Source organism: Cryptomeria japonica, chromosome 1 (assembly GCF_030272615.1).
Source record: "Cryptomeria japonica chromosome 1, Sugi_1.0, whole genome shotgun sequence".
NCBI lineage: Eukaryota > Viridiplantae > Streptophyta > Pinopsida > Cupressales > Cupressaceae > Cryptomeria > Cryptomeria japonica.
The window spans coordinates 296067203-296355560 of NC_081405.1; the positions used below are offsets into that span (position 1 = coordinate 296067203).

Here is a 288358-nt window from a genome sequence, read left to right on the forward strand (position 1 = left end):
TGAGATTAGAAAAATAAAATGATATGATTGATGATAAATAGTCTTCTTGTCTTTATTCATAGTGCAATACATTTTCATCATTGAGCCTTATTATGTAGCATTGAATCTTTGTATACCAAGGTATAAGGAACCAAGATGCATAGATTTCTCATTGCAAAGAAACAAACACATAGCAAACAAGGAATGAACCCTCCATTCTGGAAATTATGCTAGGGGTCGAGGTATGTGTGGCATTCACAAGCTGAATGCTCCTATCACAAACACCCACTAGAGCAATTGCCCCAGCATTTCATTGGTTCAAACCACAAACAACAAACAAAGAAAAGGATCATGTCCATCACAACTCCTCTAGTCACTTTTTGGACATCCTTGAGTAGCTAGAAACATGATCTTCGCCAATTTGATAAAAGATAAAACCAACTAGAACAAAATGCAGCAACCATATTGATTTCTATCTTCGTCTGATTGCTTGATGTGATTTTGATAATGTCTGATTTCGGAAGTTTTGGACCCCGTTTAAGACTGACCTGTTGGTTTCAAGTGTACCGATTTTGTTTAAGACAAGATGTTGATCACATTGATAGTTTGATAGTGATTCGATAGATTAGACAGTTGATCGGGTTGATTGCAAATGTTTTGACAAGATAGTTGTATCATTTGTTTAACTTCGTGCGAAATGTTTGCTAGATAGCTACTAGGATATTTGATTCTTGCGAGACATGTTATTGCAAATTTTTAATGTTTTCTAATTTTTAATGTTTTTTGATTGATTTTTTGATATTTGATGTTTTTTTTGTTGTTGATTTTTTTAGGACTTTTTCTGAATGCTTTTGGTATTTTTATAGTTTTCAAATGTTTTTGTTATTGATGAAACATGACCTTCCATTAATTGATAAAGATAAGATTAACTTGGACAAATCCAACAGTCATACTAATCTATGTCATTGTTTTGATTTGTGTGATCATTGATAGGAATGTTTGGTTTCAAAGAGTGAGTACCCCGTATAAGACCGATTTGTCTAGTTTTGAGTGTACCCTTCATTGTATAAGACATGTTGATGTTTGATAGAGTTTGATTGATAGATTGATTAACAAGACATGTGATCAATTTGATTATAGAATTTGAGAGTTTGCTTGTTGTTGATTTGATTTGATGGATGACCCATGCTTCCTTGCTTTGATTTTTTTTTTTTTTTCATGACATTTTTTTATTTTTTCATGACATTTTGTGAATGTTTTTGATTGATTTTTTTATGACGTTTTGTGAATATTTTTAATTGATTTTTTCAGGACTTTATATGATTTTTATAATTTTTCAGTTATGCCCCCAAGTATGCAGACCTATGATGATAACACGATGATGCATAATGTGGTGGAGACAATGATTTTTTTATATGAGTTATGCTAATGCAGGATGCATGACAAAAATGCAGTTCCTATTTGAACAAGAATGAATGTGTGTGTGTCTTTCATTTTGAAACGCTCTAATTGGATTAAAGGTGCAAAACGTTTCAGAGATAGGAGTTCAATACATTCTCAAAAGACTTAGACCATCCAACCTAACACACTATGTAACCAAGATTTATGAATGGAGGCGCGGAAAACTTCTCTATCAACTCTCGAAACTTTGATCTTCTTTTGCCCATGTGTGTACAATTGAATTCATTCCAACTTTTATAACCATCAAAGACCCTTGGAATCCTATGTGGTTAGCTACGTGAGTTATTCTGGCTTCAAAAGCAACCTGGATAGAGCCTCGTTGCCAGCAAGCTTTTAGGGCTCCGACGAGGTTATAATCTCTCAAACATTGCTCCATTGCCAATAGGCATCCATAGCCCTGATGGAGTTACTTGCATGTCCCCATAGTCAAGCTTATTTTGTCGCACTTGTATGCGTGATATTTCAGTAATATATCATTTTTTTTTGTTTTGCCTTGAGATTGACATAACACTTTTTTCCTTTATTTTCTTGCCTTGACTTGTAAGTAATGAAACTTACTTGGGTATGACAATTACAGCGGTGCTGAAGTAGAATATTAGATTTTTCACTAGCCACATGACCAACTAGGTATCTGTAATGACTTAGAGCTTTTGATTAATGTGTGAGATGTAGAAATTGGTAGATTTTGGGTAACAAGACTTGATAATGGAACTACGGCCAAGGATAAAGCTTAATCACAGGGTGGCGTTGAAGATGAATGACTAAAGACCTCCTAAAGACTTCATGAATAAGTATCTAGGAAATGAGACAACCTTCATTCATTTCAGTGCAGACAAGTGAATAACTCAGACAATCATCATTTTTTATTGATGCAACTATATGAGAAAGCAATAATGATATGCAACTATATGTTGTAGAATGGTGATATGCAAGCAACTATAATGCACTATGAAATGGAGATATGCAATGCAGTAAAGAAATATGCAAATTCAGTACTAAAAAATTAAAATGAACCCACCCTTAGATGTATTATCTTTTTAGGTGCATGTTGTTATTGAGTTGGTATGAACTTTGTGTAGATAATTCATTGGTCTTTGTTTGAAGAGCTAGATGAACCTGTCTTTTTCAATAGGATATTCAGTCGGGAGTCTTTCATGTACAGTTTTTGCTATAGCCTCCTTATTTTCAAACCAATCCAACTATGGTAGACCTTCTTGCTCCTAGTCTTTCAAGTGTGGGTGTATGAGGAAAATAGTCTTGCGCTATGTCTGTTTTTATTGATGCACTTGAAAAGTATGATGAAGCCAACCAGGTGTTGATCTCATTTGTTGGTATTATGCTTGTTTCTGTCACTACATTGGCATTTGATGATGGTGCACATGCCAATGTTGACAAGTTGTCCTCTGTAGTATGATCTGTATTGTTGATTTTATTGATAAGGGGTTCATGAACAACTTGTGTATTGGAATCATGAGAGAGACTAGGAGAAATGATAATGGGATCTTGTTTAGGAGGTGGATGTTGGATGGTACTTGAAATAACATCTTGCTCTTGAGAAACAAGGGTGTTATTATGAGTGGAATAGAAAAGAATGAGGGGATCATCATAAGATTCTTGATAGGTGGAGTCTTCATCAAAAATTGGGTAAGATGAAAAGGTTTGTTCTTGATTTTGATTTATTTCATGACTCATTTCTTCTGATTTTGGATTGTCCTCCTGACATAATGAAGGAGTTTGGATATTCATGGGAGATTCTTGGAAGGTTTCAACCTTTTGACTTGATGAACAAGGATTTTGAATGAGACTCTCTAAATCATGAATTGGATTGGATTGAATTTGTGCTATGGATACCCCTTGGGAGATTGTGTTATTGGATAGAGATGGCATGGGTTGGTCTTGTGTGACTTTAGGGGATGATGAAATGGTGGATAAATGTGGTTGATTTGGACTTTGGTTGAAAGGGATTTGATTTTTGTTGAAAGGAATATGATTTTGGTTGAAAGAGGCTTGATTTTGGTTGAAAAAGGTTTGATTTTGGTTGAAAGAGGCTTGATTTGGTTGAAAAAGGTTTGATTTTGGTTGAAAGAGGTACTTTGAATGTTGGGTTGATATGATTGGTATGATTGATATGTTGGGTTGAAAGAAGGATGACATGACTCTAATGTTGGTTGAACTGAGGTAGGAATGATTTTGTTGAAGAATGAAGGTTGACATGTTTGAATGGTTTCACAAGAAGAAAAAGGTTGGCCTAATAATTATTCCCTCGTGGTTATCACCTCCCTCATCATATTTTCTAACCAACCCCTATCGTTGCTAGGACTAGTCATGTCTCTCATTTGTTGTTGCAGAGTATTGATTTGTTGAGCTAATGTTTCTATGGATGGCAATGTAATAGGAATGGAAGGGATGAATTCTTCACCTTCCCTACAAAATGCATAATGTCAATCCATGATGTTTTCTTGATTGGTTTGAGCCTAAGATCAGAACATGTAAGATGTTTTCTTTATTTCTAGAATGTTGCAAAAGTTTGATTTGATGTTGATGTTGAAACTTGACTTGTTGAGGGGTTTTGATATTGTTGATGTTTTTGACAAAAAATTGGTTGAGATTCCACTTTGTTTTTGGTATCTACTAAAATGTTTGAATGTAGCAAAGGATACAACAGCCGCATCAAAGAGAATAATACCATGAAAAGAATACTTGTTTAAGGAACTTTTTCAAATTCCCATGAATGTTGGAATCTTTTTCAAGACCCCATTTTGTTTTCGTTGTATTTGGGCAATTCGATATTATATCAAGCAGACTCTCCTAAGGTCAAAAGGTCACAAGTATTACCCTAGGGTGCGCCCATTTTTTTGCCTTTATCTAGAAATTAGACCAAAGAAGATTACTCCTCAATTGGCCTATTGTCCTGGCAAATATATGGTGACTGTCTTGGGGGCAGATTCTTCCCCACCCTTGCACTGTGATAATTCAAGTGTCTGGTTACTAGCTCAGTTGGGCTTCTAATTTCTATGGTGTTTTAGGGTTTCATTCGAGTGGTCACAATCAACAACATTTTACACTCTATTGAGGGAGGTCTCTCAATCTGTAGATGCTATGCTCTACAGATTTTAACGTATCTTATAGGCACTGAGCGAGGCATAACGTCGTTGTGACAACATGTAACACTCGTCATATATGATTTTCATCACATACACATTTATTTATAGTGGCTTGGATTAGTTGGCTTTAGTCGTTGCCACTTAGGTCGTTCCCATCTCACCGGCCTTAATGGCACCCTAAGGGCAACTCGGGAGGGCAGACCTTCTAAAGGATTTAATTGCAAGAAATAAATAAAAGCATGAGAAAAGAGAGTCTGGTTTTTTGATCACCCATTAAAGGGGAGAGCATAATACCTATCCCTTTGAAAACACGAAAGACAAGGGTTCTTTTTAACTTTTCATTGCAATGATTCTCTAATCTATTTGGAGATGTTGCTCCAAAAGAAAAAAGCACAGGGTTCAATTTTAACCTTCATCGCAATTGTGGAATAAGATACAAGTTTGTTTGTGGTTCATTTTACTTGCACCAAATTGAAATGTTTCTAAGCTAGCCCTATAGAAAATAAAGTTGGTCAGCACATGGTGGGCTATCCAGCCTAATATTCCAATTACAAAGTTCTGTCTTTTTACAGATAAAAAGATATTATGGTAAAAACCAAAATTGAAACAGAACAAAAAAAGGAAAACTTAATCTAACAACTGCAAATTACCTACACAACAAATGTGAATTGATATTAGATCAATTGTGAATTACTGTTTAAGCAATTGCAATGTGATGACTGCTCAATTGCGAATTGATATAAGATCAATTGCTCATAGAAATATATATATATATATATATTTTAATTTTTTTTAAAACATAAGAAAAAGATAGAAGACAAAAGGGTTATTTTGCAATGACATTGTCCCACACCATGCGAGCCATCACATCAATTTCATCGAAAAACTTGTACTTGGTTAAGAAACGATGGATGTTTCTATGATATTGAGCAATCTCCTCTTTTTCTTCAATCTCACAGAGCTCCCTTTCTGACTTTAAGATTCTTTGATATGTCATTTGTTGTCTCCTATGCTGTTTTGCCTTCCTTGCTTCTGAAATTCTGAAAGTCACCTTTCCTGCCATTGGATTAAATACATCTTATATGCAGAAATTAAATTTTTCAAAATTTGATGAAATTTTTGGGTTAGGTGCACAAGATTAAATAATGAAGAAACGACACAAGACTTTTTGAATTTGCAACCCCCTAAGGCAATTGCGAGATAGTTTGCAATTGCGGTGCACTAACTTATCAATTGCGAGGTATTTTGTTATCAATTGCGAGGTATTTTGCTATCAATTGCAAGGTATTTTGTTATCAATTGCGATATAATATTGGCAAATGTGAATTTCTGCATAGGCAATTGCGGTATCAGTAAAATAAAATAAAATTATATATATATATATATATATATATATATATGTTGGCAATATTGCATTATAACAGACAATGAAAGATTGTTGGCATTTCAATAAGGATATTGAGAAGGTTGTTGATGATTATGGATATAACTAATTAAAGATGTTTTACTATCTTGATATTATTATTTTGTCGTTGATGTCAAGAAATTGATTTTCTAATTCAGTATGATGTTGCCATATCTTGAGAAGTATGATATGAAGATTATAAAGAAGTCGGTAAAAGACACAGGAAAGAATATGATGAATAAAGGGATGAATAAGGTATTCAATGGGCAACTACTACCGAGTCAAACAATGATGAGATCATGATGTTTTAGATTGTTTTAACATCATACATATGTTGTAAAATGTAAAGGTTAATACTATACTATGTTATCAAGCAAAGAACCTAGTCGGTAAACCCTAAGGTTATTGCTATCAGTTAATGAAGGCGGAATGTCTACCGAGTGAAGTTTAGTATTCACCAAGTTGTTACCGAGTTGTAACCGAGCTATAATAGAATGCATTAAATGTTTACATGCGGTATTTAATGAAAGAAGCTAATGAGCTAGAGTGGATCAATGATTGGTAAGCCATGGAAGAAGTTTGTTAATGAATCTAAGGCAATGGAAAGTCGGCATGAAGATCTACAACTCAGATTGAACCGCAATACCCTGGCACAAGTTCCAAGACTATTATGCAAGTTCCAAGGTGGGGTAAAATGTTTTCAGATCGAAAGATGCATTGAACCTGGACAAGATTGAAGATCTGATGGCTATGATTGATCATGGGAAATGTGATCAAGGAGATTAAGCGGTTACCTAATTGTTTATAAATAGGAAACTGTTGATAAACAATGTATGCAGGCAAGTGTATGTACAGGGATGCTACATAGTGATTACTGAGCACAGAAGCTTGAAGACCTGTTAGAATAATAGAGTATAGAAGCCCAGCAAATAGACAAGATTAGTTCTATGTCTAAATTGTATTGAACAAATAGGAATTTGCTTTAGCATTTTAGATGTGAAGTTGCAGATAGATTTTTATTACTGTTATTTTGTGAAAGTGACAGAAAATCTCTTAACCGAGTGGACTTAACAGTCTTATATGTAAATCCTCTAGCAAGGTGACATTCTGATTGAGTGTTTGAAATCCTTTGACAAGGTCACTTCTAACAAAGTGAAGATCCTAACAGATCTGAGGGAAATCCCTTAACCGAGTCACATCTAGCAATGTGTTTGTAATCTTTAACAGGATTTGCTTTTAACCGAGCATACTCTAGAAGAGTATATTTCTTAGTGGGTCTGAAATCTTATAGTGGTTTTCCCTATTTGGGTTTCCACGTTAAATCTGATGTTATGAGGTTTATATTGTTCATATGCTTTTGAGTTTGCATGTTTGACAGTTTTGGTTATATGACTGATATATATGTTACCAATGTTGAATCTGATGTTTTTATGGATGATTAAGTTTGTATGGTTCACCCCCCCCCTCTCATCTTGTTGGCTATTGGATCTGTACTTATATTAAGTATCAGAACTATCAATATATATATTAGATTTAGACAGAAGGAAAATACAGAAGATAGAAGTTTTCGCTCTTTTTGATATTATTTTTCCTCGTCTTGGCACCTACAAACTCGAAAGTTAGCATGCTTCACGTTGGGTTCACCAAATGTACTCATGTTTGAAATCATCAGAAATCTGAGGCTAATTAGACTAAAAGAATGAATCACAAGAATCCTTAACTAATTAAACCGATTCTAAACATAATTCAATGAAATAAATGAAAGAAATAAGAAGATTAAGCTTATTAAATCTCCCTATTCTCCACTTGTGCTTCCATTGTTCTTCTCCAATTTGTGTGGTTGATAGGTCTCGGGTATTGTACCAATTTCCTGCATACAAATATTTTGAAGACTGTGATTCTAAAAAAGCTAGATACTAGAAGGTTGAATGCTAGATCTAATTGATGAAAATGATGCTTAATTTATAGATTTTCAACACAAAGTGGGTGAGAAATAGAACTCAAGTGTTGATTGGGAGACAACTAAAACTTATTGATCAGTTAACATAGTTGATTGATTTGTTAACTCATTTGACTGAGTAGTCAACTAGATTGATTGGAGAGTGAATTGAATAGATAGATTAGTTGACTGAATAGTTTGGGGAAATGACTGAATTGATGGATTAGAAGACTGAATTGATGGCTTAGAAGACTAAATTGATGGATTAGTCATAAAAGATTGATTTTGAGTTAAAAAGGATGATTGATGAGTTAACTGAGTACTGAGTTAACTGAGTTAACTGAGTTAACTGATTAGACAACTGATTTGATCAATCAGTTCTGATTTTAGCATGTGTTATAGGAATTTGAAATTGAATTTGATTTTCAATTTCAATTTCAATTTGAATTTGGTCATTCGAATTCTGAAATGCACATGAAATTAACTGAAATTCAGATTTGGGGAAAATATGAATTTGATGATTTGGAATTGATGAAATGAATTGAAATTCAAATTTGAGGAATATGAATTTGAGGGAAATGAAATTAGATGGAATTAAATTGGAATTATAATTTGGGGATTTGGAGGAATTTAATTAATTTAAATGAAATTAGTTAAACTTAGGAGATTGAATTAATTAAATAATAAAGATTATTTAACTAAGGAATAAATCATAATTAATTAAATAATTAATATTTAATTAATAATTGAGATATGGTTAACTGATTAAAATGATTTGAGAATAGAAAATAGAATAATTAGAAGTGTAGAAGGGCAATGATTAGAAGAAACAGTTAGTTTAATCAAATAATTAAAGAATTACATAATTAAATAGATGAATAATTAGTGTAGAATTAATGAGACATTTTTAGGTGTCTACACCTTCTAATACATACACCAATGTATTTCTACCAATCTGGGTATTGTGTATGCACAGTGCATCATTGCACAAGTCGTATTTCAATTTAGTAACAAATATGCAAGCCCTAATGTCTCACACTTCTCAAAAGTGAGGGCCAAATGATCCACCCTTGCCTCGCCACATTTGGGTGCTTATACGCTCTACCTTCTCGATATTTTTGCCTTCAAATGGCAAAAGCTAGTTCCTCGACAGTAGTTTTTGATTCACTATGCTTTCATATTTTGTTTGCATATCAACCAAAATCCTCTCTCACTCATGCTTTGATGGTTGTGAATATCCTGCTCCAAAGCTTCCATTCACCAAAAGATTTCTTGTGACTGGTTTGCATGGGGAATCCCTTCACAACCTACAATCATTAAGTAACCAAGAATCTCACCAAGTAAACCCTAAAACGTTGCCTTCTTGTGTTCACTTTGTGTTGCCCTAGCCTCCTTATGCTCTCTCGCATTGCTTTTCCCTTATTGATTTAACCCCATGAGATGGCAAGTACATTCACCTCTCTTCTTCCTTGCTTGCCCCGCGCTCATGACATGCAACCCTCTCTTTCATCGTGAGGTGGTGAGAGAGGCTTTCCTCCTCCCTCCCCGCCAACCTGCAAGATTTCCTTGTCGGCTTGAGACTTGGTATAGGGTGACGAGGGAACATAACTATCCCCTTTCCAATATCGTGCAGGATGAATTAATAAGGTCCCCATTTTCATTTGAAATTTTTATTAACTATGCAATTCCTCCTTATGTGGGTTCCGCAACATTCCTTGTGAATCAAATGCAAGGGAGAGTGACTTACTCAAGGCTCACTCATTACACCATGGTTTTTCATGCATTTTTTCTGACTCATCGCCAAATAGTTTGCAACAATTTAAAGATTCTTGAACATAACCACAAGCTCCACCAAGGATTTTGAGACAACAGGGGCGTATAAGATTTTAAATCACTTCAAAATAATTTTAATGAATTTCTATTTTCTTAAATCATTTGACATGATTTAATTGATCAATTTCTCATTAGCATTATCAAATATTTAAATCAATACATTGATTTAAATAATTTCATTTGAATCTACCATTCCCCTTCCTTTAAAATTGACTTAAAATAGAAAATTTATTTAAATCAAATTGATTTAAATATCATGCATTTAGCTTACCGGGCTTCCCATTGTTCTATTAAGCTACGTCACTAGTCGGGCCCCCGATGGGCCCGACTAATTTTTTTTAATTTCTGGGCAAGTAATGTGTTGAGAATACCTTGAAATGTTGACTGGATGTGCTCTGGATGCGCAGAAATGATTGAGAAATCATTAGATTTGAAATTTTTGCAACTTTGAATTTTGGCCGAAAACACATAAGTAGCCCCTAAAACCAACTTCAAAAACTGACCCAAACACCTGATCAAAGTCTATAACCTACACACTGATAGATTATAATATTGAGAATCCAGGGTATCAAACAGATTGTCATTAAGACATTTGAGGCAAGAGTTATTAATCCACAAAGTTGCTTACTCAAAAAAATTGGAAAGTGTTGCTTCTAAACCCTGAAAAAGTCCATTTGGAATAGGCCTTGAAAACTGATCAAACAAGGAGCTAAGGGGATACAAACTGGGAATGTGGTAAAAAACATTATGGGGAATCATGGGGTACAACCACCTTTATGTAAAGGTCAATTGGGCGTGAGATACAAAATCACAAAGAGAGCTACTGACTGCTGCTTGACACTATTCAATTTACAAAACTGAACTTTTTGCAAATGGAATCGACTTTGAAAACTTGTCAAATAGATTCATGGAGCTAAGACACTTAGCAAGGGGCTTCAAAAAATATCAGCGAATCACGGAAAACTCTCTGTTTAGCTTGAAAGTCAACTGGCAAAAATATATAGTTGTTCAAAGTGGGCTACTCAGAAAAGGTGCAATATGTGCAAACAACAACCTTAACTTCTGGACCTCCAAAGGAGACTTCAAAGACTCATCAAATCTGGTCTGAGAAAGATACAAACGAACACATGGCATCTCTAATAGGTGCTTAACACCCTCCCCAACAGATTTCTCATGAAACTCAATAGGTGCAAAAATATGAGCTCACAAACTGAGCTACTTAGGCCTATTCTAAAAGGCAATTCTGAATGCAATTTACAAAATTTTGAGCCTGGTTCCTCAAAATTATGTAAAACTTTTGAGGTCCCAACACTAGGGGGAAAAATAACATAGGAAAGAGAACGCTACACTTAGAACACAAAAGTGACTCAAAGAGAGACTAAGCAGAAAGGCCAAGGAGAGGGAGGGAGTGATGGAGAGGGAACACGACAACGTTCACAACCAAAGCCTTCAAGAGCACACGGGGGCTTCATTGGCTAGGCAATATTATATCACGTGCATTCATATTGGGGGGTTTAATATCCCAAAAAATGGGCTCAATGTATTGCTTATCTGGTGAAAATAGGGGGGTTTTGATTTGGACTATGAAAAAATGCAATATTTGGTGAAACTAAGGGGTTTTTAATTTGGGCTATGTATTGGGAGGGGTTGACAAAAAAGGATTTTAGGGTAATATTTTTTGAAAATAGGGGGAATTCTTTAGTATGCCATGAACACATGTGATATAACCCAGGTTTACTAAGTGAAGCCCTCATGCAAGAGCACTAGGGGAAAAATTGGGGTAGAAACAAACCTAATGAAGATCACAAATCAATTTAAGATAGGGGGTTACTCAATTTAATTAACAAAGGATGCCATGAATGGTTGAGGCTCCATCCCTCATCCCAAATGAGGTTTGTATGATGATTGCTAATTTCAATGGCTTCCTTTAATTTTCTCTTGAAAAAATTATCTTCTTTGCAAAGAACTTGAGTATTTTCAAGATAGAAGTGGTGTCTAGTTGATGAGGAGTGGTCGACTATGGCTGACTTGAGGACTCTTTCATGTTCAATATCAAAATTGTGTCCTTTAATTCTTGTTTGGAAAGAATGGCATATTTTCCCAATATAAGGTTTACCATAGGAGAAAATGATTTTACACTCATAAATCAAAAAAATGTCTTTGGAGTCCTTGAGATAAGGGGGTGGTTTCTCACTATCATAAAGCTCTTGAAGGCACAATGAAGTCCTTTATTGAAGGATCTTAGAGATTTTATGAGAAATATCCTCAATATAGGGAAGGAGCACTTGGAAGGGTCTTCAAATTAGTGGGTATAGCGTTGGATAGCCAACTTACTTTGGCATGTTTGAAGGCTTTAGAGATTTGTTTGTTAGTGTACCTATTCATGGAAAAAAATGAACAAAGATGAGCTATCTATAGGCTCAAATTGCCATCATCATAAATCCCATAGGCTCTAATGGCTAATGTTTTGAGGACACCCAATTTTTGGCTAGGGTGATGGTGAGAAGAGGAGTGGAGGTAGAGGTTGTTGTGGGTGGATTTACAAAAAACACGTTCACATAAAGAGCCATCAAATTTTTTGATGAGTACAATATCGCAAAGAAATCGAGGAGGGGGAGAGATTCTTTAGATTCCAATTCTTTGGTGAAGGAGATGTAATGGGATATGTTGTTGAGATGAGCATGGGATCCCTCTAACCTATCTAGGTCATAAGGCAAACAAACATTAGTGTCATTAACATAATGTTTCTACTATCTAGGTTTCAAAGGGTAGGAGGATAGGCAATTTCTTCAAAATTCTCCATGTAAAGGTTGGAAATGACTAGGGAAAGGGGGGACTCCATGTCCATGCCATCAGCCTGCTCATAAATAGTGCCTTATAATTTGAAAATGGTAGCGATCTCATTATTATATTTGTGCCTAACAATCTCAATTGAGTCGGGGATGGGCACCTTGGTGAAGAGGGAAACAACATAAAATCTCACCAGGAGGTCACTTGATGCAAGAGCATCCCTAGTTCTTGGCAATCTTGCATCAACCAAAAACATTTTCTTTCTATTTTGCTTTATGTTTTGCAGTTTCAACATTTCTTTCTGCGTTTCTTTGCATTTGCACACCAAATCTTGCGGGGATGGATTTTTCTTGTGGACATGTTAATCTACCTTATCCTAAGTCCGCAAGACGTTTGGATCTTTTCTAGCAAGTTATTGCTTCTGGAATCTAGGATAGTTTTCTAGCTCAGAGTATCAGAACTGCTTGGACCTATTTTCTAATGGAGAATCTTGGGATTCATTCTCGTAGCTTGCGGAGCCTAATTTAGTTGCTTCTAATGTTCCTTGTCTTGTGGCCAACCTTCCCTTGGGTCCACACTTCATTCTATGTTGTTTCCAAAGGGATTCCTTTGGTAGAGGCTGACCTGGTTGTTTTACACGTTACATCTTCTTCGTTGGCATTGTTCCATCTTTAGCCGACGCGGATCATACTTGATCTATGAATATAATATAAATCAATGTAATCAAGCAGATAGACACAAGTTTCTAGCAAGTAAAATAAAGATAGAAGATCTGGAGTTGGCTCGCATTCTTGCTTGATCCTAAATAATGTACTTGAGCATGTTTGTAATCAAGCCTATGTGTCGAATCTTGTAAGCCTGCATGTTATCAGCTAGTTGTACTTGAATTCTAGATATAATATAAATCTGATTCTGCATTGCCTCCATCATAGTGAGTTGTTTGTGTTGTGTTTCATTTGTTGCATAGTCCGGACTATTCTCTTTGAGGACTTACTCTTGTCGTGACTGCATCATCACTATTTTCTAGTTTGACATCCTTGATGAATTGAACAAAATGGTTATATAGTCCTTGATGAAAGAGTCAGAATTACCTACGAGGGGAGAAATTGATTGGCAAGGTAGGAGGCTGATTTGTAACTAGTACCCACCCTTTAATTGGTAATTCCTTCCACCTATAGTGTGGATAAATCTCGAACTATAGTTGCATTGATCTACCAAATTGAGTTTCTTTCCCACTTGCTCGGGATTTATAGTTTTTCTTGATCTCTAGATTATTCGCCCAGGGTAGGGAGAGAAAGGTGATCTATTGGTGTACTCACGGTTAGGAGGGTCCTCAAGGAGAACAATCTAGATAGTGCAACAAACTAACACAACACAATCAACACAATAAGTTGGAGGCAATACATAAAAAAATTATTATATCATAGAAATTGGTTACAAACTGTCAGCAAGATGCGAGCTACAACGTTCGGCTCACAGGATTGAGTACAAAATATGCACGTTATGCAACATCCGGCTCAAGCAAGAATGTGATCCAACTCTGGAACTCTTATTCCTTAGATCTATCTTCTATATTCTCAAAACTTGATTTTAAATGCTTAATTACATTGATTTATATTATCAAGGATGATCCACGTTGGCCCAGGATGAAACAAATATCGATGAACAAGATGAAACATGTAAAACAACAAGGTCGCCTCCGCCAAAGAGATCCCTCTGAAAAATCCAAAGGATGGAGTGCAGACCCAAGGGAAGGTTGACCACATGCCAAGGAATGTTGGAAACAACAAACTAAAGCTCTGCAAGCTACAAAAGAGATCCACAAGATTCACCAATAGCAAATAGGTCCAAGTGGTTATGATGTTCTAAGCTAGAAAACTATCTCAGATTTCAAAAGCGATAACTTGTCGGCAAAAGATCCAAACTTCCCATGGTCCAAAAGGTAGATGAACATGTCCACGATCAGAATCCAACTCTGCAAGATCCAGTGAGAAAATGCAAAGAAACACAGAATGAAATGTTGAACTGCAGTATAAGAATAAATTGAAAAGAAAATGTTTTTGGTTGATGCAAGATTGCCAAGAACCAGGGATGTACCTGCATAAGACATATGGGGTTGATTGTGCCGTGCCTGTGAAGTGTGATACATGTAGCTACAACACAAACACTCAATAGATCATTACAAGAATGGTTAGCAAATAATAAGCAAACAAAGATGAACCATGACAAAGCGACCTATCGCCTCCTAAGAGATGCGAGTATGGATTTGCTCTCAGATCTGGATAAGCAATCCCAATGACTTGACTACACCTAGACGAAGGATTTGAAATGATAATGATATGCAAAGATGAGATTGATTATGCTAGATTGATCCAAGAGACTAATTAAGCTAATGATATGCATGATTAAGCTATGATGATGATGCAATTAAGCTACATGATTCAACAATTATGCTAGAAAATGATCAAATTAAGCTAAATCTAAGATGCAATTTCTTATAACAACAATGCTCAAATGATATGCCTATAGTAACAATGCCTAAATTGATAATGAGATCGGATCCTTTGTGCTCCAAAATGGGGGATATTTATGGGATTTCCAAGGCTAGGGGTGAGGTGGCAGGAATCAACGGTCAAGATTGAGTCTAAAAATATCAAGGGTGAAATTGGAGGAGGTTGGAGAAGAGGTTGGAGAAAGAGACACTTGTCATCTCTATGGTGATAAGTGTCAAGGAGCTTTGCTCATGAAAGGGGAAGTGTCCAAGAGAGGAGACGTGGCCAAAGTGCCATGTGTCTTGAGAAGAAAGTATCCACACCATAGGAGGTTAGGATAAGGAGGTTAGAATGTGCAAGATAGGATAGGGTTAGTTAAACCCAAGGTTAGGTGGAATGGGTTAGGTTAGGTGGTTAGAAGTTAGGATGCATGTGGGTAATTTGAAATTAAAAATTCAAATAGTAGGAAAAGACTAATTAATTCTCAACAACTCATAAATTGATTTGTTTTAATTAATTAGGGGATTAGAAGAATTGATTGAAATGGAGGGAGGATTTGAATTAATTAATCAAAGGGGACTATTGAAATGAACCTATTAAATAAATCCTTAGATTTATTAATAAGTAGATGAAAGGGAGAATTTAATCAAATTGCCTAATAAAATCAATTACATTAGGAAGGGGGATTAATTAATAATTTCTTATTTAATTAATTATCTTCATACCATTTTTAGGTGTATACAGATTGAAAAGTGAGTCCCTCTCTTTGTTGGGGCTAAAGGAAAACCAATATGGTCCACCTCATCCTAAGAAATCCATGATGAATCTTCAACTAGTTTGTGTTTCCATTTCACACGATACTCTCTGTATTACTTGTTGCGAGTGCTACACCCAATTATGTTGTCCAAAATCTCTTCAATATGGTTCAGTACCTTCTGAGGTATCTGCTTCTCCAATCCTGTTGCATTGTCTACATTGAATTCAACCTCATGATACTAAAACAAGTCCACAATTTTCAAAATAGGCGAAATACCCAAACTATCTGGTAACTCCATTTCATATGCATTTATGGAACTGAATTTCTTCAAGATCTTACAAGATCCAAACTTCCTCATCTTCAACTTATTATAGTTACCAACTAGGAATCTTTATTTTCTCAGATACACTGTCAATTCATCTCCAACTTTAAATTCCTTATATATCCTCTTCTCATCTGCCTTCACCTTATACTTGCTATTCATGTCCTCCAAATGTTGTTTAACCTGATTATGCACTGTATTCATATGCTCTGTAAATTCTTCTTCTTTTGTACTCTGCTTATCCTCATTACTAATGTTTCTTAGTTTTGATATGCCTCTAGGGTGTACTCTGATAACAATCTCAAAAGGTGTTCTTTTGGTACTCATGTTCACTGAATTATTGTAGGCAAATCCTTCTTGTGCAAGAATCAAGTCCCAACTTCCGTTTTCGTCTCCAGCTAAGCATCTCAACAAGTTTCCCAAACTCTTGTTTACTACCCTCGTCTATACATCAATTCGTGGGTGAAAGGTAGAACCGAACTTCAAATCTGTCTTCAACTTCTTCCAAAGTGTTCTCCAAAAATATCCAACAAACTTAGTATCTCTATCAGAAACTATGCTCTTAGGCAATCCATGTAATCTTACCACCTCTTTGAAAAATATTTTAGCAACATGTATTGCATTTGTTGTCTTCTTACAAGGTATGAAATGTGCCATCTTTGAGAATATATCCACAACTACAAATATAGAATCATTTCCACTATGTGTTCCAGGTAAGCCAAGTATGAAATCTATGCTTATGTCCTCCCAAGGTCTCTATGGAACTGTCAAAGGCTTATACAATCCAACATTATGACTACCACCTTTTTCTATTTGGCAAATTCTATAGCTTTGAACAAATTTCCTAACATTCTTATGAATCTGAGGGAAAAAGTAATTCTCACTTACCAATGCTACTATCTTTGTCTACTCCAAAGTGTCTGGTTAATCCTCCACTATGCTTCTCCTTTATCATATTTTCTCTCATAGAGCTCTGGGGTATACACAACCGATTTCCTCTTAAGAACATCTCATATTGCATGAAATAATACATCCACTTATTCCTATCAACTGCAAAAGGTTTTGTGCAAGCTCTCCAAGGTTCTGCAAAATTTGGGTCATCCTCATACAAGTTCTTCAAATCCTCAAAACCCAATACTTCTATTCTCATTTTTTGTCAGAAAAGTCCTCCTTCTCCTTAGGGAATCAACAACTTTATTTGATTTCCTTCTTCTATACTTCAAAACAAAAGTATAACTCTGTAAGTACTCTACCCATCTCATGTGTCTTTGATTCAGCTTACCTTGACTATTCAAATATTGCAAAGCTTGATGATTGGTATAGAACACAAACTCCTTAGTCAACAAATAATGTCTCCACTTCTTCAATGCTTGAATTATGGTATAAAATTCTTGATCATACATTGAATACCTCCTTCTTTCATCACTCAGTTTCTCACTGAAATAAGCTACTGGTCTTCCCTCTTGACTTAACACTGCTCCAATCGCACTCCAACTTGCATCACAGTCCACATGAAAGACTTTATTAAAATCTGGTAAAGCCAACACATGCTTCTCTGTCACCTTTTTCTTGAACAATTCAAAACTCTTATTTTCTCTGGTTGTCCACTTGAAATCTTTTTTATCTCCTCTCATTGTTTTTTTCATAGGGCTACAAATTGCACTGAACTTTCTGATGAACTTCCTGCAGAAACTATCCAATCCATGAAATGATCTTACCTCTCCAATGCTATCTGGTGTAGACCAATCAACAATTGCTCTTACTTTCTCAGGATCCATCTTCAATCCATCCATAGATATCACAAATCCCAAGTATACTAAATATTCCTTCATGAAACTACACTTCTTAATGTTTATCAACAACTTTTTTTCTCTCAACCTCTGCAAAACTTGTCTCGCATGCAACAGGTGTTCCTCTTTTGTCTTAGAAAAACATAATGTCATCCAAGTACACAATAACAAACTTACCCAAAAATTTCTTCAGTGCCTCATTCATCAATCTCATGAAAGTGCTATGTGCATTAGTTAGTCCAAAGGGCATCACCAATCATTCATACAGTCCTTCATTTGCCTTGAATGTTGTCTTCCACTCATATCCTTCTTTGATTATGATATAATGGTATCCACTCTTCAAGTCTATCTTTGTATAATATTTGGATCCACTCAGACAATCCATTATGTCATCCATCCTAGGCAAAGGGAATCGGTACTTCACTATGATCTTGTTTATTGCTCTGGAATCAGTACATATCCTCCATTCTCCATTCTTCTTAGGTGCTAACACTGTTGGAACTACACAAGGACTAAAAATTTCCTGGATCAAACCCTTCCTCAACAACTTCTGCACTTGTCTATTCAACTCTTCATTCTCTGTTGGTGTCATCTGGTGTCTTGCTTTATTAGGCAAACTAGCTTTGAGAATTAGGTTCATGCAATGACTGACACTTCTCACAGGGGGTAATCCGTCAGGTACATTATCTAAAATGATGTCTCCATACTCTGTCAGCAACTCTTTTATCTCCTCCAGTGGTTCTTCTTCAGGCTCTAGATTCTCTGTATTCTTAGTAATTAGAACAAAGCACATATTCTCATGTCTCATCCCATCTAGGAACTTCCTTCCATCAACTAGACAAATTCTGGAATTAATACAAACTTCACTCTTCAAAGGCTCCTCTGAAGGCAACAAGATCCATTTATCCCCATTACCCACAACAATATATATATTCCTTCTTCCATTATGCATCGCTTGTCTATCATATTGCCAAGGTCTACCCAACAAGATATGACATACATCCATAGGCATAATATCAAACAAAATTTCATCATGATAAGCTCCAATCTTCAATTTTACCAAACATTGTTCACTTACCAATACCTTATGCTCATCTTGAGTTCATGCTATTGTATAGGGCTTAGGGTGTTTCAACCTCTCCAAATTCAACTTAGTCACCATTTCCTCTGAAACAAGGTTATCAGTACTACCACTATCAATTATACACTTACTGACTACTTTGCATCTTGTCTTGAAAAAATTCTTCCTTTGCAAGGGGTCTTTCTCTCCTCCGGTATGATATTATTCTCTCCTCATCATCAGCAACTCTCCATCCTCCAGTTTGTTACCTGATTTGATAGGTTCTTCTTCAACCAAGGCTGCTCTTCCATGGTTCTCTGTCTTCATGTATTCAAAAGCACGATGTCCTTCTCCTCCACATTTGAAACAAGTTCCTTTAAACACTCATTTTTCTTGTCTTTTGTCTTCCTTTCCATAACCCTCAGTCCGGTAACCTTCATTTTCTTTCTTCCGGTAAATTTTTTTATCATCTCTCCAATATGAACTACCATCTCGGCTAACTTCCTTGTCTTTATTCTGATCTGTATAGGTTCCTCGACCTCCGGTGTAGGATCTTCCTCCTTGAAATATTTTGTGTCTACCTCATTTCTTTTGCTCGTGTCTTTTATTCAACTTTTATTCCATCTTCAAGGAATATTGATACGCTTCTTCCACACTTTCCATCTTGATCAATCTGAGTTCATCTTGTATCGACATCTACAATCCATTCAAATATTGGGCAACTTCTTCAACCTCATCATTAATGTTTCTAGATTTGATGTTCAACTTGTAGAATGCTTTGGTATACTCCTTCACACTAGTTTCCTTCTACTTCAAGTTCTGCAATTTTTGGAACAAATTTACTTGATAGTCGGCAGGCAAGAACTTTGATTTCAGCTTACTAACCATCCGCTCCCACAATTTGATCTTTTCTTTACCTCTTCTCTTTCAATCTACTTGCAAATGTTCCCACCAAAGAGACGCATTACCTTTCAACCTAGTACAGGCATATTTCACCTTTCGTTCATCCACGGTATTCTCAAAATCAAAATACTTTTCCATCTCCGAGATCCAATCCATCAATTCATCTGAATCCAACTTGCCATCATACTCTGGTGGGGTAAAATATGGTTTGGTATTCGCTCTACTTATAAACCTCAAGAACCTCTCTTCTTCCAAATCGATCAACAGTTGATTTGCAACTGCTTCTCCCGCCTCAACTTCTCCTTCATCATCACTCACATCTTCAGTAGATCGACCTCATCTATGGGTCATTTCAATAGCTTCTAATCGAGTTGCAATTCCTCTCAACATTTTCATCACACCAAGGTCTACATTTCCACGTGATCCACCACCTCTAACATTTCTTTGCGCCATCTTCACGCAAGTCCTCTGCAACTACATGTCAGATCCTCAATTCTAGAAGCCCACAACAAAATCTTACAAGACATTGCAATCTTCAGAACGAATCTCGCTCTAATACCACTTTGTGCAGTCACAATTAGGAGGCTCATCAAGGAGAACAATCTAGACCATGTAGCAAATTAATACAACACAATCAACACAATATGATGGAGGCAATGCAGAAACAAATTTATTATATCATAGAAATTGGTTACAAACTGTCGGCTACATGCAGGCTACAACATTCGGCTCACAGACTTGAGTACAAAACATGTGTTATGCAACATTCGGCTCAAGAAAGAATGTGAGCCAACTCCAGAACTCTTATTCCTCAGATCTATCTTCTATATTCTCAAAATTTGATTTTAAATGTTTAATTACATTTATTTATATGATCAAGGATGATACGTGTTGGCCTAAAATGAAACAAATGCCAATGAACAAGATGAAACGTGTAAAACAAAAAGGTCAGCCTCCGCCAAAGATATCCCTCTAGAAAATCAAAAGGATGAAGTTTGGTTCCAAGGGAAGGTTGACCACATGCCATGGAATGTTGGAAACAATTAATTGAAGCTCCGCAAGCTATGGAAGAGATCCACAAGATTCGCCAATAGAAAATAGGTCCAAGCGGTTCTAGTTGGTGTAGGAGCACCTCATCAAACCCTTCAAGATGACAAGTCAGACTCTGATAAGGGAGGATAAGGCATTAACAATGTCTTTATGATGTTTTATATAGGTTTTCAATCATACATTATATGTTTATAATAATGAACCCCATCTTGTGAGCCAAACTCCTATTTTGGCATTTCTATGAGCCAATTAGGAATTTTGGACAATAAGGGATCAAATGTGTTGGTTTTAAGTGTTTCAAGATGTTTTAGGAGGGTTTGAACTTGACCCAAGGCATTAGGAGGTGAAAGATAACATTTTGACAACTTTTGCAAAAGTTGTCAAAAGTTGTCATGAACAACTTTTATGCACTTTTTGCATTTTGTAATTTGAAACTCCTCCAATGGCTCTAACCTCTTGATTTTCAGTTGAGGAATGTTTTATACACCTCATGGATCCAATTTCCAGGAGGTGATTGTATGGAGAAGAGTTTTGATGCAAACAAACCAATAAAATTATGAGTTTTTCCTGCAATTTTGGAGTTTTGGCCGTGGTACGGTTCTGTACAGGTTGGAATCCATTCCCAGTTATGTGAATTTATTTGAGAGGAGAGTTAAATCTGTTTTGGTTTTAATTTCAAGTCTTGATTGTGTATGTTGCTCCTGATATTCAAGTTGTGTTGTAGGTGCCCGGAAGACTAGGGTTTACCTTGGGTTTTTCCTCCTTCATGGCCATATCTTACACTTTACCAATCTGAGTCTCATGGGATTTGGTGAAAGGCAAGTATGGACAATTTATTTTAGGTTTCCAAGAGTGTTTTGAAGGAGAATCAAGGGAGAGAAGTGTTTAAAGAAACCCTAGGTGGACATCTCTATGTGGCTACCTAGACCTTGACAAACAAAAGTACCTTGTGTACAAATGGCGATGCTTCCAAGTGTGTAACCTTGGAATCCCTATTGATTTATCTTTCCCAACATGCCCATGGGATTTGAATCCACTAGTTCATTCATTTGAGCATAGTTGCTTCACAAAAGAGGCCTAATTAGCCTTTTTAGGACAATCAACTTCCTACCGGAAAAGACCTTTATTTTCCAGACCTTGACCCTTCCGTTTGGGGACTTGTATAACTTCCAAAAGGGTGTTTGAATCCATAATTTTTTTTCCAAGGTTTTTGGGAAAATTTGAATTTAAGGTCCCTTTAACCGCTAAATAGAGCTCCAAGCAACTAGGCCTAATCAAGTGAGTTTCTTAAGGAATGAGCATGTATCCTTGCAACCGGTGTTTTGTCTGACCATAGGGAGTCTTGTATAACCCAAAATTGGTGTGAAAATGATTTGTAACCATTGGAAGTATCATGGAGTGTGTTTTAGCAAGATACCCCTGATTGAGTAAGCAAGAGTCTTGGAGATGGTGAGAAGATTGTACTAAAGTTGTAGAGCCTTGCCTTGATAGGATCCCATTCGTGTGCTAGGGGGTCAGTGTCATACATTTTGAGGTGTTTGGCAGCTAACAAGGAGGGCTCTGCATCACTAGTGTTCTAAGCCAGAAAACTGTCTTGGATTCTGGAAGTGATAACTTGTCGGGAAAAGATCCAAATGTCTCGTGATCCAAGGATTAAGGTAGATGAACATGTCCACGATAAGAATCCAATTCCGCAAGGTCCGGTGAGAAAATACAAAGAAACTCAAAATGAAATACTGAACTGCAAAACAAGAACAAACTGAAAAGAAAATGGTTTTGGTTGATGCAAGATTCCCAAGAACCAGGGATGCTCTTGCATCATCTATGCACATCTCAACAAGCTCCTATTTGTATTTTATTAGATCTTATAAATTCAAGAAGGTACACTATAGAGTGATAATAAGACTAATTTCACCAGTTCAAGGAAGACCACTGATCTTGTATATATCAGCTACAACTATAGCACTAAGAACCCTTCTAGCACAACAAGATGATGAAAAATAAAGGGTTGTCTATTACATTAGTCACACATTAGTGGGATATGAGCTTAATTATGATGAACTTATAAGAAACTGAGAGGGGGGTGAATCAGTGCAAGCAAAAACAATATAGATCTGATCACCAACTTTAACAACTTAAAACTTATCAAGCATATGATAAATATCACCACATAAGAAAATGCCCAATAAAACAAATTCCACATAACACAGGAGATTATATGTGGAAAACCCAAAAGGGAAAAACCACAGTGGGAGTTAGTACCCACAAGATTCACTATCTACAAAATAGAAATCTTGACCGGTCAAGGTCTTACAACTATGCCCTGTTAGGACCATGCCCGGTTAAGAGTCACCCAGTTAGGGGATTTGAATGATAAGCCCTATTAGGAACAATGACCTATTAGGATCAACCTCGCAAGAGGATTTAAGACTCTGATTCAGAGCTACCCTGTTAGGGGATTTACATATTTAAGGCCTATTAGGACCTACCTAGTTAAGGAATTTTGTTGTTGCAAAATGTTAGGAAAACAACACTAATAAGATCTTCAAGTAACACTTTTCATGTCTGATAAGATCCACTTCGAATCCTTAAAAAATCAACAACACTTCATTACAGAATTTTCCTAATCACCGCACAACCACATTCACAATATTCACTCATAAAATCTCTCTTCACACACATACTGAATTTATACCTCATCACACATTTTATAAATATTTACATTTATTCATCTACAACCTTGGAACAATTTCCTAGGTTCAATGAATCTAGACAAACTCACATCATATGCTTTACATATGTCGGCCACCAACATAGCAAATTAAAACTTGTGTCGTGTTACCAATTTAAGTGACTAAATCACTACCAGTTAAGTGTTCTCCTAGTTTATTTGTTCTATAAATCAAATCTCTCTCATCCAGTTGAATCTGCCAATGCGGTTGTGAACATATCTCCAAATACCTATCATCATCATCATTGTGAAACCGCATCATCCAACTCTTCATGAATCACTTGTATTGGTTGTCGAAATCCAACTTTGTCTTAGTTTACCAGTTGAGATCCTAATTATCGGTTCTCTATCAAACTGTCTTTTGTACCAGTTAACCCTTACCAATTAGCTTCTAAGACTTAGATGACTACAAAAACATTGTTGCCATCAATGACAACACAAAACTTAGTCATCAAATATGAATCTCAATCTCTTCATCACAATCACTAACTAATCATATACCGGTTGCATAACAACAACAATCTTTACCGGTTTAGTCAAATGTCAATAATCTCCCCCTTTGGCATTGATGGCAACACTTAGGAAAAAAATTGTCAACTAAGTGTGCAAGACAAAATACAATATACAATAACATACAAAATTTTGACCCAACTCTTACTCCCCCTTTGACAACAATTCCAAATGAAATAAAAATACATGTGATATCAAAATTTGCATTAGAGCATATATCTAGATATAAGAGTCATAAAGTCTTTACACAGGAATTCTGTAAAAAACATCACTAAAATGAGACTTCAAATTTTTTAAGTCATTATGCCATTTCTTTAAAATTATGCCAACGATCTCCACATGAGTCTTGATTTGTCTAGCTATTTCCTCCATAGCATCATTTGTACTCATTTCCAGTGTAGCAAGAATGACTTCACATTCTTTGTATGCTCTTTGCAAAACTTTGACCTTCAGTATAAGTTGTGTTTGAAGTTCCTGCAAGAATCTAACTCTCTTCACCTGTTCCTACTCATATACTTTCAGGTTGTGCTGAAGTTCTACAACTGATCTTCCAAAATGAATAGTAGAGTCATTAAGGGGTTCAAATGACTCACTTACAACCTCAAGTTCATGCTCTGCTTTTGCTCTTCTCTTCTTCAAATCAACACAAAATAAGAAAAATGTTGAAATAGTAGAGAGGATTTTACCTCTGATTTCTAGTGCTTCATTCAAATAATCCTTATTGACAGTAAGAGCCACTTTACCTTTATCAATTTCAGACATCAAGTGCTATGTCCTCTTCTTTTTATAGTTTTTCTCTACACTGACATAAGTTGCATCCTCTAATGATTTCATCTACTCTCCGGCATCAGAAACGAGTTGTCCAAGCTTGTCAATAGGTGTGGCAAAATTTCCTGTATCAGTCTCCTATAGGAGACTAGACAAAATATCTATTGCATTCCTAATGGTCTCTACCTCCTTCTGTTGTACTTTCATCCTCTTCATTTTAGCTCGGGATCACATGGTAGTTGCAATCTCCATTAGCTCAGTAGAACTCAATTTATCCATGTCAAGAGGTCCTTGGATGCTTAATGCATCATCATCATCATCTTCTTCATCAACAACTTTCTTTTTGGAATCAAGTGACAAAGGTGTCACTATGAGTTTAGTCTTTTCTGCCTTATTCTCCTTTGTTCCCTCTTTGTTGTCAATTTTCTCTTCTTGCTTTTCCTTACCAGTTTCTTCATTCTTCTCTTCTTCTTTCTTTTCTTCATTACTATCCTTTACCGATGGTGGTTGAGTATCTACAGTCTATTTTTCTACCAGTGGCTCCTCATCCTTCTTTTCTCCTTCATCTTTTTGTCCTTCCTGCTCCTGATTCTGCTCATGTTGTTCAGACATTTTAACATCTACATCATACACATCTATGTTGTCAGTAGTATTATCAAAATTATCACTAGTATCATCATCAGGAATAAACACCGGTTGGTCATCTAACACAATTTCATCAGTCTTAAAATCAGTAGGTTTCACACCCTCTGGAAAATCTTCACCCTTCAAATTTATAGGTTCAACATCCTTATCATATTCCTCTTCAGTAGGAATCAGACCCAAAGCCTTCTTTAAAAAAATTTCAGTCTCTTGCTGGGCTGATTGAGTCTCACTAATTAGCATCCTTGTCAATCTTTTCTTAGATATGAACGAAGATTTTATTTTCAACAAAATATCATCTAATTCTCCCTTCGTGGCTTCTGGTTGAAGACATTTGAGTGTATACTCAACAAATTCTATGTCTTGCTTCATTGTAGCCTGCCACCTTGCATCAATTTTATTGTATAATGATTTTGAAATTTGCCCTTCCAACTCAATAAGGGCTTTACTATATTTATTCATCATATACACTACTGTATCTTCTATTAATATTTTCTCATTCTCACCAAGATTATCATACAATTTATTCAAACCCTTAAGAACACCATATTTGATGAGGAGGCAACAAACTGGAAGGATAACCTTGAACCAATCAACCTCTAAGGCTCACAAACTCAACCAAAACCCTACTACCAAAGGGTCTTTACACAACACCAAGTCAAGAAATGGTTCAATGACACTAAATAATGCCTTGGGAGACTCAAGGTCTCCTATATGTCCACTTACAAACAACTAACACTCTCAAGTCTTGAGTGACTACACACACCTTAGCATACATGAGTGGGCTACTACTAGGCTTTAGGGGTTTGAATGGCACACTTGACCAATTCAATCCAAAAACCCTTGGAGGGTTGTTCTCACAATACCTTAACACAAATGAAACATAATTTCATGGTTTAGACCCACCGAAACATCAATTTTGACTCACTTGCCCACAAACAGAACCAGTTGCAATTAGGCCTCCATTTGAAGGAATTAGGTGATAACTTTCGACACCCTGAGGATCTAGGAAAAAAAATTATATTTTCAGACACCCTTTTGGGAGTTCTCAATAATATCTCAGTTTCTGGTACCATATCAACTTGCAAATATCCCAACCAATACTGCACTAATAGACCTAATAGGGCAATTAGGCCTATTTGACTGAACACATGTCACAAACTTGCTTGGTTCTCCTAAAAGATGACTATCCCTAACCATTAAATGTTGTGTCAACCTCAAAAATACTCCTTTATCACATTCAAAACCCTTTCCAGTTCTCTACCACTCAATTCTCTCGCACTACACTCATCAAACCAGTATGTCACATAGAGATGTCAAACCTAGGGTTAGTTCTTCATCCTCTTCGCCTTGTTGCGTCCTCTTAATGGATCTTTGAATTGACATATGATATAGTGTCCTATCATTTCCTATAACGGTAGAGTGTTCAGTTAAGGATTGATAGGCCAAAACCCATTATTACAATCAAACCCTAGGGGTTTGAGGGTTTTAGGCTACCCGATAGAGATTTGCTTGTAGAATGGAGCAACGATAACTTCAAGGCTTCACACCAAATGCAAAACAAAGATAAAACAATCTAGTTTCAAGATCTATGTGATGATCATTCTTGCCAATCCACCTTCAGTATGCAATCAACATAAATTAGACGATTTCCTACATTTCCAACAGTTTTGATACTTCAATTTCCTTCTCAAAACAATCAAATCAACACACACACACATCTTTCGTGGTTTGGGGTCCTTAAAGGTGTCACCCCAAAATAACAAAACCTCCTCCAACCATTTTTCAAACTGAACTAACCATTGGAGAATCACGACTTACAAAAAGTGCAAAACTGTCATGACAACAAATTGACAATATGACAATTTTTGCATTACTCAAACAACTTAGACTCCAGACTATCATAGTCCCCAAAATGATTGAAATAGGTCCAAATAGACATGAAAGGACTGTTGGAAACAAATTTTACATTATTACATCAATTTGACCCATCTTGACTCATTTGCACAATATTGGCCAAATCGGGACCTTCCTAGGACCATCTAGACAACTTGATTACATGAATGGTCAAATGACCTTATTACAATGCTATTGGTCTCATTAGACCTTATTTGACAGAAGAAACCATCTAGAACTCAAAATGTTCATATTTGACCCCATATAGGTCATTGGAATTGGGAGGTGCACTTGGTTCACTCGGTGCTCCTGCACCAATATTCCATAATACGTTTTAATAGTTTATCAAGAGTAGTAGGTTTATTTTACCGATTTCTCTACATATTTGACAGTAGAGGTTCCAACAACCTTTAATTTTTTGCGGCTAGTCCTTAGGACTTTCTTCTCTTTTTTTCGATTAAGTGTCTTCCTCATCTGCATATGCCGGTGTTTTTATGAGCTTGTTGCTTCTTTCTTTTACTAGTTTTAACCGGTTCAGTTGGAGGATCAACAACCTTTCCTCCTTTCTTGAACTGAATCTTTGAAGATTTTGTTGTTTTTCTCTTTCTTTACAGCTGCTGGTTTTTCTGCAACTTTCCCTTTTCCAGCTCTTGTTTGCATACCGATAGAAGTGTCAGTTGGAGTACTTGATGTTCCAACCTATTGAGCAGCATGTTTTTCTCTAGCTTCGGCAATAGCTTCCTTTGTAAATCCATATTTCTTATCAAAGGCTTCAACTTCCTTCCTAACTTTCTTGGCTATCACTGGTTGGTTAAGTTTTGAATGCACTTGAAGGGATTTTTCCTTGTAAGTGCCAAACCTTTCTATTGTGGTATCAACCGGTTGACCAAGTAGATGGTAAGCATATGCAATCAATAGATCTTTATCAACTTCATACCCCAGGGCATAATCCAAGTAGTCCGGGGTTCAACTGCTTCTATCATACAAGTATCTGTGTCCACCATAAAACAAATTGTTTTCTCATACCCGTTAACTACCTCTGTCGGTATCCTTTCTCTTGCATGCATTTTTTTTGAAAATATTTGAAGTATCCCCATGCAATCTTATCAAAATCATTACCTGAAATCCTAATGTTATTCTTCATTTGCATTAAAGAAGGTGTTCCTCCAATCCATTGAATATCTCCAATACCAGGAAAATAATTTTGAAAATAAAAGAAAAGACCAAGAATGGGTTGACCAAATTTGAACCTCAATATTTTGTCCTTCTTAATAGCCTCCAAGTTCAGCATCAATTGAATCCACAGTGCTTCAGATAGATCATAATCAACATCTTCTCTGATCATTTGGTAAGCAATATGAATAGCAGCTACCGGTACATTTTTCATCCTGCTAGAGTAGTATACTATGTATCCAATCACCATTGAAGCTTATTTCACTATCGGATCACTGATATTGTTCATTTTCATAGCTCTCATAGCTTTGCCATCCCATTTGGATCCTATCTGCTTTTCCACATCATTCTTTGGAATATATCGTAGTAAAGGTACCTCACCGATTGCACGGAGTCTGGTGACTGTATGAATAGCTTCCTTAGATATTTTATGTGGTCGGTCAAGCCACATAAACTAATCATGTATCCTACTAAGCACATATCTAACATGTTCATCCACAAAATCATCAATAAATTTAAGTGCATGATGAAACCGTTTGTCGGTAACCTTCTTGTATTGTTCCTTCAAGATACCATTATCATCACACAATGCTCTATACTGATCAAAAATAGCAACCATACCCAAATATTCTACTTTGTAATGGTAAAATGATCTAACATCTTCAACATGTAATACATCATAGGGTACTCCAGATAGGGCTCTGATAGAACCAGTTTCTTCAAACTTAAATGGATGTTGTTTGAATTCAAGTCGTGGCCTATCAGTAATATTAGCCAGATGTGGTGTATCCATTTTCAACAAATCACTCTACAGAAATAGATAGCAAGATCTCTGAAAAATACCTTTCCCGCTTTTGCACTAGGGTTTTAGACACTGATGAAGTTCTCTTAACCGATTTTCAATCAGATCACACCAAACACTTCAATCTTTGTCAAACAGGTTAGATGCTACAAACACAAGTTCTTTTGTTCTCTATTCACTCTCCAAGTGCTCATACAAATGCAATGTGTCAAATAAAATTCAAAAAGTTCCTTTTATTTACCCATTATCTACCGCATTAAATGCCTTTACCGATAAAACCCTAAAATGTCTTATAACACTATCGGTTCACATAACGCATCAAAACTACTGGTTTGATCACAAAATCACTTATTAAGATCATAAAACATCAAAGCATGCAGATTTTACATACCTCATGGTCCTTCAGGGGATTTGGAAATAGATCAAACACTAACTTCCCCCTAAGTTGTATAAGCAACTTAATTTTTCGGTGAAGGGTTCTCCACACTAGGTGAAGAAATAGGATCCTCAAATGATTTTACTTTAGTTACCTCGTCATCCTTCTTTTTCTAGATTCTATTAATTTGTGCTCTAGTCTCCTCCACATCAAATTTCATTTTCCCTTTCTAGTCACATGATTGATTCACCGGTTTGTTCACTTTAGCTCTGCAGAACTTTGCCATATGTCTAGGTTTATGACAATGATAACAAGCCATACTAGAAGCTCTCCAAGTTCTAACATTGCCTTTTCTAGTTCTTCTTCTGTAGTTCATAGTCACATGACCAAATTTATTATAGATTATGCATACCACATTCATTCTTTTATCCAGCTCATAGGGGCTAGACCTGTTAGCATAGGGTCTTTGCCAATTTGGACTTCTTCGGTCATTGAAATTCCTTCTCCAATCACCAATGGACCTCTAATTCATGTGAGGTGTTGGATTATTATCTCCATACCTGCATTCAATAGATCTATGCCCATACATCTTGCATGTGTAAAAATATTCTAGGCATATATCTCTGATTAGTATTAAGTCTATAACCAGTATTAACTTCAGATCTTCTTCTACAGACATTAGCAATATGTCCTAGCTTATGAAAATTGAAACAAACAGGTTTATAAGATTTCGTACCAGTGGTTTTCTGAGTCTTAGGAGTAGGTTTACCTTCATGCATTTTGACCTTAGTATCAGAAGGTTCTCCTTTCTCAAATGTATTGTATCCTAACCCATATGTATCACCATTCATCCTCTAAGATTGTATTTGTTCATCCAGCATGGTAGAACTCTTGTTGAATTTTGCAAGCTTCTCATTAGCTTCTGCAAGCTCTTTAGTAAGATCTTCATTATACTTCATAAGAGTCTCTCTAAGAGATATTGTCATATCAAGATCGGCTTTGATTTCTTATTTTTCTTCTTTCTCCTCATGTCAGTGTGCATATAGAGTGTCATTCTCCTGATTTATCTTAAAGATCTCATGATATTTCTCTTTGATCTTGTCTTCAACTACCCTTCTAGATTCAAGTTCTTGACTCATCCAGATTGTAAGGGCTTCAAGTTCTTGACTCATCGAGATTGTAAGGGATTCAAGCTCTCTCCTCAGGTTAATTTTCTCACCATTTATTTTCTCCACTTCCTCAACCAATGCATCTATGCTTTCTCCATTAGAAGAGTTTCTTTCATTTACTTCCAACAGTTGTTTAGTAAGCTCTTTCCTTTTAGCAAGTGAATTTTTATATTTGCCTCTCAAAGTTTCTAGGGCATCCTTAGTTTCAACAAGTTTAAGAGCCATCTCTCTATAACTCATGTCCCCCATTACTGCCTTAGGAATCCTTCTCAAGCGGTTAGGCCTCAGAGAAGGTTGGCTCTAATACCAATTGATGAACTTATAAGGCACTGAGAGGGGGGTGTGAATCAGTGCAAGCAAAAATAATATAAATCTGATCACCAACTTTAACAACTTAAACTTATCAAGCATATGAGAAATATCACCACATAAGCAAATGCCCAATAAAACAAATTCCACATAACACAAGAGATTATACATGGAAAACCCAAAAGGGAAAAACCATGGTGGGAGTTAGTACCCACAACATTCACTATCTGTAGAATATAAATCTTGACCGGTTAAGGTCTTACAACTATGCCCTGTTAGAAGCAGACCCAATTAAGAGTCACGAGGTTAGGGTATTTGAATGATAAGACCTATTAGGAGCAATGGCCTATTAGGATCAACCTCGCAAGAGGATTTAATACTCTGATTCAAAGCTACCCTGTTAGGGGATTTATAGATTTAAGGCATGTTAGGACCTACCCGGTTAAGGGATTTTGTTGCTGCAAACTGTTAGGAAAACAACAGTGATAAGATCTTCAAGTAACACCTTCTGTGTCTAATAAGATGCACTTCTGATTACAGAATTTCTCTAATCACTGCACTATCACATTCACAATATTCGCTCATAAAATCTCTCTTCACACACATATCGACTTTATACCTCATCACACTTTTTATAAACATTTACATTTAGTCGGCTACAACCTTGGAACAATTTCCTAGGTTCAATGAATCTAGACAAACTTACATCGTATGCTTTACATATGTCGCCCACTGACATAGAAAATTAAAACTTGTGTCGTGTTACCGATTTAAGTGACTAAATCACTACTAGTTAAGTGTTCTCCCAGTTTGTCTGTTCTATAAATCAAATATCCCTCATCTAGTTGAATTTGCCAATACGGTTGTGAACATATCTCCAAATACCTATCACCATCATCACTGTGAAACTGCATCATCCAACTCTTCATGAATCACCTGTACCGGTTGTCAGAATGCAACTCTGTCTCAGTTTACCAGTTGAGATCCTAATTATCGGTTCTCTATCAAATTGTCTTTTGTACCGGTTAATCCTTACCGGTTGGCTTCTAAGACTTAGATGACAACAAAAACATTGTTGCCATCAATGACAACACAAAACTTAGTCATCAAACATGAATCTCAATCTCTTCATCACAATCGCTAACTAATCATATATCGGTTGCATAACAACAACAATCTTTACCAATTCGGTCAAATGCCAACAAATTATACATCCATTGAGAGAGCATGTCTAGTTGTTGTATTCATCTCCTAAAAATTGAGACATTACATGTTGAATTGAAAGATGAAGCTGATTGAAAAAATTGATCCTTTAAAATACCTTCTAAACAAGAAAACTCTTACAGGAAGGTTAGCCAAATAGGTCATGATTCTAAGTGAGTTTGACATTGAATATGGCAACCACGAGGCTATAAAAGGACAAGTTGTAATAGACCAAATTTTAGAGGCTCCCACTACAACAGGCCATCCCTTGATAGCTAATTTTCTAGATGAGGCCATTTTTACACAATCAACATCCAATAATTGGAAGCTCAACTTTGACAAATCCCACACACAACATCGCTCTAGAGTAGGGTTTTATTTATATTAAACCAAAAGGAGGTGCAATCCCTAAAGCCTACAAATTAGCATTTCCTTGTACTGATAATACTGCAAAATATGAGGCCCTCATCATCAACCTTAGATTAGCTATCACATGGGAAGTAAAACACTTGCATGTCTATAGAGACTCTCAATTAATCATCAAGCAAGTTAATAATGATTATTATACCAAGGATGAAAAGATAATTCCTTACAAGAGGATGGTGGATGACTTCAAGAAGTATTTTGATGGCATCATCTTTGAGAAAATACCTAGAGTGCAGAACAAAGTAGAAGATGTTTTGATGACTATAGGTTCTCTTCTTGGCATGCCTAATAATGTGTCACTCTGTGAATTCTTGGTGGAACAAATTATGACTTCCGCTTTTGATGTTCCTTTGTTTTAACTTTTGTGTGAAATAGTTGGTCCCAACTCTCTATGCTATCACAACAAATATTAATACTTTCATTATCAAAATCTCCTTCTTAACCTATCAAAAAACCAACGAACATTCATACACCAAGCCTCACATTACATTATCATAAAAAAAAACCTATATTGACGGAGTTTTGGATAGTGTACTTCTCAAATGTCTTGACACTAATGAGGTAGTTTCTTTTCCCAAAGTACATGATGGTATATGTGGAGCCCACTCCAAAGAACCAATACTTGCAAAGAAACTCTTAAGGACCGGATATTGTTGGCACTCTGTGAAGAAATATTATCAATATTAGATCCACGAGGATTTGATTCATGCACCAATATAGGATAGCCAACCCCTCTCTTCGCCTTGACCCTTCTCCCAGTGGGTACTTGAATTTATAGGCAAGATCCAAGCAACCTTCGCCAATGGCCATAAGTTTATCATGCTTGCCACTGAGTATTTCACAAAGTGGATTGAATTTTTTCCTCTTACATACATTTTTAAGAAATAGATCACAAAGTTCATTTTAAATTATATAATCATAGATAATGGTCGCCCATTCAAGAATCAAGATGTTCGAGAACTCTGTGATAAGTTCCAAATTCAACATTGATTCGCAACTCCATACTATCAGCAGTCCATCGATCAAGTTGAGGCATCAAATAAGATTGTCCTAAGAATCTTAAAGAAGACCATCAATGATGTTGGCCATGATTGGCATATCTAGCTCATCCCTACCCTTTGGGCATATCAAACTAGTTTTTGCATGCCCACCAGCGCTACAATGTATTCCTTGGTCTATGGATTTGAAGCCATCTTGCCTATAGAGGTCGAGTTACCATCTCTGAAGGTGTCACTTCAATGCTTCACATATGAAGAATAATATCATGTATCAAAGCTATAAGAGCTCAAATTTTTGGATGAGAAACATTAAGTTGCACTTAACAATTTATAGGCCTATCAAAACCATCTACATTGAAACTATAATAAAAGGGTCAGAGTTTGGCACTTTGAGATTGGTAACTTGGTCCTAAAGGAAAATGAGAGGAACCTAACAAACCAAGAGAAGCTATTAAAATTGGAGCCAAATTGGTTAGATCCCTACATTATCACAACTGCATATGGATCCAATTCTTATCAATTAGCTACTCTAGAAGTTGAACCACTATCAGAGCCCATTAATAAGATGCACCTTTAGAGGTTCTATGCATAACCCTTGAAAATTTGTTCAAAAATTCAAAATACAAAAATATGATAAAACACAAAAATAAGTCACCTCAATGAAAACCTGGTAAATAGGCATCTTGTGTAATCTTGAAAAAAAAAAAATAGGAAAAAAAAGTAAAGAGAAATAATTCACCCTATAGTGAAAACCTAGTAAACAGGCACTTTGAGTAAGTACAATGGTGAAAACTTGACAAACATGCACCATGTATAAGAGGTATTTTCTCTTCCATCTATCATCATTCTATCTGAATTGCATCCATTGTTGTATCAAACTTTCACCCCCTCATAAAAAAAATCCATCCCATCTATTTTCATAATAAAACTTTTAACACCTTTCATGGCTTGGAATTGGTTAACGTTTTCATGTCTTCATCTTCCACATAATGGTCATAACAAGTTAGTCAAGGTGTTCCTAGACCTGATTAGGGGAAATACCCTTACATAGGTTTTCATGCTAAAAAATTCCTAAAAACATCTTCAAAAATCTTCAAAAGTGTTGAAAAAAATCCAAAAACATCGAAAAAAGACCTTAAAAACACAAAATCCAAAAAAAAAAATCAAGAAGAAAGCTCCAAAACACTATAAAACCTGAAAAAGACAAAAAAAAAATGAATAATTATAAAAACCCTAAAAATAAACTATCCCCTTGCAATGACAGACAATAAAGCAAACACAAACATGAAATAAACAAAACATCAAGCTTAACAAAACACACAACATCAAACTAATCTACAATCAAACTAATCACATGTCTAATCAAAAAAACATCAATCTTATCAACTATCATTTGTCTTATACAAAAGATGGTACACTAAAAAAATATACATATTGGCCTTACATGCAGCATTCCATTTCTAAAACCAGATATGATGTCATAATACAAACAATCAACAATAACAAAAGATTAGTATAGTTGTTGACTCATTTTGTCAAGTGTGTTATATGTTTTATTTATTTATTCCAAATTATGTTCACATGCTACTCAAGGATGTCGACAAGTGACTAGAGGAACCAGGGTGGGTCATGATCTTGTTTTTCTTTTCCTTTCAGTTTGTGGTATGTTTTCATGAAGTTTTGGAATGATAGTGTTTTAGGTTTCTGTGTTGGCACGTTCATTCAACAAATATATTATGCAAACTTATGGTCGTGGATCAATATGCTTGTGACTGTCATACATACCTCAACCTTCAACACACAAACCCTAGAATGGTTGAAAACATTCCTTGTCTGCAATGTGCTTGTTAATGCAATGAGAAAGCATTAACACTTTGGTTCTTCATAACTTGGTGCAAACATCTCCATTTTCCATGTAATAAAGATCAATGATGATATTTTCATACATTGGTGAAAGCAGAATACAATTTCAAGACTAAGTTATCATCTATTTTGGATCATTCAAAATTCAATATCGATCAATACCTAACTATTCATCGCTTCTTGTTAATTCATTCTTTTAGCTAACACATTTTTTGTCAACCCATGCAATCATTATAGTTTATTACTCTCGCATGGAAGAATATAGCTACATCTTACATTCATAAATATGTTAGGTCATAGAATATCATAACATATCATAAGAATAGTATATCATTACATTACATTTTTAACAATCATTATATATCTGCATTTGAATAAAATACAAAAATATAGGTCACGTCATTATGTGTCCATAAATATATTAAAATTATGGTATAACATATATGCATTAGATTATCACTCATTTGCATTGTAACAACATAAAGTAAACCATCATGGTACATATAGTAGACACATATAATCACCAAAATCTCATCACATTATACGTATCCATAGAAAACAAAAACATGTATCCATGTACATATGCATACATATAATCATCATTGAATAATGACATCATGTGCATCCCATATAGAGTTACTAACATAAAACATACATCTAGAACATGAATCACATAAACATCGTATACCTATCACATCATAGAGCATCATATAGAAGCTAAACATGCAATAGAACCATAGAACACAACATGCAGTCATCGCTAAAAATGCATCTCAAAAATGTGTTGAGTACAATAACATAATGTCTATTAGAAAAGAGGAGTCTGCAAGCTCAATCATAATGTAACATAAGTGTCCATGATACAAGGGTCAATCAGTGCTCCCTCAACCTTTTGAATCTACAAGCCTGACATCTCCACCAATAGAAGTGCATGCTTCTCCTGTCCTCAAGATAGAGGCCTAAGTGGTCTCTATGGGGAACCCATAACAACTCTGCTTCTAGAAATAGCCCTAGACTATGATTGGCTTTGTGATCAACTATCCCTATAGCTCAATGCTCTCTGATTTGTTGACACTTGACCCTCATAGAGAGATCACCCATAATGAATCTCTTGACTGACATCCAACATTTGAGCAAGATACTCTTTGGCTCCCTGCTCCTCCATTGTCTAAGTATATCATCTAATAGACTCCTCTACCCTTTATACCTTAGCAATGATAGTGTGTCACTCCGCTCTAAGACCATCCCTCTCTATAATCAGTGCATCCCTCTTAGCTATCCAAACATCCTTCTCTACCATCCATTCAGTATTGTTATATGCTTGCGCTACCTCTAAGGTGGCCACCTATCCTTATAACTTTGTAATCAAGCTCCTCTGAGTATGAACTTCTTCCCTCAAAACTTGTGGATTTTTCATCTCATCCACATCCACATTGTAGTGCCCCTACCCTAGTTAGCTTTGTAAAACCGGTTTGACCTTGGTTGACTTTTTTATGTGACATTCTTGGGTGGTTGATTTACCATTGTGTAATGTTGTAGTAAGATATTATGATTATTGTGCGTACCTGTTAATGTGCTTTCACATCGATTTTTATGTAAGTTTATTTGTTCTCCTGATTCATGTTATTAATCTCGGGCTAACACTTTCATTATATATATGCTTGGGTGACTCATGGTTGCAGGAGATTGCAAGTACAGTACCACCTAGGTGCGAGGTTCGTCTTCACCTGGATTCGCAGGTTTGAGTGTACCTCTTTGGTCCTTAGAGTTTGGATTAGGTGGTCGTAAAACCCTCATTTTACCCTAGTCGTTCTCAAGTGAGCGTCGTCAGTCATTCGTTGGTTTCCCTTTTTGTTTGGGCTTGCAGATCGTGTATCTGGTTGGCTTTCTTGGGTTGTGTGCTTTGCGTGTGGTAAAATTGAGTATTTAATTTGATTTAATGTGTGTTTATGCATTTTAATTAAAGAACTAAATTAAATAGGTTTATTTTATGTGATTAATCATTAATTAAAAATTGCTCTATTCATGTTTGTAGCAAGTTCAATTTAATGGTTAATTTTCAATAATGAATTTATTCAGTTTATGCATTTTGAAAGGAAAGATTTAAATTTATTCGAAATAGAAATAATTTAATCTCTTTGGCATTTTGGAATAGAAAGTTTAATTTCAATTATTTAAGAAAATCAATTTTAATTAGAAAAGCAAGCTTAATATATATATTTGATATAGTGTGAAAGATTGATTTTGGGATTTTATTTAAATTAAAAATATTTTACCCATATTAATATTTTGAAATATAAATGTTAGCTTTGTTAATATTGAGAAAATTAAAATTAAATGAGGGAGAGAAGCATTTTGATTTTTAATTAGAAAAGCAAGTTTAGAATATTTGAATAGTTTGAAAAGAATAATTTTTCATTATTATTTAAAAGAAAGTGTTTTAAATTCAAAAATAAGAGATTAGGTCAAATATTCTTCCATTTTAACCTAGGTTTGAAAATATTTTTGGGGGATGATTTTTGGAGATTTTTTTTGAAACATTTTGGGAGAAGGATTTTTGGAGGAGATTTGGGCATTTTGTGGAAGGATTTTGGGTATTTCGCTGGTGGAGTTCATCTTCAACACCTTCAGGATAGCATTCAAGGTTGGCATTTGGTTACCCCTTTTATTTTTTTTGTTGAAATCTGCCTGAATCCATTTCTTCATTTTGGGAAAGAAATGATGTGTTAAATTTAAAATTTTGTGTGTATATGGGAGTTGGAAGAAATCCAAAATTCCTTTTTGAATCTTGCAATTTGGTTTGTAGATTGTTAAATTAGTTGGATTTCATGCTTTCAGATTAAGTAGATTGGCAAATTTTACCCCTGAGAAGGGTTATGCTGGCAAAATTTCCCCAGAATGGGTTGCCTGAGAATGAAAATGTTTTGTTTAAAAATGACTAGATCCATTCTCTGTTTTATCTCAGAAAATTTCTGAGCCTATCTTTTTGCATTTATATGTGTTAATCTTTTTTTTTTTTTCTAGAAAAATAAATTCCAGTCTCTGTATGAGACTGTGAATAAATGAAATCTGGGCTTTTCGTTTTTCTTTTAATGTTTGTATATAAAAAGGGGGAAGGGGGGTGGAGGGGGTTAAAATGAAATTTTAATGGCGGATTTAGGGTTTGGAGGGCCGAGGACCCGAGACTCAACCTGTGCCCCCCTACCCTCTGCAGGGCGCAGTATGTGAGGTCTACGACCTCATGGTGGCCGCAAAGTCCCACGTCCACAGTGTGGAGGCCGCAGGTCTGCGTCCACCATGGTGGCCGCAGCCTCCGTGGTTAGGGCACGACCGCCCCCACTCCTGTGGATGGGAGGTGGGCCCGCAGTTGCCCCTTTGTTATTTTTTTATTTTATTTTTTTAGATTAAAAAATAATAATATATATTTGCATCCCAATTTAAATTTGGTTTATTTAAAAAGTTATAATATTATTTTGTTAAAAGGTTTTTTTTTAATAAGTTTTTTTTTAATTATTAATTATTATTTAGTATATATTTTATTAATTTCGGGTTAATATATATATTAATTAATATTGAATTTGTAATGTTATTGATTATTAATTACTATATATTTTATTAATGGTGGATTAATATGTATATATTAATTAATATTTAATTTTTACTTTTATACATATATGCAAGGAAGTATCATTTTAATTGATAAATGATCAGCGATATTTATTTCCTTTTTAATGATCATTTCTATTGTTGGAAAGTGTATATTGTGTTGCAAGAGACGAAATTAGATTATAGTCTTCGAACAAGAATGAGAATGATGTTTTATTTTGATGAATAAATATCATATCTTAGTTGATTATTGAATACTTGATTTTATATCATTGTGTGTTTCGCATATATATATTATAATTATTTAATGTGTTTTGGGTTTGGAAACTCATGATGATGTATTTATGTTATTGTATGATGCAAATGAACTTTAGTGAATTAGAAAACCATGAACGTCATGTACCTAGACAAGGTAGACATATTGCAATTCAAACTTAGATCTATTAGAAAATTGGATCGATTGTTGTGTGTAAACAATATGGAAGAAGATTGTCTTTTCCGATTTATGCCTATGCATGTTTAATTTTCTATATTCTCATTTTCTTAAAAATTGGCGAGTCCTTGATGATGAATGTTGAATATTGTCGCATGTTGATTTGGGTACCTGTTTATGCCCTTGATCTCGAGTATTTACTGTTTTCATGTGTTGGTGTTGTATCCGGTCATGTCTTGTTGTTTTTTCCCTTGTGAGAACCTGATATTTATGTTAGACCATGGGTTGCTTATGATGGGTTGTGAATACTTAGTTTCATGGATCCACCAATTGATATTTGTATTTGTTTCTTATTATGTTCAGTTGGATCTTTTTCCTATTCAGGGATAAATCTTGTATTTATTGACCAATGTGGTCGTATGTATTATTGGTTTAAGTATGCCTTGATGGTAGGATGTAAATGATGTGAACCTTATGTATTCTTCACCCTATTATTTTATCAGAGGGGTCTTGCAATTGAGCAGACCCGGAGATGTAGCCCACTAGGGGTGAACTCCGATATCATTTCGGTGTTATGTGGTGTTTATGTTATTTTGTTTCTTCTCTAATTTAGCATGTATGGATGACATTATGTTAGAATGTATAATGTGGATTAGATGAAGTTAATAATCGTAAATGCATGCATGTAGTCATATTATTAATTGCAGTAATTTAGATCACGAAGGATGTATATTTGAATAATGAAATGTATTCATTTGTTGATAATGCAATTAAAGTATGCTTGGAAAGCATTCGTTAGTTTATAATGAAATTAAAGTATGTAACGAAATTAGATGCATGACTTATGTTTTAATAAAATTTTGGGCGATATGTATGGTTAAATTGTAATGGATGAACTCACCATGGTATCTATATTATTAACCTTAATGGATGAACTCATCATGTTATCTATATTTTAACTTTAATGGATGAACTTCATCATGTTATCTATATTTTAACCTTAATGGGTGAACTTCATCATGTTATCTATATTTTAACCTTAATGGGCGAACTTCATCATGTTAGCTATATTTTTAACCTTAATGGATGAACTCATCAAGCTATCTATATTTCTAACCTTAATGGATGAACTCATCATGTTATCTATATTTTCACTTTAATGGATGAACTTCATCATGTTATCTATATTTTAGCCTTAATGGGTGAACTTCATCATGTTAGCTATATTTTTAACCTTAATGGGTGAACTCATCATGTTATCTATATTTTCAACCGTAATGGATGAACTCGTGTTGTTATCTATAATTTTAGATTACTGAATGAATTATATCCTTGTTTTAAAGTAATAACATGTAATTAAGTTAATCATCTTATTTGGGTTAATTAGCGTGGGTTGAGTTAAGTGTTGAATCAAGTAATCACGTTGGGAAACCCTTTAGGTGTTAGTTATGTCTTCCGCTGTGTTATCTAAACATATGATAACTCATTGTATCATCATGTTGTGTTTAAAACTCTTTAAAAAAATATATTTGCACTCTATTCTTGAGTTTTAGCCTTATCCCTTTGGGGTTTCCTGGCGGGGCATTACACACATCATGCATCTGCACATCCTCCTCATCCCTATCATCATTGTCATCTGAGATAGAGTCATCTGAACTAGACTCCTCCAAATTACCCTTCTTTGAGCTCTCATCCTCGGAATCCTCTCCCTTTGTCATGGGTACATCAATGATCATTGGAATAATAATTGGGTGAGGACCACTACCCCCATCTCTACCATTCCCATCTCCACCACTCCTATCTCTGTCATCATCTCCATCTACACCACCACCTCTTTCTCTACCACCAATAGGATCGACATGATTACTCAACTTACCATGTCTCTACCCCGACCTCTACCACAACCCCTTTCTCAACCCATGTCTTGTCTTTGTTGTCGGCTCATAGCAACCAATATCAAAATAGATGGATCTATAAGACGGCTAGGCCTATGCTCAACCCACCATGTGTCATACTGTGGGGTTGTACCTACATCAATTATAGCTAATATCCAAGCCCACTGTACTAGTCTCAAAATATCAAACTTAGTATACACCACCTAAGGACTAATGATTGGTCCCCACTCACTAACCTCTCAAGTAGATTGAGAAAAATAATCACTATCATCTAGCAGTCCCTACTACTCCCCAAATTGTAGCAAGATCCTACCAGGAAACTGGATTTCAATCACCCTTTGGCTCTGTATTGTGCAACCTATAAGATATTATTCTTTTCGGTAATAGGGAAGGTGTTGTACATCATCATCCCATCTTGGGTGATCCCTATATGATCTCCATGTGAAATGTTGTTATATGTTGAGCTTGTGTTTCCAGTATAATGTATGTCCTACCCGCCTTTATGTAACTATGCCTGAATACATGTAAACATAAGGCAAATTGAGCTCAAGATGTCTATCTACAATGGATCAACATACTATTATGTACTCCCATGCCCAAATCTAGAACAATGTGGCACCATAGTTGATGGACTAAGCACCCATGTAAGCTACTAAATGTAAATGCTAATATACCATCACCATAATGCACAAACCCCAAGCATATACAGTACAATCATACATCATACCCTCCAAAACCTAACCCCAATGCATTGGAAATTCATGACCTTATCTATCACGACACAAATATGTGCCACAAGGACATTTAGAAAAACTATAAATTTGTCATACATATTGACCATGGTCCCCCACCTGATCTCATAATAATCATCGATGCCCAAATCAATCATGTCACACTTGAATAAACTGCACAAAGTGTTATGCCTGAATGTCGCTCGTATGTAACCCTGGCATTGTGAATCAGAATTTGAAGAATCCACCAGACATTCTCAAGCATCATTGATGCCTCTCCTTAAGGTAAGTGGAATGAGATAGTCTCTAAATGTCAATGCTTTGCAAGTGTGGTGATTAGATCTTGGTTTTTCCTGATCTTAGGCATGAAACACACATGATATAGGTAGACAACATGCAAGTACTCTCAGTCATAGTCATCTAATTGATGGTGCAATGGCAATTAGTTAGGCCTAATCTCATAAGTTCCCAACATTGGAATAAAAATTTGAGCTCAAAACACATTATGTTAGGTTATGCCTACTATATAACCTAATCAACCCATGAACTGACAATTTGCCTACTTGTGCCATCCTATCAACCCAAGAAAAGCAATTGTGGTACACTTAAATGCACCTACATGCCATTTATTTCAAATGTGTAACAAATTTGTCAAAATGCATAGGAAAAACTTCAAATGCCCAACTCTAAATGCAAATTTTGAACAATTAAATCACATGTGGTATACTAATCAAATGTGACACATTTTTCATATGCACAACACTTATCACATATGCTTGGAATATATCGATTGTGACATTATAACCACAAATGTGACATGCAATCCACAAATTCATGAAATGCACACACAAATGTGGTATACTTATTTTTTTATAGTTCCTAGGACCTAACACGAAATGTGTAATAAATATGTTAGAATGAAAAGATAGATTCAATCACTTACCTTACCACATGTGCCAACTACCCTCTTGAAATCCTAGAGTCGCTCCACTGGGTGTTGCTCATGCTTGATCCCCACCATATCTTCACAACAATGGTTTAAATGCTCAAAATGCTTTCTAAAATCTCCAAAATGACAATGCACAAATGACCCAAATGAAGCCCTGATTTCCAATATATAGGTCAACTTTTCCCAGATTAGATGGATTTTACAATGGTTGTAGTCTCTTTCAAATTTTCAACCTCATAAAATGACCCTATGGACCCTATTTTCTTAGCCGAACATACCTAGGGACTCCTAATCACATTGTCGACAAATTGGCCTTCAATTTTATTTTTTTTTGCTGAATTTCTTGAGGGGGCACCACAATACCCTATCATTGGAGCATACTAGGGCAAAACTTTAACCATTTTTCTTTGAAACAATGCTCAAAATCACATTTTCCCAAAGAGAGGCAAAATGTAGACACCTAAAATTGACATAACGTCTACGACACTAATTTTACTAATTTTCTTTCTAATTAATAAAGAATTTTAATTATTTAATTAATTCAACATCATTCTTAGAATTTGAATTCAAAGTCATAATTTCCCTCTAATGCATAATTAAATAATTTTATTATTATTAATTAATCTTTTATTTCCACTTTAATTAAATGATCTGTATTATTTAATTAAATATCAATTTATATTCCCTTTACACAATTAAATAATTATTCTAAATTATTTGAATTATTATGTCCTCTACAAATTATTTAATTTATTAAATTGTTCATTTTTTCAAAAATCAAACTTTTTCCTAAAATAAATAAAATATAATTTTATTTATTCCACAATAGCACGTGTAAAATGACTAATTGTTCCCTCCAACTAACTGCCACTAACTTTCACTTATACTCACAATCAACTTTTCTAACTAAATCTACCAATCCAGCTCACTAACAATCAGTTTAGTTAATAGCCTAATCATCTCTTCTGACAAGGCAATCAATCCAATTAACTAATCGATCAATTCTAGTCATGTGAGTTATCCCAATCAAATTGTCTCAACAATCCTCAACCATTGATCATTATGTTGAACCTTTAATCTCGACCGTTTGTCAAAATTTCAAAAATCTATAAAAGAAACATCAATCATCATTCATGAATAGCCATAGTCTTTGAATTCTTGTGCAATCATGCTGCCATAATTGTGCTTTGATCCTGAAAGCCACCATACACTACATGAGAAGGAAAAGAGCAATGAAGGAATTTGCATGAGTTTGAATTTTGGTTTTTATTTAATTTATTCATTTTTTTATTTTTGTTGAATTTGATTGCTTCCTCTATTGTTGATTACATTTGAGAATTTGTAGTAGTTTAGATATTGTGGTTGTCTATTTAATTCATTACAATGTAATTTCCTCAAATTTCAATGTAAACAATGTGAATTGATATGCAACCAAAGATGTCATATTAAGGAGCTTTGGTTTTGGAAACTAATATTTTGCATGCCGATGTTGATAGTATTATAGATTTGTGTTTTATTGTCATTGATGTCAAACAGTGTGGTTTGGATATGTTCTAGTCCAGACATTTGCTATGTTGGATATAGTGTTGGATTAGTGGACCACACCACAAAGCAACAACACGTTATCCAAATGATGCAATCACCGGACCAAAAGATAGAGCATCTGGGGTTAACCGGACTAGGAAAGAACATGGCAAAAAACACAATTCTAGAGCACATCAACACATGTCCAATCAGAATAACAAAGATACATGCATGAGAAGCATAAATCCAGAAATGCAACAAGAGAATAGAAAATGCGGAGCTCGTAGCCTACACTTCTAGAGCACAACTTCCAGCCCACCAAAACATGAGAGTGGAATCTCAAGACAATCTCCAACAACATTCCAACACATCATGAGTATATTTGCAATAGATTAGGAAATCCAGAACAAAAACCAACATTGAGACAGAATCAATATGTTGACATCAATGACAACCATACTGAAACATCAATCAACTTCACATTTGCAATAGTCTCCCCCTATCATTGATGACAACATTCATCAATGACAAACAATTTCTCCAACAACTTTCTCAACAAGAAAAACTCTCCCCCTTAGAAAAATTATATCTCTCCTCAAAATAAAACTTCTCCCCCTTTGACATCAAGGACAAAGGTGAACACCAACCCAAATTAGAAATCACATTGCTCTCCCTAAAAGGAAGCCTCAAACATTATCCCAGACTGAAATATTCATGAAATATCTTGGACTAATGCACTGCCAGATGTACTTAGTTCAAATTAGGGAGGGAAATGACCCCCAACATCTGTCAGAGACACTCAAAAAGTATCTTCGCACAATTCCTCTGTAAAGACATCTGCAACTTGCTCATTTGTAGGTACATATTCAAGTTTTACTTCACTGTCCAATACCTTCTCCCTTAAGAAATGATACTGAATAGAAATATGCTTCGTTCTAGAATGAAAAATTAGGTTCTTAGAGATATTGATTGCACTTGTATTATCACAAATGATTGAAATAGGTTCATCAAACAACACACCAATATCCTGAACAATGTTTGTTTCATCCAAAGTACCTAAGTACAACATGAAGCAGCTGCAATATACTCAACTTTTGTAGTTGATAAAGATATAGAATCTTGCTTCTTACTTAACCATGTAACTAACTGAGATCCAAGGAAAAATGCTCCACCACTTGTACTCTTCTTGTCATCAACACTACCGGCCCAATCTGCATCAATGTAAGCTTTTAGAGTAAAGTCTGATCCTTTGGGACACCATAGTCCAAAATCTTCAATTCCTTTCAAATATCTAAATATCCTCTTCACTGCAACAACATGTGACTCTTTTGGTTCTTATTGAAATTTAATTGGAAGACTAATAGCATACATGATATCTAGTCTAGTAATAGTCAAGTATAACAATCCTCTAATCATTGATTTGTACTTACTTGTATCAGTCTTAGAAGATTTGTCATCATTAGACAATTTGCATCTAGTAGTCATAGGAGTACATACTGGTTTGGAATTTTCTAGTCCAAATTTCTTCAACAATTCTTTAACATATTTTGATTGAGAAATGAAAATATCTTTACTGTTCTAATTCACTTGCAATCCAAGAAAGAAATTTAACTCGCCTATCATCGACATTTCAAATTCTTTCTACATTTCACTAGCAAATTTCTTGCACATGTCATCATTGCCTCCAAAAATTATCCACATACACAACACAAATTAAGATCTTACTTCATTCAACATTGAAGTAAATATTGTTGTCAATAGACCCTTTTTGAAAACCTTGTTTCAGTAGATACTTATCTAACCTTCCATACCAAGCTCTAGGGGCTTGCTTCAGTCCATACAACACCTTCTTCAATCTGCAAACAACATCTAGATCATATGATAACTTAAATACTTCCAGTGCGATGTAGACTTCTTTCAATTCTCCATTCAGAAATGTTGACTTCACATCCATTTGATAGACTTTGAAATCCTTATATACTACAAAAGCCAAAAAAAACCTAATATCCTCCATTCTCACAAAAGGAGCATAAGTTTCTTCAAAATCAATTCCTTCAACCTGTGTGTAACCTTTAAATACCAATCTTGTTTTTTTTCTTACAACCTGACCATCTTCAGCCATCTTATTCTGGAACACCGACTTAGTTCCAAAGATAGTCTTATCTGTTGGTCTAGATACCTGTTCCCAAGTCTATTTTTTCTCAATTTGGTCTAGCTCTTCCTTCATCGCTTTCATCCAGTTCTAGTCTTTCCAAAATTCTTCAATTGTCTTAGGTTCGAACTCAAAAAGTAAACACAAAAGAAATTCCTCTTCAGTAGCTTTGCTTCTTGTAATAACTCCTCTATTTTTGTCTCCTATAATTTGATTCTCAGAATGATCTTTTTGCGCATACCTTGGCATTTTGGATATAGTTGTCAGAGCGACCTGAGTTTCTTTATGCTTGAATTCATCTTTGTTCTTTTCTTCTCCTTCATCAAATTCATAACCTACTCGAATACTTGTTTCTTTCGAAATGTTCTCATCAACCTTCACATTTGCACTTTCAATGATTTTATTCAACCTCTTGATATGACATTTGTAAGCTTTTTTCTTTGTAGAATAACCAATAAATATACCTTCATCTACTCTGTTATCAAACTTTCCAATATTTCCTTCATCTCTCCAGATATAGCATGTGCTTTTACAGACTTTGAAATACTTCCATACCATATGTCATATGATGTTTCCCAAACTTCTTTCTAAGTAAAAATGTGTTAAGGGTACACACAACAATGTGTATAGCTTCTCTCCAGTAAACTTCCAGTAGATTAACTTCTTTGGTCATAGTTCGTGTTGCCTCTTGAATAGTCTTGTTCATCATTTAAACTATGTCATTCTACTAAGGTGTTCTAGGAGCTGATAAATGTCTTCTAGTTCCATATTTCTCACAAAAAGTATCAAATTCATCAAAAACAAAATCTCCTCCTCTATTAGATCTCAAGAATTTAATTCTTCTATCAACTTCATTCTCAACTCTAGCTTTCAATATCTTGAATTTTTCTAACTCTTTTGACTTCTCTCTTAGAAATGCAACCCAAGTCAATATAGAATGATCATCAATTAAAAGCATGGAATACCTCTCACCTTGCAAACTCCTTGTTCTAGTCATACCACATAGGTCTATGTGTAACAGATCTAGCAAACTGGTAGACGATTGTTCCTTTCCTCTATATGTTCCTTTTGTTTGCTTTCCCACTTAACACTCTTTGCAAATATTGTTATCTAGTTTATTCAGTCTTGGTAAATCTCTCACATCTTTTATCATACTAATCTTTAGGAAATTGTCAAAATTGATATGACACATTCCTCTAGTGCCATAGCCAACTCTCATTGATTTTTGATAATAAGTAATGTCTTGTAGTAGCTTCCAATTGATACATGTTTCCACCAATCTTTTTCCCCGCAACAATAACAATTCTAGATCTCTTCCAGATCTCACAGCTACCATCCAGAAAGACAACATTGTAATCATTTTCTCACATCTGTCCAACACCAAAAGATTATGATGTAATCATTTCACATAGGAAACATTGTCAGTGCTATGATTTATATCATAGTTAATAGACCCAATTCCAATAATCTGAGCAGTCTGATCATCTCCAAATCTAATAGAACCACCATCATATTTTTCAAGCTTTACAAACTTAGTTTTGTCACCATTCATATGATTTGGGCATCCACTATTAATCAACCATTCAGTTTGTAACTCTCCTAGCATGCAATGTTGAAGCAACAATCTCAACAATCTTGGAATTATTAGGTCCATCTTTCTCTACCATGAATAAACAATCACCATCCTCATAATCTGATGCATCATTTGAAATACCAGCATCATCTCTAACATAGTAGGCTTTCTTATTAAATTTTTCTTTGTTTTCCTTAAATTTATGTTTTGATCCTCTTTTCGGACATCTAGATGCATAATCACCAATCTTTCCACATTTAAAAAATTTAAGAGGTAACATATGCTTACATTTGTTGGTTTCTCTCTTCAGCTTCCTTGCAAAGTTTACTTCCATTTCATCCAGGCTCTCCTCATCATCTGAATTTTCATCTGCAGCTTTTGATGCTTTAAAGTTTGTTTCTGATTTTGTTTTGTCTCTGCCAAACTTTCTCATTTCAAATGCAGTCAAGGTGCCAAATAAATATTCTCTAGTGAATTTTGATGGATCATAGGTTTCCTCAATAGTTGAAAACTTGTCATTGTAACTCTTCAGTAAATTCCTCATAATCTTTTGTATCACATCCTTCTCATCCAAGACACCACCAACGTCTTTGATCTCATTTACAACATTGTCAGCCTTTTGAAAATAGCTTGCAAATCCTTCACCTTCTTCCATTCTCAATTTCTCATATGTGCCCTTAGCAGTCTGCATCTTAGATATCTTGACTCTTTCATTTCCTTCATAGATAGTTTTCAATCTTTCCCAAACATCATAAGTAGTATCTAAGGTAACAACCTTCACCAATTCAGTTTTAGATAAAGCACTAAAGTTAGCATACCTTGCTTGATCATTTTCTTCATAGGCTTCAATCTCATCTGGTGTAGTAATTCCATTTGCCAATAGCAAATACTTAGTCTCCACAACTTTCCAGGTCTTGTAACTTGGAGAAATCAACTATCCTGGCAACTTTACTTTCCAGAAACTTTAGTCGCGTCCTTCAAAGATAGGAATAGTCAATTTATGTGTCATTGGATCTCCTCCTCGAGTGGTTAGACTCAATTTCGAAGAACCAAAGCTCTGATACCAATTGTTAAATATTCAGGACAACTAAGAGGGGGGTTGAATTAGTTGTATATCAAAATATATTACTTTTTCCACAGAAACAGATACGTCAATTTAAAACTCAGATTACACAACCATGAACATATAAGAACATGAAAGAACACACACATGAAATACTAGATATGACGTGGAAAACCTTAGAAGGGAAAAAACACAAAGAATGTTAGTTCTCAATATGAAAACGTCTATTAGGGTGACAATAGTTAAGGTGATTTTTACAAGATGTCTCAGTGCCAAAATTGCTCACTGCAGGTGGGCTCACTGCCCGACTAAAATTGCTTGAAAAAGGAGGGCTCACTGCTTGGAGGAAGAAAGAAAGAATCCACCACAAAAGCACAACTGCCACACAACTGCAATGTTGAAAGAAATCTTAAGCTCACTACCACCGGAACCAAACAACATCAGCAAATAACCATACTGATCAACCACTTCGCATCAACAAAGATAGATCTTCCTTTTACAATCAACTTATTTTTAATCCTTTCTTATGATATTAAATTACAATCATTCTTTATATATACTGATCTCTAAAATAGATTTTCCAAGTCAGCCAAGGAGATAATAAAACACAATTTAAAATAGGTCTTCACTAAGCATTCACGTGGTGGAAAGGAATGAAAAGTGGACCACACCACAAAGCAACAACATGTTATCGAAATGCCGCAATCACCAAACCAAAAGATAGAGCATCTAAGGTTAACCAGACCAGGAAAGAACATAGCCAAAAACACAATTCTGTAGCACATCAACACATGCCAAATCATAATAACAAAGATACATGCATGAGAAGCATAAATCCATAAACACAACAAGAGAACAGAAAATATGGAGAAATGTGAAGCTCTTTAAACTCTACCAGACAATCATCATCATTGCATAGACTTCCAGAGCACAACTTCCAAACCACAAAAATACGAGAGTGGAATCTCAAGACAATCTCCAACAACATGCCAACACATCATGAATATATCTGTAACAAATCAATAAATCTAGAACAAAAACCAACAGTGAGACAGAATCGGTACATTGACATCAATGACAACCATACTTAAACATCAATCAACTTCACATTTACAACAAAACCACTATCATGATAAATAAAAGATGTGTATGCACAAATATATAAAAGATAGTAAGCAAGAGAGAAATACTAGCGCTTAGCTCCTCCTTTCAGATGATATGATGGAAGTGATAATGAAGAAAATCAGGAGTCTTGACTGTTGTTAATGTTGATATAGCTTCGTGGTTGTGTGAGAGAGTGAAAAGTGAGGAAGAAGTTCTAAAAATAACAAAGAGAAAGGGTTTTTTTTATCCAATGGACAAGAGGATTTGTTACATTTGCATTTGGTCACTAGAATACTTGTTGAGAATGGAGTACACAAAATATTTTTATTTAAATTCCAAAAATTATTGGGATGCTAGTGCATCCCGCTATCTTTGGACAAAATTATGTTGAATTTTAAAGTAGAGGTTGTTTATGCCTTACTATTGCCACCTATGAGGTTAAGATTGTGAAATTTTGATCATAGTTTTTTTCATCAATTCCATGAACACAATGTGTAAGTATAAAATTGACACTAGATGCAATGTATAACACTACATTTTGCCTACACTTTAGTGATTTGATTGTCCAGACCAATCATCTACACTAAAGTAGCGATAAAGAAAAAGTAAGACCATTAATTACTAGAAAGGATACTATAGGGAATGTTGAATTTGACCGGCCATATTCTAATGATGCCCCTAGTGTTCAAATTTGATGAGAATCTACAACATCTATCATAAATTATAAAATCTATAAAACTAGAAACGTGTTAGTTTTTTTGAAGTCAAAGAAAATTACCATGGTGAGAAGAATGATTCAGAGAGTATGGTGTGTTAGAAGAAATTCTAATAGAGAATAGGTGAATGGATTGTTGTCTTCTAAAGGATGCAATGGCATCCTGTTGGCACACTAGTGTCTACTTAGGTTGCAAATTTTTTTATGTTTAATCTGTCAAATTTTGTAGATTTTCATGCAAAAGAAGATAGAAGTAGATTTTTAATGACATGGTGTTTAATTTTGCAAACTTTACCAAATCTTTGCAAGCATGGTGGCAAGGTTGTGTTGATGATGCTATGGAGCCACATTGACCAGCTCACAAGAACAAACTATGTTTTTCTTTGTCAATTCATTCTCCAGTGGGTTTATGTCATACCAGAGATGTGATTATACTTCACCATGTTGATGGTGCTCATGGAAAGGTGGGATGTGAACACCTTGACATTACATCTCCCTATAGGGGAGATGGCAATCACCTTGATAGATGTCAATCACCTTGATAGATGTCTACATAATCATAAGATTTTTTATCTGAGGGGAGCGAATCTTTTATGATAAGACTTACACATTCATCATCACCAAGGATGCATAGTTGTTTTGTATCAGTTGTGTCTTTATGGACACCGCATAACACTTTTATATGCAATGGTTGGAGTAGATACGCATTGCAATGCCCCTAGTTCATTGCATCATAATAGTGATGGTAGTTCTCAATGTTACCATGTACAATTGAGGCTCTCACCTTCACAGTGGCCTCATCCATTGCATCAACGAGATGGAGTGTAGGATTGTTTTTCCATGGGTGAGGAGCATGTTGGCCCATCTCTACCATGATCTTGGATGGTAAGTTAATCATGATTTCATGAGTATTACGACATGCACACTATTTCTAGTGTGGGATTTCAATCACATCACTTGCATGAGACCTATCATCTATCCTCGACAAGTGATGCAATAAATGTTGAGAGAACACATGTACCTTGTGATGCATGATTGGAAGTTTAGATACCAATTATTTTGGCAATACATTATAGATATATTATAGAGTAGTGATTCATATGTTGGCCTTATAGAGAGATAGCAACATGTGGTATAGATAGGATACAACTGCTTAGGATGTAGCGAGATAGATTATTAGCAGGTCAACATGATCATATCATCATGCCATTTTATTTGCAATAGGTAGAACACCAATTTGGCCAAGTGTAGAGAGTGCCTCATGTAACCCCTATGTACATACACTTACATCAAAGTATTGCAAGGGAAAGGAACTAGCCTTGACCCACAATTGTTGAATTTGTCCTTAATGATGCTAGCAAACAATGATAATGCAACGTCAATATTAGACACTGATGATGTAGGAGTGACACTAGGTTATTCTCATTTTTGAGAGATTGCAAGGCCAACACCAATATTCCCAGAGGATGCTCTCAAAGGGGATCCTAGTGTATAGGGGTCAGATAGAGAGGAGAACAGTGAGGAGGCGAAAAAGAAAGCACCACCAGAGGCATCAGAGAGACCCAAGAAATAATGGAGGTTTCCTTACCTAGTTAGAGCACTAGTTATCTTGTTTTTCCTTTGGATGTGCACATAATGACTCCACCTTCAATAGCTGCTACAAGACTAAGTGTGGCCTTGAACAGTGCAGCTACTCCTCAAGATCCACACTTGTAGTCTAATGATCAAGGTAGAATTTGTATTTTGACATTGAGATAATATAGAGTAATAGTTTAGCTCATAAATACATTTTTTATCATTATGATGGAGTATTGATACATGTGGTGCTCTTGTTGTTTGCAATGATCACATAAGAGTGGCTTGAATTCATCAGGCAAGTCATAGTAGACGTGGTCTTGGACATCCAACCCCAAGGGCTCATCCTAGATGCTTATAGGCCACAATAGACAACCAGCCAACACATTCATCTATTCAAACCTATAGCACAGCTAAGGACAACATGTGATGAAAGCCAAGTTTAGCTACAAACCATCCTCATTAACAAAGATCAAGTCATATGAAAGCAAAGTGTGTACATGATACTCTTTAAAGAAAGATTGATGACTTCAGGAGGCAGACTGATGCCACATGTAGTAGTGCCCCCACTGGTCTACAACATCCTTGAGTGTAACAGGTGATGGATGATCTGACAATTACATGAGACCAAGATGATAAGCAGAGGGATTTCATAGCCACAATAGGGAGTAGGTAGCAGAGCTTAGAGGAGATTTGTGTGGGCTTCGTTCACATGGTGTAACGATGACACGCTCATGCTCACATGCCTCGGTGTGCTAGCCTCCTAACCTAGATCCACTAGGCCTAGAGCAATCTAGTGTATATGCCCCTTGATGCAAATCGTTGTACATTTTTTTATGTAGATATGTATATATATAAACGCCTACCTATATATATGTGTGTGTTTTTTTTCATTTATGCTATAGATGTATGTTCATGATATGATCATTAATTTATATTAGATTAGATGCTATCATTATTTAATTAAACACGTGTGAGACATATGGTTAACTAAATACAACATTAATCTAATTATGCACAATGATAAAGATGTACAAAATGACATGCTTACACAACTCTAACATTGATAATGGAAATGAACATATGTAGAATTCCAACTAAACCAAGATATATTTCATTATGAAGATAAATAACAAATTGAATTTCATAATGCATGGTATGAGACATGATTGAAATACATTACATAGAATATAACACATGTAATTATAATTTCTAGTTATCAAAATTTAATATTCATGCACACATCATAACACAAAGAAAGAGTGGTGTGTTGATGAAGGAATGACATAACATAACAAGTATCAAGCATTCGACGAGGATTAATGCCATGCATACGTCACATAGAAGTATTTTATGCATAGTATCGACAAAGATGCATTGCAAAGATCAATTATTTTAAGGGCTTACCACCATATCTTTCATAAGAACCTGAACCATAAAGCACTGTGATTATGTAAGGATCTAACAAGTTAGGGCTAGATTTTCTATTTTGATCGGGAGGTGCATTTACATTCCTCTAGTTCTCATAAAGAATGAGACTGCCTACTTGAAAGTGCAAGAGAGAATATATTGATTATAATTCTTAAAAATATATTTTTGATATGCCTGAAGGTGTTTGAGAGCCTTTAAATGATGCTCATCAAGCAACTCAAGTCAATGTAAATGTTCTTCATGGTAAGTGTCATCAATTAATCCTTTGAGGAAAACAAACCAAGATGGGATTTCCAACTCTGAAGGCATCGTAGCATCAATGTCATACACAAGATTGTATATAGGGTTGTACCAATAGGCATATGAATACTCATGCAATAGGCCCATAATGCATAAGTTAACTAAGAGTGCCAATCTTTATTGTGCTTGTTTACAATTTTTTGAAGAATTTGTTTTTCGAAGAATTTGTTCAATGGTTTTATTGGATGCTTCATCTTGGACAATAAGGTGTAGAAAATCGATGTTGAATATGGAATTTCTCTATAAAAAATTTAACTTATTCTTTTGAATGGCGTACCATTGTCGGAAACAAGAGTAGAAGATAAATGATGTTATCTAGGATAAAACTAAAGATTGATTTAGCATTGGTGGATTAAAGCAAAATAGCTTCCACCCACTTTATAAGGAAATTTGTAGTGGTTATGATGAGGGTGTGTCCCTTAGAAGAAGGGGGCAATATCTTTTCGATAATATCCATACACCACGTTGCAAATGGCCAAGGAGAATCTTGAGCGCAAAGTTCCTATGCATGAGCTTAAATAAGATTACTATGGTGTTGACATTGAGCACACTTTTTTGACAAATGCAAAGGAGTCATGCTCCATTATTTGCCAATAGTATCTCATATCAAACAATTTATGTACTGAGGATTTACCAACGAAGTGTATGTTAATCCTATGAGGATCCAGTTAATACTGAGAGGGGGGAGTGAATCAGTATTAAGACCAATTCAAACTTTAACTCAAAATCAAACTTATTTCAGATCTAAAACCATTTAATAAATATCTCAACTTCTGTAATTAGATCTAATAACCCCTTTATCATATTTTCTTAACAGATTAATCAAATCATTTACCAATACTTTCAGCACCAAATCAATCATATAAACTTGATCAATTACCAACTCATTAACCTTATCGATAAGATCAAAATACTTTCTCAAACAACTTCTTATCTGTATCGGTAACCTCTGATAAACTTCTAATAAAACATCATAATGGTGTCTCAGAAATAATCCATGAAATGAAATATAAACAAGAACATCACATGAAAAACATTCCATACATGAACACCATAAGGTTTTGACATGGAAACTCAAATAGGGAAAAAAAACCACAATGGGAATTGGCACCCACAAATATTTGTACTCTTTTGAAGTATGCCCTGTTAGGAGCTTACAATACGCCTAGTTAAGAGAAGACCCTATTAGGAGTCACCCGGTTAGGGGATTTGCCTTGCGGCCCAATTAGGAGCTTGATGATTTGTTAGGATCAACCTCGTGAGAGGATTTAACATTCTTTTGAGAGTTGCCCTATTAGGGGACTTAAATGTTTAAGGCCTATTAGAACCTACCCGGTCAAGGGATTTAACCTGCTCCAATTGTTAGGGAACAACAATAAGAAAATGATATGTTTACTTGTACTTATTTGCTTGCTTGATCAAATCCATTTATACTCAACACTCTACAACTCTCAGGAAGATCTCACACTTCACTTGGATGGCTTAACACATTCTCTAAGACCACCGACACAATAAACATCAACTGTGTCAACATAAATAGCCATCTCAACTAGGTCGGCCATAAAACCTAATTACATCATGAATTGACAATTAGATCACAAAAGATCACCATAGATCGCTATCCAAATCATTACAACAAATTACAATGCAATATCAACTGTTGGTTGATCTTAACTCATCACGGAAATCCAATCTATATCCTCAAAATACTCTACTAAGCGTTTCGTTGATTCCCAAGAAAATCTTCCTTGAATCGTGCCAAGACAGCTATTAAATCTTTCACGCGGGTTGTGTCATGTTACCAACTTCATGTAGACTCATTATCGATCACCGTCATAACAGAAATCATTATTGGTTTGATGTTTCTTCACCGGTTCTTAAACCCTACTAAAACCTTAGCAAAACTTCATCAAAAATTTGGAACACGCCTTCCGATAATCATCACAAGTTCTGGTTCCAATCATATACATCTTTCCATGATACAAGTTCACCATCCAAACTGCAAATCACCAATCATCGCCAATCGACCGATCCAATCAAAACAATTTGCTTTACCAGTTAAAGTCCTATTTCACATACTTTAGCTCACTGTTGGTAAACCCTGTCTTCCAGTAAACCAAATCACTTAGACGACAAACCAAAACATCAGGAACATCAGTTGCCAACAATGATAACACAAATAACTGATCATGTCATGTATTCATAGAATCACAATCTCTTCATGATAAATAGACTTCTATCCTTTACCAGTGCAGTCATCCAACTTCAATTGCATCACCTGATCTGCATCAGTTATGCCAAATGCCAATAGTGTCCACCCCTTGAGCCTGAGTGAGCTTCTTGAATGGCAAGGGGTATCTTAGTAAGACATCATAAAATAACACCATTATAAGACATGATAAAGAACAATAGATAAAATGATGTATCTAGCTAAAATCTTTCATATCCGAAGACAAGTATTCTTACTAGAGTTGTCAAAAAAAAAATTCAATCTTCAAATAATTAAAGATATGAAAATACCGTTCCCTTGAGTCTATGCTTGCACACATACAAATATCAAGAGTAGTTCTATCTGAAACAACAGGGAGTAGAGTATTTAGATCACAAAATGATACTCATCTACCTCATCATTTGAGGGCACAAGGGAAGTCATACTTTCCATTACATCTACACGACAATTTTCCCTCCTAGGAACAATGTCAATAGTGAAAGAGGCAAATTGATCAATGACAAAGACAAATCTCGATACTGAGATAGCTACTTTTTCTTAGCTTGATATGTCCCTATGATCTAGTTTAATATTAGTTTAGAATCAGCATGGGTATGAATGTTTTTAATATCATGACATTTAAGCCACCAATAAGGGCTTCATATTCAACAATGTTTGTAATGAAAGTTTAAGTGAAATGAAAGAGGAACTGGTTTACCATCAGGTGAGACTAGAACTACACCTACTCTGGGACTAGTTTGACATCTTGATTTGTCAAAGTACATCTCCCATGTAGAAACTTGCTCTAGAGTAAACAAATTTTCATCTAGGAACATATCATGATTAGGAAAGAATGGGGTGAGGGAGCTTTCTCTAGTTAATTAGCAATAGTTTGACCTTTAATTTATTTCTAAGACACAAACTTAAGATCAAACTCAGAGAGCAAAATCATCCATTTAGCAACTTTATCTGAGAGAACAATTCTAGAAAATAAATATCTAAGATCACATTTAACTATCACATGGGTTTCAACATACAAAAGATAATGTCTTAGCTTCTCCATTGTGAAAATTAGAGGTAAGGCATTGCCTTTCTATGGAAGAGTAACAAGTTTCATAATCAACTAGAAGACAACTAATGTAATAGACCAATTTTTCTTTATCATCATCATCATGTTAAGCTAGTAAACTTGCCAAAGCATGAGATGATGTTGAAATAAACAGAAAGGGTCAATCTTGCAGATTTGACATCAAGATGGGAGAATTAAACTAAATAACTCGTGATAGACTCAAAATCCTTTCGACATTGATCGTCTTGTCGAATTTCCTCAACAAACACATGAATGGAAGGTTGGGATAAGCCAATTGAGATATGAATCTCTGAATTGTCTAAATCTTCCCTTGCGAACTATGGAGTTGAGAGATATTTTTAGGTGGAGGAATGTTAACAATTGCATCAATCTTATTTGTATGAACTTCAATTCTACGATGAGAAACAATAAATCCTAATATTTTGTCGGCATCGACATCAAAGACACAATTAAGAGGAATCAGTCTCATGTTGTAAAGTTGAAGCCTTTCAAAGATAAGATGATTCTCAACATGATCTTGGCAAGATACATATTTAGCCAAGATGTCATCAACATAATCTTCTGAGATCCGATTAATGAAATCATGAAAGATTAAAGTCATCGCATGTTAGTAAGTTGTGCCAACATTCTTTAACCCAAATAGCATGACTACATAATAGAAAGTATTGAAAATAAACTTGCAGTCATACATAAGATAATTTTTGCATAATCCAATTGAGATATTAATCAAATAAACACGTAGAATCCACATGCAAAGAATAAATAGCATACCCATCAAAGATGACACAAGATATACCCTAGGAAAACCCTCATGAGGGAAAATCTCAGCCTCCAAAAACATCTATCATCCACATTCTTTCAATTTAATGCAACATTACATATACAACCATGAAAATTTTTGAAACCTCGGCCATCAACAAGCATTCCATGTGGACACGCATGTAACCACACATTCCATGCCATGCTTCCAACCTCCATAAATGCTAAACCTAGTTAACCCAAACAATTGCCCTTGTGGTTGCTTTTATAGACACAAACTCCCATGAAACCACCAAGTGATATTACATCAAAACTATGTGTTAATACCATGGGATAATACCCCATTGACCCCACATCTAATATTGGGTACTATATTAATTTAATTTCCTTAATATTAAATAAATACGATATAATATATCCCAATGTTACAATACAACTCCTCAAGTGGCCCCGAGAATATTCTTAAAAAATCCCTACACTTTACCCATCTATATGCAACTCACATAATAAAACAAAATATTACAATTGTAACATTATTATGCAAGATGTACAACAACTATTTTCCCAACATTCTCCCACTTGTTTTATACATTGCATAAGGGGCAATAAGTAACCACAACATGAAGAAGGGAACAATCCCTCTAGCCACATATACCATCAAGGAATCAAAGTGCTCCACGTACTCCATCAAGATACATGTAACAAGAAACAAAGTGACCACCATCCCATACATGAATGCTCTCACCCTCCACCATGCCACTACCCCTATACATAGAAGAGGCTATCCAAAGAGAAAGCCACACTATCTATCATAATGAATGATAAGTCCTCCCTCAACAGATATCTCAAACAGATACACTCGATTAAAAGGTATCCAATGCATCGGTAGTTGTCAAGAATCAATATCCATATGTGAAATAGCACCCACAATAAGTGCTAACACATCCAACTATCCATACCTCCAAGGTATACGAACATATCAAGTGAATCTCATATCATCAACATATACAACTCGTAACATGCAACCATAAGCTCCAAGAGTCATGCATGTCACATACACACATAGAAACTCCCATCGCATAGGTAATGTCAAATTTGAAAATGAATCCACTAATAGCATCTCATAGAAAGTGTAACCATAACCATGTAGCATCAAGGAACATCCACAATAAAATGAATAACATGTAAACCAATAACTTGCAAGTACAACTCTCACCACAAGTCTCCAATACTCTCCCATATTATTCACAATGAACAAAAGAAAAAGATAAAGAAACCTTCATGTCATCTCCCACATGACAACAAATGAAGACAAACTAGTGAACATAGTTCCAAACAACCTCAAATCCAATATAATGTGAAACCAAACATCTGGGAAGATAAGTAAGACCAAAGAGAAACACTACAAATTGAAACTTGTAGCATGTCCTTCTACATGCACCTCTAAATTCCAATTGTGTCAAGTATGACCTCCATAAAAATGCAAATGAAAAGTCATAACAACACCCAAACTCTTTCAGCCTCTTAGACCAAACAAACATATATGTCATGGAATCAACATGGATGTAAATTTCTCATAACCAATGTCATTCCCAATCCCAAGGGAATATTCTCAATAAACCATCTCTCAAACTCAATATCAATGAATGCTATCATAATAATAACTCAAATGCACAAGGAGATAACCAATGCCAAACCATCTCTCAAACTAAATCCTCCAAAACTAATCATTTATCCATAACTCAAGAAACATATCAATGAAAGATAACCATAAACATAATGCACCTAAAAGGAACAATGGGAAATGTCTCTCAAGTAATTAATTGCTGAGTAGACCAAGAGTGGGGAGTGAGAATGCTCATCAAGCTATACAAGTCATTATGACTCACTCTCAGAATAATTTTCTCTCAAGTCCATACCAAGAGAATGCTCCTTGATCTTCCTTTTTAAGTCATCAATCATCTCAACACATGTCTCTAATCACAAGAGAATATAAACTCACCTATCTCCATGTATCCATGAGTACCTATAGCCAATCAATCCATGCCAAACTCCAAATGCAACATAGCACCACCATGAAGTAATCAAGCAAATGATCATGTACCCAATACAAAGAGAACCACCAAGATCAATGTCGAAGCTCCAACCACAAAATCAAGAACATAAACATGACAACATGATCTAACCGTCCCCTCCTATGAGATAAAATGTTCCATATGAACATATCAAATAACAATATCATGCCAAAAATCTAAGCATGCAATCAAGAGTGTACCATGACATAATATCAATCATCCTATCAAACAAGGATAACATGTCAAATGAAAGCATGAAACTATGCCTCAACCAAGGAACTCCATGATTCCTCCAAGATGTCCACATCCTCAGATATCATGAAGATCTCCATCTCCTACTAGTGTACCTACAAATGTGAAAGACCCTTTTGCAGCAACAAGATCTAAGGCATCCTCCAACATCTACACACTAAGAAGATCATCTACTATCCAATGGTGAATCCACATCACTGCCACAAGCTCCCCCTAAATTGTGATATTGATCTCTCCATAGCATTGTGATAACCATCTCCTAAATGAAGATCATCCAGGTTTACACACATATAACTGAAATGTCAATAACGTTAAGTGTAAACATGAACTCCCAACCAAGAAGATACAAAACAACCAACAAACAATTAGTAACCAATCCTATACTCCCACATCATCATTGTCAAAATCTCTCACTAAAAGCATATCCAAACTATCCATGACATCATGATAAAACCATCCTCTACATGAGAATCAAATGAAGTGCTCACATAACCAAAGAACTCAACAATACATATCATGAGCTCTCAAAAGCCATAGCAACCATGATCCTCAAACAAGAAGATACACCACCATAACCAATCAAGAATCCAATCAAATCATCACCAAACAAAGCACCTATAAATCAAATCATGTCATGTCAAAGTCCCAAAATGCAAGGAACATCTATGACACCATGATCACATCCACTAAAACAAGAATCTAAAACCTAATGTGTCCAACCTATAAGCATCACATAGTCAACACCATAAGTCCTCCACCATGATTGTACGTAGTAACAACATCTCTCCTCCTCAACATGACAACAAATCAACAAACCAAGTGACAACCAAGCCAACAATTTGAATATGCATAAAAAATAACAGGTCTATGGGCATAGACAACCCATATCCAAGTCATAAATGCAATCCTATAAGTATAGACTACCTACAGCATTGCACAACTTGTAAACCCAATAATGCAACATACATACTCAAACAAAAATTGATATCCATGTCAACCTGAGAGAAATATGAGATACAATGTTGAGTGTACAATGATATCAACTCCAAATCTCCAATATGTAACATGTCATAAACTCACAATGTCACCATATCAAAAGAATCCATAAATAGCTCAAACCAATATATCAGCATTTAAATCATGGCAAACTTGATCCACTAGGTAGTGCTCTCAACAAGATTTCCGTCGACTATTCAAATTCCAAAATCCAACTCTGTATGTTGAAGTTATGACCTCTTAAAGTCATAAAGGTACCTCTGACTTCCAGTTGACATTTCACTGCCCAAACAACAAAATCTAGAAAAACCGATTATACCATCCTATAGTTCTTTGAGTCACCTTTCCAACAACTATAAGAAGTCGAAAATCTAAAACTCCTAGCCCAAGATATGCTCTGTGGAAGAAAAAGAACCTATTAAACTATATTTGAAAATATATGGACCCCCAAAAAATATATTTTTCCAACATGCCATATGTGCAATTTAATTTTATTTCAAAAAAAATTTCAGGTGGGGTTGGTTTGGACCCAACCCCCATATAACACAACACAAAAATATTCAATTGGCGGGAATTTTTAAAAAACTTCATTTAATAACTTTTGGGCATAATTTTTAATAATTAATAGTCTTTTTATATTTAAAAAACATTAAAAAAATTGGTGATTTTAAAAATTTGTTTTGTTTTATTTAAAGGGAGTTGTCCTAACACTATGTTGGGCCCCCAATAGGAGGGACCCCAGTACTAGCCCCCATTGTCGATACCAACACTAGTACATAGTACCCATTGTACTGTGGACCATAGGGAGGTGGGGGGAATCTGCAGACCCACCTCCAAACAATTAAAAAAAAAATTAACTTTTTCAATAATGGCCCTCGCCCACAAGTATTTTTTTTTGTTTCAGATTAATCTACAGGAAATAAAAAAAAATGATAGGAATTTATAAAAAATGTATTTTTCATTGCACACAATAATATTGATGCCTTGGTTCGGTTGTACGGTCGAATTAGGGCTAAAAAAATTGCATTTTTTCAACTTCACCAAAATAAGCAAATTTTATATGATTTTTCATCTCCTGGCCAACCTGAATCCATCTATGAGGCCCCTTTTATCTCACGGGATCATTTGTGAAAGCTGGCTCAAAAACCCTCATTAAAAACACAACCAAGAAACCCATTTGACCCATCATTTTTCTAACCCCAAATCTACCAACAACCCATCATAACATCAAACCCAAAACCCTCAGATTTGCATTAAACAACCTACAAAACCCTCATATCTTTCCTTGTCTTTCATTCTTACATGCATCCACGGATTCAACTCCTAGGGTTATAACACCATAGGCCATAGTTTTGATACCACTTGAAAGGAAACTTGTAGCCATACATATGACAATTTCCACATAACCCAATTGAGATATCAATCAAATAAACACAGAATCCACATGCAAAGAATAGACAACATACCCATCAAACATGACACAACATATACCCTAGGAAAACCCCCATGAGGGAAAAACCTCCAAAGACATCTATCATCCATGTATTATCAATGATGCAAAATTACAAATACAACCATCAAAGTTTTTGAAACCTCGGCCATCAACAAGCACTCCATGTGAACAAGCATGTAACCACACATTTCATGTCATGCTTTCAACCTCCACAAATGATAAAATTGGCTAGCCCAAACAACTACCCATGTGATTGTTTTTATAAACACAAACGCCCACAAAACCACCATGGTATTATATCAAAATAATGCGATACAAAACCATGTGTTAATACCATGGGATAACTACCCCATTGACCCCACATCTAATATTGGACACTTTGTTTGCTTTCTCCAATATTAAATTAATACAATATAATATATCCCAATGTTACACTACGACTCATCAAGTGGCCCCAAGAATATTCCAATAAAATCTCTACACTTTACATGTCCATGTGCAACTTGCATAATAAAATAAAATATTATAATTATAACATTATTATGCAAGGTGTGTTAGGGTTGTTAATTTTTTGTCCTCTTCAAGTTGGTTCACCTATGATAGGTATTTCAAATACAAAGCTTAAAATTTTGGCTAAGTGTTTAGGCCTTAAGCGTGTTAGATTGGTCTTGGTTCTATTTTGTTGTTGACTTGTCCAGACGATTTCATTTTGATGAGGGTTCATTTTCATAGGTTCATATTCATATTGAGACCGATCCCTTCTATGCTCCCTACGATGCTTTTACAGACTGGCTAAGTTTACCCCTAGGGCCTAATTTTATTAAACTTAAACATTGCATGACCCTTCAACCCTTTATTTTATTTCAATTTCCCAAAGTGGTAAAAAATATGCATTAAAGGATCACCCCACTTCCCCACGCTATTCATTTGTGTTTCTGACACTTCAATGCGGGTTAACCTTGACAGTGCAAGGAATGGAATCCGCAACCCCGCACTGTCGGCAAATACTTTTGATGTTCCCATGTGGGTATGTGGGAAGAGATTAAGAGTGAAGGCCAAAGGGAATATTGAACCTGCAACCCCGTGGTATGACGATCAACTAGCGTAAAAATTGTGGGTGTGCGGATGAAAAATGTGACGACATACCAATGGATGTCGACTCTTCATCCCCGTGTGAGACACACAGGGAAGAGCATGCCATTTGCGGGTATGCGGGGAAGAAATATAGGGAAATATGCCAAAAATGGAGATTGACCCCACATTACCTCGTGAGTTGTATAAGGAGGGTAAAGCACCTTTCGGGCATGCAGGGGCGATGAAGATGGGTATGAGGTTGTCCCTACCCGATGACTTGGCATGAATAGGGACCGAGAAAGAGTTCTAATTCAAATTTCCTACAATGTTAGGAGGGTCAAATGAGTTGCTTGTTGTTATGTGGCACCATCTTGGATGAGGAAAATGTTAATGAGGATCACCAGTCAAGATCTTTAGATTTTGTTGAACATAGAGGAGGATCGATGAAGGAAAATACGAAAGATAACACATCCATATTCAGTAAGAAGCTATAGGCCCCAATGATCGATTCAAGTTGAAAATCATTAACCCTAACGCAAGAAATTTTCATGAGTATCCCAGAGAATTTTTAGAAGCCCAAGAATGCCAGTATGAGAAATATGGAGTCAGCAAATCAAATACAGGTGTCAGGACTATGGGAGTGAAAGCTTAATTTTTATAGTAGAAAGGTATTGTTCACACAGACTAATGTAGTATGTGGATAAATTCAAATGTGTAGACCTGACAGTTAGTTGTTGCCACTTCGCAAATCGAGAAATATGGTCATTAGATATTACTTCACAACAAAGTGGTTATATTACACATGAGTTGTATCTCGGAGCTGTGAGAGATAGACATATTTTCAAAATCTGGTTGCCTGCATTAGGGATAATTATTGCCTTGCTTGCAGAGGTTGTAAATGAAGTGCATAGAAGGTGCAACTAACTTTTGGCATAAGGAAAGATGGCTAGAGAAGGATATGTTGGAGAAGGTTTGTAGGGGCCATGAAGTAAAGCAGACTAATGACTTACCTTGTAGCCAGAGGGGTATTAAAATTGCTAGAGGTAGCCAGAGGGATATTAAAAGGCTTGAGTGTAGCTATAGGCTTAGGTTGTGGCTTGCAAATAATTCCAATCTCTCTACCAGACATCGCATTCCCCTCCAATAGGTGGAATGTAAAGAAAAAGCTATGTGAAGATATAGGAGATGCAAATTTGGAGTCAGGGATCCTTGCTTGATCGAAACTCTCAAAGCTCTCCCCTACCAAAAAATGCAATGTAAGTCTTGCATCCTTGTAATTATCTACATCAATAGCCACTAATGTGTGATAGTGGCATGGCTCAAAAGGTGATTTGTTTTCTTGGAAGCTTTTTGTGTCTCTGCACCAAAGATTTCATGTAATTATCCATAGTGGTATGGCAGTTCTACTTAAGAACAAAATACAGTAACGAGTTTTGATGGGAGAATATTCTCTTGTAAATGGGCTGATGGTGGGTAAAAATATGTCACATGTAAAAGGTCGGTAGCTTGTTGCAGTCCTTGTGATATAAAAGGAATATCGTGGCCTTCAATAGGGGGTCAATATTTTTCTCATATTTTGGGAAAGAAGAAACAAAGTTTTGTCAAGTCTAATGTATGGGGTGACTTTCAGGATGAAAGAATGTATGATTCTTCGGTAGTGTTCAATTAGTTCCCAAATAGACTATTATATTGTTGCAGAAATTGTCTCCATGTATGTTTCAGATTTTACATAAATCATAATATTAAAGATATTTTTTATTTGTCTTGGCAATTTCCTTGTCAATGTGTGACTATGTGTATGGGTTTCCTTCAACGAAGGAATTAAAGTCTCTTTGCATGTTACAGTAAGTCTGAAACTATATTGTAGATCTATAAGCATGATTTGTGCAATAACATATGGAGTTGTGTTAATGTTAGGCATTAATACATGAATAGCTCACTAATTTGAAATGATCTGCTATTGGGGTTTGCATCTTTAATCTTGGATTTGACTATGTGCCCTAGGAACAAGCACTAGTCTATTTAAGTTGCCTGGGATATGTTTTAGAACACTCAAAGATGATCCAAATCTCATTTCTTCTTATATTCCTTTCTTTCTCACTTAATTTATTTTGAGTGATGCATCTTTGTGGGTGTTAAAGGTCATAGTGGGTAAATCTAAAAGCATATTGCCATCATTCCCTCTTACTGTTTTGAGAGATGCATAAATTATTGTTCTTAGTTAAATTAGATACAAGCGGGATTAAGATTGAATAGGATATGCTATGAAAGAATCCCTAGATAATCTGAGAACTATCCACTTCTTGTGAACCTGTACATTGTGAGTTATTTGGGTATATCAATCATACAGGTAAAAATTAGGAATACCCTCCTAAATCTAGTGGAGCTAGAAGTGAAGAAGGTTGTCCAAACCTTGTTGTCGTTAGCCCCATTCATCTAGAGAGACTAACAAGGTGTACAACACCTATTTTTCCAACAAGTACCTAAAGGAGTAATGAAAGTTGTCTTATATTGATCCTCCAAGTTAATAAGAATTTGATTATAGCATGAGAAGTCATCCATAAAGGATAACAAGAAATGGCTTGCGGTTGAGTCTACAACCATGTTGATATTAGGTAATAGAAAACCATCCTTAAGAAAAAGCCTTGTTAAGATCACGAAAGTCAATGCAAACATGAATAAAAGCATCAGGTTTACTAACAACAACGATATTAGATATCCAAGGTGAATATTTGATAGGACGAATAAAACTAAATTTTATAAGATTTTCTATCTCAAACTTGACTATTAATGCAACCTTAGGATTCATTTTGCAAATCTTTTACTTGATAGGCTTGGTATCAGGATATAGAATAGTATTATGAACCACAATGGATTTATTAATACTAGGCATATCATCATAAGACCAAGTAGAGGTATCATAATAAAAATATAGAAGAACAACATGCATTTTAGATTCTTCTAAAAAAAAGCATTTCCTAATCTTAATTACTTTGTCTTAAGAGTTTGGATCAATGAAGACGTCAAAAGTATCACCTTTAAGAAGAATACTATGATCTTCGGGATGTGATACTAATAGATTCTCATTATTATTAGAAAACAGACCTTTGTCATTGGATTCATAATGTATTCTCCAAGTATGTCTAAATATTTAGGCAATATGAGAATCAACATTTATTATGATGATAAGAAGGTAGATCAAAGTAGACTCTTGAGAACTCTTTCATAGCTTCCTACGAAGAGAAAACATATAGAGGAACCACCTTGGAGTCTACCATACTTTTGATATACTAAGTTCACAACAGACCATAAACATTCAACCATAGTCTTGCCTTAGAAGTTGTGGGGCACTATCCAAGTCCTATCTTAGAGCCATGTGGATCAGGTTCTAATGGAACTTTAATACATTTCTCATCATGCCCACAACATTTGCCTACATATCCTTATTTTGAAAGAATACCAAATTCTAAGCCATAACTTAATTGCAACTCTTCAAAAGGAGGATTGTTGTTAATGGCATAGTCGATATTATATGTGTCATCTTATTTTACATGAGTATATAGCAAGTGTAAATGAAATCTTTGGAATGCTTAGGTGGATTGGTGAAATGTTCCCCTTATTTTTTTTCAATTTTCAACACAACATTCAACACCCATTAGCGTTAGGAAAGATGAAACATTGAAAACATTGCATGTTGGTCGTTGAACCAACCACTTCCACTTTTATAGCGGGATGAGAAATTACTGAAAATTTAACAAGCTTGCCGGTATAACCTACCACTTCCACTTATTAAGTGGGAGAATTAAAAACTCAAAAGGAAGGATCAACCACTTATGCAGTGGGAGCAATACATTAATAGCTGATAACCAAAATGATGGAAAGACAAGATAACTAAGCTAAGCGGTAAACCAGCCTCTTCCACTTATGCAGTGGATAATAAGGAACCAATTAGAATGATGTTTGTTGTTAGTACTACTAGTCAACATTACAATATGAAACATGCATTACAAATCAAGTAATAATTGTTGTCCAACAACTACAAATGATATCCATTGTTTTTCCCCAAATTTCAAGAGGAGACTCACAACCAAGGAAACAACCCCAAAACTCCAAAAGCTAAAGTCTGATATGCTTAACCACCAAACTGAAAATAGATACCGACAACACAACACACACTAAAACGCTCCTGTCTCCTTCAAAACACAATGGATTTCCTTGAAAAAAATGTTAATTAAGCCTAGAGAGGAGGCGACCAAGACAAGACCCAAACCCAGCTGCAAATTTGATCTAACAATTAATGCATGCTTCCCAAGACAGCCATAGGTATGGTACGGCCTAGGAGGAAGGGACGATTTTCAATATAAAATTCAAATCTACGAATTAGAACATGAAAATCAATAGGAAGGGGCACCTAGACCATAGGAAAATAATGGGAGATTACGCAAAAGCAACAAAAAATCCCTCTTAGACTTATGATTTAAAATCACTTTCAACTCCATAGTAAACCAATAACCTGGAAACTCACAAATACCTCCAAAATCATCAAAAAACATCAAAAGGCACCCTTACAATGAACTACATATGTTCTTTAGTGTAAAGACTAGTCTCACAATCTCAACTAGTTGTTGTCTCACAAGCAAGAAGCCAAAAACAAGCTAGGAGGTATGCATTCCTCAAAGCAAATCAGCCTCCATTTCGGCAGCACTTCGTTACAAAATATTTATTGATCCAAAACAAGAGCCCAGCAGTCTTATTTATAGCCTTTATCAAATTCAAATTCACATTCACATTCCCTCCAAATGGACACCAAACCCAAATGCACATTCACTTTCACATTATTTTAAAATTTACATTTCATTTCTCCTTTTCCCCAAATTGACCTTCACAAAGAGGCAAATATACTTTATAAAATTATCAATACAATATAATGTGGCGTCCAAAGGAAATAAAGTGCATTATATTATAAAATCAACTTATTCTTCCTTAGGCATTCATCATGCCTTAAATATTATTTCACTTCAAAAAACATTTTACCTCAACAATGAAGTGCCCAACATAAGCTCTGAACTACCAAAAATAACTCCAAGAATGTTGGAAGATCATCTTCTCAAACTGACCTGCCAAAAATAGCCATCTGAATTGGCCTACTGAAACCTTGCTAAAAATAGCACTTACTAAAAATAGCATACTTCTAAAAATAGTGTGTCCAAATGCATTTTAACCACATTTTGAGCAGTTGTAGCAACTTACTAAAAATAGTAAGTCTGGAAAAGTCTTCAGATTTATTTACATGTCACACCATCGTGAATCTCTCTAAAAACCCAGAAGGAATCTAGATTCTAAATTATAAAACTCCAACATGCAAGCCACCAAAACTGCCAAAGCATTTTCCAAGAAAATAGGAAACCCTAATTACTGCTCCCGACTAGCCTACGGGCCTCTGGAATAGGCTAACAACCAACTGAATTGATTGCTGCCGAGAAAGGGACATTACAATTGGATTAACTTTGTACTCTTTGATAAATGATTCAATGAAGTCCAAAGTTCCCCAATCGTCGCCTAAACGTGCATTGTGTTGAGAAGTAAGGGAAGACGGGGGATTTTCAATCTTAGGAGAATCTTGAGTTTTAGAAGCAATGTTTTAGGAACATCTTCCCCAATAGATGTAATTGAAATACACATTAGATGATAGCGATGGAATGAAATTTCTTAAAGGTAGGAATAACCGAAGTCTGGCTAGTTGTTGTCATTTAACAAATGTATGGCATCAAGGTAATCTTTGACTATGACTACCTCATTATTAGCAATAAACTTTATAGAGAGATGCATAGTAGATGTCTCTGATCCTAAAGCATGAATCCATGGTCTTCCTAAGAGAAGACTATATGGTAAAAGTCCTAGCATAACATATACTAGGGTGGGTACTGTTGATGTGTTTTTTATGCACATGCGAACACAGAATAAAATACCCCAAAGTATCTTATCCTCTTGAACAAAGTTACTCAAATGCTAAAGATTAGCTTACGGATCACTTGAGACAACTCCAAGGTTCTGGCATGTCGGGTCACGACGTGTGGATAAGCTTGTTGGTTTGATGTAATTATGTTGGGATCACAAAGGGACTTATGTTGAATTGTTGAATGCTTGAACAACTGGAACTTGATCATCTGATGTTGCAATCTTGTGATGCCATTTGTTCTAAACTAGCTTGAGTTGAAAAAAAGGGCAAAAGGAAAGGGTTTAGGAGGCCTATTCTAATCCTAAGAATGCAAGGAAATGGGTGAATGATTCAATGGAAAAAAACTAGGTGAGGTCTCACCATCAAACTGAACAATTTAACACAAGCTCAGTGCAATCTTCTAAGGACATTTCAAAGATGTTCAAATCATTACCGTCAAACATTGCTCACTATTCAAGTTAATGCATAAACAATGGACGCATAACAATTTGAAGTTACTCTTGTATCATTCCAATTGACCACGCAATGCGCACTTACAATCAGAAAGAGGCTAGTGGTATGGACTAAACGGATTCCACATAAACACATTCAACAATTTCCTCCATCCAATCTAATCAACATGAAAATAAATTGAGAACTAAAGACTATGCAAGTTGTTAAAGCTACAAATCAAAATCACCATAACTTCAATGAAATCAATTGTCCTTTACAACAAAGTTTGGCAACAATCTTTGCCTTCTCCTAATCTAACTTCTATTCTAATCTAGCTACCATTTTAGCTCTATTCATTATTCACTACTCTATTCACTAACTATTCACCCTTACAAATGGAGAGCTTGAGCCTTTTATAATTCTCTCAATACAATTCAATGGCTTAGATCAATTTGAGATCAATGGCCAAGATTTTACAATGAAAACCCTAATTAGGGTTTGTTACATCAAACTCAATTCTGGCCAATGAAATAATTACAACACTTTGACACATGTCACCTCTGAAATATTCGACTAATAGATAATAGGAGTAGGTGCCTTGATGTTTGTGCCTTCATACACGAGTCAAGTACATTGCATCTAGACATGTTGATGTGGAACTCCTTGATTTGGTGAGTGATGACTAGGATGCCACTTCAATTTGCACTTGTAAACTCAGTTCATCACCATGAAGGGGTGTTGAGAAATATCTCTTGATATTCAACCTTTCAAGCTTGCTCAAAGTAGTGGTGATGGGAGGCATTCATGTAGTTGAGTCCTTCCTCCATCCTCACCTACTTTCCTTGGGGTGATTGTATAACTTCTCCTTTGCACTCATTCTATCTCTTCATGTGGTGCGGTGAGAGTTGAGATTCTTCCTTTCTTGATACCCTTGTACCTATTGATGAAGTTTTCTTCTTGAACCTACATGATGGCGGAGTCTTGCAATCTTTCCTTTCTCATTTCTTCAAGGTGTTGCTTTGCAATTTGCATCATCTTCCTTTGATATCTGCAAAACAAAGCAAGTATGACATCAAATACATAATATATAACCTTGATAGTTCTTTTAACTTGATATATCCTTTGATTTTATGTGTTTTGTAGGTTTGATAAGAGGATTAGAGAAAATCTACTCTTATGAAGGAGCACTTGAAGTTGTTTTTTCACTCCTAGAGATGAGCACTTGAAGTTCGCTCCCTGCCTTGAACATGAAGTTCGCTCTCCCTGCCTTGAACATGAAGTTCGCTCTCCCTGCCTTGAACATGAAGTTCGCTCCTCTATACTTGAAGATGAAGTTCACTCCCCTCTTTAAATTCATGAAGTTTGCTCCCCTCTCTCAAGACATGAAGTTTGCTCCCCTGGTGATGCAGAGACAAGAGAATCTAATACAAATTTGCAAATTAAAGATGTATTTTGGACCCAAACCCCTTACACTCCTCAGGTGTCTCAAATGCACTCAATGCCTCAATAGGCTCAAAACCTAACACCACCTAAACCAGGCGTGTCTCCTACCTCCACATACTTCCAAGGACCTCAACAAACATGATTCAAAGGCTTTCTAAACCCCTAAGCTTCTCTAGCTTCAACACAAACTCAATGCATTTATTCAACCAAGCATCTAGCCCTACAAATCGGGTAATTTCCCTTTAACATAGAACTTTTCCAAAAAACTTGCCCAAACAAATTACATATTTAGACACCCATTTGGATGTTACACAACATATCCGAAAACCAATATAGGTTGTTTTGGACGGACCCTTTGCTGTCCTCAAATGTGCCCCTTTTTAGCCTTAAAAACCACCCACTTTACAAAGGAAGTACCAACAAAAATTAACACCAAGTTGCAAAAATTTGTACAGTATTCAATAAGGTTCCCAAACAAAGGATTTTATAGGTTTTATGGCTTGATTCAACTTCTAAGTGTCCAAACTCTAAAACCTTCCTTAAATCACCCTCTAAATTAGGGCTTGCTTAAAATCATGCCTCCAATCACTTCTCTGATCAAATGAAGGTTGTTTCACCATTAAATTGGTGCCCTCTACTGATTCCAATCATAAAAGATATCCCTTCAATGGCTACTTTAGTGGCTGCTACACTCTAGCCACCATCCCCATGCTCCAATCAACCAACAAATTCACCATTTGTGAGTGATCACTCTGCAAAACCACTTCAATCCTGCACCTTCATGTTAGTTTGATATGATACAACATTATTTTCCATCCCCAAGTCACAGTAAGCACATAAAGGGGATGGATTACATATTCATACTTGAGAAAACAAGGAAAATCAGACTTTTAAAACAGGACAGTCAATATAAATCCTTAGATCAGATTAAAAATGATATAAAATGCTTCAGATCATGCACATTAAATTCCTATCAACCTTCCTCAATGATTAGAACTCAAAGATCATCAAAGGAATGCAAGTTTTTCAAGGAAAATCAAGGTTTTTGCATTAAAACTGTCTCAGTCTGTACAACAGCACCTCCAGTCCGTACAATCTGTACTTTCCTCTCTTTTTTCCATCATAAATGATGAATACAACTTCCCCAACCAACCCAAGGTGGTTGGAGAGGTTTACAAATTCATTAAGACTTAAAAACTCAATTTCCCTCCAAAATGCTACTAAATGTTGGAATACAAAGATTTTAATTTTCCAACTTTATTTAATACATTCTATTTGCTAAAATCATTCCAAATCAATGGAATTTTATTTCATATACCTAAATAACCCTACCAAAGACCCTACTAACCATTCTAGACCCTTGAAACACTATCGGCCTACTTGACACCATATTTTGTCTTAGGTCCCTTATTAGGACTTATTACATTTAAATCAAATTGAGCATTACATAGGGCCATTATTGGCTTAAAAACATTCCAATTCACTTTCAAGGATGCTCTGGGGTCTTTGTTCGTGTTTATAATCTCCTTGGTCTCAGGTGGACTCTTGGATGCTCCTGCATCACCTAGGCCTGAACATGACGTTCGCTCCTCTACCTTAAGTCATGAAGTTCTCTCTTAGCTCGAAATCACTATTTCTAGAGATCAAATCGGTTCAAGGTAAATACTTATAAACAAAATTGCAAAATCACTCTTGATCCCATGCACATGAAATTAGCTCTACTTAGCTTTCACATGAAGTTCGCTCCCCTTGGCTTGAACATGAAGTTCACTCTCATTGCCTTGAACATGAAGTTTGATCCCCTTGCCTTGGACATTAAGTTCGCTCTTGAGGTCATGCACCTAAAGTGAATTTCAAATCAAGACTCATTCTTTCTTCTGTTGAACTCATGATAGGCTTGACTCATGATATTATGACGCTACAAACTCACTCATTTCACACCTCACGCAAGGCTATCCTCCCGACTCCTACTCTCTTGACCATCTATACCTTTTCAATGCAATGGTTAATAGCTAAGTACTCTTAACACTACCCTAGAAAGCAAAAAAAAATGGGGGTCCTCATTTGCGATGGGGCGATGTGTGAATACCTCACAACAGGTATGATAATAGTGCCCAACTTTAAAGCCAAGATCATTGTGCCTAAAGCTTATCAAACAACCTTATCAAACACACAAATGAACAAAAAAATTGTAGAAATTGGATCAATTTTAATTTTAGGCAATAGGTCAACCCTACAAAACATTGAGTGTTGAACTAGTACCGATGAGAGCATGCCTTATGCCAATCCTATTTACATGAACTGTTATCATTAAATGATTTAATTGATTTTGTACTTCTAGAGGTGGAAGCTCATGTAGATAGATTGTCATATTTGGTATATCCACATGAATGTGTTCCATCAATACATTCACATACTTAAGTCTATTAGAAGAAGGTAAGAGAATCTTTTGTAAGGCTTCCTAAAGTATGCCTTAGTAAACCAAAGTATTTTGAAGCAAATCCCAAAGTGAGATCTTACTAGGAGTAACACTAAAAGATCATACAAAGTGCTTAGCTACAAGTTTTGGTGCTTGAAAAAGAATAGGTTGAGATGATAGAAGAGAAGTAGGTTGATCAAAATTTTGTTTATTCCTTTAGTGTTGTAAGAATGGGCTACCAGTCTATAGGAAGGAGCCTTAGATGTGATGAAGTGTTCATACTTCAAAAAAAAATCTTGAGGATGATCTTCAAAAGGAACACCATGAACAAAGATAACTTTCTTTTGAGATGGACTAGCAGGAGTCACATAAATGATCGGTCTCTTAGGCCAACTAGGGGCACTAGAGACCATGATTGCATTAATGGACTTCTCATCTCATGAAGAACTTTCTAATGAAGCATTTTGTTTGACATATTTTTGGCTAGGAGGAGATGTATCTAGGAAATCATCCCTTCACATCGAGCTCACCAAAATGTAGAGGGGATTTGCTATCCTCAAGGCAATGGGGTCTCAAGGAGCAAGTAGCCCATAGTTACCTCAAATGATTTGATTGAATGACTAAGAGAAAGTAATGAAGGATCTTTATGCTACAAGATCAATTTTTATGTTAACTTCGAAAAAGAACAAAACAAAAAATACTTAATCATGGCTATATATAGAAAGATAAAAGTGTTTAGTCTAAAAAAACATAAAGAACAAAGGTACGAGAAATCACCACCAAGCAAATTGCCTCTCGGCCACAGATTTAAGAGTGTCATTGCTGGATTGAGCTCCTCGATAGTCACAATCATGTTTGTTGAACCTTCAAAAAACCTGCACACAAGGAAACATGAAAAATGTTAAGGGTTGTTTAGAGGTTTGCCTCAATCAAACCCCCATTTTGGTGTTTCAACCTCCACAAACAAATAGACAAGATAAAAGTAAGTTCAATCCAAATGAAAGACAAATAAATAGACATGTGAAAGAAAATCCCTTCCATGGAGGAAAACCCCTACCATGGTAAATAAAAGATGTGTATAGATAGTTATATCAAATACAATAAGCAAGGAGCACTTCCAACGATTATGGCTCATCCCTTGAGATGATCTGATAGACGTAATAATATAGAAGCCAAGGAGTCTTGACTGCTATTAGTGTTAAGATCTAAGAGTATTTTGGCAAAGCTTCGTCATTGTGTGAGAGAATGAAAAGTGAACAAGTTGTGAAAATGAGAGAGAAAAACAGTTTCGTTTGGTTGAAGGGGTGGAAGGAGTTGTTACATTCACAATTTGTCATTGTGACACGTCAAAAATAGAATACACTAAATATTCTAATTTGAATTTCAAAAATTACCAAGACACTAACATATCACACAAACCTTTGCACATTGCATTATCCTGCAACATAATTAAGTTGAATTAAAAATCAAAGGTTGTTGATGCTTCATCATTGCCACCTACAAGGTTGAGATTGTGAAATTCCAATCATAGGTTTTGTCATAAATGTCACAATCACAATAAGTGTGAAATTGACACTGAGTGCAATTTCCAACACTATAACTATATAATCTAAAAGCTTATTAAGTGGCAAATATCAATTTGTGTTGTAATTATATGTGGTCTCTATTGGAAGATTTGCTCTTGAAAGTTGTTATTGTTATTTCAAAGGTTTATCTATTCTAAATATATTGAATATTTTCATATAGTATTTCTATTTGTTCTTATGAGTTAAAACATTAGGTATTAGAGTTCATTCTAAAGAAAAGTGGAGGAAAATTATTTATTCTCAAATTGGATTTCTTGCATAGAATCTTATGTCTCAAAATCTTGTGATAAAATAATTCTCTATTTGCTAGAAAGAGGGCATTAAGAGCTTGGGAATAAGTGTCACAATAAATATTTGGATAATATCAAAAGAGATGGGGATCTAAAGTTGACCTTGATCAATAGCCAAATGTTTGGGATTCTCTTAAAAAAATCTCCTTCTAGCTTATTTTTATGAGTCACTTTATCAATAGAGGTTCTTCCTTTCATTATCAATTATTCTCCGCACATTATTTTCTCTCAACTGCCATCATTTGATAATTTTGATCACTAGGCACACAATTTCTATTATTTTTTAGTACAATGTTTATTACTTTAATGGTGAATGTTTCTCCTTTCTCATTCCACTTAGAGTAGAGCCTCTACAAGAGCTCTCTTGTTGCCTTTTTAGCTTTGTCTAAACTAATTGTCCTATAGAGTTGTTAACCCATATCTAAATAACCACCATATTCTCCATTAAATTTTAATATAGAATTACCAATCTATGTTTTTCATTGCACTTAAAAAAAGTAATGACATAGAAATGAACGTGTAAGCATGTAGAGAGTAACCAATACTAACATCACTTAAATCCCTCCCTCCCACTTTCGATCTATCAACATCAAGAATGAACAATTTAATAGCTAAACCAATCGGCTTGACTTGCCTGTAACACAATTCTGGTACCACTAACATCTCGAGACGAGATGGATACATATGTATTGCATGCCCTCTTTTCAATTAAAACTTAAATTATGACATGTCAACACCTATAACCCTCAAAAATCAAAGAGAAGTTTTTTTTCAATTAAAACTTAAATTATGACATGTCAACATCTATATCCCTCAAAAGATCATATAAATGTTTTAAACTATAAAATCAAGAAGTTAATTTACACAACTAGACACAAAATAAAACATAAAATATATACTAATGCAAGTTCAACATGAAATATATACTGATTTTCAAAAGGATGAGTTTATTTCAGTATTTATTGAGTACATATCATATTATCTGCCTTCCTCAATCTATTCAATGAGAGTAGTATACATCTCATTTCATGTCCTTGCTGCTCTAAACTGTTAGGCAACATCTCTCCTTTCTAGCTCATCATCAAACTGCATACTTGACAGAATTTAATGAACATTAATGATCATAATGGTGGCACTAACTATTTTAATAATGTAATAGGCTTCGCTTTTAAAGAGGGCTAATTTGTCATTGTAAAGCATGGATTGAAGACATAGCATTCAATAATATGGTGCATCAAGCTTTTTGGAAAAAATTTCACTTTGTGAATATTTTTTTAATTAGTTTCAAATCCTTCCCAAACTTTCTGAAATCTCAAGCTTAAATCAAATACAGTTTCAAGTATATCACAATCTTTTTAAAATCACAATTTTTGCAATTATTTTTCTGCCCATGGAAAAAACCAAGTCTGCTACCACTAATACTCAATCATTTCAATTTCAAGCACAAGGAATTTCAATTTACAAGAACAAAATAAAATTAAATTCACAGAAGATTATAAAAGCGATTCAAAAGAATCTTGAATGACCATACCGACTCTTTGGTGTCTACAAATGTCAATGTTGCTGATTTCATGGGTACTAATGATCTCAAGAATCTACAACGATAGTTACAGCATTGGATTTGCCAGCAATGTCAGGGTAGGAACAATACATAGGATAGTGATGAGAAAAAACATGAAGATGATGTAGAATAATTCCGGTGGAATGTGGTTCTAGGTCTATCGCTGGTTGTAAGCAAGCTCAAACCTTTTGTCTAGATCCCCATGTAATAACTAATCTTGTTGAATAAAAAATTTAATTTCATCAAAAACGCAAATGGATGAAATGTACCTTTGTCTCTCTATAGGAAAATATTCCAGATTTATGAGCAGCATCTAAATGTTTACTCGCTTAGCTTTTGCAAGTAGCCATTCCTCACGCCTATATAATGTACTATAGAAGTATTTGTTAAGAAGAAGAATATCGATGGTGATATAATAAAGACTAGACAATGCTGTTTATAGCATGGGCAAAAGGAATCACTTTGGGTAGTAACTGGTCACACTTACCTCATTAGATTGTGAGAAAAATGCTTCCATTTTCACTTTCAATTCAGGGTTATTTAGAATTTTATTTTTGTGTAAATATCTCCAGATTTTTAGGTTGGTTTAATCAACATTATAGACATCCCCAATCATAGATATAAGTGGGATAGCTTCACATGAAAATTAAACAATAATGCAAACTATATTCCAATAGCAATCGTATTCAGCATAAGCAAAAAAATTACTTTATTCAAAGCTCTTCATCAAGAAAAAAAGCATGCATCGCAGAGAAACAAAAGTAGATTTATCTACTGTAGCATACATCTTATTATTAATGTGCATGCAAAATGGTGATAGGGGCGGAAGGGCACAGCAGAAGATAAGATTATAATTATGGAATTAAACCCCATCTAGTGGACATAACTATAAATTATCTACACACCGAACAGTTAGTCTCAAAAATATATTGAACAGGTTACAAAAAAGACAACCATGTGCTTGAGGATATCGCTTTAACAATATAAAATAGGCAAACCACATGATAAAATTTATCTGTCAAAACGGGGCAGATCAATATAAAACAGGGTTCATCGCCTGTCAGATGATGATGAATCACTGGAGAATAAGTACTTCACCCGTGACAAAACTGAGTCATGGGTGGGGTCATAAGAATGATCTTTTGACGGAATTTCCAGAATAGCTGGCACTGGTTTGTTGTAGCTATCTACAAGAAAACGAATCATGTTTGCAACCTAGAACACATCATAACATACATGTTAGGTAGTATGTAACACAAATACACTAGAACCATATAGCCTATTGTTACTAACGAGTGCTAATAATAATTATACTGAAAGAAGATCAAACAACCAAGCTACCCTGCCCCTTCCATCTCACACTTTGGCCCTTCCATCTCACACTGTGGAGTGCAGCTTAAATTCTTGCCGAAGCAATCTTTTTGATTCAGTACCAAAGACAAAAGTATCTTGGCTTCATAAAGAGAAGTAATGGTACAAAAAAAAGGCAATTTTCTTAGTGATCAAATGTAATTATGGCTTAGGACTGAAGGCTCGTGACTCTCTTACAAAATCATCTCATAGGAATTCCTTCCAGTGGTTAACTTGAAACTTAAATAGTAATAATATACTGTGTCCAACAGGTGTACATTAAATGATTCTATGCTGTAACATGAAATAGGACATGCATGTTTAACAAGACTGCTATAATGACTAGCAAATGAATGTAAGCATGGCTAACATCATATATTGTTGACATTAATATATCAATTCAATGCAGATATATATAGCTCTCAGGTGTTCCTCTTCATCTTACCGTTTCCTGCTTTGCATTCCATTTTCCAACAAATTATTTGTTAGTGTGTAATGAATTCTATCCCTCATCTAATGGGATTTAATGAGCAAACCTTTTCTTCCAATCAGTCATCCTGACATCAAGAACAAAGATGTTATGACTTATGATTATCAAAATCTATTTAGAGGACCCACATCAAAGGACCAAACTAATTAATGAGCATTTAATACCTCCTTTCATGTGTGAAAGCTCACTAGATGAATCCATCAACATGCTGTAACACTACATGCACATAATGAATTAATGACTCCATGTCTCAAAAGAACTTTTGGTAACATGATAAATCTATAAAATTATGGGGTACCAGGCTCTCTGACTCGGGCTTTTTCACCATTCACCAGGATTTTCATTTAACCATTATCTAGAGCTGAGCCATAACCAACAAGCGCAGAACAACAATAAAGATATATCAATAAAATCAATTTTGTGGCTGCAAAATTTGCATCTTTTTGCATAAATAATAGTAGTCTATATCCAATGTCCATTGTTAATATTAAATTTTATTTCATTATCATTGCATAAGTTTTCTGCCTGAATGTACTGTGGCCAAAATCCACCAGTCTATAGTACAACACGCATTACCGACATGGATCCATTTCACTTCCCTCCTACAATGTCTGGAACAAGTATGCATAGTAAAATATTTTTTCTTCATTCTTACAGCACACCCCAAGTTCCTCATATACCTCAAAATGTGTATCTTGAACATTCATTCTATGCAAGAGTTTTAATAGTTTTTTGCAACTCTAATAATACTAAAAGTGCAAAAGACTGAATTTCTAGCTGTGGCATCATTGATACAACCATTGGTACATCAATTTCATTAAAAGGAGGGAAATGATATGTCCAGCTGCATCTTTAGTAAAGTTTTAAGGAATTATGTTATTATTCTAGTTTAGGTTGAGGGAAATATCATATCTCGACAAAATTTGCTACTACATTTCTGTAAAGAAAGAAAATTAAGCTGACTTAAAATCAATTTAGATTTCAAATCATTAACAATCACGGACAGTTAATTTCACCACTGTAACCCCACACCACGAGTCACCCTCCTGCAAGTCCAGTAATACTAAATTTCAGCCCCAAAAAATCTGTCACCTTGCATTCTAAACTCAAATTGCATCCATGACTAAATTGTATCGGTTGTTTGTGAGAGAAAAATAGCATAAACTTTAATGGTTATTCACAAGTCCTTTAAAACTTATAGACACATACTAGCATCCAATCAGACAGAAATCAGAATCATGTAGACTATTCAGAAGTTTCAGTTAAATGCATTAAATCTGTGTTGCAAAATCTGATTGAATCAAACAATTCAAAACATTGGAACGTGTATCAAAGAAACAAGATCAGAAACACCCTTTTTCAAGAAATGCAGATGCTGCTCCTGTGAGTGTACATATTTCAAACTTATACCTATGGTAAGATCAGAAGCAGGCTGCAAAGTTACTCATCAAAAATTTCCTCACTAGTTGCATTACATCACTAGTTTCACTACGCAAAGCCACCATGATGTGTGTATAATTCCCTCAGGAGAGCAAAAGAACTTCTTTATGCTTTTGTATCAGAAACCTTTCCAGACTTCCATTTCTATGTGTAAGTGCAGAAATATTCAGCAGAACTTTGATATAATAATCTAGAGGAAATATTGTTGCTTAAAGGCAACGATTGCTATGAAGCTGAAATCAATTATACTTTTGTAATGTTCTTAGAAGCACACAAAAATGAATATGAAAGAATTAAGATAACCAAACAATAAGAGAGTGTCATCTTACTTACATATTGACTGATTAGCACAATGGCAATATCTTCTTTTGCTGTAAATTCCTTAAAAGTTTCTTCAATGGCTTTTACTGTGGTCTCTGAAATAGAAGAAAATAATTAAATATTTGAAATAGCGAGAAACAGTAGAAGTTTAAGACTTTCCTAGCACACAAATTTAGAAATACAAATAATCAATCAAACAGATATGAATTACTATTTGCCGATTTGGAAGTTTCAAATTCTGACACATCATTCCCATATCTTCTACGAAACATAAAGATGACTCTTCTTGTACTGTTATGCAAATAAAATTCATTTCCATTTGACGACATATGAGACTGCTTGTGGTGGAATGAGGCTTGTAGCAAGCTCCCACTATGTCATTCTGAAAGGAATGACTTTCAAACAACTTCCAAACTAAACTTATATAGTACATGAATCAAACAATTCTAGAAACCACACATGCAATAACATGCAAATACAAATAATACAGTTGACAGAAAATACACTGGGAAAATCCTTTCAAGAAAAAAAAGTATGCTCCTGGTGGGACACAACCCCTGCCCAAAACACCCCCATCCCCTAAAGAAAACATTTCAGGGACGCGATGGGTAGGAAATACTCCTATCAGTATGGCTGCCACTGAGGGTTCTTCTACGAGTGGTAGTGTAGCAAGGTCAGCAAGTTCAACTAACCCATTTGACATTAAGTGTTAATCACAATGTTATCTAAATTACATACTACTAGCGACACATAGTGCCACACCATGTGAAATGTCCCAACATGTGGGTAGAATAATCAAATTAACTTTATAATTTGCAAGGTGTATGATACTTAATCCCAACATTCTCTCACTTTTATACCTTGCATGAGCAAAAATGGATCATCAATAATCCATGAACTATCTACTAAGGGTCATGAGGTCCGTAGACTCACTGCACCATCAGCTTCATTGTACTCGAGGCTTTGTCAAAGCATCAACAACATTCACCAAAGTGTCAACCTTTTCAAACATCACCCTCCAATCTTCCACCATGTCACAAACAAAACAATTTTGAACATCAATATGCTTCATCTATGCATGAATAGTTGGGTTTTTTGCCAAGCTAATGGCACTCTAACCATCAAATTTAATTGTTTCTACTCCCTATCTTAGCCCGACATCTGACAACGATATCTTAAGACATCCTACTTATTTACAAGCATGAGTAGCTATCACGTACTCTACCTCTCTAGTGGAAAGAGCAACCATAGTGTATCACTTGCTCATCTCATCAATCACACCATGGAACAAGTTAAACACATAGCCACTGGTCAACTTTTTTCTGTAAACATTCCCTACCCATCTGAGTCCACAAACCCTTGAATCTCAACTAATGTTCTAAGTAATGAATAACATCAGCACTACTATGGGCATGCTCTAATTATCTCCCCATATGACAAATAGAATACTTGGAACTTGGATATACCCTTCAAATATCTAATGACTCCCTTCACTGCTACTCAATGATCCTTTCCAAGTTTTAGCCTTGAACCAACTCAAGACTCCCACTGCTTGGGTAATGTCTCATCTGGTACAAACCAACACATAGATGAGGCTCCCAACCAGTTGCATAAGGAACATGAGCCATGTCCTCCATTTTGTCAAATGTTAAGGGACACCAACCAAATGAAAGCTTTGTTCACACAAAAATAGAAACACTCACTAGTTTGCAATACACCATGTTGAAATACTACAGAATAGAATCAACATACTTCCTCTAATATAACCAAAGTTTTCTGTTTAGCTCTATCCCATTTGATCTCCATCACTAAGATAAACTTAGCTGCTCACAAAACCTTCATTTCAAACCATGATGAGAGCTGAGATTTCAAATGCTTAATCATACCTTTACTATCATCAAATATAAGCATTTCATCAGCATACAAAGTGGTAACAATGAAATGATCACCATCCTTCTTTGTAATAAACATAGTGATCTGATTTTAACCTTACAAACCTCAACTTCAAGACATAAGAATCAAACTTTTAATACCACATTGTGGGAGATTGTTTGAGACCAAAAAGGTGTTTCTTTAACTTACAAAACAATAAGTCCTCATCCTTTACCATGTCTTGGTTGTGTTACGTAGATTTCTTCCTCCAAGTCACCATGCAAGAAAGTTTTATTATGAGCATCTACTCAATATCAAAGTGAAATGACATAGCAATTGATAATGAGAATAGAGAAAAAGATTTCACCCAAATTTATTCTTTGAACTTGAAGATTCCCCTTAGCAACCAACCTTGCTTTGTATTTTTCAACATTTCCTTCAAAACTAAATTTCTTCTTCAAAACCAATTTACAACCAACAAGTTTCCTTCCTTTCAACAACTAAACTAGGTCCAATGTGGTATTCTTCAATGCTATAATTTCTTCAACCATTGTCATCTTCTAAGATTCACTATTGTTCATCCCCATTGCCTCCATCATAGTTCTAGGCTCATCTAAGTTAGTCAATAAAGAAAAAAAAAACATCTAAAATCAGGCAGGATATACCTTTCTAGTTGCCTCCTTTGCCGAGTGGACCTCTTCACAAGCTGAAGTAGAGGTTCTTCCTCCTCTGAGTTCCTAACACTACCATCCTCTTTCAATCCATCCTGAAACTCTAGTTCAACCTCAAGTGCAACATCCTCAGTCTTTGGTTGTAGCAGTTCAACTATGAGAAAAAGTTTGATCTCCCTAAGGATCACATTCTGATCATGCATAGTCTTGCCAATCACAAGATTCCAAAACTTGTATCTTTTCACACCTTTGCTATAACTAATGAAAATGAATTTGAAAGCTTTGTAATCCAACTTAGCCCACTTCTCCTTAGGCACATGATCATATGTCTCACAACCAAAAGCTCAAACAAGCTAAAGTGAGGGCTTTTTGTTTGTCAACCCTCTTGTGGGATTTTGTCCACAAGCATTGATATAGGAAATTTGTTGATTAGATAACGCAAGGTGCTATCCACTTCTACCCAAAAAATTCTTCTCCAATCTGACTCCATTGAGCATACTCTTAGCCCTTTCCATCAACATTTTGTTCATTCTCTCTACAACTCTATTCTATTGAGGGGTGTTTGCAATTGTCTTACATCAAGAAATTCCATTGTCCTTGTAGAATCTATCAAACTTCATTGACCAATATTCTCCACCATTTCTTTTTATTAACACCTTTGTCTTCCTTCTTGTCTAATTCTCTTAAAGAGTTTTAAACCCACTAAAATAGCTAAAAAACCTCAAATGTGTCTCCAAAAATTAACCCGTCTCCTAAGTGAAATCGTCACAATGAATTAAGTCCAGCATCCTTATTGATTTAGAAAAGCTTGAATAAAACAATGTTCACAAAACTCAAAAATCAAGAGAACAATAAACCAAACCTTCTACCAAATTTTTATTTTTCAAAATTTTTAGACTTTTTCTTCAATGTGGCCCAAACACTCATGCCAGAACATGTACTTTCCTTCTATCAACAACTTCAAGTATCATTAGGCAATACCTTCATGCCTTGCTCACAACTTAAGACATAACTTCTTCATATGAACTCAAAATGAGACCCTTTTTTGAAATTGCATAATTGTTTGAGAGGAATCCAAGTCTACAATCCTTTTCTCTCCAACAGGTCTTGTGAAACTGTTGCTTATGTGAGACTTGGACTTATTTCTCCCACATCCTACAATCCCATAACACTAGGTGTCTCCTTTGCAATACCTAGACTCCAATGTCAACAACTTACAAAGAAATTGCCCTTCAAGGAATTGCCGTGGTAACAACTTGAGCCTTAGCAACAACATGAAACTACAAAACTAATATTTCAAAAGCAAGTCTTAGCACCACATCAAAACAAAGTTCCAACTCAAACTCCTCTAACAAGAACCATGGCACTATGAATAATTTTACACCCAGCCTTATCAAAGACTACCTACAACATTCATCTTGCTCAGAAATGACAAATTTTGAGCCAAACCTGAGATGTGCAATGCTCCAGAGATTTTTTCAATCCTACCATCAAAAAAATCTGATTTTGACTCTACCAACAATATGTAGGATTGTATCATCAGACAAAAAATCCTTTAAACCATCAATGCTCTCATATTCAAAAAACCACTCCTTGTAGGGAGTCATATGGACAAAAGCTCTAGAATTGATCATCCATGCATCCTCTTATGCATGCATTGCAAAATGCTGCAAGAAATGCATCTCCCACATCATCTTGAGAATTCTTAGAATTTGACTCATTATCTCAATCTTTCTTATTCTTTTCCTTCTTCTCCTTGTAGTCTTTTTTAATGTGGCATGTTTTACCACCATTCCCGAATTTCACTTTGGACTTTCCAAGGGACTTAGATCTACCTCTTGATTTAGATTTTTGGTCCTTTTGCTTGTTCTTTCCTTTTTCTTTTTTCTTAGATCTTCTCCAAACAACTAAATCATTGTTGACAAGATCTAAAGTTTTTTGCCTCCTTCCTTTTGAGAGAAAGAAGAGCATGTATCACTTCTTCAAGCATAAGCTTAGTAATAGTACTTCCAATTTCCATTACCAAATTTTCCAATAAAAATCACATCACATCAATGTAATACACTATTCTCCATTGTCAATCTATGATTCTATACACCAATGAAATTTAATTAGGTAGCAACAGTGTTAGAAGCATTTGCATGTTCAAAAACTAAGTCATTGTCACCAATCTTGAAGGAATAATATTTCTTGCAAAGAAAGAGCTTATTCACCAAGGATTTAACCTGATACAAAATTCCTAATTTCTTCCACAAGGATTCTATAATGGCTTCTCTTGAAAAAATTAGAAGCACTAAATCGTCCAAGCAAAGCTTGATTAGGCTTCTTTGTTTTTTATCCAACATTGTCCATTCATCAACAAACATTGCAACTTTTCTAACCCAAGTCTGCCGCCCACAGATCATGATCTATGTGAAACCTATCCATCTCCAACCTTGATCTGATTGCCTATATTTCCTAAAATGTGATCCTCCATATGCACAACTCTCACTCAAATGAAGATTAATATCAAAAATCTTTTTCCCTATTCAAAGATCTCATAAGTTGGCCAAACTCTAATACCAAACGAAAGGAAATGGGATAACATGGAAACAACTTCCAAACTAAACTTCAAAGAGTGGAGCTATATAGTGCATGAATTAAACAATTCTAAAAAACGCACATGAAAAAGAATTAAACAATTCCAAAAATCACAAAAATTTCCCTAGGAAAACCTATTTGAGGAAAAGGAAAAATGAAAAAGAAAAAACCCAAGACCAAAAGAAGCTTCAACGCATTATTCAGCAACACAAACTCAGTTACAGTACAATCAAAGTATTCACTTCTCTTAACAGCATCAACGATCAGTGGAGAGATTCTAGTGGCACAACCCTACAAAAATAATATATATCCCTTTTCTCCATACTAAGCACCCAATATATAAGCATGCACAAACAATGAAATAAACTTGCAAGCTTTCAAATCTAAAGCACCCAAATCATGCATAATATCTATTTTGGATTTTTTCAATCTTTATAAAAGATGCCCCTTTTTTTCTCCTATAGTAACAAATACAGAAACTTAAGAAATTACAACAACTACAAAGATGCTTATATAAAAGGAAGAAAAGTTTCCATGAAAGCACAAAGTCTCTCGTCACTTCCCCGAGACAGGAATGTAGAAGCAAAGCTCAAAGTCTTCACTTTTTTACTGTCCTATCTACATTCCGAATGATTAGTATGATAACAACGTACAAACTACAACAGCTCAAAGTCTATTGATATGATGTACTCCAAACTACTATGAATAGGAACAATTACAAGCACAAAGTCTTGCAATTTTTCTCTATTGTAAACAACTAACTATGCTAATTTAATCCTCAATGGTTGCAGCACAAAGTCTACAAGAAATTAGATCAAAGCTCTTTCCAACAACCTCACTAGAATCTCAAGTGTATGTAGAAAAATATATCACTATGACATAAGAACACAATGGATATATGAACAAAGCCTCAACACAAAGTCTGAAACTAAAATGTCTTCGTTATATTGCTTGAGAATACAATGTACAAGTATAAAACACAAAGTCTTTATCGCTGTAAATTTCTGCAAAGTTCTCTTTCTTGCTAAAAAGATCCATATTACATAGAGCACCCTCCAATATATATAGGAGAGGGGTTGAGAACAAAAAGTGGGAGAAGTCCAACTAACTAAGACTCATTCCACAACTAACTATGACTTATTCCAAATTATAGTCCTACTGCCTTTCGACTTGTAATTTGTTTACATGTAATTACAAGTTACAAGAATACAAGTAATGTGACTACTTGCAATTACAATTTTTGGCATTACATGTAATTTGTTAAAGGGAAATTACAAATGCATAATTGAAACTAATCTAAGTGTCCAAGACATGACTCTATTTACATCATCCTCTCTCTAAGAGGTCTTCATGCTGCTACAAGATGCTGGCACTTGAAGTATTCAAGATCGGTGAAGGTATTTATCCAGGAACATCAACTTGAATCCTTGATAGTTCTTATGCCCTCTGCTAATGAACTCCGGCCTCATCTTCTTGCTTGGGGTAATACTGATTCTTCAGAAGTTCACTCAGTGCATATGACATTGTACTCTTTTCAATTTACATCACTATTGTCATCAACATATGACAACACTACCTTTTGCTCACTATCTTTACATATATTAAGATCCTTTGCAATTGGGTGTCTAGGACCCAACTGCAAGTATTGATCTTGCAAAGGAAAGACGTGGGTGTTAGGGGTAAAAACGTATGGTAGTATGAATAATAATTATAAGTGTGTTATGTGTGGTTATGTTTTGTTGTTGCCGAGAGGTTCCCGTCGAGTAGTTGGGAGTTGGTGACGGTTGGCAACTTGGCCAACCGTCCGGTCTATAGTTGCCAACCGTCGGGTCTATATATTGTTTGGTTGGAACCTCGGCAGGGGGAGATTGTGTATGGACAATTCTGGACATTGGAATAAAGATATAAATTTCTGGTCTACTTATTGTCATTTGTCATTTATGTTATGATTGTTTTGTCCCATGAATACTTGGTACGTGCAGGCAATACTGTGTTATCTGATCATTCACCAACTATACATTTAGGACAAAACATTTTGGCGTCGTTGCCTGAACGAACCTGGAGATAACTATGGCGGCAGGCGGAAGCAATTAATGGGCCGACCGTTTAACCAGCAATTAATTGTCGTGGACAGCGACACGCACGAAGAGAGTACCGCAGAAGAGGAACGAGAGGATCAGTTGACGGCAGACTTGCTGGAGTTGTGGGATGTGTCGGTCACGTAGTACGTGCAACGAGAGGCTCAGGAGAGAGCCGTCTCGGAAGGCACGATATGTTGTCAACTCACCGTCAGCACTCCCGTCTTTGACCTACTCGGGAGTATTCCAAGGTTACTCGCCAGAAATTTGATTGCATGCCAAGACCAAAGGGAGGAAACGACAAAGGAACTTCGGCGACAACAAGTCCTCCGACGGTACGAGGAACGAAGTCGTAGGGAGGAAGAGGAGAGGGAGGCCAGTCGGCGCTGTACCTCTGGCACTTGATGCCCCTATGGCCGAACAAAGACAGACGTACCACTGCTACCGAAGGAGTAAACGAAGGAACTATACGAAGATCTCAACGTATAAAAGAATAGGCCAATAGAAGACGGCGACTAAGAGAGGTTGCTGACTCGAGGAGTTCGGAGAAACACAGCAGAAGTCGAAGTCATAGTCGGGAGAGGCAAAAACCGTGTACGTGGAAGGAGTTGGTCGAGGTCGCCAGGAACCTGCCACTTCCAGACGTAGCGGAGGAAGATCTCGCCAACCAGGCACCACACTCGACGTCAAGTGAAGAAGACTCCAGAACCGAATCACAAAGCACCCAATCGGAATTTTTTGAACAAGGAGAGGAGGCGGTACAAGACCTGCACAAGGAAATCGCCACTATTTTCGAAGCAACGTTGTCCAGCATTAAAAACTTGTCCTTGTCGAAGGGCATCAAAATAGGAAGATCGGCTCCGGAAACCCTGGGAAGGAGGGGCTATAGAAGTGAAGGTGACCAAAGCCCAGTTGGCAGAGGCCCAACCAGACTAGGAGCGTATGGTACCCTCCAGACACATAGTACCTTTCCGGCATATAGCCATTTCCAGGCACTGAATAAAAACCGCACAGAGAAGAACGATGGCACACACCCCGGAGAAACAAAAACTTCCAAAATTCATGGGCGACGGGTCAGAGGACCCCGTACGACATTGCAAGATATGCGTCACCATCTGGGAAGCAAATGGCCAGGACGATCGGGACTACTAGGTGAAGGCATTTCCGGCCACTCTGCAAGGAATAGCTATTGACTGGTACACAGACATTGACGCTCAGCATAAAACATCCTGGAGCAATCTAAAGAAGGCCTTCGAGGAAGAATTCAAACTCCTGCGGGATGACAACGAGATTGTGGCGGAAATTTACAACACCAAACAAGGAAAAAACGAAAGTGTGCACACATATAACAGAAGGCTGAGGGAACTACTTAACAAAATGGAGAACCAGCCGGCAGATGGCCTCAAGAAGTGGTGGTTCGTGGAAGGATTGGTACCATCCCTGAGAAGGACGATGAAAGTGGTCCCTCCACCATCGTACGATGAAGCATACAACCGTGCCATGGATATTGAAAGTGAAAACAAGACATCCCGGGGGAAGCGACGGACCAGCGATGGTGATAGCACGGACGACAACAACGACGGGGGATCCAAAACCGTGCAAGCACTTCGGAAGGATATGATGAGGATGATGGAGTTAAAAGGTGACAAAGAAAGTGGTAGGGAAGGAAAAGAACTATGGTGTACTAACTGCAAGACTGAAGGACACACTAAAGGAAGTTGTCCCCGTAAAGTTTTCTATGACATCTGCCAAGTAACGGGACATTCCACTAAGGAATGGTTGTACAACTTGAAAGCACAGAGCACACAAGTGCCCTATGCCCAACCCGACCAAACCACACCGCCGAAGCCAACAACAAACTCTGACGCCTCACCTGGAGGGTACAGGAATAATCGGAGGGATAATAATAGATCCAATAATAACACACCAAGGAGCAGAATTCAATACAACGGGAAGGGGCGACCCATGATTCAGTGCAGGAAGTGCAACGAATGGGGTCACTTTGCCCGAGAATGCCAAAACGAAGATGATACAGGAAGTTTGTTGTGCAGATGGTGCGGTCCAAGAAATCACGAGGACATAGATTGTCCAAAACAAAAAGGGGTGAACATGCTTGATGTGGAGGGATCAAGAGAAGACGTACTGGCAATCACAAGGTTGCAAAACAAGAAAGCCATGTATCCTGACCCTCGCATAGAAAAAGAAAGGCTCCAGGAGGCAAGGGCAGATATCGAGTGAGCGATGGCTGGAGAGCGGAGGGCTTCGCACGTGGCTACCGATACACTAGTCCGGTCAAAACCAGAGAAAACTATCATTAAGTAGATGTTACAAACCACAATACCCGTATGGGTGTATGACCTTCTGCAAACCATGCCACAATTAAGGATGGCTCTGACAAATGTAACCATGGACACTACCCTCGGTCAGGAACACCAAACGGTGGCGGAACCATGTAGTACGGACACGGTGAAGGAATCTGGTACAGATGCCATGAATCCTATGCTACTCGCGGTGGGCGTCGGACAAAAACCGGCAGTAGTAGAGATGGATATAATGGGACAAAAGCTTACAAACACCATTGTTGATGGTGGGTCTGGAGTCAACGTACTACCGGAGGAAACTTGGCAAAGCCTTGGCAAGAGTACACTTTGGCCACCAACCTTCCATCTGGTCGGTGCCGATCAACACAATATCAAACCCCTCGATACCATCATGGCACAAAAGGTGGTAATTGGGACACAGCAATTCCTTCTGGATTTTGTAGTCATTCCGCTGGAAAGGAAAGCGTACGACGCTCTTCTAGGAAGGGGGTGGCTGATCATGGCCAAAGCTAATCATAACTGGAAAAGGAATACGCTCTCAATCGAGAGTGACGGTCATAAGTATGTAATTGATCTAAGGAACCAGTCCGTTAGCGAAGAGATCGCGTCATCAGACTCCGACTCAAAAGATTCAAATAGATGGGAGTGGGGTTCTGAAGGAGACAGAGGAGGGAAAGAACCCGACGAGGAAGGTGTTGGAACTGGACGGATGTCCCGAGGATGGAACTAGTTCATTGGCGGGACTTTTTCATTGGCAAATGGAGGACTATGAGGTCTTCCACTCGGAGTGTCGCATGCTTCAAATATGTGAGATAGGAGAATCAAGCGACAAGATGGAAGAACAACCCTTTCCCCCGGAGTGCGGTAGATACTAAGAGGGAATGGCATGGATGGATGACACGCCAACCCACCAGTTTGAACGGGATAAACCCATCAAGTACGAGGAAAGGGATGTGAAAAAAATCAATCTAGGCAAGGACCAGGACCCGCAAGTGATACTCGTAGGGGATGACTGAAACCCTGTACTGGATCACTCATGCGGTGTACGCCAGTTAAGGGAGTGTTTGAGTTATCTGTACGGCATACGGTCAGCAAAGAAGGGAGACTGGCATAGCCCGTACGGTGTACGACCTGCAAGGGGAAGAATACTGTACGGCGGAACATTGCACCCACAGGAAACTAAGTCATACGATCTTGTACGACTAGCAACAAATAAAGGAGAAAGACTGTACGATCAAAAAACAGACATACCGTACGTGCAGGATCCGTACAATACCCTCCTTCGCAGCATTCGTACACGCAGGGAGCAGTTGTATGAAAAGTTTGAGGGTATCTGTGCAGAGATTTGTGCCATCCATGTGGAGTTGAGTGAAGAGTTGGCACAGGTTGAAGAGGTCGTATGACCAGGGAGCGGAAGTGCACGAGTTAACCCATATGGTGTAGAGGCAGCAGTTGGTCCAATGGTTTGTACTAGTATGGCAAACCAGACAATGGCAGAGGAGGCTGCACTAGGGAAAAACGAGGTCGTTGTACAAGTAATTGGTACTTTTACAACATCAACATGTACTGGTACGGTGCCAACATGTACTGGTACGGCAAAAACTGGTACGATGCCAACATGTACTAGTACGGTGCCAACATGTGCTGGTACGACAGAAACTTGTACTTGTACGACAGGAATTGGTACGGTACCAACAAGAACTGGTATGGTGTCAGCAGGAACTGGTACAGTGCCAACATGAACTGGTACAATACCAGCAGAAATTGGTACGGTACCAGCAAAAACTGGTATTGTGCCAGCAAGAACTAGTACGGTACCAGCAGAAACGAGTACGGTGCCAACACAACCCGGTATGGTGCCAGCACAAACCGGTACGGTACCAGCAGAAACTGGTACAGATGACTTGGACATAGAAACTGGTACGATACCAACATAAACTGGTATGGTGGCAGCATAAACTGGTACTGTGGTGGCAGAAACTGGTACGGTGTCGGCAGAAACGGGTACGGTGCCAGCAGAAACCGATACAGTACCAGCTAACTTAGAGGCAAACTTGGATACTCTGACAGATGATGATATAGACGCCTCGCTGGATGGATGGTTGGGGCAGTTCGCCTTCACCCCACACCTTTCCCCCTCTCCTGCACCACATAACATGGCCATTGGGCCAAGCATGACCACAGATAGAGAGACCTCTATCCCAGACCTGGCAGGAGAGAGATCCACTGATCAAGAACGGCAGCAGGGAAGGGACAAGCAGAGGGCAAGAGCTTTCATGAGACTTCATATCACACCACACGACTCGAATGACCCAGCAGGCTCACTCGGACGATTCTTAGAGGAGCTACAAGGGCTCTCTGATGTTGCACGCAGCATGGCTCAACTTACTGGACAAATGGAGGCCGACAATTCAGCCAACGCTACACAACTGTGTCACTTCATGACCGAGGGGTGCAAGGATGAGTTCACACAGCACTTTGAGCAACAAGGGTGGTCGGACCATAGTACGCCCAAGATGATTCAGAATTGGACCCACAGGCGCCTGATAGGAGGTACAGGCGCTTTAGGCACCACCTTCTGCAGCATGGAGGGGGTTTTCCGAGAGGTGTACTTACAGATGCGGCAACATCAAGTGGAGAAAGAGGCTCAATAGATGTGCATAACAACCCTGGAAAAGGAGGGTAAGAAGCAGGCAGAGTTGGCCATAGTAGAGAGGAGTCTGAGGAAGGAGATGGAAATGAAGCTGACTACTTGTGAGGCCCACTGCAGCATACAAGAGAAGGAGGCACAAACATTAGCAACCCAGGTGGCGGCGCTCACTTCACAGCTGGAACAAAAGGATAAAAAGCTACTGGAAGTTGCTCACATGGTAAAGAAAGCTCGCGAACAGCAGTTGATGGTAGAAAAGAACCTGAAACTCCAAGCCAGACAGCAGCGTCCTACAGCGACCACTACAGGGACGCCTCCTCCCTCTTCTCGGTCTTAGCTATGTTTTTCAGTTATCTTGTCTAAGTCATCTGGAAGACGACTACGTTTTTGGGGGGGCTAATGTTAGGGGTAAAAATGTATGGTAGTATGAATAATAATTATAAGTGTGTTATGTGTGGTTATGTTTTGTTGTTGCCGAGAGGTTCCTATCGGGTAGTTGGGAGTTGGTGACGGTTGGCAACTTGGCCAGCCGTCGAGTCTATATATTGTTTGGTTGGAACCTCGGCAAGGGGAGATTGTGTATGGACAATTCTAGACATTGGAATAAAGATATAACTTTCTGGTCTACTTATTATCATTTGTCATTTATGTTATGATTGTTCTGTCCCATGAATACTTGGTACGTGCAAGGAATACTGTGTTATCTAATCATTCACCAACTATACATTTAGGACCAAACAGTGGGAATGAGAGTATGTGGAGACAAAAGGTGAATTTTGGATCTTGGGAGACGGAATGCAAGTGCAAGGGATCATAGAGAGCTTGGAACACAGAAATTATGGAGCACAAGTTAGGAAAAAACTTTGACACTTGTACTTGCAATCGAGTCTTGAAGATCTGGATGCAAGTAAGCAAGCTTGCATGATAGGTATAAGCCTGCAATTGGGTCTTGGAGAACCGATTGCAAGTGAGCATAGTGATTGCAAACGTGTGGTAAGGATAAGCTTGCAATCCGGTCCTTAAGACCCGATTGCAAGTAAGCATACTTGCAAGGATGGTGAGAGAAACAAACTTGCAATCGGATCTTGAAACCCTGATTGCAAGTGCAATATTTGTTTCATTTTGCTTTTATAAAACATACATGTAATCAAGTCTTAGAAACCCGATTACAAGTAGAACAAACTTTATAAGAATGTGTTGACTTGTAATCGAGTTTCTAAGACCCAATTACAAGTAAGGTTCATTCACTTATAATGACAACAAAGAATTCCTACTTGCAATGATAGCAAAAAGTTCCTACTTGCAGTGATAGCAAAAATTTCCTACTTGCAATGACTGCAAAAAGTTCCTACTTGCAGTGACAGCAAAAATTTCCTACTTGCAATGACTGCAAAAAGTTCCTACTTGCAGAGAGGAACTCAAAACCCGAAATTGCACAAAAAGCTAGGAAACTGAAAGCAAAAACAAACCAAAACTTGGACAACGATGACAAACACACCCATTGTTGATTTGACATTAACAAATATGATTTTTAAACCTTGTAAAACATGCCTTAAAGAAGAAAACTACAAATTTTGAGTAAAAATTTGTAGGGGTTGTCTATTTTTGAAAATTCAAAAATTGAGACAACAAGTTGAATGAGAAGTTTGAGAGAATTGTGCCTCACATGAGACTTCACAAAATAATCCTTCTGTCAAGTCAAAAAAGGGTTCTGAGAAAACTATAAGTTTGTGATGTCCCCATCTCTTAGAGAAAACATAGTTTTAAAAAAGAAAAACCCAATCCTGAATCTTTAAGGCAACCTTAACAAACATTCTAAGTTCGTAGGAGCATCATTCACCGAGGTTGTCCAGATTCGGGAAGTCTCCTATGGAGACTAATTTAAAAATAAGATTAAAAGATAATGGCATTGAGATTACAAGCAATCATGACATATTAACCAACTTAGAGATTATGATAAGCAAATGTCGTTCATGTGCAAGTATTATCTGGTTATGATAATCAATATCCTCAGAGTTGTGAAGAAGGTTAATGGCAATGATTAAAGCTAATGTAGCAAACTTAAAGAGATTGCAAGCGATGAATACATCCTCCAAGCTATGTGATGACTCAGCGATCAAGAGCCCAAGTCCCAAGCAATGCATAAAAAGGATATCTAAGGAACCGATTGGGCAGTTAGTAGTTATGAGACAATCATCCCATGATTTCGGAGTAAGGAGGCCAATCGTGGAAGTTGTGGAGTAAGAGTTGTTTTGAGATTATTATCGAACTGCAAATCATTTTGTAAAGGATGTGATTTGCAAGAGGACAATGTGTTTCTCATAAACAATGATGATCATGTGGCATAAGGAGAGATGCGATATGATTATGGAGAGACACATCCCTTTGATTCCCAATCGATGCCTACCATTCCCTCTTGTGAGATACAAAAGGGGGACTGAACTCATTTTGTAAAATATCGGAAGGGAATAAGTTTATCTTTACCTCTTAATCCAGTTTGGACTGTACGGTTGAGCAACTGCCTTAGCACACAACAGTTAACAAGGAGCGGTGTGATAAGAGTATAAAGTGATTTCTATAATATGGACAAACCTCAAATAAAAAGAGCCAGCGATTTTAATGTACTAAGGCAGCAATGAAATGGGAAAGGGAAGATGAGATTAATAAGTTGGTAGCAACGAATAATATTAATATCATAGACAGCGATTAGTTAAGTCAGTAAATCAATTCAAGAAAGCAAGATTAAAGAATGGTGATTAGGGGACATTACAGATTTGTAGTATTTACTAAAAGCAGTGATAAAGACAAAGTGAAATGATATGATTCATGGAAAGATCAGAATTAAAAAGTGTGAACATCAAAGGCAGCAATTTATTCATGGCAAAGTAGTGCTTACAGCAATGGTCATTAAGGCCTAACATAGAGTTGATTAAATATATATCAGTTCAGTGAAGAAGGAGAACAGCGATTAGTGATGTTTATGTTTAAGGAATTGATTTATAATTAAAAACATCGACTACAGAAAAGCCTAAAGCGAAAGATAACAACTAGCTAAAGAACACTAATCAAAGAAACAGCGATTTAGAAAGTAAAAGGGTGTGGTCAGTATGATAATCAATTTGCATCCCCAAATGGTGTGTTTTGGACTTGGGAAACGTTAAATCACATTCAATTTGTCTAAATAAAGAGCAGTGATTTAACTAAAAGGATGGAGCATAAATAATACACAAGATTATTAAGACCAGGGGTGTTAAGCGATTTATTAAATCTAACTTCTAAGTCAGCAATTGGTCAAAGGGGATGGTATGAGTTAGAATGAGTTAAAGGAAAATGAGAAAGTGCAATAGTTATTGCAAAAGATGTGAGTTATCTAAAAGGCACTGTTGTGACCATTTCACACATCGCCCCATTGCAAATGGGGACCCCTGCTTTTTGCTTTTTAGGGTTTGTTTTCTAGGTCTTTTAGGGTTTTGTTAGTTAGCCTTTGCATTTTGAGTGTCACCAAGGGGATCACCTGGATAGCAGGTTCTGCTTGAGTGAGGTCAAGTTGATAAGTGATGAAGTCTGAAAGTCCTGATCCTGAAATTTGGCTAAGTCTGGAATGTCCTGATCCTGAAATTTGACTAAGTCTGGAAACTGAAAATCCTCCAAAAACTAGATTTTGCAATATAGCTCCTAGAGGTCTGAAACCACTCTCAAACATCCTGAAAGTATATATGGAATATAACTTAAAGTATAAGAAAATGTTATATTCCATAAAATTATCCTGATGGAGAGTTCAAAAGGTCAAAAAAAATCGCTCCTGACCCTCAGTGAAGGCCCAGAGCGAAAATCACTCCTGACCCTCAGTGAAGGCCCAGAGCGAAAAATCACTTCTGACCCTCAGAGAGGGCCCACAGCGAGAAAACTTATAGAGGTCATTTCTACCTTTATTTGGTCAATTTGAGATGTCAAAGGCATGGGGGAGAATGAAGTGAGCATGTTAAAGTATCCAGACTTGATTGAAGATGATGAATTGAAGGAGTTTTGCCCAGGAAAGGTAAAATCGCTCCTGACCCTCAGTGAGGGTCCAGAGCGATTTTCTTTATGTGCACATCTTTAGACCTTTCTTGGACATGAGAGTTTATTCATAGCATGAAACAAGATAACATCTTCCTTGGCAAAGAAATTTCGAGATGAAAAGTGAAGCATTTTAGTCCAAGTAGGAAAAATCGCTCCTGACCCTCAGAGAGGGTCCATAGCGAGATTTTCAAATATACATTATTCTTACAAGATCAAAGTATGTTTTATGATTGGAAGGGATGAAGGAAAGCATATTCTATCCGTTGAATATAATTTGGAGGATCAACACAAGATGAAATCAACCCAAAATCAAAAAATCGCTCCTGACCCTCAGAGAGGGCCCACAACGAGAAACCTAAAATGGGAACTTTTCATCCAAGTTTGAGGAAAGCTAAGGTTAGGCATGGGTTTGAAACGATGTTTGAAAAGCCTTGAAGTGAAAAGAAATCGTTGAGAATCAAAACTTTGAGGGCAATTACAAAAATCACTCCTGACCCTCAGAGAGGGCCCATAGCGATTTTCCAGGTTTCTCTCCTTTGTTTGAAAAATTGAGGTAAAATCTTGCTTGGACAGGAGGAGAACGTGATGTGTTACGCCTTGGAGGTGATTTGAAGATTAAAAGATAAAGGAATTTTCCTAAAACCAAAAAGTCGCTCCTGACCCTCACTGAAGGTCTAGAGCGAGATTTTCAAAAAATGCATGTTTTCTTCAAAATGGTACTAAGGCAAGGTTAGGATAAGGAGAAGAGACCTCCAAAAACATGATGAATATTGTTTTGCCTTTGAAACTTGATGATTTTGGTCAGAAAATGAAAAATCACTCTTGACCCTCAGAGAGGGCCCACAGCGAGATTTTGATTTCCTTCATTTTGCAATGAAAAGAGACCAAGTTTTGATCATAAATGGAAAATAAAGGACTTTCTCCACCCGCCTGAAGAAGTCTTGACTAGAAATGATGAAGGACTTTGTTGAAAACAGAAAAATCGCTCCTGACCCTCAGAGAGGGTCCAGAGCGAAATTGCCTCCAAGGACATTATTTCCTTCAAAATTATTGATGAATTAACTTTATAGTGCAAGGAAATGGATTTTGGAAGTGACATTGTGAGTTTAACAAACAAGTTGAGGTGGATTTTAACTGAAAAATGAAAAGTCGCTCCTGACCCTCAATGAAGGTCCAGGGCGAAATTTACATTTTCACCTATTTTTCCTCATAAAAAATGTCAAATTTGAAGTGCAACGCGTTAACTGGATATCAATTTACCCTCCAGGAGATTTTCAAGTCAAGATGTGAAGTATTCAAGGCTAAAATTAGAAAATCGCTCTTGACCCTCAGAGAGGGTCCAGGGCAAAATCATCATGGAGTTTAATCAAGCCTTGTTTTGAAAAGTGATATTCTCCAAATTGCATTTGATCGCCGGAATTGCTAATTTTGAGGCATTTGGAAAATTAAAATTAAATTAGCATTAAATTAAAGGCATTTTGGCATTTAATAAATTGATTTTAAGCCTTAGAAAAACGAAATTTATTTTGGAGGCATTTAAAATTAATTTTTAATAAAGCGCTCAAGGCCTTATTTTGTTTTTATTAGCCAAGTCGGCCCCCTTTTTTGAGATTTTACTTATTTTTTACCTCCTTTTTTGCCAAGTCGGCTTAGAGGAAGCAAAGGGGTGAGCGCTCTATATAATAGGAGATGCTTTGTTCAAGTTTTAATCATTCATTCATCCTTTTTCAAGTGCAAAGTTGAAGTGCGAATTGGAGGAGCGAAATATAGCATGTTGGAGGCAAAATTCTACTAATTGAGGAGCAATTTGAGGAGCGAAATCCAGAAGATTGGAGGCCAAGTTTGCTAAGTGTTGGAGGTTAATGGAGGCGTGATTCATCCAAGAGGAGGCTATGATTTAAACTTTGCCTAGCGAAATTCATCTATTTTTACATCATTTCTTAGAGTTTAATACTCAAGAGGAGGTATGGCAAAATCATCTTGACACCCTTGTTTAAGGTTTGATTTTTGGACATTTGTTTTGGAAAAATCTAAGTATTACATGGTTAATTAAGAAATGATAATTCAAGATTTATCATGAAGTTTCCTAATTAAAATCTTAAATCTTCCTTTTAAGTTTAATTTCTAGACTTCAAGATATATTACTAATTCTGAAATGTTGTGTAGGTATCAAGATGGCGACTCCAAAGCCCGGAGGATCTACAAGTTGGCAGGTTCTCATCAAAGAAGATCAAGCAAGGATAAGGGCGACCTCCTCTAGTCTAGCATCATCATGACTAACCTCTTCCATTCCAGCATTCCAAGGCGAGGTGCATCATCATCCTGCACATCAAAGACAAAAGAAGTTAGAGCAAGGGTTCGTTGAAGAAGCAGATAATTTCAGAAGAGTTAATTAAAGCTAGCTTCTCAGCAACATCAAATTGGCATCAACCAAGTGTCAGACAAGGTGGCATCCCGGTCATCACTTCTCCAGTAGGATTGGTCCACCTCAGCATGTCCAGATTCAATGTACCTAACTCATGGGAGGTGGCACAAACTTCTATGTACCTACCCCAGCTATCCATTGGTCGAATTTTCCAGAGAAGACATATGTCCAATTAATACAATTTTATCATTGGTCAAGCATTAAATGTTATGTAGTGGTTGTAACAAACCCTAATTAGGGTTTTCATTATTGAATCTTGGCCATTGATCTTAGCCATTGAATTGTATTAAGGGCACTATATAAGCCCTGGCTCTTCATTTGAAAAGGCTAAGAGAATAGATAATAATAGGAGATAGATAGAGAGTAGTTAGAAGGTGATTAGTCAATTGATAGAATAGCAATTAGAGTAGAATAGGAGGACAAGGCAAGAAATTGTTGCCATAGATTGTAAACAAACTCCATTTTCATTGAAGTAATGGTGAAGTGTGTCGTTTCTTGCAATATGCATGGTTTCTTGTTGAATCTTCAATTCTAGATGGTAGATGATTAGATCGAATGAAGGAAATTGTTGAATGCCCCTGTGTGGAATCCGTCTAATCCAAACCACTAGCCTCTTGCTGATGGTAAGTGCGCCTTGCGTGGTCAACTGGAATGAAATGAGCTTAATCTCAAGTCGTTACACGTTCATTGTTCATGAATTATCTTGAATGGTGATCATTGTCAGATGGTGTACGATTTGAACATATTGGAAGCATCCCTTAGAAGATCGCATTGAGTTGGTGTCGAATTGATCAAGCCTGATGGTGAGACCCAGCCCAGTAGGACTCCACCTAGTCATTCATCCATCTTCTCGCATTCTAGGTAGTAGAGTAGACTTCCTGAACCTTGTATCTTTTGCCATTTGTTTGTCTTCCAGTTAGTTATTAGGACTTGTGATTCCAGCAAATCAGACGTTCAGGTCATTGAAGTGTAAGTCCCCTTGTGATTCCAACAAATCACATCATACCACAAAGAGCTTATCCACATGTAGAGATCCTACAACGAAGAACCTTGAAGTCATCCTGATTGATCCTTTTCGCGATATCTTCAGCATTCAAAGACTTTATTCAAGAGAGGATAAGGTACCTTTAGGTATTTTATTCTGTGTTTGGCTGTGTACAAAAAACACGTCAACTGGCACTTAAAACAACAATGGACATGACTCATTTAGAAGAGATGTCTATTTGCAAAAGGATAAGTCCTTTCCAATAAACATGAAAATATATGAGATAAAAGATTTAAAAAGGGGGAGCATGGTATAAAAGAAAAAGGCTATTGAGCATATGCAGCAAGGACGTAGATGGAATGTAAGATTGCAGAACCAATGAAGAGGAGTATACAGAAGACTATTTCAGATTTATGAAGGATTGTATGAACAGTGGTATTATGAGGAGATAATGAAGAACTTTATGACAGACTTGTGAGGAGATTGTACAAAGTTCTATAGCAGATCTGTAAGGAGATAGGAATCAGTTTTATGGGAGATTTAGGATCAGCATAAATCTATTGTCAAATCAGAGGAAGCTATCAAGATAAGTTCCATCTTCCAAACTATTCTTAGCATTAAGAGTTAAATATTATAATAAAATGTCTTCCGAATTGATGAAATTATATTTATAAACGTACTACAATTCTCACTTTAAGTTAGAATTGTTGTTTCAGGACTAAATCAGGTAAATTTCAAAAGGGGGGACATTACAAAGGTCCTTGGAATTTCTAGTGGACTTTCTGACATTTATGGTGTGAGGAATCAGAAAGATTCTAGCAGTCAATAGAAACTTAGAATTTCCAGTCCCGCAAAAGGAAATTAATAAAATATGCGCCATCACATCTCTTCAAACTTCATAATATTTTATTTCCACTTTTGGTTTCTTTTTTCAGTATCTTGCATTCTCTATTTCTTTTCTTGAAATTTTGATGAAGAAATTTATAAAAATCATTCTTCAGATGTGGGAGCCACCCCTCTCAAACATAGAAGGCAACACTAATGCCGGTTTATATTGTGAAAAATTTTGACACATTCATTTTTTTTATTTTGAATGTTCATTCATTCTGTAAAGATTTTGATATGGTAATTTCTAATTTTGCGGAAAAAAGCATATTGTCAGCCATACAAGTGCTGGTTTATTCTAGTTTAAAACAAATAAAGTGCACATTTATGCAGCAGTTATTTTGTACACCCTGCACATTAACTTGGCACTTAATATCCCCACGTATTCTCGCACTCAACCCTTCTGCCTGCAAATCACATCCATTGTAATATCCAATACCTGCACAGCTGGCTGAAGTTTACCCATCTGAATCTAAAGTGATAATATTTTGCAAAATCTCTGCTCCCTATTTGCCATTATTTTATCCCTGTTTGCATATCTTTGGCTTTTTGCCAGCCAATCTTTTACCAGATATAAATTATGTTTTCCTTTGATGAGTCCCCTATGAATAGAAGCATCAAAGTTGATGCTCTTGAAATTTCACAATGCCAACAATACCCTTCGACCTATGCATTAAAACTTCATCCATGTACAATATTTGTATCGTTCTTTTATCTGCTCATGTGTGCCACCTGCAATACCCACACCACACCCAATACCATGATCAAACCTTCCTAAAACTGCATATATCTGTGACCCATTCTTTTGAGATGTTTTCAAGTTTTTTTAAACCCATATGCACTAACACATATTTGCATCTCCAGATTCAATTTTTTTGTTCTAAAGGTCTCCTACAGCATGGTTTAAAAGGACTCTGCATGGGGTGTTAGCACTGATGAAAAACAGAATACTGGACACAACAGGAATTGATTGTGAATCAAATGATGCAAAACATCAGCCATTTGCTCATGAAGCTGCACATGAGCTCTAGCATAAACAGTTTTACAACCATAGAGCTAATATAAGAGCTTAAATGAAAGGGAAATTGTGAAATGAGTATCAAAATAAAGGACCAGCCATAACACAATAAAGCCTAATGGAAGACTCAGGTAGAGTAGGGTTTGCTTTCTGCAAGGTTATATCAGGCAAATGCTTTTGGAGAATAATGATATTTTTTTTAAATTGAGGTGATAAAAGTTTACTTATATTAAAAATAAGTCATTTCTGATTTTCAAAACTCTGAAAATCAAAACAAATTTTGCAAATAAAACTAGATGCAAAGAGAACCAAGTTAGACCCTAAGAAGCAGAGATTAATGCTTATAGGGTACAGTGAAAATGATTAAGCCTCCAGGCTAATTGATGTTGACACTAATTGCTTGGCTTTCAATAGAGATGTTCTGATAAATAAGGGCAGAAAAAAACTACTTGAGTATTTTGATTCAAAATCTCTTATGCTTCACTCACACTTTCAACTACATTGGAATCCTCAACTCCTCCTACCTAAGTAGTTTGTATAGGGTTGCCTCAATTTATTTACATATTTCTGGCCCAAGATTTTTAGGATTGCATCCTTCAACAGCCTCTTTGTTGATCAACAATTGTTCACTATCTCTGATGTTATTCTCAGTATAGTCTTTAGAATCTATTTCCCATTCATCTTCATTTGTTGATTTGTCTACAATCTATTTCTTTACTTACTATTTATTTTCTTTTCTTTTTCCAGTCCTCCATTCTAATTCTTTGTCTTTTATATTGTCAATTTTACTTTTAGCTCTCTTATTAAAGAATGGATTCATGTAACAGGAAAACAAAGGTTAAAAAAGAGGAGAATGAGTCTTCATGTTTACCTGTTTTGTCTTCTTGTTTCATTATTTTTCCTCTTTTTTTTTAAATATACAAATGTCAAAATTTTGGTCCTCTTTTAAGTCTTCTACTTCAAGTTTTGCCTAAATTTTTCCTTCTCAAATTCTCCAAAACACTTTCTAACCTTGGCATTTTATCCCCCTCTATTTATAGGATACTTGCCAATTGTCATAATTTCTGCACCATAAAGAAAGGACCCAATTTGAAAGAGATGCACTCAGAATAACAGGAAAGGTATGTGTTCTGCAATTATTGGAAAACCAAAGTTAGTCAAAGAGGAATTAATTGCCTAAAATTGCACCTTGTTTATATGCTTGCCTGAGAGGTTTCTTTGTGTACCAGAAGACTCACCTAAAGTTGTGAAAGTGTTAGAAACTCAAATAGAAAGCCTTTCAGTAAAAGAAGATTACAAAGAGGCAAAACGGAGATCACGGCCATGGGGCAATTCATCACATTCTATTTATATTTATCATCATATAGGATTTAATAAAAACTACTAGTTTAATCTCTCTCTCTATACAAAGAGGCAAAACGGAGATCAAGGCCATGGGGCAAGCAGGCACTTCTAATGTTTCTCCATTCCCTTCATGTTTTTCTAAAATTGCCTATGTATGTGCAAATCTTTATTGCTGAGTCTGAGTCCGAACTAAAAATCATGATGTCAAGTCTATGCGAAGTCTGAATCTAGTAACGCTGCTTTCACTAACATTACTAATAGAGATGGATTATCACATTTCACTCCGTCCTGCTCTTACTGCTGTCTTCATGGACTTTTTTTTACCTTTTCCATATCCAAACAGCTTTTTCATATGGGTAATAGTCAAGCTTAAAAGATGATAATAATGGTTTGAAATTCAAATTGTGCTGGACAGGTTTAATTCCCTAGAAGAGGAACCGAATTCTATCAAGAATCTTGTCAATGACCTCCAGTAGACTAAAATTGTCATAGAAAAGATATGTTTAATTGGGTGATTCTGTGAGGTCAAAGCAGACTCAACTCCTGACCCTAGAAACAAAATTGCCAGTTTGCAGGCAGAGAATGCTAAGAACTATAATTTTTCATCCCTCAAAGAGAACTTTGGCATTACCAAAAGCCTGGACCAAACAATCCATCCCCAAAATTTTAGGTTTCTAATACAACTTGTCACTGATAGATCTGATCATGTCAGCCTAGAGGAGTTGAGGGTCAAAATCACCAACTACATTTCTTTTACAGTTAGAAGGGCCATTAATTGACCATGTTTGTTTCTTCAAAAAGCCCCAGCAGCAGTTTTGAGGATGCTAGATTGAAGCTGGGTGTGATGAATTTGCAGATATCTTTTACTTGTATCTAACATACAGACCTGGCAATGAAGAATGGTGTTGATGTGTTTTTTAGACACCTCTAACACACAATAAAATACCAAAGGTATTCTATCCTCTCTTGATCAAAATCCTCCTGGATGCTGAATGATGTGATCAACCAAGATGACTCCAAGGTTAGGTACATTAAATAATATTTGATGAGGCATCATGTGTCAATTGCTCCACCATGAAATGAATCAGGTTCATTGAACTTGGACTTGCTGATGTGCGAGTAACTTGATTGGTTAATGATGAGAGGATGCCATCTCAGCTTGCTCATCAGAAACTATCTCCATTCCTTGATCATGTTCGCTCTTCTTTACTCTAACTTGGAAATTTTCCTCCTTGTGATGCATTCCTAATCTCAACCTTTGAATCTTGAAGTATTTCCTTCCTTAACCTTCTTTGATCTTAAAATTCTTTGATGACCTTGTATTTCATTTTGATGTGTGAATGCTTTCCTTTCCTTGTATAGTTGACTATCATTCACTTCCTTGAGCTTGAGTGCAATCTTCTTTTTGGTTATGATATCCCTCTTTTATGCCTTGGATGTGCAACTTGAACTCCTTCATATGATTGATCCCTCGGGCTTCCTTGAATGCTCATCTTTCCTAAGCTTCCATCCTTGTATTAAAACCTGAAAAGAGACACAATGAATCAAGGATCAAGCAAATATAGTAATAAAGCAATACTTAGTCCCTTCACCCTCTTACAACATTAATCACCTATTAAAATCTGATGCTCTTGACTGAATTTTAACTTTAAATCAGGTCTGATTTCTGAATATGGTATACAAGGTGACATACTGGAGTTATTCGCACCATATCAGGTTACCACACCTTTCATACCAAGCTGGAAATTGACTAATTTGGCAGATTTGTGGATCAATATCAGGTGAAAGCAGATTGAATCACTTCAAGGAGCAGTTCACCCAGGAAGAAGGCTCTAAAAATCATCCTAGGTCAGGTCTGATGAATTCGTATTAGGTCTGATTTTAATGACCTAACTCAGGTCTGCACCAAATTAGCTCCACCTGAAGAAGTTCGCATCACCCTTGGGCTGGAAACCAGGAAAAAAAGTGCCTTAACTTGCTTCACATCAATCCTCATATCAAGTCCGCTTCAGTTCTGATTTTGAATTGACTACAATTGGGCATAAATTCGTCTTTTAATGAAAGTGAATCGCTGCATTGAAGGAAGATCACCACTTATGAAGGAAGATAAAAAAAAATCGCTTGATGTGATGATCAAACAAAGTAATCATCAACTCCCTTCTATAGGAAATGATAGCAAGAAGCCGACTTGTTTTGTTTATTTAATTTTCTTAAAATTTTGCTTTCAATGTGTGGAGAGGCTGACTTGTTTTGTTTATAAAATTTGAAATGAAACGCTGATTTCCAAGCAGGCCCCTCCTCTTACATCATTATGCCTTATTCACCTTTGTCATGGATTCTATGGATCAAGGTTTCAACGGTCTCATTTTTAAATAAAATACCTCATGCTATGAGTGGGCCCTCTCTATCCTTGCTGGAGCCACATTATCCTTTTCCATGCTTGCTGAGGTATTTTGGACTTAGGCAAAACACATGCCGCGGTGGGGGAGGCATAAGGGATGTTGATGAAGCACATGCCGTGGTGAAGGGGTAGGTGAAGGATGTGGGAAGGAAGCATGTGCCACAAGGAAGATAGGGGTGTAGGATGTAAGGTGAGGATATGCCACATGGAGAGGAGTGTAAGGAATGTGATAAGAAGGATGTGCCGCAGTGTGGAGTGTGTAAAGGATGTGGTGAAAGGAAGGTGCTGCAGTGAGGAGGGTGTAAGGGAGGTCGGTGGGAGGTAAAAGGTAGCTAAGGATGAAATGGGGGTATAAGGGGATAAAGGGGAGTGAAGGTAGGAGATGAGGATAGGTAGGTGGGTATAGAGGTTAGGCAAAGGGAAGTAAAGGAATGAAGGATGTGGAGGGTGAAAGGGTAGGTTAGGATAGGATGGAAGTTGGGAGGTAGGAAAGGAAGCAAGGATAGGATGGAAGGTGGGGGCTGGAACGGAAGGAAGGATAGAGAGAGGCATGGAAGATGCCACGGCTAGGGAAGGTGAAGGATGTGGATATGAAATGGAGGATATGGGATGGACGGAAGGATGGAAGTGGATGGACAGAAGGATGGAGAAGCGGACTCCCTCGTATGAAGATTTTATCCTTTAATTTCCTTTCAGAAATCCAAGGAAAGCCATTGATATTCAAAGTTTCACTCTTTCATACATCCCTTACCTATCAGTTATCATCATCCATTGAAATACAGATTTGCTTGAGGATTATCATTTAACTTGAGCCTTCATCATGGAATTCATGCCTGGACATGACCTAGAAACTGCATTGCATCCTCTCTCAAGTAAGAGGTTAAAAAGTTCCAAAACTACTGCTAAGCTAGGCAACTAACTAAGACAACTACTCTAGAAAGCAAAAAAAGTCCCCATTTGCAATGGGGCGATGTGTGAAGACATCACAACGAATGGTCATTGAAGTACTGAATTACCTCAATAGGTAGCTATACATTTCATTCTGCTTTCTCAGACTATTAGCTATTTTTGTTACTTGACCACCTCTAGGAAGTATGGATTCAGTATTAGGAGTGATTTTTTTAAACTTACACAGCTACTATACTTTATCAGCATCTATGTATCATTATGGCCTTGATGGGCAGCCTTTACAGCCCATCTGTTTATATTTTCTGATGCTGCTGATCATGGCACAAAATTACTAATATAATTGTTAATTTATTGAAGAACAAAGACATAAATATTCAAACTTGAAATGATTAATCTTATAAATTTACCTAGTTAAATAAGTGTTGAAATTTGCAGGTATGCACCCTTAGGAACAATATGACACGAGCATAAATCAAGTAGAAGAGTGAACAATGAGCCACAAAAGATGCAAATATTGGAGATGAATCCTAATGCCTCTCAGCATTAGGGGTGTGTTCCCTTGGGCATTATACATTATAAGATTTTCCCCTTGAGAAAAAATGGATTGACTTCACCACTTGTGGGGAGAAAAATGCCTCTAATTATTAACAACTTATAAACATGATGGAGGGTGTGTATAACTGGGCCTTCTATTAATAACCATAGTTTGAAAACTCACCAAGTACTCAATAGACTCAGCCCAACTAGCAATATTTTCTATGCGCTGCCTTGAATTAACATGAATTGTGTGCTAAGTCAAGACCAAGTTCTTGTCGAGGACTAATGAGTTTTTGTAATGTCCCCAATTGAACAATCTTAAGAAATGGGTGATCTTTCAAACATGTGCAAGCTGGATGCCCAACTGTACTATAAATTAATGTTTATCGGCAAGATGTCGAAATTCCAAAGCCTTATCAATCAAAATGCATACTATGAAATGCAAATCCGACCATCCTCAATGCTATTATGAATTATGAAACCCTCAAAGACTGAAAAGTAATCAATTTACTGATGCATGCTAGCTGGAAATGTATGAAGCCCATGTGTATTGCTCCAACATGAATTATAAATTAACTATGTGTACAGATCTGAACTATTTAGGGACTAATATGAAGTTGGAACCAAACTGTCTAATTCATTCATACATAAGTAGATCTGATTTCTATGATAACTTGCCAGCTCAAAATTAATGGAATCAATTCACTTTTAGTGCTTACAAACCCTAGTTCAGCACTTGTAAAGGCTTTCAATCTATTAATGAAGGTATTTATTTGGTTCCAGCTTATAAACAGTCAGCAAATGTGATTACAACAGACTGTACAACTATATGATACGCAGAAACCATCCCAAAATGTGCAAATGTAGGCTAGAAATGACGTTTCAGCTGGTGTACACCATGGTAAATGATGATGGCTGAGCAGAACAAGCTATATGGTAACTTATCCAATGTGGCAGTGGCTAGATAGTCTACAATATGTGGAAAACAAACCTGAAAACCCTCTTCAACGGCAGCAATTGACTGGAAACCTGTCAATCAACAGAAAATGGAGAACTGTCCCCAAACCCTTGTCAAATCAGTAGCAAATAGCTCAATGGAAGCACTAGGAATGAAATTGAAGGCTGGAAACCACCAAAAACAACAGATACAATGACTGAAATTTTCAAATTACTGACAACACCAACAAAATAGTCCAAACCCTAGACACATTATTAAATATGACTAGAAACGATGATCAAATGCTGAGCACAGCCATTATAAGGGCTAGAAACATCAAGTAACAGCCAATAATAAAATAATCAGCACATATGTACTGTTGTGGCACTCTAGTGAACTAAAAATGACTTCAAATCCTCAAATAATCTCCAACTGTTCAACACAATTGTGATTCTGTTGTGACCATTTCACACATCGCCCCATCGCAAATGGGACCCCCTCTTTTTTGCTTGTTTTTCGTTCGTTTTCGCTTTCGTTTGTAGGATTTTGTTAGTCGGTTAGTTGTCTGGATTTAGGGTCAACCCCTAGGGTTTTTATTTTTGTCTTTTCAGGCCAAAATCCAGTCGTTTTTGAGAGCTTTCGAGCTTCCTTTTCTAGGATGCTAATTTTGAATGCAATAAATTCGCCAGAATGGTTTAATGTTCAATTGGAATGTTGATGCAGAGCTTAAATTTGTCTAAGTGTTGAAAGTGAAATGTGTATTTTTGTCTGATTGAATATTTTTGACCAAATTTTGACCTTTATGATTTTTGATCCTAGGCATTTGAAATGATTTGTTTTCGCCTTGTGAAGTGTTTAAATGTGAAAAATCATGTTATTTTGGCCTGTAGGAGCAAATTCGCTCCTGTCCCTCAGTGAAGGACGGGAGCTCGTTTTCAAATATCTCACTATTCCTGCAGAGTTCAGATGAATTACGAATTGTAAGTAATGGAGAAAGGCGAGATCTTTCCATTGAATATAAATTGAAGATTTTCATGAACACTGAAATGCCTCCAAGAGCAAAATCGCTCCTGTCCCTCTGTGAAGGACCGGAGCTACAAATCAAATTTTGCCTTGTCCTTGCAAGATTTTGACGACTTGACGATTCGAAGAGGTCCAAGGGAAGATGTTTTATCAGATGAATATAATTTGAAGTGCAAATACGAAGGAGAATGGTCCAGAATGCAAAGTTCGCTCCTGTCCCTCAGGAAGGGACCAGAGCGAAGTACCTTATAGCTCCTGTCCCTCTCCCAGGGACCAGAGCGATGTCCTTCATTGGGCAAAATCCAGGCAAAAATCAAGACAAGTTTACGTTCAAAGGCAAGGAAGAGTGTGAGATGAACTCATTGAATACAAATTGAAGATTTTAAAACATCTGCAAGGGTCCCAAAAGGCCTAGTTCGCTCCTGTCCCTCAGGAAGGGACCAGAGCGATTTTTGTTATAATTGATTTTCTTGCCAAGTTGCAGACGATATCAAGGCATGGATGAATGGGGTAGAGCATGACGAGTCCGTTGAATATAAATTTGGGACCTGACAAAGTGGAATGAAGGCCACAAGGGATGGATCGCTCCTGTCCCTCTCCAAGGGACCAGGGCGATACAGTGATTCAAGGCCGTTCCTCCAAGTTCAAGACCTTCTAAGACAAGGAACGAGGGTGGCAAGGACATTTCAAGACATCTTCATCGAGCACAAGCACTTAAAGGTCATCACAATGAAGAGATTTACACTCTAAGACCCAGATCGCTCCTGTCCCTCAGGAAGGGACCAGAGCGATATCTCTATAATGGCGTAAATTTCAAAAGGCAAACAAGTTTCGAGCAACCAAGAGGGTCGAAAGGACATCATTTCACGTAATGAAGATGATTGCAAGTTGGTAAAAACAAGAACAAGCACATAATGATGAATTTCGCTCCTGTCCCTCAGGAAGGGACCAGAGCGATGTTGGATATATTGGCCACTTCATGCAAGATTTACGTAAGGTCAAAGTTTTGCGAGATTGTAGAAGGTCCATGGCATGATTAGAGGGTGATACAAAAGGATTTTGAACGTAAAATGATCATCAAATTAAACATAGAGACCATATCGCTCCTGTCCCTCTCCAAGGGACCAGGGCGATTTGCTTTGGATTCTTCGTTTTGCTCCAAGTTCATGCCAAGTCAAAGCTTCGCAAGGTTATGCAAGGTTCAAGGTGTTTTTTGAAGATCACATGTAAGAGTTTCGAACGTCCAAACGTTGCTAATCAAGTTAAAGAGCTCATATCGCTCCTGTCCTTTGGACAAGGCCCAAGGCGATCCCATCAAAAACACTCATATTCCTTCAAAGTCAAGGCAAGGCGAGGATGGACAAGGTGAGGGACGGCGTTTGGAAGACATCACAACGAAGATTGAAGTTAAAAGTTGCCAAGATTAGAGAGAAAGACATGGATCGCTCCTGTCCCTCTCCAAGGGACAAGGGCGATGATCCCTCTAAACGTCCAAACACCTCATACAAACAAGTTGAACAAGCGTAGAAGGAACAAGCAATGAAGTTATTCGCCCTACAATGAAAGTTCGAGGATCAAAGATGCATATTGAACGTGAAAACATGGAGATCGCTCCTGTCCTTTGGACAAGGACCAGGGCGATGAACATCCAAAGGCACTTAAGCACACATGCAAGACGATCTAACTCAAAGGACCCATCAAAATGATCGATATTGAACATGGAAAGGAAGGAGATGAACGTTGAAGTTGCAAGAATCAAAACAAAAATCATGAATCGCTCCTGTCCCTCTCCAAGGGACCAGGGCGATGAGGTACGTCCCTTTCATTTTCATAATTTTGGCGCCAAATAAACATTTCAAATTTCCCTTAAATGCTAAGTTCGATAAAATTGAAAATCCTATTTAAATTAGCATTTAATATGGCGTTGATCATTTATTAATTATTTTGCCTTTATTAAAAAATCGAAATTTATAAATTAAAAACGAAAGGCATTTAATTAATTATTAATTAAGCTATAAAAAATCGAATTGGAGTGCTTTGGCATGTAGGTCGGCCTTGTTATTTAATTAAAAATCATTTAAAAATCGTTCAAAATTGCTATATTTTATCAAGTCGGCCTAAGGGATGAATTGAGGTGCAAGCGCTATATATAGGGGGGTGAAAACTATTATTTTCACATCATTATTTTTATCCCTCTACATGCGAATTAAGGAGAAAGAAGATAGTGCGAAGTGTGCTTGAAGGGGTGCGAATTCCATTCAAACCAAAGGTGGCGCTAATACATCAAAGGTGGGGCGATACTTCATTTGAGTGAATTTGCCAAGAGTTGAAGACCACATCAAAGGCGAACTTGAAGATCACGTTGAAGACAAAGGTGGCGAAGTTGATCTTTTGAGGAGATAACATTGAAGATCATTTATACCTCAATTTTGCCTAGGCGAATTTTGTCTTTTTGCATTCTAGAGTTAGCTCTCTTTTGAGGTATGGTGATTTGATTTTATTGCTTTTTTCATTCATCGTCATATTTTAAATTTTGAAGTTTTGAATTTTGGTTCTCTTAGCTCAATCGTTGTTTTTTAGGAAATGATAACTCTAGAGACTTATCATGACGTTTCCTAAAAACTTCTCTCTCTAATCTATGTTATTTATTGCAAAATCAAGTTCTTATAATGAAATGGTGTGTAGGTATGGCGACTCCGAAGACGGGAGCATCCACCAGCCGTTCAGCTCTCATGAAAGAAGATCAGAAGACCGAAGAAGTGGAGACCAAGATCGTGTCGAAGTGGAGCAACATTAGAGATACAAACTTGGGGAACTTTAGCACGAAGAAGTTTCGAGAGGTCCCTTACATTGGCAAGCCATCACCTGTCGCCCGGAGAATAATAGAGAGTGGCATCATCAAGGCGGCCGGTTTTCCTCCAGCTATTCAGTGCCACGAGTTGATGATCGAGTGTGCCCGTCACTACAATCCACAGTCCAAGACAATTGTGTCCAATGAGGGAAACACTTTGGCGTACCTTTCAGAGGAAGCTATAAGTGAAGCTTTCCATCTTCCAGAGCACAGGGACATGATATACAAGAGCATTGAAGGAGCCAGATCAGTATACGACGATGATCCAGATGCTTGCTTAAGCATAATCAACAAGAACTGGCTACTCAAGAGTCGTCCCCGTCTAAGCAAGGTACCGAACACACTGCACAGGATTGATTTCCAGGAGGAGTACAGAGATTTGATTACCATGCTCAACCGAGTTACAGGAGCACCTCATGCCTTCTATTTTGAGAAGTGGATGTTTTACTTCATCCAGGTGATTGTTCAGGGTAAAGGTACGATACATTGGGCTAGGATAATTAGCCATTGCTTAGACGTACAGTTGAGGAGACTCAAGGCTACTAAGTCCTTCCACATGAGTTCATATGTCATCTATGCTTTGATCAGGAGTGTTGAGTACGCAGGACTACCTCACAGAGGAGTGATTGGAAGAGGACCCGGCGAGGTCAGAGCTTGTGAATCCTATACCTACTTGCATCATCCGTCAGGGAAAAACTACAAGTTAGTCAATGATACCTTCACGATGAACATCACGAGGACGTTGCAAGGAAGGATTCACAATAGATTATCTCAGGATGCCCAGGAATTCATCAAGAGGTACGGTGCTTGGTTCATTCAGTTTCCCAAGTTTACTTACATTAGAGTGCATGGATGTCCTTTACCTCCATACATGTTGCCGAGGTATCCGACAGACAGAATTGTGTTACTTAAAGTAACAAGGCAGTTGGCAGCATATGTGAAGGCATTCAGACACAGACATCAGAATGGAGTCCAAGTACCTATTATTTTGGGTAATTCAGTTGAGGTATGTCCTAATGTCTTAGCCATGGATGACGCAGAGAAGGAGTTAGCCTTGTATTCTTTTTCATCTTTTGCTTGGAGAGAGAGTTTTGATCCACATGGACATTTAGAGGAGACGGTTGGTAGAAGATTTAGACATGAGCATCAAATTGAAGATTTTATGATGAACCTCCTAGATGATCTTGAAGTGAAACGAAAGATACATTCTAGATTGCCTTTGGATTTCATCAGGAAATGCAGGATTTACAGAGTGGCCGACCAAGCTCAGGACAGTGGCAGACATATCCAGTCTTCCTATGATAGAGAAAGCAAAACAATAAGGTTGGATTGGAATGAGCCCGAGGTCGTGGATTTAGATGCTTTGATGGCACCAGTTTTGTCTTGTACTCGCAGATGGGTAGACGTTCAGCATCAAAAGTTGAGAGAACAAGGCATAGCTATGTCTTTTACTTTGGAAGAGAAACCAGCCGAAGGTGGAGCTAGTGTGAGTGAAGGCAATCCTAATCCTAGGAATTCAGGTGAAGGTAACCTTCGATGTGCCAGTGAAGGCAATCTCCATCCGAGAGGTTCGAAGAGAAAGGAAAGATCAGAAAAGAAAGAGCCTTCCAAGAAAAAGCAAGGGGCCAACAAAGATCAAACACCAGGTACTTCTTCTAGATCAGAGAATAGAACAATTCAAGTAGAAGAGTCCATGGAGTCTATGGTACAGAATGACAGGCAGGAGGAAGGACAGGCACAGCATGTTTCGTCAGATGGATCTCTCCAAGACTATGATTTAGATGAAGATAATGAGATGACATCTCCTCCCAGAGAAGAAGAAATAGTGCATAAAGAGATTCAAGTTCAAGAGACAAGATCAAATATCCCAGATTGGTTGAAGGAAAGATTGACTAAGGTGATCATAGTAGAAGACGAAGACAATGCAATTGATTTAGAGAGCCTTGTTGGACGTTCACGTGAGGTAACAGAGAAGAAGAAGGCTACAAAGATGTCCAAGATGATTCGAGATGAGACTGGATCCAGAAAACTGCAGATAGCTACACCGGCAGCAGACAAATATGAGGGTGAGATCCTAGCAGAGGATTATGATATACAGACTATTGAGTTAGGACCATCCACTGCAGAGCAGACAATGGATGATGCTACCGACACATTTGAGGCATTGAAGGACAAGCTTAGAGAAGAAGTGGAAAAGAATAGAAAGCTTGAGAGAGAGGTCGGTGCATGGAGAACATATTTCAGTCACATCAATGAACCTTTGGGACGTCAGGATCCAGTTAGATCACCAGTGCAGGCATTGCCACTTCAATCAATCAATGAAGCAGAAAGATTCAGGAACCTGGTCCAGCGTACATGTAGTTGGATGGATAGATCTCATACAGTGGCCATAGAGTTTGTTACAAGGATGACGAAGATCATTCATCAGGCTATCCAAGTTCTTGAGATAATCCACAAATTGATGATAACAGTAGCTGCATTTGCCCATACCAAGGACGTTATCATTCCGGTCTTGAAAGTTATAAGACACACATCAAGGAGAATTTTAGCGCAGGAGAAGATCTTGGAAGGTGATTCTCACAGTTTGTTTCAGTGGTCAACCTTACTCCATATGAAGAATGTTTTCTTCGAAGACATCAGTGTTAGATGTGGCCAACTTGAGGAAGTGATCAATCCGATCCAGGACAGAGTATTTGAGGTACTTCGTACCATTCTTGGCAGAAGGATCGAGGTCGAGACAGATGTGGATATGCAGGAATTTGAGGATAGAATCAAGATCATCTTTTGCAAGGACGTAGATGTTACAGATGAGCAGTATGATCAGATGTATGCCACCATGCTCCTGATTGATAGAACGAAGGAACTTGAACCTACATGGGACGCAGCTCTTCTAGATGCATTTGATCAGGTCATCCACTTAGAGGAGAGTATGAAGAATCTTCCCGAGATTCCAATCACAGAAATCGAAGGAATCGTGACAAAATTCATTGCATATGCTAAGAAAGAGAATTGGAAAGGGAATAAGATTCTAGATGAAAGGTTGTTACAGATGACATGACACCTTATTTCTCATTGGTTGATACCTCCTAGGTTTTTGTGCCGAATTTTATATTTGGCTATGTATTTAATATTGTTCAGTAAAAAGGAGGTCATTTGTAACAAACCCTAATTAGGGTTTAGGTGTCATGATCTTGTCCGTTGATTTACTTTTAATCTGGACCTTTCATTGTAACTGGGGATGCTATTTATACCCCCATTTTTCATTTCATTGGATAATAGTGTAATAGAGGAATAGAGTAATAGTCAATAGTCGAATAGTGAAATAGTTGATGTAAGAGAGATTAGAGTTAGAAGCAATTTTATTTTGTAGCAAGATTGAGTCTTGAAGAGAGAAATTCAAGCAATTGTTGTACATGATGACTTGGAAATCAATAAAATATTGAAGTTATGGTGTTTTGTTGCAAATTTCTTGAGTTATCTTCATGGTTGTTTGATATACTTGAATCGTGCTCAATCGAAGTAGATTGTTAATTTGAAGGACTAAGTGTGAGATTTGATATTTGGTAGGATTCGTAATCCAAACCACTAGCTTCTTGCTGATTGTAGGAAAGCCTTGCGTGGTCGACTGGAGAAAACTTTGAGTCCTTTAACCTTCAACCATTATTGTGTCTTGGATATGTACCTTCGTAGTAGTGTCCTTGATCTTTGATGCATTGAATACCATTATATTACCTTAGAAGATCGCACTAATTTCAATTGAGTTGTTATCTTATGGCAAAATTGAAGTTGGTTGAATCTTACCAAGTCTCGTCCATACTAAGTCATTCATAGGGTTAGGCTAGATTAGACCTCTTTTAAACCCTATCCTTTTGCTTTTTTTTTTGAAAGTTCCTTTTTAGTTTAGTAAAATCTTCGAGCTTTAGAATGCGTAAGACCCCTTGGAGGAAACAGCAAATCACATCATACCACTAAAAAAGCTTGTCCACACGTAGAGACCCTACTAAAAGAACCTTGGAGTCTACCTAACTGATCCTTTTTGCAGATCTTCAGCAATTAGAGACTATTTTCTCAAGAGAGGATAAGATGCCTATTGGTATTTTATTCTATGTATGATTGTGTATAAAATACACGTCAACAGATTCCCAGGTGGAAACACCTCTAATGGATAAGAGGGGTTTCATCCTCAAAATCTCCCACTAGGGGTTTTTGTCCTTGAATTCTTCAAACTCCAAAATATTGAATAGCGAAATGACAGAATCAGATGCTTTAATGTCAGCCTTGACTTCTCTTTTATAGGTATTTTACTTTGGGCCCTTTCCTTCTAAGTATTTAAAATATACTTTCAAATTGCATCCAAATGCCCCTTTTTGAATTGCATTTTTGAATAAAGAGCAAAAAGCACTATATTAAATATTACATAGGACCTAAAATAGTATAAAGTGATCATGCCTACTTAAATTATTATTATTTTTACTTCCCTTGCTCCTTTAGCCTACATGAAAAAGAGAGAGGCTAGAGGTCTTCTCCATGTATCTAATCTTGAAAGGGGGCATAACAATTTTGGATGAAGACATAGCTGAGTTTTGATAAAAGAATCGTGAGTTTCTAGCACAAAATCACTTGGTATTGAATTAAAAAAAAACGTAGAATTTGTCTCATTAAAAATTCCCCCAACAGTGATGAAATTATGAAAATATGGTGTGCACCATGAAGGTTCATGTGGTCTTGAATGCCCCAAAACCCTGCAAAGGGTGTTGCCCCCCAACCCTGCTAGTGGCTTTACCCCTAAATTCTCTCCTACCGCCAACTACATGTGGTCCCCAAATCTAGGCCCTTGGTTCCCGCATTTCGGGACTCTATGGAACTATATACTTTATAATTTTATTGATTTAAGAGTCATACAACATATGTAATCTTTGAAATATGCAAAATTGGTGATCAGAATAAACTTATGTGTTCTCTTAATGCAATAGCTTTTTCTTGTAATTATGTTTTTTCATGTCAGTCCAACTTTTTGAACTATGTCAATAAAACATGTGAGATTCATTATAAGTAGAAAATATTATCTCCCAAAGGTGTGCCACAAGTTGGTAACTCAATCAAAAAGAGATATGAAAGACAAAGTCAAGATTGCTTATTCAAACAGCCTCCCAAGATTGATTCGGATCTTCAAAGAAAACAAGGACAAAATAAGCCTATTTCCACAAAGTTTCTTGATGAGGCGGCATGGGGATGTGGGGACAGATTTTAGGGACAAGGGGACCAAGGGCCTAAACTTGGGGACGTCGGGGTTATGGCAGAGGAACAGCACCAAAGTGGTGATGGGGGGGTAGTGTAATGTCCCCATTTTTCCAATGATCACACAAGAGTCCTAGATTCACCTGTCACCCATCTCCACAGGTGAAATTCAGTGTTTGGAGATGATTGGCTAGCCAAGAATGGGTTTACACTTGGTAATTGTTAGCTTTGGTGAGCTATTTATAATAAAGCTTTATAATATTACGTTATAAAGATACTTTTCTAAATTTAGAAAAAGTTAATAAAAAGTAACTTATAAGTTACTTTATCTTGGAATAAGTAACTTTATATTAAAAGTTACATTGCACACTTCCCTAGGAGGTTTTAATAACTTAAAAGGTGGATCTAACTTCATGATGAAGACCCCCCTCAAGATGGAGCCTCGTTAAGGGAGAGAAAGATTCCAAGGAATCTTTAAAAGATGCCACAAGGAGTTTGATTTAGGGTTGAAGTGTTAAAAGAGGCTTGTACGTATCATTTTGGCATTATTGAAAATTGTTATTTTTGAGAGCCATTTGGTATTTGCAGGTTTGCAACGTTTCTTGCAAGAATCTGAATAGAATTTGGGGACGGAATCCTTCAGATTTAGGTAAGAGGACGAAATCCCCCTCATGTTTAAACACATCAATTTGCTTGGAAAGCTCATATTTTGCCAAAAAAGACCAAAAGTCAGAGATTGACAGCATTCACAGCAGGGTTACAACCTGATTAACAGATCTGATCAGATATTTGGAGATATTTCAGAGTTTTAAAGCATTTTTGGGCCAGCCGTACCTCCTAGACCTAGCCGTACCATTCCATCTTGCATGTGGGTGCCAAAGAAATAATTGGAAGGGTTTCAATTCAGATTTATTGCTTAGAGTTCATTGTCAGCAGCTCATATAAGGAAGTCAAGGGTTTGTTTGGAAGAATTGCATCATACTGGAGCTACATCAGCATTTTAGTGGGGAAATTGTGTCAATTTAGTGATCTCTCCTAGCAAGATTTCAGAATAGGCTTCAGAATTGTCAGTTATTCATTCAATTGTTTTTTATAATTATTTTTTAGAAGAATAAAACATGTTGGAGCAGTTAGAACACCTTGGAAGCTCCTGTAGCAGCATCTTCATTCATTAAAGTCAATAAAGAAGCCCTCCAGGCAAGGCGTTGAACTCCTGGTAGGCCAATTTGGCATGTTAATGTTGAAATTCATTTATTCTTGGCATTTGTTAGTTGCTGTTAATAAATCAGTCATTCTGAAATTTAACTTCAGTAGTTATAATTTTTTCTTAACTAGTATTCCAAATTGCATTATTCAATGTATCATTCAAAAACCCTCAAAATGCATAAAAATCAAAAAACCCTCATCAAAACCAAAAATTACATTGCTGGTCAAAGATTCAGTTGAGATAAACCAAATCAGATTGTGCCAATATCTCAGTTGGCATCTTTATGTGGTATCAGAGCGATGATCCTGCCACCCTGAGGGTCACCGGAGTAATTCTATGCATCGAGGCAGATTTGGTACCTACAAATTTTACACATGCAGAAGACCTCAGGTTGATTTGAACTTTGTCACTGAACCACCGGTAGAGACTATTATGGGTGATACTCCAAAGGATCACAGGAGCCCTCCCAGACAGGAAAGACAAAATCCACTCAATCCTGATGAGGTCATGAGAAGCTTGGCTGATGTGCAGCCAAGAATTGTCCAAGCTATTAATAGACTACAGGACACAGTGGATAGGATGGATTTGGGAAATCACAGGGATAGGCGCAGAAGTCATAGCAGATCAGTTTCAGCTGCAGGTGGTCGTGGCAGCAGTAGGGCTCCATCCTCCCTGGGAAGTGCATCTATTTCACCACGGAGAGACAAGACACATAATAGGACAGTTGATAGACCCATGCTTCCTCGGTTCACTCCTAGAGATGAACCACCATTGGCTGATCCACAAAATGGAGTGACTTTTCAGGATACAATTATGGTTGTCAGTGATGAGTGGACCCGACTTCCAGCACACGTCAGAGATGCTTTCCCTCTACATCAATATTATATGTAGTGCAGAGATTCTATGAGGGGACAGAATGACAGATGGCCCAAACAGCAGTGGAATAATGATTTGAAGAAAGCTACAGATAAGCTTACTTTATCCACATTTGATGGCAGTGGCTCCATTAGTGAACGAGCATGGGTCCATAAGTTGGAAATATACTTATCCTTGAAACCTATGGCTGAAGATGAAGCCATTCAGTTTGTTAACCTACATTTGGAGGGTGTTGCATACGATTGGTGGTACCATGGTTTAGTCACTCAAAATCATGTTATTATTCATTCATACGCAGAGTTCACAGACAGACCGATTGCCAGGTTTGACAGGAAAGATGTGGAACTTTATTACAAGGATTTAGCTCTCCTGAAATAGTCAGGACATGTGGAGTCTTATATTAATGAGTTCTAGTGTATAGCAGTGATGGTGCCTGAGATGCCCGATAGGAGAGTAGTGATGCTTTTTATTGAGGGTCTTCATGAGAGACTCAGAGGATTGGTAAAGATTTTAAAGCCTAAGACTTTACAGGAGGCCATACAGCTTACATTGGACCTTGATACCTCTCCTCCACCTTCTACATTTCAGTAGAACAAGAAATCTTCCGAAGGTTCTAAACCTTCTCAAAGTTCATCTTCACAGTTACCCAACGCACCACCTCCTCCTAAGATGGATCATGAATCACGAAACGAATTAAGGAGGAAGAAATTGTGTTCCTCATGCAAAGAGCCATGGGAACCAGGTCATAGATGCCTTGGGAAAGGCAAGGCACATCTTATAGAGGTCTTTTCTGATGGTAAGGATGAGCAGATGCAGGTGCTGACATGTATTTTGTACACCATCATACACAGAATAAAATACCTAAAGGCATCTTATCCTCTCTTGAATAAAGTCTCTAACTGCTGAAGATTCGCATGAAGGATCAGTTAGGATGACTCCAATGTTCTGGTTAGTAGGGTCTCTACGTGTGGACAAGCACCAGTGGTATGATGTGATTTGTTGTATCCTCAAGGGGTCTTACGCTCCGAAAGCCTGAAATCTTACTAAACTAAGAAGCATTTCAAAAAAAAATAACAAAAGGATAGGGTTTTGCAAGAAGTCTAATCTAATCTAACCCTAAGAATGACTTCATGTGGACAAGACTTGGCGAGATTCTACCAACTTCAATTTCGCCATAAAATAACAACTTAATTGAAATTGGTACGATCTTCTAAGGTAACGAAATGATTTTCAATGCATCAAAGATCAAAGACACCACCACAAAGGTACATATCCAAGATACAATAATGATTGAAGGTTAAGTGATTCAAATATCTCCAGTTGACCACGCAAGGCGTTCCTACAATCAGCAAGAAGCTAGTGGTATGGAAAGCGAATCCTACCAAAGATCAAGTCTCACACTATGTCCTTCAAATTAACACACTACTTTGATTGAGCATGATTCAAGTAAATTGAACAACCATGAAGATAACCAAGAAAGTTGCAACAAAACACCATAACTTCAATATTTCATTGATTTCAAAGTCATCATGTACAACAATTGCTTGAATTCCTTTCCTCAAACTCAATCTTGCTACAAAAGTGAAAATTGCTTCTAATCTCTCTAATACATCAAACTTTCTCTCTTCTCTATTACATTACTATTCTATGAAAATGAAAAATGAGGGTATAAATAGCATCCTCAATTACATTGTATGGTCCAGATTGAAAGTAGATCAACGGTCAAGATCATGACACCTAAACCCTAATTAGGGTTTGTTACAAATGGCCTCCTTTTTACTGAACAATATTAAATGCATAGCCAAATATTAAATTTGGCACAAAAACCTAAAAGACATAAACCAATGACAATTAAGGTGCCATGTCATCTATAACAACCTCTCATCTAGAATCTTATTCCCTTTCCAATTCTCCTTTTTAGCATATGCAATGAATCTTGATACGATTCCCTCGATCTCTGCAATTGGAATCTCGGGAAGATTCTTCATACTTTCTTCCAAGTGGATGACCTGATCGAATGCATCTAGAAGAGCTGCGTCCCATGAAGATTCAAGTTCCTTTGTCCTTTCAATCAGGAGCATGGTGGCAAACATCTGATCATATTGCTCGTCTGTGATATTAGTGTCCTTGCAAAAGATGACCTTGATTCTATCCTCTAATTCCTGCATATCCACATCTGTCTCAACTTCGATCCTCCTGCCAAGAATGGTACGTAGTACCTCAAATACTCTGTCCTGGATCGGGTTGATCACCTCCTCAACATGACTGCATCTAGTACTGATGTCCTCGAAGAGAACTTCCTTCATCTGGAGTAAGGTGGACCACTGAAGCAAACTGTGAGATCCTCCATCCATGATCTTTTCTTGCGCTAAGACCTTCCTTGATGTGTGTCTAATTACTTTCAAGACAAGAATGATAACATCTTTGGTATGAGCAAATGCGGCTACTGTTATCATCAAATTGTGGATTATCTCAAGAACCTGGATAGCTTGATGAATAGTCTTCATCATCCTTGTTACAAATTCTACGGCAACTGTATGAGATTTATCCATCCAAGTACTCGTACGCTGGACCATATTCCTGAATCTTTCTGCCTCATTAATTGATTGAAGGGGAAGTGCCTGCACTGGTGATCTAGCTGGATCCTAACGTCCCAAAGGTTCATTGAGATGACTAAAATATGTCCTCCATGCACCGACCTCTCTCTCAAGCTTTCTACTCTTCTCCATTTCTTCTCTAAGCTTGTCCTTCAATGCCTCAAAGGAATCTGTGGCATCATCTAGTGTCTGCTCAGCTGTGGATGGACCTAGCTCAAATGTCTCTACATCATATTCCTCTGCTAAGATCTCACCTTCATACTTGTCTACTGCCGGTGTAGCTATCTGTAATTTTCTGGATCCAGTCTCATCTCTAATCATCTTGGACATCTTGGTAGCCTTTCTCTTCTCTGTCACTTCGTGGGAATGTCCAACAAGGCTCTCTAAATCAATCACATTGTCCTCGTCCTCTATCACAATCACCTTCGTTAATCTTTCCTTCAACCAATCTGGGATGGCCGATCTTGTCTCTTGAACCTGAATTTCCTTATGCACTACTTCTTCTTCTCTGGGAGGAGATGTTACTTCGTTATCTTCTTTATCTTCATCTAGCTCATAATCCTGGAGAGATCCACCTGGTGACCTTTGCGGTGCCTGTCCTTCTTCCTGCCTATCATTCTGTACCATCGACTCCATGGATTCTTCCACCTGAAATGTTCTCTTCTCTGGTCTAGAAGAAGTACCGGATGAACGATCTCGGCTGGCCTCTTGTTTCTTCTTGGAAGATTCTCTCTTTCCAGGTCTCTCTTTCCTCTTCGAACCTCTTGGATGGAGATCGCCTTCACTTGCACTTCGAAGGTTACCTTCACCTGAATTTCTAGGATTAGGATTGCCTTCGCTTACACTAGCTCCACCTTCGGCTGGTTTCTCTTCCAAAGTGAAAGTCATAGTTATGCCTTGCTCTCTCAACTTCTGATGCTGTACGTCAACCCATCTGCGAGTACAAGACAAGACTGGAGCCATCAAAGCATCCAAATCCACAACTTCGGGCTCATTCCAATCTAACCTTACTGACTTACTCTCTCGATCATAGGATGACTGGATATGTCTGCCACTGTCCTGAGCTTGGTCGGCCACTCTGTAAATCTTGCATTTCTTGATGAAATCCAAAGGCAATCTAGAATGCATTTTTCGTTTCACTTCAAGATCATCTAAGAGATTCATCATAAAATCTTCAATTTGGTACTCATGCTTAAACTTCCTACCGACTGTCTCCTCTAAATGTCCATGTGGATCAAAGCTTTCTCTCAAAGCAAAGGATGAAAAAGAATACAAGGTTAACTCCTTCTCTGCGTCATCCATGGCTAAAGCATTAGGACATACCTCAACTGGATTGCCCAATATAATAGGTACCGGAACTCCATTTCCATGTCTGTGTCTGAATGCCTTCGCATAAGCTGCCAACTGTCTTGTTACCTCAAGTAACACAATTCTGTCTGTCGGATATCTCGGCAACATGTATGGAGGTAAAGGACATCCATGTACTCTGATATAAGTAAACTTCGGAAATTGAATAAACCAAGCACCATACCTCTTTATTAATTTCTGTGCATCTTGAGATAATCTGTTGTGAATCCCACCTTGCAACGTCCTTGTGATGCTCATAGTGAAGGTATCATTAACTAACTTGTAGTTGCTTCCTAGCGGATGATGCAAGTGGACATAAGAATCACAAACTCTGACCTCGCCGGGTCCTCTTCCAATCACTCCTCTGTGAGGTAGTCCTGCGTACTCGAAGCTCCTGATCAAGGCATAGATGACGTATGAACTCATGTGGAAGGACTTGGTAGCCTTGAGTCTCCTCAACTGTACGTCCAAGCAATGGCTAATTATTCTAGCCCAATGAATTGTTCCTTTACCCTGAACTATCACCTGAATGAAGTAGAACATCCACTTTTCAAAGTAAAAAGCTTGAGGTGCACCTGTGACTCGGTTGAGCATTGTAATCAAATCTCTGTACTCCTCCTGGAAATCAATCCTGTGTGGTGTGTTCGGGATCTTGCTAAGACGAGGACGACTCTTGAGTAACCAGTTCTTGTTGATGATGCTTAGACAAGCATCTGGATCATCTTCGTACATTGACCTGGCTCCTTCTATGCTCTTGTATATCATGTCCCTGTGCTCTGGAAGATGGAAAGCTTCACTTATAGCTTCCTCTGAAAGGTACGCCAAAGTGTTTCCTTCATTGGACACGATCGTTCTGGATTGAGGATCATAATGACGAGCACACTCGTCATCAACTCATGACACTGTACTGCTGGAGGGAAGCCGGCTGCCTTAATGATGCCACTTTCAATTATCCTCCAGGCGACAGGTGATGGCTTGCCAATGTAAGGGACATCTCGAAATTTCTTCGTGCTGAAGTTGCCCAAGTTAGTATCTCCAATGTTGCTCCACTTCGACACGATCTTGGTCTCCACTTCTTCGGTCTTCTGATCTTCTTTCATGAGAGCTGGACGACTGGTGGATGCTCCCGCCTTAGGGGTCGCCATACCTACACAACATTTCATAATAAGCAACTGGATATTGCAATGAATAACATAGATTAGAGAATAGATTTTAGGAAACATCATGATAAGTCTTAGAGTTATCATTTCCTAAAAAACGATTGAGCTAGGGGAATTCAAAATTTCAAAATTCAAAATCTAGGCTATGACAATTAACGCTTCAAAATTAAAACAATAAAACCATATCGCCATACCTTTCTCGATAGCTAACTCTAGAATGCAAAATGAATAAAATCGCCTAGGCAAAATTTGATATTAGGTGGCTTTAACGTGATCTCCTCTTCAAAATAGCAACTTCGCCACCTTTCAAGTCTTTGACGTGATCTTCCAATATCCTTGGCAAGTTCGCTCAAATGGAAACTTCAAGTTCGCACGTACTCTCCTTTGATGAAATTCGCACCTTAAAACACAACTCGCATTTCTCCTTTGTCTTCCTCAAATCGCATGTAAAGATGATTAAATGACGATGTGAAAATGAAATCTTTCACCTCCCTTTTATAAGCGCTTATACCACCCATCCTTTTAGGCCGACTTTTTGCAAAATATAGCAATTAAAACGATTTTTAAATAAATAATAAAGGCCGACCTTGATAAAATAAACCCAATCCAAGCGCTCCATTTGATTTTTTATTAATTAATAATTAATTATTAAATGCCTTTATTATTTAAATTGTCAAATTCGATTTTTACAAAGGCAAAATTAATTAATAAATATCAAACGCAATATTTAAATGCTAATTAATTGAATCTTTTAATTTATCGAATTTTAGCATTTAAAATAGATTCAAAAATATTTGTTTAAGCGCCAAATTTTGAAGATGAACAATACATACCTCATCGCCCTGGTCCCTGACTGAGGGACAGGAGCGATCCATTAACTTTGTCTTGATCCTTGCATTTTTGACGTTCAAAGTCTTCATATCTACGTTGAATTTGCCATTTTCGTTGGGTTCTTCGAGCTTGATTGATTTGCTTGTGTGAACGGGTGCCCTTTATGACCATTATCGCCCTGGTCCCTTGGAGAGGGACAGGAGCGATCTAGATGTTTTCACTTAGATCTTGTATCTTTAATCTCCAATTTTCATCATAAGGCGAATAATAACATTATTTCTTCATTCTACGCTTGTTCCACTTAACTTCTACAAGGCGTTTTTGATGTTTGGAGGATCATCGCCCTGGTCCCTTGGAGAGGGACAGGAGCGATCCATGTGTTTTCTCCATTTCAAGCTTAAATTGGTAACATCTTAACGTTCACCTCCTTTGTATCGCCTTCCAAATGATGTTTTTAAACCTTGTGCAACTTTGCCTTGACGTGATCTTCAACGGATAACAAGTGACTTAACAAATATCGCCCTGGTCCCTTGGAGAGGGACAGGAGCAATCCTTGTGTCTTGGTCTAAATTCACCACCTTTCAATCTTTGTTCTTCGTTCATTGCCTTCCAAATAACGTCCTTGATCTTGTTCAACCTTGCTTTGACATGCATTTGAAGGAAAATGAAGGTTTTAATAAAAATCGCTTTGGTCCTTGTCCAAAGGACAGGAGCGATATAGCTTCTTTATACAAATTGGTATTCATTTGACGTTTAAAACCTTTGTATATCATCTTCAAAAGACACCTTGGACCTTTCATCATCTCGCATAACCTTGACTTAACGTGATTTTTGGAAGATTTGGCCAATATAGTCAATATCGCTCTGGTCCCTGCCTGAGGGATAGGAGCGAACTTCAAGGTTTTGAGCTTGTCTTTGCTTCTATTGACTTGTCATTACCTTCATTGGGTAAAACGTAGTCCCTTGATCCTTCTTGGTTTCTCAATACTTGATAAAATTTCAAAATCTAGGCCCTTATAGGAATTTCGCTCTGGTCCCTTCCTGAGGGACAGGAGCGAATTAGGGTATTTTAATGCAAATCCTTCAATTTGGTGATCTTCGTAACTTTGTGTTTGATTGAGATGCCTCGAAATGTCCTTGTCACCTTATATCCGGACTTGGAGTGTCTTGAACTTGGAGGAAAAGCGACATAATCATTATATCGCCCTGGTCCCTTGGAGAGGAACAGGAGCGATTTTGCTCTTGTAGGCTTCATCTCACTTTGCGAACTTCAAAATTTATCTTCAATGGTCTTGTTATACTTTGTTTCACTCATCCACGCCTTGGAATTCATTGTAACTTGGCAAGAAATTCATCCAAGGCAAAAAATCGCTCTGGTCCCTGACTGAGGGACAGGAGCGAACTTGGGCATTTGGGTCCTTTGTTGGTGTTTGGTAATCTTCAATTTGTCTTCAACGGGTTCAAATCACCTCCTTTCTTGCCTTCAAACCTAAGACTTGCTTGATCTTTGCCCAAAACATGCATCATGAAGAATTTCGCTCTGGTCCCTGGGAGAGGGACGGGAGCTACAATGGATTTCGCCCTGGTCCCTGACTGAGGGACAGGAGCGATTTTGCAATTAGGTCCATCTTTCTTCATGTTTGTGCCTTCAAATTATATTCATCTGGTAAAATGTACTTCCTTGGACCTCTTCAAATCGTCAAGTTGTTAAAATCCTGCAAGGACAAAGCAATATTTGATTTTGAGCTCCGGTCCTTCACTGAGGGACAGGAGTGATTTTGACTCCTGGGGCATTTCCGTGTTCGTGAAGTTCTTCAATTTATATTCAATGGAAAGATTACGCCTTTCTTTATCACTTCCAATTCGAAATTCATCTTGACCCTGCAGAGACAGTAAGATTTTTGAAAACGAGCTCCGGTCCTTCACTGAGGGACAGGAGCGATTTTGCTCCTACAGGCCAAAATATCATGATTTTACAAGTTTAATCACTTCACAAGGAAAAAACAAATCATTCCCCATGCCCAAGATCAAATATCAAAAAACTCAAAATTTGGTCAAAATTACTCAATTGGACAAAATTCACATTTCATCATCAACACTTAGACAAATTAAGACTCTGCACCCAAAATTCCAATTGAAAATAGACCATTCTGGCGAATTCATTCCATTCAAAATTGCATCCTACAAAAGGAAGCTTAAAAAGCTCTCAAAACTGAATGGACTCTGGCCTGAAAAGACAGAAAAGGAAACCCTAAGGCTTGACCCTAAATCCAGACAACTAACAAACTACCAAAACCCTAAAAAGCAGAGAAAAAGAACAGGCAAAACGAGCAAAAAGAAGGGGCCCCCCATTTGCATGGGGCGATGTGTGAAATGGTCACAACAGCAGGATACAGGTGATGAGGAATGAGGATACATTGGCTTCTGCCCAAATTACGATTGCCTCATTGTCTGGAGTACCGTGGTACTACCCCTTTCGAATGAAGGGAACTCTTGGGGGACAGCCAGTGGATTGCTTGGTAGATACAGATGCTACCTACAACTTCCTAAGTGGAGTGTGCAGTCAGTTGAGAAGTTTGGATTACAGGCTGAGGAATTTTCAGGATTTAGAGTGACAGCTACTAGTAGCAATACCTTCAGTTGCACTACGAGAGTTTCTCAACTTAGCCTTCAGTTGGGAACTTATCTCTTGACTGATGATTTCTATGTGATACCGATAGAGCAATATGATGTGGTTCTTGGTATGTAGTGGCTTCAATCCATTGGTAGGTACACATTTGATTATCATAAGATGCAGTTAGAGTTCTCAGTGGATGGGAAGGAAGTGGTGTTGAGAGCTTCATCGGATAGCAAGCCTAAAGGAATGACAGCATACTGATTGGAAGCTAATATTGGTGCATCTTTTAGTAAATCATTTTGTGCACTTTGGAATAGCTGATATAGAACAATTCCAAAGGTTGAATGAGGATTGGTTGGCAAGAGCACGACAAGCCAAATTGATAGCCCAACAAGCTAAGAAACGTCTCCTACATATTCATGATCTTCACTATCCTATATTGAATGATCGACAAAGTTTGTCTAATTCTGAAAACTCAGTTGCTGATTACTCCTTTAATGAGAATGAAGTTGCAATTGATGATACTTTTAGTGAGCCAGCTACTCAAGAGGTGCCTTTGATGATAGTAGAAGGTATCCATCACTCACCTATGGATTGGTCATCGATTCCCACTTCACATGACAGCAATATCCTTGTTGATTGTTGATTATATCTCCCTTGGTTTCAGAGAGATTAGTGATTGTTCTAGTAAAGATCATTTGACACCTTGGGACTTGGCAAGGACTACACCAGATTTTCAGCAGTATGGAGATGTTCAGAGGTGTATTTTGGAGATAGAGACAAAGTCAGGGGTGTATTACATTGATTGGTGTTGGTTTGATAGTATGTTTGATAACTTGAGTGATGTCGCATTCTCCTATTTCAGCTCCTACAGTGGATTCTTCATCTGGGTATGGGATCTGGGAATTGATTTGCTCAAGGAATTTTATCAGAGTGGAGCAACAGGTTGCTTGGTGTTGCTTGAGGGCAAGCAATCCCGAGAAGGGAGGGCTGTAATGTCCCCATTTTTTCAGTGATCACTCAAGAGTCCTAGATTCACCTGTCACCCATCTCCATAGGTGAAATTTAGTGTTTGGAGATGATTGGCTAGCCAAGAATGGGTTTACACTTAGTAATTGTTAGCTTTGGTGAGCTATTTATAATAAAACTTTATAATATTATGTTATAAAGTTACTTTTTCTAAAATTAGAAAAAGTTAATAAAAAGCAACTTATTATCTTGGAATAAGTAACTTCATATTAAAAGTTACATTGCACACTTCCCTAGGAGGTTTTAATAACTTAAAAGGTGGTTCTAATTTTATGATGAAGACCCTCGTCAAGATGGTGCCTCATTAAGGGAGAGAAATATTCCAAGGAATCTTTAAAAGATGACACAAGGAGTTTGATTTAGGGTTGAAGTGTTAAAAGAGGCTTGTACGTATCATTTTGGCATTATTGAAAATTGTTATTTTTGAGAGCCATTTGGTATTTGCAAGTCTGCAACGTTTCTTGCAGGAATCTGAACTGAATTTGGAGACGGAATCCTTCAAATTTGGGTGAGAGGACGAAATCCCCCTCATGTTTAAACCCATCGATTTGCTTGGAAAGCTCATATTTTACCAAAAAGGGCCAAAAGTCAGAGATTGACAGCATTCACAGCAGGGTTACAACCTTATTAACAGATCTGAGCAGATATTTGGAGAAATTTCAGAGTTTTATAGCATTTTTGGGCCAGCCGTACCTCCTAGACCTAGCCGTACCATTTCATCTTGCCTGTGGGTGCCAAAGAAATAATTGGAAGCGTTTCAATTCAGATTTATTGCTTAGAGTTCATTGACAGCAGCTAATATAAGGAAGTCAAGGGTTTGTTTGGAAGAATTGCACCATACTGGAGCTACATCAGCATTTTAGTGGGGAAATTGGGTCAATTTGGTGATCTCTCCTGGCAAGATTTCAAAATAGGCTTCAAAATTGTCAGTTATTCATTCAATTGTTTTGATAATTATTGTTTAGAAGAATAAAACATGTTGGAGCAGTTAGAACACCTTGGAAGCTCCTGTAGCAGCATCTTCATTCAATAAAGTCAATAAAGAAGCCCTCCAGGCAAGGCGTTAAACTCCTGGTAGGCCAATTTGGCATGTTAATGTTGAAATTCATTTATTCTTGGCATTTGTTAGTTGTTGTTAATAAATCAGTCATTCTGAAATTTAACTTCAGTGGTTATAATTTGTTCTTAACTAGTATTCCAAATTGCATTATTCAATCTATCATTCAAAACCCTCGTCAAAACCAAAAATTACATTGTTGGTCAAAGATTCAGTTGAGACAAACCAAATCAGATTGTGCCAATATCTCAGTTGGCATCTTTCAGGTAGTGCTGATATACATATAGTACTTGAAAAAATAGTTATAGAAAGACGTATAAGAAATACAACTGAAACTGGGGAAAATTACTAGAACTTAAAAACTACTAAACTTTAAAGTGAACATTAACAAGTTAACATTGAATAATGAAAATGTCAAATTTGATTTTATATTATATTCAAGATTTCATAATGATGATTACAACAAGTACAATGATAATTGAATATACTCAAAATAACAAAACGGAGAGCAATGAGGCCTCTAATCATCCCCAAACTCCTCATCACTAGAACTGTTGGACTCCACACAATCAAACTCCTCCAAACTAATACCAGCCAGCCCTATCTATGTAACTGTAGCATTTTAAGTCACACTATTAGCTTGTTGTTGACATGTGTTTGTGAGTTAAAATCAGGATTTGAGGGTGTTTTATAAGGCTTGTGGGGCTTAGGTGGGGCCCATTAACTATAAGAGTTCATACTTGGGCACTAGAACCAATAAAAAATTTACGATTTTTATTTTAAAATGGTCTTTTTGTTGTCCAACCACGAGAGACCCCTGGGCATCCTCAAGATGGTTGAGAGACTTCGAGGAGTCCCCCGAATGTCTCAACATCCTAGCAAAGGTGGCAATGTGTAATAACCTTTCCATAATACCCCAAAACAATATCTAATTTATTTATTTATTGTGTTATTAATTTTCCTTAAGTTATTGAGTGTCCATTCATTTGTATACTTAGAAATTCATCTATCCACTTAAATGGATAGGCATCTAGCCTTCAAGAAGAGTTAGGCATCATCTATTAAACAAGATGGTGGTCCATCCATCAAAAAAGACAAGCGTCCATCCATTGAACGAGATAGGAAACATAATGCTTTGGCCAAAGACTTAAACTTAGGATTTATCCCAATCCCCTCACTCAACAAATTATATTGATTCACTAAACTTAATTAATGCATAAACTTCATAAAACCCCATCACTGATTGCATGCGTACTAGGGACATACTTAACCCTTAGACTGCCTACATACACCACTTCCAAACAAGATATAGTTCCATTTTTATTTAGGTTTGAAGTACTCTATAGGTCCTTGTCCCAGACAATTTATTTGCAATTTCTACCCATGATGGAAAGAACATAAAGCAATTGATAATCATGAGCCTTTGCTTGTTTTCCCATTTTCATCTAAGTCCTAATTCCCATAATCACGTCACCCTTGATATGTGTATCAAAGATATATCTCATACATACATAAATTCAAATGATTACACATATCCAAGTATCCCATCAGGTTTCTATGTTTTGACTAGCGTATGTTAGTTCATTAAAAGTTATCTTGTTGATTATCAATCCAAGGGGGATTTCCTGCCCCTTGGATTCAGACTTCATGACTACCCTTATTACTCCCCGATGATTTATAGGGACAATGCCACAGACAATATTCCAACTTTATTAGACTATAGATGCAGTAGCTCAATCACGGCGATGTTACCCATAAATGTGAGCCAAAGGTGCCATTGATACTGAACATTGCTAGGTTTTCTAAGTTTCTCCTCTTGAATTAGGTTTACTATCCAACATGTAAAATAGATGCTACTATTCTTGATGCAGAGTGCTACAACGCTAAACTTGGTTAGCCCAACCAAATGAAATGATATTTAAAACAGAGTAAGAAATTCAGACTGTGTTGTTTTAACTTGGAGAAAATTACTTCTATTAAACTGTGCAAAACTGTTATGAAATGAATCTTCAAAATTCCAACAATTTACTGTTATCAAATGGACCCCCAATCCTGGCTCTTCAAATGATTTAGTTGTCTGTCGATCTCAGTATTTCCTGTTTAAGCCTACGACTTTCTTTAGGTATGATATTTCCAATAAATCTTTGAGTTTGGAATCTTACTGTTCTCAACTGTGGGCTGATACTGTGGTTTAATCACAATGAATCTAATAGAGCTGTTTCCCTGTTCTGTTCTTAACACAGTTAATTGGCAACCAAATTCAACAACAACTTGTTTCACTCAGGAATTCCAATTCCAAGTTGATCAGGCTGGTTGGATTTCAACTGGTTTGTCAAGGTTGAGAATCGATGCCCACCTACGATGTTATCTCTTATGTGTTATCAGGAATTCATGTTAAGTGCTCTGTGCTTTCCACAGTCTTTCGGCAGTGAATAGTTTCCAAACTTTGTGCAGACTTTGTCTACAGCGATGGTTCATGGTCACTCTGGTTCCAAGCCAGTATCGGGTTATGTTTCAATCCTTGTATCAGTTTTATGCTAACTTCAACACACTTTGCCAAATGAACCCTTTCGGTTTACTTTGAGATCCATTCCATTGAATTTACAATTCACTATGACCAATACAACAGTCATTCACGATTGCGCATTCAACTCGAACATTTTCCGCAATGGGACTGTTTCTAAACTGGTCATCGAACAAATTGAAGTTTCTGTTAATCGGCTTTGTTTCAACACCGTTTTGAACCGTACGGGCTAGGGCACGCTATGTTTAGAGTTTTAATCTGGATAACCAAAGACATTGGCCGCATCGTGCAACAGGGTAAACTATATGGCACTGTTTGAACGGTGTCTATGAAGCAATATTCCCCTTAACAATTCCGTGCCTTTGAAATATTAAAAAGATACATCCTAACTTGTTCTTCACCAGCCGGCATTGTGATTCCGCGGTGGAAGAACAGTTAGGTTCTAGGTTTGCATAAATAAATGAAATACAGCTTTCTGTTTAACACAGATTTTGAACTTATGTTATTCAATTTGCAGTCTGGTTCAAATGGCGTAGTTACATATTCAAACCACAGTGTTACCGCAGAAATATATTCATTTGATGCACAGTGTAAAGATGCACTTTAAACTGAAATCGAACAAGGAACTCTTCAATTAAAGAAACAGGGTATTCCAAAACTGCTTACAATTTTTAGATGTAAAATCGCTTACAATGCTTTTATGTCTGGTTTGTATCTGTTTCTCATTCCACTTCTTCAAACCCTGCTTTGTTCAAAACAACCGCACCACAGGAAAAGAAACATGAAAAACAAAGAGTTTTCGAAACTGTTGTTTTGTTTATTTCCTCTGCTTCGCAGACTCATGTTCCAACCATTAGTTGGACACCCATTAATAGATAGCAACAGACTCCCAACCGGTGCGAACCAGTTGGGGTCGTTGATACAATTGAACAACCGAGATCACAACAACAACAAGAATCTCCACTTAAACAGCATTAAAAAAAAAATAAAACATAACAAAAAGTCCAATGGACTAAGAGATATTCAGTTTATATGAATACCAAATAAACTCTTGACCACACAAGAAATGGACTAAGGAAATGTTACGAATTTCCCTTATTACAACCAAACTGAACAAACCAAACCAAAATCCTTGTGGACTAAGACTCCACAGCTTATAGGCATGCTGTAGGTAGTCATGACCACACAACAGGAGAGAGATGAACAAAAACGATCAAACGCAAATAATTACAAACAATTATACCATAACTATCGCATTGCCACAAGTGCCCTGCACCATGCTCCACAGGCAAGAAAACTCAAGTCCCTTGAGTTGGGACTGCGGGAACAGAAAAACCCATCTTCTCAACAACATCAGTAGATAACCATGTAGCATCTTCAACTGGTCGGGACTTCCACTGCACTAAGTGTTCATAATAGGTATGACGTCGGGTCTTCCGTGCCACACGAGTGTCCAAAATGCGATCAATCTCCAAAGGAGGTACCTTAGGAAGAGCTGAAGATTGTACATCCGGAAGAGGATCAGCAGCACCTGCAATCACATGTTTATAAACAGAACCTTTATATAAATATAGATCAGCAACATTAAAGATAGGGGAAATATGGATGTCTGCTGGAAGGTCAACATGATAAGCATTAGAACCATATTTTTTCAGAATTTGAAAAGGACCAATCTTCTTTGCCATGAGTTTAGTGTAGTGTCCTTTAGGCAATCTCTCTTTTTTCAAATGTACCATGACCAAATCCCCAACATTGAATGTTACATCTTTCCTCCTTTTATCTGCATGAGTTTTATATTTGAGATTAGAATGCTGAAGCCTGTCCTTAACCTGATCCTGGATATCCTTCATAACATGAACAAAATCATCAGCCAAAGCACTAGGCTTTTCCAAACAAGTAACATCCCGTAACTCCAAAATACCACGAGGATGAACACCATAAACAATCTGAAATGGAGTCTTCCCGGTACTACGGTTCACTGAATCATTATAGGAAAACTCAGCCTGAGCCAAAACTGAATCCCAACTATCACCATGTTCCTGTGTCAAACATCTTAAAAGATTACCAAGTGACCTATTGATAACTTCTGTTTGCCCATCGGATTGAGGGTGATATGCTGAAGATAGACAAACATTAGTTCCCAACTTTTTCCACAAAGTTCTCCAAAAATGACCCAAGAATTTAGGATCTCTATCAGATATTATTGACAAAGGTAAACCATGCAAACGAACTACTTCTTTAAAGAACAAACCAGCAACATGAGATGCATCATGAGTAGTCTTACATGGAATAAAATGAGCCATTTTTGAAAACCGATCCACTACCACAAATATGCTGTCATAACCGGACTTGGTCCTAGGCAAACCGAGCACAAAATCCATACTAACTGAATCCCATGGTTTAGAAGGAATGGGCAAAGGTGTGTAAAGACCAGCATTAGAGGAATGACCTTTAGATTTTTGACATATCAAACAAGTTTCAACAAATTTCCTAACATCCGTTTGCAACTTAGGCCAATAATAAAACCTCTTGACTGATTCTAAAGTTTTATCCAAACCAAAATGACCTGCCAAGCTGCCACAATGTTTTTCCTTGACAATATTTTCCCTCATTGATCCTTTTGGAACACAAAGTAAACCACCCTTGAAAAGAAGCCCATTCTGAATCAAATAATCAGAAAAGTCAGTATGATACCTTGCTGTCATATCCAAACAAACCTGATAAATTTCCTTGAAATCTTCATCCGTAGCATACATGGATGCCATAGCCTCTAAACCAACACTTTCCAATTGCATAGATTGAATGGCAAGTGTCCTTCTACTCAAAGCATCCGCCACCTTATTAGTAACCCCTTTCTTATGTTTAATGCTGAAAGTATAGGCCTGCAAAAACTCCATCCACTTGACATGTCTATGGTTAAGTTTCTCTTGTCTATTCAGAAAACTAAGTGCATGGTTATCCGTAAAAACAATGAACTCTTTTGGTAAAAGATAATGCCTCCATTTTCTTAACGACTGAACCATAGCATAAAGTTCAAGATCATAAGTAGAATATTTTTGTTTTGCTTCATTTAATTTCTCACTAAAGAAGGCTACGGGTCTACCATCTTGACTAAGAACCCCACCAATAGCCTTATTGCTAGCATCACATTCAACAACAAAAACCTTATAAAAATCCGGTAAAACAAGTACTGGCTGTTCTGATATTTTCTTTTTCAGCAATTCAAAAGATTCATTGGCCTCTTTAGTCCATTGGAAAACACATTTTCTTCCACCTTTAATAGTATCAATAAGTGGAGCACAAATACCACTAAAGTTTCTAATAAACTTTCTATAGAAGCTGCATAAACCATGAAAACTTTTTACCTCCGTGGCGGTAGTAGGTGCTGGCCAATTTAGGATGGCTTCTACCTTTGAAGAATCCATTTTCAGACTGCCTTTTGAAATTACAAAACCTAAGAACACAAGTTCTTCTTGCATGAATGAACACTTCTCTAAGTTTATCCTCAAGCCTTCTTCATGAAGCTTCCTCAAGACCTGATCCAAATGCTGTAAATGCTCCTCTTTGCTGCCACTAAAAATCAGAATATCATCCAAATATACAACAACAAATTGATGAAGAAAAGGTTTCAGCACTTCATTCATTAAACGCATGAAAGTACTAGGAGCATTGGATAAACCAAAGGGCATAACTATCCACTCAAACAAACCCTCATTAGTTTTGAAAGCGGTTTTCCATTCGTCACCTTCACGTATCCGGATTTGATGATAACCACTTTTAAGATCAATCTTTGAATAGTATTTAGCACCACCTAAACAATCCATGAGATCCTCTATCCTAGGCATGGGAAACCGGTATCTAATAGTAATCTTATTAATGGCTCGAGAATCTGTACATAACCTCCAAGTTCCTTCTTTCTTAGGAGCAAGGACTGCTGGGACAGCACATGGGCTAATACTTTTCCGTATGTAACCCTTTTCTAACAATCCTTGGATTTGTCGTGCAACTTCAGCATTTTGTTCGGGAGTTAGTTTATAGGCTGCTTTATTTGGTAATGTAGCACCCGGAATCAAATCAATACAATGGCTGATTGACCTCTTTGGTGGAAGAGACTCATGAGCACTATCAGCAACAATACCATCATACTTATTCAGCAAATCAAATACAACCTTAGGACAAGTACTTTCCTTGGCTTCTAAATTCAATTCCCTGCCCTCACAATTAGTTTCCTTAGGTCGGATTACAACAGCAAAGCATGGAGGATTCTCTTCCTTAAGACCTTCTAAAAACTCTTTTTCTTTGACAACCATAACACTACTTTGCAAGATTGAATTATTTGCAACATCCGGTAAAGGTGTCATTATAAAATTTTCTCCATCTTTAGTTATATTGAACACATTGGTTTTCCCATTATGCTGGGCATTAGTATCATATTGCCATGGTCTTCCTAAAAGAAGATGACATGCATCCATTTCAACTATCTCACATAAAACCTTATCTTTATAATCACCAATTTCAAATTCAACCAAGCATTGTTCATTCACAATAGTTTGTTGTTCCTTATTCAACCAAGAAACTTTATAGGGAGTAGGATGTGGAAGCCTCTTCAAATTTAGTTTAGTAACCATTTCCAAGGAGACTAAATTTTCAGTAGAGCCAGAATCAACAATTACCTTGCATACTTTACCTTTTGCTTTGCAAGTAGTCCGGAATAGAGATTTCCTTTGTGCTGGCTCCTTTAGTGGTACCAACAGCGATCTATTGAACATAAGAGTTTTTCCTTGCACCGGATCAGCATGCTTGGATGAGGTTGTATGGTATGATGAGTTGCTTTGACAATCCTCTTCTTGAATCAATTGCACCCTTCTATCTCCTTGATGACTGCTGTCATTCTTTTGTGGACATCTGAAAGATTGATGCCCAACTTGGTTACATGAGAAGCATCTTCCAGTGAACACATTAGGGCCTCTTCCTCTTGATCTGCCCCTGCCATTATTTGACCCTCTTCCTCTGAATGAACCTCTGCCACCAGCATCATTATCAGCACTTTGATTGCTGCTTTCACCTTGGAACTTAGGAAAAGTTCCTCTTCCATTGAATCTTCCTCTTCCACGGAAAGAAGTTCCTCTTCCCTTACTTTGTTCTCCTCTTCTTTTTTGTTTTTCCTCAATCTTGAGGGCAAGCTGAAAGCATTTGTGGACTGATTCCACATTAACCAATATCAATTCATCTTGGAAGCTATATTTCAATCCATTAAAATACCTTGCAAGTTTTTGTTTTTCAGTCTCAAACATTTTGGCCTTCAAGGTCAAATTATGAAATTCTTGAGTATAAGTACTCACATCAAGATCTTTTTGCTTCAAGTTTTGAAGCTTCTTATGAAGGGTCACTTCATAATCTTCCGGTACAAATTGTCTTTTCAATTCTGTCTTCATTCTAGTCCAAGTGGAAATGGCCTCTTTTCCTTCTTCCAATCTCTCACTTTGTAGAAAATTCCACCAACTAAGGGCTGGCCCCTTCAATTTGGACTTTGCCAACTTCACCCGTTGGCTTGGAAGCACCACCTCACACTCAAAATAATTCTCCAAAGCTTCTATCCAATCCATGCATTCTTCCGGTTCCAATTTGCCATAGAACAAAGGAATATCATTCCTATCTTTTACTCCTACCCTCTCTAGGGCTGCAAGCATTGCCCTTTGATCCTCCGGCATATTTGCTTGACCGGCTGGATCTTGCTCTTCTTCTTCTTCTGACTCCTCTTGGCCTCCTCTCCTCACTTGGCCTTTCAACTTATCTAACTCTCTCTTCATTGCCCTATTCTCCTCTCTGACAGCCCTACTCTCTGCCATTTGCTCTTTGACTATCTTAGCCAATTCTACATTGGTGATTCTGATAGGGATTTCATCTCCATCCCCCATCTTGTTATTCCCAAAAAGGTATCTTTGTGGCTCTGATACCACTTGATGCAGAGTGCTACAACGCTAAACTTGGTTAGCCCAACCAAATGAAATGATATTTAAAACAGAGTAAGAAATTCAGACTGTGTTGTTTTAACTTGGAGAAAATTACTTCTATTAAACTGTGCAAAACTGTTATGAAATGAATCTTCAAAATTCCAACAATTTACTGTTATCAAATGGACCCCCAATCCTGGCTCTTCAAATGATTTAGTTGTCTGTCGACCTCAGTATTTCCTGTTTAAGCCTACGACTTTCTTTAGGTATGATATTTCCAATAAATCTTTGAGTTTGGAATCTTACTGTTCTCAACTGTGGGCTGATACTGTGGTTTAATCACAATGAATCTAATAGAGCTGTTTCCCTGTTCTGTTCTTAACACAGTTAATTGGCAACCAAATTCAACAACAACTTGTTTCACTCAGGAATTCCAATTCCAAGTTGATCAGGCTGGTTGGATTTCAACTGGTTTGTCAAGGTTGAGAATCGATGCCCACCTACGATGTTATCTCTTATGTGTTATCAAGAATTCATGTTAAGTGCTCTGTGCTTTCCACAGTCTTTCGGCAGTGAATAGTTTCCAAACTTTGTGCAGACTTTGTCTACAGCGATGGTTCATGGTCACTCTGGTTCCAAGCCAATATCGGGTTATGTTTCAATCCTTGTATCAATTTTATGCTAACTTCAACACACTTTGCCAAATGAACCCTTTCGGTTTACTTTGAGATCCATTCCATTGAATTTACAATTCACTATGACCAATACAACAGTCATTCACGATTGCGCATTCAACTCGAACATTTTCCGCAATGGGACTGTTTCTAAACTGGTCATCAAACAAATTGAAGTTTCTGTTAATCGGCTTTGTTTCAACACCGTTTTGAACCGTACGGGCTAGGGCACGCTATGTTTAGAGTTTTAATCTGGATAACCAAAGACATTGGCCGCATCGTGCAACAGGGTAAACTATATGGCACTGTTTGAACGGTGTCTATGAAGCAATATTCCCCTTAACAATTCCGTGCCTTTGAAATATTAAAAAGATACATCCTAACTTGTTCTTCACCAGCCGGCATTGTGATTCCGCGGTGGAAGAACAGTTAGGTTCTAGGTTTGCATAAATAAATGAAATACAGCTTTCTGTTTAACACAGATTTTGAACTTATGTTATTCAATTTGCAGTCTGGTTCAAATGGCGTAGTTACATATTCAAACCACAGTGTTACCGCAGAAATATATTCATTTGATGCACAGTGTAAAGATGCACTTTAAACTGAAATCGAACAAGGAACTCTTCAATTAAAGAAACAGGGTATTCCAAAACTGCTTACAATTTTTAGATGTAAAATCGCTTACAATGCTTTTATGTCTGGTTTGTATCTGTTTCTCATTCCACTTCTTCAAACCCTGCTTTGTTCAAAACAACCGCACCACAGGAAAAGAAACATGAAAAACAAAGAGTTTTCGAAACTGTTGTTTTGTTTATTTCCTCTGCTTCGCAGACTCATGTTCCAACCATTAGTTGGACACCCATTAATAGATAGCAACAGACTCCCAACCGGTGCGAACCAGTTGGGGTCGTTGATACAACTGAACAACCGAGATCACAACAACAACAAGAATCTCCACTTAAACAGCATTAAAAAATAAATAAAACATAACAAAAAGTCCAATGGACTAAGAGATATTCAGTTTATATGAATACCAAATAAACTCTTGACCACACAAGAAATGGACTAAGGAAATGTTACGAATTTCCCTTATTACAACCAAACTGAACAAACCAAACCAAAATCCTTGTGGACTAAGACTCCACAGCTTATAGGCATGTTGTAGGTAGTCATGACCACACAACAGGAGAGAGATGAACAAAAACGATCAAACGCAAATAATTACAAACAATTATACCATAACTATCGCATTGCCACAAGTGCCCTGCACCAATTCTAGTCAACATGTATAATTAATGCTTCTTTGAAAATGAAATGTAAACCAATAGTAGCGTCTGGTATCAACGATGCCTTTAGCTCACATTTACACGTAATTCCAAAAACTTTGTATTAGTTTACAATTCACTTTCAAAGAAGCATTAATTATACATATTGACCAGAATAGTAGCATTTCTTCTACATGTTGGATAGTAAACCTACTTCAAGATGAGAAAATTAGAAAACCTAACAGCATTCAATATCAATGGTGCCTCCAGCTTACGTTTACAGGTAAAGCCATCATGATTGAAAACTGCATCTATAGCCTAATAAAGCTACAATAATGACATCGATGGCATCGTCCCTATAAATCATCAAGGAGTAATAAAGGTCATAATGAAATTAAAATCCAAGGGGCAAGAAATCCCCCTTGAATCAATAATTAACAAGATAACTTTTAATGAACTGACATACGCTAGTCAAAACATGGAAACCACATAGGAGATTCTTGGATATGTGTAATCATTTGAATTTATTTATGTATAAGATATTTCTTTGATACACAAGTCAAGGGTGATATGATTATAGGAATTAGGAGTTAGATGAAAATATGAAAACAAGCAAAGGGTCATGATGACCAACTGCTTTATGTGCTTCCCATTGTGGGTAGCAACCACAAAAAAACTGTCTAAGACAAGGACCCTAGAAAGGCTTGCATAGCCACTATATACTTTACACAAAACCTAGATAGAAAGCAAAACTAAATACATATTACACCTTGATCTCATTTGGAAGCAGTGTATGTAGGCAGTTTGGGGGCAAAATATGTCCCTAGTACGTAGGCAATTGAGGATGGGGTTTTAGGAAGGTTGTGTATTAACAAAGATTACTGAATTAAGATAATTCGTTGAGTGATGGGATTGGGATAAAAACTCTAATATAATGTTAAGATAAAATATATTCTTTGTATACTTGGAAGGATCGCAGAAGGATCTTGTTTCCCCACAAACCATAGGCTGAAATTCCAAGGTGGGATTCAAGTTGGTTATTCTCTTCTCCTAAAGACAAACCTCGATGCACCTCGATCAAGAAGTGCAATCTTGAGAGAGAATGATTTAGGGCAACAGACTATCCCTAAGTTTAAGTCTCTGGCCAAAGCATTATGATCCTTATCTTGTTTGAGGGATGGATGCCCATCATGTTTCATGGATGGATGCCCATCATGTTTCATGGATGGATGCCCATCTTGTTTGATAGATGAATGGTGCCCATCATGATTGATGGATGGATGCCCATCTTGTTTGATAGATGGATGCCTAACCCTACTCAAAGGCTAGATGCTTATCCTATTTGATGGATGGATGAATTCTTGAGTATACTAACTTAAGGAGAATTAATAACACAATAAATTAGTTGATATTTTAGGGTATAATGGAAGGGTTATTACATGGTATGGTAAGGAGAAGTTTCCCTCATGTCCACAAGTCTCAAAAATGTCCTCATCATGAAAACCCGAGGTTTTTTAGGGGGATGTGTCCTCGTGGAACACTGAGAATTAGTGATCCCAAGTCAAGGTATCAAGTCAATCCTCTTGAAGACAAGTCGCTCCCAAAGGGTGTTGTTGATGAGCTTGAGGCTTTGTTGCTACTCCTAAACCATGGTTCCCTTACACGAATAAGAATTCATTAAGCTATTGTTGTGACGTTTTCACACATCGCACCATTGCAAATAGAGACCCCCCCAATTTTCGTTTTTTGGCTTAGATTTTTGGGTTTTTGTTGCATTTCTTGTCTCCCAATCCTTTGAATGAGTTGCAGAAGTCAAGTTGGTCCGGGATAATTTCACCAAATTGAGTCTTGTTTGGGGAAAAGTTGCTTAGTGTTCTTAGGGTTTTTCATTGAATTCGAAGAGGTCATCAAAATCAATAGGGAGAAAGAATGTTTTGATGCTACGGGTGTGCTCAGACAGGTCGAAGGAGTAAAAACGCAATTTTCCGGGATCAATTCTGACAACTTCCTATTTTTTAGGAAATTTGTTTTCAGCTGTTTTTTGTTTTTTCGAAAGTTTCATTTTTGGCATTTTGGAGCCAGTCCAAGAAGTTGCTTTTTTGCTTTTTGCTTTTTTTATTTTTAGAAATTTTTATTTAACAGGTTTCTATTTTTGGGAGATGTTCAAGGTTACTTCTATGTACAAGAAAATGAGAAAATCCCGTTTCAAAATAAAATCCGACCTCCTCAATAAGAAATCTTGTTGAAGGTATGAAATCCACCAAGGAGAAATGGAAAATCCAATTGAAAATAAATTCCTCATAGGAGAAAAAAATCCACTTGGAAAGAGAAAATTCACTTAGAGTTCAAATTTCCAAAATTGAAGACAAAGTGAACAAATCCACTTGGAAAGAGAGAAAAAATCCACTTAAGGTTCGAATTTCCCAAGTTGAAAGTTTAAGAGGTCAAAATCCACAAAAGGTAAAGAGGACAAATCCACTTGAGGTCCAATTTTCCCAAGTATAGGCATGGAAAAGGTTTCTAGGTACTTGAAAATTCCTTATGAGGTAAAAGGAAAAATCCACTTGGAGGTCGAATTTCCCAAGTAAAGAAGTAAGTGAGGTTAAGTTGAGAATTCAATTGGGAAATCCACTTAGAGGTAGAAGAATAATTCCTTCATGAGGTCGATTTCCTAGAAAGGAGCTAAGAGAAAAGAAAAAATGAATAAAGCAATCTTTATTGTTTTTTGCAAATTGCTTTAAAGGAAAATCAAAGCAAAAAAGAAAGGAAAAAAACTTCCTCACAAGTCTATAAAAGAAGGGAACATCAATCATTCACTTCACAAGTTCGATTTTTCTCTAGGCAGACCTTGCAACAGCAGACTAGTGAAGGAGAAGGGCTGATCAACCAAACAAAGCCCTCATCTTTTACAGGCAAAGAAGTTTCAGACACATATTCAGCCTTGGTGATCATACTTTGAGGACAAAATCGAAGAATTTCTCCCTTCTGTCTCTGGATTTTGGGACTGAAATTTAATTTCCAGATCTATAGTGGATTGATATCTCTAAGTTCCAATTGTAATCAGACCTCCTTAAAAAGTAAAAATCAGGTTTTAGAATTTCATTTTCCAGATTTTGTCAAAGTTTGAGCATTCATAGTTTTGAATTCTGATTTTAGAAGATTAAAATGTGTGAAATTCACAAGAAAACAATCAGAACTTAAGAAATTCTGGAATTGATTAGTTTTCCTTTGTGTTTTAATTGCCTTACGAAGTCATTAATTTCAAGCTTCATACAGGTACCATGTCTGCACCAAAGAATATGGGAGGAGGAATTAGGAAGACTTCACAGCATTCAAGGAGGCAGATCATCATCAAGATAAAGGACTCACCAATGCATACTCAAGACAAGGAAAGAAAGAAGACCAAAGTCAGGATCCGAGACTCCAAGGAGATGAAAATGTGAATAAGGTGCAAGATGAAAAGAATATCAAAACAGTCCCTATCCTCATTGAATTTCCACAAAGGTCTGATTGCAAGTGGATACAAAGGAAACTGTGTGAGGTGAAATTTAGATTGACCTAGAGTATTAAATCCTCACAAAACGTGTAAGAGCAGGTGTAAAATCAGATTTCAAGTTAAGAAAAAGAGGCAACTGCTTGGGGAATGAATTTAACCGCAAAAAGAAGGTGATTTTTATCAGATTTTTTGGAGGTAATCCTTATCAAAGAAATCAGGTTTAAAAGAGAACTTTCCAGCAAGAGGGTGAATTTTCCTAAAGAGATACAATGATGGTAAAGGAAAAGGATTCCTCAACAAGCAGGAAGGAAGTACAACTACAAGGAATTTCAAGATAAGGTCTACATTCCAAGGCAAAGACGTGATTCACAAGGAGAAAAATCTCAACCTCAAGAGTTCAAAATTGCAAGAGGACGTCAAGATGCACAAGCACAAGCCAAATGCAAGCTGAGGTGGCATCCTTGTCATCATTCATCTAATCAAGAGATTCCAAGTCAGCACATCTAGATTCAATGAACCTGACTCAGCAAATGGAAGATATTAAATGATTTTCATCGATTCCTATTTTCTCATTGGTTTGTAAGAAGGTGGTTGTAACAAAACCTAATTAAGGTTTTATCTGTTAATCTTGGCCATTGATCATAGATCAATCTGGACCATTGCTTTGTATTGGGGTGTCTATTTAAACCCTCTTCTTTTCATTTGTTGGAGAGAGATTTCGGAGAAATTGTTGTAGTGATACTTCTTAAGTAATAGACATAATTCATTGAAGTTTGGTGAATCTTTGTCCACTTTTGCAAGTTAGCATGGTTTCTTGGCTCTCATTAGAATAGATTTAATTTCCAAATTCATAGATTGAATGAAGGATTGATAAAATTGCTTAATGTGGAGTTTTTTATTAAGGGAAAAGCAGGTTTTGAGGGGACCCGAAACCCCAGACAACGGGTTTTAAGGGGACCCGAAACCCCCTGGATGAACCAGCAACCAGATTCCAGCAAGAAATAGCTGATCAATAGATATACAAAGATTCCATATAGCCAACCTCCAGAGAAACGCCAGCCAAAGGATAGCAAAAAACATTACATATCAAGTTGGACCTAAGCAAAGAGACAAGACTCTGAGGGTTTTGACTGGCTCCCACAACCACAGAAGAGGGTTTTAAATAGGCTCCCACAACTTGAAAGACACTGAGGGTTTTGACAGGCACCCACAACCATACAAGAGGGTTTTAACCAAGCTCCCACAACCTGATATTAGGCTCCCAAACCTAGCACACCTTAACCAAAATCAAGAACCAAAAGAAACCAAGGTCTGCCCTTTAAAACTGGCAGCAAACACCCGATTAGTCAAAAAAATAACTAACGAAGGAGGGTTTTTACTAGCTCCCTCAACTAGGAGGAACAAGAACATGGCTGAAAACCGAAAGCTCTCCACAATCACCACCTCAATAGGGATCAGAGGAGGAAGAACAATGCATAACACATACTCAGCCATCAAAATCCTGAGGTCCTTAAAAATGGGTTTTGACAAGCTCCCATAACCTGAAAACCCCGGAAGCGTAAGTTGAATGAGATACCTGAACCGAATCAGCTCCAAGTAGGTGAGCACCTCCCATCTCTCCGCCGCTATAGGAGAAAAGGGCCAAAAGCACAAAAGCATGGAGAGAGATTTGAACAACCAACCAACTCCCAGTGAGTTCCATCTAACAGCAACCAGCCAGCAACTCTTCCCCTCTGTAGAAGAATGACCCACCTCAATAGGGCAGGCTAAGAGGAACTGAGAGATGCAACCCGAACAGAAAGTGATCCTCTTGAGAAGAATAAGAACAAAAAGGCACCTCCACCCTTCAAGAGGACCACCGACATATCTTGAAACCACGAACAAGAAAACCCCCTCAACAGAGAGTCTCCCCAAAAACAAAACAGTCATCTTGAACTAAAGATAGACAAATAAGGCATAGCCGACTACGAAATAGCACAGATCCAAGGAGTAGGGGGAGAAGGAATGGAGTTAGAAGGAAGAGCCCTAAAAAAGAACGAGTAGAGCACACAATTCAGGCAAAAATATCTTCCAAAACTAGATAACCCCAAGCCCACAAGAACCCACCAGATCTCCAGAAGAAGAGAGAAAAGCCTTCCATCACAGATACCACCCGGATCCCAAATCCTCCCGCAACTCCAAGCCGAATCCCCTACACCAACAAGAGAGAGAATAGAGAGGATCTTTCCTCTCATACATCTCCCGCAGCAGACCCCAAGCCACCTGCAGAATAGCTCCAGCCTGACACCGTAGGAAGCTCCAACAGCGACACCAAATCTACCAGGGAAGAACAACAAATACGGGACAAATCTAGACCCCACAAGGGTCGGGGAAGGAAAAATAGGCGTGGAGGGCAGAGCCACTTCCAATAATGGGTCTGGACGCCGAAGTAACGATTTGCACGCCATAAAGACTAGGGACAGAAAAGAGCATAGTCATCCTCGCAGATCCCAAACCCCGCAGAAGCTGCATGTGCCTCCACACTTCCACCAAACAAACAGGGCCACCCCCACAACAAACGCCCATCCACAATGAAACACTACAAACACCAAGCAGAGAAAGACCCAAAAGAAAAGGCGTCAAAAGCAGGCCAAAATTGATGTATTCATACTTTTTATAATTGAATGATTTTCAATTATTTTGCAAAGTTAGCCTAAACAAGTAAATGAAAACTTAACTTCTATTACTATATTCATTGTTTTGATAGGTTGGTGAATATAAGTGATATGAAAATCTTTTGAATACCTTAGGAGATAGCACCTTTCTTGTGTAGTTGTTGAATTTGGCAAAACAAGAATTGGTTTAAATTCAGTGTTCCACGGGGATGCGTCCCCCCCCCCTTTTTTGGCCACATCTCCCAAGAGGAAACGTCTCCAAGGACGCGACATCCCCCGCCACCACCACCCAATTGCCGTTGAGACACCGAGACGTCTCCCGTCACCCCACGCCAAATGTAAATAAAAAAGGCAATTTTTAATAAAAATGTGACTTTTGGGGGGGTTAAGGGGTAACCCTAATTGAACGTGGGCCCCACCCTTTCCCCCAAAACAACACAAAACCATGTTTTTTTTAGATTTCACTCTCATTTTGGAAAACTGATTTTTTTTCCAGCAAGCTGAAGAGGAGGAAAAACTTGAAGAAGATTGATTGAAGGGGTGAGAAAAGTGATTGCAAGCGTGATAGGAGCTAGAAGAAGCAAGAAGAAGAGGAAGAAGATTCTTCTGCATTTTGGAGAGATTTTTCAAGCACAAGGTAGGGTTTTTCAACTTTTTCTTGTTTTTATTTTGGTTTTATTTTTTCAAGCACAAGGTAGGGTTTTTCAACTTTTTCTTGTTTTTATTTTGGTTTTATTTTCTGATTTTCATTGTTCTATGCCATTTTTGGATTTTTTTTCCCTATTCATCTCAAAATGAGATTTGATGTTGAATCTTGAGGGAAAAATCATTCATCATTCATCATTTTGCCCTCAAGATTCAACATCAAATCTCATTTTGAGATGAATAGGAAAAAAAATATATTGTTAAACTAGGCTGATTTTATTTTTATTTTTATTTTGTGAAATGCAGTGTCAATTTCACGATGAGCTCCCAAGGCATGAGTGAAGATGACATGGAAATCCATTCTCATAGTGAGAATGATTTAGAATATGAACCTGAAAATGAGGGGGGTGACCATGGGGCTGATCCTGGAGCCCAATCTAGTTCTATGGCGAGTGCACCAGCTAGTACAGGTTGCCCTTCAGAGTTGTTGGCACCATATGCTAGGGGTCATTTTGATCCTAGGTCTCCTCTAAAACAGTTTGCTTCACGAATATTAGTACAAGGCACATCACATTCAAGTGGGGGAACAAGGAAGTGGAAGTGCAACATTTGTGACACTGAATGGTTTGGTAGCATTAGTAGGGTGAATACACACTTTCTGTTTTGGAGAGGAAAAGGCGTGAAACATTGTAAGTTTTTGGAGGAAGCTAAAAATATACAATACAGAATTGAGTTTAACAGGCTTTGGGGGGTTCCAGATGACACAAATATTTCAATGCCTACTACTTTGTCTGCTAGGGCAGCACTTCAAGGTAACCAGAATTTGCCACATACTTCTCATGCTTCGCAGACGGAAGGAATGATGTTTGGATCTCCATCCACTTCCACTTCTACTGCCGCCAGGGCTGGGAAACGTAGGTTGCAGACACCACAGAGCAACCCCATTGCTGATATGTTTAATGTGAAGCTAAGAGATGAGATAGATGAATCCATTGGCAAGTTCTTCTTTGCCAATGGCATTCCATTTCATGTTACACGGTCTCCTTATTATAGGGAGATGATGGCTATGGTGGCCAAGGGAGGACCATCTTATGTGCCATCAGGAGAGATGAAAATGAGGACCTCGATCTTGGATAAATGTTATTCCAAGATCAATATTTTGATGGAGAAGATGAAGGCATGTTGGGTGGCATCGGGGTGCAGCATAGTTATGGATGGGTGGACAGACATTAGCCATCATCCACTCATCAACGTCATGGTCACATGTGCAGAGGGCCCATACTTCCTTAGAGCAGTTGATTGTATAGGGCATCGTAAAGATGCTGATTTCCAGTTTCAGGTCCTCAGGGAGGCTATTGAGGAGGTTGGGCCACAAAATGTGGTCCAAGTAGTGACAGATGCAGCCCATGTGTGTAGAGCAGCAGGGAGACTCATTGAGGCAGCCTATAGACACATTTGGTGGACCCCATGTTGTGTGCATGCCATGAACAATGCACTCAAGGACATGGGGAAGATTGACTGGATTAGAGGAGTGGTCACCGATGCGAGAGATGTGCAGATGTTTATCTGCAACCACCACACTTCACATGCACTCTTCAAGACCTTCGCGAAGGAGTTCTTGAAACCAGTTGAGACTAGATATTCATTCTATTTCATTCTCTTGGAGAGAATGATTGAGTTGCAAGAGGCATTGCAACTCATGGTTATGACTAATGAGTGGAATAGGTGGGCTGAGGCCAAGACAAAGCAGGGGAGAAGGGTGAAGGAGATAGTGAAGAGTGATGTGTTTTGGACTGATGCGAAATACATTGTCTCCATCATTTCTCCAGTATTCCAGGTGATCAGATATGGGGATGGGGATGCACCTAACCTTGGAGAGGTGTATGAGTGCATTGACTCTATGCTTGACCAGATGAAGGTTGTTGTGCGAGTGAAGGACCCCTCTCTAGCATTCTACAATGAGCAAATCCGGCCTATCATTCAGTGTAGATGGGACAAGTTGAACACTCCTTTGCATATGGCTGCCTTTGCCTTGAATCCTAAGTGGTACAAGGCTAGACTAGGTAGAGTAACACCGATTCAGGATGATGAGGTGAAGGCGGGTTTCTTTAGGTGCATAGAGAAGATGTTTGATTCCAGAGATGTCGGCACAATGCGCACTAAGTGGGGAAGATTTGCCACTCTTAGAGGTTATTCAGATGCGGCAAAGATGGATATAGACACTATGGCACAAGAGGGCCCACTTTTGTGGTGGAATTGTCATGGCCCGAAATCTTTGACCACCACTCTAGCCATCCGTCTGCTATCCCAGGTTTCCAGTTCTTCAGCTACTGAGAGGAACTGGTCTACATATAGCTTCATCCACTCTCATAAGAGGAACAGACTTACCTCTAAGAGAGCAGAGAAGCTTGTGGTTGTACACAGTGCTTTGCATCTCATGGACTACAAGACACTTGAGTACAAGGAGAGTCCAGCGGCACGATGGGATGTAGAGCCAGAGGAGCCTTCACAGATTGATGAGGATGATCCTACCATTTCAGATGCAGGGCTAGTTGGTGTGAGCTTGAGGGACCTTGATCTTCAGGAGTCCAACAGTTCCAATGAGGAGGAGTTCATAGATGATTAGAGGCCTCCATTAGCTACATTTTGAGTTTTGTCATTTTGTCTTTGACTCTAGTCTCTTTTGTAATGCTATTGCTACACGTATTTGTATTTGGCTACTCATTGTAATGATGAATCATGTAATCATCTTTATTATTATAGACTTTGGAATGGCATCAGATATTCATATTTTCGTTTTCCTTTTTCGATATAATAGAAATCTCCAATTTGACAATTTCATTTGTCAAATTTTATTTAGCATTTAGCAATTACTAATCTGAGTAATCTTGGTATTTCCTATAGTTTCATTTGAAATCTAATTCTTATACTGTTATACTATCATAAATCTTTTCAAAACTAGTTTTTCAAGCACTATATGTATATGTATAGCTATATGAGCACCACCACCTCGCCACCCCCCCCACTGCCTTCCCCCCGCCGTCCCCAAACTTAGGCCCTTGGTCCCCCCGTCCCGGAAACGCATCCCCGCGTCCCCCCATCCCCGACACCCGTAGAACACTGTTTAAATTCCACTTTGCAATTTCTGTCTCTAGAGTTCATAGGATTAGCTTAGGATAGGAATTATCTTCCTAAACCTCACCCTTCTACTTTTTTTTCAAGCCTTAGTAGAAGTAGGATTGGAAAGAGCTTATTGCAAAATCATTCCAAAAAAAAAAAAAAATCACAAGTGTCGGGAATCAGCGGAATCCTTAGATTGATTAACTCCTCAAACAATCATGTAAGTCCTCCTTGAGATTATCAGCAAATCACAACGAATCAACTGAGACTATCCATACACATTTGGGACCCTCGGAGTCATCTTTGTGATCACACAGTTCAACTGTTTAGCACATAGAAGATTTTGATCAAGAGAGAATAGGATATCTCTGGGTATTTTATTCTGTGTTGAACATGCATAAAACCACACCAACAGGTACGCACTAGAAGATGCATATGTGGAGGTTCCTAAATGTGTGAAAGAGATTCTTCCTACTTTAGATGCATACCAATGAAAAGGAATTGGAAATTGCTTCAAAATATAAAATAATTCGCACAAATCCATAGATCTCTAAACCACCACAAGATCAAGGGGTTAAACACAAATTGTAAGACGACTAAAGTGCAAAGTCATCGAATCTAGATATGTTTGTACGCACATTATTGACTAGTCACACAATATAGTTGGTTCTGCATGATTAGTGAAGTGGCATCCCAATGACTTGTTACATGGTAGTGGGACTGGATCCGAGTACTTTTGTGGCATATCAAAGCATTTGCATGGCAATGCATTGTTCAGTGTTGTGTCAATGTGTTGGCAAGCATAGTTGTTGGTGTGCCATACTCTTACGAAGTGTTATTGATGTGGCATCTTAAGGTTAATCTGGCTGGCAAAGGTAGTGTTATCACAAAAGCTTGCACCCTTGCTAAGCTATCAACTCAGCAACCTTGTGAAACGTGGAAACAACCCCTAAGTGTGGGACCTTGCGCGAGGGGGTTGAATCTCCGGAGAAGGCCGGCTTCCTTATCACTCCAAGTGCAAGTGTTGAACCAACTCAACACTTCAAAACTAACTCCTGAGCCTATCCTAACAATTTGCAGAGGTAAAGGGAAGAGAGAATTGCTTGAAATAAAAGGAGGTGATGCACCAACAAGAGATTGTTCCTCTCCCCACCCGAAATGGCACACGGAATCAACTGGAAAGCCCAAGAGATGCACAAACTTCAATTGCATGAGTGACCCAAACACATGTGTGGAGGTTAGAATTTTCTAAGTGTCAAGAGGGGAGAAGGATTCCCACAAAGTCACACTCAGAAAACAAGTTAACACAGCATACATGTGAAAGGAAACCACAAACATACACTTATAATGGAGGTAAGAACACATACACATCATACATAAGTTGAAGGAAGGCAAGAATGGAGATTTTCAATTAATCATAAGGCCAAAAGGCAATCTTACAGTTGCAGAAATGCAAAAAAAAAAAATTACAAGTCTTCAAGAGAAGAGAAGAGCATAAGAAAGCTCAAGCTAGCAGGGAGAGGACCCTTTACAATGAGGCTTAACAGCCTTATATAGAAAAATGGGTTACAATGGTGATCATGATCTCTGCATGTCAGTCTGGAAGTGTAGGGAAGTGCATGCACTTGGCTTGTACATGCAAGCAACCTAGCCATACCTCCAAAGGCAATTCTGAGAAAGATAGATTGACTGGCCTGCCAAAGTCAGAGATGACATAAGTCACCCAGAATGGCCCCCTTACCTCACTTGATGGAAATCCTACCAAAACATTTAATACACCCTTGTGGCTCCACAAAAAGTCACCAAAACTGTCGGAGCATTAAAGGCCTTGAGTGTCGATCACACCATCCGGAAGTGTCGCCAGTCGGAAGGAAGCCTGGAGACTTCGGAAGCTCGAACTCCCGAAGTGAGGAAGACAAGGGAAGAACTTCGGAACCTCGGGGTTCCGGAGTTCCGGGATAGAGAGAAGAAGAGAAGGAAAAAGCCTTCAGAACTTCGGAATTCCGGAGTTTCGGAGGAACTAGAGAGAGAAGGCAAAAGGGGAAGGAACTTCGGAACCTCGGAGTTCCGGAGTTCCGGGGAGAAGAAGGAAGAAGGGGGAGGAGAGAACCTCGGAACCTTGGGGTTCTGAGGAGGAGGGAACCTCGGAACCTTGGGGTTCTGGGGTTCCGGGAAAGGCAAGGGAAGGGAAATTCGGAACCTCGGGGTTCCGGAGTTCCAAAAAGGGAAAGGGCTAAAGAGAGAAGGGGAGGTTCTGGAGTTCCAGGCAAAGGAGATGCTTAAGAGAAGAGGCAAAGCAAAGGAAGGCCAAAAACTTCGAAACCTCGGGGTTCCGGAGTTCCGAAGAGGGAAGGAGAAAAGGGACAAGGAACTTCAGAACCTCGGGGTTCTGGAATTCCAAGGAAAAAGAGAGAAAGGCTAAGGAGAGGAGGGGCTAAGATAGGGAAATAACTTCGGAACCTTGGGGTTCCGAAGTTCCGGAGAAACTGGAGAAAAGCTAAGGGAAGGAAGGGAACTTCGGAACCTCGGGGTTCCGGAGTTCCGCAGAAGGAAGAAAAGCAGCTAAGGCAAAGAACTTTGGAACCTCAAGGTTCTAGAGTTCCAGAAAAGGAAGAAGGAAAGAGACAAGGGCAAAGAGAAAAGACCTTCGGAACCTCGGGGTTTCGGAGTTCCGGGGAAGAAGAAAAGGCCAAGGGAGGAACTTCCTCCGGACAAGGCAACACTTCACACTTCATGATTCTTCTCTCCTTGATCAATTGGGGCCGTGCTGGTCCATGGAACATATCTCTGATTAGTTCTCACTGATGGACCAAGGGTGTCATAAAATGACAACAGGTAGCATTCATCTTAAGTGGCAGGCTCTGAGGCATTTCAAACAACAATGGTGCCCTTCATGGCTACACCTATTGTGAAGACTTTCAAACCCTTACCCCTTTCTTACTTACCAATGCATCACATCAGCCACTCCACCACGGTGCTCCATCACATGTAATGTAGTGTATTTAAACAAAAGAAAATTATCCAAAGTTTTCCTCCAAACACCTCATTAGAACATAGCAAACATCATTTCCATATATTTCATGGCATAGGAGGAAGTTTTCCACTCTTCACCAACAAAAGTTCTTTTCAAAAAAAAATTTCAAAAATAATGCACATGGAATTGATTCAATCGAGTAATATCATTAATGTTCAATTGAGCAAGCTCCTTCATTTTATAGGGGTCTCCTAGTCATGTTGAGTACACATGGACAGATGTAGATGTATGTAACCATAGAATTTGCCTTGTCCCCAACTGGTCTAACACACCTTTGCATTTTTTAAGCCTTCCAACATCAAATCCATGCAGCGGAATGTCAAAGAAAACCAAAAAAAAGTGAGTTACTATCCATATACCCACAACCCAACTTTCTTGTGGCATTCAAGATAATATCTATGCAAAGGGTTAAAACCAAAAATTAAAATCATGTTAGTTAATAAGTCATTCAATTGTCACTATATTTTAGAATTGTCTATGATTCAATGCACAGGTTTTTCAAACTCGATCTCTAAGACAACAAACTTAAAGAAACCACAATGTAACTCACATTTTTAATTTATTTAAAGCATCAACTGATTCCAAGTGGAAACTAGTAAACTCCTAGAAGATTCAAGATAGTTCAAATTGTTTTATTTCTTGTTATAACTCTATTCACCATATATCATATTACAACCCTATTGAGTCCAAGTTATACAATGCTCAACGCTCTTATTTTATTTACTAACATCTTCAATACCAAAATCTGAGATTACGCCTCTCATTGCTATGGGCTTCAAATCATGTGTCACAAATAGAAACAATGTCTACCATTCTTAGCCATGTTGGTTGAAAATTTTGTAAACCTGGGAAGATGTGCAAAATTATGGTTTCAGTTACAGCGTGTGAGTTAAAAACTCTCCTAATTCTAAGGGAAGGCTCCCCCTTTCCTACTATTACAAGTTAACTATAACATATAAACACTAATCTAACTTGGGTGGGACAACATCCTTTTCTCTTTTTTCAAAAAAGATGATATTCTTTTCTCTTTTCAAGAAAGAAACTACAACTAGAGTAACAAATACAAAAACTTAAAAAACTTCACCTACTAGAAAGATGTTTATATAAAAGGAAGCAAAGTTTCGATGAAAGTGTGAAATCTTTTGTCACTTCCCCAAGACGGGAGAATAGAAATAGAAGCCCAAAGTCTTCAACTCCTCTACTATCTTATCACCTTCTAAAATGATTATTAAAGTAACAATATACAACATACAACAGATCAAAGTTTGTCGATATGATGCACCTCTAGATTGCTATTGAGTAAGAACAATTACAAGCACAAAGTCTAATAGTCTCTTCCTATCTTTACACTTATCTATGCTAATTTAGACCCTTAATGCCTGCAGCACATAGTCTACAAGAAATCAGATCAAAGCTCTTTCCAACAACCTCACTAGAATCTCAAGTATATGGAGTAAATATATATCACTGTGACATAAGAACACAATGGATATATAAACAAAGCTTCGACACAAAGTCTAAAACTCAAATGTCTTTCTTATATTGCTTGAGAATCCAATTTAAAAGTATAAAACACAAAGTCTTTATGCTGTAAATTTCTGTAGAGTTTTCTTGCTTGCCAAAAAGACCCAAAAAATACATAGAGCACCCTCCAATATACAGGAGAGGGGCTAAGAACAAAAAGTGGGAGAAGTCCAACTAACTAAGACTTATTCCACGACTAACTATGACTTATTCCAAATTACAGTCCTATTGTCTTTCAACTTGTAATTTGTTTACATGTAATTACAAGTTATAAGAATGCAAGTAAGGTGACTACTTGCAATTACAATTTTCGGCATTACATGTAATTTGTCAAAGGTAAATTACAAAAGCATAATTGAAACTATTCTAAGTGTCCAAGACATGACTCTATTTACATCATCCTTTGTCTTAGAGGTCTTCACGCTACTACAAGATGTTGGAACTTGAAGTATTTGAGATCGGCAAAGGTATTTCTCCAGGAACATCAACTTGCATCATTGATGGTTCTTATGTCCTTTGCCAATGAACTCCAACCTCATCTTCTTTCTTGGGGAAAAACATTGTACTCTTTTCATTTAATGTCATCAACATATGACAACACTGTCTTTTTCTTATTGTCCTTACATGCATTGAAATCCCTTGCAATCGGGTCTCTAGGACCCAACTGCAAGTATTGATCTTGCAAAGGAAAGACGTGGGAATGAAAGTATGTGGAGACAAAAGGCGAATTTCTGATCTTGGGAGGCGGAATGCAAGTGCAAGGGATCATAGCGAACTTGGAATGCGTAAATTGTGGAACACGAGTCAGAAAAAAAAACTTTGACACTTTGCAATCGGGTCTTCAACACCCAAATGCAAGTAAGCAAGCTTGCATGATAGGTACAAGCTTACAATTGGGTTCTAGAGACCCGATTGCAAGTGAGCATAGTGATTGCAAACGTGTGGTAAGGATAAGCTTGCAATCGGGTTCTTAAGACCCAGTTGCAAGTTAGCATACTTGCAAGGATGGTGAGAGAAACAAACTTACAATCGGGTCTTGAAACCCCAATTGCAAGTGGGAAGGTTTGCAAGGGAGGGACAAACTTGCAATCGGGGTTTTGAGACTCGATTGCAAGTGTGCAAATGATGAAATGCTCATACAATGGTGACTTGCAATCGGGTCTTGAAACCCCGATTATTCGTTTCATTTTTCTTTTATAAAACATACTTGTAATCAGGTCTTAGAAACCCAATTACAAGTAGAACCAACTTTATAACAATGTGATGACTTGATTGGGTTTCTAGAACCCGATTACAAGTAAAGTTCATTTACTCACAATGAGTGCAAAAAGTTCCTACTTGCAATTACATCAAAAAGTTCCTACTTGCGAAGAGGAACTCAAAACCCGAAATTGCACAAAAAGCTAGGAAATGAAAGCAAAAATGAACCAAAACTTGGACGGTGATGACAAACACACCCATTGATGATTTCACATTAACAAATATGAGTCTTAAACCTCGTAAAACGTGGAATTTTGAGTAAAAATTTGTACTGATTGTCTATTTTTGGAAATTCAAAAATAGAGATTTGACACAACAAGCAACATCAGGGAATATTGAAACAAAACCAAAAATTTCAGTTCCAATTAGCACTTCCAATTGATATTGTTGAACCAAGAGTATTGTGGGGCAGAAAAAACTAATGCAGTACTCTAGGATTAGTAAGAGTACGGGTAATACTAATGGTTGTCACATAGGTTAGATTTTGAGTAACATGAAGCTATGGTGTTTTGTACAACTTGCCGCAACTCCAATCTCAACATCAATAGAAAGTGCTTTACAAATTTCAAGCCTATTTTAATTAGCTACTCTTTTTTTCTTCCATTCTCATCAAGATTATGTTTTTTCTTGCATCATCTCTATTGGAACACTAGATCAATAGAATTTCAGGCCTTTCGTTGATACTTTATCAGGCATCTAAACAAGGAACATAGTCCGAATTCAAACATTAAACAGTGCAACATAGAATAGTCTAAGAAAACACAAGCTCTATGAAAAATTAAATCACTTCTTACATAGAATAATTTCATACTTGAATCAACTATTAAGTAATTTGTCTTTCTCCGAAGATCTACATTGCCTACTCCAGCCAATAAAAACCCTGTCACTGTATCCTGCAGTAGAAATGGATTTACATGTTAGCTGGTTCTAAGATATGCCCTCAAAAAAATTTATCTATCAAACAAATTTCCATAATCACTACAGCAGAAATCTTTGAAGAACCTACAAAGCTAGCATACCCTTAAAAGAGTGTTAGCAATAGTTGGTAGAATTCACCCTTAGATTTTAGCAAGCCCAAATCACTAAAAAGGCACATAATAAATTAATAGCACGAATTACCAAATGGTCGTGAAACATCAACTTTAGGTCCCTCCTTATAAATGGAAAGATCTCATTCTGGAGCGAAATCTTTTGAGTATAAGCTGAAAGTTGGTACAACACTCATAGAGAGATTTTTAATTAATGTTTGTTCTCCTTAATAAACATTAAATTAATTGAAGGGTTAGAACTTAGAAGTGATAACCATTCTATAGTTACAGTATCACAAAGTGTTATCAGCTACAGGCATCTTTGTTATCAGCAAATTTTGGGGAAAGGATAAATCAAGCAAGCAAGAGAGACATGTTTATATTTTGACTGAAGGAAAGTTACTGGAAGAAATTTACTTTCTAACCTTAATAAATATTGAATAGTCATATTAGTCACTATGATGACCACAATATAAGACTATTTAAAAACCTGCCACCTTGTCACCTTCTAGACTCTTCCTGGGGTACGTGAGAGCTGGCCCTATTCATACATATGGAGGAGATTAGACACACTTAGCTGACTACATGTGAGATGTTGGAAGCATTTATTTAAATGACAGAGGCCAAGAACTATATTAGAGTGCACAAAGTCAAGGGAAGATGAAATAACACAGTTAGATATTGTAATGAGAACTATAATGTGCCAAGTCTTACTATGTAAATAGTTTTATACAAGATCTGAGAGGTCAAATGATAGTTACCAGGAGATGGTGACTGGTACTAGAATGGGAGCAGCGACAGGTACCGGTATCCCATTTTTTTTCAAAGTTGGCAAAAGCAAAATAAACAATAAAATTTACATATATGCCTTACATTTGGAAAATCATAGCTGTACAGTGGATATGCAACTATTAACAAATGTAAAATACTTAAATGCTTTTTTTTTTTTAAACTGACATTTTGAAGAAATGAAATAGCCAACAAAAACGAGGATTAATTCTATCAATATTTGAAAATCATAATGATAATATAACATTTGATTTTAAAACATAATCATCTAGAGATAGCAAATAGAGACTAGGATCAAAACACATGCAGCAGACCCAGCCCTGAACTCAATGGTCTCAGTCTATTGTTTCTCTTTAAACCTCTTTGGGACTTGGTATAAAAAACAAATCTGGTACCAAAACCTTGTAAATTTTTTAATGAAGAAAATACAAATTGCAGATTTTTTCAACCACATGTCAGCACTTCAGGAATACCTACTGTAATTTATAAATCTAAGAAACCTCTATAGAAAGTTTACCAATTCTCATGCATGCTTTTCTAGGAGACATAGAAACACAAAGAAACTTCATATGAAGCCTCCTAATGTTTGGAGATGTCCCCATATGGGTCTCCAAAACAAGGACACATTTCCACACTGGGGAACAAGTACCAAGGATGAATGTACAAGTACAGCTAGATTCCTCTGTGTTTAAGTTAGCCAAGAACAGTGCTACGATTGTCTATGTAGAACAAGTCTATCAAAACCAATGTTACAGGACTTGCCCAACTCAGCAAGTCTCAAGATGAACATCATCAAACAATGCCAAAGGACTCATGACCCAAGTACCTTGTGAGTCTGATCAGACTTGACCCATGTAGCTACTGAATCTGATCGGACTTGTAAAGTCTGCAGACTCACTAGACTAGACAAGTCACTAAGCAAACTCAACCAAAATAGTAGACAATTTAAAAAATAAAGGAAAAAAAATTTTAAAAGGAAAACCTAATCACTTAAGATGACTTCTAACACTTAAAGGCACACTCATTTCATTTGCAAGAAAATGAAGGAGAAGAAAAAGAGTATCGAAGCCAAAATCACATGCCATAGAAGAAAAAACCAGCAAACAAGTTAATCAACAAACATGATTGAATACAATTTGAGTAGGTTTGTAGCAGCCCTCAGTGCATCTAAAGGAGCCCACCATTGCTTTGAAGTGGCCCACTATCAATTTGGAGCAAATTTGAAGTAGTACTTTTTTTTTAAATCTCTTTATTGTTTTCATTTTTAATTTTCATTTGTCTTCTACATTTTTCATTCTTTTTGCACTTAGGTTCATGGAACAAAAAACGAATCCTAACTATTTTTTTAATCTCTTTTTATGAACAAACCCTAGCTATTTATGTATGAAAATTCTATTTTATAGATACAAATGATAATAATTTTAACTTTTCCCTAATTCTCTTATCTTAATTTAACTAGAAACCATAAATGTTAAATTATTTTCCAATTATAGGTTATTGCAGCATACTTTACATTTATAAACTGTTCTTATGTCAGCCCAATTAAAAAGGACACTTGTTGGAAAAAAGCCATCCCTAGATCAAAGAAAGGGAAGTTGTTTTATATATATTGTTAAACAAAAAATTGTGGGCTAGACATTAACTGAATGAAATATCCCCTTGCACATATATCAAGCCAAGATGTTAAAAAGCACAAAGATGAGTGTACTAAAGTTGCATGGGGTGTAAAGTGAATTAGAGATATTTTACCAATAGAAGGAACTAAAAAATAAGCAAAGAGGAGATGGAAGCCATTCAAGGAGACCCTTGTTCTTCAATTCCCCCATCTTCTAAATCATTAAGTCATGGTATGCTAGTGCTTGTATTGGGCCTAGAATCCATGGATTTAAATTAAATTCATATTTTTAACCAAAGCACTACTTGGAATGATAATTGATTGTTGTGTTAACAAAGGAGAGGAATACTCCTTATATAAACAATTACAAAAGATCTTTCCATAATGGAAACGATTGAGAACTATAGACTAAATAGAAAGATTCTATGAAACGATAATTGCTTGTTGTGTTAACAAAGGAGAAGAATACTCCTTATATAAGCAATTACTAAAGATCTTTCCATAATGGATACGATTGAGAACTAAAGACGGGATAGAAAGATTCTAAATACTAAATGATTGACTTACATAATAGAAAGTTACTAAAAACTAACTAAACGACCTAAATGACCATTATAAGCTAAATATTACAATATTATTTTAATACCCTCCCTTAATGGTCATTCTACTAACTACCATGCAAAGACTTGCCATGATCTGTTGGTCTTTAGGCCATGAATGCATAGAAGGTTGACTCCTCCTCTAAATGCTCTGTGACATGAGCCTATTGTTGAGACCCTCCCTGGTTGGATTTTTGATCAGCCAACCGCTTTTTGCATAACTTCTTCATATGACCAAGTTTTACCACAATGTGACATGTGATAGATTTCCAACCATCCCTCCCGCTATCCAAAGACACTGTAAACAAGAAAAAAAAAGCTTTTCAGATACCTTTGATTTTTGTTGCTAAAAAATCGGAAGAAAAAATTGAAACCCATGATTTGTTTTTGAAAAAATTGTGCAAAAATTTGGAATACCCACGATCTTTTGGAAAATCGCTCTAAACCTTACTGTTCTAAAAATCCACAATTTTGCCAAAAATTGTCAAAAACCCTCCACTGCTTTAAAGAAAAACAGTAACACCCATGATTTTGTTAAAAAATCGTACAAAAACTCAATACTTTTTAAGAAACATCGTTTGTCCTAGAAACCCTAGGCAGGACCCCAAAACACTACAAAAAACTAATACCCATGATTTTTATGAAAAAATCATGCAAAAACCTCTTGCTAAAGCAAACACAGGTTTCATTAAAAATCAAAATAATTGCAAAAACGAACAGCAAGAAACCAAGATTTTATAAAAAATCTTCAAAAGATTTTGTCGAAGACGGAAAGCCACGATTTTGTCCAAAAATAATCAAAAAGATGTTTGCCTAAAACCCTTTGCACAGAAAAAAACTAGTTTCAGCCGCTACAAAAAGAAAAACGACCTATCACGAGCAAAAATGATCAAGAAACACAAATGAGAAAACCACATTTTTAATCAAAAAATCGTTCAAAAAACCTTGCTGGTAAAAACCCTTGATCTCCAATAGAAAAAACCGCGAATTTTATTCAAACAATTATAGTTGCTAGAATCGAGCATTTATCACCCTTCCTACCGATACAGTCAGTTTTGTTAGCCACTTCCCTCCTTTGTTTGTTCGTCCCTCTCATTGATTCGTTGAATTATGGGTAGGTCAAGTTGTTAAACATGGCAATAATATATTTGAGGGGCTCCTCGAATGCTTTCTCATGATAGCCAACCTCAAAAATGAAAGTTGGGTGGACCAATGCTGGAATCCGCCAAAAAACCCATGATTTTTGTTTTAAACAAATAATCGATTTTTTTTATTAAACAAATCGCCAAAAAAAGAGCCTATGCTCTAATACTATGAAATGATAATTGATTGATTTGTTAACAGAGGAGAGGAATACTCCTCATATAAGCAATTACAAAAGATCTTTCCATAACTGAAATGATCGAGATCTAAGACAGAATACAAAGATTCTAAATACTATTTGACTGACTTACAGAATAGAATTACTCAAAACTAACTAAACGACTTAAATGACCCTTACAAGCTAAATATTACAATATTACTTTAATACTGCTTTGCTTTCCAAACCATCACTTGAGAGCATGGATTAGAACAAAGGCAAGCATGACACGGCAACAAGTGCAAATGGATACTTCTGGTTTTATTGAGCCATTCCATTTCATCCAGCCATAATTAATACTTATTATTGTTATAAAATGTATTCTTTGATTCTTGTTTCTTGAATTTTTGAATTTAGGGATTTGTAGAATTTAAACTCTAATTTTTTATAGTACTTATTATGTTTATTTTATTTGTTTTAGATATCGTTATTGGTAAAATATGGCATATGTCAATACTGTTTGTGAGGCAAAGTTCAAAGCCTCTACTAAAAAGATATGAGGCCCCCTTTTGACTCAAAGGTGGGCCATGTGAAGGTCAAAATTGACAAGTAGCATGAGATATGGAGGAGGAATTTGCACCATCATAATCGATAGTTGGACAAGTGGAAGAAATAGAACATTGTTGAATTTCCTTGCTTCTTCCTCAAGTGATTGAACTCCTAAAATCTATTGATTTAGTGATTAAAGTTTCTAATTTCTACTTTATTAATTAATATTAGCATATCAAATTTTATTGTTTCTTTCTCATGGCACAATTTTCTTGAAATCCATTGATGCTTTAGAAAACACAACAAATCTTGACTTCCTTTGTGAATTTTTGGAGGCCAAGGTGGATGAGGAGAATGTTGTTCAAATAGTTACATATAATGTAATAAATTATATTGCTACACATAGATTCTCATGGATAGACACCTTAAGCTCTTATTTCCTTGATCTCATATTAAAAGATCTTGGCAAAATCCCCATGGATCAAAGCATGTGTGTATCATGGTACAAATATTTGCAAAAATGTGTACAACAATGCTTGAGACCTCAAACTAATGAGGAAATTATATGGACACGAAAGAGCTGCTTCATACTACAATAACCCACTTTGCAACAAACTTTACCACCATGAAACGCATGTTTGTTAACAAGAAGTGGTTTACATCATTATATGGCGAGTCCAATGCAAGGGTTACCATGGTGGATTGGGTTTTCAATGAGCATAGCTTTTGTCTTCCAACAAAGAAGATCATATAGGTCAAGGTTACCAAGAGACGAGGGTAATTGGAGACTTCGGAGACTGGTACCAGTACTGGTACGGCTAATTTTCAAAAATAGGAGACGGGGGTACTTGGAGACGCCGACTTTTTTTTTAAATATAATTTAATAATTTCTAAAACATATCATGACAAAGAACTTTGAAGCAGAAACAATGGTAAAATTTAACATTAACTTTAAAATTGAACAAAAATTGAAATTAAAATTGTTTATACTGTTAATAGCCGGTCTAAATTGTTTAGTGAAAGTAAGGTAATATAGATGTTGAGCACACTCAATATTGTCTGCTAAATAGTGAAGGCAATTTCTATTTAGACTATTACAATGATAAGAAATCAGTCCTCACAAAAAGTCTATGCTATCAATAGATCCAATCACTATAACTTTGCATGGATTTTTGTCTTTCTGCGAAACAATTTCCTTATTAGTTATTTCCCTACGGCTTCACTTTGCTGTAAGCTTCTCTTATTTATTTTTTATATTTTTTTTTGCCTTTTTACTGCATTTTGCCCCAAGTTTTTTAGGAGGAGACTTCATTTTTTGGTCGGGAGACTTTGGAGACGGTAGGAGACGGCAGTCAAAAGAACCTTATGCATCAAGAAGTTTCCAGAGACGTCTCCGGTACTGGAGACGGGTCTCCGGTACTGGTACACGTCTCCAGGGGTAGGAGACAGGTCTCCTGGTAACGCTGATATAGGTAAGTTCATATTTCCATTCTATTTGTTTTTTTTATTTGTTCACTTATTTGTATTCTTGTTAATGTTTAATAATGACTACAATTCACAGAACCTTTAATTGTTCTCCTTCGAATTGTTGATAAGGAGAAGCCTGCAATTGGCTATATAAATGAGGGCATGGATAGGGCCAAGAAGGCCATTAGATCTTGTTGGGGTTCAAGATATATATTGTCCTATAGGGGAATTCATTCATTAACAATGGCACCTTCAACTCCACAATTCCATGCAGCTATCTATCTCTTGAATCTAGCATTCTAATTTTGCCTAGATTTCAAGGTCGTGAGGAGATTCTAAGTGGGCTCTATTTAATCTTTAAGTGAATGTTACCTAATCCTCAACTTGAGAGAAGATAATCTCTAAGATTGAAATCTATAGACTTGCACAAGGAAGCCTAAGACATGAAAGGCAACTCAGACTACATTCAGCCAAATAAAATTCTATTAAGAGCATAATTTAGGTTGAAAAATCAAAGTTTTCCACTTTTTCAGGTTAATGTTGAAACTTAGATAAAAAATGAGATTGATTTTTTTTCTTCTCATTTCAAATGCATGGTTTGGTGTTAAGGTGTCAAATATTTAGGGGATAACAATTCATGTCTTCAACCAACCATGCAACGCTTCAAAATGAGAACACAATTGGAGTATGTTTGAGTACATACACTCTAAGAAGTGCAACAAGTGTAAATGCAAAGGTTGAATGATCTTGTTTATGTTCAGTAAAACCTTACATTCTATCACAAACAAATCTTGGGCACCAACTTATCTCCCATTAGTTTTCCATGTTTGATCAAAACCTAAAACTTGAAACGTTGTCTATAAAAATACCCTCAAATTTGTGTGGCAAGATTGGCGAGGAGTCCGGCTGTTGATGGAGCACATAAACCAAATGTGAATGCTGATGAGAGTTATGTACTCCTGAGTTTCCCATGTCCTTTTAGATAGATCTCCCCTCCTTGAACAGCAATGATTCTCATCATGTTCAACTACGGAATTAGATGGGAAAAGTTATGAGCAACTTGCACTTTTCTAAACCATTTCCATTTGAAAGCAACTTGATCTGCTTTCACAATCTGGAGGGATCTCTTGTTGCTATGTTTGTTAAATTCTAGTGACAAGTATCTAATTAGTCTCTTGATGAGGTGAAGTCTAGATTGGTTTCAACCAGTTGTAGTCTCATGAGAATCCAACAAAGGTGGGAAGAAATGGTGCAATAAATCTGCATTGAAAACAATGTGCAAAACAACGTAGATATTTGATTTCAGACAAATACTTCACAATAGCAATACCAACTCATCAAACAGCAACATGGAATAATTATTCAAAATAGAATTTCAAATAGTTAAAATCTTTGATATACAGTCAATTACCAAAAATTAGGGATCATTGGAAAAAAAACCTGTCTGATATAAACCTGCAGAACTTGCATTGACAGATTGAATACACCTAATTGAGTATGATTGACCCCAAGTCTCCTTCTCAAGGGCAAATCTCTACCTAATCAGATTGCAAGGATTTATGTGCAACACTTGAATGACCTCCAATGCCAAATTTAGGTTCATATCTGATGTGTCACTCCTTGTCGGGGTTAGATGAATGCTTGACTTGAGATCTGTCGATGCTTATTACCCAGGTTATGGTGAGGTGTTGTACTTGTGATCAAGTCTGCGACAACACAAATGATGGTGATTCTAGTCAGTAAACACGTCTACCTCTCCTTTTTTCTTCTGTTCTACTCAGATCTGAGGCATGTAATTTTCAGAAGGTCAACGCACTTCCAAGAAGATGACCTTGAATACTGCACCAACAGTTCTTAGGTCTGTCCACCAACATCTGCAATTGATTTGCATCCAATCTAAAGTGAACTACCCTTCCAAGTTAGATCTGGTGACTTGTTGTAGTCTGTGGATGCTTGGCAGATGGTATTATATCCTCATGCAATAGTTACAGGGTCTCGTGAATGCTTCAGAATGGTTAGATCAGCAAATCATATATATTACAGGTCTGATTGCCCAGCCGTCCTCTCCTCCCAAACCCTGCTTGTGCACTGGTCCTCAAAAAGTCTGCTAAGATTGGTGTCCCAAATTGCAAGCTGAATCTATATCAACACGACAATTCTTTCCTGATGAAAACCTATCTACTTGTTAGCGCTCCGAATTTTCAATGACACATTGCAAATTTGTGAGGAAATGGATATATGACAAGATCAAGGTTTACCTCCTAATTTTAGTGGATAGCTAGAGTTTTTGTCCTAGCAATCAGCCTTAGGAATTTCTTCCTAAAACCTATATCAATTTCTGTGAACCAAATCAGAAATACTGAGAGGGGGTTTGACGGTGGGGGGGGGGGGGGGGGGGGTGAATCAGTATTTCAAAAACATTAACACAAATAAAAACAAAACAACAGAGCTAAACCAATAAACACTAAGAGAACACAAGATTTATCTTGTGGAAAACCCTTACGAGTAAAAAACCATGGCATCAAAAGTTTTCATAAAATCAAATGGGCACCAAACCAAGTACAACAGTGAGCTGCAACTCACATAAGAAGCACCAACTCTGAACAAAAGAGGCACCAACCTCATAAAGAGCTCCAACTCAATCGATAACACAGAGGCTCCAACCTCTTAATAGAAGAAATAAAACTAAACTTATAACCTCTCAGACTTCAGACTTTTAACTTATATATCAGATTGTAAATTTCTTGTAAAATTGAGAGGAATGTATCACAAACACCCTTCTCTCTCCAAAACTTTCAAAAAAATTACATTTAAGTCACCCATGATATCTTCAATACAGATTGAACAAGATTTCAAAACATGAGTTTTGCATCAGTCACCTTGACATCTAATATTATTCTTGCATGTGTATCTCAGAGTATCATCTTCATTAAAAATCTGTAACAAAAACTGTGTGTTATTCTACTCTACAACTCAGGAAGAACTGTCAAAAAACAGTCCTCACGTCAATATTCACCCTTTAAAAATCTTCTCTCAAGCTCATATCCCCACACCTCTCACACACAAATAAATCAGATTTTTTACTTACCAAAAACTCCAACCTTCCAACAAACAAGCTCTGACTTTATCTGGAGAATACTTCAGAGAAAAAAAGTATTTCTCATATTGGTAACCTCTTACGCACAATCCAGAAATTAATCATTTAAACTCTGCAATTCTATAGTAAAACCGATCATCACCAGTAAATAAACATCCATCTGAACACCTGTCTCTAACAAATTGCAAGGATAAGATTTTTATTTGTCTTACATCCACAGCAAAAACCATTTAAGGTTTTCTGTCCAAAGTACGTGACACTTGTGGACAATGCACAGAAGAATATAAGAAAATATATGCACATACTGCAAATGTAACACAAAAATCAGAATATGAAACTGCTTCCGCACACTCAGAATATGATCAATGAACAAGCACAGCTATCAGACTTGAAGAAGTCGAAACAGTCAAGAATATACTACCAACTTCTACAGACTTCTAACCAACCACCAGAAATTCTCTGTCAATGTCAGTAAACCGCCAAAGACAAAAAGACCAGTTACAGAACAGAGCCCATGAAGACAAGTAGTAGCCTTGAGATCCACTGACACGTTTACATAACACGCAAACAAAAGAGATTTCAAAACAGAGCCAAGCCAACCGATCATGAAGACAAGTGACAGCATTGGCATCCACTGACACATCTGCATAACACGCAAACAGCAGATACTGCTCTGCAAACCACATGGCGGCAAGCAAACTGCACATGCGTTGACATCAATGACAAGAAGATCAACAATTTCAACATCATTTACCTATTTGTAGGTGGATATGCAAGTAGCTCAGCACTATTTGATGCAAGGCAAGTTGGACCCAAAAAATATATATTATTATTAAAATAATTAATATTATCATTATATTATTATTATAATACTCTTTATTATTAATATAATAAAATTGATGTGTCTAAGCGAGGGAAATATGACAGTCCTGTCCCAAATATTGCTTGCCCTCAAGCAATTTCAAATTTGGATGATCAAAGATTTCAGCTCCTTCCCACATGGCATACTCGAGAGGCAAATTTTTCCATTTTACTAGATACTCGAATGATCTTGCTTCTAAGCTTCTTCTCCCTCATATCTATGATTGCTTCAAGTACCAAGATTTAATTTGCCTCCATCATCACTCAATAATGATCTTGCTTGTGAGCTTCTTCTCCCTCGTATCTATTATTGCTTCAAGTACCAAGATTAATTTGCCTTCATCATCGAGTGGAAACGGCTCCAAACTAGGGGTGATATGCTTCCCTAGCATCCTTTTGAGGTGAGAGACATGAAAAACATTATGGATTTTGTGGTTTCTTGATAACTCTACTTCATATGCTCTCTGACCATTCGTGTGATATTATAAGGCCCATAAAACCTTGGTTTCAACTTCGCTACACCAATTCCCTTCATGGAAGATTGTCTATATGGCTCTAACCTCAAGAACCCTTTCAATTCAGTAGCGATCAGCATACATGTTTTGCTGGTTTTGGGATTGTTGTAGGTTTTCTTAGGGCATTCGCAATGTCTAAGCTTTGTTGAATCAAATCTCTAGCCCTCAATGCTCTACTAACTGAAAGAATCAAATCCATGAATGAAATAGCATCTTAGCCGTAAAAAGCCTTGAAAGGAGTCATATCTACAATCATGTGATGAGTAAAATTGTAGCAATACTCCCCAAGGTACAGCCACATGACCCATGTTGTTTGTTATCCTTGACATAGTTTTTCAAATAACCCTCCATCCATTTGTTCACAATTTCAGTTTACCAATCAATTTGAGGATGACAGCTAGTGCTTGGAGTCAATTTTGTACCTATCGATCAAAAGAGCTCTTGCCAAACAAGCTGATGGATCTGTTGTCCCTATCACTTACAATGTTCTTTAGCAGCCCACGAAGTCTAAAACTCTCTCTAAAGAACAAATCAGAAACTTGTGGGGCCCTGTATTTTGAAAATATAGCGTGAAAATGACCATACTTAGTGAGTCTATCAACAACTACATAGATACAATCCTTACCTTGAACCTTTGGAAGCCGTATAATGAAATCGACAGAAATACTCTCCCATTTCTGATTTGGAATTGGTAGGGGCTGCAACAGGCCAGCTGAAAATACACGCTCTGTTTTCTTTTGTTGAGAAACTAAACACTCCCTAACATATTTTAACACATCACCCTTGAGCCCTTTCCATGAAAATCACTCCCTGCTTGTATGCCTTATAGTAACCTAGATTACCAGCAAGTGGTGAGTAATGATACAAGATAGACCAAATCCTTATAGGGAATGAGCTCATCAACCACTTTGTACCTGCCATCTTGTAACTTCTCACCAAAATGTCAATAGCACATGTGTTCTTGCCATATTCAACTATTATAGAAACCTTCCAATCAACAAACATATTAGTCATAAAACAGAAATAAGGTTTCCTAGAGAGTGCATCAACCACCACATTACTCTAAAACAAAAGGAAGTGAGAAACCTAGAATAGCCAAAACAAGACATGAACTCATTAGCCCCTTGAGCTTGTCAAAAGCTCTCTATGTTGAAGGGCTCCAAGAGAGATCCTTTCTTCATCAACCTGTCAATGGGATTGCAAGTTGTGAGAACCTTTCAAAAATCTCCTATAATAGTTGTTGTTGTCCCCATTTTCGTAATCTGAAAATGAAGGCAACTACTTATATTGTTATCTCTCTAATGCACGTTTTTCGATGTCAAATTTTCATCTCGATTAGTGTCTAGTCGTTTTTGTGAATTTTTTATCATCCTTGTTAGAGTTTTGGTTGTTTTGGGTTATGCTTTTGCCCTTTTTAATGTAAAATCGGGTTTTAGGATGTTCATTACAAGTAATAGTGGCCTTTTTTTAAATATATTTAAGTGTTGTAAGAATTACTCGTAGTCGGGTCTTTCAAACCCGACTACAAGTGAAGCTTTCTTTATTTTGAGTGTTATAACATACTTGAAGTCGGGCCATTCAAACCCAACTACAAGTGTAATGAGAAAAGTGATGAGATGTATTACTTGCGATAGGTCATCCATAACCCGATTTTCTCTCCTTTCATCTTCTGCGGTTTTCTTGGAGTTTGTTTCCAAGACTTTGAAGTGTATTAGGAGTTTCTCTCTTATTTTTCTATTTTAGTATGCTTTTGGACCTTTGGAATTATTTTCTTGAGGTTATGTAAGGATCTAAGCAAGTGGTGTTTCTTTCCTTAGGGTTTTCATTATCAGGTAATTTTTTCGTCTTTCCCTCTTGAGTCTTTTGCATTTTATTGTTATGCATATGTTCTTAGGGGCAATTACATTCTTGAATGGCACTTTGGGCCTCTCCTTTGACACTTTATACTTCTTGCAATCGGGCTTTATATTCCCAATTGTAAGAGCATCAAAGCATGAGTTTGATATCCCTCCATGCATCTTCACGTTGTTCCTCCCATTCTGCATTTGTCATCTATTTGCCATTCTCATTTGCAGGTTGAGACATGAATGTTTGGCCATGAACTTCCCATCCATCGCTTGCACCTTAGTTGCAATGATTTTGTTGGAATTACAAGATGATAGTGCTTGTAATTGGGTCTCAAAAACCCAATTACAAGTTTATTTTCTCCTTGGTAAATCTTTTCACTTGCAATCGGCTTTTTGAGAACCGATTACAAGTGCTTATGGTTATCCTTCCGTTTGCGAATAGTAAGAATTACTTGCAGTCAGGTCTTAGAGACTCGATTGCAAGCTTTATTATTATATATTAGCATTTCATTTCACTTGTAATCGGGCTGGTTGAGACCCGATTGCAAGTGTTTTTCACATTCAAATATCATTTGCAACTAAGCTCCCAAATTCCGATTTCAAAGACAAACTATCGACTTTGTTCACTCATTTGCAAGCATTTTTCACTTGCAGTCGGGTCTCTAAGACCCAATTACAAGTGCAAGATGTGTCTTTTTTCCCTTCCTTTCTTCAAACTAGTTTACTTGCAATCAAGTCCTAGAAACCCAACTGCAAGTAGAAGTTTATCATTGCTCCCAAGTCATATATTCCAAACTTGCTTTCACACACTTGTAGTCAACCCTCCAAGATCCAAATTTCACCCTTGTCGTTGTCTAAGTCTTATCCACAAAGCATCTTTTAGTTACTCCACTCCTTTTTCATGCTAAAAACTCAAGCAAGTTTAGGTTTGAGCATTAATTTTTCCAAGTCTTGGCATCATGGCTTCCCCAATAGCCTCTAAAGATGTTCTCACTCTTTTGAGTTTTCATCACAGTGTTGCAGATTCTTGTTCAAAGACAGAAGAGCCAGCATCTCCTTCCAACAAGAAGATGAAATACAAATATGATAAATATCATAATGAGATTGCTCCTACTCAAGTGGTTTCTCTCATTGAAGAGATCAAGGATACAGAGATCGAACATGTTGATATGTCTGAGGATCCAGAAAGGGTGGAGGGATCATTGTCTCATGGCATGCAGATGCTCCTAAATAGTCACATCCATTTGGTTTCTACTCTCCCAGTGGCTGCCCTGGAGCCAGAATTTGTGCTTGCATGCGCTGCTCATTTTGACAGCAGGTCTAAAACAATCATGGATGATGACAGCAATATCATTATTAGATTGGTTGCAAAGACTATCGACAAGATCTTCAAAGTTCCCATTGCCCCTATGTATGCAGACATCTCTATGAAGAATGCTCTAGACTATTACAACCAAAGAAGATCAGACTGCATAAGACACATCAACTCTAAATGGATCAACACTCCCAGGACTATTTCATAATATGGCCCAAGTTGTATCACTTTGAATTCATTGAAGAAGTCGCTAATATGATCACACTTCTCAACAAAATAATGGGATTGAAGAAATCCAATGTGTTTGAGATCTGGATGTACAAGTACATCGTAGTCATGAGAAAAGGGCAATCTCACATCTTTTGGGGTGAAGTTATCAGTGACAACCTATGTGAGCAGTTGTCACAAGTCTCAACCACCCTCAATTTTTACATGAATTCGTACTTGGTGTACATAGCAGCGTCACTTAGACAGTTTCCTGGTCTTTCTATCAAAGGTGACAAATCACTGATACCAATATGAAGGTATTATGAGCAACTCACTCTGAGGCCCAGTAGACTTCATTACAAGAGGATGCAAGACGCATTCTTTGGCTATTTTACGTGCTTATTTGACAAAACACTCAAAAACAATAGTGTCTAAGGTAGCATGGAGGAAGGTGAATGAGTATGGATATTTGTTCTTGCAGTTCCCAACTTTCACCTACATGAGAGTTGGATGTTTTGAAGGTCAGCCATACATGCTACCTAGATATCCCACCGATAAGATCATTCTGATGGAGTTGGCTAGACAATTGATGGCAATTAATGCAGTCCGGTTAGCCAATCATAAACAAAATATCAATATTTCCTCTCACAATCCATTGCAAATTGGTTGGTAATCTTTGACCACATCAACAAGAGCCAAGGCAATGGAAAATGAACTTCAAGAAATCAAGTTGAAGAAGTTCAAGGAGGGGAAAGATTTTGATTATCGAGGGATGAAGGACAAGATCAAAAGAGCCTTCACTCATGTTCATCGCCTCGAGGATGTATGGGTTGATCTTCACACAGAAGAAGACATAAGGAGAATAGATTACAGCAAGCTCACCTTGGAGAAGATTGTAAATCTGGATCTAACCAAGATCCCAGAAGGAATGGTGGAGACGAGAAAATTCTTGACCCGGAATATATAGAGCAAAGAGTTGCAGAAGCTCCTCTTCCCTCTCCTCAATGGTCAAAAAAGGAGTGTACTACTATTTTCAACAAATTTCAGCCCATCCTTGCTAACACCAATACTTGGCTGAAGAATAATAATGTCAAAACTATCAAGATTAAAGGTGGAGCGGAAAGTGATTCAATTGGACCAGTTGGGAATAGATTTGAGGTCGGAATGAAGTCCAAAGAAGTTGCCTCCTCTTTTGGCTCTAGAATCAAGTTAAGAGTGAGCAGGGCTATGGTCATTCCTCAACCAGACATCACTAAAAGGAAAGGAAAAGCCTCAAGTATAGATCCATGTCATTGACCCCGAAGGTGAAGCAAATGAGGAGAGTACAACGATCCCCTCCTACTGTGGACTCAAGTTCTCCTCACTAGGTTCCCCAATTGTCATTGGATGTACCCATGTCTCCAATTGATATAGATGTGGACTTGTTGACGTGTATTTTGTACACCATCATACACAGAATAAAATACCTAAAGGCATCTTATCCTCTCTTGAATAAAGTCTCTAACTGCTGAAGATTCGCATGAAGAATCAGTTAGGATGACTCCAATGTTCTGGTTAGTAGGGTCTCTACGTGTGGATAAGCTCCAGTGGTATGATGTGATTTGCTGGAATCACAAGGGGACTTACATCTGATGATTGAACTTCCGATCTGCTTTGCTGGAACACAGGCTCTTACTGGCTTAGATTTGAAAAAAATGGAAAAAAGGATGAGGGCGAAGAGAAGATCTAATCCTAATACTAAGAATGTAGGAGCAATGATTTGATTTTTGATGAAACTCTAACTAGGTCTTGTTTTGACATCAATGGACCATCTCCACAAGGCTAGTGCGATCTTCTAAGGGAAGCTTTATGATGTTCAAATCATCACCGCAAGCATAGACACCATCAAGTTGATGCATATCAATGAAGAAGTGACAAATTGAAATTGAGCTTAAGCTGAACGATTCCAGTTGACTACACAAGGCAAGTCCGCAATCAACAAACTGCTAGTAGTATGGATATACGAATTCCACCATCAATCAATCACATTTCCTCCATTCATCTAATCATCTACCATCTATGATTGAAGACTCAACAAGAAACCATGCAAATTGCAAGAAACGACACACTTCACCATTACTTCAATGAAAATGGAGTTTGTTTACAATCAATGGCAACAATTTCTTGCCTTGTCCTCCTATTCTACTCTAATTGCTATTCTATCAATTTCTAACTACTCTCTATCTACTAACTACTTTCAACTATTTCTATATTATCTCTCCTTAACTTTACAAAATGAAATGTCAGAGCTTATATAGTGCCCACAATACAATTCGATGGCTTAGATCAATTCGAGATCAATGGCCAAGATTCAACAATGAAAACCCTAATTAGGGTTTGTTACAACCATTACATAACATTTAATGCTTGACCAATGATAAAATTGTATTGCTTGGACACATGTCCTCTCTAGAAAAATCGACCAATGGATAGCCAGGGTAGGTACATCGGAGTTTGTGCCACCTTCCATGAGTTAAGTACATTGAATCTGGACATGCTGAGGTGGACTACACTGACTGGAGAAATGATGACTAGGACGCCACCTCATTTGACACTTGTAACTTGGTAGATATTCAACTTGATGTTGTTGAGAAGCTTGCTTTAATTAATTCATCTGGAACTATTTACTTCTTCAACGAGCCCTTGTTCTAACTCCTTGTGTCCTTGATGTGCAGGATGATGATGTACCTCGCCTTGGAACACTGGATTGGAAGAGGTTGCCCTTGATGATGTTAGTCCAAAGAAGGTCGTCCTTGTCCTTGCTTGATCGTCCCGGCGAAGACCGTCCTTGATCTGGCTTGATTTTCCTTGATGAGATCTCCATTTGATGCCTACACAACATTTCAAAATTAGGAACATGATTTTGCAATGAATAACATAGATTAAATTAATTTTTAGGAAACTTCATAATAAATCCTTGAGTTATTATTTCCTAAAAAACGATTGAGCTATTACAATTCAAAATTTAAGGCTATGACGATCAAAATTCGAAATTAAAACAAGGGATCTTGTCATACCTTACTTGAGAGTTTAACTCTAAAATGCAAAACAAAGGAATTCACCTAGGCACAAATCAAAATTTGATGGCTTCAACGTGATCTCTCTCCAAATGAACGTCCACTTTAGCAATTCGCCACCTTGGGGGAGGAGTCTTCAATGTCTTGAAGATAACAAATTCGCCTTACTTGAAACAAACACGCACTCCTCTTTGATGATAATTTCGCACCTTGTCTTCTCCAAAATCGCATATGAAAGAGGATAAAATGATGATTTGAAAATGAAATAAACACCTCCCTTTATAGGCACTCACCTTCACATTGGCCCTAGGCCGACTTTGGTGAATAAGGCAAATTTAAAATAAACTTAAAGGCCGACCTTTGTAAAATGAAACAAATTTTAAATCAAGCGCCCCATTTTATTTATAATTAATTAATTTAATGCCTATAATTTTAAATAAACTCGATTTTTAAAAGGCAAAAATTAATTAATAAAGACCCATGCGCTAATGTTAAATGCTAACTTTAATTGGATTTCAAATTTATCGATTTTTTCCTAGCATTTAATAAAATCTAAAGAATGTTTTAGCGCCAAATGTGGAAGAGGTAAGGACACAAACCTATCGCTCTGGTCCCTGACTAAGGGACAGGAGCGAATTTGATGTTTAGTCTTGATTCTCTTGCCTTTTATGTTCAAAACCTCCATCCTCACGTTGAGACTGGCATGTTTGCCAAAAAACTCGAGCTTGATCGTCTTGATTTGGTGGATGAATGCCCTCTAAGGTGGATATCGCCCTGGTCCCTTGGTGAGGGACAGGAGCGAACTTCATGCTCTGGCCAACATTTGCTATCTCTCAAGCTTTACTCCTTGTTCATCACCTTGCAAATGATATCCTTGATCTTGCGAACCTTGACTTTGACGTGATCTTGAAGAAAAATGAATGATCTTGTGCAAATCGTCCTGGTCCCTGACTGAGGGACAGGAGCGATATAGGTCCCTTGGTTCAATTGATGACCCTTTGACGTTTGAAACCTTTACATATCATTTTCTTAAGACACCTTTGACCCTGTGCAACCATGTATAATCTTGACTTGGCATGAATTTTGAATGAATTGGCAAATATGGTGGATATCGCCCTGGTCCCTGACTGAGGGCCAGGAGCGAACTTCAATGTCCTGGGCTCATGCTTGCTTTCATCAACTTGCCATTGCTTTCATCGTGTAAAATGAAGTCCCTTGGTCCCCTTTGGACACTTGAAACTTGATAAACCTTCAGAATTTAGGCCCTCATGAAAATTTCGCTCTGGTCCCTACCTGAGGGACAAGAGCGAACTGGGACATTTGGTGTAATTCTTTCAATATTGGCGACCTTTGATACTCCGTTCTTCATTGAGATGCTTCAATACGTCCTTGCCACCTTTCACCTTGACTTGGAGTGGTTTGAACTTGGAGGAAAGGCAACATAACTAAGATATCGCCCTGGTCCCTAGCTGAGGGACAGGAGCGAATTTGTACTTTCAAGCTCAACTACACTTTGCCATCTTCAAAAATTATCTTCAATGGTCTTGTTGTGCCCCATCTTATTCATCTTTGGCCTGGAAATCATTCAAACTTGGCAAGAAATTCATCTAAGACAAAAATCGCTCTGGTCCCTGACTGAGGGACAGGAGCGCCCAGGCCAATATAGGTCTCATTTGGTGTCTTGCAATCTTCAATTTTGTCTTCAACGAATTCGTTTCACCCTCTTTTCTTGCCTTCAAACTTAAAACTTGCTTGCTTTTGCCTGAATTTTGCCTTATGAAGAATTTCGCTCTGGTCCCTGGGAGAGGGACGGGAGCTACAATGGATTTCGCCCTGGTCCCTGACTAAGGGACAGGAGCGATTTTGCATTTTGGTCTATTTCTCCTCATGTTTGTGCCTTCAAATTATATTCAACTGGTAAAAAGCACTTCCTTGGTTCTCCTCAAGTCGTCAAATCGTTCAAATCTTTCAAGGACAAGGAAATTTTGGATTTCAAGCTCCGGTCCTTCAGTGAGGGACAAGAGCGATTTTTGCCCTCCAGGCCCAAATGCTTCACTTTTCACCATGAAATGTCTTTGCTAGGGAAGATATCATCCTGCCTCATGCTATGAATAAAAGTTAATGTCCAAAAAAAGGTCTAAAATTGTGCATATAAAGAAAATCGCTCTGGTCCTTCAGTGAGGGACAGGAGCGAATTTGACCTTCTAGGCAAAAACTTCATCATTTCATTGTTTTTGATCAAGTCTAGATGCTCTATCATGCTCATTTCGTCCTTCACCATGCCTTTGATGTCTCAATTCGTCCAAACACGGTCAGGAATGGCTCAAATAAGTATTATCGCCCTGGTCCCTTGGTGAGGGACAGGAGCGCTTCGCCTTGGTCCTCCTGAGAGGGACAGGAGCGAAATTCGCTCTGGATCCTCAGTGAAGGACAGGAGCGAAATTTGACTTTTCGAACTCTCTATCAGGATAATTTTTATGGAATATAACATTTAAGTATAAGTGCTTCTACTTTAAGTTATATTCCATATATACTTTCAGGATGTTTGAGAGTGGTTTCAGACCTCCAGGAGTTATATTGCAAAATCTAGTTTTTTTGAGGTTTTTTCAATTCCCAGACTTAGTCAAATTTCAGGATCAGGACATTCCAGACTTAGCCAAATTTTCAGGATCAGGACCTCACTCAAGCCGGACTTGCTACCCTATTGATCCCCCCGACAGCACTCAAAATGCAAAGGCTAACTAACAAAACCCTAAAAAAAACCCAAAGAACAAACCCTAAAAAGCAAAAAAAAGCAAGGGTCCCCATTTGCAATGGGGCGATGTGTGAAAACGTCACAACAGGACTCTTTCTCCACAATTCATGTAGACCCTATTGAACTAAATACATTTGTTTGTACTAATGTAGAAGTGCCTATTGAGACTTCTCGTGGTGGCTTGGAAAATGTATTTGATGTGAATCCCTCATATGTTGTTTTGTCCCGCATATCTCTTCCTGGGGTTGATACTTTTGCCATAAGTTTTGGCAGGTTCATGACTGAAGTTAGTCATGATTTGCCACTTGAACAAACTCTCGTCTCTGTTCAAACAGAGGCTTCTCCTAGAGTGACAACTGTGGTATAGGCGGAGCCTGTTTCTTCACAAACCATAGTTCTTATCTCAAATATGAACTCGTTAGAACTACCTCCATGGTTGAGTTCAATCACTCCCAAGAGGAAGAAGCAGGAGATCTCTCCTGACATATTTGATATCCAACAGCTCAGAAGACCTAAGCCAAGGGCTGCCAAGAAAGCAAAGACAATTTCACAGGTGGTAGTGGATAATAATAAAATGAAATATGCAGAAGTGGTAGAGCCTCTAGTGGAGAAACCACCAGAAGAAATGCAGTTGTCAGATTACAGGCTTACAAGGGTAGAACTTGGAAAGCACACGCATGCTAGAATTATGCATAATGCTCAGGATTCAATGGCTTCACTGGTCTAGGGTTACAATGAGCTCCTAGCAAAGAAAAATGAGCTCAAGGAAAAGAATTCACAGTTCATCACAGTGATCCAAAAGATCACTAACTCTTCAAAACAATTTGATCCTTTGACCTCCTCCACTTCTGAAGAATCTATCAAGCAATTGGAGAAAGTTGCTCAGAACACCAAGGTAGTTGATTCTTGGGTAGATCAACTGATTGATCAAAGCACTCAAGTGGTGAAGAAAGCATTGGACATATTGAGCAATGTGAGAGCAGTGAAGATGAAGTTGAATCAAACCTTAGAGGCTTTTAACCAAAGTCTAGATTCAATTGAGAAAGATTTGAGAGTCTGGCATGAGATGGATCAGATCAAATTGGAAATCTTGTGCAAAGATATGGTGATACCAAGCAGAGAAAGGTACATAGAATTTGAGGAACTTATGACAAACAGATCATTGGTTATCAAAGACCTCATCAAAGATGTACAAGCTACTCTTGAAATGAGTGAAGTAGAGCAGGATATCCTTTCTAATTTTGAAAAGATGTCTTGCAAGATTTTACATCATAATGGAGAGTTGCTCACTGAAGATTTGATACTTACTGCATTAGTGTCAGGGCTTCATCGGGAACTAGAGTCAGAACAGTTTAATGTGACTTCAATCCACAAGTTTGTGAGTTATCAAGTTTTCTTTGATACAATGCAAACTGTTCTTGAAGGGCACACGGAGGCAACAGTAGGGTATTTTGACGTTATCATCAAGACTGTTGTCGTTGCCAGGAATACAGCAGGTCCTGATCCTAAGGAGTTGCAGAAATCCATCGACAGATTCCAGTTCTTCATGGCCAAAGAGAGAAAAGAATAAGAAGTGTCTCATGACACTTGTTTTATGCATTTTGTTTTTGACAAATTACATGTAGTGTACCTTATAAATTGTAGTTACATGTAAACAAATTATAAGTTGGTTAGCAATAGAACTGTAATTTGAATAAGTCATAGTTAGTTAGTTAGTTGTGGAAAAAGCCTTAGTTAGTTAGACTTCTCTCACATTTTTCTCTCAGCACCACTCCTATATATATCGGAGGGTGCTCTTTGTAATTTTTATCTTTTAAACAAGCAAGAAAACTCTACAGAAATTCACAATCTTAAAGACTTTGAGCTTTGTACTTGTAAAATTGTACAAGACTTTGTGAGTTTAGGACTTTGTGTTGAAACCATACTTTGCGTTCATTATGTTCTTGTGTCATAGTGGCATAGTGCTTTATATTTACTTGAGATTATTGTAGTGAAGTTGAAAGGAGCTTCAATTTAATTGTTTGCAGACTTTTTGCTGCAAATAGTGAGGGTTGAATTTATTTAGTTATTAGTTAAAATCTAAGAAGAGTTACAAGACTTTGTGCTTGTGCTTGTTCCCATTTGAAGGTGCATCATACTTGTAGACTTTGTGCTATTGTATGTTGTCCATCGTTCTTGTTTTATCATTCTGAAAAAGGTAGATAGGATAGTGGGAACTCAAGACTTTGTGCTTAGTTGTTGTTTTCTCATCACGGAGGAGGTGACAGAAGTCTTTGTGCTTTCAGGAAACTTCATTTCCTTTCTTGTCATTGCTTTAAGTTGTTGTATTTATCTTTTAAAAATTGGTGTTTCCTTTCTAAGAAGAGAAAAAGAATATAATCTTTTCTGAAAAAAGAGAAAAGTTTGTTGTCCCACCCAAATTAGATTAAGTATTTAATTAGTATTAGTAGAAAAGGGGGAGCCTTCCCTAAATTAGGAGAGTTTTATACTCACACACTATGGTTGAAACCACAATTTTGCACATCCTCCCAGGTGTACAAAATTTTCAACCAGCAGCTACAATGACCCACAAATCCCCTCAAATGTGACAAATTCCTCGGTCTAGGCCAATTTTACAGCACCTTCATCTTCTCCTCATCCATGCTAACCCCTTAAGCACTAATCTTATGACCCAAATATAAATTTTAGTCAAACCAAACACAAATTTGGATGCCTTGACATAAAATGAATGTTGCTCGAGTATTCCAAGAACCTCATCTATGTGCCTCAAGCGAACCTACCATGTCTTACAATAAATCATGATGTCATCAAAGAAAACAACCACAAATATCCTCAATTGTAAAATAAATACCTAATTCATGCATGATTAGAAAGTGGTTGGTGCATTGGTCAATCCAATGGCATGACCAAGAACTCATAGTGCCCATAGTGATACCTAAAGGTTATCTCATGTACATCCTCATCTCTGACCCTCATCTAATGATACCTTAATCATAAGTCAATCTTGGAGAAGTATACCCCACCATGACACTCATCTATCAACTTATTGATTTTCAATTTGGGGTATTATTTTTTTATTGTCTTTTTGTTGAGATCAATGCACATCCTCATAGTCCCATCTTTTTTCTTAACCAACACCAAGGATGAAACCAATGGGTTGGAACTAGGTCATATTTGCCCCATGTCCCATAAATCCTTAATTGCCCTCTCAATTTCCTTGTATCTCCTAGGATGTAGATAAGGAGTAGTAATGAGGGATTTTGCTCCTTCAAGCTCAATCACATTCTGAAAGCCCCTATCCGATGTTAAACTAGGAGAATTTAACCGAACACCTTGATATGTTTATCCAAGATGGATTGAATATCAATATGGTATGACCTCCTATCCTTTGATGGATTTGTGTCTATAATCAAGCATTTTGCTGCGCAAGCCACTTAGTCTCTACAAAAAGCTCTTTGCATCCTCTTCGCTAAAACCATCATAGAACCCTCCTTGGAAAGGCCACGAAGAACTACCTCCTTCCCATTAGATTTGGAATTTAACTCCAAGGTCTAATAATTTTGTGTGTATATGCCAAGTGAGTGAAACCATTGCAGTCCAAATACCAATTCCATCTCACCAATGCCAATCACATAGAAGTCATCTTACATCTTGTGTCCTCGAGTCAACTCCAACTATTAAATCCTTCAGTTGCATGAATAGTATACTTGTCAACTACTGTAACATTAAACCCTTCAAAATATTTTGTCCTCAAAACCATCTTAGTTGCCAACCCTTCATCAATTAAGTTGTGGGTGTCCCCACTATTGATCAAAGTTGTCACCCTTTGCCCTCGTAAGACTCCTCTAACACAAAAAGAATGATATCTAGGTGCCCTTGAGAGTGTTGCAAATGTGTTACCTAGATGCTCTCCTCCCTGTTCCTTATGTTCAAACCCATCCACAAAAGCCTCAAGCTCATGCTCATCTACCTTTGAATACTAATTCCAAACCACTTCTATGTAATGTATTTGTCCCTTTCCCAAACACCTACGGCATGGCTGCCATGGATCTCTACAAGAAAAGCATATTTTTTTCCTTCTAGGTTCATTCTTGGACTCCTCGACCTTCTTTGGTTTTGGGGGTATTGCTTTAGGTTGAGTGAAACTCTTCTAAGGAGGTTTCCTATGCTAAATTGGCAATGCACTCTTGGAGTAAAAATTACTTTTCGTCACTAAATCCTCCAAATTTATGGCTCTCGTGATGGCTTTCTACAAGCAATTTAGATCAAATGCCCTTCCCAAACCCTTGAGTGGTTTGGATAGGCCCACTACAAAAAGAACTATGAGCCTCCTCTTCATCACATCTAGAACCTAACTAATGACCTCTAAAATTCTGCCACATAATGCTCTCTAAAGTGAATCTATAGATCCCTCCTATCAAATCTTTCCATCAATCATTGGTTGAACTCTTCTAAGGTAGTGGTTGAGTCATGTCCTTGAGTCACCATACCATGATACCACCACTCGTGGGCTACACCTTCGAGATGCAATGTGGTGAACTTGATGGCTTCTTCAAACATGGGGTTCAAAGAGAAGTATGTATCCAACTTTTGCAAACATGCTCTAGCTGAACAACTTCCCGGTCCATCAAAAGTAGGTATTGTAATATTTTCCAAACTTTGTTGTATGTCTCAATGGGTCTGCTCTTCATATTTTCAATGTGTTTTTTAGGACACCTCAAACATAGAATAAAATACTAAGTGTTCTATCCTCTAATGAACAAAGAAACCTCATATGCTAATGAATATAATCAAATGAGATAACTCCAAGGTTTACAATGAAAACAATCAACTTTAAGTTCGGGATAGACTCAATGATGTATGATGTGATATTGTTGGAATCACAAGGGGACTTATGCTTTAAACACGACTAGAACGTGGAATCTATACTATCATAGAAATGGGACTCAGACTCGGCTCGGACTCGGCAAGGCCGACTCGACTCGGGACTCGAACTCGGCAAAAAAAACTCGGCTTAGACTCGACTAGACTCGACAGAGTGAAAAACAAAAAAATTAGAGATTTTTAAAGATTTAAAACTTGTTTCATGCACCCTTTATTAAATACACCTTAAAGACACAATAACATCATCAAATAGAAGCTAATTTGATTTCATACACAAGTATATATCAATCACATAAGCATAAACGCAAATTGTAGCTGAAGGAAATAACAAACATAGATATATAAATATTGTCAAATGTATACAATATTACAAAACTCATGGAATAAAAAAATCCATGTCATCATATGATCAAATGAGATGCAAACTCTTCCTTTCCAACTCTTGATGCACCAAATGACAATATATGTTGTTATATGGAGCCTAATCAGACTCGGAGGTTAAAATTTCCCTACTTTTATCAACGCAATTTCCCCCCTAATTTTATGACGAGGGTTTGGGGGCAGCGCCCCTTGCGGGGTCTAGGGGCAGCACCCCTAGTGCACTCCTTGTCGCGATACAAGGTGGGGTCGAGGGGCAACGCCCCACAAGGAAAAAAGACACTTATTATTTTATAAAGGCATTTAGTGTTATTTTTCTATTGTTTCTCCTCACAACTCACCTTTCTCCTCCTATATTGCCAAATGAATGAAATGAAGTTCACTTTTAGGCTCAAAGCATAATATAAACCAAAACAATCAATTCGAAACATATTAGAAGTATTTTTTTTAACTTAAACTTGCATGTTGCTGACCGAGTTTGGGAGTCGGGACACACCAAACTCAGCCAAAATCGTCGAGCCCGAGTTTGGGCGATTTTGGGCCCCACACTCGGTCGAGTCCAAATCTGAGCCCCCTGGACTCACCCAGCCTTACTCGATTCACAAATCGCCCAAACTCAACGATTTCTAGCGATTCTCATTTCTCTGATACTAACTTGCTTGGAAAATAAAAGATAAAAGGAGATGAGGGTTAAGAAAGCTAATCTAATCCTAGGAACAATGATGATAAAGGATGATGCTTTGATAGACGGATTCTATAATCAAGCCTTGTTTCGCCATGTAGAAACAACTACACAAAATTGATGCAATATCCAAAGGATAACGAAGGATTTTCGTATTATGAACATTCAATCAAACACCCAAAACTGGCGCAGTCCAAGTAAATATCCACAGTCAAACTGTTAAAGTTTGACCAGATTTATATATATGGTATTTTTTTTTATTTTTTTTAATTTATTGTCACTTAGTTTTATTCTAATACTACAAATTCCTACATAATTCAATTTGCAGAATATATAGATCACTGATGTCTTGATAATTTTCAGATTGCAAGAACGTTGAATTATACTCAGTAGTATATATATTAGAATTCTTGTAAAGTTGTTTACACTGTAAGTCGAACTATCCACAGTTCGAATTATGTTGATTAAGTAACTGCAGATCACACGATATCCTTCAACAGTATCACAGACTTATTGTAATGCAGATCGCTCAATGATATTGTCTTTGCACATATATTAATATCGACCTTTGTATGTCGATTGCACACAATGTATATTGTTCGCTGTTTTCATCATATCCACCGAATGTGATAGTCAATATTATAAATTTATATATATGCACAGCGGTCAACATAGAGTCATGACTCCTATGTGGAGCCATGTTTATTGATAACCATTGATAATAATAATCAACATAAAAACCAAACAATATGCAATCGGATAATTAGATTATGACAACAGTATTTAATCATTGCACATACCAATCGATATACAACTAGAATCGATATTATGTATAATCAGTAATAGTTTTTCTATTACTGATTATACATAGGATCGATGGTATGTATAAACTGATTGTCATATCGATGATTAAATCGGTCATCATATAACATTATCATCTGCAGTTAAGTATGATCAAGGACAGAAATAAGGAATACTTATACAAATGTCTAAGGCTGTTTATGCCAATTACACATTTGAATGGTTAGAACCATCTGACCATTGTTACATAATTTGAACACAAACTTGTGCTTAATGAGGTTCAGACTAACCATACACTGCAACTTGCAATCAACAAATTACAAAAAGTATGAACTGGAATTCCAACAAGTATCATCACATTTCTCCATTATAATCAATGAACTTTATCTAACTTTGAGAAGTAACAAGAAACCATGCAAAATGTAGAAACAACACATAGAGATCCACCATGCTTCAATGAAAATCATGTATTCATTTCAGCAAGTCTTAGCTACAACTTCGAGTATCCTCCTCCTACTCTACTACTAACTGCTATCTAACAACTATTAACTATTAACCTTTATAAATGAGATATTTGAGCCTTAAATAGAGGTCTCTTAACAATTCAATGGCTTAAATCGATTCAAGATCAATGGTTGAGATTACATCACAAAACCCTAATTAGGGTTGGTTACAACTGCTCCATTCAACCAATGAAATAATTACATCTTGATGGACACATGCTTCCTTGAATGACAACCAATAAGAAATGGGATTAGGTATGTGAAGCAATATTTGATGAATCGCCATGTGTCACTTGCTCCACCATTGGATGAGTCAAGTTCAATGAACTTAGACATTTTGTCTAGGAATAAATTGATTGGTTGATGATGACTAAGCGCCACATCAACATGCTCATCTTGTAGATCATCACGAAGAAGTGTTTGTGTTGGGGCAATATCTCTTGATACTCAACATTTCCAAGCCCAATGTAATGATCATGGGACATATTCCCAAATTGTATCATCTTTGGTGATCAAGTCTTTTAAATTTGCTTAACTCTTTTAAAACTATCTCCATTCCTTGATCATGCTTGCATGACTTCATCTTCTTGTTAGGGAATTTTCCTTCTCTGAGATGCATTTCTATCCTCATGTTAAGGAATTCACCTTGTGTTGAAGCATTTCCAATCTCAACCTTGGAATCTTCAAATATTTCCTTTTTTGACGTCCTTTGATCCAATAATCCTTTGTCTTGGACTTGGATTCTATTGGTGTGATTCTTGACTTCATGATGTGGAATCTCTTCTGATGCTTTGCATTTCATCCTCATGTTTGGGAATTTCATCCTTGTTTTGTCCTAAATGATGTTTTATCCTTGTCCATCCTACCTCCTCCTGACAATCCTTGGTCTTGAAATGTGGAACATGTTGATGTGTTTTTTATTACACCTTCAAACACGGAATAAAATACTATCTTATCCTCTCTTGAACAAAATCTCATCGGATGCTAAATTATATGATCATCCGACATGACTCCAAGGTTCCAATAGTCAGGTCTTGACTTTATATGTGGATAGCCTTAGTGTGTTGATGTGATATTGTTGGAATCACAAGGAGACTTACGTTTTACATGAATGTTGTTGGAACATGAAGACTTAGTTAACTTGGAAAATAAAAGACAAAAGAGATAAGGTTTAGGGAGTCTAATCCGATTCCTAGAATGTAAGAAACTATGAATGACTTAGTGAAACTCAACCATGGTTTATTTCACCATGCAAAGAACAACTAGGCAAAGCTAGTGTGATCTTCTAAGGAAAGCTAATGATGTTCAAATCACTACTATCATCAAAACCATCAAAGGTATGCATATCAATGAGTAAGTAGTAATTGAAGTTAAGCTTATAATAAGAGTTCAGCCAACCATACACTACAAACTATAATCAACAAATTGCAAATGGTATGAACTTTAGAGTTTCACCATGAATCATCCACAATAACTTCCATCCATCTAATCAAACATTAAAACAAATGAGAAGAAGAGACCATGCAAAATGTTGAACCAACACATGAAATTCACCATATCTTCAAAGAAAATTATATGTTTCTTGCAACAAAATCTTGGCAACAACCTCCTTTCCTCCTACTCTACTCTAACTATCTGGCTATTATCTATTGATCAACTACTAACTATTAACCTTTACAAATGAGGAGGCTGCATCTTATATAGATAGCTCATTACATTTCAAAGGCTCAAATTGGTTCTCAAATTAATGGCCAAGATTTTGCAATAAAACCCTAATTAGGATTTGTTACAACTCTCTCTGCTCTGGCCAATGAAATAATTACAAAGAATTGGACACATGTCCAACATTGAATATGCACCAATCAGTAATGAGGTTAGGTATGTCGGGCAAACTTCAATGCACTGCCATGTGTCACTTGATCTTTCTTGAATGAGTTAGGTTTGATGCATCTGGACATGTTGATGTGGCACAATCTAATTGGTTGGTGATGAATAGGATAACACCTCAGCTTGCCTTATCACAACGCGTGATACCTTGAACTTGTTCTTACATTACTCTCCATCTCAAATTTTCTGTCTTAGATTGTCTCCTCGTCCTAACATCCTCTTGTAATGTGGAATAGTCATATATTCCTTCCTAGTGCATTTTTTCCATCTGGATATCCATGTTGATATGTCTATTTAGCTTTGACATGTAATGCTGAAAGAGTAAAGTATACATGTGTTGACTTCCCTCTGATGTTGCACCCTTAAAATGTACCACTTGAAGAATACCGAAACTCCATCCTTGCACTATGATTGAACCTTGTTGATTTACTACTTTCTGTTCCTTGTGAAGTAGCTGCATCCTTGAAGTCGTACTGTTTGATTCCTTGAGGTGAATACCTTGATCCTTTGTAGAAGTTGCCGTAGAGCCCTTCATGCTGTAATATCACTTCATGTTTTAAGGGTCCTTGTCATTATGTTGACTTGCTTTCTTTAGTACTTTGAACCTGCTGGTTTATAGACCTTGCCCCTTCTATTGATGAGTCTACCTCCATGCTCCACGCAGCCTACTACCAACTTGCAAAACAGAGAAATCCATGAATCAAATACATAAGGAATAAGCGGCAATGATACTAATATTTCACATTTTACTCTCCTCACTAACCCCTCCCAATCTGAGATTTGCACTCTGTTCTGGAAATGACCTTTGCCAGCATGAAAATTGCTTGAAATCAGTCCCAAGGTTTGATCTCACCCTTCCAGGTCTAATCGCCTATGCTTTGGTCTGATGCTTGATGCCTTTAGACCTGGTTAAAATCCTACCTGCCTGATGTCTGAATTTTTCATGTGCTTGAACCCCGATCCAGGTCTGATTTTAAGTTTAAAAGTCAATTGTTCTTCCTTGTCAAAAGGATCCGGCTTTGATTTGTGATCAGCCTTCTTCAATTCCTTCTTTCCAGTGATTTTGATTCCAATTTCGCCTCATCAACCTGACCTTTAAATGCTTGAAAGTCTGATTCAATTTCAATTGTTGATGTTGGCTGAGCGTTTTATTTTCCTCTTCTTGTGCGAATTTGGTTATGCTCCCCTTGGATCGAACTTAAAAGAATCTCCTTTGAAGCGGATCTGCTGAGTCTATTTGATGCAAATTTGCTGAGTTTGTTTGATGCGAATTTGCTGCGAATTAGGAAGAGCAGATTTGAATTTGTTTGAGATAATAATTTCCCTTTCCTCCAACTTATAGGCTTTGCAATCAACCCACACACCCCTTCATAGCCCAACAAGACTGACTAGGCTTTAAAAAAAATGATTTTATTTTGCTTGTGAAAATTGCACCACCTCTATCTAGCTGACTTCTCTTAGCACAAACATTTGATAATTAAATTCACCTCTCTTCAACTTCTCATAAGTCAGCTATAATTATAATTATTTTCTTTGTTTCCTCAATAAAAATTGCCTTCCTTGTTTAGGCGGGTTAATTCGCAAGACCATCCACGTTTGTGGAGGTTGAATTGCATCTCCTTCCATGTTTACCTAGTTTGTTGCACACCTTCCTTCCATGTTTACTTAGCTTGTTGTGCACCCCTTCCACGTTTTGGGGGGTTAAAATTGCACAAGGTAATTTTCTCCTTTGGGATATTTATGTTGTTTTCCTCATTTGCCTAGGTTGTCACGCACCCCCTTCCTTGTTTGCTTAGGTTGTTGCACACCCTCTTCCTTGGTTTTTGAAGGTTAAACTTGCAAAAGTGATTCTCATATTTTTTTAGTTCCTTGTTTAGGGAGGTTGATGTGCACCTCTTCCTTGTTTTGCTAAGTTGACTTCCCTCTTAAGCGACTAAACTTTAAGGGGTCATAATGATGTGCTCTAGGTAGGGGTTCTATTTTGTTGAGGTTGGCAAATCACTAAGAGCTATTTATTCCTTGAAAGAATTTCCATGTTTTGAAGGGTAAATCTGCCCCTTCATTGATTGTGAAGCTTGATTCGCATCTCCTTTCACACTTTGGGAACTTAAATTTTCCTCCTCCTCTGATCTTGAGGGTTGATTGATCACTTAGACTTGATATTTTCCATGCTCTTTTGAGGTTGATTGACTTCGTTGTTTGGGGAGGTTAGTGTGCACCTTCTTCCATGTTTGTGGAGGTAAATTCGCACCTCCCTTTCACATTATGAAAATTAAAATGCACAGGAGATATTTCATTCCCTTAATTTGCAAGAAAGATTTTATTTCCTTCAAAATCATTATTTTCGAAAGATCAAACCCTAGAAGGAAATTTCCAGATTTTGCTCACTATGACTTGTTGACAACCTTGGCAATTCTCGCAACATATTGACATTATTGACAACTTCTTACAACCTCTAGCAATTTTGCAACGTGACCTCAACCTGACATTTCTAAAGATGAAAATTAAAATGCATGGGAGAGATATTTCATTCCCTTAATTTGCAAGGAAGATTTAATTCCTTCAAAATCATTATTTTCCAAAAATCAAACCCTAGAAGGAAATTTCCAATTTTTGCTCACTATGACTTCTTCCTGACAACCTTGGCAATTCTTGCAACATATTGACATTATTGCCAACTTCCTACAACCTCTAGCAACTTTGCAACGTGACCTCAACCTGACATCTCTTACTCACGGGTAAAGGTTATCGACTAAAGGAACTACTACCAAGCAAAAACTAAACTAAACACCTAACTTTTGTGAGGTATTCACACATTGCCCCATTGCAAATGGGGACCCCCACTTTTTTCCTGCTTTCTAGGTAGTGTTTGATGTCTTTAGCTATTAGCCTATGCATTAGAGGGGCATAGGTCATCAAGAAGTCAAGAGTCAGATGGCTGGTCTTGCATGAGTGCGAAGTAAGTTTACGAAGTCTAGATATCATGAGTTCAATCACGAGTGAGGAAGGATTGCTAATTTGAAGGTCACTTCAAGTGCTCCTCTTAAAGGAACGAACTTCACTTCATGAACACTCCTTGTCTAGCGAATTTCTTACACTTCTCCCATAGACCAAACATTCATTTTAAGATCTCATGTTGAGCAAGTTATCATGTATTGAAGTTGAGAGAGTAAGTGAAAGTGAGCATAAGAGAGTTTAGTCCTGATTTGAAATACACTTTATAAGCTCAACCTCAGGAAAGACTTCATCTTCAAGGTCAGGAGAATGAACTTCAACTTCATGACTTGCACTTTTGGGGCGAACTTCATGACTTGCACTTTTGGAGCGAACTTCATGAGTCAAGGATATGGAGCGAATTTCATTCAAGCAAACTTCATGAGTTGAGAAAGACAAGTGAATAAGAAAGGTGAGAAGCAAACTTCATGTGCACACCCCTTAAGGCGACTTTCATATTTAAGCTTGCATGAATGACTTTCAACATCACAAATTGACCTACAAAGGTGAACTTCATGAGTTTGAAAATTGGAGCGAACTTCATGAGTCAAGGAAATGGAGCGAATTTCATACAAAGGTGAACTTCATAAGTTTGAAATTTGGAGCGAACTTCATGAGTTTGAAATTTGGAGCGAACTTCATGAACAGGGAATTTGGAGCGAACTTCATGAACTCAACATTTGGAGTGAACTTCATGAACTCAACATTTGGAGTGAACTTCATGAACTGGGAATTTGAAATGAACTTCATGAACTCAACAACACAAGCGAACTTCATGAGTTCAAGATTTGGAGCGAACTTCATGAGTTGAAAGAGACAAACAAACTTAATAAGCAAGGTGAGAGAAACAAACTTCATGTGCACACCACTTAGAGTGATCTTCATGCTCAAGCCCACATGAGCGAATATCAACTTCATGAATCAAGTTACATGAGTGAATTTTAACTTCATGTTTGAGATAAGCGAACTTCATGCAGGGGGCTTCAAGGGAGAATTCCAACTTTTCAAACCAAGGGATACGAATGAATTTCAAGAATTAAGACACGAGAGAATATCATGATTTGAGCTACATTAGCAACTTCATAATCTCAGTAAGGTGAGCGACTTCAAAATTCAAGGTATATGAGCGACTTCAAGATTAGAGCATGAAGAGCCAACTTCAAAAATCAATGCACATAGGCGACTTCAGGAAATAAGATACATCAACGAAGTTCAAGAATCCATGGGTATGAGCGAAGTTCAAGAAAATGGAGGAGAGCAAGTTCAAAAGATAAGGGCAACTTAATGAACATCAAGGGTGACGTAAACTTCAAGAGCTCCTCTCTAAGAGCGAAAAACAACTTCAAATGTCCCTTCATGAGGGCGAATTCTCTTTATATGATCTTATTAAACCTATATATCAAGTGTATTTGATACTTGCTTGTTTGTTTTGTAGGAGATGAAGAAAGAAATAAGGAGATCACACAAGAAGCATTCACTTACACAAAGACATGATCTACAACATCAACGACATGAAGGGAGTCACAAGAGAAGGAATTTCGAAGGAGAAAGGAAGTGGTGACATCAAGAGTTCGTTCCAAGGCACATCAATGCTTCAAAACCAAGATCTATACCTTGCACTTCCATGTTTGAAGCCCTCAAGAGGACTGTTTCAGAAGAGTTAATCAAAGTTAGAAGATCATCGTCATCATTGCTGAAGCTAGATAATGTTGAGTATCAAGAAATACTCCTTCATGATTATCTATCAAGCCTACAAAGTGCGAGTTGAAGTGGCATCATAGTCATCATCCCAGTCACCACTCACTAATCAAGGAAGGTCTACCTCAACATGTCTTGATTCAATGTACCTGACTCACCAGTGATGGCACAAACTCCGAGGCACCTACCCTTGTTATCTATTGGTCATGCCAAAGTGTTGTAATCATTTCATTGGCCAAATTGAGTTTGTTGTTACAAACCCTAATTAGGGTTTTCATTGTAAAATCTTGGCCATTCATTGTAAATGAGCTCTCTATAAAAGCTCAGGCTCTTCATTTGTAAAGGTTAATAGTTAGCTAATAGTTAATAGCAATAGAAGAATAGATAGTAATTAGAGTAGAGTAGGAGGAGAAGGCAGAAATTGTTGCCTAAGTTGTAAATGAACTTCATTTTCATTGAAGTTATGGTGAAGTGTGTTATTTCTTTACAATGTGCATGGTTTCTTATTGAATGTTAATGTTAGATGATAAATAAATTAGATTGAATGGAGGAATTTGTTGAATGCATTTATGTGGAATCCGCCTAGTCCATACCACTAGCCTCTTACTGATTGTAAGTGTGCCTTGCGTGGTCAACTGGAATGATATGAGCTTAACTTGTAATGTCCCCATTTTGCGAGCATCAGAGTTTGTAAGAATTAGCCTATCATTTGACCCTCGTAGCCTAATAATTATTGATAGAGGGCCTCATGTGGCAATTACTTGGTGATTGAGACATTACTCTTCAGCTGGATTCAAGTTTTGGCCTTTGCACAGGTTTTTTGACTCGGATTGGCACACTTACTATTTATAGTAAGTTACTATTTTGGGAGAGTCAGGGTTCCTATTAATAGAAAGACACCTGAGCAGAGCTTATTGGCAGTGTCGACCTTGATTGGGCCTTTGCAGCTATTTCTAGACTCAGTTCCACATACTTACTATTTATAGTAAGTCACTATTCAGGGTTTCTATTTTTAGACAGGCATCCAATCACATGGAGAACAGGGAGAGTCGACTCCTGGCTCAGACGGTTTAGCAATCAGACAAGTACACCAAGAGATATTAAAGTTTAAGTGACTTAAGTGATTTATTTAATATTTTAATATTATTATAAAGTTCTAAAGTAACTTTATAATAATAAAGTCACTTTAATAAAGTGCGTTAAGTGAGTAATTTAATGTGGGAATAAATCTTTTATCCCACATTGGCCAGGAAGGTGTTTGAGCTCTCTTAAGGAAAGAATAAAAGGAAAGGCAAGAGTTCATTCTCGGCATCCAGTTGATGAATAGTATTTTGATTGATTTTTATTGTGGAGCCTAGGGCTTTCGCAATTTTCTTCTTTGATCATAGGAAATGAAAACTTCCTATTGATAGCAATTTTGAAGGTGTGAAATAACACCTGAATTATTGTAGTTGTGGGAAAGAATACTTCAGTTCTTTCATTTGTGCAAATTGGTGAAGTTTTCTACAAGGGTTTGAAGTTTATTGTTGGAGAACATTTATAATTGGTTGTGAATCATCCTTCTTTGGCACATGGAGTTATATCATTCTTGTTGGGAGAGATTATCAACAAATTATTCAAGGTTTTAAGAGCAGATTGCAAGTTTGTTCTTGCTGCTACAGTGCGCATGAACAGTGCACGTGAACAGTGCACGTGAACAGTGCCGCGCTACAGTATTTTGCTTGATTCCGATTGCAACTTTCATCTCCATCATCAAGCATCACTATTATCAGGTTCCTCTTGCAACTATTAGTAGCTAGTATTGAAATATTAGGCATATAATTTTGCTGTTGTAAGTGATAACTTAGAATCAGATTTGGCATTGATGTAGTCTTTTTGTAAGCCAATTAGTCTTGGCAAATGCATAGCAGCATTGTACTTAGGAATGAATTCAATAAAGAAGATATATGTTGCATACCATTTGTTTGACGAAATGTCCTTTTAATAGCATATATGATCAGCATAATAGTTGCATGCCAGTTGTTTGTCGAAATGTCAGTTGGCTGTAGGTATGCATTCCATATCTAGTTTTCATGTATATGCATTAAAAATACCAAAAAGAACTCCACTCACATACTAGTTCATTGTAAGAGGTATTGTCAACATCATTGGTGAACTTCCTAAATTTCTTGGCAACTTTCAAAGTGTATCAAACAATCTGAAATACAAAAATCAGAATAGAGAAAGACAGCATACAAAGTGTTTGACAATATTCCTTGAGCCAAAATCAGTCAGTTTGGGCAAGGGATATTACATAACTTCAAATCGCTATACATCCATTAGTTATGCATTAACTTGAATGGTGAGAAATGTTCAATGGTAATGATTTGAACATCTTTGAAACGTCCTTAGAAGATTGGACTGAGCTTGTGTCAAATTGTTCAAGTTGATGGTGAGACCTCGCCCAGTCGGATTCCAAATAATCATTTAACTATCTTCTTACATTCTAGGTCTTAGAATAGAATTCCTCAAACCTTTCCTTTTGCCCTTTTTTCAATTCAAGATAGTCTAGGATAAGAAGCATCACAAAAATTGTAACATCAGATGATCAAGTTCCAGCAAATCAAGCATTCGGCATTCAAATGTAAGTGCCCCTTGTGATTCCAGCATAATCACATCAACCAACAAAGCTTATCCACACGTAGTGATCCTACATTCATGAACCTTGGAGTCTTCTCAAGTGATCCTTAAGCTAATCTTCAACATTTGAGAGATTTTGTTCAAGAGAGGATAAGATACTTCTAGGTATTTTATTATGTGTTCGTATGTGCATAAAAAACACATCCAAGACACCTAATCTAAACAAATAGTGGGGGTCCCCATTTACAATGGGGCGATGTGTGAAAACGTCACAACAGAACACATCCTTGATATGATTGAACTCCTTGTATAGACCTTGATTCATGCATTAATCCTCGCCTTGGACTTGGAACACTTCCCCGACTTGGTGAAATTTCTCTTGACATAGGAGTATCTTCTTGTTGTACTAGCTTAGGATCTTGGATTTCCAAAAGAAATACAAGATAATTGCAACATCATTTTTGTAATATATTAAAATTGTGAATTGTATACATTGATCTCTTCCATTTCTTGACATCTTGATGTTGTTCTTTGATGTAACTAGTTCCTCCATGATGCGGATTCGCCTTGGAATGTAGACCTCCATCTTTGTGATATCTTGAATCTTTGAGTTTGTGTCTCCTTGTAGAGTAATGTTGCTTGATCCTAAAAAGATAAAACATCACAAATTACTAACTTTGTAAATATGAACATATGTTAATCCTCAATTTAAATGCAAGTGAATTAAAATAATCATTAAATTATTTGAAACTTGCACTTTCTCTTGCATACAAGGCGAGATTAGGACTTTGTTAGAAGGAATTCCTCGTCCTGAGCGAATTTTCATGATGTATAAGGATCATGCAAAGAAGGTCGTGTTTTGGACAGTGCCAAGGACTAGGATGCATGAAGGCACATATGAGACATGGCCAGGGACAAAATACCAAGCAGGGTACATTTGAGCCATCCTCAGGGCCAAAATCACCTAGGCGCAAATTAGAGGTGTCCAGGGACAAAGACAATGCAAGGCGCATTCTAGGGACGTCTAGGGACATAACAACCAGACGGGTTTTAGGTGTCCCCAAAGACAAGGACAAATGCAAGGAGGGTTTCCATGCTATGCAGGGACAAAGGGGGTTTCTTGATGTTCAAGGACAACTTGATAGCAAATTTGCAGTAGAAAAAGACAAAGAAAGGTACATTAAGAAGTGTCCATCGAGTAAAAATCAATCAAGGACCTGGACAATCGAAGGACGCAATTCCACTCCAAGCAAGGACAAAGTAGGGCACTAATGTTACATCCCTTTTCTGCCTTAATGTTTTGATAATGTTAAAAAGCACTGATACATGTTGCTTTATATTGTTGAATAGTAATTCGCAATGCACATGCAAATGATTTTGTTTTAAATCATTATGTTTATATGAGCTAATTTTTATCATGTTTGTATATGCCAGAGTTATGACGAGATTCCAGACTAACTACATTGCTTCTAGGCGGATTTTTTCAGAAAACCACATTTTTTGGTTGGGTCGATATTTCAAAGCGTCGCATTTCTATTCAACCTACGTGCAGTCTCTTTGTGCGGTTTTTCAAAATCACGTCGTGTTCTTCTTTTGGCAGCATTTTTCCCACCCAATGCAACTCCTTTCTCACCTTTCTACGCGCATTTCTCTGTGATTCCTTGGTTTTTGGTGATGGCTCGCGTTTTTCCTTCAGCATACGACGCGATTTTTCACTGCAAGCTTCATCCGCAATGGTTTTTTTGTTTGCAAATTTCGCATATTTTTCCAGCCGCATTCTAGGTTTTTCGCGACGGCTCTTCTCACAATTTTTCGCGATTTTCTCCTACAACTATAGGTTTTTTTTCTCCTCTACGACCCGCAATTTTCTGCACCTTTCTGTCTTTATTGTATGATTTTTTTTGCTCGAGATTTTTCTGCACGTGTGACGCCTCATGGTTTAACTACGACTCCTAATCTTCTGCAACCGGAATAATTTCGTGTTTTGTCTACGGAATTTTATTTGTGGCCAAGTTTACTTTTCCCAAGGATTTTCTTCATATTTTCGGAGACGCAATCTATTTCAACCTAGAGTTTTCCTTCTACGGCTAGGGTTTTGCTGTAAATCCTCCAATTTTGGTCAGAATATTTTTCAAACTACAGATTCTCTTTGGGTTTTTTACAAAGTTTTCTGGGTCATCAAAATTTTCTAGGCTTGTAGACATCCATACCTTGGGATTTGTGTCAGTCATACTTTGTATTTTTCTAAGTCTGTACCTGATTCTACCTTTGTTTTTGCCTTGGGATATGTCCCTCGGATTCCTTATTCAATTTTACGCCTTTTTATAATTTCTAGTTTTTCGTGCCTTGGAACGCGTGCAAAATGGTGTCATTCACAAACAAACATCATGTTGGAGGGTTGTGAACAATTCAATTGCAAAAATTACAACACATGGAAGCAGCGGATGATGACCATCATCGAATACCATAGCCTTGATGATCTTGTTTTGGGTAAAGAGACTCATCCTACCACAACTGGACAAGATCAGGATAAGTTTGACGAGCGCAACCGAGAAGCAATCATGCTCAAGCTTCAGTTATTGATGATCGGCTAAAGCAAGTGCCATCCGGCAAGACAGCAGCAAAGATCTGGACCATTCTAAAGGATCTCCATAAGACATCAAATAAGAGTCGAGCCTTCTTCTTGAAGAACCAGCTATTTTCTATCATGATGGATGAGCGTATGTCCTTACAAGAGCATCCAACAAAGATTAAGGACATTCGGGATCAGCTTGAAGCAATAGGCAAGAAAATGGAGGAAGAGGATATGGTAATTTAACCCTGAAAAGTCTACCTAAATCCTATGAGCACTTCATAGAAACTCTCAACATTACTTCAATGAATGTTGATCTGAAATTTCTAGAGTTGTGCACCAAACTTTTGCAGCAGGACCGATGGAAACAATAGTTTGGCAGTAGTGCCACGTTGTCCTCCACTGAACACGCCTTCGCAGCCAGATCCTTTCACAAGGATAAATGCAAATCTCAATCATCTTAGCAAAAAGGTCCTAGTCAGTCTCAGGATAGCTCGAAGAAGAAGAAGGTTCAGTGTAACTATTGTCACAAATATGGCCACTTGATAAAGCATTGTCAGAATCGGATAGCTTCCGAACAGTAGAAGCAGGGAGGGTCTCAACCTAAAGCCAATGTCTCAGAGTACTCCGAGCAGAAAGAATTTGCATTCTATGCTTTCATGGCAAAGCGTCCTGCAAATCATGTGAAATCTTCTGCATGGTACATTGACTCCGATGCCTCTCGACACTTCACTCATAGGCGTGATTCGTTCACAGACTACTCACCTTTCACCGATTCAGTCATTTTTGGAGGTGAAGAGTATACTATTGTCGGCAAGGGCAACGTTCAGATTCAGTCTAGTGGGACGAATCTCATTTTCCTCAATGTGTATGTAGAAACCCCTGCCAGTTCTAACTATTTTGTCCTCAAAATTTTCAGTTTGGTCTCATAGACGTTCCGTCGAACACTTGTCATGAAACCTCTAATTTGTTGTCATTTGTTTCAGACTTATTTTTCTTGCTTGAATTGGTTTCAAATGATGTTTAAGTGCTTGCAAATTAACACTGTAATGTCCAAGCAGAGAACTATAAGCAAAAGCAACTACTTTTGGTCTTTTCAAATGCATATATATAAATTCTACATGTAAAATGTGCATCTACAGTCAACTGTCATTTCACAAACATTTGGCGTGCATCCTAGTTAACCAAAATGCACTTACAGCAGATTGTTATTAACACAAACACTTGTCATACATACATACATAATTCAGATAACAATAGTATGTAGTTATTATCACCACTAATACATAACACATGCAATATAATGAACCTGGGAATGATGTAGCAGCAGCAAATACTGATTCGATTCTCCTTGTATTGCTTCCCTTATGCCTTCCAAATGTTGTGCTAACCCTTCTTGAGACCCCACAACCTCATACAAATTATTTTACAACTTTTTATGCTTCTTTTTCCAAAAATCGAACTAACCCTAGCCTGCACAACACAAAGGCTAGTACGGCTTGTATAACAGCAGCTGCAAAGCTTGGAAAATATTGCCACAATGTGCAATTCACCGCTCCTTCCTAATTCCCCAAATCTGATCATGAAATCCCTTCAATTAGCTTGAAAACTTTCAACACAAAACCCTGATTTTAGCACAAATAGAACCTCTCGATGAAGTTCCCCCATATGCCAAATTCAATGGATATTACAGCACCTCAAATGGCTGCTAAACTGAAGAATTATCGCTCTCCAATGGCTGACTGCAGGCAGAAACCCTTGGCCTCCTCGCAGAGAAAGAAATTCATTAAAAGATGCTACTTAAATGCACTTTAAAAATTGACTTCATAATTCATTAAATAAACCCCTCATCATAAAGTCAATTAGATATTTAAATGATATGCACTTTAATAATTATTAATTCTCCACCTTGGGATAGGCATCCATAATTAATTAAATATTTGGCCCCCTTTTCATGACGACTTGACCCTCAAGTTATAACTTATTAATATCTCTTTTTAATAAATAATATCATCAAGGCCATTTAAACATTAATAACTCCTTTAATATTCATTATTTTTCAAATCCCGTCTGAACCAAGGAGTCAACCACTGCATCCTCTGCCCACCTGACTGCCTTACTAAAAATAGTAAGGGTCCCTCTCAACCAACCTCTAACTTACTATAAATAGTAAGTATAGCAAACAGAGCCCTGGAAACACCAAATGAAAGCCAGAATTGGAAACCACTCAACTCTGGAGACGATTCAAGCCACAAGAGACCCTCTATCCTGACTCATTAGCCTACGAGGGTCAGAATGATAGGCTAATCATCCAAAATCCATGTCTGATAAAATGGGGACATTACAGTACACTGCGCATGGAACTCAACCTTCTCTCAATGAGCTAGATTATGTGGCACTCTCCTCAGCTTGATGTGATATTCACACAAGCATTTGATTGTTGATCGTGCGACTCACACTATTGTGGGTGTTTTATTTTTTGATCGGTAAAGGCAAAGCCATAATTATATTGATTATGTAGAATTTACAGAGCTAAGATAGCAAATAGATTTTTAGCAAAATTCAAAATGGAAGCATCAAAATTCCTTCTAGTAGATGAGAAGGAATGCAACCAGGCAGTCCATGGAAGGCATAAGGAGTCCTTCCTAATTAACATATGTAAGTCTGAGGAATCCCTTTTAATAAAAAACTTAAAGTCTAAAGGGCAGAAGCTTGCTGCCCTATTAACAAAGATTATGCTGATAAAAACAAATACCAGCTCGAGAGTCAAAACAGTAAGCTTAGAGTAGCTAAAGGGGACCTAGCTTGAACTTTCCTTGTGGGCTTCAACTGGCAGATGCTCCTTCCTCGCATGCCCACGGCTTTTGCTCGGAGGGCGACCCCTACCACGGCCAAGTCCGGACCCGCGACGACCCCTGCTAGCGCCACCCCTGCATGCCTGTTCCATTTGAGGGTTTTCATCTTTTGGTTTCAGAGGCAAAATGTCGTTGAGTCTTGCAAACTGAATTAGAACATCCTCTCTGCCCGGGTCATCTGAATTATCTCCCAGGAACCGCCATTTAAGGTAGCCAAGACCAACTCCCGCGAAAACTCGATGCCTATCCAAGTCTTTTCCTTTCAAGTCGAGCAGGAAAGGATAATAGTTAATTAGTTCCCCATGAGCATTGAAAAGGATTCTATCGCCTGGTTGAGGAGCCCCAGAGTCATGAATTGCCTTGTTTAGAATTTCTTGGAGCTCTTGGGTGACCTCCTCTGGAAAAATCTTCTTAGTGAGAGTCCAAACTGCCTGCTTGGCAAGTTTTAGGTCTAGCAGAGAGGCGACAAACATTGAGGAAATGCTGGTGTTATCCCGAGGATACTCGTCTCTGTTCAGGTGTCCGCTACCCAAGATCATCTTGACTGCCAATATGAGAGGGAAATCCGAGTAGAGGAGGAGGCGCTTGAGCCTCAAGTCTGAGATTTTCCTAAATGAAACTTGGCGCGTCGACGCCGAGAGGGAGATTGAAGTGTCTGCTCCAAAACAGGAGATGGGTCTGGGGTACACGCTCATAATGAAACCAAAAGGGGGCTCGGTCGACACGGATGGCAATGCAGGCTATCAAACAAAAAAGAGATCTGGACTCTGAGATTAAATAGCAAGAGGATGAGAATGAGAACAGAATGCAGAAAACTAATGCGAAGAAGAAGGCTGACACTCTCTTTAATGCCGAATAATGAGGGTCGGATATGCAATAAATTTGCCAGCAAAGGTGGCGAGGGATGTTTGTCCTTGGCATGCCAAATCTCCCGTTCAAGCCACGCAAACCATAAGTTGATTTGACAGGTTGGCAGCTATGTCTCATAAGGAGGATCGAAGAAAGCTTAGGACATGACTGCAGCTTGGATGACATGATTAAATGCGGGCCCACTCTCCCAAAAAAGGTAAGATTAAATTTGAATTGAAATAACCGTTAAACTTAGCCGCCAAGGTTAAATTTAATGTTTCCCCAGGGAGCGAAATGTTAAGTAGCTTCTGCATGTTCCTGAAGAGACTCTCGCATCTGAATAAAAACCTCTGGGACCCTTGCCTGTCAAGTGCGATGGTCTACATGAGTAACAGGCAGATTACCCTGATCCCAACTGAAGAGATTGGTTCCTTGAGCAGCTAATTTCGAGAGAACAACTGCCTCTGAGTTAGCTTCTCTGTAGATGTGCTTAGCTTCATAGTTTTCAATCCTGTCCAGGCTTGCAATTATGCTTTCTAGAATTCCCTGCAATCTCCAATTTGGAGTGTTTTTCCTTTTGATGGCATTTATTGCTATCTCTGAGTCGCCCTCTTCTAAGATGTTATTAAAACCATGTTTTATGCAATCTATCAATCCAAATTGCAAAGCTTTGAACTCTGCTATGTTGTTTGTGTCTGGGGGGATCGGCTTTGCCATTTTCCCAAGAGTTGCTCCTGTATGATCTCTGATTACATATCCTATGCCTGAAGGGCCCGGGTTGCCTCTAGAGGCGCCATCAAAATTTAGTTTTATCCAGCCAGGCTTTGGAGGAGACTAGATAGCGGTCTTTCTCATATTGTCTTTTTGCCCAAAAGAGGGAGGAATCTTGATTCCATGCCAGTTTTTCCTTATGCTTTCATCCCAAGATGAGAAAACTTTAGGCGGTCCCAAAGAGAAGGCTATCTTACAGTTAATTGAATCCACAATAATCGATTCAATTGAGTTCAAGATTGTTTCTATTCTTCTGGATTTGTTGTCAAATAGCCTACGATTCCTCTCCTTCCAAATTTCCCAAACTAAACTTGAAGGGGATACTTCCATGATTAAGCTCAAGATGGACTCCTTAGTTGGGATAGGCCAGCTTTGAAACAGGGATTTGATGTCAATTGGTAGAGTTGTGATCAGCCCAAGTTTAGCACAGAGCCATCGCCAGCATTTGGACGCAAAGGGACAAGTGAGTAGTAGATGATCCACTGTCTCTGATTGAGCTTTGCACATGATGCACCTAGAGGGTCCTGCATACCCCATTTTTGTGAATTTTTCTGCAGTTAAGATCTTCCTTTGATAGGATAGCCATGCAAAGATCCCTGCCTTAGGAATGACTTTAGAGCTCCAAAACAACTTCTTGGGAATATCCAGTTGATCCTGAGCAGCATTGTTGACCAGTACTGTGTAACCTTTAGGATTGTAGAGCCCTGTTTTGGAAGGTCCCCAAATTAAAGAGTCATTCCCTCTTCTCGGATTAACATTTCTTTCTATTAAGAGTTCTTTGAGTTGATCTAAATCATTCCTTGCAGTTGGAACTCCTTCCAATGATTTCCATCTCCAACTTTGAGAGTTGGGTGAGCCATCAAAAATCAGATAATCTCTCACTCTGACACCCCAGTGGTGCTTAAGCTAGTTCTCTGTTTTAGGAATGTTAAGTGAATTCGCAATAGGAGGGTAGCCTCCCCAGGAATCTTCCCAAAAGAGGCTTGAAGCTCCATCCCTGATGTCCCATGAGAGTTGTTCTAAGATCAGGTTTCTGCAGGAGATTAAAAAATTCCACGTTTTTGAACCCTTGGGGAATGAGTTTGCTCTTAGAAGATTGGTAGGTTCTTGATCTGGTAAATATTTAGTAGCTAGCATTCTAGCCCATGTGATATTAGGATTCTTGATGAACTTCCATACTAGTTTGGCCCCTAGGGCTTTGTTTTGCAATTTGAGATCCTTAATGCCCAAACCCCCTAGGACTTTGGGCTTGATTATTTTTTCCCATGCAATTAGAGCTATTCTGTGTTTCTCCTCTGAGTTTTGCCAGAAGAAATTCCTCATTTTCTTAATTAGGAAGGCATTTGCACTTGCTGTGAGAGATAGAATGGATAATAGATAGATGGGCAGGGCCAATATTACTGCTTGAATCATCACTAGTCTTCCTGCCCAAGACAGCCATTTCCCTTTCCAGGAGTTTGAGGTCCGATCCACTTTAAGCTTAAGAGGATCCCACGATTTAGCATTCCCAATGCCTTGATCAATTGGGATTCCCATATGGATACAAGGGAGGGATCCTTCACTACAATCCAGAATTGAAAGTATTTTAGATTGCAAGAGTCTAGAGGTAGAAAAGAAATAGACCTTGGACTTGTCCTTATTCCTTATTTGGCCTGAGGCTTTCCCAAAGGTGTCTAGAATTTGTTTTAGATGGGAAGCCTCTTTGATTTTTGCAGCCCCCAAAAGGAGGTTATCATCTGCAAACTACTGATGTGTGATTGCAAAGTTTCTGGTTACTTTGACTCCCTCTAATAGATTGTTCATATGGCTTCTCTTTAACGTCCTACCCAAAACCTCCCCCATTATAATGTAGAGAAAAGGAGAGATAGGATCTCCTTGTCTGATTCCCCTTGTCGAGGAGAAAAAGCCTTCAGGTTTCCCATTTACCAAGATTGAAAATTTCGGAGTGGAGATGCATTCAAAGACCCAGTCAATCCACTGTTTTGAAAAACCAAAGGCTTGCATAACCTTGCAAAGGAAGCGCCAGTCTACACTATCACAAGCCTTTGAAATATCTACTTTAATCATCATACCTGGTATTTTTGTACTTTGGAGAGTATTGGCATCGAGGATCGTGGTCTTTACAGACTTGTGGATATGGGTGATTCTCTTGAGCATGCCTTTGCAGCTAAATCATCTTCTATCAACAGTCTCTGGCATCATCGATATGGTCACCTGAACATTCATTACCTTGTTCAGCTTGTTCAGGAGGATCTAGTTCTTGGCTTACCTGAGATCCAAACTCAGAATCAGTGAGTTTGTGGAGCTTGTCAGCCTAGGAAGTAGCACAAGACACCATTCAAGGATGGTGACACATGGCGAGCCTCAAAGGTATTGCAGGTTATTCACGTTGATGTATGTGGTCCAATGAATACACCTTTTGTTACTGGTTCCAAGTATTTCTTTCTTTTTGTTGATGATTTCAGTCGTAAAATGTGAGTGTACTTTCTTAGACAAAAATCAAATGTGTACCTGTATTCCAAAAGTTTAAGGCCTTAGTAGAAAGAGTCAGGCTATCTGATAGCGACTCTTAGGTCAGATAATGAGGGGGAGTTTTGTTCTACCAATTTCTCCAACTTCTGTGATACACACGGCATCAAACGCCAATTAACCACACCTTACACTCCTCAACAGAACAGCATTGTAGAACGTCGAAATCGCACTATCGCTGAAATGGCTAGGTCAACGTTGGAACACGGGAATATTCCTAAGAAATATTGGGCGGAAGCAGTATACAGTGCAGTCTATCTCCTGAATACATCTCCCACACAAGTTGTTAAGGGGAAGACTCCTGAGGAAGCTTGGATTAGTCCCAAACCCAGGATCAGTCATCTGAAAGTCTTTGGCTCTTTAGCATATGTATGGATTCCAGATGCCAAGAGCTCCAAGTTGGATTCCAAGAGTCAGAAACTTATGTTTACAGGGTACAATGACAACCACAAGGCTTACCGGCTGATTGATGTAGACATTGATCATCTTATCTTGAGTCACGATGTTGTCTTCGATGAAGAACGAGAACCTTTTCAGCCTTCCTCATCTGAGCAGAATTCTAAAGATCAGCCTTTAAAGGCTTCTGATTTAGGTGTTCGTCTTCCATTTGATTCACCTGATGGGAGGGATGATGCAGAATCTGAATTTGATGATGCACTACTTGAATTTCCTTCGAATGATGCTAATCTTCCACCTGTTCCAAATCCTATTCCACCTCCAGTTCTAGTTATTCCTCTGCATCTGATGTTGGCTCTTTTACTCTCTGGCCTGAATGGTGGGCTAAGACCATTAGTAATCTTCATCCTGATGAGCTCATTGAGGGTGGATCTTCTAGAAATAAGAGCAAGTAGCAAAATATAGTCAATTTTGCTCTCATGGCCAACATTCATAGTATTTTTGAGCCTCAAACATATTCTAAGGCTAAAGGAATTCCTAAGTGGGAAAAGGCTATGGAAGTTGAACACCATAATCTTTTGAAGAATAACACTTGGGTCCTCTCTGATCTTCCACCAGGGAAGAAGCCCATTAGCTGCAAATGGGTGTATAAAGTTAAGTACAAAGCTAACAAAAGCCTTGACAAGTACAAATCTCATCTCGTTGCTAGGGGTTCTCACAGAAGGAAGGCATTAACTATGAGGAGACTTTTGCTCCTACAGCCAAAATGAGTACCATACGGCTCGTCCTTGCCTTAGCAGCTCAGTTTGGTTGGAAAGTCCATCAGATGGATGTTAAGAGTGCATTCCTCAACAATGAGTTGCAGGAAGAGGTCTACATGACGCAGCCCCAGGGTTCAAGGTTGCTGGAAAAGAACATCAGGGGTGCAGACTAATGAAAGCACTGTATGGCCTGAAACAAGCTCCTTGGGCTTGGTACATCAAGATTGATAAGTATCTCATAGATAATAGCTTTCAAAAGAGTCCATATGATTAGAATCTTTATGTCAAAAACACTGGTGATGATCTTCTTATTCTTGTTGTCTATGTTGATGATCTCATTATCATTGGTAGTTTAGCACTTTTGCTCGATCAGATCAAACAGAGTTTGTGCCAATCTTTTGACATGACAGACTTGGGACCTCTGCACTATTGCTTAGGTGTTTAAGTTTGGCAGACTGAGGATAGTATCTTCATATCTCAGTCCAAGTATGCTCGCAAATTGTTGGACAAGATTCGGATGCAAGACTGCAAACCTGCATCCACACCTTTGGTGAAAGGGCTGAAGATGACAGCCTAATCAGATTCACCTGTGATGAATGAATTAGCATTCGGGCAACTAGTGGGTAGTCTCATCTACCTTACTACTCCTAGGCCTAATCTCAGTTTTGCAGTGAGCTACATTTCACGCTTCATGACAGCCCTCAAGGTTGATCATTGAGTAGCAACGAAGCGTGTGCTGCGTTATGTGAAGGGCACTTCTGATTTTGGACTTTTGTACAGCAGAAGTCATGATCCTAGACTCTCTGGTTACACAGACTCAGATTAGGCAAGTTCCGTTGATGACAGAAAATCAACATCTAGGTATGTTTTCAGTTTGGGATCGAGGAACGGTTAAGACAGCTTGTGAGGCAGTTAGGCTTCAACAGTTGCTTTCAAACATGCAAATGTCTCAAGCAGGTCCTACTCCCCTTTACAATGACAATCAGGGGGTGCTCAACCTAGCCAAGAATCCAGTCTTCCACGAAAGAACCAAGCATGTTTAACTTCATTGTCACTTCATTCGGAAGCTGGTTGAAGACGGATCAGTTCAGTTGCTATATGTTCCGACGGCGGATCAAACAATAGATATTCTCACCAAGTCTCTAAGCCCGGACAAGTTTGTAAAATTTAGGGGTCAACTTGGTGTAGTTGATAGATTGATCATTAAGGGAGGGTATTAGCATAATATCTTAATTATTTGTTATTAATGGTTAATTATGTATTTTATTGTAAATATTAGTTAGTTTCTATTTGTGATTGTTTCTTTTTAGAAACATTGTTTTGTAAATCCTTTAAATCATCTTTTGATCATTCTTTTAATTCATTCAATTATTTACCAATTACTTGCATAGTAAGTTTAAATATAAGAAAGGCTTCTTTAAGCAGCTGATAAATACTTTTGTACTCTTCCTTAAGAATTTGTAGCCTACTACATGAAGAGTAGCACGATACTTGCATAGCTAAGAGATAATTAGACTGTGCAACTTAAGAAAAGAACATAAATATGACTATGATAGTTATTTGAATGTTAATTGAAGAAAAATTACGCAAATCGTTGTCATTACCATTAAACTGGTATTGTATACAAGTAAAATCCTGAGAATTTCTGAGGAAGAATTTATGTGATGCAATTTACACAAATTCTAAACTAGAAACCTATGGCTCGATTGGGAGCCACAGTAAACATAAAAAAATAAAAACCTGGTTAATTCATCCATTGTTAGAATTAACATACATGCTTAAATATGAAACAGATTTGAATAATTAATCTAAGAGATAGAAATCAGAATTCAGAAACCATGAATGAATGGACACAGAAATTTTGTAAATTTTGCATTTAGCAATTTCCAAACTTGATGAGATTCTTGCAAAAACTTATAATTAAAAGACAAATAAAGCATGATGGTTAGCTGAGTTCTCATACTTGTGAACACGAGAGAGCAGATTAGCTAGCTCATGAGCACAAGTATGGAACCAATAGGCATCATCAACAAGAAAATAAACACATATGAAAGTGTTTCATAATAAGTAAATATTAGCAAGAGGTGCACAATAAAATAAGTCTGTTTTCTTCAAATCAAAACACATTGAAAGCCTCAAATAGAGTCAATATGCAGTTTAGCATAAGAAACAGTCTTGATGACTTAGAAATCTATCACTTATTTTTGGTCTAGTCGCGTAGGGTGATGAACAGTGACTACATGCATAAACGTGTTGCAAACTTATAATACGTTTGGCCAAGGTGATGCAACAATGAGGTTGTGTAAGTCAGTTCATTTGGTCCAGATATGCAACCCAGTTAGAGATCATACTAGTTGGGAGCTGCCTATGGTGTGTGATCGACTAGGGTTGTGTAGGGTCAAACACTGGTCTCAGATGGCATTAGATCCAGCATCTATTTCTACCCTGCGAAGGGTCAAGCCTTTCCAGTTGAAAGTGGCACGGGGAACTACTTAGTCTATGGTTGGGCGAAAAATCGCCCTGATGATACTTTCTCTCTTATCAGTACTGCAATGATTACTTAAAGATTAAGAATGGAATATAAGTTGTAAAACCCTAAACTTCTCTTGAAATTATTTATTTAAAAGATGTTATTAGATAGTTTCATATTATGTTTATGCTTATGCTTTCATTCGTGATAAGATGTTAATTTTACTATCTAAATAGAATCATTACCTTTTAGTTCAGAAAGTAAGTTGATGATAATTTCTCACAGCTTAAATTTAAGATTAATTGTTTTATTTCCAGTTGCTTAAGATTTAGCATGTTACAACTAATCTATGTTGGTCAAGGATACTTAAGCTGGGTGCAATTTCAACATACCCAAGGATTAGCCTAGGCGGGTTTGAGACTATGTCAGGGACAAAATGCCTTGAGCGCATTTGCAAGGTAGTCAAGGTCAAGTACAAAATCCAAGGTGCAAATTAGGGGGATCCAAGGACAATGATGGGTGCGAATTCAGTGCTCAAGGAGAAAGTTGGGCGCATTTTAGATGTGTTCAAGGACAAATAGAGGGTGTGAGTCCATGATGGTTAAGGATAACATAGCAAGGGCACAAATCCACCCTCATCAAGGACAAGGAATGAACGCAAGGCACAAATTCATGTTGCACAAGGATAAAAACATCAAGGGCGCGTTTTAGATGGTGGTAAGAACAAACTGACCCTTGTTGAGCACATTTGAGATGTAAAGAGAGACGAATCCTCATGCCTTGGGCAGGATTCCATGTGGTAGAAGGACAAGCAAGGTCGTGTTTTAGGCACTCGCAAAGACAAAACCAATGCGAGAGCGCATTTGAGGTGTCCTTAAGGACAAAACACTAGATACATGACACAAATGAGACTGTCTTAGGAACAAAACATAATTGAATCCATAATTTGAGCATTTTATAATTGATCTTCAAGCCTCAAGTCCTTAATTTTGAATCTCCTCGCTTTGACAAGGATTTAAAAAATCTTCTCCATTCCCTGATCATGTCAAGGTCAGAAAGATCCAACCTTAACAAGGAATTCCTCCTGCCCAAGCATCACATCATTTGGAATATCACCCATTTTCACACTTAGTAACTTTTCAAAAAATCTCATTCCTTGACAATTTTCTTGATGACATTTTGCAACATTTGACAACTTTGACAATGTTGACAGCATTTAGCAATTTTGATGCCTCACCATGGAATCAGGACTTGAAACATGAATCCCTGACCTAATCACACCTTAAGGACAATCCTTACATTCTAACTCACTTGAATCAACACACCTATTCCCCGACTGACAAGAGGTACATGTTGTGCGTATTGCACACCTCGCCCCCATTCTCTGCAAATGGGGACCCCCATCTTTGAGATCTTCGCAATAGAAAGCCCAAGTCAAATGCGGCTGAAGCCAAATTCGGCCTCTGGGGCCAAATTGCAAACTCCAACCCCGAAAATCGCGTTAGGAGCTAATTGTGAGAGAAGCCAAAATCATGAGGAATCATTTAAAGAGAAATCACGTGAGAAAGCGAAATATAAACTGAGTTTTGCAAAACACGTTCATAGGCCGAAAAGAGGGTTAATACTCTCAAACTCGCGAAGTTTCCTCCTGGGCCAAAAGTGATAAGAGGCTCTCGAAATCCCCTCCACAGGCCGAAAAAAAGTAATTTTCAAAACTCTTCAATAGCCCGAAATCTATTAAAGATCGCATTTTTAAGAAGCAATAAAAACAACCTCGCAATGATCCATAAGCCAAAAAAGGAAAACGGAGCAAGCTTCGAGTTTGCAAAATTGGCTTCATAGCAGGAAATTCCAAGTTTTAAAATTGCGCATTCCAAGGCACAGGTTAAACCCTAAGTCGCAAAGTCTATCTCCAAGACGAATTGCGCAAAAGAGACATAAGTTCGAATATCGGCTAGGTAAGCCCAAAATATCAAATGACAAGGTCTCGCAATCAGCTCAAGTATCCCAAAAATGTTTTATAAGTTAAAAATCGCACAAAGTGAATACTCGGGCCGAAAATGCGAAAATGAGGAAACGTTTTAACTTTAAAACTTTTCAAAATGCCTCTCCCAGCCAAAAAATCGCGTGAACTTTTCAAAGGCGTTAACTTAAAAAACTTTGCAAAATGGCCGAAAACCCCAAAAGAAGTAAGGTGTTAACTTAAAAAGTTTGCAAAAGGCCTCTTTAGGCCGAATTTCGAAAATGTCAAGGCATTTATTTTTATAACTTTGCAAAAAACCCTTTTAGCCCGAAAATGGAAAGTTAGTGAAAGCCGAAATTTATAAACTTTGTGAAATGGCCTTTCAACCCAAAAAACACCAAAATCGTAAAAGGTCTGCTCATCTAGCTGAAAGTGTTAAGTTCGCATTTTATTCTTTCAACCCGAAAATTTGCAAACTCGCGCAAAACCCTTAGAAGTCCCAAAATTCAAAAAACGTTAGAGCAAAATTGGCCTAAAAGGCCTAAATGAGAAATTGCATCTCCTTCATAGGTCGAAGTTGGCTTTGAAAGTTCCTATTTAAGCCGAAAAACTTAGGGAAATTTGAAAATCACGAAGTCTTGCAAAAGGGGCTAAAAAGCCGAAAATGAAAACAAGTGTTAAGTAGCGTAATATAACCTTGCAAGACAAAATAAATCACTTAACTCTCATTTTGGTTCAGAGGGCCGAACTTTGTCAGGTAAAAGGAGAAAGTATTTTAAAAGCGTTCGCAATTTGGCTAAAGAGCTGAGTTTTGCCAAGGGGCCAACCAAGTGAGAACTCGCGCATTTTAATCATAAAGCCCTAATGAATTCAAAAGGAGTGGCCTTAACTCAAAACAAAATCTCTCAACTTGCCTAAAGGTCCTGAATTCCCAGAGGAGAAAGCGAAAACATTCAAAAGATACATCTCACAAAGTGCTTCTCCAGCCAGACATTAAAATTTAATGTTTGTTAAATTAATTTAATTAATTTTTCAAATTGATTTATTAAACTGAGATTAATTGTTCGCAGGTCGAAGGCATCGTCCTGAAGAACCAGGAGAAAGCCTAAAACGCAAATCAAAGAAGGATCGCAATCAAGGCCAGGCGCTGGAAGCTGGAAAAGAAGAGGATGCAGGAACGCACTGCAGGAGCGCGAGAACAACCGAGCATTTGGAAGCGTGTCGTTGAACAACAAGCTAAAGTTCACCACCGGGACCAAAGACCAAAGAACACTCTGAATGCGGCAAGTCTATGCATTCTCGAGAAATACATCGCTGGATTTAATTCCAGAAATTCAGTTTCTGAAAACTGAAACTGTTTTAATGTAAAACTGCATGTGGGTCCCGCGCAAGATATTTTAAAACAGAGGGGACACCGGTCAGTTATGTCCAACTACCGGATAGACCCAAATTAAAGCCCAAATAGTGGTAGGCAGTTGAGATAGTGGTTGGATAGATGAGTGAGAGTTTAATGGGCATGGGTTAGGGCTGCCAGCTTCTGGAAGGCAGGTCAGGACCCTTGGATGCAGTCCATCCTAGCCTCTGATTCATATTGTACATTCTATAAAAGGCAGAGGCTTTTCTTTCGTAAAGGGTTAGTTGGTTAGATTTTAGAGTTAGAACAGGTTAGATTTTAGGAATAGCATAGACATGCTGCAAAAATTGTTGTAATGGCAGCTGAAGCAAATATATGAACATTGAAATATGGTGTTTGTTGTCTTTGTTTTAGTCTGTTTGCATGGTTTCTTTCAGCTGGTTAATTTTAGAGTGCAGGGATTTTAATGGTGAAGTGTAGAGGGGTATTTGATGCATTTTTGGTTCATAGCATTGGGGGTTTGTTGATTGTAGGTGACCGTGCATGGTTAGTCTGAACCCAAACTGTGCTTAGTTCAACTACAGGTGTTCGTCTTAGGCTGCGCCAGAATTGGGTGCCTAAAACGAGTGTCTCCGGTCTGAAAATCCTTCATCCCTTGGAGCTTGCACCATTTTTGTCTAGTTGTGAGGGTATCTCTGGCGAAACAAGAACTGGTTTATCGAAATTTGTCTTAGGCTTCCTGAACCCTTCCCTTTTGATTTTATTTCGTAGTCTGAAAATCATCGCAGACCATCTTGTTGCAAAACTTAAGACCCCTTGTGCTCCCAGCAAATCACATCAGTCATTGAGTAATCCTGCAGTCAAGATCTGACAATCGAAACCTTGAGGTTGTCCCCATTGATCAATTGAAACAGCATTAGGGATTTCCTTATCTCAAGAGAGGATAGGATACTCGGTGAGATCATTCTATTCTGTGTTGGCCGGATGGAGTCGTAGTAATGCGATTTTAGCCACGTCAACAGTACCCTTCTCATAAATAAAGGTTAAAAACCGCAACCACTGCCAAGCTAAGACAACTAAACCTAAAACACCTAAGATGGAAAGCAAAAAAGTGGGGGATCCCCACTTGCAATGGGGCGATGCATGAAAACGTCACAACACATACCTTCTCCTATGTTCATTTCTTATCTTCATGTCACAATACTCCATGAATGTCATGTCATGGCAGATGGTTGGACTTAGAGCACTATAATCAATATGATATCTTGCCATCTCATCATCGAAATCAAGTTGTACTTGTTGCTATTTTTCAAGTGGGTCTTCTCCTTTTTGCAAGAATTTGGCTCTCAATGTCTTGGTTGGAGGATTGACTGAAACTCCATTATTACCAATCACTTCGTTTAACACCATTGGAATTAGATCCTCCAACATTCCATTGTTCATTCATTCATGTCAAGGTCCTCGCATCTCTGTCATAGACTTCCTCGTGGACTAGAATTCTCTGGTCAACTCTTTGCTTTCATTTCTGACCTCTTGAAGGTTGATTTCCCCATTACTCTGACCCATGGCCTCTTCATTTCACTTTCCCTTTCTTGGTACATGATTTCAAGATCACTCTTCTACATAATTCTACATCGCACACCCACATTCTGGCAAAAACAAAGGTTTTAATGCCATTAAAATACAACTAGATTTTCCACATCTACTTTTATTACTTTCACTAGGATTTATAAATCTAGTTGACCACCTTTAGATATTTGATTTCAGACCAATACTTCACAATAGCCATACCAACTCAACAAACAACAACACGGAATAATTATTCAAAAAGGAATTTCAAATACTTACAAATTTTGATATACAGTCAATTACCACAAATCGGGATTCATTGGAAATAATCCTAGTTCTGATATAAACCTACAAAACTTGCAACAATGGATTGAATACACCTGGTTGGGTATGATTGACCCCAAGTCTCCTTCTCAAGGGTGAATCTCTACCTAATCAAATTGCAAGGATTTATGTGCAACACTTGAATGACCTCCAATGCCAAATTTAGGTTCAAATTTGATGCTTCACTCCTTGTCGAGATTAGATGGAAGCTTGATTTGAGGTCAATTGATACTTATTACCCAGGTTATGGTGAGGTGTTGTGATCAAGTCTGTAACAGCACAAATGATGGTGGTTCTAGTCAATAAACACTTGTCGACCTTTCCTTTTTTCTTTTGTTCTACTCAAATTTGAGGCATCCCAAAAAGTCAATGCCCTTCCAAGAAGATGACCTTGTATATTGTGCCAATGATTCTTGGGTTTGTCTGCCAACATCTACAATTGATTCGCCTACAATCTACAATGAACTACCCTTCCAAGTGAGATTTGATGACTTGTTGTAGTTTGTGGATGCTTGGCAAATGGTATCGAATCCTCATGCAAGCAATTATAGGGTCTAGTGAATGCTTCAAAATAGATCTGCAGATCATATATATAGCATGTGCACTCAACCCAAAGAGTCTACTCTCTAAGATTGGTATCTCAAATTGCAGGCTAGGTCTATATCAACACAATCATTCTTTCCTCTTGAAAAACTATTTGTCGGTTAGCACTCAAAATTTTCAATGGCAATTTGCAAATTTGTGAGGAAAAGGATATGACAATGGTTTGCATCCTAACCTTGGTGGCTAACTAAGGTTTTGATCCCAGTAAATTGCCTTAAGAATTTCTTCCTAAAATTCATATCAATCTCCACACCATTTCCCCCAGCCAAAAGATCTCCATTATACCTATTTGTGGGTGGATATGCAAGCAGATCAGCACTGTTTGATGCAAGGCAGGTCACCCAAAAATTAAATATTATCATTAATTTAATTAATATATGCAAGTAGGTTAGCATTATTTGATGCAAGGCAAGTCGGCCCCAAAAATTAAATACTATTATTATTAAAATCCATGTTATCAATCTGGCCTTTGCAGAGCTTGGGTCTGTTGTGACCTATTTCACACATCGCCCCATCGCAAATAGGGACCCCCTGTTTTTGCTTTTTAGGGTCTTGTCCTAGCTCTGCAGTTTCACAAATCCATTTTCTTAGAGTTTTGAATTAGAGTTTTTGAGGTCATCCCGAGCCAAATAGAGAAATCATGCTCAAAATCATAGTCAAAGTGCTTGGAAGGTCTGAAGGACGAGGATCGCAATTGCTTTGGGTCATTTCTGACAACTTTCTATTTTTAAGGATTTCTGCTTTTTTGCTTTTTTCTAAAAATAGAAAGTTTTGTTTTTGGCACTTTGGGCACAATCCCGGAAGCAACTTTTTTGGCTTGCTTTTTGCTTTTTTCTGCTTTTTTGAAAGTAGAACCTGGGTTTTGTTCCTCATGTCATTTGATCGCTGGCCATGTTGTCATAATTTAAAAAATCTTGTCTCTAAGTATAAAAAGCAGGGCTTTGTTTTTCTCACTTTTTTCTGAGATTAGGGTTTTGATCTTCAGGCCATATTATTACTGCCATCTCTTCAGATTCGAAAAATTTTGCCTCCAAGTGCAAAAAGCAAGGTTTTGTTTTTTTTGCTTTTTTCTAGAATTGGGGTTTTGATCCTCAAGCCATATTATTGCTACCATGCTCTCAGAATTTGAAAATTTGGCCTCTAAGTGTAAAAAGCAGAGTGAAATCCTAATTAGGGTTTTTGTTCCAGAAGATTAGCCCTTTTGATCAATGCCCATGTCTTCAAATTTGAAAAATTATCTATTTAAGTGCAAAAAGCAAGGTAAAACCTAATTAGGGTTTTTTGTTCCAAATGAACGTGGCAGGTCAAAAATGGACAAGGCAAGTCAGAGATGGATATGACAGTTTGAAAAATGGTTGTCCAAATAAAATTCGCCCAAGGGAAGAATGGCAGAGAAAGAATGTCTAGAAGCTTGAGAGATGGCAGACAAAGCATGAAGTCTGCCCAAGCATACATGGCAAGAGACCTCTCACGTTCACCCAAGGCAAGAAGCAAAGTTGTCCGATACTTGCTAAACTTCTACCTTCAGTTAGCTAACTCATGGTGAGGGTCAAACAAACTCCTACCCGAGGTTAAGCTCATTCATACACAAGGATGTCTGACAATCTTCCAAGTCTGCCTCATTATCAAGCAAAAATGTCAGACACATGCTAAACTCCTACCTTTGGTTAACCAACTCATGGCAAGAGTTAGTCAACTCCAACTTGAGGTTACACCTTGTTAGAAGAAAAGAAATAAACTAAGGAGTGGAAAGAAAGAAAATCAATTGGCAAGTCAACTTCTAAATCCGCCTAGCATATGTCAAGGTTGGCAAAGCCTTTTCCAAGTCCGCCCTACCAAATGTGTGGCACAAGCAACATGAAGTCCGCCTAGATGGATGTCCAAACATTATTCCAAGGGGAAAAGATGTCCAAGGCAATGCAAAGTCCGCCCTTGGAAAAGCATGATCAAAGTCCGCCACAAGGAGAGGAATAAAGTCAAGCAAACAAATTTGTCCAAGCTTCTTCCAAGTCCACCCTATGCATAATGTCCAACAACCTTCCAAGTCTGCCCATGCTAAGTTGGAAAGGAATTGTCAAAGTCTGCCCTCTAGAAGGAAGATTAAAGGAAACATAAATTGGCAAGAGAGGTCCGAATTCCGCCCCGTCTAACAATCTTCCAAGTCCGCCTTGGCACAAGATGATCCAAGTCCGCCTAAGCATGATACAAGATGAACAAAAGTCCGCCAAGACAAGGAAAGGAATAAAAACATAAAGTTTGGCATGTCAAAGAAAGCACAAAGTTCATCTTTATAAAGCATGGCAAGAGGAAGATAAAGTCTGCCTTGGCATGAGACACATGAAGACCACCTAGGAGACAATGTCCAAGCATGTCTAAAGTCCGCCCTAGACACATTAAGTGAAGCGGCAAGAGGTTGGTGAAGTCTGCAAGCAAAGTTGGCAAACAAGATATGAAGTCTGCCTAAACAAAGTTGCAAGAGATAAAGCAAATAAAGCTTGCCAAAAACATGGCTTAAGATGATTAAAGTCCACCCATGGCAGAGAATTTTCAAAGTCCGCCAAAACATGAAAAAGGAAGATTAAAACACTTGACATGGCCAATGCCATCTAAAATCTGCCCATGATGGAATAAGGCAAAGTTAAAATAAAGTTGGCATGATAGCTTCAAAGTCCGCCTAGGTTGGATGGTGAAAAGCAAAACATCAATTGGCAAAGCACATCTAAAGTCCGCCTTGGCTAGTAAAGCATAAAGTCTGCCTTGAGAAAATTGTCCAAGCTAGTGTGAAGTTTGCCCTCTTCTTGACATGACAAGACAACTTCGCCTAGGCAAGGAAGATGGCAAATAAAAGGTGAAATTCGCCCAACATGTTAAGAATGTGCCATGGCATGACTTCTTCCAAGTCTACACAAGGAAGGAAAGCAAGAGGTTTTGGCAAATAAAACACAAGCGAAGAAGATTATTGCCCAGACACCTTGAAAGTTTGATCAGACTTGGACATTCCAATTTGTCCAAGCATAAATGGAATATGTGAAGATGCCTAAGCCAGACATAAAAATTCGCCCAAGAATTGGAGATTAGACATGAAAATCAACTTGTCGTGGTGAAAGATAAAAAATGGCTAAAGGAAATACAAACTTGAGAAAAATTGCACATGAAATCAACAGTCAAACAATGAACGGGTTGGAAAATAAATTTTGACACAAGAATATTTTTTAATTATTTTTCAACACTTAAGAGTTAGTTTCGAAGGGAAAATAATTTCAACACTTGGAATATTTTCAAAAATTCAAAAAATTCAAGAATTTTAGAAGAAAGTTCTAGAAGATTCCTACACTAGGGATAAAATTTTGAAAAAAAAATAAAACTTTCCATTTTGGAAAGATTTAAAACATTAAAAATTTAAAACACAAAAAATAATAAAAATTTAGAAAAAAAACACAAAAAAAAAGCTTCTAAGATTAAAACATTAAACTCTATATATTTTCAACCAGTCACTTTCAAAATTCACTATTCAGGTTGGAAATTTGGAGAGAAATTGAGAAGAAGTTTTCTCTCAAATTTTTGAGAAAATTGGTTTTTGAAGAGAAATTTTAAAGAATCAAATTTGTTCCAAGTGTTGAAACACAAAGAGCAAAGTGCTTTTTTTTTATTTTAAGACAAATTTTCAGAATTGAAGGTGAATTTCAGTCACAAAGATCAATTTATAAGACACAAATCTAAAATTGACTGAATTTTTTCTATTATTCTATCTTATTTCTCTCAATTTTATCAATTTCTTAGCCAAACCCTTCACTTCGAGTCTGCTTTTTCACAAAAGTTTAACCTTTAAACAGGCTGAAAGTGAAATTTTCAGATAAAAGGGTATAAAATCAGACTTAAAATCTTGAAAGTAAAATTAAGTTTTCATGTGTTTTACAGGTTGATGACCCCCAAGACAGCACCTTCCAAAAAAGCAACAATGAAGTTTGCCGGTAAAGGAGTACAGCCAGAATCCAAGATCAAATCTAAATGAAAGAATATCACAGACACTGATCTTGGACATGTGGATTTAGAAGAATTCAAAAAGAGAATGTATGGTCATGATGGACACCTATCGACACCCATTGCCTACCGGATGATGAGAAATGGCATCGTCCAAGCAACTGGATTTCCTCCACCTAAACAATGTGCTGAATTGATGGTCGAGTGTGCTAGACACTACAATGCACAGTCAAGAGAGATTATTGCACCTAATGGGAGAGTTTTAGCTAATCTTTCAGAGTTGTCCATTCAAGAAATGTTTCGAATTCCAAACTACAATAAAACCTCCTACAAGACCAAAGAAGATACCCAAAAGATTTATGATACCCAATCTGAACTCTATGCGACAAATGTTAACAAATCATGGTTGGAAAAGAAAAGACCCCAAGGGAAAGTGCCAAAGGTCCTGCTACGCCCATACTTTAAGGAAGAATATAGTGACATTATCTTATTCCTGAATAGAGTAATGGGCAGCCCTAAGGGTGCGCCATTTGAGACATGGATGCATTACTTCATAGATGAAATTACCTCGGGAGTCTGGATGTTCAATTGGTCCCGCATAATCAACAACAACCTTCATGAACAGTTGATAAATTTAGAGAGGACAAAGTCATTCTACATGAGCTCCTACATTATCTACCTGTTGGCTAGTACTTATAGATATTCCAAACTAATCTGTAGAGGCGTGGTTGGTAATGGTGAAGGTGAATTTAGATCTTATGATTGTTACCCATAGTTGCAGCTTAAGGAGAAGAGCTATCGAGCCCAAGATGCGTTCCTAATGTACATCACAAGAACATTACAAGGAGGAACTCACCAAAGGTTATCTCCCGAAGCCAAAAGTTTAATCAGCAAGTATGGATCCTGGTTTATCCAATTTCCAAAATTTACATACATAGAGTCCAAGGTTTTGACAATCCTCCTTACCGACTTCCAATCTACCTAGCCAACAAAAATGGTCCTACTTGAAGTTCTCAGGCAACTTGAAACATATCAGAGCCTCAAAAGAATAAGGCAGAAGGCAGCTATATTCTTCCATTCTTTATTGGAAATATTGAGGAGTCTTGTTAGACAGCACAAGCAACAAAAAGTGCTAGGCTAGAAATGCAATGGTATCCCTTTACATTCTATCGATCCAGAGCTAATTATGATCCTCTCGATAATATTGGATCAATGAACGGAGAGAGATTCAGACATAGAGTGGACATAGAGGATTATTGGGCAAATGTTGCAGATGAATTTGATATCAGGAAAAGATTATGTTCCAAACTACTAGTAAGCTTGATCGGAACGATTGAACCTTTCCTTGTACCAGATCAGCTAGAAGATAATGCAAAATATACTTAGCCTGGCTTTGATGAGCATGCACCTCTTCCTCCTATCAAATGGTCAAAACCAGAGCATGCAGACTTGACCACCTTGATGCAGCCAATGGTGAAATATTCCAGGTGGTGGGTTGATCAACAAGTTCATAAGCTAAGAAGGAGAAACTTAACCTTGACATATGAGTTGATGGGTAAGACAAAAGAATGTTCTTCAAATGTTGAGGCATCCCAGAGTGCCAAACCAATTGAAAGTACAAAAGCAAAAGGGAAGGCAATTGTGACTGAAGGACCTGCTCAGAAGAAGCAAAGGTTGGAACCATGTCATTCTGCTGCATCAACAAACATAGATATATTGGCCATTGATAAGTCATTGGCAAAGATGGAAATTCCTTCCCCAATTCATGAAGAAAACATCCATCAAGAAGATGAGAAGCCCCCATTTCCTACTGGCACAAAAGTACTAGAGTCAGACAATGAAATGGATGTTGAGGAAGGTTAATATTAAGAAGGAATGATTTCCGCCCTTCGAGATATCATGTGTGAAAAAGGCAATCAGGAAGTGGAAGGCATTGAGCAGCCCAGTATTCCTGATTGGTTGAAGGAGAGATTGAAAATAAAGACACAAGTAGTAGAAGAACAAGAAGAAGATGGCATGGCTGATTTTTTGGCTAGGTTAGAGCAAACTGCAGTAAAGAAGCCAACCAGAAGATTTTCCACCATCCAGAGAAATGAAACAAGATGCAAGACAGTACAGATTGTCATACCAAAAGCAGATAAGGCAAAAGGAGATATTGCTTCTCATGAATACGAAATCACTAAATTCAATTTGGGACCAACTACCAAGAAGCAGGAAGCTGAAGATTTGGACAATTCAGTTGCTTCCATGAAGGCAAGACTAGATAAGGAAGTAGGAACCAAGTGTAAGAGAGAAGTTGAGTGCCTAAGGGATTATATTCAGCATTTGACTAAGCCACTTGATCAAGCAAATCTAGAAGCTCCTCCACTTTTGAATTCACAAGAAACAGTTAGAAGTTTTGAGGAAGAAGCAATAACAGCCAGAGAGACCAAGGCGTGGATGGAAAGTGCAAGTAAAGAGGCAACCACATTTGCAAAAAGATTAGCATTGACATATGGACAAACTTCCTCTCTACTCTCCAAAATTGCAAGCATGGCAGAAGCATGGGCTGATCTTCAAGACATTCAAGAAAGAACCATTCCTTTCCTTAAGAGTGTTGAAAGGAATGTCAAAGCAAGAATTAATTGATGGAAGTATAATTGAAGCAGGAGCGGCATATGATTTCAGCAATTGGCACTGGACATTGGTCACACGCAGCAAAGTCTTGGAAAAAGTGAAGACAGATGCTGACAAAGCAGAAGAGCAAATAAAAGAAATTCAAGACAAGGTTTACCTTGTAGCTGCAGAGGTACTTGAAAAAGAAACTATCTGAGAAAAGGATATGAAGTCAGAAAATCTAAAGGCCAAGACACAGAAAATCTTCTCCACTGGACTAGTCCTGAAGCAAAACCTAGCCAAGGCATCAAAACTCCTGTCCATCAGAGATGCTTTCCAAAAACAGGAATTAGATTGGGAAATCACTTTTGCTATATGTGCAAATGATTTGGAAGGGTTAGAATTCAGACTCAGTATGCTGCTACATATCACGATGGAAGAGGTTGATCAAATTGTGTCCAAGTTCATTGAACATTCTGCCTCTCAACAGGAGAAGGGGGTGCAATCCTTAAAGATAGCACCTTGTGCCACTTGTCTCACATGCACTAGATATTCATTTTATTTTGGGAAACTCTAATTAGGGTTAGGTTGTCTTAATCTCGACCGTTGATCTTAGATTGATCTCGGCCATTCATTTGTTTTCAAAAACTCTATATGAACTCATTCTCTCATTTCATTTCAGTGTGGAGAGATTTATGAAATTGTTACGTAGAGCTACTTGGATAATAAAAATTTCATTATCAGTATTGTTTTGAAATCTTATTTGTTATCAAGTGGTTGCATGGTTGCACATTTTCTTCAACACTTGGAATAGATTTTGTTTAAGTAATTTGCTTTGAAGTCGTTTGATGAATGAAGGATTGATAGTTTAGATTGGTGAAATGTTGCTCATACTTTTGTTGGATGGATGATTTTCATTCAATGTGTAAAGTTAGCCTAAGCTTTTGATGTGGATGCTTAACTTCTACTTTGAGTAATATTGTTCAATTGTTGGTATTATTCATAAGTGTAAAAATCTTAAGCACAATCCTAGAAGATCGCACCCGCTTTGCGTAGTTGTCCTAGTGTGGTGAAACAAAGTGTCGTTACCAGTTTCACCCAGTCTTTACCGTCTCTTCAGTTCATAGGAATAGCTTAGCAATAGTTAGAATTCCTAAACCCTTATCCTTTTTATCCTTTTATTTTTAAATCCCAAATCAGAAAATCCAAAACAAAGGGCATTTATTGATACATTCGCCTAAGTCCAGCTTGTGAATGATACTAGTTGTCAGGCATAAGTCCCCCTTGTATTTCAACACACACTACCCAAGAAGCTATCCACATAAAGTCGCTTGTTCGCACATATAAACCTTGGAGTCGCCTTGTGGTTTTTCTCGCAATCTTGGCACAAGTAGTGATTTTGTTCAAGAGAGGATAGAGTATCCTTGGATATTTTATTCTAATGTTCGGTATATGATAAATGTAAACCAACAGGTTCCAAGTCCAATCTGGTTCAATCCGATCTTGGTTCAAGGTCTAGATCTAGTTCCCAATGGGTTCGAGCAAGATTCCATCCAAGGGCCTTCTTAAGGCATGCAACGTGAAAAATATTGTGAATCTTGTTGTTCTTTGGAAATTCCATCTCATATGCAACCTCACCATCTCTCTTTACGATCGTGTAAGGTCCATAAAATCATGATTTCAACTTCTCGTAACCACTTCCTTTGAGGGAAGACTATCTATAGGGTTGTAGCCTCAAGAAAAACATGTCTCCCACCTCGAAAACCCTCTCTATTCAATGATGATAAGTATACATCTTTTGCTGGTTTTGGGACAATTATAGATTATCTTTTAGTGCATGTACAATATCTAAGTTTTGTTGAACCAAATCTCTAGCTCAAAGGACTCTACTATTTAAAACAATCAAACCCATGAATGAGATAGCATCATAACCATAGAATGTTTTGAAAGGAGTCATATCTATAGACAAGTGGTGAGTGGAAATGTAGCAATACTCTCCAAGGGGAAGCCATTTGAGAAAAGTTGTTTGCTATCTTGTGATATAGTTCCTCAAATGTTATTTTTTCCATTTGTTTATGATGCTCTGCAAAAAGGATTAGAAAATCTGTTTGATGGCAACACACACAAGAGCACAAGAAACAAACGTTAGTGTTAGCAACAAAAGATTATCCTAAACAGGCATATCAAGAGAGATATTAAGCATGAAATAGAAAACATACAAACATAGAATAGATAAACTATACTCCTCCAAATGCTAATCAAGATGCTCATAGTTGCTCCTCCCTTGTTCCTCTCCTCTCCAAGTTCCACATGAGTGTAGCTCTCAGCTTTTAGCACTAGCCATGGATGCCATATGGAGATTCAAGATGGTTGCATATGATAAGCAAATGCTATGCAAGTGTAGATAGTGATGCTATGAAAAAGCTCTATGCTAATACCAGTATAACAACAATACTCTAATGCTTCCTTCTTTGCTTGAGGAGAAGGGTTCTATTTATAGAAGAAATGGGGAAATGAAGGGTTAAGATTGAGCAATCTTAACAAAGATTAGGATTGAAAGATATTCAATCCATGTGAGACTTTCAACCCAATCCCATGTTGACAAGTGTCACCATGAGGAGGCTTGAGAGGAGAGATAAGGATCATTAAATGCTTGAGGGGACATGATGGTTACCCTAGGGGGTTGGGTTAGGGTTAGGTTAATGGATATTCCTTTTATCCAAGGGTTAAATGAATGTGCAAGGGTTAAATGGTTACCTTAATCAAAGAAATAAATGCTTTGAAGAGACCCATGAGTCAAAAGGATGGTTAAGTTAGAGGAAAGTCTCTAACCAAAGGTAAAAAGTGAGTTAACCATAAATGGTTATGTAAGAGCCTTTAATAGTTTGGAAGACTTTAGAGGTTAACCATTTGAAGACTTAAAGCCTTAAATGCCTTTTAAAGACTTTGAGGGCTTTGAGAAGTGACTCCAAGTTGCTTAGGAATGTGACAATATTTAGGGGGTGAATTAGGCTAATTAGAAGAAGTTAGAAGAATCTAGAAGGGATTTAGGCATGCAAGTGGATTTTGTAGGAGAATGCAAGTGGAAGGAATTTTGGAATTTTCAATTAAAATAAAATCATTTATTTCAATTAAATAGTGTAATTTGCATTTGGATAGATATTTAAATAAATATTAATTTATTTAAACGAGAAAAAGGAAGATAAAGCATTAAATGCTTGAAGACTTTAAGGGAAACCTTTCAAGGCTTAAGAAAACTCTAGAAGGAAGCCATTAAGTTTGAAGACTTTAAGGGAAACCATTAAAGTCTTAAGAAGACTTTAAGGGAAGCCATTAAGTTTGAAGACTTTAAGGGAAACCATTAAAGGCTTAAGAAGACTATAGAAGGAAGCCATTGAGTTTGAAGACTTTAAGGGAAACCATTAAAGGCTTGAGAAGACTCTAGAAGGAAGCCATTAAGTTTGAAGACTTTAAGGGAAACCATTAAAGGTTTCAAGTGGATGAGGATAAGTAGGATTTTAAATAAATAATTTATTTAAAAAAGTTGTGCAACTTGCATTTGTAGGAAAATGCAAGTGGGTGGAGGATAAAGGTAATTTTTAAATAAATGTTAATTTATTTAAGTGTGAGAGATGAGATTTTGAGGGATTTAAATAAATATTAATTTATTTAAAGGTGAGAGAAGATTTAATTAAACAAATATGATTTATTTATTTAATTAATGGTCTGAATTTGGTTAAGTGAATTAAATCAAATAAATTGAATAATTTATTTAATTAATAGGAGAAGAGGGTTAAGATGAATTAATTAAATATTAATTTAATTAATTATTGATTGATGGTTAAATAATCAAATAAATACTAAATATTCATTTAATTAAGTGGACAGATTTATGTGACTACAATTTACAATTTCAATTTGTCCATCAGTTCGTGGATGATAGCTAATGCTTGGAGTCAATTCTATACATATAATCAAAATAGTTATTTCCAAAACAAGCTGACGAATCTATTATCCGTATCACTTACAATGTTTCTTGGCAACCCATGAAATCTTAAAAATCTCTCTAAAGAATGGATCAGCCACTTGTGGAGACCTATACTTTGAAGATATAGCATGAAAATGAGCTTATTTAGTAAGCCTATCAACAACAAACCAGCTTGAAATGCATGCTCTTTTTTGTTTTGTTGACAACTCAAACACTCCCTAACATGCTTCAACACATCACTTTTGAGCCCCTTCCATGAAAATCACTCTCTTACCTACTTGTATGTCTTGAAGTTCATATATTTAGTAAGCCTATCAACAACCACATAGATACAATCTTTACCTTGCACCTTTAGGGGGTCCTATAATGAAATCCATGGAGATAATCTCTCATTTCTGCCACATATCAATGAAGTAAATGGGTGGGAACTAGGTCAAATGTGCCACACACCCAATAACTCCTTAATTGCCTTCTCAATCTCCTCGTATCTCCTAGGGTGAGAATATGGAGCAGTGATAAGGTTTCGCTCCTTCCTCAAGCTCAATCACATGTTGAAAACCCCTATCCAATGGTAATCCAAGAGGAATTTCGTTGAACACCTTGATATGTTTGTCCAAGATGAATTGAATATCAACATGATTGGACCTTTCATCCTTGGACGGACTTATATTTGTAATCAAACACTTTTCTGCCTGAGTTACTTGTTCTCTATAAAAAGTCCTCTCCATTCTCTTGTAGCTGAAATAGCCATGGGGCCTCCAATTGGATAGGGCATAAAGAGCTACCTCCTTGCCATCGAATTTAAATTTCAACTCCATCATTCAATAATTTTGTGTATACTCACCAAGTCAGTGGAACCATTGCACTCCCAAGACCAAATTTGTCTCACCAAAGCTAATTACATAGAAGTCATATCTCATCTTATGCCCTCCAAGAGTCAACTCCATCTATTGAATCCTTTGATTGCATGGAATGGTGAACCCAAAGGCCACTGTAACATTAAACCCCTCAAAGTCTTTGTTTGTTTAACCCAGCTTAGCTACCAAACCCTCAATAATGAAGTTGCAAGTTGCCCCAATATCAATCAAAACTATCACTCTTTGTCCTTACAAGACTTCATTAACTCTAAGAGGATGATATATAGGTGCTCCTAAAATTGTTGCAAATGTAAACTCCTGAAGCATCTCCCACTTCCTTCTCCTCATGCTCAAACTCCACCACAATCTCAAGCTCAAACTCCTCAACTTCAAAATCCTTATTAGGTGCTACTCCAATGTAGTGTACTTGTCCATTTCCCAAGCATCTATGCCCTAGCTCCCATAGATTTCTACATATGAGACACAACTTCCTTTGAAGCTTATTCTAGGATACCATTAGCATGTGGGTCTTTGACATTTATGCAATGATATCATTCTTCCAATCCGCAATAATACTAGTTAGGATGTTCAAATGGGATCGTCGTGATAAAGCATCTAATACAACATTATTTGTCCCTTTTACATACTCAATATCGAAATCATAAGGTTTTATTTTGCTTACCCACTTTTTTTGTATGTCATTTAGGTCCTTTTGATTCATAAAGAATCTCAAGCCATTGTGATCAGTCTTAACATTGAATTTCCCACAAACAAAATATTGCCAAACTTGGCTAAGGCATGCATGATAGCTAGCATCTCCTTATCATAGATTGAGTAGTGCCTTTCAATCTCCGTGAGCTTGCAACTTTCAAATGCAATGGGATGCTTATTTTGCATAAGGACCGCTCCAATTCCTTCCCCAAAAGCATCACACTGCAGTTCAAAGGGTAATGTAAAATCAAGGATAGATAAAACAAGGCATGAGCTCATTACTTCTTTTAGTCTTTCAAAAGCTTGTTGAGACACTTCACTCCACACAAAGGCCCCTTTTTTGGTCAAGTTTGTGAGTGAGGCGGCTATTTTGGAAAATCCTTTTACAAAGCGTCTATAGTAATTGCATAGTCCCACGAAGCCCCTTAGTTGTGTTAGGATTTTGGGTTTTGGCCATTCCTTAATGGCTTTAATTTCTTCTTCATCTACACTTACCCCTTGTGCACTGATCTTGTGACCTAGGTAAAGGATCTCTTCCAAGCCAAACTCGCATTTTGAAGCTTTAGCATACAAGGATTCTTGTTCCAAAATGTTTAGGATTTCCTCGATGTGTTTGAGATGTTCTTCCCATGTCCTGTTGTAGATAAAAATGTCATCAAAAAATATGAGTAGGAATTTCCTTAGTTGTTTTTGGAATATATAATTCATACATGACTGAAATGTTGTTGGGGCATTTGTTAGTCCAAAAGGTAGGACTAAGAACTCAAAGTACCCATAATGACACCAAAAAACGGTTTTAGGAATGTCTTCTTTTCTCATCCTTATTTGATAATCCCCTAATAGCAAATCAATTCTGGAGAAGTATCTAGCTCCATGGATTTCGTCGATAACTCATCTATTCTTGGTATAGGGTAATGGTTTTTAATTGTTTTCTTATTTAAAGCCCTAAAGTCTATACACATTTTCATGGTACCATTATTTTTCTTGACTAGAACTATGGATGATGCGAAGCCTAAAGGGATATGACCTAGGTTGAATATGACCCATTTCTAGTAGTTCCTTAATAGTTTTTTCAATCTCTTCTTTGAATTTGCGGGGGTTTCGGTAGGGTGTGGTGATTACAAGTTTTGCCCCCTCTTCCAATTCTATTGTATGCTCAAATTTTCTTATTGGGGGTAGCCCTGAAGGAATATCATCAAATACTTTCTTATATTTCTCAATATAGGTTGGATGTACAGTTAGATTGCAATCCTTCAACAGCTATTGATTGAGAGACTGATCTGATATCAACTGCTGGTGTTCAATGCTATGCTGGAAGTGCAATCTGCCGTTTGGGGGCTTGGAATGCTTATTGCTTGCTGATCTTGTTAAGCTGATTCTTATATTTCTGCATAAGTATTTGGGAATGATCAATGATGAATGATAGTGTTTGATATTGATATTTTCTGAAGGCATATCTCACTGATTGCTGATGATATTGGAATCTGAAGATGTGTTTTCTGATTGCTGATGATGTTCGATGCCCTTCAACTTCTGCCTAGGCAATGTTACTTTATATCCTTGCAACGGGTTTGGAAGGTTGTGTCATCTTCCAAGGTTGTGACCCTTGGATTAGGGTGTGTCCTTTGTTACCCCATCACACTGCCTCATGTCTTACTTGTTACACTTGCGATTTGTTAAGGAATCCATGGATAGTTTATTAATATCATTGCTGGCACTATGAGAAGAAATCGTGAATTCTTGATGTAACTTTGCTGATCGTGAAGTCCAAACTTCTTATTTAGATTTGCTGTTCATGGTCGGGGGCATGACACTCCTCATGTGTCAACTCAACTCTAGGCAAGGATGAAGGCTATGTAGGTCTGGGAAATCTGGTGCTCTGATTTTCAGACCCATTCTGATTTGAATTGCTGCCCTCTGTACCATTGTTTTGTTCATATTCTGCAACATTTGGTAGAGTATTTGTGTTGTTTGCTCCTACTGTTTTACCATTAGTTCTTGCATCTGTGAAATTTGTTGCTGGATTTGTATGAAAGCACCCCAATTCTTATCCCAATCTGGCATTTTCTTGCCTTTGTGTTTACTTCTAGACCCTGACGGTTTGTAAATTGATCTAATTTCTTCCTCTCTCTCTCTCTCTCCGAAGCTCATTTATCCCTTTGGCTGAGCTGCATACACAAAATTTAACCAGCAGATTGGCAGGACGGCCTACTCTGAGACCAATGTAATGGACCAGCACAATTATTTGTTCACTGTTATACCTAATTACTGAACATATTATGGAACGCTGCAAATTTCTGCCTCTACAGTAGTAAATAGACAACATACTTTATTGAATACTGATATTAATTTCATCATTAGATACAGTTTCTGTTACATACATTGCAGCAAAGTTCATAAGGTCAGCTTCAGAAGATACAGAAATGTTTTACAAGGTGTCCACAAATATGATAGAATGCAGGAGCGAAATGATGTGATCTTCTGCTGTTCGTGACTCCCTGGAAATCTCAGACGCAGATGATATTGCTGCCTGGGCGGAGCTCCAGTTTTAGTGACGGGTGAAATAGGAATGTTGGCACCTTATGAGTGGCCACCTCCAGCCTCTTTGACATCAGGATTTCTTGAGTGCTGCTATCTCCTCAATGCTCCACAATGACTGTTGATGTATGTGCAACCTGGAAATGAGAAACAGCGATAATTATATCTCTTTCTGATTTAATTTGGCAGTAAATTTAGTCACCAGGAGGAATTTCATCCTACCTGGGTGCTCCCATGCTGAGGTTTTCGTCTCAGAAGGAAGCTCAACTTTGGCAAGCGGTAATCTCAGAAAATTGACAGAATTAAATACCTTAGGATGTGCCTTGATTGCCCTTTAAATACCCATTGGCATTTGAATTTCCATGTAGCCAACCAGATTGAAATTAGATTTATTTGGCGCTGACCAAGAAGAGAATTATATATTTTTTTTAATTTATAATATGCATGTATTATTATTATATAAAGTATAATATTATTACTTAATTAGTGTTGTTTTTTAAAAAAACAAATTAGGCGCTGAGGACATAAGGGGCATGACAAGAAACATGCTATAAAGCACCAAAAAGTGAAAGGAATTAGCATAAGTCCTTCAAATACAATGTGAACTGACTTGCTTTCCTTGTGGCACATTATTTAATGAGACTGTAAGCTCAAGATTAACCCCATGTTGGTAACTATAATGTCCCCATCCTAGTCGCAGACAGTGGTTTGAGGAGTTAGCCTATTTTGGACCCTTGTAGGCTCACAAGGTATGGATAAGAGGGTCAGTGATGCAGTATCTTGAGGAGTAGTCAGTCTATTTGTTCTAGTTCAGTGTTAGAGTTCAGTTCTGGTCTTCGTTTCATCAGTTTCTAACATCATATGAGGATTTTCTATTTTTTAAGGGAAAAACTACTAAAAATAGGCATGGTCCTATTTTCACTGGCATGGCGAATTGTAGCCCCAGCTTCTGACGGATTTAATTTCTAAGCGATAATGAGGGAGGTATGATTTTTTTAGTGGTTCTCCCAGGCAACTAATGTTTTAATGAAATATTATAAAAAATCATAAAGTGCATCACTTAAATTTATTTAAGTGAAAATTTATTATCTCCTAAGTTGGGCGTCCCTTTTAGGGTTAAGTTCGGAACCCTAAAATTAAGTTATGATTTTTAAAACCCTAATTGCTAAAAATTGCACCTTTTGGGTATTTAGGCGGCCAAGATGAAATTAGACCTCATTAATTGGATATTGAGCATTTGACATTTCTTCTAAGCACTTGGCTATGGTGGCTAGGGTTTGAACCTGTTTTGGAGAGCGTGCATTCTTCAGGATTCAATAGCTTTGAGATTGTGAAAGATCAATCGAATTGTTGCAGCTTGGTTGGCTTCATTCGGAAGTCAAATTGAATCAAATTGGGCAGATTTGGCTTCTTACATGGCAGATTTGTTGAAGGTTTTCTATTTGATGGTATTGTTGATAATTTTCTGTGGTTTAGAGGTCTCTTTCCCAAACACATAGCTTGCTCATTTATTGGCACCATCTTCTTACTGTTTGAGCGTCTTTTTATTAAATAAGAGCAGATCTCAATTGTTTCCAGTATAAAAATCAGAACTTTGTAAGTTGCTGGTTTGAATCTTTTAATTTCAATAAATTGGCTAAGGACCTATGGGTATGCTTCCAAATTCTCCAATTTCTTGTTTCAGCTGATTAATTTCATGTATTTTTTCAATATGTATCGAAAATTAAAGAAACCCCCTTCTGCAACTTCTGTCTACTTCTGAAAGACCATCTCTAATAATCAAAAACACAAAAAAAAATATTAAATTACAACAGATTGAAGAATTGAACTAGCAAGGGTTCATCACAGTGGTATCAGAGCTCTGATCCTGCCTTCCTGGACGGTTAGAAGTTTTTACGCATCAACAACATACCGGGCCTCAGCAGGTATTATACACGCAAGAGACTTGGTTTACAGGGTGATCCTGATCAAACTAAAGAAGTAACCTTGGAAATTATGGGTGACAGGAATGAAGAAGCTACTAGAAACATTACACAGAATGATGACAACAAGGCAAGGGAGGTCATAAGAAGTATAGCAACTGGACAGCAATAGGTAGCAACAGTGTTGCAACAGCTAACTACCGCCATACAACAACTTTCGATACCTAGAGGTAATGATCAGAATCAAGAAGAGAATGGCAGTATTGTTGGTTGCTCAAGAGCTCCTATGACTCACACATGCACGTATGATAGACCCACATGCCCCACTTTTGTCAGAGTTGAACCTAAAGATGAGGTTGATTCCGAAGGTGGAGATGACGTGGTTTTTGGTGACAATATCATGGCAATGCATGATGAGTGGGATAGGTTACCACAGAAAGTTAAGGATCACCTTAACTTTGACAGGTTTATTAGTCAGAAGAGAGATCATAACAGGAATTGGAATAATCAAACACCTTGGAACAAAATTAATGATCTCAAATATACAATCAACAAGCTCACACTTTCTACTTTTGATAGTAGCGGTAGAGTTACAGCCAGAGCTTGGATTAGCAAGTTGGATACCTTCTTGACCCTACATCCTATGTTAGAAGAAGATGCTATTAAGTTTGCAGCTTTGCATTTGGATGGGGTAGCCAATGATTGATGGCACCATGGGATGGTGACTTTGCATCATGACCTTATTACTACATACCAAGAATTCACTGATAGATTGGTTGAGCGTTTTGATAAAAAAGATCCAGAGTTGTATTTCAAGGATTTAGCTCAGCTAAAACAAATGGGCAGATTGGAATCTTACATTAGTGAATTTCAGAAGCTTTCAGTTATGGTAACTAACATCTCAGAGAGAAGGTTGGTCATCCTTTTTGTTGAAGGTCTTTATGAGCCTATGAAAGGTTGGATTAAAGTTTTTGATCCCCCTACCTTGCAAGAAGCCATGAGGAAGGCACGTAGCATGGAACTTACCACTCCTCATAGTAAGTTCACTCCAAACAACTCAAAACCATCCTCATCATTTAATGACAGCAAGTCTGATCCAATGAAATCAGAAAATGTGGATCAAGGGAAGAAGTTTGCAGCACCCTTGGATAGGGAAACACTTAATGACTTGCGTAGAAGGAAGTTGTGTTTTCATTGTAAGGGCCCTTATAATCAAAATCATGATTGTCCCCTCAAGCCTAAGGGTCAAAATAGGCATATGGAGTGGTTTTATGAGGGAGAAAACATGACTGATAACACAGACCAACGAGCTGATCAAGATGATTCGGAGACTGAAAATTCAGAGAAGGGAGTTGAAAATGAAGGAGAATTTGATCTACAGGAAGCTCATATGTCTAGCATGCAAGGAGAAGGTTCTTTTAGGTTGCGTGGACTCTTGGCTTGTCAAAGAGTCATTTCTCTACTTGATACAGGTGCAACTCATAATTTCATAGATGCACGGTTGGTGGAGAAACGTGGGATTCAAACTCGAGTTTGAAGGCATAATTTCATAGATGCACGGTTGGTGGAGAAACGTGGGATTCAAACTCAAGAGTTTGAAGGCATAAGGGCGAAAGTTGTTGATGGTAATGTGCTGACTTGTGATAGAATGATTTCAGACTTACCCATGAAACTCAATAGTTATGAATTCAAAGCTGATTTTTATGTGGTTAACATGGGAAACATGGATGTGGTCCTTGGCATGATGTGGCTTCATGCAATAGGTAAATTTATACTCAACCTTAGAGATATGGAGATGAAATTCAAGGTTGATGGGACTAATCATGTTCTTAAAGCTATCAAGGCCAACAACTTAAAATTAATCACTCTTAAAAGAATGGAGAGACTTATCAGACATGACATGGTGGATTGGGCAGCAGAGTGTAAACTAATGCCTACTTATGAGGAGCAGCATAAACACCTTACCATTCAGATATTCAAGAGCTTAGAGTCAAGCATACAAAGGTGTTTAGTGACATACCTCCTCGTAGGCCTCCTGATAGAGGCATAGAGCATATTATTGAGCTTGAAGAGGGCACCAAGCCCATCATGATTACACCTTACTAGCACCCCAAGCGGTTGAAAGATGAAATTGAAAAAACCATCAAAGAACTTCTAGCAATGGGACACAGAAGGCCGAGTAAGTCTCATTTCGCTTCATCAGTTGTTTTGGTGAAGAAGAAAGATGGCACACTTACATTGTGCATTGATTACCATATGCTGAATAGAAGGACAATAAAGAACAGGTATCCCATTCCTCGCATCGATGAGTTGTTAGATGAGCTTCATGCAGCTTGTTATTTCTCTAAGATTGACTTGAGGACAAGTTATCATCAGATCAGTGTCAGGGAGCAAGATATTGAGAAGACTACATTCAGATGTCATTGTGGACACTATGATTTTTGGTTATGCCTTTTGGGTTAACCAATGCACCAGCCACCTTTCGGTCCACTATGAACAGGGTCTTCCAGTCTTAGTTGAGGAGATTTGTTCTGGTTTTCTTTGATAACATTTTGGTTTACAGTAGAACATGGGAGGAGCACCTGGTTCACTTGGATACTATTTTAGGCATACTTGACAAGGAGTCCTTCTACGCCAAGGAATCTAAGTGTGCATTGGGAATGGCAGAATTTTTGTATTTGGATCGCATAATCAGCAGAGAGGGAGTTCGCATGGTTCCTAATAAGGTTTGTGCCATTGTTGATTGGCCTACGCCTGAGACCTTCACTCAGCTCAGGGGATTTGTTGATTTATGTGCCTTCTACCATCAGTTTGTTAGTGGTTTCTCACGGCATGCCGCACCCCTTACTGATTTGACAAAGAAGGGTGCCTTTGTTTGGACACCTCTAGCATAGGAGTGTTTTGAGAAGTTCAAGCAATTGATGACTACATGTCCAGTTCTAGCTTTACCAGATTTCACCAAACCTTTTGAGCTTCATTGTGATGCATGTGGAGAGGGTATTGGTGTAGTGATTATGTAGGATTGTCATCCTATAGCTTTCGAGAGAAGGAAGCTTAGGGGTCCTAAGAGGAGCTATAGTATTTATGATAAGGAAATGTTGGCCATCATGCATGCAATGGCTAAGTTCAGGCAGTACTTAGTTGGCAGCAATTTTTGTGTCAAAACTGATCATTATAGCTTGAAGCATTTCCTTGGACAGTGGGATCTAAATGAGCGTCAACAGAAGTGGGTCAGCAAGTTACAATCTTATGATTTTGACATCTCCTATGTCAAAGGGACTCAGAACATTGTTGTTGATGCCTTATCTTGTCGTCCCCATTTGAGCTCCATGGCAATTGTTTCCGAGGATTGGAAACACTTGATTTTAGCAGAGTATGCCAAGAATCCATGGGCCTCTGGTATTATTGATGGGACAATACAGGACAGCAAGTACTCTCTTGTGAATGACATCATCGTTTACAAAGAGAGGATATTTATAGTCCCAAGTTCTGAGGTGAAGTGCATTGTATTGAGGACTTTCCATGATTCACCTATTGCTGGACATCCCGGTTACCTTTAAGACCTATAGGTAGTACAGGAGAGATTCTCTTGGAAGAGTCTCAAGTCTGATGTTCTTCAGTACGTCAGAGAGTGTTATGTTTGCTAGCAGAACAAGCAGGAGCACAACTTTCCTACAGTGTTACTTCAGCCGCTTCCTATTCTTGACAGGAAGTGGGAATGCTTGTCTATGGACCTCATCACAGGCTCGCCTAAAGCCCAGGGTAGAGACACCATTTATGCGGTAGTTGATCGGTTGACTAAGTAGGAACATTTCTTCCTGATCACAACTACTCATTCAGCTGCACAGGTGGCCAATCTTTTCTTTCGTGAGGTATTCAGATTGCATGGTTTACCTCGGAGTATTATCAGTGATAGGGAGAGAAGGTTCATGGGTCACTTTTGGCAGGAGTTATTCAGACTTTGCGGGACAGAGCTCACTCCGAGTACCAATTACCACCCCCAGACGGACAGTCAGAGAGAGATTGTCAACAAATGGGTGGAAGGATACTTGCGGAACTACATTTCAGGGCAGCAGAAGGCTTGGGTGAAGTGGTTAAACTAGTGCGAATATTGTTATAATTCCACTCACCACATGACTATTTAGATGACACTTTTCAGAGCCTTGTATGGTTATGATGCACCGAGTTTCCTAGATTTATTGTTGAGCAATTGCAGAGTGCCTAGTGTTGGGGATCTGTTACAAAAGAGCTAGGACATTATGAGAGCTCTTCGTGAGAACATCAAGAAGGCTCAGAATCAGCATAAGCAGTATGTTGATCAGAAGAGGGGTGAGCGAGCATTTGAGATTGGAGATATGGTATATCTGATGCTTCAACCCTACAGGCAGTCCACCCTGAGGAAGAAGGGTGCAGAGAAACTCAAGCCACGCTACTATGGACCATTCATGATTGTCAAGCATGTTGGTGAGGTGGCTTATGAGTTGGAGTTACCAGTAGACAGTAGGGTACATAATGTGTTTCATGTATCGTGCCTCAAGAAGGCTTTGGGACAACACATAGTTCCTTCTGCAGATTTAACACCCTTGGATGATGAGGGGAAGTTAGTGCTAGTACCTAAGGCCATTCTGGAATTCAGAGAGCGTCATCTATGGAGGCGTGTCATCAGGGAATATTTGGTTAAGTGGAAAGATTTGCCAGCAAAGGATGCTACATGGGAGAGTGATACTATTTTACAACATCCAGCTTTGAGTTTGCTTGAGGACAAGAAAATTCTGGGAGGGCGGACCGTAATGTCCCCATCCTAGTCACAGACAGTGGTTTGAGGAGTTAGCCTATTTTTGGACCCTTGTAGGCTAACAAGGTATGGATAAGGGGGTTAGTGATGCAGTATCTTGAGGAGTAGTCGGTCTATTTGTTCTAGATCAATGTTGAGTTCAGTTTTGGTCTTCGTTTCATCAGTTTCTGACATCATATGAAGATTTCCTATTTTTTAGGGAAAAACTGCTAAAAATAGACATGGTCCTATTTTCACTAGAATGGCGAACTGTGGCCCCAGCTTCTGATGGATTCAGTTTCTGAGCGATAATGAGGGAGATATGAATTTTTTGGTGGTTCTCACAGGCAACTAATGTTTTAATGAAATATTAAAATAAAATCATAAAGTGCATCACTTAAATTTATTTAAGTGAATTTATTATCTCCTAAGTTGGGCGTCCCTTTTAGGGTTAAGTTCGGAACCCTAAAATTAAGTTATGATTTTTAAAACCCTAATTGCTAAAAATTGCACCTTTTGGGTATTTAGGCGGCCAAGATGAAATTAGACCTCATTAATTGGATATTGAGCATTTGACATTTCTTCTAAGCACTTGGCTATGGTGGCTAGGGTTTGAACCTGTTTTGGAGAGCGTGCATTCTTCAGAATTCAGTAGCTTTGAGATTGTGAAAGATCAATCGAATTGTTGCAGCTTGGTTGGCTTCATTCGGAAGTCAAATTGAATCAAATTGGGCAGATTTGGCTTCTTACATGGCAGATTTGTTGAAGGTTTTCTATTTGATGGTATTGCTGATAATTTTCTGTGGTTTAGAGGTCTCTTTCCCAAACACACAGCTTGCTCATTTATTGGTGCCATCTTCTTACTGTTTGAGCGTCTTATTATTAAATAAGAGCAGATCTCAATTGTTTCCAATATAAAAATCAGAACTTTGTAAGTTGCTGGTTTGAATCTTTTAATTTCAATAAATTGGCTAAGGACCTCTGGGTATGCTTCTAAATTCTCCAATTTCTTGTTTCAGATGATTAATTTCATGTATTTTTTCAATATGTATTGAAAATTAAAGAAACCCCCTTTTGCAACTTCTGTCTATTTCTGAGAGACCATCTCTAATAATCAAAAACACAAAAAAAAAAATTAAATTACAGCAGATTGAAGAATTGAACCAGCAAGGGTTCATCACAGTAACAAAAGATTATGCATCTCATTCATAAAATTGGGTAGTAGAGCAAAGACAAATAAATACAATGTTACTGTGGCTAGACATTAACTTCCTAGCCTTTATGTCACAAGAATGCACATGAAGCTTTCTAAGAACTTGTAAAGTTAAAATCTCAGAGGGCAATGATAAGCAAATTTCAAGAGAGACTAGACTTCCTGATTATGACCACATGTTAGTTTTCATTCATCATAGAGAAATCCCTAATCGTTTTCGAGACTTTAGAAAAGGCTTGAATGGTGGTATCAAGGTATCCCTTTCTTTAGAAGTTGTAAGATACTGATATTTCAGATTCCTTCAGTATTATCATCATGAGACTATAAGACAGTTGCTGGCCAATTCCAAACTCCCCATGGTCACTCAAGCTCTCTTAAGAGTAATATTAGAGTCACATATAGGTAGCTACTCTCAACGCTCTCAAGTATTTATAAATATGACATTAGGATTTTCTTCAACTATTTAGTCATGTTGGTTATGGGTGTAAATTGCATCATGTTCTGACTGGCATATTGTTTTAAAATAAAATATAGTCTCTCAGGGTCTCTTAAGACTAACATTGGAACCAAATATAGATCCCTGCTCTAATCACCTCTCATGTATTCATAAAGATGAGAATAGGATTTCTTTACTATTTAATCATGTTGGTTGTGGCTGTATATTGCATCATGTTCTGATTGGGATATTGATTTTAAACAATAAAGCTGTCCTCTCTAACTCTCCTAACAGTTTTTGTTACAAAGAGTGTGATGCCCTTGGCCACTTATACACTTTACTAGCTTGTGCTAAACTTCCTTAAAACTAAGGTTACAGTCTTCAATGCCTCTTCAAATGTTATTTGCAGGTTTCCTTTCAAAAAAGAAACAACGTGGAAAATTCTCCGCAATCTATACTGACTTGGAATCAGTTCACTGACCTATCGTTCAGCCTAAAATCAGCCCCTCAATCACAACTTTGCATGTTAAACACATACGGTACTGATGAATATGTAAAACCACCATAGAGGAGGGTGGGTAGGGATGTGTCTCAACAGTATAAATGTCTTGAATAATTAGGTTCAATACAGTCATATTACTCAAATAGGAAAGTTACCTAATCCTGACCGCATTGTTTCCCATTCTATATTGCACCTTAAAAATGAGTTTCTTTAATCTAACCTAGGTTGTGTTCAAGAGATACAATCTATATAAACAGAAAAATTCAACTAAATTGTTAACTGTTTGGAACTTAGAAATGAACAAATACCTCATCAGCAATCATTGCAATGATTGCAGAATTGTTAGATGGAACTTGAGATTTCCCAGCCATTGCAGAAAATTTCTACAGTCAAATCAAATATAACTCTTCTCCCCTGCAAATATTGTTTGAAGAGACAAGTTAGAGACAGTAAATGTCAATCTCCAAAATTATGACACTTGAAAATGCCTTTCTTGTAAATCTTTACAGATTAACATTTTCTGAAGACTTCTTGAAGATTTCAAATTTATGAGCAAAGATTGCGATGCAATACAAAGACAAAAACAAAAGTAGACATAAACCTTGTAATTCATAATTTCATGACCAAGTTACAAGCTTCATTTTCCACATTTATTAAAAAAATCTTTAATATATCGCAGACAAACATTGTATTTTCAAAATGAAAAGAAAATAAAAAAAGTAAAGAAAACCTAACAAAGTGTAACACTGAAAAGAAATGGCTATGTTAGCAATGATTTTTACAGATATAGAATTGGAATAAAGATACCTGGATGGAATTAAGTTAGCATTGTGAATCCTGAAAATGCTCCAAATTTTTAACAGTAGGTAGATGAGAAAAAGAGAAATAGAGATCTTGGGTGATGAAGCAGAGGAGGCAGTCAAGATGGTAGAAAGGTCCTCTCCTAAGGATGGCAAGTCTCTAAAGGAGGAGTCCTCAGCTGATGGGTTTATGGTGAATAATAAGCTGGTCCAATGCACATTAATCATCCTAAGAGCCTATTGTGTAGATATCAACAAGGTTTTGGAGGACCTAACGTTGACCCATGAAAAAGTGTGTCTAGAGGTTTCAAGAAGTACACAATTCTTACCTTCTACGTAGACAAAATTCACCAGCATCGAGGAGGAATTTCATGGAATTTGATTCCCATCTGTGGATGGCATGGTTAGGTTCCTCTGCCAGGTGCAGGGGATTAGTGCAATGCAGCGGATGTTAAAGACTTGGCTAGATGGGTGTGGCAAACAATTCTAGCATAAGCTGTTGGGGTGTGTGTCGGTTACCTTTTTTCGTTTACAGTTGTCTATGTTCATGATAATCTAGTTTGTGTTTTTTTTGTATTTTGCACCTTAGTTGCAGTTTTTTAATGCTTGTAGTTGGCATATGCATTCCCGCTCGTTTTCTGATGGGCTATATTGGGCAGACCATTAAGGTCGTTATTTCATCTATACATATTGTAATGTTTATAATTTGCTCTATTCCTAGGTGGAGGCTCCAACAGAATCCTCCACTAATTAATATAAACAAAAAATGACACACACATGCATTTTATTTCCCACATATCAGCAATCAATAGAAATTTTAATTTACCAACCAAACTTGAGAAATATACAATTATATTAACAACCCGTTGAAATGGGTTAGCATGACAAAAAATACCTGAAGCATTCAACCTGAGATTATCTGTTTCCTCATAAACTTTAAATTCTATCTAGTTTTCAACAAAGAGGAAGAGTTAACCACAAACAGAATTTCTTGGCTAAGATCTACAAAAACTTGATTCACATAAACAATAACAAGGCAAACAATTTTTTGAAAACAAACAATGAATTGGTTGATTCTATCCCATGAATCTCAAAAATTAAAATCGCTACACTCCCAGATAAATAATTGACGAAGAACGCAGAATTTACAATTTCAACTGATCTAATAAAACTACTTGCATTTTATTTATTCCTTGCCAAAAAATGCTGATCAGCTCTAATCTAGTTTTCCAGTTAAAATACTCGAGTAAAAATAAAAAGTAAAACTTAAGCTATAAATTTTCCCTGATTTCATTGATCCCGTCTCCCAAACAAAATCGTAAACATCAGAAAGCGAGCACCCAAATCATAAACATGAAAGACATAAAGCAAATAATAATTGTAACTCGTAAATTTGAAGAAGAGGACGGCATACCAGGTGAGTGTTCCTGTCTTTTGTCTGGTTACTGCCCGTTGGTTGGATCTCTCAATCTGTCTGTCTCTATGCCCGTATCGTTTGGCTGCTGACAGCAGTCGTCCTTGGAGGTGGTGAAATTGAGGGTAGCGCTCAACACATTTATTCCCAGGTCGCTACGGGTGGGGACGTGGCTGCAGCTAGCGGTTCTCAAATTGTATTATTTTTAATAGAAAACAACTGCATGTCAGAGTACTAATACAAAATAGTTGTTTTTTAAAAAATAATGAAAATATACAGAATTTCTTTGGTAAGACTATGTGCAATCAATATAGGGCTAACTGTGATTTGTGACTATAATATCGGTATTATGGAAATCGATTTAAGATACTTAGAAATAAAGATAGTAAGAGGGAGATAGAGGTAGATATGAAGATATAGTAGAGAGGAAGAGGGAGATAAATAGATGGAGATGGAGAGATGGATAGGGGATACAAAGGAAGTAGGGGAGGGAGATATGGGGAGAGGTAGAGAGATAGAATAGGAGGGAGAGGGAGACAAAGACTAAACAAATAGAAAGAAGTAGAGATGGACAAATACAAATGGGGAGGGAGAAAGAAATAGGGGATATATATAGAGGGATAGGATGAGAGGGAGAGGTGGGAGGAGAGGGGGTGGAGATAGCTCAATATAGGGAGAGGGAGAGGGAGAGGGAGAGGGAGGAGTGAATATTAATGCCTAGAGCCCACATGAGGAGAAACCTTAAACAACTTTAGCATCTTTATAATGAGTCGCACTCATTTGGCCAGTATAATTATTAATAAATTTTTGAAATCTTATCAAAATAAAAATAAAAATTATTTTTTCCCACGGTGAATTGGTTGTGCAAAACAACAAAAAAACATTTCATTTAAAATTTAAAATAGCATACATGCATAATTCAAGAAAGATCTATGTGAAACTCTATTTCATGTCACCTAAGGAAATAGGTTGACTATGATCTATCGGACCTACAAGATAAAATTAATTTGCATTGTAAAACTTGTCTACTCAAAATTGTAATTTTAACTTCCAGACACACTTATCATTTCTAGACAATATAAACAATTTCTAGGGTTTGCAAGGACACCATTAATACCATGCAATATGTTTTTTATCTTGTCCTCCAAGGCATACCATGTAAACATTATATGGAAGCTACAGATGTAGACATGGGTAGGTTAATTTCTTTACTATTATATTAAATCTATGTTACCATATTGGTAGAAAAGTTGTGTGCACTTGGACATGGTTTGCCCTAGAATCGCAACACTTGTGAAATCAGGATGCATATGGTTTTTTTGTGGTTGGAATGCTTTCCATGGCAATTCTAGTGGTGGGCGAAACTTTTGATGCGTAAGCAAATTAATTATCTTGATAATATTATATTAATAATAAATTTGTATTGGTTTTTACAGGAAAATGTAGCGAAAATTTCAAGCGAATTTCCCATCACGATTTCCTCTGCGGAAAGAGCCAGACTTGGCCCAACAGAAGTGATTTTTCAAGCTAACCAAATATGCACTCAGGGTTTGCAACCCGATGATCAGGGCTCCCCTGCCTTAGGAGCAGACGGAATGGCAAGTGGTGAAACCTAGGAGGTCACATAGGGCAACTATGAAAAACTCTCTAAGGGTTGTGACTGGCAATGACTGCTACCAAGGAAATAGTAAGCTGGCCATCTCCAATAGGTTTTATCAGTTGCAGAATCTTGAGGAAGGTTTCATAAAACCAACTCCTCGGGTTAGCTCTCACTCCAATAATGTTATAAGAAGAAGAAATAATAATCACAGAAGGCCAGTTGATATCCAATCCAGACCGGTGGCTTTTGAGGGCAAGGGCAAGATAGTTGCGACGCCTCCTAAACCCTCAATGGCCGAGCTGATTACAAATAGGAACCCTAATTCAGATGTGGCAAATATTTTAGAGATTAATGATAACTTGGTTAAGAGGATTCAACAGTCTTGTAAAGCCTTTGGGGTTTTCGCTAGATGGCAGGGACTCAAAATTCTATCAGAGGTTATTGCAGACTGGTTTATGTCTTCCTTCAAATGGATAGTAACTATAGTTATCTTGACTGGAGGATTTTTGTATATTGATTGTGGAAATTCAAGACATATACGGAAGAATTCTTAACACGTAAATCTCCAACTTTCAAAGGTTTTGATTTTAGTTTTTTAGATTGGCATTCGGATTTTAACCCTAACAATTTGAAATCTTTTAAGATAGATAGACCAATTTTAATCCCTAACTTACCAGGTAGAATTAATGGACATCAAAATTATTAGGAAAATAGGTAATCACTTGGGTAAATTTGTAGAGATTAGTGATAAGAATAGGAAATACTCGAACTGTGTAATGATAATTAACATGGATATTAGTGTTAAAACTTTAAAACCTATTGAAATTAAATCAGGGATGTCATCTTTTCTTATCTACCCTGAATTTTACAAAGGAGTTCTGGACTTAGACCCTGCTCCCGCATTGACCCTAGAATTCCCCTCTTCTCAAGCAAGATCTAGCAAGATTCCTGGGGTAGACATTAGTTTCAATTTGGAACAAGGAGGGTTTGTGATTAGGGAAGTTTCTTTGTCACCTAGGCAACCTGAGGAGATAGAAGAGGGGGAATTTATAACAGACCAGAGCAGGGATGATCGGTTGATCCCCTCCTCTCCTTTCCCCCTTGTGGAATCTCCGTTGGATAAGCTAGGTATGACTGCTAATCCAGTGATACCCTTTTCCAAGAAGGGTGAACTTTCTCCGGCTTCTAAAGATGGGATGGGTAGGGAGATGGAATCTCTTCCCCTTTCCTCGGATCAGGCTAGTAGATTGGATGATCGAAGCAACTTTAATGGTTCTCCCCATCTGAAGGAAGGCCCCATTATTGTGGAAAGGGTTGATCAAGAGGAGGATCTAGCCCACAAAGAGGAAGAGGTTAACTACATTATTAACTATCTATGTGACTCAGTTACTAAGGAAATCATGGATAAATTATTGGATGAAATAATAGATAAGGACGAACTTGATCTTCGGAAAAATAAATGCTTAGTAAGGTAATTTTGGCCCTCTCCCCCCCCCCCCGGTGGTCTCTGACATGGAGGAACTTTTTCTAAACTTAGATAACAAGGAAAATGAAACCTTAGGCATCGAACTCTGGGCAGATGATAAATCCACTCCAGATTGTGCCAAGCCCTACAAAAAGAGAGGTAGGAAATCCTTATCGGAGCTAAGAGCCAATGATGGAATAGCGGAAGGTCGGGTTAAACTCACGGACATGTTTCATGCAGGGAAGGGGAAGATCCTTCCCAAGGCATCATGAAAGTTGTTTCATGGAATGTTGGGGGTTTAAAATCCCCTAACAAACAGAGGTTAGTCAAGCAATGTCTATCCTCTTTCAGTCCAGAATTAGCTCTGTTGCAGGAGACTAAATTAGGGAACGAAGATTTAGTCTCCTTCAGCAAGCGATTAGGCTTTAGACAGATTATAGGTGCCCCAACCAATGGGGCCTCTGGAGGACTTGCCATAATTTGGGACCCATGCAGTATCCTTTTTTCATTTATGGAATCTCACAACAATTGGATGAGCGGGAGGGTTACTAGCCTCAAAAACAATCTAGATTTTGTCATTATTAATGTGAATGGGCCTATCCTTAATGAGGGTAAAAAAAAGAGTATGGGAGGAAATTAAGAATTTCACAAACACCCTTAATCAGATATGTATCTTAGGTGGGGAATTTAATGCAATTTTGCATCATCACAAGAAGCGAGGAGGCTTAGGTATAAATGCTCGTGCTTCTCTTGACTTTGTAGATTGGATCCATCGGAGTGGCATGAGTGAGATTAATATGGTTAAGGAAGCCTTTACCTGGAATAATCGTAGGTTAGGGTTTAGTAACATTGCAGAGAAACTTAATAGATTCTTTGTTTTGGGCAGTCTCATCAACTTTCCCTATACCTTGGATGCCTCTATTCTACCTTTCTCAGGATCGGATCACTTTCCTATTCAACTTGACATTCATGGTGAGGTTGGTCCAAAACGATGCCCTTTTAAATTCGAGAATATGTGGTTGAAGGACAATAACATCCTCGATCTTCTAAAGGAGTGGTGGAATGCGACCAAGGTCTCTAGGTCTAGGATCTTTAAGATTGTTAACAAACTTAAGATTATTAAGCAAAATCTCATTCACTGGAATAAGGAGCACTTTGGCAATATTTTTGACAATAAAGTCCAAGTGGAAGCTAAGTTTGTAGAAGTTAATGAGAAAGTGATGAGACATGGGATGGATGAGGCCATGTTTCTCAAAGAAAAGAAACTCCTTGCGGATCATGAATCTATTCTTGCCAAAGAAGAAGTCTTCTGGAAACAAAAATCTAGAGAGATGTGGTTGGACGAGGGTGATAAGAACACCAAATTCTTCCACAATAGTGTGAGGATGAGAAGAGTCATAAATCATATCTCCAAGATTAAGTTAAGTGATGGCTCTGAGGTGGCTAACCCTAAATCCATTGCGACATAGGTTGTAGATTTCTTTTCTCTTATCCTCAATTCCTACTGGAGCCCTCATGGCTCTATCCAGGACAAGTTTATCAAGTGTATCCCAAAGCTTCTGAGTAAGGACCAAACTGATTTTCTTACTATTAAATTTTCTTTAGCAGAAGTAGAAGCAGCTCTTATGCAGATGAGCCCAGACAAATCCCCTGGGCCGGATGGCTTTCCGACTAGCTTCTCTCAAAAATGTTGGCCCTTCTTAGGTGTGGAAGTAACAACAGCTCTGGAAGGAATGAGGAACTCAGGTAATATCCTCAAAGAAATTAATAATACTTTTTTGGCCCTTATCCCAAAGAAGGATAAACCTGAGTGCTTTGATGAGTTTTGATCCATCACCTTGTGCAATATCTATAAACGTTTTTCTAAAACTCTAGCTAATAGACTTCAGAAACTCCTTCCCTTGTTGATTAGTGAGGAATAAATAGGTTTTGTTCCTGGAAGATCTATTTACAATGGGGTTATTATAGCTTAGGAGGCTATCCACTATGTCCAGAAGAATGGTAATCCCAGTATGCTCTTAAAGCTTGACATTAGGAAAGCATATGACAAGGTGAATTGGAGATTTCTATGCAGATGCTTAGAAGCTTTTGGATTCCCCTCTATCTAGATTAATTTGATTTTTGAATGTATCTCTATGCCTAAATTCTCAATACTGGTTAATGGCACTCCTGAAGGATTTTTTAGTTCCTCTAGGGGTTTGAGGCGGGGAGATCCTTTATCCCCTTTTCTCTTCATCATTATGGTTGAATCCTTGGGGAGACCAATTTTTAGGGCCAGGGAGAATAGTCAGGTGATGGGAATTAGAATCACCAGCAACCTTGACCCTATAACGCATCAGCAATTTGTGGATGACACTATGTTATATGGGCTTAGCGATCTAAGTGAGGCTCAGGATTTTAAGCAAATCTTGGACTCTTACTCAACGACTTCAGGTCAGGAAATCAATCCGGCTAAATCAGAAGTCTTGTTTTTTAACACTAAGTTAAGTTTACAAAAAGACATTTGTGGCATTCTGAATTTCAATCTAGGAAGCCTCCCCTGTAAGTATCTAGGCTTGCCCTTGGATAAGGGCTCTAGGTCATCTAATTTGTGGGATGGGGTACTAGAAAAGATCAAAAGTAGGGTAGCAACTTGGAAGGGTAAGTGGCTATCCTCTGCGGGTAGAGCTACTATGGTTAAATCGGTTCCGGTTGCTATGCCTATCTACCAGCTTTCATATTTCAACCTGCCCCAATCCAAAAAGGAAGTACTAAACAAACATCTAAAATCTTTCTTTTGGCAAGGGGCAGAAGAGAAGAAATGAATCTCCCTAATGGCCTGGGACAAGATTTGTAGGCCTAAGTCGGCAGGGGGTATTGGGATTAAGGACATTAAGGTCCAGAGCAGGGCGTTGGGGGCCAAATTAGTATGGAGAATGTTCAGATCTCCTCATCTTAAGTGGGCCCAAATCCTCTATCATAAATATCTCCGTGGTAGGGACCATATGAGCCTCTTTAGGGATTCCTCCCCTTCGAGCAGCTCACATATATGGAACTTTATGCTGGATTGTAGGAAAATCATCTTAGACAAATTATCATGGAATCTGGGTAAGGGGGATAAAGCCCTCTTCTGGTCTGACTCTTGGGGAGGTTTTCCAGTCCTTCAGCAAAAAGTTAACCTGGAATCGTCAAGGGCAGTGCTTGAATCTGTGTGGGGTAGGTATGTCAAGGACTACATCACGCCTGCTGAGGGGGACTTAGCTAAGGGTTGGTCTTGGAGATCCCTTGATCAGGTAAACATCCTTGTCGGGGAGAAATTGTTGCTTCGAGACATCCTTAAGAAAAGGATGGTCACTTTCAACTTAGGGTCAGATACTCTTGTCTAGGACGGGTTGAAATCGGGAGAATATACCTCAAAAGATGGTTATAATCTCCTCCTGAGTCAGCACCTTTCCTATTCCACCTTGTCCCTCCAGCCTTGTGTTGGGACAAGATGTGTCTACCAAAGGAAGGATTGTTCTCATGGTTAGCTCTCCAAAATAAGATTTTAATAGCAGATAGATTCAGAAAGATGGGCTATGCAGGCCCTAGTAGGTGCCCCTTGTGCGAAGAGGTTGAAGAAGACAAAGACCGCATCCTACTCAATTGCAATTATGCCTCTAAGTGTTGGTTGTGGTTATGCAACAAAGTAGGGTGATACTCAACCTTTCCCAATACCATCCTTGGGATGTTTCAGGCATGGCCAATCCTTTTTAAGAACTCCCTTTATGGGGGGCTTTGTAACCTATCCCCCTCTTTGGTTATTTGGGAACTCTGGAAGGAACGCAATAGGAGACTCTTCAAGGAACAAAAGATGGAGTGGACCCTTCTAGTAAATAAAATAAAAGCCTCAATAGTGGAGACTTTAAATAGTAGAACCTATAAATTTCCTAATAATCTCTCAGAGATGACCTACTGGGATGAGAAAATGAGGGGGCGATGATTTGGTTTGAGGATCCCTCCCTTTATTGGAATTGGTCACTCTAACAATCAGGAGTTAAGAAAGGCCTGCAAGTGGAGAGCCCCTAAAAAGGGTTGGGTTAAGCTAAACTTTGATGGTGCCTCCTGAGGGAATCCAAGTCCTGCAGGCATCGGATGTTGTCTGCATGATGAGGATGGGAGGGAATTGGCTAGGGTAGCAAAACCCATAGGGTTTGAATCCAACAACAAGGCTGAAATCTTAGCCCTAATTGAAGGTCTCCTTATTTGCCAAAATAGAGGTATTCACAAACTGGCCATTGAAGGAGACTCAACCATTATTATCAATGGCCTTAGAACAAGTTCTCTATCTGATTGGAAGTTGAATGCGCTCTTGTCTAAAGCTCTTGGTCTCCTTAAATATTTCAATAAAATGACCTTTGACCATATTTATAGAGAAGGAAACTTCAGAGCAGATGAATTAGCTAATGCTGGAGTTGATGGGCAGTTCATCAGTTAGGAGGGGGTCCTCCCCTTTGATTTAGCCAATTGGGTTATTCCAGCCCTTTGGCCTTGGTCAGCTTGGGTGGTCTTGTGGAGGAGGAGAGTCTCTTCTCCCTTAGGAGGCTAACCCAAGATCAAAGAATTTAGTAAGCTTGTCTCTGAGCTCTTTGTTTTTATTTTCTGGCTCTTTGGTCTTTTCGAGGAAAGCTTAATTTCATACATCTTCTTAAGATCACCTCTTAGAGCCTTATAAGATTTTATGTCTATTAGTATGCATATATATATGGATAAGCATATTTATATAGACATGCATGTATATAATTAATTATATATATATATATATATATATATATATATATATATATATATATGGATGTATATGTATTAATATTCATATAGATATAGTGTATACTAATAGGAATAAGAGATTATGATGCTTCAAGAGTTAGCTTTATCTACTTTATTATTCTATTTTTAGCAATGATTTAGATCATATTTACCTATGGCTTTTAGCCATTTTTTAGAGGCAGTTGATTCCTTTTTTGAGACATCTCTTGTTAGTAACTCCCCTCTATTAGTACCAACTTGATGGCATTCTTATGATGTTGATGTGACCCCCTTTCTATGTTTGCAAGCAATTGCTTAATAGCTCGTTAGTGTAGAGGCGACGGTAATAATTATCGTGAGCATGGAGATTACTTTCATCCATATCTTGACCCTCTGATCTTTGTCATCTATCAGTATCTATCATCCCTCTACGGTAAGATGAGTTGTATTTCTTGATACATTTTATTCTAGCTCTATTTAAGTCTGTTTTGCTTGGGTTTTGGCTTATAAGTTTTTTCAAAAAGCTCTGATGGATATGCCGCTAAGACTAATAGGGCTCAAGCGACAAATGACTTTTGTAGGAGAAATTAAGGAGGAGAGATTGAAAGGCATCCTAGTCCATCTGAACCCTCTGGTCATCAGGGCAGTTTTGAAAACCCTTGGGAATGACTAAATTATGAATGAAGATCGCACTAGAGCCAATTTAGACATTGCCACAATGCTCTTGGCAATGGCTATGCATTTTGAGAATGACAAGAATGTGGTAATGAAACTCTGTAAAAAGGTCTTCAAGAAGGAACTGCTTGGTGAATTGGAGAGGGTGGTGGTCAATATCAACGAGGAGCTCACTGTCCCGAAGCCTCATGACTATGATATTCTCATGAGGATGAATAATCGGGTGTCGAGATACCCAATTCTATCAATAGAGGACCCGATAGCTTATGAAGCCTACAACCCAATCAGGTGAAGGAATTTCTTCTTCCTTATGTGGCTTATGCAGGTTAAGAAACCAACATGCAACATATGATTTGCCAACTATCTAGAAGCTGAGAGTATCGAAGTGGTTCCGGATGATGTGGCAATTCCTCTTTCCCCTACTTCTCCCCCTACCAATTTTCCAATCAACTATGGAGAAAAGACTCCACAGGAGCAAGTTAGGAGAGGTCGGGCTGGTTAGAGGGGCTCATCATGGTTTCAAGCTTCCGCCTCCTTAAGTCTCTCAAGTGTTTATAGTTTTCTTTCGACCTAGATTAGTTAATAATTTTTTAAATTATGACTGTTAAGGAAGATGTTTCGCTCTAAACTATAGTTCTACTTCTTTTTCCTTTAGCTGGGTCGTTCCTTCGTAAGTCGGACTTAGTATTTTGAAAATGTTTATGATTAAGTTTATCATTTTTACTTTGGTAGTATTTGCTTATCCTGGATAAATTGCTGGCTCTTGATGTCTTATAGCTCGTTTCAGCTTGTTCCAAGCTTTTCCTTTGATTTCTTTTAAAAGATATTGAATGATTCAGTAAGGTGATTGTCCTTGTCTGCTATTGTATGCTTCTATGATGATTGTGTGAGCTTCTTCCTGTAACTCAGCTCTGGGTCTTTAGCTTTTTATGACATGAGCTTTTATTCTTAACATCTCCTATAGTCTCTGAGGATGTTCCAGATTCATTGTGAAGGTTTAGCACCACTAGTTGTGTGGTTTTCCAGGCTAACTTCTCATTAAGTGCTTGATGTAGGACTAGTCTGGTGGTTTTTATGCAGGTTTGGTCACGATAAGCCTTGCAGGGCCTCCCCCTTGAGGTTTCTGGTGCTTCATCACTCATTCAAGGAGTTTCTTAACATTTCTCTCTTATTTAAGCTCTGTAGTGTTTTCTCTGACACTGATCTTGGTCGAAAGATCTTTTGCAGATCATTTGTAACCTGATTCTGAGGATTTGATCTAGGCTATCATGGGTGAAGCAATTTTCATTTTTAGGCCTCTTCGAAAACTTCTAAATTTCTAGAATGATATCTCTCTGTCATATAGCTCTGTCGGATGGGATTTTCCTAGGGGCTATTGTATATGGTTCTCTTTCTTATTTTTGGGTATCATTAGATTATGATCCTTTAAGGGATCTGGGCAAGACCATAGGTTTTCTTCCTCCATTCTTTCCTGCTGGTGTCCACACTGAATGGAGTTTGTAATCATTTTCTTTAATTAATAAAAAAAATTCAGACTTTACCGATCAAAAAAAATAAAATAATAATAAATTTATATTTGTTGGCAAGAATCAATTTTTGAATGGCTCAAATAACATATCTAATCACATGGACTATATGATTTCTAAATGAAATTTACCTAGAAGTTAACTAGGCATTTTATCATTTTGATAAACCATCATGTGTGTGTTGTGTTGTATGTATGTATGTATGTATGTATGTGTATATATACGTACACACATCCATATAGTATAACTATCAAAAATACCAATAGAAATAGTTTATTCACAAAAGTTGGGCTTAACCTACACACATTAAGCATTGATTGCATATGTGGTTGGTTCGTGTGGGTCCCCCTAAACTAAATCCTTTTCCCAGTTTTATTAAGCTGAGCATTTCCCAATTTCCATTTTTGTCCATGATTTCCATGGTCAATCAAAATACTACGCAACGTTTGGTAAATTCAAAACCTTGTTTAAATTATGTTCCCACATAGTTTTTGGTGTTAGTAGTGGGCGTTGTTGTGTTGTTTAGAAGTGTTTTTGCATTGAATTGTGATGTTCAAATGATTTGTTCCATAGCCAACGAGGCTACTGTGATATTAGATGCCAACAATGGCCATGTTATGCTCTCCCCACTCCCAATACTGGCATCAATGTCAACAAATTTTTAATGTCTTTCCCAATTAGGCAAATAATTGGAAATAATTTTTGGCTTCATCTAGGCCATATAAAATTTCACTAAAATTTACTATGAGGAAACCAACACAGCTTCCATGTGTTGGAGGAAAAGACTATTTTGATCAAGAACCCATTCGACTGCATTGGTAATTAATCAATCTTTGTGTCATATTATATTTACTTTTTTGTTTTTTTTGTTTCCCATTTCACATTGACCAACTTGAGAATTGCAAGGATTGTTGCTACGGTGTAACAAGAGTGACATCATTGGGTTCTTTTAGGTTGAATGAGCCAAAGAAGGTAGCACAAGACCCTACCATTTCCTCCAAAACAACAGTGCGGATGTAATGACTTCAACAATGGGTAGATAACTGGGCATAACACCTCAACCTAGAGACCAAATGTCTTCATTAAGTAGTCATCAATCCCATTACCAAAGCTCATTTATTTGTCAACCCAAGGACATTAAACTTGAAATGGGACAACATTGTTTGTGCACTAAGAGCTTCTTGGTCCTAAAATAGAAATCGGGAAAGGAAATAACAAAAAGCAAAAAAACCTGGAAACCATTAACTACTTCTTTATTAAGGTAAATGCTAACAAAACTTTCTCAAGAATAGTAAAACTCTAACCAGTAAAAGAAACAGTTTTTCTCTACATTGGCTATAGGATCTGTCATAGAATAGAGTTTTCACAGCTATAGGAGTAGTCAAGTATTAAACTATATTATGAATAAAATTGAAAACAACTGAAAACAAAATAAATGGAATCCTCACCACGTGGCCCCCCTTGGATGATTTTTCCTAGCAACTAACTTAAAACTTAGATACTATGCATTCAGAATTCCATTATGCACTCACACAGATAACAAAGATAACATGAGTTGGTTCTTCAATTCTAATGCTCAACAAAACAACAAATTACATATCATTTCACTAGCCTTTTTTAGAATAGGCTTATTGAATGTATAAGAGAGAATAGCTTTTATTAACTAACTACTTTGGTCTCTCCATTAATAAAGATTAGGAGGATGGCTATTATTGAAAACATGAAAATAAGGAACAAAAGGATTGAAACAAAGTAGGACTCTTCTCATGGTGATTAGTCTTCATAACATATTCCTCCTATATTTACTCCACCAGTAGACATGGTGAGTAAATGAGAAGATAACTACTCTCAAACTGAATCAAAGAGTCTTCATTTTTCATAATAGTTGTCTAACTATTTATAACAATATTAACTCCTTCTTGACCTACTGTCTTTGATCTCCTCATGGATCTGCTGCAACTTGGCAACTGCATTCACTGCTTTCTTAACAACCTAAAAACATCCTCATAATAGTTTCATTCAAGAGTTTGAGCACACAAAGATCCATGTTCATTCAAAATCACTTAAAACATAACATTTATCATCATTCATAACCAAAAACACATTCATCTAGCATTTGTGGCATTAAATCAAAATGGCTTTAAAATACATCAAAGGTTTACTTAAAGTTATCGCTTAAAACAGATATAAGTTGTATAATGGCATGTCTCTTAAAAACATAAAGGAGTTTCAAATAGCATAAAGGGCCTAAATAAAATATAAAAAATGGGGCTCATCACTCCCCTATACTTAATCTTTTGCTGGTCTACCAGTAGGAGGATTCTGATTCTACTGCCAAGTTAGAAGCCTGAAATCCCCCATAGTAGTTGCTCTTGTAGTCTTTACAATGAGACTCCAGTAAAATCCATGACCTTTGGCCAAGGTCTCCCACCTTGATTTTTCCTAGTTATCATCATAAGATGCAAGATTTTCCTAGTATGAAATGGGCCACCAAAGCAATGGTGGCTAAAAAATCAATGGTATTCCTACAATGACCTACCAAATTGTATGTATGTGGCTGATCTTCAAAGAGTTTTATGATAATTTTTTAGTGAATGAGGCTCTACTCATTTCAAATCATCTGGCAAGAAATCCCACCTTTGGGCTAGGTAGCCAAAAACTATTCTAGTTGAAGTATCTACCATTGCCTCATATTCTTGGTGAACATCTTCTCTTAGAGTCATGACTTTGTCCTTCTCTTCAGGATTACAAATAATCCGGTTCCATTTATATAATATCTTGTCAAGGTCATCTACTTCAGCTCGTGAAGCTAGTGGGAAAACTTGTTCCATTTCCTGATAATCTTTAAATTGCACATCTCTATTATTCTCATTATGAATGTAGGACATGAATGCCCTCGGATGTATGTTCCCTATAGTAAACAGTGGGTTCCATTGTGAATCATATGGTACAACATAATCATGCAAATAAAATTCACAAAGTTGGTTTCTAAGTTGAGGAGTGGAAGTTCTATACGCAAAGAGGAAATAGTCAGGTCTAATAAGAGAGAAATTTAAGCCTGAGATCTCCCTAGATAGTTTGTAGGAAAAGTATAGCTCCCTCAGATATAAGGCATAGATCCTAGGTGGTGGTCTACATTGAACAAGTTGAGTGACAAGAGTGGTTACCTTTTCCATTCTAGTTTTCAAACAATTTATTTTTGCATTCTTCTCTTTGAGATCCCTTTGCATCTGCTCTTTTTCTTCCTTCCATTTTCTCTCTTTATCCTCCATTAGCTTCTATAATTCCATTGCAACCTGTTTTACGGGGAAAATCATCATTGATAATTAGATTTGCAAGCTTAACCACTAGAAACCCAAATCAAATTAATTTAATCTGTAATAACAATGAAATACGATTAATCATCAACAAAACATAGAATCAAATAAATTAAAACTCCCTTTGTTGAACTAATCCCTTGCTTCCATTGCTCTTCTACATCTTGTGGTTGGATGGCTCTCAGTATTGCATTGTGAAAACCAGCATGATAACAACATAATAAATTCAAAGATAGTGGTTGTTGAAAAAGAGAGAATGATGCTTAATTTATAGATTTCGAAGAGGATATTTGAACAGTCGAGATTGATTTGAAGACTCATTTGATCAATGATTGAGATTGCTTGAGACAAAGTTGATTGAGAGAATTACTTAATTTGATTGAGAGTAAAATTGATCTGAATTGGTTGCATGACTAAATTGATTAGGAGATGATTGGCTTAATTGATCAATGAGCTAAATAGATTGATTAGTCAATTGATTTGATTGATCTATTATAAAAATTTAATTTGGAGTTAGAAAAGGTGATTGAAGAGTTAACTAAGTTAGTTGACTGATTTGATTGCCTATTCAGAAAAGGTGATTGGTAGTTGAACTCGAAGTCAGTATTAGTTAGGAATTTAGAATGTGTTGTAGGAATTTGGCATGAATTTGCATTTGCATTTGAATTTGATTTTCAAAATCATGAAATGAAATGTAAATTAATTGGAAATAAAATTAATCAAAATTGGAATGAGAGAGAGAGAGATCCTAAATATCTTTAATCACCTAAGAAAACTAAAAGGAGAGAGAGAGAGAGAGAGAGAGAGAGAGAGAGAGAGAGAGAGAGAGAGAGAGAGAGAGAGAGAGAGAGAGAGAGAGAGAGAGAGTCACTTAAGAAGACTAAGAGGAGAGATAGAGAGACAAATGGACAAACAAAGACAGAGACAGAGACAGAGAGACAGAGTCTTAAGGGGAGAGACTAAAAAAACCTAAAGAGTGAGAGAGAGAGAGAGGGATAATCTTAAGGGGAAAGACTAAAAAGACCTAAAGACGGTAGGAGAGTAAGATATATATATAAGAGTCTTAAGGGGAGAGACTAAAAATACCTAGAGAGAGAGAGAGAGAGACTTGTAATAAAAAAATCAAAATTATATTCCTAAAATATAAGCATGCATCTCTCTTCAACATGGAAAAAATTACATCTATTTGTATTATATTTTATGGTTTGATTAATTTAAGTGGGTTGATGAATTCTAAATTGTAAAGATGCATACATGTTTTATTCCTATGACATCTTGTCAATTCTTGTTCATGACGGCTTTGTTTTGTATTAGGTGAATTCTTTCGGGCAGTCTTATTTACCCTTGCCCTTTTATTTTCCATCTCCTTCCTTTGAAAAAATGCCCCTTGAAAATTCCACACAAAAAAAAATCTCTTCAAAATGCCTTCTTTATGAAAAATATGAATTATCCTTCAAATTTGATTTCTAAAAAATATTAAAAAAAAGCATCTATATTTATATGCAAACGTTCATAGCAAAAAAAAATGACCGACATGGGGTTCTATCTAATGTCGGCCATTAATATAGGCCATGTTCTATCGAACATGGTTGTTACAAAAAAAATTGTGCCAAACATGTTTGATAGAACATGGGTTTGATCGAACCCTATTATGCTAGATCGAACCTATTTTCTAGACATCTCCCCCTAAGATCTCGTAATTTCTACAAATTTCTGGCCTTTGAAGCTCTAATTGAGGGCTCAAATGGAACAATCTTGACAAACCCAAATGCACGATAGTAGTACTCGAAGCGAGCTCCAATGATTATAACTTTAATATATATTGAGTATATTATGACTCTCTTTTTTAGTTTAACTAAACATAGTTTTTTCACCAAACATCAACTTCCATGTTCAACACTTATATAAAAATAGTAAACTAGTGAAACAAAATTCTAAAAAATATCTATGTAATAGGTATTGAAGTTCTCTTTTCAATAAAAAAAATAAAAATTAAATTTTGATACATACACAAGAAGTTACGAGTTACAAAATGAACCCATGTCAAAATTATAGTTAACTCAACATCAAAACTTTATAAACTATGAAATACTGAACATGATGTTATGAAACCAATTGCAAACATTAGATATCGATTTTACAAACCTAAATTTGAAAGAATCACACTTTTATCTATTTTAGAAACAAAGTTATGCCTTACCAGGTGAGTATCACTCTTTAAAATTGTTGTTTATTGTTAAAAACTAGTTTTTGAGGGACAGAAAAATGGATACAAATTGATTCCAATTTTTTTTATAAAAAATATATTTAGAAGATCTAAATACAAAATGTCACAAATAATTAATTTATATCATCTACAAATTCCTTACGATTTAGCGATAATAGGTGTTTGAATGTGAAGTTGTTTTTCCAAATGTTTATTTCAATGTCAAAGTTGGCTAAAAAGTGTTGCCCACTATTGTTAAAAATTGGAGCTCTGCACTTGTTTCCACATACAGTAGAGAAGGGAAAATGGTTGGGAATAGGGGTTTGCCTTAGGTCAAACCTAGTTTTGGAATTAACCATGAAATAGAATTGAAATGTAAATGAATTGTTGTAATGGAAATGATTTCCTTTCGAGGGAAATGGTGAAAATGTCTGAAACACAATGTAATACCTTTTTATGAAGTTTTGTTTGTCTTCACAAGGAATTAAGGTTTTATGTAGTCTTCATAAAACATAGAACATGAATGCCATCTCCAATGCTTGAAACTTGACTTCATTTGCTCCAATGCTTGAAACAAATCTGATTGCTTGCTCACTTAAATTTGAATGAATGCTTGATTGGTCGAATTGAATTCATGGATGTAGATTTAATGTGTATCAAAATGAGAGGGGTAGACCTCCTTTTATACATGATTGGTTGAAAAACAATTTAATTTTGTGACATGAGCTGACACGGGATTGGGATTCCCACTCATTTCAAATGATCGTTAAGAGGCCCCAAAATGGGCCCTAATTGTGAGGACTAGGATGTGGGCGCTCTAGTCCTTGAGGACCAGGGCATTTGTACTCTGGTCCTAACCAAATAGGGAAATAGAAAATTGGGGGAAAGAGTGTGCATGTTGAAAAAAATGAGTTTGGTGCATGGTGTGAGTGGAATTAGGAGGCCTCGAGTGACGAACGCAAAGGTAAGGTCCAAATCAGAAAAAAATGTAAGAGAGTACAATTTAGGATGCTACATTTATCCCCCACTTTAGCAGGAGAATGAGACTAAGCATACTCTCAGTAAAGTACAAAGGTTTGCATTGAAAAACTTTTATCAAGTCATTAAAGAGGCAAGATACACCAAGCCCCCAAGGGACTTTAGGATCTCACTACTTCAACATCAAGATAAAAGGGACATCATAAGAAAGAGAGAGAGGATCATGACTACTAGCCTAGTAAGGTTTACTTACTATGAGTCATGAAAAAGAAAAATACCAAATTACAAAACAAAAGGCTCGGTTTGCAAAGTAACTAGAGTATTGAAACATGCAGATAGTGTGTGCATAAAGTGAAACATTGAGTTAGGGTTTCACCCAACGATGTAGTAAAACCCTTAATTTTTTTCTCAGGGACCAATCACATTTTAAAGAGGGGTGAATCCAATATATCTAGCCTCAATCCAATAAGGATAGGGCTAAGAATTCTAATTAGATTCACTGGTTGAATTTGAATACCCTTTTTTAAAGTTGAACTATGAAACTGTTGAAATCAAGGTAAATCTGCAAATTGAAGAAATTATGTATAAACAGCGAGCTACAGTTATCAAACAGAGCCATGAACTTGGATCTGAGAAATATGAGAGTGTTCGGATCTATTCCCAAAAGGTCATCCCGAATTGTTTGTACCAAAATGCCCTTCGCTCTAGTCCTGTGAACTTTTTGTCATCCAAAAGGGAACCTGTTCATCTCTATGAATAATGTTGATCCTAAAACTTGCAGCTTTGCAATTGTTCTTGCACACAGTAGAGAAGGGAAAATGGTTGGGAATAGGGATTAGCCTTAGGTAAAAGATCAGTTTTGGAATTATGTAATGCCCCGCCAAGAAACCCTAAAGGATTAAACTAAAACACTTGAAAAAGAGAGTAAATATTTTTTTTGTTTAAACATTATTAAAATAAATGATGCATTAAGATAAACATTGCATTTAATTTGCACAAACGGAAGACTTAACTTAAACTCCTAAAGGGTTTCCCAATGTAGATTACTTAATTAAACTAAACATTCCTTGAGCTTAATAATCCACATAAGATGAATTTATCCATTAGGAACTTAATTACACTAAACAATGAGTGTTTCATACAATTGCATGTGATATGATTAACATTACTATGCTTCATTCCTGATAATACATTTATTTATATTACATCAATGATTATAATAAAAGGTATAAATCCTACCATCTAATTATCATCAAATACATTTTCTTTAAACATTACAAGATCTTCATAATATTACATCACACTTAAAACACCAAGTCTCATAAGAATACATATTGATAACATCAAAATTACATCTTGCCATGATGGCATGCATAACCAATGATACAACTGACCATATAAGGTCCAAGAACTACAAGAATGATTCCAAGAAGAACAAATAGGATCCAATTAGAAATACGAGATACTTGAATCCAAAAGAGCAACTGGAACACCTGTGAAGCCAACTCTCGCAAGAAGGAATGAACAAACACCCGATGGAAAATGGCACTACCACTTGACCATGTGGCTCAAAAGAACCACCCCACCATGCTAGGAGATAGCAATAAGAACCACTAGAAAACTACAAGGAATGCACACATGATCTAAACATGACATCGAGTAATCTCATAAATCATATACTCACAAACATGACTCCATAATAAAACACCAGGTGATATCAACAAGACTACACACTGGTGACCATAAGGGAAGAGTGTCATCGCATAGCTTGGAATGGTTATCCTAGCAAACCTCCATAGGCCCTGGCCCCCATCTTGGGTTATCCTGGTAGCCTCTCCCGAACCCCTAGCCCCATCCAAGTTTCATGCGAACCCAACAATCCTTTCGTGAGGACAAGGTTGTTGGTTTGCCATTCTAGGCCTTCCCACTGCATCTTGAGTCTGTACAAGCACTCAACCATGAGTAGGGTACAATTAATCTTAATTAATGTTTAATCTACCCAAACCCTAATATATTGTTAGGTTATCACTTAATTAGCCAACTTTCGAGGGGTTATCCTGCTAACCTCTTTGGGCCCGACCCCCACTCGAAAGCCACTCTTCCTTATGACACTACACAAAATTCCCAAAAGAACTCCAAGACAAAAATACCAAAGCCAACTTTATAGAGGGAGTTCAAAACAATTGAGTAAAACACTTGGTCACACAAGCCCTTGCAAAAAGGTTTAACCACTTGGACAAATCGGTCTACCCATGAGACACAACTACAAAAGGAAAGACAACATGAAAATGTCTAATTCCACATATAACCAAATGACTTCCAATATGACTTAATTACGAAGCCAATCGGAAACGAAACAAACACCATCATTTATTTCGGAATAAAGATTTGTTTTCTTTCCATCTAATTCATGTTTGACCAAGTTTACTAAAATTTCTAAATTTCTAAATAAATCACTTACTAACAATTATTTCACAAATTCAATAAACACTTCTAATAAATATTCGCTAAATCAATTTAAAATACTAAAACCACCATAAACACACTATATGTGTGTGTGTGTGTGTATACATACATACATACATATGTATGTATATACATACATATGTATGTATATATATATATGAAAAAATCATATATATTTAAATCTGATTTTTTTTAAAACAAAATTATCTATATCTCTTATTTTACAAATATAACTTTCCAAATATAATTTTCTGAATATAAATCACGCATTTATTAAATCTGAAAAATCCCAAAAAAACAAAATTAACTATCTATTTTATCTCTAAACATATGTGTGTGTGTATAATATTTAAATGGGCCCACAAGATGGGAAAAGGGGGAGGCGGGCCTACTGGAGTGGCGCCCACTGCCATTGGCTACCGCAACAGTGGTGCTCACAATTGTGGGCTTCCACAACAATGGCGCCCACTGTCATGGGACTTCCACGGCAGTGGCACCACTATTATGGGGCTACCACTCTCCACTGTTGTGGACTCCACAATTCGTGGGGTTTCCCCACCACAAAATATAATCGCCATTTTTTTTTTAAAACATAAAAATAAAAACAATGAACAACATGGTTAAAATTGCCCCCCTCCAATTAAGTAAATTAACTAAAATTTAATTTCCCTCTCACTGTATTTTAAAAACAAAAAAGTTTAATTAACCCCATACAACACATAGCTGTTCAAAAACAACAAATCAAACAAAAATTTCAAAAAGATTTAAGTTTTTTCCATTTCCCATATGCATGCCACCAAATAGGCAAAAAAAAAATTGAGGCATAAATCTCCCCAACCCAGATCAAAACAATTCATTTTTTGAGATTTAAATGGAGAAATTAAACAAACTAAACAGGGAATTTTTACTTCCAAAATAAACTTCTAGCACTTCCTCTTCCTCGCAAAAATTCTCAACAAATTTCCTTTACTAAACAAGCACATGAAAATAACCACAGAGAACTTGTTATCAACATTAAAAAGTAAAAACAAGGGTTTAAAATCCAACCTTAAAAGCTTTCGTAGAAGAAATTTTGGAGAAGAGCACACCAATCTCTTTCAAATGCACACCAATCTCTTTCAAATACAAGAGATCTTCAACACAGGGAGTAAGATTTTCCAAAACACCAAAACCTCCAGCAAAACCACTTTAAAAAACATAGAGGAAAAATTTTCCAAAATGCAAAGACCTATAATCTAGAAAAATTTCCCAATTATAAAGGATTTTGCCCCAAAAATATCTTTTAGGGCAAAATTCTTTTCCTTAAGAAAATTTCCCCTTTTTTAAAAAAAAAATTAAATTATTTTCTCCAAAACAATACATTTGCATTTATTTTTTTAATTTGAATTCAATTTCCTCACACACTAAAAAAAATCAATTTAAATATTTTAAATTACAAAAAGGTAAAAATGACTTTCTTCTTCTTTTCTTTTTCTTTTATAACAAATGAACAAGACATAATATAAATCTCACTAATAAATAAAACCATCAATTTAACTAACCAATTAAAAATAATTGATTTATCTATTTAACCACAAAAGTGCCCTTAATAATTTATTCTTAATTTAATTTAATAAACATAATACACGTTAATTATTAATAACCATAAGGTATTAATAATTAATTTCTCATTAAATAACGCTAGAAGAGAATAAATAAATTCACAAAACGCATAACACGCAAACTCAACTAAACAAAGCAGATACATGACCCGCATACCAACATAGGGAAGGTTGACAGACGACTAACAAAGCTCACTATCGAGCAATGCTAGAGATAACATTTAGGGTCTTAAGACTATCTCCTCCACTTCCAGTAGATTAATTAGGTACGCTTAGACCTGTGGAACCAGGTGAAGTCAGTACCTTGCACCTGCAATTCTTGTTTCACAGAACCTCGCATACATATATATATACAAACATGGTAAACACATCGGTGAAGGAGAATCGTGACTTTTCGTGTCTCACCGAAGTGAGTGACGGGAAATCATCTCCTCGCACCCATACGCATTCCACACATACATGATGACATATACATAAAGCATCTCATGCATAAGATAAATGTGTTAGTCCATGGTCAATAACACATAATTAAAATTAACATATAATCATCCATAAGGAAATAAAGCATAAACAATGTTCACTAAATCTCATATCAAAGCATAAACCAACATAGCATAATATCAAAGATGGGAAGAGAAAGAAGAGGTCTTCTATTGTTTTGTTGATTTCAAAAAGGCTTTTGACACGGTTCCTAGGGTTAAACTTTGGAAAATAATGGAAGAACTTGGGATTCCCATTCATCTTAGAGCAACTATCCATAGGCTTTATGAGGAGGTTAAAGTCAAAATCAGAAACTTTGATGGTCCCTTCAAAAGCTTTAGAAGCGATATCAAGGTCAAGCAAGGGTGTTCGTTATCTCCTACGTTGTTTGGTTTATACATTGATAAGTTGGAAGAGTGGTTAAACTCTCAGGATGGTGATGGTGTTCGTCTGGGTGAATTTGTGATAAAAAAAATATCTTTATGCGGATGACCTCATTCTTATTGCTAAAACAACTCTTGGTTTCCAAGAGCATTTGTATGCTTTGGAGCACTTTTGCAGAATGGTCGGGATGCAAGTCAATATCAACAAGACAAAAATCATGGTTTTTTCTAATAAGAAGAAATGAAACCAGCATAAGTTTTACTTTGAAGGCAATATTCTTGAAGTAGTTTTAGACTATAAATATCTTGGGATTGACTTCAACAAAAATATAAATTGGGATTGTTGCAGGAAGAAGAGAATCCCGGGTGGTTAGAAAGCTTGGTATGCTCTTCAGAACAGATGTAGAGAAGCAGAGCTTTGGGATTGGAAGGCCTCCCAAACTCTTTTTGGGCTTTTAGTTCTTCATGTTATTCTTTATGGTTGTGAATCATGGGCCAAAAGCACTTCAGGTTCACAATGGAAGCAGATCGAGCAAATCCAAAAACGCTTGATAACAAGAAAGTTCAAGATTAAAAATACAGTTCCTTATGATATCATGTTGAGTGAAACTAGGGCTACTCCTATTAAAGCTATTGCTATGGCTTGTCTCATTAGTTATCTTAAGAGAATTGGGCAAATGGAGGAAGGAAGATGGCCTAAAGTTGTTTTCAATGACACCTTGTGCAAAAGAAAGAAGACTTGGATGCAACAAAATATCAAATGGTTGAGTAAATAGAATACCTACCTAAATTCGTGCCCCACAAATAGTAAAGAGATAAAGGCTTTTGTTATGGATAAGTTTCACAAGTGGGCTTGGGGTAATGAGTTAGCGAGAAAGAAAAAATATTATATCATGGAGTTCAATCCTGCTTATGATCATCATCAAAAAGCTTATATAAGGGCTAATATTTCGTGGAAAGCTAAGTGTATTATTTATCAATTAAGAACTAACTCTCATCAAGTCTGTAGTGAAATTGGTCATTGGAAAAGACCAAAGAAAACTTGGGAGGAAAGAGTGTGTATTTTTTGCACATCTAGGAAAGTTGAAACCGAAAAATACTTCATTTTAGAGTGTGACGCCTTCAAAGATGTTAGAGACAAGTATAATAAATTATTGACTGTGGGATCTTGGTATGATTTTTTCAGCGAGGATTTTGACGAGAGGTTGGGGCCACTTGTCAGCATTTTGCACAAAAAGCGAGCAGATTTACAAAAATTGGTTAGATTTGATGTGCTGTCCCATAGACTTTGTTAAGTCTCGTGGACATTAAAATAAATTTCTTTCTTTCTTTTTGAATAAAAACATCACCACATAGTGTATCCACAAATCCACTAAAAAGTCAACTATGGTCAAAATAAGTATCAAAAAAGTCTGACGAGGGAGGGGTACTACAAATTAACCATGAAATAGAATTGAAATGTAAATGAATTGTTGTAAGGAAATGATTTCCTTTTGAGAGAAATGTTGAATTTTTTTGAAACACTAATGTAATACCTCTTTATGAAGTTTTGTTTGTTTTCACAAGGAATTAGGGTTTCATGTAGACTTCATAAAATACAGAACATTAGTGTCATCTCCAATGCTTTAATCTTGACTTCACTTTTGTTCCAATGCTTGAAAGAATACTGATTGCTTGCTCAGTTGAATTTGAATGCTTGATTGCTTGAATTGATTGATTGGATGATTGTTAGGATTTAAATGAGAGGGGTGGACCTTCTTTTATACATGCTTGGTTGAAAACAAATTAATTCTCTAACATGAGCTAACACGAGATCCAACTCCTGCCCATTTTAAGTTACAATTGATAGGCCCCAAAATTTACCTTGATTGGGAGGACTAGAGAGAGGGCACTCTAGTCTTGACCAATCAGGGACTTGTTGCCATGAATATTACACTCATAATGCTTAAGTTGAAAGATCATTAATCTTGTGAAACATGGAAACACTTTCAAGTCTGTGGGTTTCTCAAATTGAAGGTGAATCTCCAAAGCGAGTTGGTTCTCCTTGATAAAACACTTGAAACTAGGTTCTTTGATGGGAAAATGGATAGAAACATTTCTTCGGAAAGAAAAACTATCCTAGAAGGAGGTGATGCAAAAAATGACTAACCAAGACTACAACCTGCTTAACTCACAAAATCCTTCAATAAATAGACCTGGATCTTTCACAACTCAACTAAAAATGTGATGCATAAGTATTTCTTAGAAAGGGTTGAACCTAATGCTTGCTTTAAGGAAAACCAACTAGTTTCATAGCTACAACCATTAAAATCAACTAACATAATGTAAGACCTGCATCAAACCTCTATCTTCTTACAACAAACTATGATTGAATGAGACAAATTAGAGGGCTTTGAACATAAATCACAAAAACTCATAAAATCATTCATCCATAACATGATACAAGAATTATCGAGAAGGAATAATGTTTATATTTTAATTAAAAATAAAGAAATTTTGTTGTTACAAACTCAAAAATATGAGCTACAATGCTATCCTTGAGCATGAAAGAGACAAAATTAGTCTGCAATCATGCCAAGGAAAGAAAAGAACTAGAATGGATGAAGAAGAAAAGAAGATAAATAGAGGAGGAAGTTGCACCCTGACTCGAAGATGAAGACTGAGTTGAACTCCACCTCCTTATCCTTGAATTTAGCATCAACTAACTGCTTCCACCTTATTTGCATCTCCATTTTTGCATGATGAAGCCTTGGGGTTGAAATTGATCCAATATCATGCAAAAGATCCTTCAAAACTGAAGGTTTGTGAGCCAATTTTGAATATGCTCTGTGCAGATATATAATGTCACTATTCATGACTTAGGGTATTGCACTCTTCTAATCACTTCAACTCCCATGACTACTACAACTTGACAATCATGTGGGTCTTTGGATGACCTTAGGACTACTAGCTTTTCAAGGCATGGCTTAAGGTCTATCATGTCTATCATCAAACTTTGTATTATGCCTAGATTGTGTGCTTTATGGTTTGATCAAAATATGTTGTTATGGTCCTTATACCCTTGAATACTTGTTCTTATCATCGTTCTCTTTATACAAGCAAAAACTAAGATTATAGATCATTACTGCCTTGAGCACTATATTTTATATAATGCAATAAGAAAGGCTAAGACTGCCCTTATCTTGACACATAGTCTCCCTTTCTTAGATATGTATTTCTTTAGGTCTTTTCATTCTTAGTATTCATGACTCATGTGGACTATTCTTTAAAGGCTACTCCAGGTATAAGACTATCTTTTCTTGTATTGTCATGTATTAGTACTATGTTAGCTGTATATGATATTATGTGCTTCTAACCTCCAAATTTGTCCTTTGATTTCTTTTGAGATTATAATGGTCTTCCTCAACTCATGTACAACGGTCTTTAATCACCTTTAATTTTGTTGGAACTACTTTCTACAAAATGTCTTTTGAGGCTCTGGGACCTTTCATGTGCATTGCAAGATCTTCATTGATTTTCAAAACTTGGATTCTTTTGATTGTGGCCACTTTTAGAAGCATTGTCTTTCCTCCTTGATCTAAACTCAAAATGCATTGTTATACCATTTTTGTTACTTTATACTTCTCTTTCGCTATTACAATTCTTGAACAAGTCTTTGGATAAGTGCTTGAGAGATGAATGCCATTCCATGCACAAGGCTTTAATGACTTCCTTAACTGCTCATTGTGACTTTTTGTTGCTTCTTTTACCACTTACACATTCATGGTCTTTTTACAATCATTAATATGGAAGATATATTGTTCTATGAAGCATATCTTTCAAACTCAGAACTTAAAGAAACAAAACCATTGATGTATATGCTAAAAGACCTTGTTCTTATGAAAAACAAAGTATGGATATAGGAAGGAAAACCTAACTGAGAGTGTGTTTTCTCTTTGCATGAGGAATTTATGAGTCTCAAAGAATATTCTCTCTTTTTTCAGCATCTTCCATGTGAGAAATCTCATCATGCCTCTCTTGACAGTTGAAAACTATAGAATGTATTAAAGATTGATCCTTTTTATTGAGTAAACTAGACATGATCTTAAGAAGAAACTCCTTATAAAACTCATCACTCCTTTTTAAAGCTCTCTTCCACGTGCCTCCCATCCTTGGTGTGCAGATTACACGCCCAAACCCTTGATCACATCTCTTTGTTTGCTTTTGAATTGTAGCAAACCTCTCCTTTTGCATGATCTAAACCGCATGAGCTCTCCCTTTTCCTTTAATCGTGGCTTCCTTGAACATACATGAAAGGTATACAACACTTTCTTTTCTTTTTTATAGAGACTCCTATGCAGCTTAATGCAGAGAGACCCTAGCTTTTATATTAAATAATGGGAGGGAAAGATGAAACTCCATGCAAGACCCAAAGGAAAGATTATCATGCAACGTGGAGATTTTACAATTGCCCCCTTGAATTCCTCAATGCAAAGTGAGCTTTACTCAAACTAATTCAACATGGGAATCCTCTTTGAAAACTTTTATAGCCCTTTTGTAAAAAATAAGATAAAAAGATAAAACTTATCTTTCATTTATCTTGAGAATGTAATAATAGGCATTATAAATTTATTTCTCCCTCATCAAACATTTAACCTCTTTCAAAAGAACATTTATAGTTTCATGACTATTGTGGCCTATTTTAGCCTAGAAGTCAAAAATAGGTAACAAGACTCATAATTTTTTGGGAGAAAGTGTATATGATACAAATATTGAGTTTATTGCATGGTGTGAGCAGAATTAGGGCTCCAATCAGGCCTCAAGGAACAAATGCCAAGGTGAGGGCCCAAATCAGGACAAAATTGTAAGGGAGTACAATTTAGGACACTACATTTAGCCCTCATTTTAGCGGGCATATGAGACTAAGCAAACTCTTGGTAAAGTACAAAGGTTTTCATTGAAAAACATTCATCAATCATCAAAGAGACAAGATACACCAAGCCCCCAAGGGACTTTAAGATCTCACTACTTCAACATCAAGATAAAAGGGACATCATAAGAAAGAGAGAGAGGATCATGACTACTAGGCTAGTAAGGTTTACTTACTATGAATCATGAAAAAGAAAAATACCAAATTACAAAGTAAAAGACTTAGTTTGCAAAGTAAATTGAGTATTGAAACATGTGATAGTGTGTGCATAAAGTGAAACATCAAGCAAAGTGTATGTCCCCACATTAAAGTGATTGCATACGCCTTATCAAGATCAATTGCTTTAAGGTAGCATGCATCGAAAGACAAGCACGTTACCACAATGATATGCCCCCAAAAAAGGACAAATCAAAGGATAATGGTCACAAAACATAAAACACATAAGGGATCCACTAACTCTGGGATCAGTATGCTCTTATGATAATTAATGTATATTATGAAATTTTGTATTGAATTGACCTCATCCCCCAAAGGAAGTGGAACCACAAGCACGATGGAATAGTAGAAAATGTGTCTACTAGTCAACATGCAAGAGACCAAAAGAGATCTCAATTTATCATAAATTTTTAATGTGTCATTTTAGTCTTTATAATTAAATTTATACAATTCTAAATTGATCTTCTTTTTTTTTTTCTTTTTTGTAGCTCATGCTCAATTATATACATATGTGTGTGTCTATGTGTGTGTGTACATATATATGTATATATATATGTGTGTGTGTATATATACATACGTGTGTATATATATGTATGCATATGTATACATATGTATGTGCACACACACACACACACACACACACATATATGTGTGTGTGTGTGTGTTTATGTATCTATGTATATATATACAATGCATGTATACATACATACAATACATATATATATGTATTGTATATATATACATAGATACATACATATACATACATTGTATATATATGTACAATGCATGTATACATATACATATATAAATGTATGTATGTATACATACATTATATATATGTGTGTGTGTGTGTGTGTGTACATAACATGTTTATATATATATGTGTGTGTGTGTGTGTGTATATGCATTGTATATATATACATAGATACATATACATACATACATATATACACACATATATATATACATATATGTATATATGCATGTATGTATATGTGTGTGTATATATACATACATATATATTTGTGTGTGTATACATATGTATGTATGTATATATATACATGTGTATACACACACATATACATACACACACACATATATATACATATATATATGTGTGTGTGTGTGTATGTATATATGTGTGTGTATATATTATGTATATGTATACACATATATGTATGTATATGCATATATATGTATATACATGTATGCATATATATGTATATGTATACATGTATATATATATATATATATACGCATATACATATTGATGCTCTTCAAAAAGGACAAGGTTAGGATAAACAAACACTTGAACAAGAAACAACAAGAGTCGATTGTTACATGTTAAAAAATCATAAATTAAAAACTATCCTAAGCAAGCATATCAAGAAAGACACTACTAAGCAAAAAAAAAGCTTAAGGAATCTACAGAAAGCAACTAAACTCCTCCAAATGCTCTCTACCATGCTGGTAGTTTCTCCTTCCTTGTTCCTCTCCTCTCCAAGTTCCAAAATAGTGTAGCTCTCAGCAGCTTTTTGCATTATGGATGCTTATAGAGATTCAAGATTGTAAATGATCTCAAGCTTATGCTATGCAAGTGTAAAACAAACTAATAAAACATATTATGAAAGAGAACTAAGATTTATTTTAGTCCAAGATGACAATATATGAGTTATTTATGCTAAATGCTCTCTAAAATTCACTATAGGTTAAATGCATACAAGTTTTCAGGATCTGGATTATGAAGAAATGGGCTCTATTTATAGGAAAAATGGAGCAATGGATGGTTGAGATTGAGTAATCTCAACAATGGTCAAGATTGAATGTTTTGAGATCCATGTGAGGGCTTTCAACCCAATCCCAGGATGACAAGTGTCAATGTGAGATAGGTTGAGAGGAGAGGGAATAAACATTAAATGCTTGACATGACCTGAAGGTTAACTTGGAAGTTAAGGTCAAGGTTAGTTGAATGGATAAATTCTTTATTCAAAGAATAAAGCTTTTATCCAATGGATAAACTCTTGTGCAAAGGCAAAAGGGATAACCATGGTCAAAGCAATAAATGTTTGAGGAGACACATGAGTGCAAGTTGAAATAATGTAAGAGTCATTAATAGTCATGTAAGAGCTATTAGTGGTTTTGGAAGACTTTAGAGGTTAAATTGTTGAACACACAAAGCATTAAATGTTTTTCAAAGACTTTGAAGTCTTTGAGAAGTGACTCCAAGTTGCTTAGGAATGTGACAATAATTAGGAGATGGATTAGGCTAATTAGGAGGGGGTTAGAAGAATCTAGAAAGGGTTTAGGTTTGCAAGTGGATTTGGTGGGTGAGGGAAAATAGGATTTTTATTTTAAATAAATTGATTTATTTCAATAAATGTGTACAAGTTGCATTTGTAGGAAAATGCAAGGGGGGGGATAAATAATTTAAATAAATGTTTGATTTAATTTATTTAAAAGAGGAAAAGGGGATTAAATGAAATAAATATGATTTATTCATTTAATTAATTGTGAGTTTGGTATAATGAATTAATTAAAATAAATTGAATAATTTATTTAATTAATAGAAGAATGTTTGAAGATAAATTAATTAAATATTAATTTAATTAACTGATGACTAGTGAATTTTTAATCAAATAAATACAAAATATTCATTTAATTAAGCTGGACAGATTTATGTGACTACATTTGCCCCTCTTTGAGACGGTGCAGTTTATCGCGTCGTTTCAAAGAAAGAAAAATAGGTGTGAAGAATATGCCCCATAAATGTTAATTTAGTGGGTGGTATGCCCCCTCGAGAGATGGACCGGAAAATTTTGAAAATCGGGCGATCTCTCGAAAAAGAGTGAAAATTGGCAAGGTGATAGAAGAGAAGAAGTTAGCAACGTAGGTGAAAAATAGAAGGAATCGGAGGTAAAATGGAGAAATGGGAGGCTCGGAAAGTTTACGGGGACCACGGCGATGAGTGGGGGAAAGTTACGGTGACTACAAAGGGTTTAAATGGGGAGAAAGGGGTAGAAACAGAATCATTTGTTATCGCGACCAGTGTAAAACCAGAGCTATGATAGTGACGTTTTTAGAGGAGTGAGTAGCAGTCAGGATGTCAGTACCTATTGCAGAGCACCATTTCGAGCGAGTCCGTCGATTCCATCGACCAGATGACTACGGGCTAGTGGTACGCAAATTTGAAATTTGAAATTTTACGTATTTTTGTCATGTTTTTTGCTGACTCCAAGTTGAGTCAGGACAATAGCGTTGAAACTATGTTTTGGCGCTTTTGTCCAATTAACTAGCGTTTTTGTGCCGCAATGGCGCTATTGTGTTGTTGTTTGAGCACTATTGAAAATATTAGCGCTAGTGTGTGCATGTTCAAGCGCTATTGTTTGTTTAGCGCTATTGAGGGGTCAATTGAGCGCTTGTGTCTTTAAGTAGTACTATTGCATAGGTCTTGTAGTGCTTTTGCAATTTGAGCGCTTGTGTAGGGTTGACTAAGCGCTTTTGTTAGAGGTTTAGCACTATTGTGAGGGTTTTAGCGCTATTGTTTAGGAAGTAGCGCTTTTATTGAGGAAAATAGATGCCCCAGTGTGTGTGAACAAAAATCTCTCGATGTCAATGATGGATGGATAGGGATGTGAAGTGAGAGTTGTTTTGAACCATAGCAACCCTAATGAAACTTAGGTCATTAGGATAAATGTCTGTTTGAAGTCTAGGTGTGCCATGATTGCTTACCTGTTTAGACCCGAAGATACTTGATCAAAGTATCTGTTGATAGTCGAGGTTTAAACTTAAGAAAGTTTGAAAACAAAATAACTGATGATGATTGATTGATGCCCATGTGCAGGAGGATCTACGCATGTTACAGTTACACGAGAGACATCCAGCGACACAGGGGTTACAGGATCGGCTGACAAAGGGCGAGATTGATTGCATTGTAGCGACTAGGTTGTACGATGTGATGCATATGTCCATGATTCAGATGAATCACAGTTTGATTACAGCTTTAGCAGAGCACTGGCACAGTGAGACGTGCATATTTCACCTTGCACAGGGGGAGATGACAGTGACATTGGAGGATGTGCGGCGTATCCTTCATATTCCTATTCAGGGTGAGCTAGTCACATATGACAGAGCATGGGGGACTCTAGCAGTGTAGCGATTCTTTGATGAGGACGTGTTCATTGATGATGGCTCCATAGCTTGGGAGGACAACGTGGCGGTGTATGAGCCATTGCCGCAGTTTTATCTGGGATCGTGGGAGGGCCATTGTGTCCTGATAGGTGCTCGCATGGTCTGGCCGTTGGATGGGGACAGGTTATAGAGCAGATGATGACGAAGGGGACTCGATTTGCCTGGGGACCGTATGTGTTAGCGCACATGTATCAGGAGCTGCATGAGGTAGCGTACCATGGGAGAGGCTCGTTGTTGGCAATAGGAGTGACGCTGCTGCACATTTGGGCATGGGAGAACTTACCAGTGAGTCTTAGATTTTGGGTTGTTGATCAACCTTATATGTTCATGTATAGTGGCATGATGAGTCAGCCCCACCTGGGGAAGTTAGAGTGGTGGCGGCGGGCGTTGGATGATCTTGATTCAGTGATCTGGAGACCTTATCTAGAGTATGAGCCCTAAGAGGATGATGCAGAAGCCTTACCGTATGTATTTATGACCCAATTCCTGATTGGGTGAACATCCTACGATGTAGAGAGACAGGTGTCAGGCAAGGTTCTGAGGCAGTTTGGACGGTAGCAGGGACTACCAAGGGGATCAAGAGAGTACGCCAGAGTGGTGCAAGAGAGATATGCATGGGGGTCAGTACTTCCATATGATCAGGCATTGGCGGAGTTCCGGATGCTTCAGGCGAGGCCATGGGATATACGGCCGAGGGTGGTGGATGCTGGGGTGTTAGATGAGTATACACAGTATATGGCCGCTCATCCAATTCTGCTGATATCCGATCCAATAGAGCCAATTCCTGCTTTTGAGGATGAGAGGGGACGGACACAGAGGAGGGGAGGAGGTCAAGGACGGATAGCAGGTGGAGGAGGGAGAGGAGACGGTGGAGGTGGAGGAGGAGACGATGGAGGTGGGGGAGGAGGAGGAGGAGATGGTGGAGGTGGTGGATTAGGTGGCTTAGGTGGTCGGGTCAAGTGGAGAGGGAGAGGCGGATTGCCACTGCGGATATCTCAAGGGTCGTTGGTGCCAGGCGGAGTCAGATTAGGTGGCCGAGGTATGGAGAGGGAGATACCAATGGACAAATGGGAGGGAGCCACTGGAGAGGCACCTATGGAGATAAGGGAGGGAGCGATTGGAGAGGGAGCTACAGGTGAGGAACCTATGGATACAGGAGAGGGAGCGGGTAGAGATATTCGGGAGCCGCTGATAGTACTTTTGCAGTCTCGACTTACAGCAACCGAGACACGGGCGGAGGAGTTGGAGGCGGAGGTTGCAGCTAGAGATGTGCAAGTGGAGGATTTGGAGGCGGAGGTTGCAGCTAGGGATGTGCAGCTACTTGCACGAGAGTCAGAGCTGACTACAGTGTTGCGGGAGAGAGATCAGGTCGTGGACAGGTTGAGCCAGTTGCAGGTGAGAGTGAGGGTTTTGGAGGGAGTACAAGGATAGGGGCCATCTGTAGAGGCTTTGGCGAGGGAGGTACAAAGAGCATGTAAGGAGGTGGCTTCTGGGCAAGGCCTATATGAGAAGGTGGTACCATCTAGTCAGCGGGCACTGAGTTATTCACAGATGCGGCAGGCCAGATTAGAGCAATCACAGAGGATGCAGAGCAGTGGGGGTGTGATGGGTCCTCCATGGAGGGATAGGTCAGGGGATGCAGGATTTAGTGGGGCTTTGATGGGTCCTCCACAGGGAGATAGATCAGGTGGTGCAGGGACTAGTCCTGGAGCAGGTGGCGATGGTGGTGTAGCATCTGGTTAGAGTGGCATTTGAGAGAGCATTTTGCATATATGTATTTATATTGTTATTTTGGACTATGTCTTGGATGACTCTTGGTAGCCAATTTTGTAGACTTCATTGTACTCTAATATATGAGATGATATATATGAGGAGATCCCATATTTTGATGATATGCATTTGATATGTATGGATGTTATGTAGGATGGTGATTTTATGAGTTTATGCTTAAATGGATACGTGTATATGTATACATTTATGAGATGATTCCTATATGCATGTTTTTATGATGATTTATAATGATGGATATTGACATATGAATGCAGGTTTATACATGTGTGCATGTTTTGTTTGATGTAATGCTTTATGTATGTAAATGCATCTAGATGTTTTTAGATGAATGAAATATGAATAAACAAATGTAAAGTACAAATGTTTATATGATGATGTCTAAATGAATGCGTACGTGAAGTGGATATATAAAATGGTATGAACCAATGCTTGGAGACAAATGGTTTTATGATTCTAAATGCCTAAATATGATTAAGTAAAAATGATAATGTGATGATAATGCAACTTATGATTTAATAACTGCACCTTAATGCAATTTAAAAAGGGATAATGAATGCATTGTAAATGAATTCTAAAATGAGCATAATAAGACACTTACTAATGGATGAATGAATGCACTTTTTAACCAATGAATAGATAAAGGAATGGATGCAACGATAAATGATAAAGGATAATAAAGGATGATGAAATGATAATTGATAACTGACACTAAATGAATGCATAGTAAATGGGTAATACAATCAGGTATAATTGATTTATATGAATGAATCTAAATATCTTGATTATGCAATGATGAGATGATATAAATGTTTAATAAATGATAATGAACTATAATGATACAAAATGTACTTGATGTAAATGCAACTAAATGTAATGATGATGATATGACCATGAGGAATGCAAGGTATTTTTAGACTTTGCATGGTGCATTGATGATGTATCAGAGTACTCGGTCGCGATTGTATCCAAGACCAACTTAATTTGCACATAGCTGCTTCTTTTAACTTTGTTCATATTGGCATACAAAAAATCATACATATGAATGAGTGAATGGATGGACGTTATGCAATGGAATGCAATATATATACAGATGGGATGAAATGAAGATCCATAGTGCTCTATTTTCATCATTGAGCTTTAAAATGTTGGAAGAGAATACAAGCATCTTGACATAATGATTCAAGATGACCTGAGTATTCCTTTCATGAATTTTGATATAGCAAGTTAATACAAACAACTTGATATAATGGGTCAAGTTGACCAGAGTATTGCTTGCGGAACAGAAAAGGATCATCTCCGTTTATGCATGACTTGGATCGTCCTCCTTGATCTTGGATTGATCATATCCTAAGACAAGTTCATACCTTAATAAGAGACAAAAACCTTTATCTAAATTAGATGAGGAGGAACCAAAGAAGGAGCATTGTTCTGTAAGCAAACAATATGTACATAAAGAATAAAGAATATGGATCCTTGGTAATGGTTCATGCTCATATGGTTGAGGTATACGCTATAGTTAGCAAGCCATAGTGATCTATGACTACATTTTGCATAAGATAATGTAGCTTAGTGAACTTCCCACGTAGACACCATTAGTACATGCCCCAGAACTTCATTAGAGTAATGCACCGAAGATACACAAACAATGTTGTAGGATCCTGATATTTATACATGAATGAATTACTCACAAATCAACCAAGTATTTGATAGCTTAACACCTAATTTTCTTGTCAAAGAAAACGTCATTTTGTCTTTGTTTATGTAAGGAAGGATGCATCCTTGTTGAAGACAGTTTTGAGTGTTGATGTTGATTGTTTGGTCAATTTGGAGAAGTGATCATCATGCGATTACTTTTTTTGTAATTCCACAAAAAAAGTAGTCGATGAGTATGTATAATGTGTTGCCATGTTTTTGATTGATTTTTGATGTTTTCTGATGTGTTTGGATTTTGATGAGATAGTTTTGAATGTTTTTGGATTTTGATGATTATTTTCCAATGTTTTGGATTTTGATGATTGTTTTGAATGTTTTTGGTATTTTGATGATTGTTTTGAATGTTTTTGGTATTTTGTGAGATAGATTTTGAATGAAGAACTTAATGAATCACGAAAAAATGTAGAATCCACTTCCATCAATAGGTTAAGGGCATTGCCCCCAGTTTAGACATGACTATGAAAAAGTGGGACGCAAGACATATGAAGTCATTTTCTTGATTGCAGATCAATAACAAGCCATAGTGTTGGACTGATGGATGTGTGTATGTAATGAATGTGATCGCAACAAGCTTGAAAGACAATGGAGCCATAGCCTTTACGAGTGGCGCCTGTTTGCCAGGTTTTCACCATCGTACTTACCCAAGGTGCCACTGGAGTGGTTGTTCACCGTTTGGATGCATGATTTTACTATTTTGATGTTTTTGTGTTTTCTTCAAGACATTTATCTGAATGTTTTTGGATTGATTTTCTGGTATGTAGGGGAGTTTGATGCTTAGTGCAACTTATGTATTAAACCGTTTGAGGTGCATGTTGTTGATCGGATTTGCTAGCGGTTCTCCTTCTGAAGTAGCCAACTGATATGCCCCATACCCAAATACAATAGTGATAACATGTGGACCCAACGAATTTGATTCAAACTTTCCCTGATGTTCTCGGTTGGGTTGGTTACAAGGATTTTCTCGGAGAACAAGACCACCTACCTCAAATGTACGAGGTCTAACGCGATGATTATAGCTTTTGCTCATGCGCTGCTGATAGGCCTTGAGGTGATTGTAGCTTGTCATTTTTCATCAAGTAGTTCTAAGTCCTGAAGACGTGATACTCTGTATGCTTCATCATCTATCAGATTATGCAAGGAAACCTGTAGTGATGGTATCTCAACCTCAATAGGTAAGATAGCTTCGGCACCATAGATCGATGAGTAGGGAGTTGCGCCTATAGGAGTTCGAATGCTAGTTCGATATGCCCATAGTGCTGGATTCAATTGAACATGCCAATCACGACCAACATCATTGACTGTCTTCTTGAGGATTCTCAATATGTTTTTATTCGATGCTTCAGCCTGACCATTGCCTTGTGGGTAATAGGGGGTGGAAAAATGGTGTTGAATGTGAAACTTCTCACAGAGTTCACGGACATCTTGATTCTTGAAAGGAAGACCGTTATCTGTGATGATGGACATGGGTACACCATACCGGCAGATGATTTAATTGAGGATGAATGAGGCGATCTGCTTGTCGGTAAGTTGGGTAAGTGGAACAGCTTCGATCCACTTTGTGAAATATTCGGTGGCGGTAATAATGAATTTATGACCGTTGGATGAAGAGGGATGGATTTTACCCATAAGGTCAAGGCCCCATTGACAGAAAGGCCATGGTGTTGTGATCAGTTGAAATTCTTGTGTTGGTGCATGTATCAGATCTCCATGAACTTGGCATTTCTTGTACTTTTTGACAAAGTAGTAGGAGTCTTTTTCCATAGATGGCCAGTAGTATCCAGTGCATAGGAGTTTCTTGGCGAGTGACGGACCGCTTGCATGGGTTCCACAAATTCCCTCATGTACCTCTTCCAAGGCCTTTGTTATCTCATCTTGTTCCAGACATCGAAGGAGAGTACCATCAAGACTACGTCGATATAGGGTGTTAGCAATAATGGTATATCGAGCGGTTTGGCGAATGAAGGTTTTACGTTGGTTATTCGATTGGTTAGGAGGAAGAGTGTGATCACGGAGATAAGTATAAAACTCACCGTACCATGGGGATTCAGAATCGACAAGGTGACATATCATCTCGGATGTGGGGATATCATAAGCGGGAATCCAAAGCTGTTCGACCAAGAACTCGTAGCGTGTTGAATTCTGCGGAAGATCTAGGAGAGATGCGATGGTAGCCATAGCGTCAGCAGCTCGATTCTGATCTCTCGGTATCTGCTCAAAGGTGATAGTAGTAAATGATGCCTTTAATTTGTCAACCATTTGCTTGTATGGCATGAGCTTGTCATCCTTGGTCTGATATTCATCTGTTGCTTGTCGAATGACCAATTGGGAATCGCCATATACTTGTAGCTCTTGTAATTTCCATTGTACGGCTAGCCTAAGTCCTGTGATCAAGGCCTCATACTCTGATATGTTGTTGGTGTATGGAAATGTGAGTCTGTAAGACTTCGGGATGCTATCGCCTTGAGGTGTAATAAATAGAATGCCTACCCTCGAGCCATGCCTAGTATATGAACCATCAAAGTATAGTTTCCATGGTTGTGCTGTTGTGATCATGAATATCTCTTCATCTAGAAAATTGGAAATGAGAGGATGATCTCCTATGAGTGGTGCATTGGCCAATTGATCTACAATAACTTGACCTTTGATAGCTTTACGGTCCACATACTCAATGTCAAATTCACTGAGAATCATCACCCATTTGGCCAAGCGACCTGTCAATGCTGCTTTACTGAGCAAGTATTTGAGTGGATCAATCTTTGCAATGAGCTATAATTTGTGTGTCAACAGATAGTGCCTCAGTTTATTGGCTGTCAAGATTACTGCTAGGCAAGCTCGCTCAATAGGGGTGTAATTGAGTTCATAGCCAACCAGTGTGCGAGAAATGTAGTAAACAACACACTCTTTCCCTTCTGCATTATGTTGTGCCAATAGTAGACCCAATGCTATACTTGTTGCTGAGATATAGAGTAACAGAGGTCTGCTTGGATCTGGTGGGATTAGCAATGGTGTATTCATGAGATAGTCCTTAAGCATCTGGAATGCTTGCTGGCATCTGGCATCCCATTGAAAGCAGATGTTTTTGTGTAGCAGAATTGTAAAGGGGTGACACTTATCTGCTAGTTGTGCAATGAATCTTCGGATGGATCGTAGTCACCCTTGTAATGTCCTTAGTTGACTGATGTTCTTTGGAGGTGGCATGTCCATGATTGCTTTGACCTTTGCTCGGTCGACCTCAATACCTTTGTTGGAGACAATGTATCCTAGAAGCTTCCCGAAGGTTACTCCAAAGACACATTTCTTTGGGTTGAGTCGAACATGATATTGTTCCAGTTTATCAAACATTTTATCTAATATGTTGAGATGACCTTCTCTGGTGAGTGATTTTGCTAGAAAGTCATCAACATAATCTTCCATCATAGTATGCATCATGTCATGGAAGATGGTGGTCATTGCTCATTGATAGGTCGCTCCTACATTTTTTAGACCGAAAGGCATTACATTCCAGCAGTATGTGCCCCATGGACATGTGAAGGTTGTCTTATGTTGATCCTCTGGTGCGATCTTTATCTGATTATACCCTGAAAAGCCATCCATGAGTGAAAGCATGGCATGTCCTGCTGTTAGGTCTACTATGATGTCGATATTTGGTAGGGGGAAGTCATCCTTAGGACATGCCTTGTTCAGATCTCTGAAGTCAGTGTAAATGCGGATGCCCCCTTTTGGTTTGCCGGCAGGCACAATGTTGGATATCCAATCCGCATAATCAATGGGTCTAATGAAACCAACATCCAGAAGTTTCTTGAGTTCAGCTTTGACTAATATTGCAATCTGAGGATGCATCTTACGAAGCTTCTGCTTGACAGGCTTGGCTCCTTCTGCTACCGTGAGGTGATGCATGACTAAATAAGGATCAAGACCAGGCATGTTTGTATATGACCATGCAAAGTTAATCTGGCACTTGTGGAAGAATTCGACAAACTTGGGTTGTTCCTCTGAAGTTAAAAGAGATGCCAGATGTATGATGTGAGGAGTTACAGGAGTCCCCACATTGTATTATTTGGTTTCTTCAATTAGAATCGTTGATCGTTCCCGCTATGTGCTATAGGGAAGGATGTCAAACCTTTCATCCTCAGGTGCCTCGGAGAGGTTTTCACCATTGGATACGCTCTTTCTTTTTACTTTTGTTTAATCAAACAGTGACACGGTGTGGTTTTCACTGGAAGATCCATGTTTTATTGTTATATTTTTGCAACTGAAAGGTTTGGCATCCGCCCTGAAGTATGTTGCGCTATTAAGTTCAATGGCGAATCCAGCTTTGTGATCCCCGCTTGGTATGCTATCCCGTAATTCCAAAAATTCAATGATTGCCTCATCGTTTTGGAAAAGGTCAAGACATGGGGGATTAGGTTGGTTCCATTCGATGAGTTCAGGATGGATAATGGGAATTACTTCATCGATTAGGTTAGGTTCATTAGATGTGTCAGTGAGGGTTAAGACGTTATGGTGAAGGTCGTTGATGGTACTCTCCCTGTCAGAATCAGGTGTAGGATGTGACGTAGGGTCTATGGAAGACGCTTCCAGCTCAGGAACCAAAGAGGTCTTTATCTGTGCTTCTCCATAAATAGGGGTGTCTTTACGAGGGGGAGGTAGTGATGTGTCTTCCTCATCTGAAGTATTAAGCTGGATGGAATCAAATTCCCATTCATGTGAGTCAGTCTCTGAATCACTTTCCAGCATCCGATTACTATACCATACTGGGATGTCCTTTGTGTTAGACACTGTAGGTGTGATCGGTTGATGTACCTTTGTAGATGAAATGATCGGTGTTGCAGGAAGAATTATGGGGATCAATGAATTTGATACGCAGAGCATTGGTAGTGTTGACTCTATTGCTTTTGCTAGAACCACTGGTGTCGTAGATACTGCTATGGGTTCTGATATAGTTGCTACTGCTAATGGTGCTTTTGATGTTATTGTTGTTGCTGATGGGATCACTAGTTTGATTGGGGGGATGATTGGCATTGTAGATGGTTGTGTTGGGATTTTGAGCCTCGACAGGGGAGTTGCGATGGTGTTTGATGCTGCTTTGATAATAAAAGGTGTCCTCTTTGCAATAGGCTGATAGAGTGGTTTGTTGGGTCTTCCTTTGAATCTGAGCTTAGGAAAGATCTCCTTTTCAAAGCCTAGGCCTGTATTATCCTTGGGCTTTAATTTCGGTAGTAGTGGTTCATGTCTTCCTTGTTTGCAAGGTCCCAAAGCACCCTGACCATCATAACCCATTCTTTGCATAATGAGGAGGCCTTTGCCATATTGATCTGTGGGAAGTGTAGCTTGCGACATATCAGTGGTGATGGGATCTTTATAGATCCATTCCGCTAAGTCCTCATCTTTGGTTTCTTCTTCTTGACTCTTCCCAAGGATGAAAGGCGTCAAAGCACATGCTGGCGTGATCAATGGTTGCTGAAGTAACTGTTGCGGTTTGCCATGTGTTCTAGGAGAAGTGGGAATTTGTCCTACACAAAAGAGTTGACTCAAATTGTATTCCCCGGGACCTTCCTCTGCTATTTTCATCTTAAGCTTTTCTTGCTTGGGTATAGTGGTGTTTGAACTGGCAAGAGAGGTTGGACTTATGTATGAGGTGGAGGAGATGGCTTCTCTATTGTTAGGAATGGTAATCTCTGGTTGATGACTGATGTTATGACAATATGCAAAGGGATTTGCATCGCCTAGGATTGTGATCTCCACACCGTTATGAGTGAACTTGATACATTGATGGTAGGTAGATGGAACAGCTTGCATGGCATGTATCCAAGGTCTTCCTAACAATAGATTGTATGGCAGAGGAAGGTCCAAAACTTGACAGATGATGTGCTTCACCACAGGTCATAGGCTTTGATTGTGATCTTCTTATGAGGATCCACTGATTCTATTGCATATCCCAAAGCCGTGACCAACTGTAGTGTACAAATATTCAGGCCGACCCCATCATCGATCAAGACTTGCTTGATCCTATGCTGGTTGATAAATCCTTCAATGTGTAGCGAAGCATTATGAGGTTGTTGGAAGGAAGAGTTGTCACTTTCAGAAAAAGTGAGACAAGGTGATGACTTTAGACTTCCAACCATGGCTTGGAATTGATCTGTATTTAGGTTTGCAGGGACTTACGCCTCTTGGAGAGCTTGATCCAAGATTGTTTTATGAGATGGAGATAGGCGCAATAGCTCTAAGATAGATATTAGTGCGGGCGTTTTGTCTAACTGTTCCACAAGGTTATACTGCTTTGGGATAGATGGGGTGCCTTGTGGAGCTGCCTTTATAGCAATCTTGATGCGACGTGTAACAACATTGCAAGTGGAGCTGGGATTTTTGATGGTTATAGTTGCAATTTGTTCACTGGCATCGTACAGGTGATTTACAGTATAATTATATGCAGCTTGCGTATAATCGGTAGTATCAGTGCCTCTCCTGGAAGTGGAAGGACCCCTTTGATCTGGTGATGGAAGTGGATTTTTGAACATCAGATGATCATTGTTTGTTGTCTTTGGGTCATGTCCTTCAATTTCAATTTCGCCTCGGTCAATAAGATCCTGAATAAGATCTTTTAATCTGTGACAATTGCTTGTCTTGTGTCCTCTCCCTTGATGGAAATCACAATGTTCAGTATCCCTCCACCATGCAAGTTTGACTTGAGGTTCATAGTTTGATGTTTTAGGTAGGGTTACTAGATTTTGAGAAACCAGTTGTCACAACACTGTTTCGATGGGTTCCCCTAAGGGAGTGTATGTTCGCTTTTGTTTTTGTTGACGCGGTCTGGGTTCATCATGAGATGTGATGCGGCCTTGATTTGGAGGAGCAACTGTGTGAGTCTGAGGTGGAGGATTCAGTCCTGCAAATTGAACTACAGGTTGTGCACTTTTGATAGTTCTGGCATCCACAACCCCGTCGTTGACGACATTTTTATTTTTGTTCCAGAAGCTTGGTTTGTCACTATTGAAGCATGGGCGAGGACCATCCTTTGGTTCATTATAGATTTTGATAAGTCCTTTCTTGATGAGAGCTCGCTCACATTTTAATCCTTTGGTGATCATGTCATTGAAAGAGTCTCTGTCTTTGACATCCAGGTGAAATTCCATTTCTTCGTTTAAGTTGGAAATAAATATTTCCACTAGTTCTTGTTCAGGTAACTGAAGAGAACGTTTGCTAGACATTTGATGCCATCATTGCAGGAATACTGAGAATAGTTCACCTGGTTTTTGTTTAGTGTTACATAGATCAGCCATGGTGATATCACATTCAATGTTATGAGAGTAATGTGCCAAGAACTTATGAACTAGCTCTTCAAAGGTCCTAATGCCACCTAGTAGTCAGGACAACCATGATGTGGTTGTTCCTCCCAAGCTTTGGGGAAAAAGTCGCATTAGGTATGTGTCCTCATATGCCACTTCGAGGCAAGCTGAATGGAATTCTCTGACATGATCGCGAGGATCTCCCTTACCTCTATACTTTTCGAATTTGGGTGTTTCGAATCCCCGTGGAAAAGGTGGCATATAAAGATTCCTATCAAAGGGATAGGGACAAATGTCATTGAGTGAAAATTGATTAGTCTTCACACCACTATGAAGTTGTTGGGCGAGATTTTCAACTTGTTGCCACAACATCTCTATTTCGTTTGGAGGAGGAGGTGGTGGGTTACCTCAAGGAATGTTATATCTGATGAGATCTCTACCTCTTTCTTCTTCATGGTGACTTTATCATTTTGATGCTTGTCTTAGTTGTACAAGATCAAAGTCAGAGGGGAGTTTGGCTCCTTCTTGAGCAAGCTTTAAAAAGTGAGCATTCGCATTGCTCCTGAGTATTTCATCAAAAAGTCTGTTAAAGAGAGGATTGTGCTGAGCCCTTTCTATTGTTGTAGGAGTAGGAGTACTTGGGTTTTTGTCATTCGCATTTCCTCCAAGTGCTTCTTGAAATTCATTGATATTTTCCTCCTCTTCTTCTTCAATTTCAATTTCTCGTTGCCTTGACTGTGATTGGGTATGAGCCATTTTGTTTACAAATTTTTGTTGAAGTTGGGTGAAAATGATGTTGAGTTGTTGATGAAATGAAAGATTGATGGTTGGTGAATTGTGCTGCATGCGGATATCTAGCACTTTAAAGGTAGATGTGATCGAAATTCTTTCTTTCAATTGCTCGTTGTTTTTTATAAGATTTGATGTGATAAGGTGTAGAGAAATCTGAGATGTGTTATAGACTTACCTACCTAGTAATGAGAGGATTCACTCATAAACTAATTTTAACCTGCGTAGATATGTCTCTTAGGATGAGCTTATCCTAGATGTAGAAACAATCTAAAAGTGATGTGATGTGTTTGATTCAAGCAATATCAAAAAGAGAACTTAGGACAAGAACCTCTTAATGTTTCAAGAGTTGAAGATGAAGTGATGATGTGTGAATGAGATAATGGATGAAATGTTTTAACTTCAATAAAAACTTTGTGTCACAAATGGAACAAATTCTACCTCTTCCCTTTCGGGCATTGGTGGCATTTCTCGAGCTACGTTGTATGTGATACAAATGTTTGGGAAGAATTTGGGATTAATCTTGCCTCCTTGGTTTTTGTGAAAACTCAAAGCTCTGTATTACATAAAAGCTCTATGGTTTAATGATTATGAATCAAATTCATTTGATTTGCCTTGAAGGTAGAGACACATGTGACGTAGAAAAACTCTATGAGAGACAAAGATTTGTCTATTTAGATAGAAGAATTTCTGCCTTTTGATCAAAGCCTTTGATCTCAATGGTCTTCTTTTCAAGTTGATGTTTTGATGAAGATTCTTCTTTCTCAAGATGTGAAGAATGGTCGTAAAGTTTGAAACTTTTCTTTGTTTTTTATCTTTTTGGTTGTTTTTGAAAAATGTTTAGTTGGATGAATACTTGTTTTGATTTTTGGATTTTATGATGTTTCTTTGACAAGAAAACAAAGCAAGCACACAAACACAAGAATGTTGCCTCAAAAGGTACAAATGAGTATGGGTCTAGATCAACCCAATCCTTAGACTTTTTATGACCCTTTAAGTGTATTTTAGGTGTTTTTCCTTCCAAAGCCCGAAGTCAGCTCAATTTGTACTTGGTCTTGACTCAAAAACAAAAATACTTCAAACACTTTTTATCCCTAAGGTCAAATGGCCAGTTGTGATAAATTCAGCCCACATCTTGATTTTTCTTCGACTTTGGTACTACATACCTTATGAATCCCACCATGGCAGGTAAGGATGTGATATACTAAGTCTTGCGCGAGCATAACAAATAGATGATCCCTATGCTGAGGGAGTCACCACTTTCATCAAGACACAAGTGACTTTTCAAAAAGCTACATTTCTACTCAAGGAAATATGTATGGTGAGTATCTTGGGAGTAAAACCATCTATGCTCTTGCACTGAATTGTATCTCAAATATTCTCAATCAATAGAACCAGTGGGCTTCTACTTAAAGGTGTTTAGTAATTTTTGATATTTTTGGACATAAGTTCATTCTGTAGTGACTCACTTAAGAGCCTTGTAACTTGTGGTGGGGCCCATTTGTCCTTTCGACAAGTTACACTGTAGGAACAACTATACCCAAGGCTACAGCTTTCGCTCTCACCTGATCTCTATAGGGGCTCGAAGGATTTACCGCGCGAGGTCATTCCCAAGAGTAATGTGTCTCTTGGAAGGCCTCTCTTAAAAAGATAAAACTTGAGTGTTACTAACACTTTTCTCTTGCACCTAGGACCACGGAAGCCAAGGGAGAGGATAGTGTGTGTTAGAAGTAGGACCACTCGACAAACTCTTTTGCACAAGTGTGCCAAACACGAAATGCACTTGTTCCTTTTAACTTGTCATCGCAATGTGTTTTAACTATTTGGAGATGTTGCTCCAACAATCATGGTGTTTTTTTTAACTTCAAATGCAAAGGTTTGAGTAAACTAGAACTTTGAAAATCCTGGTCAACTTAATTTGAAGCACGTATACATGAAGGAAAATCGCTTTGCAAAAATTGAAACAAGTTGATTGTGAATTTTATTTGCACCAAAATGAAAGTGTGGATTGTGAATTCTTAGTTTGATGCAAGAAAGAAATTTGTCTTGTCTTGTTTTAAGCACCAAATAAAGTGAACCTAACTTGCAAGAAAACAAATTTGTTTTGTTCAATTTTAAAGCACTAAAAACAAATGATCCTAACTTGCAAGGAAATGGAAGATTGTTTTTTTTGTTCAATTTTAAAGCACCAAAAACAATTTTTTTGATTTTTAAGTTAGTTAGCTTTAGACCTGCACAAAAAGCGAACAATTAGTAAAAACCGAACCTATGGTGGGCTTCTACAAGCCTAAGAAAGTTTACTTTTTCGGTTACAGGGTCTTTTTTACAACGTTCTATTACAATAGCGCTACTCTGTGTTTAAACAGAAGCGCTATTTAACACAAACGCGCTAATATAAAGACAACAACGCTAAAAAAAGAATTTGACAGCAAATGCAAAAGCGTCAGAACAATTTCAAAAGCGCTAAAACAATTTCAAAAGTGCTAAAACAATGTCAATAATGTCAAACTTGGTACAATAGCATTATTGTAAGAACAATAGCGCTAGAATAACAAGTTGCAATAGCGCTACAACGCGATCAAAAGTGTTAAAGCGGGACCTGTGTGTCAATTTCAACATTCAAACATGTTGGTTGGTTTTATTAAAAAAAAAATTGGGTGTTTGGATTCACGTCGGGTTCACCAAATGATGCTCTGCAAAAAGGACAAGGTTAGGATAAACAAACACTTGAACAAGAAACAACAAGAGTCGATTGTTAGATGTTAGAAAATCATAAATTAAAAACTATCCTAAGCAAGCATATCAAGAAAGACACTACTAAGCAAAAAGAAAGCTTAAGGAATCTATAGAAAGCAACTAAGCTCCTCCAAATGCTCTCTACCATGCTGGTAGTTTCTCCTTCCTTGTTCCTCTCCTCTCCAAGTTCCAAAATAGTGTAGCTCTCAGTAGCTTTTTGTACTATGGATGTTTATGGAGATTCAAGATTGTAAATGATCTCAAGCTTATGCTATGCAAGTGTAAAACAAACTAATAAAACATATTATGAAAGAGAACTAAGATTTATTTTAGTCCAAGATGACAATATATGAGTTATTTATGCTAAATGCTCTCTAAAATTCACTATAGGTTAAATGCATACAAGTTTTCAGGATCTGGATTATGAAGAAATGGGCTTTATTTATAGGAAAAATGGAGCAATGGATGGTTGAGATTGAGTAATCTCAACAATGGTCAAGATTGAATGTTTTGAGATCCATGTGAGGGCTTTCAACCCAATCCCAGGATGACAAGTGTCAATGTGAGATAGGTTGAGAGGAGAGGGAATAAACATTAAATGCTTGACATGACCTGAAGGTTAACTTGGAAGTTAAGGTCAAGGTTAGTTGAATGGATAAATTCTTTATTCAAAGAATAAAGCTTTTATCCAATGGATAAACTCTTGTGCAACGACAAAAGGGATAACCATGGTCAAAGCAATAAATGTTTGAGGAGACACATGAGTGCAAGTTGAAATAACCATAAATGGTTGTGTAACAACCATTAATGGTCATGTAAGAGCCATTAGTGGTTTTGGAAGACTTTAGAGGTTAAATTGTTGAACACACAAAGCATTAAATGCTTTTCAAAGACTTTGAAGTCTTTGAGAAGTGACTCCAAGTTGCTTAGGAATGTGACAATAATTAGGGGATGGATTAGGTTAATTAGGAAGGGGTTAGAAGAATCTAGAAGGGGTTTAGGTTTGCAAGTGGATTTGGTGGGTGAGGGAAAATAGGATTTTTATTTAAAATAAATTGATTTATTTCAATAAATGTGTACAAGTTGCATTTGTAGGAAAATGCAAGTGGGGGGGATAAATGATTTAAATAAATGTTTGATTTAATTTATTTAAAAGAGGAAAATGGGATTAAATGAAATAAATATGATTTATTCATTTAATTGATTGTGAGTTTGGTATAATGAATTAATTAAAATAAATTGAATAATTTATTTAATTAATAGGAGAATGTTTGAAGATAAATTAATTTAATATTAATTTAATTAACTGATGGCTAGTAGATTTTTAATCAAATAAATACAAAATATTCATTTAATTAAGCTGGACAGATTTATGTGACTACACATATATATACATACATACATGCGTGCGCACACACACACACACACGCACGCACGTAGGTATATGTATGTATACATATACACATATACATGTAAACATATGTATATATATATACATATATATCTATAAATATGTATATATATAGATATATATATATATATATATGTATATATATACATATGTGTAGATGTATATGTGTTATGTATATATATATACATATGTGTATGTATATGTATATATATATGTGTGTGTGTGTGTGTGCATGTATGTATATATATAGATGTATACATATACATACATATATGTGTATACATATACATATACATATATACATACATTGTATATCTATACATACATATATATACATTGTATATATGTGTACAATGTATGTATACATACATTGCATATACATATATATATATGTATGTATATATATGTATGTATGTACATACATACATATATATACATGTATATGTATGTATGTATGTATGTATGTATGTACATACATATATATGTGTGTGTGTGTGTACATATACATACATTGTATATATATACATAAATACATATATATATATATATATATATACATATATATATATGTATGTATAGACATATGTGTGTATATATATACATACGTATGTATGTATATACATATATATACATATATGTGTGTATACACACACATATACATATACATATATACATATATACATGCATATGTATATACACACACACACATATATGTATGTATGTATGCATGTGTGTGTATATACATACATATACATCTACATACATATACATATATGTATTTATATGTGTATATATGTATATGCATGTATGTATGTATATATATATGTATATGCGTATATGTATACATATATATGCATACATATACATACATATATGTGTATACATATACATATACGTACACACACACACACATATGCATGCATGTATATATATATATATATATATATATATATATATATATATATATATATATATATATATATATATGCATATACATACATATGTGTATACATATACATATACATACATATATGTGTATACATATACATATACATACATATATGTGTATACATATACATATACATACATATATGTGTATATATATACATATATGTGTGTGTGTGTACATATATATACATGTATGTATACATGTGTATGTATATTGATATGCGTGTGTATGTACATATACATATACATATATGCATATATGTATATACTTATACATGTAAATATACTTATACATATACATACACATTTATTTATGCATATATATATATATATGCGCACACACACACATGTATATGTACATATACATATATGTACATATATATACATACATATACATGTGTGTGTATATATACATATATATGTATGTATGTGTGTACTTACACACATATATATACTTATGTTACATACATACATACATACATACATACATACATACATACATACATATATATATATATATATATAAGTACACATATATATACATATACATATATGTACATACATATATACATATACATATATATGTGTGTATCATATACATATATGTACATACATATATACATATACATATATATGTGTGTATATATATACATATGTATGTATGTATGTATGTATGCATGTATGTATGTATATGTGTGTGTGTGTATCTACATACATATACATATATACATATATACATATATACTACATATATATGTATGTATTTGTATGTATATACACATATACACACACATACATATGCATACATATATACACGTACATATACATATATGGAAATATATTTATATGCATACCTATATATATGTATATGTATATATGTATGCATACATATATGTATATATACATACATATATACATACATACATATACATATATATGTATAAATATATATAGATACATACGTATATGTATGTATGTATGTATACACATACATATATATATACACACATACATGCATACACACATATCTCTCTCTATGTGTGTGTGAGAGAGAG

At 37.2% G+C, this 288358-nt stretch overlaps 1 protein-coding gene across 3 annotated transcripts; it reads right to left on the reverse strand.

Annotated features, from left to right (window-relative positions):
* Positions 1 to 79085: 79085 nt before the first annotated feature.
* LOC131046441 (V-type proton ATPase subunit F) lies at positions 79086 to 240204 on the reverse strand. Of its 3 annotated transcripts, XM_057980192.2 has the most exons (6): positions 239853 to 240198; positions 237947 to 238052; positions 158471 to 158552; positions 82014 to 82096; positions 80405 to 80456; positions 79622 to 80307 (listed from the first exon to the last, which is right to left on the reverse strand). In XM_057980192.2, exons 2-6 carry the CDS (start codon positions 238007 to 238009, stop codon positions 80303 to 80305), a joined length of 285 nt encoding a protein of 94 aa, XP_057836175.2. In that variant the 5' UTR covers positions 238010 to 238052; positions 239853 to 240198; the 3' UTR covers positions 79622 to 80302. The 3 variants fall into 3 exon arrangements, with proteins under 3 accessions (XP_057836173.1, XP_057836175.2, XP_057836174.2); XM_057980190.2 differs by lacking the exons at positions 79622 to 80307; positions 80405 to 80456 and adding an exon at positions 79086 to 79615 and having other exon boundaries at positions 239853 to 240187; XM_057980191.2 differs by having other exon boundaries at positions 79622 to 80456; positions 239853 to 240204.
* Positions 240205 to 288358: the final 48154 nt, after the last annotated feature.

Coding starts and splice junctions, on each gene's coding strand:
- LOC131046441 (XM_057980190.2), bottom strand. CDS start 238,009: ATGGCTGGGAAATCTCAAGTTCCATCTAACAATTCTGCAATCATTGCA. Junction 158,553..237,946: donor TTGCAATGATTGCTGATGAG/GTATTTGTTCAT, acceptor TTTCTACTGCAG/GATACAGTGACAGGGTTTTT. Junction 79,616..82,013: donor TTGTGCTAATCAGTCAATAT/GTAAGTAAGATG, acceptor GATGTGTTCTAG/GTTGCAAACATGATTCGTTT.